At 43.7% G+C, this 250,000-nt stretch overlaps 6 protein-coding genes and 1 long non-coding RNA gene across 11 annotated transcripts in view; 5 read left to right on the forward strand and 2 right to left on the reverse strand.

The window, feature by feature from the left end:
• The window catches only part of LOC306913226 (uncharacterized protein), a 36,745-nt gene extending 2,385 nt beyond the window's left edge, over positions 1-34,360 (forward strand). The window contains exons 3-32 of the mRNA XM_079489816.1: positions 892-1,071; positions 1,939-2,013; positions 3,538-3,609; positions 3,816-3,896; positions 4,966-5,055; positions 7,341-7,442; positions 7,551-7,637; positions 8,692-8,751; positions 10,486-10,619; positions 11,692-11,746; positions 11,942-11,993; positions 12,142-12,275; positions 12,814-13,050; positions 15,505-15,627; positions 16,286-16,406; positions 20,864-20,997; positions 21,682-21,861; positions 22,142-22,216; positions 22,311-22,382; positions 22,713-22,793; positions 24,058-24,147; positions 25,281-25,379; positions 25,689-25,775; positions 26,376-26,435; positions 26,536-26,669; positions 26,904-26,958; positions 27,143-27,194; positions 29,311-29,444; positions 30,088-30,324; positions 33,228-34,360. Coding sequence (XP_079345942.1) covers positions 892-1,071; positions 1,939-2,013; positions 3,538-3,609; positions 3,816-3,896; positions 4,966-5,055; positions 7,341-7,442; positions 7,551-7,637; positions 8,692-8,751; positions 10,486-10,619; positions 11,692-11,746; positions 11,942-11,993; positions 12,142-12,275; positions 12,814-13,050; positions 15,505-15,627; positions 16,286-16,406; positions 20,864-20,997; positions 21,682-21,861; positions 22,142-22,216; positions 22,311-22,382; positions 22,713-22,793; positions 24,058-24,147; positions 25,281-25,379; positions 25,689-25,775; positions 26,376-26,435; positions 26,536-26,669; positions 26,904-26,958; positions 27,143-27,194; positions 29,311-29,444; positions 30,088-30,324; positions 33,228-33,368 — 3,234 coding nt within the window. The 3' untranslated portion in view covers positions 33,369-34,360. The remainder of the gene's footprint in view (positions 1-891; positions 1,072-1,938; positions 2,014-3,537; positions 3,610-3,815; positions 3,897-4,965; positions 5,056-7,340; positions 7,443-7,550; positions 7,638-8,691; positions 8,752-10,485; positions 10,620-11,691; positions 11,747-11,941; positions 11,994-12,141; positions 12,276-12,813; positions 13,051-15,504; positions 15,628-16,285; positions 16,407-20,863; positions 20,998-21,681; positions 21,862-22,141; positions 22,217-22,310; positions 22,383-22,712; positions 22,794-24,057; positions 24,148-25,280; positions 25,380-25,688; positions 25,776-26,375; positions 26,436-26,535; positions 26,670-26,903; positions 26,959-27,142; positions 27,195-29,310; positions 29,445-30,087; positions 30,325-33,227) is intronic.
• On the reverse strand, positions 16,150-18,405 carry LOC306913155. The gene is made up of 2 exons (XR_013788494.1): positions 17,649-18,405; positions 16,150-17,555 (listed from the first exon to the last, which is right to left on the reverse strand). It is a non-coding gene; the product is annotated as an uncharacterized lncRNA (long non-coding RNA).
• An 8,459-nt stretch (positions 34,361-42,819) lies between the features above and the next one.
• On the forward strand, positions 42,820-78,633 carry gfod1 (glucose-fructose oxidoreductase domain containing 1). Of its 2 annotated transcripts, XR_013788572.1 has the most exons (4): positions 42,820-43,572; positions 74,027-74,220; positions 74,807-77,395; positions 77,548-78,633. XR_013788572.1 is itself a non-coding variant. In XM_079490345.1 (3 exons), the coding sequence occupies exons 1-3, from the start codon at positions 43,320-43,322 to the stop codon at positions 75,551-75,553; spliced, it is 1,194 nt and encodes a 397-aa protein (XP_079346471.1). In that variant the 5' UTR covers positions 42,820-43,319; the 3' UTR covers positions 75,554-78,633. The 2 variants fall into 2 exon arrangements, 1 of the variants encoding a protein (XP_079346471.1); XM_079490345.1 differs by having other exon boundaries at positions 74,807-78,633.
• A 10,693-nt stretch (positions 78,634-89,326) lies between these two features.
• On the forward strand, positions 89,327-89,558 carry LOC306912693 (NADH dehydrogenase [ubiquinone] 1 alpha subcomplex subunit 1-like; the record flags this gene model as incomplete). Its single annotated transcript, XM_079489101.1, has 1 exon — positions 89,327-89,558. One exon carries the CDS (start codon positions 89,327-89,329, stop codon positions 89,537-89,539), a length of 213 nt encoding a protein of 70 aa, XP_079345227.1. The 3' UTR covers positions 89,540-89,558.
• Positions 89,559-91,263: 1,705 nt separating this feature from the next.
• On the forward strand, positions 91,264-120,193 carry LOC306912907 (kinesin-1 heavy chain-like). Its single transcript, XM_079489362.1, has 27 exons — positions 91,264-91,363; positions 93,146-93,354; positions 97,831-97,918; positions 98,625-98,698; positions 98,787-98,891; positions 99,450-99,498; positions 99,658-99,713; positions 101,221-101,308; positions 102,073-102,197; positions 102,332-102,436; positions 103,176-103,321; positions 103,605-103,753; positions 106,152-106,363; positions 106,693-106,761; positions 108,034-108,240; positions 111,346-111,489; positions 112,003-112,191; positions 113,011-113,128; positions 114,184-114,248; positions 114,703-114,812; positions 115,294-115,395; positions 116,065-116,125; positions 116,659-116,730; positions 117,726-117,830; positions 119,126-119,333; positions 119,812-119,947; positions 120,083-120,193. The coding sequence occupies exons 2-26, from the start codon at positions 93,223-93,225 to the stop codon at positions 119,940-119,942; spliced, it is 2,910 nt and encodes a 969-aa protein (XP_079345488.1). The 5' UTR covers positions 91,264-91,363; positions 93,146-93,222; the 3' UTR covers positions 119,943-119,947; positions 120,083-120,193.
• A 6,511-nt stretch (positions 120,194-126,704) lies between these two features.
• Positions 126,705-211,503, forward strand: LOC306913034 (rho GTPase-activating protein 12-like). 4 transcript variants are annotated; one of them, XM_079489538.1, is made up of 19 exons: positions 126,705-127,018; positions 132,400-133,183; positions 187,410-187,682; positions 190,360-190,500; positions 191,486-191,566; positions 193,533-193,658; positions 196,204-196,278; positions 197,620-197,681; positions 198,341-198,422; positions 198,672-198,794; positions 199,591-199,695; positions 199,879-199,977; positions 200,183-200,285; positions 201,169-201,288; positions 202,231-202,329; positions 203,096-203,173; positions 204,207-204,341; positions 205,997-206,102; positions 208,918-211,503. In XM_079489538.1, exons 2-19 carry the CDS (start codon positions 132,497-132,499, stop codon positions 209,090-209,092), a joined length of 2,670 nt encoding a protein of 889 aa, XP_079345664.1. In that variant the 5' UTR covers positions 126,705-127,018; positions 132,400-132,496; the 3' UTR covers positions 209,093-211,503. The 4 variants fall into 4 exon arrangements, with proteins under 4 accessions (XP_079345664.1, XP_079345665.1, XP_079345666.1 ...); XM_079489539.1 differs by lacking the exon at positions 198,672-198,794; XM_079489540.1 differs by lacking the exon at positions 198,672-198,794 and having other exon boundaries at positions 199,594-199,695.
• A 30,037-nt stretch (positions 211,504-241,540) lies between these two features.
• The window catches only part of zeb1b (zinc finger E-box binding homeobox 1b), a gene marked incomplete at its 3' end in the record, with an annotated part of 69,525 nt that continues 61,065 nt past the window's right edge, over positions 241,541-250,000 (reverse strand). The window contains exons 4-8 of the mRNA XM_079489817.1: positions 248,667-248,869; positions 247,807-247,912; positions 245,520-247,237; positions 243,670-243,850; positions 241,541-242,409 (exon numbers count right to left, since the gene is read on the reverse strand). Of these exons, the coding sequence (XP_079345943.1) occupies positions 241,541-242,409; positions 243,670-243,850; positions 245,520-247,237; positions 247,807-247,912; positions 248,667-248,869 (3,077 nt within the window). The remainder of the gene's footprint in view (positions 242,410-243,669; positions 243,851-245,519; positions 247,238-247,806; positions 247,913-248,666; positions 248,870-250,000) is intronic.

Here is a 250,000-nt window from a genome sequence, read left to right on the forward strand (position 1 = left end):
ATGAGGTCAATAGGTCTGCCCAACTGCAGAAAACACATTCCACCATTTTGACAACATGCAATTTCAGATACCCATTGCTTAGTTTGAGTAGGCTACTCAATTAAGTTCCCCCTTTGTAATGACCACCATTGCTATTATAGTTTAGAATTATTTATTGAAAGACCAAAGTTGTATCATTGAAAATGATACAACCACTTGAGCCTGGTTTATACTTTATGCTTTGTCATATGAGTAATTATACTGTGTGTACTGCTGTACAGCAGTATCACGTGATACATCTCTGCCAGGAGACTCATGCATTTGGCCCTGTGTGTTTGTCCACACCTAGTCTTGCATACTACTAGGGCAATCAGCATCATATTTCACAAGCACACTGCCATCTTTTTTTAAATCAAATATATGTCATACATATGTCACTGACCCACTGACATTACATTTTTTGAAGAATTTCACCAATAACGACATGCCCTAAATAGTCGCGTCAGGTTGAAAGTGGTTAAACATTTTTTATGGTTACAAATTGCCTGGATTAAAAATATATCTAAATTCACATCATAAACACCATAAAGTCAAAAGGAGAAAAGATGTTTGAAGAAAAACAAAGCATTGACGGTGTTTGCACACTGGACGTCCAAAGAATGATCGACTTAACTATATACCAATCACGTTTGCACATTGCCTCCGAATATTGTATCCGTATAGTACGTTTTTTTGGACCGGGGTTGATTTTATCCGTTTTTCGCAGCTGTCTAGTGGGTTCTATTGGGGTGTTGGTATCATTCTGACAGCTAGTGATAGCCTTCTTGTACTACTTTCGGATCCGCAAAACGCAGTGAAAAAACGCACCAGTGGGCAATCACCTTGACTCTACTTCCCTCTACATTTACTCAGTTGGGCCGCACAGAGAGAATCGACAACTGCCTCAACCCAAAGTTCACAAAGACATTTGTCATCGACTACTACTTTGAGATGGTGCAGAAGCTGAAGTTCTGCATTTACGACATCGACAACAACACCTACGAACTCGGTGATGATGACTTCTTGGGGGAGTTGGAGTGTACCTTGGGCCAGGTAAGCATCTATTGTAACATAAATTTCTATTAGTTCTTCACCCGTTCTTGAATATTTTTAGCTCCACTATTGGCACTGTTGGTCCGTCTTGTTGTCTATCCATCATGTTGGTCCCCAACAACATATCTCTGCCGTGGGATTTGCGTTGCAACTTCATGCTCCCTGGAGGATGAAATGTGGTGACCATGACCTTTCCTCTACAGTGCCACATATAGGTCACAATATTGCACACAATTTGGGACCCCTTAACCCTTATCCCTAAACTTAATTGCCATTTTTAAAAAATGGTTCGACTAGCCGTTCTACATCGACAGGTTGTGAAATTGCAGATCGGCTATTTGAACTATTTGAAAAGGTTTTTCAAAATAGTAAAAAATGCCAAATAAGTTTAGGGATAAGGTGTAAGGGAAGATTTAACCCATAATCTCAAAATGTAATGGCCGGCTTCGGCTTGACATGTAACTTCTGTCCAACAATCTCGTCCCAAACAAGATAAGTGAGTGCTGTTAGGAGCAGCATAGTCTCTTGAGAGAGACATTTCCAATAGAGTTTATAATCTTGTTATTCTGCAAAACGTATAAAGACAATGCATAAATGTGTTGCATAAAGACATTTTGAAGTTTTACTCAACAATGAACGATATCAGGGAAATGCATCAAATTTAAATTCAGTTCGCTTCATTTAGCATTGTTTGGACAAAACAAATACATGTCTGTATGTACAACAACACTGCAATTTAGAACACAGGCACAATCTCCAAAGTGTTCAAATCCGTTCGGCATAAATTAGAACAGCGGTCGATCAGAACCAGCATTGGTAGTATTGATAGCAGTTCCTGGTGTTTTATTTGTTTGTTTGTTTGTCCAGATTGTGTCCAGTTGTAAACTGACTAGGCCTCTGCTCCTGAAGAACAAGTCGCCTGCAGGCAAAGGCACCATAACTGTAAGTACTTGCAGTTACTAGCCTCGACGACCTTGCAGGCGTAAGCAAAGGCTAAACTTATGTAATTTAGATATATGTATGTAGACATGGCACTCTAGTGTATACTCATAGTTTCATTGTGGGTGCAATATTGGCTGTCTTGTGGGAGACACTGTTGTCAGTCATCTCATGCTGATGATTTAGTTATGTGCAGTCCATACAGTGCTGGGCTTCAACAAAAGATCTGCACTCAGTATGGTAAAGATTTTGACATAAAAATATAATGCCAAAAAAGTAACATCATGATTGCGAGAAGCAGAGAGGGCAGGAATGTATCTTTCCCTGCCTTAAGTGCCTTTCAATTGTGTGATAGTACTCTCATAATATGCAAGGAATTAAAATACCTTGGTCATGTTTGGATTGGATGGTTGACAGAGATGTCTACAGACAATGTCGTAAAATGTATGCACAGGCCACTCAGTGTTCACTGTTCAGAGCCTATGTCACAGCTCATCTCTGGCATTCGTACAGGGTGAGGAGTATAGAGCGTCTCAGTCCCGCCCCCTACCAGGGCCCAGGAAATGATTCCCCGTTCATTTTCCTCATAGACATTTCAAAATGTATTTATTTAAAGACCTTTTAAGCCTCGTACAAAGCCAACTCTTGTCGTGACAAATCATGATAACAAACACATTTTTTTGGGCCGAACAAATAATTAGAAAGAAGAAAAAAACCGGCAAGTTACAACACCTTTTTTGTTGTTTTTCTTCTTTGTAATTATTTGTTCGGTCCAAAATATTGTGTTTGTTGTCATGATTTGTCACAACTCGAGTTGGCTTTGTCCGCGGCGTAACCGTCTTTAAATAAATACTTTTTGAAATGTCTATGGGAAAAAAGCATTGGGAATCATTTCCTGGGCCTGTCGTCGTCATGAAAGGGGGCGGGACTGCGACGCTCTATGCAGATTATCAAAGTGGCTTATTTATTGGCTTATTAAGTGGTTTATCAAAGTGGCTTATTAAGTGGCTTATTAAGTGGCTTATCAAAGTGGCTCCACATTCCCAGATGGCATAGTGCCATTCAAATAGTTGTGACCACTAGTAGTGTACTTACCTGTGATGCACTGTTAAGACAGCTTGCTTATGATCCTTGATGACTCTATGTATTTATTGTATTACCATGTGTACTACTATTACTGTAAATCGCTCTGGATTAAGAGCGTCTGCTAAATGCCTAAATTGTAATTGTAAATACTAAGTAGCTTTCGTTCATTTTCAACGAATTGTGTGCCAGGCTCGTGCTTGGTGCGTTATTGGATCTAATACTTAAGTACAGAAACATGCTGTGGGGATATTTTGTGATTCAATCCGCTGTCAAATCATTATATAGCATTTACTGAATTGGAGCGGCAGTTGCTTAGGAGGTAGAGCGGCCGCTGGGGAAACGGACAGTTCCTGGTTCAATCTCCCCTCCACCCCACCCCGGGTTAGTCCTGGTATGTGCATGTTGATGATTCCATATCAAATTGAATTGTTTGTTTTGTAGATCTGTGCTGAAGAGAGAACAGACAACAGAGTGGTGCATTTTGAAATGGCAGCAAGGAAACTGGATAAAAAGGTACACTTTTTCGTACCTTGTGGAATGGATTCTGTTTAACGCTTACAAGTGTTATATTGGAGTTTTCTGTTATTTGAGTATACTATAGTGTGTTTGAAATCTGTCTTGTTTTTTAGATTCTATGAAGGAACTATTGTACTTGTATATCTGATCTTGAAAATCGCTTTTGTGAATCAACTTCTTGCTTTTATTGTTCTCATTTGTAGGATTTCTTTGGAAAGTCCGACCCTTTTCTGGAAATCTACAGGCAGACTGGAACGACATGGCAGCTGGCCCACAGGACAGAGGTGAACAAATGCATCATACACTAGTATATTTCACAGAGCCCATGCATAATTAATTTAACATGGTGAAGAAATGTGATAGCTAGAAAGTGTATGTAAAATGTGCAGCAAAGCATTTATGCAGCTTTGTCTCATGGACAATTTAATCTCTACAGCAGGGGTGGGCAACGTTTTGGGCACAAGATCCCTTAGCCCTGTTCCAACTAAGGGTGGCAAGTTCTACCATTGCTAGGCAGTGAAATCACCATTTCTTTTTATGTCTGCGGCTAATCATGTCATACGAACGTCACGCCGGGTTTGCGTGGCGTTCTGACTATCGTGGACAAGGGTAACAGCAAATGCAAAAGGGACAAAGGAGAGAAGTGGTTTAATTTGAAGAGGGAACAGGCTAGTGCCCAGAGAGAGTGACATTGGTGCCATGCTTCATGCCGTGACTGGACGCCGCCCTTCGGTACTTATTAAAAGTATCAATACCACAATGTCGAAATATACTCGGTTACAAGGAGAAGTCCAGTATTCAAAATGTACAAAAGTATTTGTATCAAAATATACTTAAACTACCAAAAGTAAAAGTACTCTTTATGCAGAACGTCCCATTTGACAAAAGTTCAATAAAAAAAAAATTTGGCGAAATTTTCAGATCACAACGTATCACCGCACAACACGTTGTGATCTTGTAGTATGTAGTATATACTGTAGTGTGTATAGGGCTGAAGTATGCTTAACCATCAGGTAAACATTGGCACTGCACACACGGAAGTGTCCTTCAGGTACATTTATTTAAATAAGGCACAGGAATGTGGTTTGCCCGTGCCTTATCTAAATATAAGTGAAACTTCCACTAGAGTGCTGACATTCTTTTGCTGACGTTGAACTCTTCTGAGACAGGCATTTGGTAAATAGTAATACAGTAGTTGATTGCTTGTGACTGAATGGTCAGGTAAACACATCCCACATGGACACTTTGGTTCTATTAAAGCGACATGTGGGTCCTTTATAAATAAACGTTACATTAAGTAAGCATTGTGGAGTGCATTAATCACTGTGATTCAACCTGTCCTGTTGTATACAGGTGGTGATGTACAACCTGAATCCAACATGGAAACCCTTCACTGTCCGCCTGCAATCTCTCTGTGGAGGAGACCCGGAGAGTCAAATTAAGGTACACACACGCGCGCACGCATGCACGCACACACACACACACACACACACACACACATTTATGTCAACATAATAGATACAATACAAGGAAACAAATATTTTACAAAGTCCTAAAAAAAAAAAAAAAAGTACAGTAAGCAAATCTTGGACAAATGCCCACACACTATTCAGGGGTACTACCCCTGTGTCTTTGTTTATTTCTACAAACTTGGTTACGATTATAAATCTATTATTATTATATAATTATCTATTAACGAAAATGACCATATGTGATTTGTAACAATCTATAAAGGTGGTCTTATATAGGGGTTGTGTCTAGTGCCATTGGTGCATTGGCTTCTGTGAATTAAGTGACCTTAGGACAATTAAGCCAATTAATGCATAGGCATAATTATTAGTTGATGTGTTTTCACCCTTTTTAACACCTTCTCAAAGCATGCTTGAGGGAAGAGATGACAAGTGACAGCACAAGTGAGTCAACCCATCCTCAGTCTGTGTCTGTCGTTCACATGAAGGATGATGTGTCTGTGATTAGAATCAACGACTGAGTTTAAGCCGCATCCAGCAACCGCACCCATGTTTCCTGTAGATGGGTTACTTGTCAGCCATCCCCCATGAGCTTGTGTTGTTGAGTGTGCATACAGCAGTGACTCCACACTCCAAAATGACCGCTTTGTCATCAGAGAATTAGTCTTCTCTGTTCCTATTGCAGTTTGCCTCCAGATGTGTGATGACGTAGTTGTCTTTTATCCCGTTGTTTGTTGGCACCATATGGTCTCCATCCAACTCAGTCCCAGGCTGGGCTAGTTAGTTTAGACATTACTCGTAATGTTGCTTTTCCACTGCATTGGTACCAGCTCAGCTCAACTGTACTCGCTTTACTTGATTTTCCCCTGCAGACTGCCTCAATGTAGCTGGCCGTAATGGCGGAAACCATCTACATAAGATAATGCTTAACAATGCTAAAATTAAAGCGAACGCTAGTGCTGTCTTCATCCGTACAGTCCAACAAAAAATGTTTCTGAGAACATTTTAACTTGGCGATAAATAGCCCATACAGTTGCTCAATATTTATTCATGTCACATTTACAACGCCTTGTGTTGTAAATGTATTTGTCTGTCACCTGTACAGTATAGGGGAGTCCACCATGACACAATCACGCTAGTGTCGATTCTATCTGACCAATCAGTAGTCTGCAGTGTTTATACATACATGTCACCTTTGGTTTCACTTCAGCTCGCTTGAAACATCGGTGTAGGAGATACCAGAAAGGTACCAGGTACTTTTGCCTATTGGAAATTCAGTAAAGTTGAGTGGAGTTGAACCGGTACCAAGCAGTAAAAAAGGTGCCATATAATGTACAGGACGCACAAAACCCATTCAAACCCATGGAAATCCAGAACCCCTTTGGGATATACTGTACAGGTACAATGTTGCTGTCACACAGATCTGTACCAGACTAATGAGAAATGAATCTTCAAATTTAATCTAAAAATGTTTCATATAATTTGAATGGGGATCTGTGTATTCTAGATAATGAGTTATTCTAGAGCACCGAAGTCTGACGGCAATATCGGTAGAGGGCGCTAAGTCTACAGGTTCATGTACTTTTTATTTGCATTGTAAATTAATCCCCATAGGGGGATTTTAGATTGCCTCATATAAGAACTGTGTTTGAAAAATAAACAAATCATCCCAGCCGTTTCACTCGTGGATATGAAGAATCAACTGACTGAGGGAAAACACTAATGTTACTGCTGCTGAATTTGTAAAATTTTCGCTAGAAACAGACTGACAGACTGACAATATCGTCGAGACAGTTTATTTTTGGACCACAGTTCTTATATGAGACGGTTTTAAGATGACCCCATGTTATTCTCCATAGAGAAAAGCTTCCATGAACCAGGGGATGAGCGAGTGACGTCAGGACTTTGGCGTTCTATACCCATTTTCTCTTTAGCTGGCGTGTGTGTGTCCAGATCTAGATTTGGTTTTGTCTCTCTTAGTCCACTGGCAATGCATTTTAGTAGGATTACATTCGATTTTAAGCAGCTCTCCTATTAGCATGCTTGCTTTTTTTAATTGATAGTCACTCGATTATAAGTGAAACTGGAGTGCATTTCATATTTCAAGCCTCTTAAGGTCCCCACACACCGAGCGTGTTTTTCGGATTTCTAGCGGCGTTTCTCCATCGGTTTTCCGAAAAACGCGTCCAGTGTGCAACCACCTTTAGTCTTGGAGATGGGAGTTGATAAAGGATGATAATGTTCTGTTTCTGTACGCAGGTGGAGTGTTACGACTACAACAGCAGTGGGTCTCACGACTTCATAGGAGCTTTTAACACCAACTTTACCCAAATAGAGGAGGCAACACAAAACAGAGGAATGGTAAATGCTGGACAAATATCACGCATGTGCAAATATACAATGTAAAGGTATGTCAATCAACGATTCATGTGCCACCTGTGTGTCATAACAAACCTCTCTAACTTTCAGGCAGAGTTTGAGTGCGTCAACAGTAAAAAGAAGCAGAAGAAGAAGTCATATAAAAACTCTGGTGTTATAATTATAAAACGGTGTCAGGTAAGTTTAACCCATTTTGACCTGAGATCAGATTCTAAAAATGTCTTCTACATCTACAGTTTTCTGAAAAAGCTATGTTTCTATGTCAGTCGTTCTTGTCACTCGTGGCACGCTATGAGCTTGTAGATCTGCTATTTTTCAATAGCTAAAGCATAACATAATGCTAACACCAAAAGGCCAAAATGGGTTAAGTGTCACTTGCCTTGAAACGGACGTTCACACCAAGCACTACTACTATAACGAAATGTATGTTGGCTTCCACACTGATGAACGAGAACGTTCTGTACACGGTGGCAGCAAACACCTGACCTAAGATTCCTGAAAAACATACGTAGCAAGTAACGTTGCTACTGTACATACACATATCATATACTGTGTGTATATATAGCAACAACTACACACAAAGATGGCCTTCTGGCAGAATTTGATTGGCTGTCAGTGTTTCTAACGTTCATGAAATCATTCTGAAGAACGTGGTAAATGGTAAATGGTGCATTTATATAGCGCCTTTATCCAAGGCACTTTACAGAGATTGTGCATTACATTCACCCATTCACACACACATACATACACCAATGGCAGCGGAAACCATGCAAGGCACCAACTAGCACATCGGGAGCAATTAGGGGTTCAGTGTCTTGCTCAAGGGCACTTCGACAGTAACTCTGCGGGAGCCCGGGTTCGAACTGGCAACCTTACGGTTACCATCCAGGCACTCTACCCCTGAGCCACCGCCGCCACAATGATATCGTAGGCGTCCTATCCGACCACAGGATCTACATTTGTCAATAGAATTGTAGGGAGACTGGCTCCAATCACCAGTTGTTAGTTATATTTTAAAGATGTTCTACCATACAGATTGGTTAAAATAATAATTGTATTCATTCAAAAGTTATGGATTGCAGCTTTGATAAGACAACTGGTTTGGATATAATATCCACTCTTTCAGTTGATCCATGGAATCTAATTTAGTTCTATGAGACTGAGACTTGCATAATATGAATTATGGTTTGAATGTAAGCGTGTTTCTTATGTGTCCTTTACTTTAATGCAGGTGGTGAAGGAGTATTCTTTTCTGGATTACATCATGGGAGGCTGTCAGATCAACTTCACGGTGAGTGCTGCGTTCTTTCACACAACTACGCACGCTGTGAGCTTTGTAAAGCTCACCACATGAGCTTGTAAATATGCTATGTACGGCGAATGTTAGTAAAATGCTTATTATGGCCAGAATAGGGACATTGTAGTTTATGTGGTTAATGCAGCAGGAGAAGATTAACAGAACAACGTGCAGAGATTAACGCCATATTGTGTATTAGACATATTGTATATGCTCTAACAAGCTGATTGATACCAATATTCACATGGGGAATATTTGATAATGATCAAACTGGAAGGTCCCGGCCCATTTGTGTGTGCATCGGGAAAATATTTGTGATTTTTGAGACAAATTAGATTCTTTGGGCCCTATTTTGCATGTCTTAAGTAATAAGTAACTATGTCTTATGACTTAACTTAAGACCTGGAGGTGTGGTCAATGCTATTTGGCTGTTTTGAGCGGCCAAACAGCTTTGGCCACGCCTCTAGGTCTTAAGTTAAGTCATAAGACCTGGTACTTAAGACACACAAAATAGGGCCCTTTGGGCCCTATTATGCATGTCTTAAGTACCAGGTCTTATTACTTAACTTAAGACCTGGAGGCGTGATCAATGCCATTTGGCTATTCTGAGTGGCCAAACAGCATTGACCACGCCTCCAGGTCTTAAGTTAAGTCATAAGACCTGGTACTTAAGACACGCATAATAGGGCCCTTAATGTTTTAGTCATCCTTGGTTTCAAAGCCCCATTGTGCGATGGCCACTACTGACCCATAAAGAAGGAGATGGTAGATCTTTATGATAGGATCCAAAAGGAAGCACGCACATCTCAGGAAATTCTACAGGTGCGGAACAAAACAATATATATAACGTACAATGAAAAAGAAGGGTTGTCCGCACACTGTGTATCAGCTCCCAGGAAACTTTATTAAGTAACATAGATCTTTATTAATCCCACAGGGGACATTCAGGTTCTGAGTGCTTGGGGGAGAGCTGTAAGCGATTAAGTGTGTATTGCTGCTCAGGGACACTTTGTCATGTATTACTAACTGGGGGGGGGGGGGGGCTGGATGTCAGACGGCCTCTCTACCCACTATTATGGAATTGTCAGAATCATTGTCAAAATGACATTGTTCTTCTCTCACACACACACACACACACACACACACGTGCGTTATTATAGCAGCCAAAGCAAGTAAACGTGGATACTCCACCCTCTTTGAATGTTATCAGCACATTACATTTAAATGGCCATTATCAGCTGTAATCGGGACAATAGATTGAAGTCAGTGTTCTGTTGACATACTCTTATCTATTCAATGGCTCAGTAAGTAGTTATCATTCATTTAGTCATGGCTTGTTTCCCACAGTCTGCCCCTACTACTGTTTATTAAATCATTCGGTCGCCCGTTATCGTCTCATCCATCCGTTTGATTAGACGCGTCAGGTGACTGGTCGATTTATGCAATATATTATGATAGTGCACTGTCAGCACTTTATGTTTTCTGGTTGGTATACCATGGTAAATACAGACAAGTTTGATATTAGACTCTTTCTTGATCAAGTCTAATATCACGTTTGTTATTTTGTCCCATGGGCTGTTTTGCCAGGGCGTCTGTGCCTGTTGCAACGTGTCTTGGTGTGATCACCCCATAGAGTATAACATACCAGTTATCTATACCAAACAAACGGCTGCTTTCTAAAACGTCTTAGTTCGAATCTAAACCATTTAACATCAAACCCCTCACCAGATTGCCATAGACTTCACAGGCTCCAACGGGGACCCCAGAACCCCCCAGTCTCTCCACTACATCAACCCTCAGGGCTACAATGAGTACCTGTCAGCTATCTGGGCCGTGGGCAGTGTTATCCAGGACTATGACAGGTAACTAAAGTGGTGTTCTATATCCAATAAATATATTTGTATTGTGCACACTGGTGGCAAAACCAACTAACGACGCAAGAATATACAATATCTTGCAATGTCCCTGGTTCATATAATATTGGCCAGAACATACGTTCAATTAATTAAAATGTATTCCAGAATTTTCAAAAATATAGTCTTTATTTTAGTGATCTTACTCACTGTACCACAGTTTCCTGTTTGTTTCCCATACAGGCATACAGGACTGAACATAGTTTGACTGTTGATCGTTTTATTCTGTGAATGATTGGCTTGGCAAGCAGTGAACAAATTAAAACAATTTGTTCAGAGTGTATGTTGACAGCTAAGACAGTAAGATACTGTACCATAGTTTATTGGCTCAAATGCTGGCTCAAATTGATCAAATGCACCTGCCAAGTGAACTTTTGTAGTAAAACGGAATGTTGTCAGTTTACATTATAGTAGCTGATTGATTTGATTGATATACAAGCAGTAGTTGTTGCCTTGTACCTAACTGTCACCCAGAAGTGGTCTGTGTGGTTTCCTTTTTGAAACTTTGATCTTACTCACTGTACCACAGTTTCCTGTTTGTTTCCCATACAGGCATACAGGACTGAACATAGTTTGACTGTTGATCGTTTTATTCTGTGAATGATTGGCTTGGCAAGCAGTGAACAAATTAAAACAATTTGTTCAGAGTGTATGTTGACAGCTAAGACAGTAAGATACTGTACCATAGTTTATTGGCTCAAATGCTGGCTCAAATTGATCAAATGCACCTGTCAAGTGAACTTTTGTAGTAAAACGGAATGTTGTCAGTTTACATTATAGTAGCTGATTGATTTGATTGATATACAAGCAGTAGTTGTTGCCTTGTACCTAACTGTCACCCAGAAGTGGTCTGTGTGGTTTCCTTTTTGAAACTTTGATCTTACTCACTGTACCACAGTTTCCCTTTCCTTCCGTTTTATTCTTTGAATGATTGTATACAGTATATATGTATTTGATTTAGATATACAAGCAGTAGGTTGTTGGCTTGTACCTAACTTCATGCTCCGTCTTGCCTGTGTAGCGACAAGATGTTCCCTGTCTTCGGCTTTGGAGCCCAGATCCCTCCCACAGGGCAGGTACTGTCTGAAATGCTAAATCTGTGTGTAAATGCTGATGATTTTCCCATATACCTGAGATATTTATATAGTATTTACTCCCACTTTCATGATTTACTTTTCAAACTTGTGAATTATATTAGTTCTTTCTTCCACAATCCTTTAGGACACTTTGGTGTATTGTAGATGCCTAAAGGCTGATTTGTGACTTTACAGGTTTCTCATGAGTTTCCCATCAACTTCGATCCATCAAATCCATTCTGTGCAGGTAGGTTTTTAGTCAAAGCCAGCTGCCAGATTAATTCTGGTTTTCTGGCATACATATGTGTGTGCAAATGTAATAATAAACTATTCTTTTTGAAGTACCTATCATACATTTATAAATAGGTAGATAATATTTTGTGATTGTGTTTTAGGTATAGAAGGGGTAGTGGCTGCCTACCAGCAGTGTCTGCCCCAGATCAAGCTGTATGGTCCAACAAACTTTGCTCCAATCATCAACCACGTAGCCCAATTTGGCAGACAGGCTATCCAGCAGAAGACCGCCTCTGTGAGTAGCTGACCTTAAGTAGAGGGACATCAGGGGGCGTTACTAGCGTAGCGCAGACAATGCGTTGGTGGCTGGGGCCCAGAGGCATTTGGGGCCCACGGCCACCCACCAGTGCCATCAGTTAAATACAATTATAAATACATACAGAGATGCAATGACAGTTGAGTTGACCAAAGTTTGTCGCAGGGCCGCAGTGATGAGCCTGTGTGGGTTCTACTGACATCTAGTTACGCTGCTGTAGGAAATCATTTCACATATCTAAGCAATAACTACAGTATGAGTTAATACTGGTGTGTGCAAATACTCCTACGGGCTGGGGCGGAAGCGTTGGGTCCTTCTGGTGGGGGCTCCTCACTGGCAAGTGAGCCAGTAGGATACCACAGCAGTGACCGTAGTATACAGGGAGGAATTAATTGGCATAAAGACTTAATTGGGGAGAAAAAAGGGTATAAAGGATTCGCTACTCTAAATTTATATATTAAAAATAATAATTAATAATGTTTCCCCCTCTCACCTAACTCTTCTCCTCGGTTTGCAGCAATACTTTGTTCTGCTCATCATAACTGATGGAGTGATCACAGACATGGACCAAACGCGCAGTGCCATCGTCAACGCGTCGCGCCTGCCCATGTCCATCATCATCATCGGGGTGGGCGGGGCCGACTTTGAAGCCATGGAGTTCTTGGACGGCGACGACGGTAACCTGCGCTCGCCGACGGGCGAAGCCGCAATGCGAGACATCGTCCAGTTTGTTCCCTTCAGACAGTTCCAGAACGTAAGCAACAAGGTTAAACATCACAGGCTTCTGCTTCTACACATACTGCACGAGTGCTGTGGCTTCTTGATATGGCTTGTGCCTAAAGCTAACCTCACTTGCAACTCTTTCCTTGTATTGCTCCATGATGCCTATTTTTTGGGATAGATTCTAATTATACTATGCAGATTGCAGATATATTAGTTACTTGTTCAATGCTGTTTAGACAGATGTATACTGTTTGCTTGACCTCCAAATACTATGTATGTTATTGATAGCATTTTGTTTAGAAAGATGCTGGGTTTAATGCTTACCTGGTATAGAGGGTATGCGCGTGACATCATCATCATACCCGGAAGTTATGCGGGAACGCCTACTACTGGGGCGACTGTGGCTCAGGAGGTAGAGCAGGTCGTCCAATGATCCATGGGTCGGCGGTTCGAATCCCGGCTCCTCCTGTCTACATGTCGAAGTGTCCTTGGGCAAGACACTGAACCCCAAATTGCTCCCGATGTGCTGGTTGGTACCTTGCATGGCTTCCGCCGCAATCGGTGTATGAATGTGTGTGTGAATGGGTATGTAATGCACAATCTATGTAAAGCTCCAAGGCGCTATATAAATGCACCATTTACCATTTTACTAAGTGGCAAAAAACGACTTTCTGGCCTCGACAGCCCATACATCCAAACAGAAAAGTCTGATTGCATTAAACAAAGTTAAACTATGTTAATTGTTAAGCTCACTTTGCCACTCGATTTGCCATTCATTTTATGCATGCGCATACCCTCCATATTAGTTACTAGAAGCACTCCAATGTGTTTCTTTGCACTCTACTTACGGGGACCATTTACTCTGATCTCGAAATTGTCCCTCTGGAATGGATAAGCACATCTGCTAAAGGCCTGAATCTTTTACTGTACATCCACCACCTACTTTTAGTATTGTTCCCAGTTGCAAGGCCCATGATGTTAGAGAATATAATGCATATATCAATAATGTCACACATATCCATATCTCATTGCAGGCGGGCACTGCAGCTCTTGCCCAGAGTGTACTGGCAGAGCTGCCAGACCAAGTGGCTTCCTTCTTCAATTTATTTCAGCTGAAGCCCCCCAACGATTCCAGACCTTCTTAGAAATGTACAGTAGGACAATCTCGCCCGAGTCAGCTTCAGTGCACGACCCCCCAGCGCTCCCTGCTCTGCCTGTATAGTCTGCATGGCTTAACCACAGTTCAGTTCAGTTTATTTTGGTCATAGAATGAACATTGAATGCATTACTTTCCTTTGATCATCATAACTTTGCATTTAGACCAAAAAGGTATAGGCTGAAGCCAGTGGCTTATTTTGCCTATCCTATTTACACCTAGGGGGTTGGGGGGGGGGGGGGGGGGGGGCAGTAAACAAACAGGGGAAAACAAACAGAAAAACAGAAAAAAGAAAGAAAAGTAACCCTAGCATCCATATAGACCATATTCACATGGCGGCCATGTTGCCATTTTGCATTGAAAAAGCAGGGTGGCAACCATAGATATTAAAAAAATAGATGACTCATTGGCCACTTCAGTTTGTTGGAGCGATGTGTGTTGAAGGAGGGGCGGAAGAATTTACACTGTCTGGGAGAGGAAGTACGCTGGAAGTGTGGAAGGCACGTTACGTCACGCTGCCACTCAAGTGATTACTGGCCAATCACAGCGTATCTTTTCCGGGACTTACAGACCCGAACATGCACTCTGTGACGCACGCTCAAGCTTCCGCGGGGCTTCGCAAGGAATCTCGGGAAAATTTTGCCCTCCCTTGAGCACATACGCTCCAGAGCCGGAAAGGGCGTCTACCTTTTATATGTCTATGGGGTCAACGGGTGGCATTTCATTGATTTAATGGCAAGATGGCCGCGTGTGAATATGGTCTATTCTGGGCATGTCATAATCAACAACTTTACACGAAGTCATGAACATAAGTGAACAAAATTGCAGATCCACAAAGCTCACAAAGCATTGCAATTGTGCTTTGTGAGATAGTGGAAGTGGGGGAAAAGTATTTTTTAGGGGACCAAGTATAGAGCCCAAGGGACACCCCAGTTGACAAAGTATATAGGGTGATTAAGTAGGCTAGACAGAAACATGGCAATGTCAATTTGCACTGCAGTAAACTACAGCCTGAATGCAGCAGCCTCTTACGTTTCTTCACTGTATAATCAATCTGTATCTCACTTTCATTATTAGTATATGCAGCAAACATATCTGTAGTGTTTTTGGAGTTTGCGTGATCTTTGTCTCTGATACGTTTGGACGTCTGTACGCTTAGAAATAACTTTTAACTAACATGTTGCTTGTAGTCGATGGCTGCTATTCCCTGCTATCTCACAGATAGTTATGCAAACCGGTGTCTAAACCGTCAAATATTTCCAAATGCCACCCTCCACCTCACTCACAATCTCTCTCTCTCTCCCTGTATGTCTCTCTCTCTCTCAACAGGGTCCTCAAGCAGCACTAGCTCAGAATGTCTTGGCTGAGGTTCCAGGTCAGGTAATGGGTTTCTTCAACACCATGAAGCTGAAGCCACCGTGCGACGGCCCCTCCCCTACAGCCCCTCCCGTGGTGTCCTGAACACTCCTCCTTCAAGTAACCATATCACTATAGTATACCATGTATGAAGGAACACACCATGTTTGGAATTTCAAAGAATATTTCCCTGAATGAACCAAGGAACCTACTGTAAAGGATTTTCGGTGGTGAGGTGACCACCGAACTACGTCACGAGCCGCGGTGAAGAGCAAACCACCGCCACCGCCCCAGCCCTTCTCTCTGTTTTTACTCACCACCGCTCAACGTTATTTCAGCTCCGGTGGTCACCTCACCACCATCAAACACTCCCAAAACACAATCCACAGCACTGACACTAGTGATGTATTTGCAAGTCACTGACTGCAACTGCCCGCCTAACTATTTACATCTCAACACGGAGAGAACTAATGCAAGTATCTCAGGATCTACTCTCTCATACTGCACATTTCAAATCTACATTTGCGAATGTAAAACAAAATGATAACTTTTGGAATCAGGAAATCAATTTTCTGAAATATATTGTTTATTTTTTTTGGCCTACTGTATGTTTGTACATCTTCACCATTTTGCATGTATCCATCCAAGCATCCCATATCCAGACAACGGACTGCACTTTTCATCCTGTCTGCAAATCAGTTCAGTTTTCTACCATAATACTAGAAATCCACATCTCTCTGCTTGGAACTCTTAGCTCAGGTGCCCCATCTTGGCTTCAAGCTACTCCACGTCCCCTGCCAAGCATGTCATTCCCAGACAATGGACCGTCCTGTATCCTCAGAGAACTGGCACGTTTCCCATCCCACTCCCCTTTGGTCTGACAATCTTTAGTTTTTCATAGTATGCAACATGATAACATCTAGAAGTCACCAGAGAATCTGTTAGGCACGGTCACATTATTGTGTTAGCCTTTACATTTCAAGGCCAGTCCACACCAATGAAACTCCTTGCAACTCCTGCAACATGCAACTACTTGCAACCATTATCCCCAATGACAGTTGCGAGGAGTTGCATTGGTGTGGAAACTACTTGCAACCATAACCGCAATGACAGTTGCGAGGAGTTGCATTGGTGTGGAAACTACTTGCAACCATAACCGCAATGACAGTTGCGAGGAGTTGCATTGGTGTGGACTAGCCCTTTAGGGCCACGTCACCCCTTTTGCAACCAGAGCTTATTTTAATGATGTTTAGGCACAAGAAACTTTCCTGGGGGGTTTTGTGTGTATTGTGTAATATGTTCATGACCAAAAACCTGTCATGAAAATGTGGTCTCACTTCCTTCCTGGACTAGAAGGTCACACCTCCATGCAGCCTCCCCCATAGATATTAACAATATATACAGTAGATGCCTCATTGGTCGCTACAGTTCATTGGAGCGACCTGTCTCCAACGGGAAGGGGAAGTCAAGCGGAATCCTGAAGGCAAGTCAAACCCTAGTCAAACACACACATTATTTTTCTGGCCATAGGGTGCAAATTTTATATTGTGCTACTGTTATCTACCACAAATACTATTAACATTGAGTGACTGCAGTTTCTTCCAGCTGTGAATGTCCCTTTAAAACGGTTTTGTTGCAAGGAGTTGCGACTAGTTGCATTGGTGCTGGCTGGCCTTATTTCAGTTCACTTTCTGTCTTCATCTCAGCTGAGCATGGTAGTATCTGTATAGTAATACTAATCATAATATAAAGCCACTTTCATATATTAACATGAGTAATTTATGTGACTTAAGTGCCAGCAATGTTTAGTTTAGTGTTCATGTTTAAATTCACAGCATGAAGATGATTTGTAATCCAGTAAGGCTGGACCAAATACACTAACTAGCCTTAAAATGTTTACAATTAACAGGACTTCGATATATACAGTACTAATGTGCTTTTTAAGAACATTTATTTTACACAACTGTGCCATTTTCGTTAGTATAAAGAATGCTATTTTGTACCTCTGCTGCTGAACAAAATTACTCTTAAGGTGGTTGCACACAGAGCACGTTTTTCGGAAAACCGATGGAGAAACGCCGCTAAAAATTAGAAAAACGCGCTCTGTGTGCAGGGACCATTACTTGGTTATTTGTGACATTTAATATCCCTGTGTGCGTCTAGCTGAATCTGAATGATAGCTGGTGCCAATTTGTTTTAGAAATAGCGGTACCTCTTTGTTATGTTGTTAGTTTATACAGCATTGTTGAAAACTGTGTTGTTTCAGTGTATCTACAGGTATATGATTTCACTGGCTCAACCTACTTGTCTTCAAACTTACAAACTGTAAGGCAATGATTAAGTTTATATTTCCATATTGTGGCATGAACACAATATGAGGACCGCCCTCAAACGAGATGCATCTCAAGGGGCTTACTCTAGTGAAATAAACATTCTACATTTGAGTTATAAAACCTTCTAACAGAGACAAAAGAATATGTTATTAAAAGATTTACAGATGGACTAGACATTTTTTGTGTACAAAAGTACAATTGCAAATTGATTTGCAAATAGATGACTGTTGGTGTTATGGTACAACACCTTGTAACTTTGTGCAATGAGGCTGTTATTTGTACAAATATTACCACTGTGCCAATTATATCTACATTAATAATGTCTTTATTGTATGCCTAGTAACCCATGTCTAACACTTTCAGTTTGGTTAGATAAACTGGACTCCTAAATGTAATATTGTTGCGAAAAAAATATTGCTTGCTAATTAGTTGCGCTGCTTCTTGTGGTCTCCTCCTATTCAATGTACAGTATGCCTGTTCTGAAATTTAAGGAGGAACACAAACTTTCAACGTCTACTGCACTATCTAATCAATAAAATTGTTTATATCATCCTGGTTTTGAAAAGGGCTGTCTTTCTTCCTGTTGCAGTCTATTCTCGTATGTGAGGAGAAGAAGAATAACATAATAAGCAAAGGATAATTACAGTAGGCTATGTGTGTGTATATCATATTAAATGTATAATATAAGAATTTAAGCTGAGCATATTATAAATATATGTAAGCTGAGGTTTGTATACCAAACTATAAGAAAACATATGTAGGCAGACGTTTAAGTAAAGTAGATGTTTTTAATTAGTATATGATAAATTATAGTGTAGTGTAGTAGTGCAGAGTTGACGGGAAGTCCGTGGAATAAACGAGCGCACCCATAATGTCAATTAGCTCCGCCCCACACTAGATTCTCAGCTGCCTGGAAGTCTCTGAACTATAGTAGTTATAGTCCGTCCGTTAGTCTTCATTTATACGTATGTTACGATTGAAGTAACAAAGACTTCTCCGACGGGTGAGTTCTTTGTTTGGGTGTTATTTAAACGTAATTTGTATTAGTAGTACAGTACTGTACACTGTCTGTAGTATAGTACGAAGTACGATCGGACCGTGTAGCTATCAACGGTTTACTAACCCCGGTCCGGGCGGGTTCTACCTAGCCTGATTATCAGACTGTAGCTTTCTGGGTCTTTCTATTATATGGCTCTGGGCTGGATCCAGGCTAGGTTCTACCAACCACACCCACTTTATGTTACTTGGGAGTGTAGATCCCATATCCCAGAGGGGCGCCGTGATTACCGTACCGTACGTGACTGGTTGTCAGGCAACGGCCTCATGGCAACAAACTTCTGTAGTAGGTTATGTCATTCAAGAAAATGTTGACATGTAAATCAATTCCCGGGCACGGGACCTTGTTTGAACTTGTAATATTCTCAGAATTAGAATTAAATTGTTTTGTTCTGTTTTATTTTGATATACATATATTATATATTTTATATAAAACGGCTATTTTCAAAACATAATTTATGCTTATGCATTTTGAACTTGTGAAACAACAAACAAGACTTACTTCTGCTTCACAATGAGTACTTTTACTTTTGGTACGTATTTTTGATGCCAATACTTTTGTACTTTTACTAAATACATTTTCAATTCTGGACTTTTTGTATTGTAACAGAGTATTTCTATAAAGCAAAATGTGTGAGTACTTTTTCCACTACTGAATGCACTGATTGATACCTTTGTACTGGTATGTAAAACAAATATCAGGCAGTCTAACGCCAGGGCTCCACCGGACGCGTTGCGTCTCCGTCGCGTCGCGTCAAAAAACGCACCGGTTCAATTTTAATGCACGCGTCGCGTCTCCGTCAACGCGGGCTGTGTAGCCACCCTTCATTGATTAAAAAGGGAACATTCCCTGACACCGTCTCCACACCATAGCGCAAAACTTTCTTAAGCTGCGCACTTCTTAAGCTGCGCGCAGCTTAAAGTTTGAGTTTTTAGACAGCTGGTGGATGGAAATTAAGCTCCACCTCCGCGGAAGACTTGAGCGGAGGAGAGCGTTTCCGGGAATCTGGCCGTCGCGCAAGTATTCGGCGGAGGTGGAGCTTAATTTCCATCCACCAGCTGTCTAAAAACTCAAGCTTTAAGCTACGCGCAGCCGAGAACGTGCGCAGCTCTTTCGACCGTGTGGCAGCGGCTTGACACCGTCTCCACACCTGAGCGCAAAACTTTCTTAAACTGCGCACTTCTTAAGCTGCGCGCAGCTTAAATTCCGAGTTTTTAGACAGCTGGTGGATGGAAAAGAAGCTCCACCTCCGCCGAAGACTTGAGCGGAGGAGAGCGTTTCCGGGAATCTGGCCGTCGCGCAAGAATTCAGCGGAGGTGGAGCTTAATTTCCATCCACCAGCTGTCTAAAAACTCAAGCTTTAAGCTACGCGCAGCCGAGAACGTGCGCAGCTCTTTCGACCGTCTGGCAGCACCTTGACGGTGACGGAGACGCGACGCTGACGCGCCCGGTGGAGCCCGGCCGTTACCACGCTCGAGGCTATAGCCAATCACCGCGCTGCGGTCCTTCCGGCCTATAGGATGTTGAGTATACCCTGTTTATGACTGTACTTGGTTTATTTACCTCATTGTTTCCATGACAGAATCAGGGAAATAAGCTCCTTAAATGAAACCCGTTGAATGGCTCTGCCTCCCCGTAAATAAACAGAACAGAGCCGTGTTTGTGTACGAGAAACAGCGGTGTCCATCTTCTTGGTAACGTAACGTAAAACTGTAATAATATTATGGTCGTAGGCTAGCCTAGGACATCAAACAGTCCTGTGGTTTTTGATGTGTGATGCATGCGACAGACAGTATAGCGAGTATACCCTTCTGCCTGCTTTTTACTCCCTAGTACGACTGTGTGCTTGCTTATGGGTTCAATAAAATCCTGTCTCATATCTATTTTAATATTTCCCTGGCTGTGTTTGTTGTGTCCGTCCGTGTGTTTGTGGTGTTAACAGACATGGCTGCCCAGTGTGTGACCAAGGTGGAGCTGACTGTCACCTGTGACAATCTGCTGGATAAAGACATTGGCTCAAAGTCTGACCCCCTGTGTGTGTTGCTCACCAGCAGCTCACAGTCACAGTGGTTTGAGGTGAGGAATGGATATTTAATATCGGTGCAATGTTTAAATTAGTTTGTTTTGTTTTAAAGATGATTGTGTAAAGTAGTTTGTGTACTGTATTTAGATAGGACTGTGGAGAGAGGGAGACAGATCATGTAGCAATGATACATCATATGTCTCCGGCTGTGTGTCTACATTATCCATCCTGATTCCCTAAAGACTCTGTTCAATTCTATTTGGAATGAGCTAATCCTACACACTTGAAAGCTATTCTGGATGGAATATATCAATATCGTTGACTGTAGTGTCTGTGTCTATATGGAATATCAACACTGATCCTATAAGCGCTTCAACAACTCAAACAACTATTTGAATAGAACTGGTGGGCTGTAATTAAATCACTCATTTTACTGTTGCTGCTGCTAATACACTGTTGTCCCTGCTGTGATCACGAGATTGCTAGTAAACATTAACCTAAATTCGACACTGTGAATCGGAAGTGAGGTGCACTGCTTTACTTTGTCAGTGCATATAAACAACAGAACAATATCTTGCTGTAGGAAGTTAAAATCACGATAAGACAGTCACTAGCTGGACTTGTTGACTAATACATGTGCTCATAATGCGTGTGGGGACACACGTTGCAACGTGTGTCCCCATTTGTGTGTTTTGAAACCATACCATAGCATGAAAAGTTCTGTCCTTTCCCAACAGCTGGGCCGAACGGAGCAAGTGCAGAACTGCCTCAGTCCAAAGTTTGCCAAAAAGTTTGTGGTCGACTACTACTTTGAGATCGTCCAAAAGTTGAAGTTTGGCCTCTACGACATTGACAACAAGACCGTAGACCTGAGTGACGATGACTTCCTGGGCGAGCTGGAGTGTACCATGGGCCAGGTGAACTTCTGCCTCTTCTCCTGACCTAAGAGCATAGACATATAAAGGTTGACGCCCTTTCCGGCTCTGGAGCGTATGTGCTCAAGGGAGGGCAAAACTTTCCCGAGATTCCTTGAGAAGCACCCCGGAAGCATGAACGTCCGTCACAGAGTGCATGTTCGGGTCTGATAAGTCCTGGAAAACATGCGCTGTGATTGGCCAGTAATCACTTGAGTGGCAGTGTGACTTATCGTTCTGCTACAGATAAGAGCTTTTATCATGTTCTTCTTGCATGTTGCAGGTGGTGTCCAGTAAAAAATATACCCGGCCGCTGGTCCTGAAGAACAACAGACCTGCGGGAAAGGGGACCATCACTGTGAGTATCTATGCGGGCAAGAGTGTGCTGTGCGCGTGCGCATGCACGCCTTATTGTTGGTGTTTTAACACTATGTATTTTTGTCACTCTGTAGATCTGTGCTGAAGAAATAAATGACAGCAGGGTGGTGAATTTTGAGGTGGAAGCCAGGAAGCTTGACAACAAGGTAAAATTAATTGATTGAAATTGAACATTTATTAACATTTAGCAAAAAAGAATGCACAGAAACGTCAGTTTAAGGATTAAACACAAGAAAGAAAGTGTATTCAATTAATTGAAAAATGTAACAATACAAATGCAATACTATGCAAAAACATATAAGCGAGTAGTAATCAAAAAGAAAAATATGTACAGTAAACAGCTGGGGGGAGGGGCATTTATGGTCATAGGCTACATATCGTTGACTATAGCCTTTATTTTCTGAGTTAAGAATTGTCATTTCATTAACACCAGAAAAAAAAACCTGCTATGTTCCTCCTTATAATTATCATTGCAGGATTTCTTTGGCAAGTCTGACCCATACCTGGAGTTCTACAAGCAGACAGAAACTGCATGGCAGCTGGCCCATAGAACAGAGGTAAAACTCCTTGACCCATCCAGCGGTCACTATCCTGTCAGTACATTCCGGACATTCCATGGGGCAATGAAATGAAATGAAATGAAATTAAATCTATATTTACCCAGGGTATCTGGGCTAAGCTCAAGAACTTGTTTCCAGCCAGGCCCTGCTCATAGAACACATTTCATCGTAGTGGTTGATGCCTTGTTCAAGGGCATTTCAGCGGTGGTAATTTTAACGTGTCGGACGGCTGGTTCGAACTGGGAACCTTCCGGTATCTAGACCGCGCCGCTATCCGTTCGGCCACCGCTGCCACAAGCTCATGTTACGCTGGGGAGCCCTGGTTAAGCACCCCCTTCTCTTGTAAGAAGGGGGCTTTGAGAGAGACACATCTCACACAGTCTATGTTAGGTGGGAAATGCAACCCCCGCTATGATGGGATAGGTGTCTGTAGTACTCTCTCTGAATGAGAGAGATACTCTTTAAGAGTTTTAACTAGACTGTATTCACTCTAATTAACCAATACATCATCATTTTGCTATGATTACATGCTTTCATAGAAAGAAAAAAAACACAATGACAGTCATTCTAATAAAAGTATAGTCACATTTTGCCTTTCAATAAATGAAAGGCAACACGACAGACTACACTAGAGTGACATACATTAGGATATTTGCTATTGTGATATGGCATAAGTGTTATATAAAAAATATAAAGATCGGTATCGGTATGTCTCAAAATAAAATGACAGGAATCGGATCGGGAGCAAAAAAACGTGATCGGGACATCCCTAACAGAGATTGTAAACTGAGTGCAGAGAGAGGGAAAACATGCAACACAGTACACAGGGAGTACCCAGAGAACCCAAACAAACTGGATTTGATCAGTTAGCCAGATGACAGAATTACACTGTCTGTTAGATTTTTATCTTGTAATCCAACTCTATAACGTTATCAAAATAAAAGCTGTCATCATAATACGATTTTTGCATTATTTTTGATAGATTGACTGATTCTGGCTGAATATGGGATTAAATTCCCTGTGTGTGTGTGTGTGTGTGTGTGTGTGTGTGTGTGTGTGTGTGTGTGTGTGTGTGTGTGTGTGTGTGTGTGTGTGTGTGTGTGTGTGTGTGTGTGTGTGTGTGTGTGTGTGTGTGTGTGTGTGTGTGTGTGTGTGTGTGTGTGTGTGTGTGTGTGTGTGTGTGTGTAAATTTGACAATTTATTATTAATGGTCCAAAAAGACAAAGGTTTCCAGTAAGTAAGTCTTTTTTTTTTTTTTTAGGTGGTACAGAACAACCTGAATCCAACATGGAAACCTTTCAAAATCCAACTGCAGTCTCTCTGTGGAGGAGACATGGACAAACCAATAAAGGTAAAAAATGCACCCAGCCTCTTTAGCTATTTGTATTGTATTTGTAATTATGAATTTGTTATGCTTAATAACTCCAGGGCTGGTATATTGGTTTGCATGGCATTAAGTTAGCTTTATATTATTCTCTGTTCAAGAGAGAAAATGTCTGTCTGGCATAGTAGTGGCTATATACTGTAGAATATTCCACTTTTAGTGTTTTGCTAATGCTAGTTTGAAATCAGCCCTTTTCTTTTTCAATCTCCGATGCAAACATGTTAGGAAGAGAGCGGGTTCCTCTTTTTGCGGAACAAGTGAGTGGCCCACGGTTTCACTGTGTTTGTCTTTGTCCAACACTCCATCACTGGGTGAAGGGAAGTCGATGGAAAGTAGAAGATGTTTGCAGGTCTCATGCAAGGTTCTCTCTCCTCGTGCTGAATGCAGCATTCTGTTTTTGGATGGTTTCCATTTGCATGCGTTTGCTTTTTGTGAGTTTTGGGGTCCAGGTTGGTGGTATTCCATCATGCGCCATGGAGGTTCGACCCCATGATATCTCCCATTCACTTGAATTATGTTTTTTTTTAAATATATTTGTATTTATAATTATATTACCTCCTAGCTTCCACAGGGGGTTACATTTATCCAGAAAATAAGCTGTGTGGTTAACATAAGAGAGTTTTCATTTTATTCTACATACATTACCATTGTTGATATCTCAGCTGTGAATTCAGAAGCTGTTTGTGCTTTTGTTTACTTCAATTAATTGCATGTGTGCAATGTGTGTGTTGTTGTAGTAGTAGTAGTGAGACAAACTGAATACCTTTGTTTGCAACAGAGCTTATTTTCTTGACCACTTAAACCCATATACTTAGTTGCCCGAATGTCTCCGAACGGTCTTTACTTGGTCATCTCCTTTTTTCCCTCCACACCAAATCTCTTCTACAAGATCACAAGTGAACTTGCAGATATGCTATTTTCGTAGAATATAGCATATATATTATATAAATATAATATATATAATATCAGTGAAACCACCTGGGGCAGTCCACGTTGACCACCACCATGACACATAACTGAATACCACGTTTTGTTGTTGTTGTTGTTTGCATGTTTGACTATTAAGTCCCACACTGCTAAGTGTTTCTATCTGTACCCAGGTTGAGTGTTACGACTACGACAACGACGGCTCACATGACCTCATCGGCACCTTCGAGACCACACTGACACAACTGCAGAAAGCTGATAGAGCCTCTCCGGTCAGATGAAGAGATGTGTGTGTGTGTGTGTGTGTGTGTGTGTGTGTGTGTGTGTGTGTGTGTGTGTGTGTGTGTGTGTGTGTGTGTGTGTGTGTGTGTGTGTGTGTGTGTGTGTGTGTGTGTGTGTGTGTGTGTGTGTGTGTGTGTGTGTGTGTGTGTGTGTGTGTGTGTGCGTGGCATAGCGTGCGTGCGCGCGCGCGTGTGTCTTCTCTTGTCAATAAACATTACTGCTTTTGTCTATAAAGGAGCTTGCACATTGCTTCGAATTTTGCAATGTGCAAGTTCCTTAACATACACTTCCTCCCTCAGGCGGAGTTTGAATGCGTCAACAGTAAAAAGAGACAGAAGAAGAAGAACTATAAAAACTCTGGTGTTGTTAGTGTGAAGCTATGCCAGGTACAGAACTGTATTTACAATGATTTGCAGACTGCATGTTTGTAGGCCTTTGCTGCCATGTAATTGTGACAGGGAAATAAAATAACAAACCTTATGTAATAGAGGTGTTGTAAAAGTGTGACATCTAGTGGCTGAATGGTGTTTAGTTTAAATTACATACTCCTTACTGTAATGAATATTCAACATAATTGTATCATGTTGTCTAAACTACCTGGGTGCAGTACTTTAAACAGTGTTTGTTTTTTTGGTTAGTCCAGTCATTAGTCCTACAACTACAACCTATCTCAAACCCTCACCCTAAACCTAACCTCCCATGGGGCAGCACACCTAAACCTAACCTTAACCCATGTCTAACCAATGACTAGTCTAAACTAAGTATGCACCCCAACTACGTGTGTTTTGATGCAACAGTACAGTGTCTTTATGATACAATACATACTATCTAGTAGTGTATTCGAACCCAGCTTTCACATATACAGGTATACTGCTCAGCCAAAGAGGAATCGGCCCTACCATGAGACATATTATTGTATGTTTCAGGCAGAGCTACTTACTTATATTACCGCTACTTACTAACTAGCTTCATGTTTCACATTTCAGGTGGTGAAGGAGTACACCTTCCTGGATTACATCATGGGAGGCTGTCAACTCAACTTCACGGTGAGTACTGGGCTCTGTGGTAATGATGTAGTTTCATTTCCTCCATCCACAAATCCATAACTTAAAATATGTCCGCACCCCCTTCTCATTTCTTGACTAGGTGGCTATTGACTTCACCGGCTCCAACGGGGACCCCAGGACCCCCCAGTCTCTCCACTACATCAGCCCGCAGGGTGTCAATGAGTACCTTTCTGCTATCTGGTCCGTGGGCACTGTTATCCAGGACTATGACAGGTGATTGGAGTGGTAACACTGTCCGTTTACAATGGAGATATTGAGATCATGGCTCCTGTCGATTAGCTTGGCTCAGGTTGATGGCTCATTTATGAAGCACAGAAGTGAATTAATAAAAACACTGGTGTAGAACACTATGCTACGGTTCGACTATATATAGTAGTACACATATATGGCAATTTGGGTAGTTTGTATTAAACGCTGTTCCTTGCTGGTCTGTGTTGTCCTGTCTAGTGACAAGTTGTTCCCAGCCTTCGGCTTTGGAGCCCAGATTCCTCCTTCATGGCAGGTAAATATGAATTCTCACGTGAATGCGTTGATCTAATCTAAACACTATAGCAAAATGCTGTTTTTAGTTTGGTTATTAGATTACCACTTTCAAACTAGGAGCCCAAGTCTTGTTTCATAGGATTTGTATTGAACAGCCATAAAAAGTCTGATTGTTTTGTTTCTTTACATAATGCTTTTCACAGGTTTCTCATGAGTTCCCCCTCAATTTCAACCCAGCGAACCCATTCTGTGCAGGTATGTTTACAATTTAGGCATATCGGGCTTGTGCTTGAGCAATTTTCGAGGTTCCGTTGTTAATCATCTACACTCAGAAAAATTACGTCTGGAGGTTTTCAATTCCAGTCCTTGGGGACCCCCCAGTACTGCTTGTTATCTGCCCTACCAGGTCATACAGCTACTGTAGTAATTTTATTTATTTGCTTTTGAACATAGCAAAATAGGTAATGAGCGAGATATGCATGTCGCAAAAGGGAATTAGCAGCCTCCGCTCACCCTGCATACAGTCTTTAACCCATTGAGACCTGGAACGCATCCATGTCACGTTAGCGTTTAACCACATTAACCATTAACCCATTTTGGGCGGGAACCCCTTTTGGTGTTTTAAACATTATGTTATAATTTAGCTATTGAAAAATAGCAGATCTACAAGCTCATAGCGCGCCACCGAGTGGCGCGCTATGAGCTTGTAGGTCTGCTATTTTTGAAAAATCGTTAAAATGTGCCTCAAATCTTTCAGAAAATTGTCATGATTTAGAAAACTTTTTTTTTTAAATTTCGACGTCAGGCCTGAATGTGTTAATAGCTTGTTTCAAGTGCAGCTCAATCACCCCTCTTTACCCATGTGTCATGCAGAAAAAGGTTCTATTCATCTATGGCACGGGTGTATGCGTGAGACATGACTGCGACAGCTTCACACAACCTGACTAGACAACAGGTCTTTAATGCAGCAGCAGCATGCGGCTAATCAAAGCCTTCCATAATGAAAAGCTTTACCTTGCCTACCAAGCTTCACTGTCTGGCACGGTATGATGTGGACGTAGATTAGCATGGAATACAGTGACCTCGAATGCTACATCCGTTTCGAATGCCATCAAATGGGGACAAAATCACGTTTAATCAGAGCATTTAATGCTCCAGTAGACACGTCTACTGGCCTACCATATCTCAGTAGGCTGCATTCTGTGCGGTTGATCACAGCTACCAGCGACGTCACGCGTTGTCAACCGACCATGTGGCCGGTTAAGCCTGATATGAGGTTAGGGGACTTATGTGGCTGGTTAAAACTGATAATGAGGTTAGGGGACTTACGTGGCCGATTAAGACTGAGGTTAGGGTTAGATTTTGTGTTTGTAAGAGTTTGTAATGTCGGGCAAAGTGCGTCGCCACTGTCAAAACAGTAGCTGTGATCAAGGCAGATTGCAGCCTACTGAATTTCTCAAACGTCACAATATAACCTTTCGTGCTGTAGACGGTTGCGGTAGTAGACGCATAGCGTCTACTGGAGCATTGAATACTCTGATTAAACGTGATTTTGTCCCTTTCAATGCATTGGTGGCATTCAAATGCTAAATGTATTATTGCTGTTATACCACATTTTTATAAAGATAAAAAAAACATGATCCCGGCTTACTATATCGGTGCCATTCTGGACAGAGATTATTGGCACTCATTAGAATGCCTCTCAGAATGCAAGGTCAGAAGAACGAACCGGTATAATATAGTCTCTGTTGGGTGGAAGCCTCATTATGTCCAAAACTGTTTGTTTTCAGGATTAAATTTCAAACTTGCAGTTCTGACTGCTACTTTTGATGCTTTTGTGTGAAGCTGTAGTATGATGAAGTTGCACATTAATTTACAGAAAAACACAGATTTAAAATATGTAGATAAGACGCTTCTGCCCAACAGCGACGATATGGTTTATAGACAGTCCACCTTTTTAGGCACATATAGATTGATTGATTTATTAACAGTTAAGAATTAGAAGAACAGAATTACAGTACATTTCAAGCACAACTCAATACAAAAACTGTCAACTGTGAGTGGACGACCCAATAAAGCGTTACACTTATTTACAAGAGGGTCCACCTTTTTCAATTCATCATAACATTTAGAGACGTACAAATATACACTTCTATATAGAAACTGTTTTCATTTGCATGGTTTGACACACGGTTTAATCAGGACTGTGTGTGTGTGTGTGTGTGTGTGTGTGTGTGTGTGTGTGTGTGTGTGTGTGTGTGTGTGTGTGTGTGTGTGTGTGTGTGTGTGTGTGTGTGTGTGTGTGTGTGTGTGTGTGTGTGTGTGTGTGTGTGTGTGTGTGTGTGTGTGTGTGTGTGTGTGTGTGGTGCAGGTGTAGAAGGGGTGGTGGAGGCTTACAGGGTGTGTCTGCCCCAGGTGAAGCTCTATGGTCCAACCAACTTCTCTCCAATCATCAACCACGTGGCCACCTTCGCCAGACAGGCCCTCCAGCAGACCACTGCATCAGTGAGTGTTATGAATGATAAAGGGTATTCATCATTGTTTTATGAAAACGAATAATAAAATAGAAAATGATTCACTCGTGTAGCATTTCACCATTTAAGCACCATTTTTTTTAAAAAGGCCCGGGCCACCGCCGGCGTGGTGGTCCGGGGACCCTAGGCTTCGAATGCACATTTTTTAAAACAAGCACTATTAAAAAAGAGTTCAATAATTGCCGATCTACAAGCTTGCAACGCGTCTCAAGGCAACCATCGGCTTACAATGTTGAATGCTTCGTGATTGCAGGCCTTTGCTGCCTTATAGAGGTGATGGGGAAATTACAAAACTTAATGGAATGGAACGTAATGGAATGGACTAGATAGTGGCTGAATGTTTTGTTGACTAGTGCCCCTATACAGTAAGAAAGTACATTCATTTCATTTTATGTGTTCCAGCCATGATAATCTGTCCTACTGTTCGATATGGTGTCGTGTTTCCACATCAATGTTCCTGTATAATGCGTAATTTATGCTCGTCCCACAATGTTGTTGAATGCTAAAATTTCAGGTGTACAAACTCACAATGCCTCGCATGAGCTTGTAAATCGTACATTCTTGGCATGACCATACAGTACAAATCATATTATATAACTCTTCTCTCTTCGCAGCAATACTTTGTTCTGCTCATCATAACTGATGGAGTGATCACAGACATGGACCAAACGCGCACTGCCATCGTCAACGCGGCGCGCCTGCCCATGTCCATCATCATCATCGGGGTGGGTGGGGCCGACTTCAGCGCCATGGAGTTCTTGGACGGAGACGATGGTCGGCTGCGATCCCAGACGGGCGAATCCGCAATGCGAGACATCGTTCAGTTTGTGCCCTACAGACAGTTCCAGAACGTAAGCAATAGTTAGAACAATAGTCATTTTGGTTCGTGTGATGAATTAGTGGCTTAGTGTGTATTTGTAAAGCTGTTTGCTTTGATTTATTTATTAGATCCCCATTAGCTTGCTGTGAGACACAGCAGCTATTCTTCCTGGGGTCTTAAAACATATCATCATTACATTATTTATTTTATATTATTATACTGGTAATCCTGGTAGACAGATTTAAACAGAATTGGAAGCTGATATGTCACACTGTCGCTTGCCAAAAACGTGCAAGTACAAGTTATAAATTATTTGTTGTCTCCGTCAGGACTGTGTGTGTGTGTGTGTGTGTGTGTGTGTGTGTGTGTGTGTGTGTGTGTGTGTGTGTGTGTGTGTGTGTGTGTGTGTGTGTGTGTGTGTGTGTGTGTGTGTGTGAGATACTTCATATTACTCCTACAGATTTTGTCCAAACATCACGCAAATCAATACACATTATCTCTGTAGTCATGTGATCAAGATCGACTTGTCAGATTATGTTTCATCCTGATTGGCTTCTAATACCTCTTCTCAATATGCTTGCTCCCTGATACAGTAATTGCACATGCTTTCTATCTTGGAGTAAGAGTATGATTGGTTTACCTTGGACTTTAATATGAACTATTGTATTTTCACAAATCTGTCCTTGTGCAACACCATTTTGCAAGCCCAAATTATCCGCAACCCATGTACCCAGTTGTCACCTACAGTAGTTTATCTCTACTGCTTGTGTATTCATGTCATTACAGGCTCCCAGCCAGGCTCTAGCCCAAAGCGTACTGGCCGAATTACCTCAACAAGTGGCCTCCTTCTTCAGTTTATTCAAACTGAAGCCGCCTCAGCCCCATGATCCCAATCCTTCATAGGGTTAGCCCAAATATTTGATCTCAGCCAGGAGATTCATGTTTTTCATCCATGTCTTGTCTGTCTGTGTGTCTGCCCACAGCTAATCTCAAATACAACTAAGCCACTCAGCGTAATATGTTTTAGGCCTCAATTCTCAGATATGTGTCAAAGCAGTCAACGACAGCTATGTCATTTTATAATTGCTACCAACAACTAGCCAATTACAATTCCTCCTGTCCCTCCACCTTATGGAACATAGCAGAAGTAGACAATTGGTCACATTGAAATATGCTGGTGAAAGCCCACATTTGATAACACCAAAATATATATAACATTTGACAACATTGTCGTCGCTTTTTATTAGCGAAGCACTTTGAACAAGTGGTGCGGTAGCGTCTATATGACCAACACTGGCCATATATACAGTATATAAATAGAGCGGCGCAGTCCCAGGGCCCAGGAAATGATTCCCCGTTTATTTTCCCCATAGACATTTCAAAAAGTCTTTATTTAAAGACCTTTTAAGCCTCGTACAAAGCCAACTCGAGTTGGGAGAAATCATGACAACAAACACAATTTTTCGGGCCGAACAAATAATTAGAAAGAAGAAGAAAACGGCAGATTACAACACTTTTTTTTGTTGTTTTTCTTCTTTGTAATTATTAGTTTGGTCCAAAATATTGTGTTTATTGTCATGATTTGTCATGACTCGAGTTGGCTTTGTACGACGCTTAAAAGGTCTTTAAATAAATACTTTTTGAAATGTCTATGGGAAAAAATGCATTGGGAATTATTTCCTGGGCCTGGCGTCGTCATGAAAGGGGGCGGGACTGCGACGCTCTATAGTGCCCTTAGTGACTGTCCACACAAATTCACCTCTGAAAAATAGAGTCTAATTAGCATGTGACTCCTGGCGGGGATTCTATTTTTGTTTTTAAACCCTCTGCATTACCCATTTTACCCATGAAAACATCAGTGGTGTCAGTCTCATTTTAGTTCAAGGACCAACAATTCTGAAACTAACGTTTCAGCCAGGATGTTTTGTCCTGTCATGTTCAGTCCATGTTCGGTTGTAATTATTCCCATGAGCGACATACACTGACTCACACACAAGACTGCAAAGAGGAGAACTGAACTCAACTAAGTAGCTCTGGGAAAGACTGATTGACTGGCGTCGTGCAAAATGCTCAACAAGCTGCCTGCTACAGGCAGTGGTAGTGAGAGATGGCAGCGAGAGAGTGGAATGAGATCAGCTGTGGTACAGATAACTAATACATGATCGTAAATATTTTGATGAGATGATTAGGTGAATAAAGGGAGAAACACTTTATTCTCCTAATCATCTCGCAGGTCAGATTGGATCCCTTCACGGGCTGCATCCGGCCTACGGGCCGCTAGCTTTCCACCCTGATCTAGATTAATCTTTGCGTCAATGCTTTCATTAATTATGCACGGCATGCTGTTGGTCATGTACTGTAGCATTGTGACATGAAGCTCCACCGTTCTTTGCATGCTTGTAGACCTGCCTTCATCTGCTTGTTCACTCGCCCTTTTACCCATAGCCACTTAAACTAAACCCAATATACTTTGTTGTACATCATAGTGAAAATAGCCGATATACAAGCTCACAGCGCATTGCGCACATGTGTATATCGGCTATTGTAGATCGCCAGAATATTCTACTATTTTGGCCGAATGTTTTTTTTTAATTTAAAGATATATTTTTGGCTAGCCTTTATTGGATAGTGTACAGTATGGTGACAGGAAATGGGGAGAGAGATGGGGGGGTAACACGCGGCAAAGGTCGTCAGGATCGGGAGCCGAACCCGCGACACGCCGTCAGGCTGGCTTAGCAGCCTAGGTGCCCGGACCGCTACACTATAGCCGCCCAGGCCTTGGCCGAATGTTTGCCTATTATGATATCCCCAGAATAGAGACATTTGAACTGGGGGCCACTATTATTTCTCTTCAGTGTTTCTTGTCTCTCATCTTGGTCTTAAGTGTGGCACACCCTGCCTGCTACTTAACCTGGTGTCTGTTCTGCACCCCAGGGCCCTCGAGAAGCGCTGGCTCAGAATGTGTTGGCCGAGGTTCCCAGACAGGTGGTGGACTTTTTCAACACCATGAAGTTGACTCCACCCAACAACAACAACAACACCAGCCCGACCCCAATCCCTGCTGCCACCAACTAGCATGCCATAGTGGGACCCACACTATGACAAGGAACCAACACTCCAGACACCAAACACAACCAAACTCTTAGCACAAGGAATCCTCCAAAGTTCTCAAATGCTCCCCAACGCTTCCGCGGCACATAACGCTTTCTGCACTGCACTGACATCTGTACCCACTCAAAGAACCACTCCTTCCATCCACCCTGACCAACTGGTACCTCCTACCATAGTGGCTACCTGCTCAGTTGTTGGACCATTTTACAAAGGGAATTGTGCCAGAATATATTTAGCCATCGTCGGATTATTAACATGCATGTGCATTGGCCTTTTCTTTTTGTCAAAATCTATAATACACTTTCACCATGGGACCGAAATACTGTACAGTATGTTGTAATGGGGTGTTTATTGTGGGAAGAAGTCCAATTTAAAGCAGGCATTAGAAATAGCTGGATTTATGTTCCTCAGTTGGAATATGCCATGTCTAACCAGACTTAATTTGATATGTTGTCTACAGTCTCTGAGAAATGTCTACACTAGTAGTGATAGTACTGCTAATATTTAGTTTACATACATGTAAAAAATGTTTATTTTTTTCAACATGGATAACCTTTTATTTGCCACAAACAAATTGTTTGGTTTACAGTATGCTATTTGTTAGCTGAAGTATTAATTGCCTGTTCTGAGTAAATGCGATGCAAAGACTAATTTGTCTATATCAAAAAATATTTACAATATATAATCACAAAGGAAGAAATGTCAGTGTTAAGTCATGCTGTTATACTTAAATGTGGTATATCGTACAATACTGTATGTTGTAATTTTGCCGTTTAACTAGATTGTCTATCTGATTTGACTCATTGATGACGATTTACATTGGAACCTTAAAGGCACATTTATACATACAATTGTATACCAATTTGCTTACTGCTCTGCAGTACATAAGATGATATGTACCTAAGTGCCAATGATGACACTTGTTTTCTTCAGGAAAAAATAAATGTATACAAATAAACTTTCTAATTGTTAGATGTTTCTTTCCGTAAGAGTTGTAATATCAGGAATAACTGATCTGGAGATTCATTCTTAAAAGATGAAATTATCCTTTAATTGCATTCACTCCAGGACCATGGCCATATTACGCCATATTAACACACCTGCATCTCAACAGGATTTTGTAGCTTCCAGTGCTGTTTTATTACACTTACAGTTGGAGGCCATCGATATTGTCCTTTTCTTTTTGCTGAGGTTTGCGTGATCTGCGCAAAAGCACAGTTAACCCATTTTGGGCGGGAACCCCTTTTGGTGTTTTAAACATTGTTATAATTTAGCTATTGAAAAATAGCAGATCTACAAGCTCATAGCGCGCCACCGAGTGGCGCGCTACGAGCTTGTAGGTCTGCTATTTTTGAAAAATCGTGAGAATATTTATTTCAGAAAACTGGAGGATTTAGAAGGATTTTTTTAAATTTTGAGGTCAGGCCTAAATGGGTCAAATGATAAGGGACAATATCGGTGGCACCCAACTGTAGCAGTACATTGGCAGGATAAACATGCACTTAAAAGGTATAATGATGGTTTCTTTCTTGTGACAACAGACATGCATAGTTGAGTGGCAATTCACACAACATTCTGGCCCGGTAGGCTCTTGCATGCGGTAATCCACCCCTGCCCTCGGCAGCCTGGGTCCAAGTCTTGGGAACCTAGCTACCAGTACCACCAGTCTACTGTGGCACATATAACTATTGCCCAAAGTATTGAAATAAGCTACATTTTCATTCTACATACACTAGCAGTCTTGGCCTGGATCGGCTATTTTTGCTGTTTCTGTGTGACACTTTTATGACAATGGGTCTTAAGTGGTTAATTAGACTAATCAGACACAGTTTAGTTGAAATAAAACATCACTCACTGTGAACTCGATACACAATTTCATTGTGTCACTCACACAATGAAATTGTGTATTGAGTTCACAGTGAGTGATGTTTTAGGGGCTGGAGGCTGGAGCAATTACGGTATACTTACTTATGTTGTCCACAAGAGGGCTGCCTTCACCTGAACTACTATACAGTGTGGCCTACTCTTGTTTAGGTATATCCAAACTACAAAATCCAGTGATGCTATAGTCAGTCTACTCTAGTATTACAGAATTTAGTAGTTTGGATTGGGGACAAATGGCTTCAAGCAACACATTTTAACGTCTGTTGACTACTATAACCACATCAGTTACCACATTAATCCTAAAATGGAATTCTTTTCAATACCGACTTTATGTATGCTGTATCAGTGGTTCCCAAAATGGGGTCCGGGGACACCCAGCCAGGGGTCATTGGGGGGTTCCAGGAGGTCCCCAGCTAAATGTGTTGTATGGCGGTCCCTGCACAAAATACTTTAACATGTGAGTCTGCATGAATACATCCGCTCATATGTGAACGCATGTTACATAATCTAAGAATGGTATTGGAATGGTCTGTAAGTAAGCATTGCCGAGCCATGAGGCCCATAATAGGGCAAGAGCCTATGGGCTGTATTTTGCGTGTCTTAAAGGTATATTCAGTGATTTCGCTTCGTTCAAATATCACTTCTTTTTTCTTTTTATTTGGATAATCCTCCCTACTATAGAGTGTGCTGACCATATAAGGAGTTCCTCCCTGTCCCCAGTGAGCCCCTGGGGTCAAAAAACCCTAGTTTCAGTTTTGGTGGCGGGTGGCAAAGCCTTCATCCAATCAGGATGAGAGGGGCCTTCCTCCAATCATGTGTGGGGGCGGGCCTTGGTGCACATGATGTTGCACTTCCCCCCACTGTAGACTGTGTGCATGTGCACATTTTGTTACCGGGGCGGACTGGGTGGTTTTCCAAATCACCCAAATCACTGAATGCTCCTTTAAGTACCAGGTCTTATTACTTAACTTAAGACCTGGAGGCGTGGTCAATGCTCTTTGGCCACTCAGAATAGCCAAATGGCATTGATCACGCCTCCAGGTCTTAAGTTAAGTAATAAGACCTGGTACTTAAGACACGCAAAATACAGCCCTATATCTCCTGTTTCTGTAGTGTGTCCAGGGGGTGTAGGCTACATCAAGATGTACAAGTACACTCCCTGGACATGACGCTAGTTAGTATGTCGCAGAGACTTACTCCCAATCCAAGCCTTGATGCTGAGTGCCAAGCAGGGAGGCACTGGGTCCCATTTTTTGGAGTCTTTGTTATGACCCGGCCAGGGATCGATCCCCGATCTCTCAGTCTCAGGGCGGACACTCTTAAGTTCTAACCACAAGGCCACTGAGCTGGTGAGCTGGTTATAGAATGTATTAAAAAAATCACACCCGTGTGAACTGAGTGGTGCAAGGTCTTATATAGCCTTTTCTTTTTGCTGAGGTTTGCGTGATCTGCGCAAAAGCACAGTTAACCCATTTTGGGCGGGAACCCCTTTTGGTGTTTTAAACATTGTTATAATTTAGCTATTGAAAAATAGCAGATCTACAAGCTCATAGCGCGCCACCGAGTGGCGCGCTACGAGCTTGTAGGTCTGCTATTTTTGAAAAATCGTGAGAATATTTATTTCAGAAAACTGGAGGATTTAGAAGGATTTTTTTAAATTTTGAGGTCAGGCCTAAATGGGTCAAATGATAAGGGACAATATCGGTGGCACCCAACTGTAGCAGTACATTGGCAGGATAAACATGCACTTAAAAGGTATAATGATGGTTTCTTTCTTGTGACAACAGACATGCATAGTTGAGTGGCAATTCACACAACATTCTGGCCCGGTAGGCTCTTGCATGCGGTAATCCACCCCTGCCCTCGGCAGCCTGGGTCCAAGTCTTGGGAACCTAGCTACCAGTACCACCAGTCTACTGTGGCACATATAACTATTGCCCAAAGTATTGAAATAAGCTACATTTTCATTCTACATACACTAGCAGTCTTGGCCTGGATCGGCTATTTTTGCTGTTTCTGTGTGACACTTTTATGACAATGGGTCTTAAGTGGTTAATTAGACTAATCAGACACAGTTTAGTTGAAATAAAACATCACTCACTGTGAACTCGATACACAATTTCATTGTGTCACTCACACAATGAAATTGTGTATTGAGTTCACAGTGAGTGATGTTTTAGGGGCTGGAGGCTGGAGCAATTACGGTATACTTACTTATGTTGTCCACAAGAGGGCTGCCTTCACCTGAACTACTATACAGTGTGGCCTACTCTTGTTTAGGTATATCCAAACTACAAAATCCAGTGATGCTATAGTCAGTCTACTCTAGTATTACAGAATTTAGTAGTTTGGATTGGGGACAAATGGCTTCAAGCAACACATTTTAACGTCTGTTGACTACTATAACCACATCAGTTACCACATTAATCCTAAAATGGAATTCTTTTCAATACCGACTTTATGTATGCTGTATCAGTGGTTCCCAAAATGGGGTCCGGGGACACCCAGCCAGGGGTCATTGGGGGGTTCCAGGAGGTCCCCAGCTAAATGTGTTGTATGGCGGTCCCTGCACAAAATACTTTAACATGTGAGTCTGCATGAATACATCCGCTCATATGTGAACGCATGTTACATAATCTAAGAATGGTATTGGAATGGTCTGTAAGTAAGCATTGCCGAGCCATGAGGCCCATAATAGGGCAAGAGCCTATGGGCTGTATTTTGCGTGTCTTAAAGGTATATTCAGTGATTTCGCTTCGTTCAAATATCACTTCTTTTTTCTTTTTATTTGGATAATCCTCCCTACTATAGAGTGTGCTGACCATATAAGGAGTTCCTCCCTGTCCCCAGTGAGCCCCTGGGGTCAAAAAACCCTAGTTTCAGTTTTGGTGGCGGGTGGCAAAGCCTTCATCCAATCAGGATGAGAGGGGCCTTCCTCCAATCATGTGTGGGGGCGGGCCTTGGTGCACATGATGTTGCACTTCCCCCCACTGTAGACTGTGTGCATGTGCACATTTTGTTACCGGGGCGGACTGGGTGGTTTTCCAAATCACCCAAATCACTGAATGCTCCTTTAAGTACCAGGTCTTATTACTTAACTTAAGACCTGGAGGCGTGGTCAATGCTCTTTGGCCACTCAGAATAGCCAAATGGCATTGATCACGCCTCCAGGTCTTAAGTTAAGTAATAAGACCTGGTACTTAAGACACGCAAAATACAGCCCTATATCTCCTGTTTCTGTAGTGTGTCCAGGGGGTGTAGGCTACATCAAGATGTACAAGTACACTCCCTGGACATGACGCTAGTTAGTATGTCGCAGAGACTTACTCCCAATCCAAGCCTTGATGCTGAGTGCCAAGCAGGGAGGCACTGGGTCCCATTTTTTGGAGTCTTTGTTATGACCCGGCCAGGGATCGATCCCCGATCTCTCAGTCTCAGGGCGGACACTCTTAAGTTCTAACCACAAGGCCACTGAGCTGGTGAGCTGGTTATAGAATGTATTAAAAAAATCACACCCGTGTGAACTGAGTGGTGCAAGGTCTTATATAGCCTGATCAGCTGTGGTCTGACGTAATGTCAGTGACCATGGTAACCATGCTCACCTGTGCACGTACACAGGTACACGTACACAGGCTCACAAACATACAGACAAAGCTGGTTGTTGGAGTGGTTTGCACCACTCAAAAATTAAAAAATATATATATTATATCAATGTATGAAAATACGGTATGCTCAGGTAATATTCCATAAGGATACCAAATTAAAACGTTTGAATTAGTACCTATAAAGCACAGAATATCGTGCTGCAGTGCACTCTGCACTGCATCTTGTTCTGCTTGCTCTGTGGGAAAAGAATGCTGTTTGTGAGGCTGCCTGAGGGGAGGGAACAGAGGGTGTCTGGGGTGTGACACATCTCTCATATCATGATGTCACAGGAGATGCCTGTTTTTTTTAGACGTTTCAAGGTAATGTCTCTCTGATTTGGGAGTTTACTGTACACACACACACACACACACACACACACACACACATGTGCACGCACGTCGCACGCACACACACAGACATACATACTGACCAGCTGACCTCACAAAATTGCATTTAGCTTCCTGTGCCGAGTAGCGACAAATAAACCGTATTGATTCTTGATTCGACTGTGTCGGAGATGACTGGCCCCGAGTCCGGAGCCATAACAGAAGGAGTTCTGTGGCCTAACTAACACATGACAAATAGGGGGACCTATTAGGAATCACTGCTGCTCTAGGTCTTCTTTCTCACTATGTTCCACAGTGACCCCCAATTAGGTACCCTGGCTGGCCTGCACTAATATCCCTGCCCCTTACTGGTCACATGGCCTGCGTTTCACACAAACAAATGACATAAGCATCTGATGATTGAATTGGAGCATGACCATCACAGAGAGTGCCACAGACATTACAACAGAGTCAACGTGTGAGAATGTAATGACTCCCATGTTTCCAGATTAGAGATTCCCAACATATGGGCCGAGGGCCCACAGGTGGGCTGTGAGGATATTGCAAGTGGGCCCCCAAATAATTGGCAAAATACATAAGATTTTAATTATAACATAAAGTCAACATTAAAAAGTAATGTAACTGTAAGTGTTTTCTTCTTTAAAACCTTGACATTTTTGTTTTAATTGTGACACTTGATGAATGGGAACTTCAAGTGATAGTTCCATTGATCCAAACCAGAACACAATAAAAGTATTTGATTATTAAAACATACATGCTCTTTTGTGATTTTCATCCACAAGCTCAGTATAAAATAAAACATTCATGTATGAAAGAACACACACAATATGAATTGTTTTTGTTTGTAAAGACAAGACTAACCTTTGACCCTTTATAGCCCACAGTAGCCTCTCACATCTGTGATAATCTGCACATAATAGTCCAAAGTCTGACACCCCTACACACACACACACACACACACACACACACACACACACACACACACACACACACACAAACACACACACACACACACACACACACACAGTGTTGGCTGGATCAATGGGGGACAGATTGAGAAACACTATGTTGACAATGAGTCCTACAGTATATCTACAATGAACAACTTGCACAAGACCCAGGCTTACCTTTCCCGACTATGTGTGTGTGTGTGTGTGTGTGTGTGTGTGTGTGCGTGCGTGCGTGCGTGCGTGCGTGCGTGCGTGCGTGCGTGCGTGCGTGCGTGCGTGCGACTGCGTGCGACTGCGTGCATGCGTGCGCATGTGCCGTGTGTGCGTGTGTGAGAGAGACAGAAATATGCTATTGAAGGGATTGCACTCCATTGTGTGTTGCCATTTAGGCCATTATGTCAATTGTCTGTGAACAGAGGTGGAGCAAGCATGGTGGGCACTGCAACAGTCTAGTGTAGGAGGATATTGCCTAATCCAGTACCATACAGAAACAGATGTACTGTCTAGATACCTGTCTAGATACTTCCTTAATGTTAACGAAGTCCACACCCACAACACCAGAGGGAGTGCAACGAACCATGTACAACCCAGATTCGGCACAAACAAGGGACTACATTATTTTCGCTCTTATGCCACCAAAATGTGGAACGCCCTACCAACAGTCATTAAGACATGCAAATCCCTTGACTCCTTCAAAACCGCTCTCAAAGGGCACCTACGGATGGCTGCAATTCGAAACTGGCCCCCGTAAAAATCTGAATCCCCCACCGCCCCCCCTTTTTTCCCCCTCACTGTATATGTCTCTTTTCCCTTTTTACCTCTATGATGAATTCCTGTTCTGTTCTTTGACTATATAGAAGTGTCTATTTGTACGTCTCTAAATGTTTTGATGAATTGAACATGGTGGACCCTCTTGTAAACAAGTGTAATGCTTACTTGGGTCGTCCACTCACAGTTAACAGTCTTTGTATTGAGTTTGTGCTTGAAATGTACTGTAATTCTGCAAACTGTTAATAAATATTTCAATCAATCAATCAATCAAACTGTGTATATGTAGCCATGCAGAGTTGCTCCTTTCCTTTCTACTTGTTGCACTCCCTGTTGCACCGCCCTGAAGAGAGATGCACTTTGTTTCTTTTAAATGGGTGCAGAGGCTGTCTATATTTAGGTAAAGGCACAAACAATCACACCAAAGGATACTGAACTGTTCATCATGATGAAACTCAAATAATCCTCTCTCCTGCTCCCTGCAGTGGAATTCTAAGTAGCTCAGCTCTCTGATGTGACGCGTCATGGAGATGCTGTCTTCTTTACCTATGGAATCCTTTTATCATAGGTGCACTCTATTTGCCTTTTGAGTTAGTGGAAAGTAACTAAGTAATATGTTTTATTTTTTTTATGCACTACAATTACAGCTTTTTCTACTAGTTAGCGCTAGGCTACTTTGCAGCCAGTCGATGATTAATAATGAATACAATTATGAAAAAAATGACCCTTACAGGGCTGTAACTCTGAGAATGTACAAATGGAACCTGGGTCCATTTACATTCTTAGAGATAAAACTTATAGAGAGCATTGTATTTTACATCTAGATCGGGGGTCCAAAAATAATCTCAAATGTAGTGGGCCTGTGGCCTAATGCATATCAAATTAAATTAAAGCTTGAGAAATTGGCCTAGTAAACACTGTGCTGTCAAAACCCCTAATTGGCATCAATCATTGGTGTCAATTATCACTGTCAATCACTGATCATGAGTCAGCACCAGAACAGCAGAACAACTGAAAGACTATCCAAACATTGGAGCTGGGAAGACTGAAACCTGTCAAGCCATCAAGGGGAATGCCACTGGTGGCACTGGTGCGATAAGTGTTACTTCATTGCTGTTTATTATATTGCTTAAAGTTTGATGCAAGTTACTCATGTTTTTGTGCTAGGCCACATTTAAACTGCTATATTTATGTTTGATTTAAGTCACATATAGGCTTGCTTAGTCGAATTATGATTTTGAATTGAATATTGTAGATGATATGAGTTAAAACAACCTGTTTATTTGAATTACTGAAGAGAGTAGTGATTCAGAGCTGAAGGTCACATGAGTAACCCTGGTTATATGATTGAAATGAGTGAATTTCAGTTTATTTTGTTTGATTATGAATGACCTTACATAGTTAATGACAGCTTGTATTTTGTTTTGTCTTTTTCTCTGTTTAAGGTTTTCAACCTAAATACCTACTATACCTACTGTACCACAACTTGTTTCGAATTAAAAACGAACAAAAGAGGAAAGAGGTTGCCTTATTGAGTTGACCACAGTTCCCCCTGTCGGCTAAGCCGTTTTTCAAGTTTGGGCAAAAAGGTTTCTGAAAAATCCCGAATAACTTGACAAACACACACACACACACACACACACACACACCCTTGAAGTCAGTGAAGCAGGCTGTAGTGAAAGGGTTAAAACGGGGAGGAGAGGAGAGCGCACTGTGTGCTTCAGCAGCAGCTCTGCTCGGTGCAGAACTGGGTTGCAACATCAACACCAGTCCACCACAAGCTAGAGCACCCTCCTCCGTCCAGGCCGACAGGCAGAGGATTTTATTTTTTTGGACAGCCTTTCGTTTCGATTCTGAAAGGAATTTCGGACTCCCTGGCCTTTCCCCCCCTTTAATATGTCAAAAGGAGGAGGGCGTTGCAGGAACACAGCGTAGTAAGGTGACATGTCCTTCGTTGCCTCCTCCGGCTGCTCTACTATACTGTCAGTGCACGGATCGCTGTCAGACACGGACGGCTGAAGAACCCGGATCGTGCATTTACAGGTTATTAAGAGGGTCTATTCCAGTTTAGCAATTCTGGCTTCTTTTTGTTTTGTGATGGCAGCGGTAGTAGTAGTAGCCTAGTACAAACGGGGTGACCGATCGCCGAGCCGAGCCGATGCGAGAATGCACAACAGCTGCGGCGGGTCGATGCAGGGCGCAGGTGGACTGGATGGCCAGCCTGACAACAACCACACTCACACTAATAGCTTAATATCTCCCGTGCATTTGTCATTATTATAAGTAAACAACAACGTGGATCATTCGGAGACTGAGCTATCATGCTTCCCGGGGTCGGCGTGTTCGGCACCAGCCTGACCGCCAGGGTGATCATCCCGCTGCTGAAGAACGAGGGCTTCTCCGTCAAAGCCCTGTGGGGTCGCACGCAGGAGGAAGCGGAGGAGCTGGCCAAGGAAATGAACGTTCCCTTCTACACGAACCGGATCGACGACGTGCTGTTGCACCAGGACGTGGACCTGGTGTGCATCAACCTGCCGCCGCCTCTGACGCGGCAGATCGCTGTCAAGACCCTGGGTGAGTGGGTTAGTCCCCCTGGTCCTCTCTGGTACCCCCCCCCCCCCCCCTGGTCCTCTGTGGTACCCCTGGTCCTCTGGTACCCCCCCCCCCCCCCCCCCCCTGGTCCTCTCGTACCCCCCCCTGGTCCTCTCTGATACCCCCCCTTCCCCCTCCCCCCTGGTCCTCTCTGGTACCCCCCCCCCCCCCCTCCCCCGACAGGATGCTGACTGTGACCTATTACGCCACACAGGCCAGCAGTAGCCTGCTGTGCAATGTGCACTATAGGCTACCGGCATCAACTTGTATTACACAAGTTTTTGGTGGATTGTTTTTTTTTTTGTAATAATATAAAGTGGACAAGGAATGACTATTCTCACAGATGTGCCTCTCATCATGTCAGTACTAAAGCAATCTGAGAACCCATCGGCAAAAAATAAAGGAAAAATAGCGCCCTACTTTCAACAGTGTGAGAGCGAGAGAGACTAGTACTATAAGTAATGCAACTAGCTGCATCTCTCCATCTTGTATTCTAACGGATCCTTCTCGATACTGTGTGTGGATTCCAGCAGTGACTGGAAGGATAAAGCACTGTCCTTGAGCAAGGTGCTCAGCCCAGTAGGGCTTTACTGTAGCTGCAGTTCAATTTCATATCTTGTGCGGTGTGTGTGTGTGTGTGTGCGTGCGTGTGTCCACTGTGACTGTCCACATATGAAAGAGGCCTCTCATGTCATATATTGTCGTGGTCATGAGAGGGGAACATTAAGTATGCTTCTCTCTTCTTAACCGATTTAGTCGCACCATTGATTTGGACTGACAGCATTCTGGGCTGGGATGATTGTGATATAGCACAGGCCTAGCTAGCATCATTATTGCGTTTGCAATGTTGCATAAAGCTCTGTTTAGTCGGTCTAGCATGCATTCTCTCCCAAATAAGGGTTCCAGGTTAAGCCAGATCAATATTGTTGAATGTGTTAAGAATCTTGAGAGAGAGAGAGAGACTCGCACACATGCACGCACGCGCACAGAGAGAGTGAAGACAGAAGTTGTTCTAGTTTTAATCTGGAGCAAAGTGGTTTATTTTGGAGAGCTCAATTGGGAGAAGTGGTACAGTTCTAAAGAAATGGCAGCAAGGGTATTGTAGATCTGTGTGTTTGCTCTCTGCACTGTAAAGACCTGACATTCCAGCCAAACACAACAGAGGAAAAGCTAATCAAATTGGTTAAACCGGCCTGTTTCTGAGGTGTCTTGTCTTGCCTCTTTGCGGTCCTGAGTCTTTCAACATAATACAAAGACAGTCGTATTATATTCGCACTAAACTTAGAGGCATCATCTGTGGTACAGCATACATAATGCAACATCCGTACTGTAAGCCAGGCCAGGGGGTTTCTATTTTGCCCATACATACCCAGTGTTTTCTCAGAGTTCCACGCAGGCACTAATGAAAGCTCTATCCAGTGCAGAGATTCCCTATTTTGAAGTGATACCATCATCAGATCACAGTGGGTGTGGTGTTCCTGATGTGGGTGTGTCCGCAATATTCCACTGATTAGTTTGACTAATATAATGACAGCCATGTCTAACCGCCAAACATTACAGTCCTCTTGCCCTTTATATTCTTCACAGCACAGTCCACACAAATGATCTAGATTCTACTAGAGGAATAAAATGCAATGAAAGCCAGTGTTCTTGTGGTGGGTTGTCCCACTTCATTTGGCCCACCTTTTCAGTCCATTAAGAATATACCAGTGGCAGTGTCCCTATTCTGGGGCGAACATTCAGCAAAAGTAGCTTATCTACAAGCTGACAACAAATGTCTGCTTTTTTGCTCTGCTTTTTCTAGCTAGGGCAGCCTGGGGGACCTCCGTAGCTGCTGTTTCAAACTTGAGTACCCATCAATTGTGCTGACAATAAACATATGTTACTGTGCTAATTTCAATTGTGCTTCCTATTTGGCCCTATGCCAAATGCCTACTACTAGCTATGATCTTACATAAATGGGCATTCCAATAATGCCCACCATGCTTGTGCGGTGTTGACGGAACCCAGCTGTAGAGGTGCTGCCAGGTGGGAGCATCTAAATTTAATGACAGACATCTGAAGAACTCTGTGAGCACCTCGGACCATTTACATAATATAGTGTAGTACTAGTAGACAACATATGCTTCCTTCAGTGCAGTCTGCTTGCTTTTACTACAAGGAATGAAGGACTACCGGGGCGCCCACTGGCCAAGTGGTCCAGGCGCATGCCACGTATAGGCTCTGGCCTGACAGCGCGCCGCGTGTTCGAGTCCCGTTCATGACGACCTTTGCTGCGTGTCTCTCCCCTTCTCTCTCTCCCTCTTTCCTGTCTATCTTCACTTGATACTATCAATAGAGGCAGAGAAGCCAAAAACAAATCTATGGGGATCAGCTAATCAAATCTTGCTCGTCACATCCCATGCATGCATGTCCTGTGCATTATGCAGTAATTAATAACCGTTCTACTACTAGGTATTGATATTATAGACTTAGAAATGGCTATAACACACACACACACACACACACACACACACACACACAGCATGACGGTAATAACATGTACATACAGTCTTTTCTCTGTCATATGGATCTGGTGTATCTAAAGTGAAACTAATGCCTGCTATGACGTGTTAATTGTAGAGATGCTGTATAACTTATCAATTGTCGCGCATCATTTGTCACAGTTCTGGCAAGCAGCGGGACTTGAGGATGAAGGTGAGTTTAGACTTATATGGGCGGCAGTGGCTCAGGGCTAGAGTGGCCGGTAGAGCGGCCGGAAGGGAACCGCAAGGTTCCCAGTTCGATCCTGGGCTCCCTCAGAGTTGGTGTCGAAGTGTCCTTGCCACACCACACCAGCCCTGTTACTGCTGGTTTGAGATATTTAAGATTGCATGCCAACGTACACAATAGACAAATACTCAGAAATACTAATCAAATATACCGGTAGTTAAATTACATCTATGTAGTTTGATTGATCAAAACCAAGAATCCTTTCTTTCAAGTGAAATTATTGAAATTAGCAGGCAACCAGAATGGCCTTTAATTTGTCCTTAATTTGTCTTGTACCATATATATTCATATAATATATAATGTTTATATATATTTGAATCAGGTTTTTTTAAAGCTTCCATAAGGTATCTTGACAACACTCAATATAAACTTCTGCTTTGGCATGTCAGCGTACATTACAACCTATTCACACTGTAGCCTTGTTGGATTGTTTGCTTGGTCGATTCTCTAGAGTGGAATTCTTTGGCAAATTAAACGGAAAGGCTTCAGTTGCAGTAGACAGTGTTTGTTCATACCAATAATCTAATGTCAATACACAGATGCCGACACGCTATTGGGGATGCACGCACGCACACACACATGCATGATGCACTGTACTCTTATGCTGCGTTCACACGGGCAGATGAAAAAGATACAAAGATGCAAAGCTACACAGCATATTTGAATGCAGCGTATCTGAAGTTGAAACCAGCTCAACATTCTTTGTAGCTTTTGCAGCAGCTACAAATGTCGGATGTATCTTCATGTCGCTCAATGAATGGTAGACTGTATCTTTGCATCTGCCTGTGTGAACGCAGCATTATACACACACAGAGACGCACACCTCAAGTACAACAGGCCTACAGGCTCACTTCCTCATTCTCCCCATCCTTGTGGTTGGCAAAATATATCCCAATCGATGGCCCTTCCTTTTAGTTTCCCTTCTGCATTGATGCACGCATGATGACAGCTGTTGGGCCACATTCTACTCTGAATGAACCTGCTGAGCCATGAATGGCTGATGGTGTCACAGTGAACTCACTCAGGTCAACCTTCCACAGAAACTATGGCCATTCTTTCTCTCTCCAGTCTCAACCCATTTCCTTATGGTCGCATTGTTTCAGAACCGCCTGTTCCTTCCCATCCAAGCATCCACTCCCAGATCTCCCTCTGCCTTGAGCCACAGCCTGGTGTAGAAATGAGAAAATAGGCTGATTGTTCATTGATCATCTTTGTTTTAAGCTGCTCACTGGATGAGTGGGGGTAGACTACTTTCTTTCTAACCATTAGTAATGATTGTCTGTATATTCTGTCAAAACAAAGCGTAAATGCTGTTTGACTCAAGGTGAGGTGACTACGCCATGTTAAAGTGTAATGCTGAATGACTGCCAGGAAGGCTGTGTCATCGTGGTGATTAGAAAGTCTGGTCAAAGAGGAATGCGAAACCAGCTTCCTCTTCTGTTCGGGGCGTACAGTAGGTGTGGTGTGTGTTGATAGTCATCGGTGTTGCTATCGCTGTTTGCAAGCTTCTTGCTTACATCATGGGTCAAATTGAGCAGCAGTCTAATCTCTGTCACATAGGAATGTGGACTTAAGGCATGGAAGGCATTCGATAATAAAGTGTTCAATTCATTGTTTTATTAATTAATCTCTAAAACAAGTATTTGCCAGTTATTCCTTTGGGATAAAATATCAATTTTGAAATAGACATTTGAAGTTGAACAAAGACACCACAATAATAAAATGCCGATCAAGTGCGGTTAGCATCTATAGTTCAGTTCTGTGGATGTTTTGATATGGCTATGAATGAAGTGCTTCTGTTTCTGATTCTGGTTTAAAAACAAACCTCAGGACTCTGAGCTAGAAGGAAGACTGGCACAAGTAAAGTCAGCGAGATGGCCGGGTCACATGCATGACTCAGGTTCACCTGTGTAGAAGGATCATCCCATTACCTTCAATTCAGAGAAGTCGGTTTCATTACAGCAAACCAGTCCTTCCTGCTGAGCCACATCGCTCCTTCAATAGGGGTTTCTTTCTGCCTGTTTCCCCCCTTCTTTACTATAGCATTCCTGAGGCATCTGATGTCACAGAGGCTTTCACAGTGCATTCTCTGCTCTAAGAACCAGAACTAGCACACTGTCTGCTCCGACACACACACACACACGCACGCACGCGCGCGCGCGCGCACACCCAGCCGTGCGCACACACACTGCACTTTGCTTTCAAAGAATAGACTCGCGTGAGCCAGGCTGAGCCCCAGGGATTTCTTGGCCGCCTGCTTGTGAAAGTGTTATTTCTTAAGCCAGTGGTAGCCCCTCTGGTTGTTCACACTTGGAATATATTAGCAATTCCAATGTTCCCAAGGCCTGAGAGCTGGTGTGTGCTTGTGTGGCACAGTCTCACTGTGAAATGTGAGGAAAAACTGTGATTAGATTTAGATTTCTAAGTATGACTTATTACTTATATATAAAATATAACTCATCAACCCACAGCAGACTGTGTCACTGTGAGATATTTTCCATGTAGTTGCTCTGTCACCTAATTTATGATTTTAAACTTTACTGTAAGTTAAAGCAGAAGTATTTTGAATTTGCAGCAAGGGAAAGAGTTTAGTCCATCTCTCTCTGGCACTGTGGCTCATGAAAGTGTAATATATTGTCATTCTTGTCATGTAAGTGGTCCCGAGAAGAAGGACACTGGATAAGAACTCGTATTGATTGATTTCATTGTTTGTTCCCCATGGAATTTACAATTTGACTGTGTGCTTTGCACATGCACAGCAGTATAAAAGACTAGTGGGTATAGCAATAATAAGACCCAAAATCTATTACGATTACCGTCTGCTTTGTTATGCTAGATGTGAGTTCATACTTAGTATTTTGGATTGCCAAAAGACTGATTAAACTATATATATATATATATATATATATATCGATTATACCATGAATGGTTTCACCCCTAGACTTCATATCTAGTGAATAGCAGTTTGTATGAATTTGGTACAGATACTGTGAGGGAATCTGAGCACTTGGCTGAAAAGCAAGAATTTCAGGTGCACTTTTCTTCCTTTTATACTGCCTTTTTTTTGTAAGTGGGTGGAGGAAGTTACAGGAGGGGGGTTCACAAATGAGTGTGTGACCCCCCCCCCCCCCCCCCTTATCTCTCTCACACACACACACACACACGCACACACACACTGAGAGAGTTGTATGCACGGATTGCACGCCTTTACTCATGTGTAGCACTTGACCTAGTCTGTATTGGAGCTGTTAGGACTGCAACAAACGGAAAACCCCTATGTGTAATTTGAGTGTGAAAGTAAGGTGTAGAACATCAGTGGTAGTCGGCGTGGGTGCCACTTCTTCATAACACCTTCACATTACCACACAGAAATGAAACGAGGTTGGTTATTTCTGAAGTAAACATCACACCGCGTGAAGTGAGGGGCGCTCTTGTCGTCATACATCATCCAATAAAAAATGAATATACTTCTTCATTAATTAATTTGTCAACTTATGTTATCTTTTAACCATGATACAATGTTTTTAAAAAAAAAACCTTGCTCGTCTACATATGACGTAAATGCTCCATTCATTGTCAATGGCAAATGTGAGACGTGACAGGACGAAAAGCTATATATAGGAGCCCCTCAAAAATCACACCAGTGTGAAGTGAGGGGCGCTCTTATCGTCATACATCATCATGCATCATTTCATTCTGGCCAATCACACATTTTGCGTCCTCACTTTTGTCTTCAATGTTTGTGTTTACACAAACACTCAAAACTGGCCGTTCATTGTCAATGGCATTCAATGTTTGTGTTAGGACAATGTTTGTGTTACACAAACCCTCAAAGCTATACATAGGAGCGGCTAAACTATAACGTATAACGGTAGAACACACCACTGCACACACACCACTATCCTCTAGAGTTCTTTTGCAGTATATCTTTCATTTCACTGGAATCCTGAGAGACATACAGTAATTATCTTACGCACGCACGCACGCACGCACGCACGCACGCACGCACGCACGCACGCACGCACGCACGCACGCACGCACACACACTGTAGCCATTCATCTCTCTTTCTCTATCTCTCTCTCTCTCTCCCCCACCCTGTGTCTGTCTCTGTCTCTCTCTCTTTCTCTCTCTCTCTTTCTCCCCCACCCTGTGTCTGTCTCTGTCTCTCTCTCTTTCTCTCTCTCTCTTTCTCCCCCACCCTGTGTCTGTCTCTGTCTCTCTCTCTCTCTATCTCTCTCTCTCTCTCCCCCACCCTGTGTCTGTCTCTGTCTCTCTCTGGTGTGTCATCAGTGACGGAGGATATCAGGTAATAGCTAGGTGGAGTGTCCACCCAGCCGCGTAGCCAGACACTTCCTCACCCCTGCTGACTGGAGCAGACGGGCCAGTCCAAGAATAGCCACCTTCGGTCCTTCCTTATGCATACAAACAAAATTTATTTTCTTGTGAGGCCTTTCAGAATAGCCCTTTATCATAGCCTCCCAGTTGGAAGAAACAATGGTTGCTATGTGCAGCACAGTAAAGTACAATAAAGCACGCACATCCACTCACTACAGCCAGGTGTCCGGGCCGAGGTTATAACAATAGAAACTAGAAAGATGCAATTCTGGAAAAATTGCAAAGTGTGGTTGCCTCGATCGCACTTGGAAATATAGGCCCCTCCCACTAAATTTGCTAATTTCACGCAAAATTTGCCAATTTCACGTCACACCTGTGATCAAGTAATTCGGAGGGAATTTATCCCCCAAAAATCATGTTTTTGCAACAAACGGTTACATGTTTACAATTGTAATTGTACAATTTTCATTTGCGGCGCCCCCTATGGATGTAATTGGAATTGCTGTTGGCTCTGTGTTGATTAAACCACCCTCGACATAATTATATGTTCATTCATTTTTGTAATTATTATGAACCTCCCCTCCAAGTGTTTATTATAAAGCTTACAGTCTCTGAGAATACAATACCTGAATGTTAGTTTTCGCATTTTCCCATTATAAGTTATATTATAATTATTTCACTAATAAATTAATATCAATTAAACTATGCAACATATCTCTTAGCAAAAAGCAAGCACACGGTTCCTGATGAAATCAATGCCAATTTGACATATGGCTCAAGTGCGTGGGCGTGGCGGCCAAACTGTGGGACAAGTAGTGCGTCAAACTTTGGGGTTACTCTAGAAATAAGTGAAAGAATATAGTGTTACAATTATTATAGTCTGGTTGCCCTCTTGGACAACCACACTAAAAAGGTAAGGTCCACAAACTGGATAATGCTCCAAAGCTTAAAACATTTATTTTTTAAGGTTCCTTAAGTTACACCATAGTGGACATGATGTCCACTATGATGTCCACCACTTTCACTTTCAAACCAACATTTCAAAGTAAAAAGTTCAGGCCTGTGTGTCCACAGTAAGGTGATGTTTTTAAATGGTGAATGGAGTCTCCAGGTGACAGTATGAAGAAGTTTCGAAAAGTATAATCGGAACACATCGGCTGCATTATTGCCGATTTCAAATAATGGTCCAAATATCGGCCAAACGGATATATATATATATATATTGCTTGTGTTCTACTGAAGACGGTGGAAACTGAGGAGTATTAATTGTGATGAGGTGTATGTGTGTCTCCAGTGGTAAACGGGATGTGATGTTTGCAATGGGAGTTGAATGTCAAACTGTGTGTATCTGATGATGTTGTAATGAGCTGGAGGAGTGGAGGGTTGACCTGTGGTGTAGTGCTATATATAGCATCCCTCGCTGTAGAAGGCAACACCAGGAGGAGGAGACATCATCACCCCTGGAGCTTCCCACCACACTGACAGACAGTGTTATGCAACTCCACTTCCCACTGGTGGTGCATGCAATACATTAACTGAATAATCGAGCGGCATGTTTTTGAGGGGCGCTAGCCCCTCCTATGCCCAGCTTTGTGTGTTTGTGTGAACCAGAGCGATGATGTGATTGTCTGTCTGATCACCCCATAGCGATGATTTGATTGGCTGAGCAAAGTACATATTGAATATAAAAAGTGAGGACAGAAAATGTAAGACGCCAATTGTGATTGGGTGGAATGACAGAAAAGTGAGGACGCCAATTGTGATTGGCCAGAATGTGATGATGTATGAAGATAAGAGCACCCCTCACTTAAACAAAATATTGCGCAAAAATAGCCGATGTACAATCTAACAACAAATCACATCGCGTTGTGAGATTGTAATAAAATTGCACATTTTTGAGCGGTGCACACCGCTCCTTTACATGGCTGTGTGTGTCCGTCTGTCTCTACAGTATGTGTGTCCGCCTGTCCCTATGTGTGTCCGTTTGCAGTAGGACCTTTGCTTTGACCCTGTTGTTTAGACAGTATGACTCATTGACCCCTACAGATGCCAGGCCATTAACTAACTAACTAATTACACACACACACACACATTTGAAATGTTTATTTATGTCCACATAATGAGAAGTACAGGAATAATACTTGTACAAAGGACATAAACACTGCCAGTGCAGTTTGACAATAGGAGAGCAGCCCGTTACAACGTGCATTGACGGAAAAGCATCGTTACATACAGTACAGCTGACATGTCGGACACAGGGCAGCAGACATAAATCATGGATAAAGGAAACAACACCTCCTACAAATTGAGCGGCTTCCTATAATGGCTGAAACTGAGCAGTACCTCGCTAACTGCTTGGCTTTCCTTTTGGAAAGGCCGGCCATTTGTAAGCCCCTCACAACCAACGTATGCACATGCCCTAGGCTGCCAAAGATAAAAACTAAAAGTTTACATCTGTAGCCTAGCTGTGAGATGGTCTGCACTAGCTGCTGATACTTCAGCACTTTGGTTAGAAAGGCTTCTTCCAGGCTATAGTCAAAGGTACAGCCCACACACACACACACACACATTGACCACTGCAACACGCACACACACACACAAAATTGATTTATGTTTGAGCGTGAATGGCTGTAATGAAGATAATAGATCCTGGGCTATATCTTGCGCCACCCCTTATCCCTTATCCCTAAACTAATTTGCCTTTTTTTTCTTTTTTACTATTTTTAAAAACCTTTTAAAATAGTTCAAATAGCCGATCTACAAGCTCACAATGTCTCGATGTAGATCGGCTAGTTGAGCTATTTTAAAGGGTTTTTTTAAAATGGTAAAAAATGGCAAATTAGTTTAGGGCTAAGGGATAAGAGTGGCGCAAGATGGAGCCCCCTGTCTATAATATGTGATTTAGTTTGATTTCCCAGTGCGTCTGGGCAGCCTTTGTCATGGATTATAATCTTGGGATTGAGTTCTCTTCGTAGCCGTTTTAGTCACATATTATCACCTTCAATTGACCTTCAGAGTAGTGTTTTGTGTGTGTGTGTGTGTGTGTGTGTGTGTGTGTTCCCTGTTCCCAAGCTTTCCTTCTCAAGGTCCCTGCTTGGTTCAGCACAAAGAGTTTATCACTCCTTCATGTTCTGCTGTCTTGGACCTCCATTAACATGCTAATGACAGCCTGGGAGCGTATATATATGTATGAATGTGTGTGTCTGCCTGTCAGAGTCCTGTGAAATTGCCTTTGTCAAAATGAATGGCAGAGTGGGGAAGCTCTTTTCAGTCAGTCAACATCCATTCCTGAAGGAAATAGAAAAGTCTATCCAACCCCCATCTCCATCCAAAATGCTGCCTTTTCTCCATTCAGAGTAAAGGCATGATTCTCCATTTGTATTGAACTTGGGGGGGTCTAAAGGGTCTACTCTAAATAGTCTGTTACTCCTTGTTCTTTTAGTTTTTGATACCTTGTAGGTGGTGGAACTGTTGAACTAAAAAATGCATGAAAACGTATCGTGATAATATCGTTTATCTTGATACTGCTTGAAAAAATATTGTGATATTATATTTTTTCCATATTGCCAGCCCCTACTGTTTGTACAGGGCCAGACTGGGCACACAAATTTGGGCAGGAATATGAATGACATCGCCCCTCATGTCTGTCCAAGTTGACAAAGAAATGAATAAGCAGCACAGAGCAGATAGCCAAAGCACATTAAACAATCTCACCTCTCAAGAAATGGGAATGTGTTGCAAGTGGTCGGTGAGAGGCAGTGGCACCCGAGGAATGCAAAGGGAAATTTGGCTTTCTGACATGACGTGGTTCACAATTTTGCATAAATGTGTCTCCCCGTATTGTCAGAAGTGAAAGTGCTTTTGGAAGTGCGCTCTATAGAGGCCCCTCAACAAGTGATTTGTAAGACATGTGAGGATTGACTTACTTGGCCTAATACTGGCAGCGTGTTCCAAGAAATGTGGCACTGATCTGTCCAGAAGTTTGCAAGATTTATCCCGGAATCACACACACACACACACACACACGCGCGCACACACACACACACACACACACACACACACACACACCCCCCAGTGTCACTCCAATGATGGGTGGGTGCGTTTCAGCAACATTGGTCTTGTCCTGTGAAATATGTTCTGGCCTGGGGTGTTGCATCAGGGTGCAGCAAGGTGTGTTCAGTGATAAATCATCTTACATGTGATGACATGAAGGATTACATGCACTTCTTGAATAATATAGGGGCTTAAGGTCATTATCTGCACCAGGCCGAAGGCAGGTACTGGAGATTATGTTGTTGCCCCCCCCCGTGTGTGTGTGTGTGTGTGTGTGTGTGTGTGTGTGTGTGTGTGTGTGTGTGTGTGTGTGTGTGTGTGTGTGTGTGTGTGTGTGTGTGTGTGTGTGTGTGTGTGTGTGTGTGTGTGTGTGTGTGTGTGTGTGTGTGTGTGTGTGTGTGTGTGTGTGTGTGTGTGTGTGTGTGTGTGTGTGTGTGTGTGTGTGTGTGTGTGTGTGTGTGTGTGTGTGTGTGTGTGTGACCGTGACCATTCACCCATCATCAGTGTTGGCAAACACTGATTGTGATGTAATGGATGGCCTTAAACATCACTGCATCGTTACTTTCGTCCCATGAACTTCATCTTCTGTCCCGTTTGTCTCTGTGTCCTCGGCTGATATTTGCCCTCCCCTGTTCCCTATTCCCCAAGGTGAACCTGCTCCATGACGGTCTCGCTCTGATGTCTCTTTATGCGCATTGTGTTCAGGACAGGGCCTGCCCCGTGTTCTCTAATTGGTCACGAGGGAATGGGGGACACAGGAGGCAGGTGCACATGTGACACCATGGAGACATTAGAGGCAGCAGTCAGGGCTTCTGATCAGATGACACAGCTGATGCTGTGGTCCCTTGGGATTCCTCTCTTCACTATGATTTGTATGGCTTGGTTTTTGTGGCTTGGTTAGTGAGGAAGGAGTGAGTGAAGAGAAAGTGTATTTTGTAGGTAATATGCAGGCAAATGTAAGGATTTTTGTACGGTAGATACATAAGTGGAACATGGAGAGATGTTTCAACAAATATGTTGAATGTATTTTTGTACGTCAACATTGATGTTTGTGTGAGCCGGTTCAAGGCCCTGACTAATTCATTATTTAAGTCATTTATAGTGGGTTCTAAATATCGGTTTCGATATATTTTTGGACTTTATTTTGATGTACATTGTGATTTTTGTTGCAAACATCTCATTGCGAAATGATGCCACCACACGGACCAAACTCATCAACATGACTGCATGGTGCCATACATACAGTGTACGTGTCTCTGTTACATATTGTAAGTGTCACTGCAGTGTACCTTACAGCAGCTGTTTACGTGAGTCAGCAATCAACTAGTTCTCAGGGACAATTAATATTACCCATGGTGGCTATTATTGTGCATCACACGTATGGATGCTCATAGTGTGAACTGTGAACACATATGGGGGAGGTGGGGCAATTAGCCATACAATGGAGCACCATAGCAACCACTTTCCTCGTTTTGAAGTAGTGACTAGTATAGTGAGTGACTGTCACATTTACTATGCTACTACCACAATAATGATTTGGAGAGGACTTTCTCTCTCTCGCTCAGTGGGAATTCACTGTTTGTTTGTTGTTTTTTCATCATAGGAGGATGACAATACAGAGAGACAGAAAAGGGGGGAGGGGGTGTATCTGACAACATGCAATACATGTCTCTGAATGGCCATCAAATGCAGATGCCGACCTGCCAGTCGCATGAGTCAGCTAGTCAAAGCCAGCAGGTTACACAACAAAGAATTAAATTCTACAAACACAGATTATACACTTGAAATGCAGACAAACTATTGCAGTCTAGTGAAGCTCGGTTTGAGGCAACAATCTCTCTATTCATGCAGAGTAATCAGATATCAAACTAACAGTATGTTGACTGGAGATGGACAGTAAGGGATTTTGCATGCAGTAATGAGAGTTATCTCTGCAGCTATTCAGACTAAACACTCACTACTGGAACATTGTTTCTCAAAGTAGGGTCCAGAGTTCTTTGGCGGTTCCTTGGGGGGTTCCAAATGAACCCTTACAGGCTTACACTACACGTCTACTCTGTATAACTCTGAGAAAAAAGTGGTTTCATTTTTGCACTCAATAGTTATGGCGTCCTTGAAATTAAAATGTTTGAGAACCACTGCACTAGAATGCACCATGTTTTGTTTTGGGTTTTTTCTTGGAGAGGTGAGAGATTTGAGGTGCTTTTGCTGCGTGTCTCAGATACCCCCTTTCCACCGGTTGGTTCCCAATGGGAACCGGTTCAGTTCTTTTTGGTTCTTAGTCCATGAGCCAGAGCTCCAAAATTGGTGGGAAAAAACTAGACCTATATTAAATTGTTTATAGGATCAATACAAGTAAATTAATACATGATAACCCTTCCACGGTAGTAGCCTTTTCATATTTTTGATTATTTTGCATATTTTCCTACATAATGCCTCATTTGCATATTTAAAAATGTAAAATTTGTAATACAATAAATCATTGTCTTCGTGTAAGTACTCAATTGGGGAAGTTTCATGGTGATACCAATCTAACATAGGTTTTGCCCACTCGATTCATAATTAACGTTCCAATTTTGGAGCTCTGGCTCATGGACTAAGAACCAAAAAGAACCCATTGGGAACCAACCGGTGGTTGGTCTGCAAGTGGCATGTGATCAGCAATGTTGTATATTTTGAATCCGCTTTATTTACAATATCCTATCCTCTGTCATATCTGTCTATCTCCTTTCTACCAGCTACTGCTGTTTTGTTGCTCTGTCCTTGTTTATTTCTGCTTCGTTCCAGAGACACTGTGCATTATTTTCCAACCTTGTTTATCTTCCGCCACAGAGCGACAGACTAACTAAATGAATCATTGTACTGTTTCCTTATCTGGCCGTACCAGGCCAGAGTTGAGCCAGTGAGACACATGTTCCGCCAAAGCAAATTAGCACACACAACAACCGGACAAATGCCTCCTCAAACAAACGGCCATATAGGCAGATTCACAAAGGCTGCATTTACCCTCTTAACCCGTGTGTACTTTGGCAAATGGTGAAAATAGTGAGTCAACAGACGCAAATGGAGCTTGTAAATTGGTTATTTTCGCAAATTATTATTATTTTCAAACGTTATACATTATTGAACATTTTTAAAATGTTTGCCTATAATGACCAAAATAGGGACAGAGAGTTGAGTGAGTGGAAAAAGGCAATATGAAACAGGATGCTCAAAGTAAACTCATCCCCCTGTCTCACCAGTTAGCAATGTCTGAACTGTTGTTGGCAGTTAACTTGGGTGACTTAATGTCCATGATGTTGATCTCATAGTCTCATGATGCTGGTGATTCAGAACCTCACACACAAGTCTGAGGTCTACACACTCAGTTGTCATGTACAAGTATGACTTTCAAGCTATGTTTGTTCATAAATGGTCACCCCTTTATTATCAGTGACCACAGTAAAGATTGGACACAATGGACAGTTAACTTTCTTCTAGGGGTGCACGATTATGAAATTATGACCGATATCCGATCTCCGATTATTTGCAGGGTCATATCTGCCGATACTGATTCTGACCGATTCCGATATTATACAGAGGACCACAATGGAAATAAGCCTAGGCCCTATACGGGCTTGGTCCATCAATTATTCAATCAAAGCAAACCGCACAAACAATATTAGTTTGACTCTTCTACAAAAATTAAAGTTACAAGTTACTGTCGCGTGTTGCCATTATCTTGTACTTGTATTATTTCCCACCACGGAGTGCCCTTGCATCTCGGAGGACAGGCAAGACGGGCAGTGTCGGTAGGCCAATCGGATGCAAGCGGGGCGTTACCATGTCTATGCTCGGACGTAGAATAGATATACGCGTCATCCAATCATTTTTACCCCTCCGTCCTCCAGTTGTATGCATGCATATCCCAAAAATTAAAAAAGGAACTCAATATCCTGCCCCCAAGCACTACGATTCACCGAACCCATGGAGGGAGCACTCATTTTAGTTCACACTAAAACCCTCAGGGCCTCGCTGTCAGACCGCCTACCTTGTTCTCGAATCACAAATTATTTAAAATATCAGATAGCCTTTGTTGTAAAACCTTGCACCTAGGATGTTGAGTGAACCAAGACGAGCGTTCCCCCTGAGGATTTGCCTTGGATTAACTGTCCTGATTCCAGTAATCTTTTTGCAGTGAATAAAAGAGGGAAGTTAATTTTAGTTGAAATGGGGTCTGGGGCCCCATGTAAGTGAATTTGTTTGTCTGTGCCAACTGCACTAGAGACTGCCACTCCAGAGTGGGGCTCTCCAGTCACAGTGAGGAAATAATACACTGATAACAGGAGAAACAATATCCGTACAAACGACAGTATCAGTACAATATTGTCCTCTGAATGGATGATAAGTTACATAATTATATTAGCTCTTGTACTTTGTGTGCAAATCCAGACTGTTAATTTGACTCGGAGAGTAAATAGATCTTTTGAGTTAAATTAACGGTGAGTACTAGCTTATCATAGTAGGGACGTAACAAGATTTAGGATTCAGGAATCAAATCGATGACCGGCACATGCGACAAGCCATGTGTTTGTTTGTGTGCATGGCATGTGTGTGTCTTTGAAAGGAAGGATATTTGATTTGATTTCACTTTATTGTCCTCCCTTAGGGAAATTTGTCCTCTATATTTAACCCTGAAACTAAGGAGCAGTGAGCAGGACGCTGTGCAGCGCTCGGGGACCGATACCAGTTATAATGCCACTGCCAGTAACTTGGTCAAGGACACTGGCAGCGGCAGGTGTACCTAGCGAAAATGTTTTTTAATGGACAAAAGACCCAACCTCAGTAGTTGAGTCAAAGTATACTTGTACTTGTATACTACTGGTCAAATATTACTCAGCAAACGTACATGCTTTTTTTTGTATTACTTTTTTGTGTATTCAAAAGCACAAATTAAAAAGTGCATTTTCATTTTAATATCAATGCTCGAGACATTTTCCCCAAAAAGTGAAAGGTTTTCCATGCATTTGAAAACAAATCAATAATAGTGAAAATAGCGGATCTACAAGCTCACAATATGAACTTGTGATGCGACACATTGTGAGCTTGTAGATCTGATATTTTCACTATACTTGCAATGAGGCTTAAGTGGTTAATTGTTAGTGAGCTTAACCACTGATCTACAAAAAGCTGATTTACAAACTTAGAGTTGTGCGATTTGAGCTTGTAGATTGCCTATTTCTGATGATTTTTAAGTACAGATCATTGTAGCATTTGTAAACAAAAGTCATATTCTTTTCTGGTATAAATTCTACCTCTTCAGGGTCTGAACGATACCCTGAAGAAGGCAACTTGTTTGTCGAAACGTTGGTAAAAGTATTTTTGGCATCGGGACTACGAGTTGTGCGACCTCTACTTCCTATTTTAAAGTGTGTCTCCCGTGGTCAGCACCTCCCCACTCTTTGTGTGCGCTCCTACCTTTTGCATAAATTCTACTTTTAACAGGGTATTCAATACACATTTCTATAATATGCTTCTGTTAGATTCTTAATCTTTTTTTAAACAATTAATGGGACTCTTGTGTGAAATTGTTTGGCATAAGGGGATGCTTATATGCGTGAAGAACACTGTTCTGGTGGCCAATTAGCCACACAGTGGAGCTCCATAGCAACCATTTTCCCCCCTTTTTGATGTACCCTATAATGATTGTGACATTTATGCTGCCACAATAATTAATTGGAGAGGGAAGAATGGTGTAGTTAATTTATGCAATCCAATAACTCTGCATTTATTCATTATCGTAACAACGCTTGAATTACAAATTGAATTAGTTTAATGTACCAATTAACAACACACATGCAAATTGTAGCAGAGTGGCTCCAAGCCTCTGCCTGAATACCAAATTCCTAATATCTTCCCCGGCCAAGCCAACTAGTGGTTAAGATGTTCGGCTTTATTGTCCCTAAATAAAGGGAGGCCCGGTTTCGAAGAATCCTGGGCATTATATACACAAACACATGAAATAGTGCATATCGTAAAAATAAGCGATATACAGCACTGGTTCTCAATATGGGGTCTGGGTACCCCCAGTTGTCTTTGAAGAGGTCCCAGGGTGTCCCGACTCCCCACGCAGCTAAATTATTGATAGTTAAGAAGAACCACTCTGAATATGTACAATTATACAATAGGTAGTTTTGAAGAAGCTATCTGATTGGTTGAAATAGCCATCTACCTGTGCTTCAAACGTGCATGATGGCACACTTAATCAAAACATAATAATCACACCCGTGTGAAGTGACTCAAGTGAGGGGCGCTCTTATCATCGTACATCATCATGGCGTAAAATAGACACTTTGCCTAATTTGCTCAGACATTTGCTATGGTGTAAATTCATGTAAATTCATGTCTCCATTGAATGGAATGGAGACATACACTAAAAGAGCAGAGCCGGATGAGTGTTTATAGGCTAGCAGTTAGTGTGGGACATTTGCGGTCGTAGTGGCTAAATCTGGTGCTTGCGGAACTCTGTTAAAGCCTCCTGACCGCATCACTGGCATGCCAATAATCACGATAAAGCACACCATCTCATGTAATATTGCTTAAATGGAGTTTATCTTCAGAGATCATTGAGGATTTAATAGTATATAGATAGGGTTCCCGGAGATTCAAAAAATCATGTCAAGGTCTGTGGTGGCCTAATGCATATCAGACTGGGGGTCTTTGAAATTAAACATGTTGAGTCCAATCCATGGGGTTGGTAGGTATCCATATCTTATAGTAGCCAGCCTCTCTGTAACATGGCATAATGGCACCACTTATACACACATTTGGGAATGCTATAAACTCCGTGCAGAATTAGAGTATTAACTGATAGGGAAAGTCGGCTATATAAGTGAGGCTAATGCTTTTTGACACTGCTACCACAGGCCCTGCCATTTACTAATGGACCTGGTCCTCCACCAACGTGCACCAGGGTACAGTAAATGCGATTATATTTAGCTTTTCTGCTTTTGTGTGTTTCACAGAATATATTTTCATGTTTAACTTGTAATCTGCTGTAGAGCACAATACAGAGGCAAACTGTAAATTGTCTTTTTATCGATGGCGATGCCCCATGCCCCCTGACTCAGAATGTGATGCCGTTCAGGCCAGCAGGGATATTGTTTTCAGTGCCACTTTTGTTTCAGGCGAAAGGGAAGTCAAACGTTATTCTGCCTTCAGAGTAGTGTTCATCCGTCAGGGCTTAAAAAGCATGCTATTTACATGCAAATTTCAGACTGAGGAGACATGCCAGCCGCATAATAAGCGCCAATTAGTCAACTCGGAAGCTTGTTTTCTGCAAATCTGACAAGAAAATAATGCTGGCAAGAATGTCTGGTTCTCCTCTGGTCTCTGTCTCTCTCCGTCTGCTCTCGTGCTTTGTAATTGCTTTAAGGTAGATTCAATTTGGGATAATCGGCAGAAAGATGAGTCTGTTACTATGGGCCTCTGGCTCTCATTTCTGCTCTTTTCCTGTCGTCTGCCAATTCAGTAAGGTTGATAATATGCTCACTGGCTTTTTAACTCGCTGGCTCGCTGACTTTCACAGTTTGAAAATGGATTGCAGTATATAGCTCCACGTTACAGGATAAGAACACCCATTTTTTGTTTATCCCATTTTGACCTGAGAACAGATTCTAGAAATGTCTTCTACATCCTGACAGTTTTCTGAAAAAGCTATGTTTCTATGTCAGTGGTTCTTCGATTTTTCAAAAATAGCAGACCTACAAGCTTGTAGTGCGCCACTCGGTGGCGCGCTATGAGCTTGTAGATCTGCTATTTTTCAATAGCTAAAGCATAACATAATGCTAACACCAAAAGGTTCCCGCCCAGAATGGGTTATTATACAGTACATTGTTTACATGACAATATTTTCATGGTAAATGTATTCTGTATTTGACATTTTAGTGATTGGAGTGAAAGTAAATGAAGGGCACTGCTTTAGTGAGTAGCGGAGTAGTGAGTATCTCTACACAGACTTGATAGTGATTTATAAGTATAACACTAATGAGCATCGCGCCTGTCACAGACATGCGCAGAGCAAGTTCAGTCAGGAAACTCAGTGTAGTTGCTGGCGGCCGTTCATTGGGCATTCAAGTTCTCATTCACATGATTCACTCATCCAATCACACTCATTCCAGCTTCATACCGGCTATTTAAACTAGAAGTTTGCACTGCTCATCCTGCTTGCTTCCTGCTGTACACCGATTGCACTGCGCTGCTGTCTGCTAAACTGTTGCTGCTCACCCTCCTCCACCCCAGCTACCACCTGTCTTTTGGATCTGCTGTTTAAGTACGAGGGATTCAGTCCCTAATCCCTATGGTTGGGACTGATGCGCTTGATCAGAGTACCTAAAAAGCAGATCCAATTTATCGCCAAACCATACTAAATATATTGCTCATTTTATAATATGATAATATTAAATATATATTCCATCCATTCATGAGTTGTCCTGACTGAACAGTATTCAAATCATTTAGGTCTAACATCTTCTGAAATTTTGGAAAAGAACGAGTCACATCCTTTCTTTTTTCAAATTTGAAGTCGGTGGGGCGAACGGTTCTCGAGTTACGTGGATTACAGGCGTACGTTTGTACGTACGTACACAGAAATATCACACATACGTACAGAGACTTGTGTGTGCATAGATACCGGTAGATGCTTTGAGACCAATCTCTTACCAGTATAGAGAGTATTCACATGCATAAAGTGAGTGGCAAAGTGAGTTTAATGTTGTTTAATGCAATTAGATAGGACTTCTCTGTATAGATGTATTGGCTGTCAAGGCCAGAAAGTCATTTTTTGCCACTCAGTAGTCAGTATAGGCGTTCCCGCATAACTTCTGGGTATGATGATGATGTCACGCGCATACCCTCTATTGGACGACAGGCATTGGCACCTAAACTGGTCTTAGTCATCCATTGTGTCTGGACAATATTCTTCTGCCTCTTATGTTGTTTTATATATATATATATATATATATATATATATATTGAAATGTCTTTATTAGGAACAATCCCTTGAGATGAACCATCTCGTTTTCAAGGGGGTTTAGCTTACTGTTTTTATTTGTGTATCTGTCTATCCATCCAAGGCATCCTGCTTCATACTGTGACACACATTCACACTGGGAGGCCCAGTGCTGTCGGGCACTGAGCAGCTGTGGATTTAGTGCCTTGCACAAAGGCACTGCAGTGGTAGGTGAACGACCACTCTAAACGATTAATAAAAAGGATACATGCTGAATTTACAACCTCTTTTGGACCACTTAAGCCCTATACCTTGTTGACTATGGGGTCCCTCTGGGGTCTTTACTTGGTTTCCTTTTGTCCTTTTTGTCTGCACCAAATCTCAGAAAATGGCCAATCTACAAGCTCACAGAGTCACAACGCATCACAGCTTGTGAGCTTGTAGGTGACGGTCTGCTATTTGTGTCAAATGTTTTGCCTACTTTTGCTCAATGGTAGATTATTATGACATGCTAGGTATTTCTTCATAGGGATACAATTGAGTCACAATGGACATGGGACCCATGGTCATGGGTCATTCTATTGTTAGATTCCATTCATGGTGCTTTGAATCTGTGTGGGAGTCTACAAGTTTTCCTACAAACTATAGCGTGTCGATGAATTATCAGTGGTGCACACGGTAGTAGTTTATGGATGGTGTATTTGCATGATGCTGCCTGGAGACAATACATGGTAAATGGTGCATTTACCGTATATATCGCTTTGGGGTTTGCGGTTCCCATCCTGCCACTCTACCGGCCACTCTACCCATGATCCACTGCCGCACGAAAAGGAGAATAAACTGTGGGAATATATAATCTAATATCTGTCATCATTGAGATGTATGGGAGTTGGCAGATCTGGTACAGGACCGGTGGGAGCAGAATTTGATTCCACTGAGATTTTAATTGGGATGGGGTGGGAGGGCTTAGTGGGGAAGTGCAACTGATTACCAAGCCACAACACTGAATATGAATATTTTTGCAATTCATAATATTCTGTAATACGTAGGTACTGAGGCAGTGAGAGACGTATTTTAGACATTAGAATGAATATGAATTGTGTTTCATGTCACCACAGTAAGAGTCTCCCTTGTTGGTCCATTTATGCACTGGATATAGGAATGTAAAAGGGTTTATATCCCAGTGTCTGTATTCTCCTTGTTTTGACCCTCTGCCTTGGTGGAGACTGGAGAAACAACGTGATATTAGCACCAGTGATCATGACTGACCGGTTTTCCCCCGGTCTGTCTATTTGTGGCGTTCTGGAGTCGAGGGTCTATTGTGTTAGGCTGTCACACTGAAGAGTTTTGCATCCTCATTAAGCCACCTGGTTTTTCCCCCCCTCAGTCCAGCTGTTGCCGACTTGCCATGATGGGCCTTTGTTATTAAATGTAACTTCATTTCATTTCAGTGTTTGGAATACATTCACAACTGTCCACTATAGACATGTATACATTATGAGTGTTCTTTGTTGAATTTCGTTTTTTAATATTGTGACCCGTAAAGACGTGTGACCAGTTGTGTAGATAATTTACAGTTACAGTAGCTATAGCTAGCACTTCCTGTCCTTCCTTCCTTAGCATTATTGTTGCTGTGCACAGTCCTATTCGTGCATGTGTTGTTCGCGCGCGCACACACACACACACACACACACACACACACACACATTCCTATAGTAGTCGCGTGTCAGACATAGCTGATCTACAAGTCCACAAAGTGTTGTGGATGTGACATGCTGTGGGCTTGTGGATCGGCTATAAATTAGACATGAAGATGTAGAGGATGAAGGTGTTTATTAGAATATTGTGCACAGAGAGGAATAGGATGGGTGCTCATTAGTATATTGTGCAGCCATGCAACAGAGCGAGAGGTCATCACGATGCAGCTGTTTTCTCTGCCTCTGTCTCTCTTCCTGCCTGTCTCTACAAATCTGTCGCTCTTTCTGCCTCTCTCTCTCTCTCTCTCTCTCTCTCTCTCTCTCTGATCCTTTCATCCTCTCTCCATAAGCTCTCTCCTGCCAGATCTTCTTGCCTGAGTTTATTTAAACCACTCTCTATTTTTAACATCCTTCTCAGCAAACAGTAGATCCAAATGACCTCCTCAATTGATAAAAAAATGCCTCTTTCTGTTGATGAACTAATAGTCCAATGGTATTCATCATTATCTGTGGTGTTAACATACACAAGTAAGACGCGCGAACGCAATAACAAACAATTAGGTGTGTGTGTGTGTGTGTGTGTGTGTGTGTGTGTGTGTGTGTGTGTGTGTGTGTGTGTGTTCTGCCTGGGTTACATAGTAATGGCTCACTAAGTCGCAATCACTACGTTCGCAACCACTACAGTACTATTACCACAGGCAGTCTATCATTCATTCACTGTGTGTGTGTGCTTATACCACAAATATAAGCAATAGCATAGATATAAAAGTATCCATAGGTCATATGCACCCTATTTCTTTGTTCACAGCCACCTGTTTTGCAGGGGGGGATTCAATGACACTTCTTAAGTTCTTATGGATACAATAACCAATGCATCATATCGAGCAGCAGACATGAGAGGCGCCGTGAAATGATTACTTCCTCTTCCATGTTTGACATGATGAAAGCATAATGTTACTATGAGTGGAAACAGCCATGCTACTACAGTGCACTTCTCTATTTCTATAGTGTACAGTCATTAGTGGCATGGTCTGAAAATGAGTCATTGTTAGCATGGGTGTGTTTTAGTGACATATTAAAGGTAGCTAGGGTAAGTGATATTTTTTTGGTAAAAGGTTAAATAAACAAGGTGTGAAGGAGCTGACATTGTGGTTGATTTATTATAATTGGCAGAAGTGTGAGATGACATCCAAATGAGCCATTGTTTTATGTTCATAACAGTAGCCTAGTACTCATAATAATCCCAGCATTCGCTTTCACAGGATCTGACTGAATGACTTCTTAGACATAGCTGAGTGTTCTATCATGATCTCAATTAGCTTGATGAGTTGTAGGTCTTGGGTGTCTTATATGATAAATGGTAAATTGGGCATTTATATTTGCACCTTTATCCAAGATGTTATTCACACACATTCATACACCGATGGCGGAGGAAACCATGCAAGGCACCAACCTGCTCAGCAGTTAGGGGTTCAGTGTCTTGCTCAAGGACACTTCAATAGTAACTCTAGGGGAGCCCAGTATCGAACTGGGAACCTTCCCAAGTGGCCGCTCTACCTCCTGAGTCCTGAGCCAGTGCCGATGCAATATGATTCAAGCTTTTCCGCTTGTATGTGATTCCTTCTGACAGGACATCAATTCTCCCTAACATCAAAGACACCTGACGCCACAGAGAGCAATCATTCATGTAATTCTGTACACTAGGACTTAATTGTGGCATCCTTAATTATTGTAGTTTTCATGTATTTTTTGAATCACTTAAACCTGCTTTTCACCCCAGTTTGTGTGGTTACTCCACCATTCCCTGTGACAGAGGATTCTTTATCCTTACATAAGAAGGAAAATCAAGATGGGGCGACGGGGCGTACTGTGGGCAGGCCAACGACATACACACACCATGCTATCATTACATGTCATGGATGAGATACACGTTGCCCTACAGATATCTGTATCTGTCTCTCTCGCCCCCCTCTCTGTCTCTCTCTCTCTGTCTCTCTCTCTCTCTCTCTCTGTCTCTCTCTCTCTCTCTCTCTCTCTCTCTCGCTCTCTCTCTCTCTCTCTCTCGCTCTCTCTCTCTCTCTCTCTCTGTCTCTCTCTCTCTCTCTCTCTCTCTCAGTGGTGTTTAGGCTAGCTGGTGGCAAAGTGTTTGAAGTCTCTAGGTTGGATGTGTGTCCATTATTTATGCTCTGGGACTGAGCAGCTAAAGCTAAAGGCTTTTTTCTGCTCCATTACTATGCTCCCATGGGGCCAGGAGCATTACATGCCTGTTGAGCTCCACAATAACATCAGATGCAAGTGCAGTGGTTCCTAACCTTTTTTAGTTTTTTACCTGGAAGCCCCCTTCTTATATCTGACAAAATCAGAGATTTTATTATTATTTATTTATTTCAATGAATTGAAACATATATTGTTTTTAATAATTTACTTAATCGATTATTCTTATTAACTGCTTAAGCACTATTTTATACTTAAATAGATGATGTACAAGCTCGGCTATGTCGCTTGTAGATATGTTATTTATTTTTAAAGAAAAAGAAAAGTATTATTTTTGGACGGTGCCTAACCGCTCCAATGAACAGCAATGTGTGTCCCTATATGTACAGTATGTATGTGTCCATGTCTGCTTGAGTACGGCAATACCACTGGGTGAGCTAAAGTGTCACTGTTAACACTTTAATTGCCCGGAACTATTTAATCCATGCGCCCAGTCGACTTGTAAACACGGACGCCTTTTCCGGACGGACCGGCCGGAAGTTCATGATGTTGTGTAGCAGCTAACAATAGCCACAGCACTTTAGAGTCGATCGACAACAACGGGAGACAAGAATAAATCTATCGAGACTAGCGACTGGACCGCGGAGCGCCGTCTAACACAGGATCTTTTTTTCAGAAAAAGACGGGATGATTTAGATCGCGATTTATGAACGTTTTAAGATTTTCGTTTTCATCAGCTAAACAGAGGAGGGAGTTTTTTGATGACGTCTCACTCTTGCGCGTCACCGAGGAGAGCCCAGCAGGCGCGCCTGGGCTATACAGCCAGGCGATCCGTTCTCGTATCAATAAACTTCGTCTTTAGGACAATACTTCGTCCTGAGCGTCGGGCGTTACTAATAGAAAGGACAAAGAACTTCGTCCTGGGGGATGGGAGTGTTAAGCAGCGCCACACACACACACACACACACACACACACACACACACACACACACACACACTGATTTTCAGACTTGCTTTCTTGATTAAATCGACTAGATCGATCAACTGTTGCACCCCATGACCTTTCTCTCTCTTTATCTCTCTCTCCTTCCCTCCCTCCACCCCCCCCCTCTCTCTCTCTCTCTATCTCTCTCTATCTCTATCTCTCTCTGCCACAGCATTCTGTTGACCAGAGAAGTCATCTCTGTTCTGTTGTTCTACTGTAGTATCTAATATCACTTCACCTTTCTCTGCTCTATCACAGTACTGTAGTTGCACGCACGCACACACACACACACACACACACACCTTCTCGCTGAGATATGGTCGCTCTGGTGACTCAACAGGCTGACCTGGTTAAGCCAGCTGTGACCTTTCAGAGGAGAGAGGAGATGAAAGGTCATTGCGAGCGAGCGGTTTCATTTGTCAAAAGGTCAACAGTGAATGCCTGGCCGAAAGGCGAAGGCCACAGTGGAATAGCAGTAGCACACATCTATACATTGGCAGCAGGGTTTTCAAATATCGCAATGTATTGTTTTATTTATTTGTAGGTAAAAAATAAAATGGCACAGTGTTAAATCTATACCTAATCACCCATGGGCATAATGAGGACATGACTTTAATATTAATATTAGGGAGACACTCTTGGGCTTCTGTGTTCTTTATCCAACTCGACGGCCAGGCGAGGCATTGCGCTTTTGAAACTTAAACGGTACATTAAAATATGTATCATTCTGATTCCGAAAACATTTGAGGTGAGACATGAGCAATGCAGTACATACATGTGAGCCAATCTCCAGTGGTAGAAAGAAGAAAGTGAACTAAGACCACCACAATATGATCAGCAGAACTGACCTGGGGGGGGGGGGTGGTCAATGACTTGTTGAGGAAGGTGTGGTGGGTGGGGTTATCCTGTGGGGGAATTCCCTCAGAACTGGGTCAGAGGGATTAATATGCTGGTGTGGCTGGGTGTAGCCAATCGGAGCTAATGGTGGATTAGCATGAGAAGTTTCACTTCCAAAAATTCCCCGCCACCCCCAGCTAGATGTGGAAGTGTGGCGGTATGTTGATTTTCACACGCTCAGGGTTTCTGCCAGTGTTTTCTGTTTGACCAGAAAAGTAAGTATAAGATTTTGACTTGACTGTGCCAAAGCTGATTGGTCAGATGCCATGTGGCTGGACATAGGGTAATGCGGCTTTCTTTGAAACGGTAAATTCCTGTTTTCCTAGTTTTTTCCTTTGATTTCATGTTTGTTGTCTGACACAGAGCCACAGACACAGAGAGTAAGACAGAACTAGAAAGAAGCAATTCTGGGAAATTGCAAAGTGTGGTTGCCTCACTCGCTGATATAGGCCCCTCCCAGTAATTTTGCTAGCCAATGACAATGTCAAGTCACCCTTGTGATCATGTGTAAGTAATTCAGAGTGTTTTTCCCCCCCTGAAATCATGTTTTTGCAATAAACGGGTAATTGTTTTTGCAATTGTAGCGCTCCCTATGGATGAAAATGGAATTGCTTTTGGCTCTGCGTTGATTAAGCCACCCTCGACATGTGATTGGATTTGGGATGGATCGGACATTCCGTGCGTGAAATGTGGCATTTTTTGTAAAATAGGCCCCTCCCACTAACTTTGAAAGCTGATTACGGACGAACGATATGGACTATCAAAATTCTGACTCTGCTGTTTTAATCGGATAGGTCCGGAGATCATGTGTACCGATTCTTGTGAGATTTGGCCAAAATCTGTAGCTGGAGGATCCAAAAGTGTGTTTTGAAGAAAATTCAAAATGGTGGAAAATCTATCCTGACGCAAATAGGCGTGGCCTATATAGGAATCCAGGAAAAAAATATTTTGATTTTACGACCTACGGTTCAAGAGTTATACGCCAAAACGTAAAGTGGGCTGTTATAGCGCCACCATGATGCCGACCGATATAATCATATGTTAATTAATTTTCATAATTATTATGAACCTCCCCTCCAAGTGTTGTAACTACAGCCCTTACGGTCTCAGAGAAACAAATAGTTGAATGTGAGTTTTTCCATTTTCCCATTCAAGTGAATGGGGAAAATTAATTCACTAATTAATTAATATCAATTAAACTATACAACATTTCTCTTATCAATCAACAAGCACACGATTCCCGATGAAGCCGGTCGATTTGACATATGGCTCGAGTATGTTTGACAAAAACTGTGGGAGGAGTAGCACGGCAAAATAAAGTTTATACAGAATAATAAAGAAACATAGAAAGAAATAAAAGGTAAGGGGAACAATAGTATGGTTGCCCATAGGCAACCACACTAATTACGACAACTCCGTTCACTTCATGGGGCTAGTCCAATGGCGGCTCTTCTACATAGACTTCTATTGGCGAATAGTGACAAAGGACTGAACCGGAAGTTTACGAAATGCATTGGAGTCTATAGGCTTTACAGTGACGAGCAAATGTAGACAGACATTTTGGCATTAATAGTTTTTTTTGTTCAAGCACCTCTCTGATTCACTTCAAGAAAGAATCCTTTTCTCCGCTTTCAGGATAATGTTGTATTTGAGAAAATGTAATCTCTCATCGTTGGCAACTTGGCATGCATTACTGTGTGTGGACCCATTTCCTTAACCACTTTAAACCTTGTGCAGATGAAAGATTAAAAACAAAACAATTCCAACATTTTTGTGTGATAACCAATCAAAAAGCTCACAACGCGTCTCACCACGACAGGTTGAGAGCTTTCATATCTGCTATTTTCTGTATTTATTTTCTGTTGACATATAGCTGTCTTAGGCAGGGGGTTAACTGCGATGACTCATTCTTTTTGGGGACCCCTAGCGGTTCTTGTATTCTTGTATTCATTTTACTGAGTTTAAGGTTAGGAATTAGTTTAGGGTTAGGCATAGTTTTACTGAGGTTAGGTTTAGGCATGGTTTTACCAAGGTTACGTTTAAGAATAAGGTTAGGTTTACACATAGTTGAGGTTACCTGGTGGCGACTGTTTCGAGGTCCACCCGGGTGAGTGTTTTTGTATTTCTCACTCCTTGGCTTGAGGTCATGGAGATGTTCATGAAATACCCTGAGTTTATAAATGGTGCTGCTAATGCATGCAGTATTATGACGTATAACTAACACTGTGCTAGCAAATGGTCAATGCATGTATTTCTTGGCATGCGCGCAGTGGCTGTCACACAAGACACAACCCATGTTTGCATACTGTAGATGTCACTTACTTTCTCCCCCTGGAGTAATTTTCCTTTCTTTTCTTCTCCTAGTAAAACATTATACTGTACAGTACTCTGGGAGCAACCTAATACTCTTGACATTGTGGGGTTTTAGTTTTACTATAACAGCCTGTGCTGAAAGCCATCCTCTCTCTCTTGCTCTGTCATCAAGATACTGTAAACGTTACAGTATCTTGAGGACAGAGCAAGAGCTATTTTAACAAAAGAGTGACAAAACACATCCCTTTACAGTGTAAAGGGATATGTATTGTCACTCTTTTGTTAAAATATAGAGTAATCATTCCTATAGTGTTCTTTTGTTAGTATTTATTTTTTTTCCCCCAGCAACAGGTTTCAGATGCTGTCTCTCCAGCTGTCTTTAGTAAACAGAAACTACATTTTCACTGGGTTGGGATACCAATTTCATCCAGTCAGGAGAGGGAGAATCCATGCTGTAGGATACAGATAAACACCTGAAATTGGAAGTGAATCAAGTGATGAAACAAAATCAGCAGACAAATTTGGAACTGATTGGATGAAATTGGTGGCACACCTGATAATTTATTTTCTGTTTACTAAACACAATAGCAATGATCAGAATATCGAGCTTTCAACTTTTAACCAAAAAAGATCACTTATAGCACCTTTGACTTTCCTGTCTTTGTCTCTGTACTGGCACATTAAAAAAGAAAGGGAAGCCATTAAAACATATTGTCGCTGTTGGGTGGAAACCTTCCAAAACAGTGTACAGTATGTTAAAAAAAATAGCTGATCTACAAGCATGTGAGCTTGTAGCTTGTGAGCTTTTAGATGAGCAATGTCTTTGCTACTCTTGTGTGACACCAAGAAGTATGCCATTATTTTACAGGTGGGGCGTTAAAAAATGGAGTTATGAGGTTTCTGCCTGACAGAGACCCATAATATCCTTCTTTCTGACCTCAGTAAAGTACATGCAGCTCTCTAAGCAGTGTGGTATTACCACAGAAGTGAAGAACATTCTGCCTGCTCGCCAACACATAAGCCCTTTCTATGTCAAGGTCATGCTTCAATCACTTAGCCTCTCTCACTTCGGCATTCAATTTTTTTATGGTTCTCTCTCCTGCATTCCATTTTTTTATGGTTCTCTTAAGGACATGAAAATGATATTACTAGACCAACAAAATAAAATGTATGGAGTGGACCAGTGGACCATGACATAACCATAAACATACCCGAGATATGCCCATATATAGGCATATATTGAGATCTAATGATCTAGAGGCACAGATCCGACCACCATGGCCATATATGGTCATGTGCAGAAATGGGACACAGGTAGACAGACGGATGCAGAGATCTCCATATATGGGCATAAAAGGGACACAGACAGACGGGTACAACTGGTACTCTGACGAGTACCAGTTATAATATTTATTTTATTTGGAAAAAGCAGTACAATAACAGCATTTCTATGTATACATAGGACACAAGTGCAGTTCCCAGGAGTGACTCCATCTCCAGTGTAACCTGTAGTTCTAACAAAAGAACATATTGACAGTGATGTGTCACACACACACACGCGCAGAGCTTTAAAGCTACTGAACATTGTGTTTCATCATAAGGATTCCCCTCTGTTTTAAACGTCCCCATCTGGTTCCAGGGAGAATCGTTGAGTCAGCTATTTTGGGAGATGTGAGTTTTTGCTGCGTAGCAATCATGTCTCCCGACCCGGAGGCCATTATTAACTCTGCTTTACTGAACCTGGTTGAATGAGATGAGATGATGCTGTCTGTGAAGTGTGAAGTCAACAACAATGAAAACGACTAGTATTTGAAATGGATGATCCAGTGAAAAATAAATGGAGGCCTAGTATAGGACCTGGGGGACTCCAGGCAAGGGGTTAAGGAAGTGGTTAAGATCACAACATGTTGTTAGCTTGTAGGTCAGCTATTTTCACTATTTTTGAAATTTGGAAACGTTTTAACTATGATTATGCCCAGAATAGGGATTATTTTATTAAATGATTGATTATCGATTATTTGCTATAATTGATCAAATCAATTAATTTGATTAACTGTTGCATCCCTAATTGAATGTGGCTAAATGTGTACGTATTTTCTAAAGATGTTTTCCATCTCCTCTCTCCTTTTGTTCTGAAGGTATTAAATGTTTTCCATCTCTTCTCTCCTTTTGTTCTGAAGGTATTGGCAAGAATGTGATCTGTGACCGCACCGCCACGCCTCTGGATGCCTTCCGTATGATGTCGGCGGCGCAGTACTACCCCAAGCTGCTGAGCATCATGGGAAATGTCCTGCGCTTCCTGCCGGCCTTCGTGCGGATGAAGGAGCTGCTAGAGGAAGGATATGTGGGAGAGCTGCTGGTCTGTGAGGCTCAGGTACAATTACAATAGATTCTGTTCATGATTTATAATCTTTGGATGGGGGGGGGGGGGGGGTACATTCATTCCAGCAGATTCAGTCGAGCTTTCTCAATGAAAAAATGTCTATATATTTTATGACATATTTGGCAAAAAAGGGAATTTTCCTAATATACCAATAAACATTAAAGCTACCGACTTTTTTTTATTGAATACAAATGTATTTCAAAAGATATGTGCGGTAGAGTATCTATAATATAACTAGCACATCTCCAGTGGTTGGCGGTGGTCCTGACTAAACCATATAACAATGCAAAAAATCCACTTAAACTAACCTGAAAATAGAACTAAACCAGAAAACCCGCTTTGAAAAACATTCAAAATTGAAAACAAAAATGAAAGTAGAAAGGTGTGGCGGCACTGACGTGAGTCGTGAGGAATCCACTGGGAACTGTGTGACTGCATGACCACTTTTCTGTTATGCAAAAGCTGACAAAAAGCAGGTTCACTCAGCTGGCAAAGAATTCTCAGACTGAGAACAATAGTTTGTTGCCTATAGCAACCACACTAACTAATGCTATAATGACCTTGTTCTGTGCCTCAGGTCCACAGTGGGAGTCTGCTCGGCAAGAAGTACAACTGGAGCTGTGACGACCTGATGGGAGGCGGAGGCCTGCACTCGGTGGGCAGCTACATCATCGACCTGCTGACCTTCCTGACGGGCCAGCGGGCGGCCAAGGTCCACGGCTTCCTCAAGACGTTCGTCAAGCAGACGGACCACATCCAGGGCATCCGCCAGATCACCAGCGACGACTTCTGCACCTTCCAGATGGTGCTGGAGGGCGGCGCTTGCTGCACCGTGACGCTCAACTTCAACGTCCCCGGGGAGTTCCGGCAGGAGGTGATCGTGGTGGGCACGGTCGGGAGGCTGACGGTGACGGGCACCGACCTGTATGGGCAGAAGAACGAAGGGGCAGAGGGTGGAGGAGGCGGGGGCGGACCGGAGCTGCTCCTGAAGGACACCACGCCTCTGGAGAAGGCCTCCCTGCCGGAGAAGGCCTTCAGCGACATCCCGTCGCCGTTTCTCACCGGAACCATCCGCATGATCCAGGCCGTGCGGCAGGCCTTCGAGGACCAGGACGACCGACGGACGTGGGACGGGAAGCCGCTGACGATGGCGGCTACCTTCGAGGACTGCCTCTACGCTCTCTGTGTGGTGGACGCCATCAAGAAGTCAAACCAGTGCGGAGAGTGGCAGAACATTGTGGTGATGACGGAAGAGCCGGAGATCAGCCCCGCCTACCTGATCAGCGAGGCCATGCGGCGGAGTCGGATGTCCCTCTACTGTTAGAGTCATCCTAATTCTGACCGGTGGCACTCCGACCTCGCGAAGATGGCCGACCAACACTCCTCGTGGTCCTGTACGGGCCAGGGGTGGTGGTTAAAAAGTGCAAAGTGAAATGTTTTTCATTACTGGTTCACATCCATTTCTTCAAGACCTTCAAATCTGTAATAGTACTGTTACAGATGCAGAGGGGTAATGGGATACAAATGGCTATGGTTCCGGCATGGCTCCGAGTGCTATCACAGCACCCCCTTGTCTCAGAGGTAGGGGAGTAGCAAAGTGTTTCAAAACATTTTTATTTATTAGAAAGCGTTCTTCCACCAATAGACTGTCCTTCTGAGACAGATGTTCATCAAGCTGTGGGAAACAAGAGACGTGTTTCTGCAATATGAGGAATTCTGACTGACTACTATCCCCTGTCAAGGAGCAGTTCAGGGAGCGAGAGACGGCCCTTCCCGTTACCTCATCAGCCAATTTAGCTGATTAGCCAATAGGAACAATGGAAAACACCCCTTTCATCCTGCTCGTCTTGATGGAAAGGTTATGAGATTATGTGAACGAAGAGTAACTATTCTTTTCCAGGATTCGCTCCTAATTCATTTGAAAGAGACACTGTTGATTTATCAAAGAAGGTTTTCACCACCATGCTAGCTATGTTCATGTAAAATGTAAAGTGAAGCACACACCCGTTCTTCTCTTCTCTTCCCCCCATCTTTGTCTGGATGAAAAATCTCACACTGTGGGTCAGAGTGAAGATGGACGGAAAGGATGGAAAGATAACTGACACTATGCTGTTGCAATACTCTGGACTGCTGCATTGTTTTAAGTCCTCCTCTGGAAATGTGAATGTTGAACATTAGTGTGCTTGACTACTTCAGTCTTTGTCTCGGTCTGCTCTGTATATGTATGCCTCTGTATGTATGAAACCGGAGAGGGAGAGGAAAAAATCAATAGCTTGGCTGGTGCGGTTTGCAGATGGGTCACTTTAAGTATGCAATATATCTAAGCTAGAAATCCCTGTGGACTTACTGTGCATCAGCCTGCCTTTAGTAAGGAAAGAAGCCCTCGCCTGCTCTTCATTTAAAAGAGGTTCATACAGTGCTGTGCTTGTATGCAATTAGACCAGTGGTTCTCAAAGCGGGGTCCAGGGGCCCTCATGGTTCCTTTGGAGGGGGATCCAAATGGACACTTACAGGTCTGTAACTCAGAGTATTTAACTGGAAATACCAATGGTCCAATTACTGTAATACCATAACGGTCTGTAAGCGTCCAATACCGTATAAGTATACTCTGACCGTATTCAAATGTAACCAAATGGACCCGTAAGGGGTCCATTTTTGTTCCATTTGAACTATGGGGGTCCTTGAGAACCACTGAATTAGACCAAGCTGTGCATCAGTGCTTAAGCCCTATAGTAGCATTGCAACTTGGAATGCATGCATGGCCTTTGCAATGATTAATTTGTGCTGTTAATACTTCCTTCAGATTCTTCTCAAATGTGTACATCTTTCTTTTCTTTTTCTTTTTTAAAACGCCCATTATCTTCTGACCATGATGGCTGTGTAGTATTGTAATGAAATTCCCAGAATTCAGTGTGGACTGGTGAGACAATCCTGCACTATGCTGTGAGTGAAAGCTGTGGGTCACGTGGGTTTTTATCCTCAACTCTAATCCAGAGGGTCGTCTTGCTGGCAAGCTGGTATAATTTAACAGGGTCATGTTAGCATGCTTTAAAACGCTCCCAACACACATACACTCATGGGAGCACCTGTGTATTAGAGCAGGGTATCTACAGCATCACGTCCAGTCTGTGGATTTGTGCCTGAGATGAGAACCCAATGCAACACAGTCAAGAATGCAGTCAAGAATGTGCAGCAAAATGAAGGGAGTTGTTGCACAGGTTGGTTTCTGGGAGAGGTGTTATGTCATGGATCATTGATCAGTATACACTGGAAAACCGTTTTAAAAAAAAAAACCTTGAGCAAAGACGACGCATGCAGTTATATTTCAAGATTTCCCAATGGTAGTACTCACTGTAGATGATTAAATGACAGCCACCAAAGAGAAATAAAATCTTAAGACCTGCCCGGAGAGGTAAAATAGCAAATGAAAAACACACCTGGATAGTACAAATGCTTCCAACCTCTCTTGATCTACGTCCGCCCATTCCAGACTGATAATATTATTTTGAGCTTGACTGTGATTGTGACCATGACCTGGACCTTACAAACCCAAAAGTTATTCATCTCTTCAGGGCAGCCTACTGATCATTTCCACCGAGTTTAGTGAAAATCCGGCCATTTGTTGTCAATTTCCGACCTTGACTGTCAATGTGACCTTGACCTGTGACCTTTTCGATCCAAATGTATATCGTCTCCTCTGGGCAGCCTACTGATCATTCCCTCTTAGTTTCATGAAAGTCCGGCCATTTCTTTCTGAGTTATTTTGCTACCAGGCAGATGGACAGGACCACTTAGCAGCTACTCCGCCACATATTTCTGTATTGGTTTATTTGGTTAACAGTTGGCCTGCCTGGTCAACTAACCACATTGTGGTCTGTTATAATTTGGGTTCATGCTCAGTGACATTTGGAAACAAATCTGGATTATTTTGTTACGTATGTGTTGGGAGAGAAAAAGGTCTCAATGCATATCATGTAGACCTGGGTTGAATCACATTGGCAGATCATTTTTTAGCATTTTTAGCAATCTGCTTGGATTTGGAGGGCCTTAGTTGCATCAGGACTATTCAGATATTGTCAGATGAGCCGTCAGTCATGGAATAGTGTCCTTAAGTGACTACTGAATAAGCAATTTACTGTGAGGGTGTTACTGTTATTTATTGATTTGTGTGGTAAATGGCATATGATTTACTGTAATACAAATTATGCTAAAAAGTATGTGCCAATACAGTTGGACCCAAGTCTTGTATTTAACGCGCGGTTAAAGGGAGAGCACTGCAGACGCCCTGACCCGTGAGCCAAAAGATGTATTTTTTATTATATTTTATTTTTATTCATACTCAAATGTATCCTTGTTCCCTGTCAAGGTTTTAAGTTCTCTGACTCTGCTGAAATCTGATATTTAGTAGAAAACTATTATACAAATGTTATTGCGGATTTGTCCAAATAAGTAGACAAGTACTATACTGTATGTATTTTATTTGTAAAAACCAAGGAACTGGAACACATTTTGAAAAACACTGTTAAGAGAGTAAGGGTATTTATTGAGGGATTTGTGTTTTTGTTCATGTTTCAGACTGATCTGTACTGTATTTGGAGGGAGATAGACGAGGCCTTGGAGCACTCAATTCCTTTATGTCTGAAATAATTAATGAACAAAGTGTTCCCCTTTTTTTTTTTTAAACAAATGTTTTATTGTGAAAAGCTTTACGTGTCCTCTCTGCATTCAGACACATGCATCATGAATAATTCATAAAGAAACAACTTGCACATGCATTAGTGTTTGTTTGATTTTGGTCACACAGCCTGGAATAATAGCATGGTTTATTATCTGTGGCATGGTGATGGCCAGTGGTTGGAGACAGTGGGCAAAGCAGACACAGTCGGCAGCAGTCATTGGCGAGCCCCTTTCTTTATTGTGTATTGTGTTCTAATGTGTCACATCATGCGCTGCGGAGAGGTCAGTGCAGTCATGCCGGGGTGTTGTATTACCAGGCGTGCTGTGGTTGCGATCACCAACACCTAGCCACAACAATTGTTGTTACAATGTTATTATAAAACACCGTCCCCTTCCTTCGTCATCCCAGGTTCCGACTGAGTATGTTCAGCAAAACCTGTGTCATTTTCAAAATGGAGAGCACTGATAAGCTATCGCTATAACACAATAAATAGTATGCTCTCTACCGCTTCAGCCATCGCAAGCGTCTTATCAGAACAGCATATAGACTTTCCCCTTTGTCTGACAAGAGTTCTTATAATATAAATATTTGACAAATTAACAGAGCTGCCAGAGCTGAAATGATCTGAGTCAGGTCAAAGAGACAGTCCATAAACAAAAGGTATATTCTCCTGTGTTGTTCTGTGTTATCACAAACAAGTAGTGTGATAAAGACTTGGGTTTGCGTGGCAATAAAATTGTATTGCACTGGCAATGAAATTGTATGGACTAGAAGAGAATGAAAGAAAAAAGTTCAAAGACCTCTCTGTCATGCTTTGGTTGATTTACATGTTTGTTAGCTTAAAACCATAGCTGATCTTTATCAGCTACAAGTTGGTGTCAGAGCTACAGCTAATCAAAGCTAGCTGTTTAGCAGCTTACCTTTAAGATGTAAATGTAATGAAACCACCGGCCTCAATCTATGAGGGTTCCACTTTTTCTTTTCTTTTTTTTCTCCATGTTGCACTGATGCTGCCACTTGCCAACTCACTTCACCCCCTGGTGGATTTGTTTTGCAAATTCTGCAGTAGGCTACTAATACAGAGCAGGATAGCACACAGGTGTTCAGGGTGGGGGGCACAGCAAGTACAGGGGACTCAATTGGAACGCATGGGAAAATGTAATAAAATAAATAAAATCAGTTAATTGTAAATTTTGCCAGGTTATCCATGTTGAACCTGCCCCTGAATCAGCCTCCAATAGCCAGCTGGCCCAAGTCCGGTTTCATCATAATTTCAAACGGCCTCAAAGCAGTAACATAATAAAAAAGCTTGTGTGTTTTTAAATATTCTACCAATAATAGGTCTACCCCAATGCATTGTGAAGCAACCAGTTGTGAGATGGTAGATCTGCTATTTTCAGTGCACAACAGCTGCCGTAGGAAAGAGTATAGATGTTAGATCACTGGAGTGGAATTTAAATGAGCCCAGTAATCTATGAAGATTTCATGTGTTTTAAAAAATAGTGCAATACATTCCCCTCATTGTCTTTGTTAAATGGCTGCTGCTGACTGATAAGTGATAACCAAGTGTCTTATCCTTTCCGATGTTGAAGTGATGATTCATTTTTATTTTTAAAAACATTAATTGAAAAAAGGTTGCTCTCTCACGGTCTCACGGTCTCAATTGACTTTGCTTTGACATTGACTTTGAAGTGAGCTCATGCTGCATTGCCGTACTTACATTTTATGTGAAACACCCACAATAGGACATAAGACGGTAGCAATAATATATCGACATACAAATGCTATACCATCACCAATTACAGGACAAGAAGTACAAAAATATGGAGGTAGTAGGGTATGCAAGTATCAAAAGTGTCAAAATAAATTGTGTAATCCTACTCCAGCAAGGAGGGGGCAATTCTAGACTGCATACGTTGAATCAAGTTCTGCATTGCCATTTCAACTAAGAACATATGGTATGGGTTGTGTACCAATGCCCTATACCATTTAAACTAAGAACATATGTTATGGGTTGTGTACCAATGCCCTATACCATTTCAACTAAGAACATATGGTATGGGTTGTGTACCAATGCCCTATACCATTTAAACTAAGAACATATGGTATGGGTTGTGTACCAATGCCCTATACCATTTCAACTAAGAACATATGGTATGGGTTGTGTACCAATGCCCTATACCATTTCAACTAAGAACATATGGTATGGGTTGTGTACCAATGCCCTATACCATTTCAACTAAGAACATATGGGATTGATTGATTGAAAATTGTATTAACAGTTTGCATAATTACAGTACATTTCAAGCACAAACTCAATACAACGGCTGTTAACTGTGAGTGGACGACCCAATTAAGCATTACACTTGTTTACAACAAGGTCCACCATGTTCAATTCATCAAAACATTTAGAGATGTACAAATAGACACTAATATATAGACAAAGAACAGAACCGGAATTCATCATAATGGAGGTAAAAAGGGAAAAGAAACATATACAGTGAGGGGGAAAAGGGGGTGTGGTGGTGGGGGGGATTCAGATTTTACGGGGGCCAGTTTCGGGTTGTGTACCAATGCCCTATACCATGTCAACTAAGAACATATGGTATGGACCCAGATGTAATGACGGTGCCCAGTCAGAAGCAAGGTGATCCATTTCGTAGGCTGGTTTACCTGAAAAGAACAAAGTTGTGTTACTTAGTTGTGTAACCACTAACCAACATAAAAACAAAAACAAAAGTAATATCAAGTACATATTATTATTATTTAATAATAATAACTGAGGACTCTAGTTTTCTTGACAATCTACCAGACATTGTGTTAGAATAATAATAATATTATTATTTAACCACGTGGTGGTTTAACCAAACGTTATCTCAGCGTCATTGTTCGGTTGTTGTTGTTGTCGTCGTCGTGTTTTGTGGACTCTAGATTTCACGACGACGACAACAACCGAACAATGACGCTGAGATAACGTTTCATTTTATTTTGGTCATTGTTCGGTTGTTGTTGTTGTCGTGTTTTGTGGACTCTAGTTTTCACGACGACGACAACAACCGAACCGTTTAATTTTATTTTGGCTACATAAACAACTCTGCTTATTATTATGAAATTATTAGTCATGCTGAGTAAGTAAACGGGACACGAGATGTCTCATGAACCCTCGGTCAGCCCCAGGCGTAGGGTAAACAATGGCTCGATGTAAACAACACGTGCAACATGTTCGGATTCTAATTTACCAGTCTGAAAATGCCGTGAACACACACGCATTTGTTTGGGAATGTTGCTGAAAGTGATGTTGTTTCGTCTAACAGCTGAAATCCAAGCCATACGACGTTTCTTTGTTAACTCCGACATCGCATCTCCTTGGTGTTGCTTCCAAACTGGAAATCCAAACATCTTAATCCCGTCATCAGAACACTTTGCCTTGCAACCGACAACACTGCACACCATATCTTCTATGTGATGTATTCCCATACTTTTGTTCCTGCCTAATGTAAATCGCTCTGGATTAAGAGCGTCTGCTAAATGCCTAAATTGTAAATTGTAAATTGTTCTAAACAGAGACGTCAAAGATGGTAGAGAGATGGAAGATGGTATACACTGAGTCAAAGTAGTTGCTTGCTCAACAAAGACAGTAAATAGCTGGAAGATGGTGTACACAGCCCGAGTTCAGCACTTGCTCGACTAGAAGCTCAAGCTAATGACTACAGAGTGACGCAACAAACAACATGGCTCCGCACTTTGCCAAATGTGGGCGGAGTTAGAGGGAGGAGCCCCACCACACTATCTCTAGGGTTGTGTACCAATGCCCTATAGAGCGTCGCAGTCCCGCCTCCTACCCTGGACCAGGAAATGAAACCCAATGCATTATTCTCATAGACATTTCTTAAAGTATTTATTTAAAGACGGTTACGCCGCGGACAAAGCCAACTCGAGTCGTGACAACTCATGACAACACAAACAATATTTTGGACCAAACAAATAATTACAAAGAAGAAAAACAACAAAAAAAGTGTTGTAACCTGCCGTTTTTTTCTTCTTTCTAATTATTTGTTTGGTCCAAAATATTGTTTGTGTTGTCATGAGTTGTCACGACTCGAGTTGGCTTTGTCCGCGGCGTAACCGTCTTTAAATAAATACTTTAAGAAATGTCTATGAGAATAATGCATTGGGTTTCATTTCCTGGTCCAGGGTAGGAGGCGGGACTGCGACGCTCTGACGTCACACTGATAAGAAACGGCATGCGCGCGCATAAAGGCAGCAGAAGAACACCACCTCTCATAAGATGCAATGGAAAAGTTCTAATCTAACTGCACTCACGTGTAAAAAATGCCCCATCAAACTTTCAGATGCTGTTTTTCTCCCCGTGTGGAGGAAGAATGATTAGGATTTTTATTGTGATCTCTCGCCCTTGAAATATATAATCCTTGGTTTATGTTGTGTTTCAAACAGTTGTCCTCAAAACCACACCTCCAGTCGCTGTCATAAGAACGGGAGGTGCGCTCATGAACACGGCAGCAGAGCCTATTTGTGCACGGCTGCACGCGCACCTGCAGTCCATCAAGTATAATTTATGCTTCGTCCCGCGATGGTGTCGCGCACGCAGACCTCTACGCTCACAACAGTCGCATCGCAGATGCGATGTGAGCTTGTATATCAGCTGTTCTCTGTGCGCAATACTGTTGGGCTTTGAAGTATAAATGTCTCCTAGGGTGCATCTCCAACTCACAAGAGGAGGTTGAATGGACTGAAACCAGCGCTCCCCAAAACAACAGGTTTGGAGATCTGTTGGGAATTGATTACATGAAACAGTCACCCGTGCGCCCAGTCCCAATGTTTGTAAACAAATAATTGGTCTATACCATTTCAACTAAGAACATTATGTGACCGAGCCTGGCAAAATGGTCCTCATCTCGCCAATAATGAAAAGGCAGAAAATCGCTAAACTAGATTTTTTTTTTGTGTGATTTTCGTTTTTTTCATATTAACACTGTTTGAATGTTGAAGAAGGTTTTCATTCCAACAGATTATTGATTTGCGTAAATTAAATGTATACATTTATAAATCCAAAGTATGCTTGTTTTTTCGGTAACTTTACCTCTATTTTGGGGGCGGAGAAGAGCAGTTCCGAGATTTGCATGTAGCTTTCGATTGGCCTTTGGAATGTCTTTGGCCTCAGGTTTCAGGCTCTCAGCTCATTAGCGTGCTTGTGTGTTTGTAAAAACAGAATTCTTTAACATGGCTATCGTGCGAGGGGTTATACTTTATAGAAAATACTTACTTAATACTAGTACGCATGCATGGCACATGATGCGGTGTGTGTGTGTGTGTGTGTGTGTGTGTGTTTGTGTTGCTACATATGGTATGGGTTGTGTACCAATGCCCTATACCCAAAGGTATTACAAAACACAGGTGCACGTGGGTCTCTTATACCAATTCTGGTGACGATAATTATGTATAATCATATGTCCAGATATTGCCAATAGCTAGTATTGTAGATACTAGGTAGAATTGTAGAACATAAAACAGAATGACTTTGTTCTGTCTGCACTCTTAATAATGTGTGCTGGAAACGGTCACGGAATTGCTTCTCCTTGCTCTGCCAGCATTCAGAAACTGTTGAGGGAAGGACTTGCCTTTTTCTTTCACTTTAGGGAAGGGGGAGGGGGTAAATTGTTCATTTTGAGTAGAACGACCTCAAAGAGCTGCTTCTTCTACCCTCAAAGACCGTTGCTTAGCAACCAACATCCACGATGCCAAAACGAGGTCCTGCCTTGGGTTCTTTTTTCTTTTCTTTTTCTGCGCTCACACTGCTGGACTTTCTCTCTTCCTCTCTCTATCTGTCTAGCCTCGGGAACCCAGGTGTTTTGGTTTACTATCTGTCTTATGCACACACACACACACACACACACACACACACACACACACACACACACACACACACACACACACACACACACACACACACACACACACAGACCAGAAAATATATGTTTTGCAAACTGTATTGAAGATGGATTTCTTCTGCTTGTTATTGATCTGACATTTACATGTCTCTTTGGGTTAGCCTGGCTAATAAGCCAGACTCAAATCACACAGGCAATTTTTTTTTGCCAAAGGCTGATTCGGTCTGGCTTATTAGCCAGGCTATCTTTGGGTCTCCTCCCTTCCTCTCGTTTCCCTATTTATCTCTCTCCTTGTAAGCTAGTTTTAAGGCTGGGGGGGGGGGGGGGGGGGGGGGGGGGGGGGGCTTACAGTATAAATTATCTTCTCATTCTCTCACTCTTTTTGAGGGGTGCTAGCCCCTCCTATGCACAGCTTTGTGTGTAGCACGGAATGTGATGATTTGATCAGCTGATGTGTGATGATGTATCTGTTAATAAAGAAAATATATTATATTTGACCTCTACATCAGTCCCACCTGCTGAGAGCAAGAGTAACCATGGCAACCGCTGTGAACAAACATGCACGGACATAAGAACCCCCCCCACAGTTTGTAAAAGCTGGTACTTCCTATTTATATGTTGCTGCACTGCTCATGTTGAAGCACAAAATATCCATCTTGACATGTGATGTTTGTATATATATATAGGTGTGCACTCATGGACCTCTGTACATACTGTAATGTGAATTCTGAAGCATATCGTAATCTAGAGAATCTGCCTAGTAGGGATAGTGTATATATATTATTTTCTATCCATCTTCCGAGGACATGGAAGTAGCAGTGCTTCTGAATTCTCACTGCAGTAAGGCATGATATGAGATGTGAATGAGAGCACATGCTCTGCATTGTGTTGTATGCGAGCGTGTGTGTGTGTGTGTGTGTGTGTGTGTGTGTGTGTGTGTGTGTGTGTGTGTGTGTGTGTGTGTGTGTGTGTGTGTGTGAATGTGAACATTTGAATAAGTGTGTGTGTCTGTCTTGTCTGTCTGCAACATGGTTTACAATGTAATGCCATTTCTATGGAATAAAGATGTATACATTACACTAAGAGTCCAGTATATTCATCTGTTAATGTATGTAATACTGTAACTATCACTCAATACTATACAATACTAATACACCGGGGCTGGGCAGGTGATCTCAGGTGGGCGGCCTGAATGATGGTCCAGGGCTGAGCGGGTGTTGTCTAGAGGCCGGCGAGGCGGGGGACTCTGGAAGCGACGCCAGGAATGCTGCAGACTCTGGAGGGGACACCGGAGGTGCTGCAGGCGATGCCGGAGGTGCAGCAGGCTCTGGAGGCGACGCCAGAGGTGCTGCAGGCTCTGGAGGCAACACCGGAGGTGCTGCAGGCTCGGAAAGCGATGCTGCAGGAGCAGGTACTGGAGGTGGGGCTGCAAGAACCAGGGCTGCAGCGGGCGGAGCTGAAGGAGCCGGGACTGCAGCAGGAGCTGGAGCTGCATGAGCCTGGGCTGCAGCAGGAGCTGCAGGAGCCGGGCTGCAGTGGGCGGAGCTGGAGGTGCCGCAGGAGGGACTACAGGCGGAGGAGACGAAGCTGCAGGCGGGGCTGCAGACGGAGGAGACGAAGCTGCAGGCGGGGCTGCAGGTGAAGGAGACGAGGCTGCAGTGGGAGCTGGAGCTGCAGGAGCTAGGGCTGCAGGAGCCAGGCCTGCAGGAGCTGGGCCTGCTGCGGGCTGAGTGATGGCAGACCGAAGGCCAGGCTTGGAAGCAGGCCGAGACAGGCACTGCATCACTGGAGACCTGGGAGCAGATACAGGTGGTCGTTGGTTTGTAGCTGAACTGGAAATGGCTGTCCAGGTGGGCTTGGTGGCTAGGCGACCCAGGGAGACATTTCCCTGTTTTTGGCACTACGGAGGCCTCCCAGAGCCAGGCGGGTGCCCATATAAGGATCTGGGGTGTGAAGTGGTTCTTTGACTTGAACAGGGTCGGGAATAAACAGGAATCTTCACACGGCTGCGAAAATAAGTAAACAAGTCCACATCCGCATACTCAGCAGTATTCTGCTCAACAGGGCTGGTGGGTTGCAGACTCATCACTCCAAGCCGTATAGTGTGAGGAGCTGGCTGGGAAGCAGGAAGCAAGCTGGTCTCAAAATCATTAAGCCTCCCACGGACAACATTCAAGTGCAGAACAAAATGGCTAACCCATGGCTCCTCTTTGAACCACTGTTGCTGGGTTGAAATCTGCCTCTGAAGTTCAGCACGCAGGTTAGATGGTGAGGCAATGAGTTGATCAACCACAATTTCAGAATCCACCACCTTCTTCTTGAAAAGCTGTAACTCAGCTGGGTTCATTTTTATGGTCGGTTCATACTGTCATCGATGCAGACAGTGGTTGAACCCAAAATGAATAGTCAAATCTTACACAGGAGTTGCAGGCAGGAACCAGGATGTCGAAAAAGACAAAGTAGTCTGAACAGGAGCAGGTAACACAAGACATCCACGACAACAAACTTATAAACTGACAATGACTGTTTGCACTGAGTCCAGTTTTATAGGAGCTCGTTGATTGTAGAAGTGTTCACAGGTGGGCTGATATGTGTGAAAATGGGACTGCAGTGTGGTGGAAATTAATGTGTGAGTGGCCATGGTGGAGTCACAGACTGAGGGAGTGTCTCTGTGTATGTATTTTCTGTTTTCTGTCACAGTCTGTCAGACTGTGACAGAAAACAGAAAATACATTTTCAGGTCGGGATACCAATGTTATCCAATCAGATAAGAACACGAATAAAATACAGGTTAAACCCAAGGGGCCAGTGAGGCGCTCCAACGTTGAAGCTCTGGGCCCTAGTGGTAAGAGGAAGGACTGCAGGCGGACCCGTGCACGGACACGTAGGACCATCACTCCCTACGTCACCCCGGACCTCAAATTTGAGGTCCGGGGGAGGTACTTCCGGCAGTCTTCCGGGTGCTTCAAAACGCCACTGAGCAACTTCATCGAAATGAATAGCTTGGGGGCGGGGCTAGTGCTCCAGTTCGGTCTCTATCCTGTATATACTCTATGGGTTAAACACGTGAAATTTGAAGTGATGACACAATGTAATGAGCAGACGGAATTGGAGTGTGTATATTGTATGTCCTTCTTGAGAATCATCTGACTTTTGGAAAAAACTTGGCGTGTGATGCCTGTGAGAAAGTCGCGATCAGACCCAAATGCCTATAGGATATATGGGCATTATGGAGATCTCATTTGTCTGTCTGTGTACCTTTTATGCCCATATACATGTATGTAGATTACCGGTACATTATATCTTGAGAACCGTCACTCTGAAGTACTTCAAACTTGGCATGCTGATCGAGGACCCGAGAATGATGTGCTGAGGGTCTACTCTACAATCACCATCCGGACATCCAACTTAAAAGTTTGCTCCCCCACCTGGCCACCTCAAATAGTTACAATAATTGTTTTTGAGCCCCTCCAACGTCTGGGTTTTGAAATTACGTCATATGGCAACCAGGTCTATGGACTTTTAATTTTTGTTTAGGGCACTAAATGTGACAGACTTTTTATGTTTGTTTACAGCTGCAGTAAAACAAACATTGACGTCATGTGACGCCACAGTGGGCACCCCTCACTTCACACAAGTGTGATTTTTTTTCTTGAATCTACCCTGGGGACAGAAACCCCCCTTGATTGAAGAATCACACACTTACAAAGTCATGGAGCGCAACTACGACCACTTGGTACAGGCCGTGATTGTGGCTGTTCACGTAGTTTTGCTAAAACACGCAACACAGCACTCTCTCATTTTTATAACTAGACCGGTGCCTGGCTGTAGAGGACCGAGTCGGTAACGATGGAAGTTGGAGATCCATGCCCCACCCGGCTATGCAATACCCGTTGTACGCGTGTGTGTCAGAGTACCTGTTCCACCCATCTGTCTGTGTCCCTTTTATGCCCATATATGGAAATTTCTGCATCTGTCTCTCTGTGTCCCTTTATTCCTATATATATATATATAGTTCTGTGTCAGGCATGCCCAAATATATGGTAACTTAGGTAAGTAAGTAATCTCAATGTGACGTCATGGAATCTACAGGTGAGGGGACTTAGGCTCATTAGGTCCACTGGCAGAGCCTGACCAGAGCCTTTTGTGGTGGTTCTGGACAACCGTGTATCTGACCGACTCGACACCGGGCACTGCAGTGCACTCCCTGTGAAGTTGTGGGGCGAGCAGTTCTCCATGCAGTTACGTGGATTACAGACATACATGCACACGTACAGAGACGTGGTGCATTTATAGTAGGATTACTAATTGTGACATCACCACCACTATAAAAGATGTTGCCGGACCTCCCTTTTTCATTGAAGTCTGAAGATTTTGCGTTCACTGTCGAATGACCGCCACCACTCAGGTTCAGGATATTTGATATTTTGTTAGCTCTATTGCTGATCAAAATAAAACCACAACGTTGGTCTTGGGGCATCTGATCACAGACAACGGATACGCTGAAAGTATGTGGTATGAGATATTGCCCGCATTTGGCATCATGACTGTGTGTCTGATCCTTCCCGGCATTGCAACCGCACAGATCCACAAATTCACCAACGGGGGGAAGGAAAAGAGGATCGCACGAGTTCCCTGGCAGTGGTATTTGATGGAGAGAGATAAACGGGTGTCAGGAACAGGTGTATACCATCAGTCTAAGGGACTTGAAAATATCCACTAAGATAGACTTCCATGATTACAATACTATTATGAGAGTACACAAGGTAACAATCTTCATTAATGAGTCCAACATGGACTTCTGCATTTCTGGTGTGAAGTCGTTATTTTGTGTATAGGGTATAGCCCTGGGTATTTCCATACAGCTCCCAGAGACTTGCCCCTGGCCCTGCCCAGAAGAACTACCAGATGACCCAGTATGGAGATCCCATACCCTGTATATTGGCATGCCCATATACAATATGGGCATATTTGTTGGATCGGCGGTGTGTCTGGATGGTAACCGTAAGGTTGCCAGTTCGAACCCGGGCTCCTCCAGAGTTACTGTCGAAGTGTCCTTGAGCAAGACACTGAACCCCTAATTGCTCCCGATGTGCTATTTGGTGCCTTGCATGGTTTCCGCTGCCATCGGTGTATGAATGGGTGAATGTAATGCACAATCTCTGTAAAGCGCCTTGGATAAAGGCGCTATATAAATGCACCATTTTATCGGTGCTGGATAACTGCCCATCCATATACCTTCATATATGGACATATTGGTCCGATTGGCGGTTCTGGACAACAGCATATCTGAACGACTCGGTGGCGGCCACCGCACTCCCTCGAGTCCTTGCCGATGCGTGCGCCTGAACTCTGAAGTCAGTCGATCCCATATACAGTATGCACATGACCATAGCAGATTGGATCTCGGGCTCTGGACAAGTGGATATACCTATGGGCATATTGGGTTTGTTTATGGTTATGTCAGAGGATGTGGCCATGTCCTGCCTATCTAATCTACAAATCATCACAAAAAAATGAATATTATTGAAACTCTTGTATGGAGGTCTGGCACAAATTATTTCCAGATGGGGGTCAGCAGCCAAATACATTAATTCTGGGGCCATACATGAAAAAGATCCACTGACCTAAATATCTGTAGAGACCCACGAGCTCTTACTGAACATACACTAGAAATAATCACTATTACAATATAGAGATAAAAACAACAATTTTGTTTCAGCTTCCAACCAAAAACGCACAACACCAGCAGGGACAAAGCTAAATGAAACGAATCATTCAATCTTTGGCTCCCTCTGCAGGGACAAAATATATCTATTTAAATAACCCATTTTAGAGCATAGTAACCTGCCCTATTTTGGGCAGGTTAAAAGCTCATAGCGCGCCACCGAGTGGCGCGCTACGAGCTTGTAGGTCTGCTATTTTTGAAAAATTGTGAAAATATTTATTTCAGAATTTAGAAGATTTTTTTAAATTTCGATGTCAGGCCTAAATGGGTTAAACTGGCATATCTCACTTACAGCTGTACATCAACATCAATGCAGACCGTTTGCATGATTTAACCCAATGTTTGATTAGCTACTCCTTAGTCCAATTAGTTGTAGAAATTGGAGTTTAGGGTATTGCAATTTGCAACTCATGTGATTACATTCACAATTGTATGTGTAATATTCCTTAGCCTGCAAGCACAGACAGACAGTCAGTCAGTCAGTCAGTCGAAGTCAGTCAGTCAGTCAGTCAGTCAGTCGAAGTCAGTCAGTCGAAGTCAGTCAGTCAGTCTACAGATACAGTTGATTTTTTTTAATTATATTATTATTATACTTTGAACGCACACCCTACATTTTTCAAATAGGCCGCCTCATGGTGGCGCTAGAGCACAACACAACAGCCCTGAGAAGGTAAGCCGGCCTGGCGGGGATCTGCTCTCCGCAGAGAGCAGTTTCCGTTGTTGTCCCTTTCGTAGCCGAATGCGAACGAAAATATAAGCCTGGGCAGGGCAGCGAGAGGAGGTTCAGGACCTTGGACAGCGCCAGAGAAGTCAGCAGTGGTGGGTATTTCCACTTACTTTAATTGAATTGAGTACATTTAAAAGTATCATTTTAAAAGTACTCAATTGTAGAACTACTCCGTTACAAGTAGAAGTAGGCTACGGAATTCAAAATGTGTAAGTACAAATGTATATTACTTAAAGTACCAAAAGTACAAAGTACTCATTGTAGAATTCAAGTTTTCTTTTGAAAATAGCATGGCGACGCATTGTGACTGTAAATGTATACAAAATTAACCACATCAGCTGATGTAGGCTATAGGGCTGAAGTGGTTAATGTATGTTTTGTAATAATAATCAAAATCTACAAAGTAACTAGTAACTAAAGTTTTGAAATAATTGTAGTGGAGTAAAAGCCCACAATTAATATTTGCCTCTGAAATGTAAAAGTAGGCCTACTGAAATTTTAAAATACTCCAGTAAAGTAAAAGTACCTCTAAATTGTACTTAAGTAGGCCTACTGAAGTAAATGTATATAGCCTACTTGGTTCCACCACTGGAAGTCAGTGTGGTTATGACTTGCTTGCTTCTATATACTTGCTTGTGACTAGGCTAGGCCGTAGGCACGGTGTGGGAAAGATTAACAGGTTACTTACAACTTTACAAGTGTATCCAATCAATGGGTAACCACTGTCTGTGACAGTATGAACTTGGTTAAAAAGTGTAGCCTACTTTGCAAAGTTTGGGCCAGCTGGAATTTCAGCATTTTGAGGATTTGTCCTTTCGTCTGGAAGACAGTGCAAATAGGGACTACTAGCAGCCTATAGTGACCTCTTGTGGTATGTCTTGTCTGATATGCATCTATTCTACTGTATATTTGATTCACTCTAATATGCAGAGCAGAGAGATCTGCCTCAAGAGCTCGCTATATAAATAACCAAAAATAATACTCAAGATTGCCACTAATAATCGTTGGTTTATTATAAACAGTGCAGTTCTTAAAAGCACAATTAAGGAGTGATGATGTGATTTCAGACTCTTTTTTTAAGATTTATTTAATGATAATGCAAACATCATCATTCAAAACAACGAATTACATAATCATGATTTTCTTTTTTTGTTAAACAAGACAAGACAAACTCAAAAAAGAAAACAAAAAACAGCAAAAACAACCCCCCCTCCCACACACACACACACCCACCCACCCCAACCCCAGTGATGTCAGCCTCTTGTAGGCCTATAGCCCACATTGTGAATTTAATTGCTGTTGTTATTTTAGGGTTATTTTAGCGTTTGCAAAAGTTTTGTTCCAATCCTGGATTCATGGCAGTAAATGACAAACTGCAGCACTATTATATTTTGAAGTCCACCAACCGGATGTAAAATAGATTGACGAGTGCCTTCAGATTGACGGAACATTGATGGTCAGGGTGGTATAGGCCTACTGGACAGTGAGTGAGCTCTCCTCTCCTCTGGGCTCGGGGCGGGGTGCATTGGTGCAAGCAGCAACAACAGCAGGTGCAGTGGTGCACCAGCCGACCTGACATTTAGTTTTAACATATGTGTGCAGCAGCGTTGTACAAAATGATCCGTTCGTTGCCTTTGTTTTAATAAAAACTACGATTGTTTGCGCACAATCTTTAGCCCAATAACTAAAGTAATATAGAACAGTATCTGCTGCTGCTGCTGCTGCTGCTGCCGTGCACAAACTGGGACAGAGTCAGTCAGGGGTGCGGCTCCCCTCCCCTCCCCTCACTACCTCCCCTCGCACTGACCCATGACGCAGCGCTCTGCTCCGGTTTCTGTTCTTGTAACGTTATCTGTTCTCTCCTGTCTTGACAGCCAAGGATCCGGACGGTTCGGCAGCGGGCTGACTCCATATTGCATCCCCATCCTCGCATCCTTAACGTCCAGCCATCATGCCCAGCGCGGAAGAGGAGTCGACCACCATCAAAGTGATATGTCGTTTCAGGCCACTAAACAGCATGGAGCTGACCAGAAAAGACAAATACATCCCGAAGTTCAAAGGGGACGATTGTGTGCAGATAGGGGTAGGTTTATTATAACGCCTACCTATTTATAATTAACACCGTGTGGTGACTATAAGATAATAAAGTAGTAGGACACTTTCATTTCAAAAGTTGTTTTGTAAGAATGATCTATCTAAGGCTCTATTAAGTGTTTAGTTAAATTAGTCTCTGTCTTAACTTCTAACTGTGTGTAGCCTATTTATCGACGTTGCACTTCATGTAATAATTTGCATTTTGTGGGCAGTGTGGCTGAAATGATGTAGTTTGGTATGTTACCTTTTGAACGTTTAAATCAAAATGTTGGGTATTGTCATCAAATCAATATAAATCCAGTAAGATTGGGACATTAATAATAATAGGCCTGGCTAATGCTCCAAACAATAGCCCACCCACATGCATTTATCCATGAACCATGGATTATTTGCTAGGCTATGTGATGCCCTTTTCTGCTGGTACGTTAAAATTGCCAACATAGGCCTACTAGGGAGGATGTGCCTGCTCGCTTATCAGTGGCAACTAGATGATGTTTTAGCTCTCTTTTGAATATCTGTGAACCGATACCTCTCAGTAGAAAAGTACAGTTTTCCTCATCCATCCTTCCCACAAACAAAACAAAACGTTGTATCGTGTATTGATCGATATATAGTCAATCTGTATGTATGTATGTATGTATGTATGTATGTATGTATGTATGTATGTATGTATGTATGTATGTATGTATGTATGTGTGTGTGTGTGTGTGTGTGTGTGTGTATGTATGTATGTATGTATGTAATGTGTATGTATGTATGTATGTATGTGTGTGTGTGTGTGTGTGTGTGTGTGTGTGTGTGTGTGTGTGTGTGTGTGTGTGTGTGTGTGTGTGTGTGTGTATGTATCATGTATGTATCATGTATGTATGTATGTATGAAACTGAGCAATATGTTGTTGCCTGTTTTGGATTGTTGATGTCTCTTTTCCTCCAGAAAGGCCCCACCGAGATTGAGGAAGGACTTAATTTAGTTTGTGGTATTTTGTACCTTGCCTGAAATGTTCTTTAATATGTACTGTAGAGGCAATTAAGTAGAGTGAGCAGACCATCATAGCAGCACACCTTGCAGAATAACAGCAGCCTCGTCACACCATATGCCTGCATAGCAATTCTGAATTCACCAACTTCATGGCCATGATATTTGGTCTGGTTTATAGTGGATTTTCCCCTCGTTGCATTCAATCTGTAACAGGCTATATACATATGAAATGTAGACAGCAGTAGGCTACTGCTTCAAATCAAAACAACCTGGTGTCCATGAGGACTGCTTTGGGGAAGGTCTGATTCTAACTGGTTTATATAGGAGGGGGAAAAGCTGCAGTGAAATTTTAAAGGAGCCTGTAGTTTTAAGGTTTTTGTTTTGTATCAGCTGTTTTTTCAAATGGAACTGTTGTCCTGACTCAGTGATACATCACCAATGTGATGACTCAGTCCGTGAGTAAGATGTATCTTAAATAGAACAGAATGAGTGAGGTAACTGCCTGGGTTCATCACCCAGCTCCTTGTGTAAGGAAATCACTTTTCACTAGAACTGATTAGTGATTACCGTTGTCATTTCTCTCTGGCTTATCTCTGGCATCAAGTCATTACAGTGACTCTGAAGAACGGCTGTGTAATCATCATCCACTAATATTTCACAAATTGCCCATGCTTGATTGCACCAATTATGTTGTGTTCCCTCAGTCATAATGGTTGGAGCTTTATGAATTCCTACTCCCTGTGTTGACAAAGTTATAGTTAATACCTATACTAAATCTATATGGAAAGCAGGAACTATTTCATTGACTTTTATTCTGAAGTACAATTTAGGCATTTAGCAGACACTTTATCCAGTGACTTACAAAGTGCAGTAAACCGTTTCGAACCATCAAGGTTGATTAAAACTAGAGGTTCGAGCCCATCTAAAATAGATCACATCTGTATGCCCATATATGGAGATCTCTGCCTGTAAGTCTGTGTCCCTTTTATGCCCATGTATGGAGATCCCATAACCACCAGTGGCCTTGTGGTTAGAGTGTCTGCCCTGGGACTGGGAGGTTGGGGTTCGATCCCCAGCCGGGTCATACCAAAGACTGTAAGAAATGGGACCCAATGCCTCCCTGCTTGGCACTCAGCGTCAAGGGTTGGATTGGGGGTACTGTAAGTGCCTGCAACATACTAGCATCATGTCCAGGGGGCGTACTTGTACATCAAGCTGTCTCACGCTACAGAAACAGGAGATAGGCTCCTGCCCTATGGGCCTCATGGCTCGGCAAGGCTTACTTGTATGGAGATCCCTGATGTCATGCTGGAGATCTCTGTATCTGTCAGTCCATGTCCCTTTTATGCCCATATTTAGCTATCCCTGATGTCATCCGTATATGCGTATGGAATGGATCCCCACTTTTGTGCCCATATGTGACCCAGTACAATGATTTGGTACAGAAGTCAGTGGATAATGGAACTCCACAATTGAGCAAAAATACGTTTGATTTTGTGTGTGTGTGTGTGTGTGTGTGTGTGTGTGTGTGTGTGTGTGTGTGTGTGTGTGTGTGTGTGTGTGTGTGTGTGTGTGTGTGTGTGTGTGTGTGTGTGTGTGTGTGTGTGTGTGTGTGTGTGTGTGTGTGTGTGTTTTTAGCCATATGAACACAGTTTGAATGTTGAAGAAGGTCAACAGATAGTCGTTTTATAGTCATTAAATGGTTACAATTAGATTGCAAACATGACTCTGTTTTAGAGAGTTTCCTTGCATATTTTGGGGGTTGAAGATTCCTTAACAGAGCTGACTGATATGATTGCACCTGATGCCATGACGACACATTGAGGTTAGACAACGCACTCCATATTTGGCCGTAGGGGCTGAGTCATGATGACAAGTCATGAATGTGATGTCAGAGGTCCGCCCGCCGGTGGGCCGGTTCTCCCTTAATCCAATTTTAATATAGGATAAATGATGATGATGATGAAATAACATAACATACTAACGCAGCTATCTACATAACATAACTAACATCTCTCTACTAGTCAGCACAAGAAGAACATCAAATCAAATGCAGACACAAAGATATTATTAGTTGCAAGAGGATGAGGTGGAGTGTTAAGATGTCAGTCTGCCAGAAGTAGAGGAGAGATTAAGAGGAAACATTGCTGGACTAAAAACAAACTGAAATAAGTCTCCTTAGGGGAAACCTTTTAACACTGCTGCCCGTGTTAAAGAGCTGCTCTGGTCTTGTGCTGCATCAGCTTGTGCTACTTACACAAACACACAGCTTGTGAAGGCATAGGAAACATGGCAGTTGTGGCATATCTAGTCAGGTGGAAAGTCTGTCATTTACACTGATTATCGGTGTCGGTGAAATGGCACTTGGCAGTGAATGAAAGTCTCAGTCTTATTGCAGCATGTTACTCAAGTCACACTCACACGTTGTAGTCTCATCTTCTGGCTCAGAATTCTCTGGCTGACTTTTGGGGTTAAATAATAGACTACACGATGATGATGTAACATTCTATTCATCTCCAAATAACCTATGCTAAATGGTGGATCATGATGCATCTGATAAAGACAGTAGTGGTTGATATTAGGTCTTGATACAAATATGGCTTTTCTGCAATTCTCCCAACGGAGTAAACTGCACAGGTCTTTCTATGCTGTTATTGGCCTAGTGAGCCACATGACAAAGCACTGCCACATGACAGAGCACTAGTGGCGACCAGGAAAATTCCCCCTGAAGTGCGGCAATATTTTGGGAAGTTAGATGAGAGTTAATTTGTTGCTTGCAACATATGTAGAAAATAAATGTATTTTGGTCCAATTTATAAGAATATATAAGAATATATTTCTTTAATGCTCCTCTGACTCATCTGAGAGGTAATTGTATTTTGCAAAGATACAGACAGATCAGAGTTCTCGGCCAGACTTCTGGCAGTTTCAGTATAATACAGTATTACAATCTCATTGTCTTACCTTCTGGGAAGAGTGAGACAGCACATCACCATCCAATAGAAAGCCTTAGAATCCAGTAATGAACAAACCCTATTTTCTCTGCAGCACCCTGTGCCACAGTGATTTGGGCTGAGTAGTAGCCTGGCACTGGGCAACACGGTGCTTCTTCTGTATTGTTTTAGAGGGGTCCTAGCCCCTCCTATATTCAGCTATTAGTGTAGATTTTCGTCCTACACAAACATTAAATTCCCATTGATAATGAATAGAGAATTTGACGTCATAGTGTCTGAGCAAATAGACATGTTACGTCATAATGATGACGATGATGATGATAAGAGCGCCCCTCACTTCACACGAGTGTGAGTTTTACTAGATAATGTCACATCTTTGCACCATGCCGTGAATAGTCCATGTGACAGCTCATGTAAGCTAACCGATAGCATTTATTGGCATAGCATGTATTATTTCCAACTCAAAACTGTGACTAGGTTTTGATATAGGCCTAAACAGAATTGTAACCATTCCTTCCCCCTCTCTTTCACAGGATAAACCGTTCTACTTTGACCGTGTCTTCCAGTCCAATACTACTCAGGAGCAGTTCTACAATGCTGTTGCACAGAAGATTGTCAAAGGTAGGCTGTAGAGTGTAGACCAAGGCTGTCAAACTGGACCTGGGTGTCACAAACAGCCTGTGAAGGGGTCCAATCCAACGCTTGGGATGATATACTACTAATTGATAAGAGCTGTGCACAAGAATTGTGCAGGGAGCTGTGTTTTCTCTCTTTGCCTTATCTTAAAAAAATAAAATAAAATAAATAGTTATAATTGTGTGTCCTATATTTACAATTTGTTTAGTTGTACATTTGTGTCTGCTAATATTTTGATTTCAAATTGTTTATTCATGGAAAGGGTGGAGCGACCGGCTACCAAAAAGGGGAAAAATATATATTTTTTAATCTCTCATAACAATTTCCTTGCAGCCTGCTATAAGTTAGTAATTAAAAAGTAATGCTTGCTAGGCACTATGGGACCCTGACGAAGGCTTAACAGCCGAAACACGTAGGTCTGTCTTTTTTTAATGCCCTTTACCGAGCTTATACCATCTAAATAAAGGCTTTTTCCTTGCCTGTAAAAGAGTGCCTTGTAGTACCACTTGCTAGGCAATATTCTTCATAAGAAACAAAATTAATTAAAGTTATATATTTTGTAGTTAAAGCACAAAGACACATGAAAACCGTAAAAAGACCAATAAACAAGGGCATGACTATGCATTAGTGCATGTACAACATTTCTCTCATCACTGTGTCTGACTTGTTTCTGGATATACTGTATATGCAGATGTCCTGGGTGGCTATAACGGGACAATATTTGCCTACGGGCAAACCGCCTCAGGCAAAACACACACCATGGAGGTAAGATGAGCTAGAATGTTATGAGTAAGCAACGTCTTGTACTAGCTTGACATCGGTACTAATGTTTTGGGTTCTATGCTTCATAAAGGGGAATCTCCATGACCCAGACATGATGGGGATTATTCCCAGAATAATTCAAGACATCTTCAGCTACATCTATTCCATGGATGAAAACCTGGAGTTTCATATCAAAGTATGTCAATAATTTCATAACCTTCTGTAAGCTTCTAAGTTCATGCTCAACATTTGGACTGTTAATGAAACACAAACCACAATGTCTAATCTAATCTAATGGGGCTGGTGTCAAAGATAGAGGGAAACGACTCACCCACCACTGCTGAGACCCGGGTTTGACTCCCAGCAACAGCAGTTATTCTGGCTTGGCCGGGTGATCCAACAAATACAGTGGCAGTGTTCGTGGGTGGGAAGCCAGCAGTAGATTTGTGTGTGTCCTTATCACTGTACTACTACTACGAGTCGTAGCAAAAGCTGCTGGTTGTTCTGGGCACCTGTTCAGCGGGGTGGGTTACTGGTGAAGATATTGTGAACTTCTGTGAAACTCCTTGCTGTCAGGTGGAAGATGCAGAAGAGATGTGGTTGTCTACACCCTTGTCCTGACTAACAGCTATGGGGTGACAGTGACAAGGACCACAGTACCCTTGTGTAGAATTGGCATTGACAATTACTAAATTGGCAGAAAATTATACAGTTGTTAAAAAATAAATCTAACTGAGGGGCCACTGCTTTACAGGTGTCGTATTTTGAAATCTATTTGGACAAGATCAAGGACCTATTAGATGGTATGTACCTTCCTTTACATCATTCTCTGAGGTTCTTATAGTATTTATGTTATTTCAAATACAGCATACGCTAAGTTGCTAACCCACACCCAGGCATCACCTATCAAATAGGATTTTCTCCTGTTAGGTAGTTGTCTAACACACTCTATTCTTTCACAGTATCAAAAACCAACCTGTCTGTACACGAGGACAAAAACAGGGTGCCGTATGTCAAGGTGAGAGACCCATGGAAACCATAGAGAACTTAAAGACCCAAGGGCAGTATTATAGTAGTATTAACTTAAGACCTGGAGGCGTGGTCAATGCTGTTTGGCCACTCAGAATAGCCAAATGGCTTTGATCACACCTCCAGGTCTTAAGTTAAGTAATAAGACCTGGTACTTAAAGGACCACTTCACCACTTTTCAACCTATCTTCATATAATGGGTCCTGATAAAATGGCACGATTCTTTTCTACTCAGTCTGTGTCTCATAGGAGGGCTGTGGGCAGTTTAGAAACCGTCTTCCAGTGACATCATCATTAGGCAGATTTTTTTTTACACAAGATTGTTTTACAAAAATGTTTAGATTTATATTATTGTGAGAACGATGGCTTCCATTTTCGCATTACAACTTTTCAGGACTAGAAAGCCTGCAGTTTCTATTAGCTTGTATTCCCATCGATGATGTCACTGGAAGACGGTTTCTGAACTGCCCGCAGCCCTCCTATGAGACACAGACTGAGTAGAAAAGAATTGCGCCATTTTTTCATGATTATTAGTGAGGACCTATTATATGAAGATAGGTTGAAAAGTGGTGAAGTGGTCCTTTAAGACACGCATACAAGTCTATGACACTGGACAACAAATGGTTCAGCACCATTCTGTTGACAGAATATCCAACACAGTCACACTCAAACTTTAGTGACACTTTAACCCATTTAGGCCTGAGGCTGATTCTAAAAAGGAATCCTAAATCCTGACCTAAGTTTTCTGAAAAACTTCAAATATTTATATAGCAGCATCAATTTTTTTCCATTTTTGAATACTGTACGTACTGTACAGAACCCAAAAATGGGTTCCCGGCCTGAAGGGGTAAAACACCAAAAGGGGTTCCCGCCCAGATCTGCATTATGTATGTCTATTTGATGTTGTGGAGCTGTGCGTCTCAGTAGAGAGTTATTGTCTGCCAGTGAAGCAATAGAAAATGTGCCTACCGGTATCTATGATGTTTAAGAATGTTTTTGTAATACCTTTTGTAATACAATGACTGCAGGACTTATGGATAATCACATAGTCAGGAAATAATTGACTTAACCACTTTTTACCTTGCATCCCTACTTTGAGCATAGGCTAAAATTGTCACAACTTTAAAAAATGTCTGACCTAAAGCTCGGAATGTAAATAACTATTTTGTAATGTGACAAAGTATAAAATAGGACTTAAGTGGTTAAGACCTAATATGTTTTTATTGTACATTAGATGTAAAGTTTGACTGTAAAATAGTGTTGCACAATTTCTCTATGACATTTAATACATGTTATTTTTCTAGAGATCAATGCAAAGACAGTTGAGTTAAGTAAAGAGAACTCTCCCATCTTCGATGCCCGAGGCTTTGAAATCACCAAGTAACATGGTTCCCTTGAACATAGTTGTTCCTTTGTAAAGACCCGCCCGCTGGGTCTTTCTTCGTTTGAAACAGCGGTTCTCAGTAAGTGTGTGTGTTTGCGTGTGTGTCCCCCAGGGGAGCACAGAGCGTTTTGTGTGCAGCTACGAGGAGGTCATGGACGCTGTAGACGAAGGCAAGAGCAACAGACACGTGGCTTACACAAGTGAGTTTCAACACTGAGCTCCTTCAGTCCCGACGCCTATCATGGGTTCAACCTTAGTGAACCTCCTGACTGTATGTGACCAGACTCACACCATGGAGGCCTCTGAGCTTCACAGGCCCGGACCGCCCGGTGACAAATTACCTTTTAGCCCAGGGCTAAATAACATCTGCAAAGGGTGACTTACTCAGCAGAAATGTAAAAATAGCCGTGGGCCTTTATGACTACTGATGAGCGGGCTGTGTCACTTCTGAAATTATATTCAGAACAGCCGCTGAATATTTTGTTTCCTTGGAAGTTTTACAAGGCCTTGCAGCTCATTTGTGTTTAAGTAGGGGCTGCACAATTTACATTTGTTTAATTTCAATTGCTGCAATTTCAAAAACGCAAGATACTTGAGGCATCCGCCGAATTGATGTTCTCGGGTGCTGTAAATTTAAACATGCATTATCATCCCCATACCTCCACATTTACAACTGCTTCTATCTCATGTGAATTGTATTTGTTGTACAGTCCCAAGTTTAATACTAGAAAATGTGTTGCTGCCTCTGAGACAACAAATGTTTACGTTTTAAAGTATTCATTGCTAAATTTCATGAAGTAAAAAAGGGAATTGAATTGATCTTAGTATAGTATCGATGCGCAATGTTTCTTATGAGCGTCCTAGTTGGTGTAATTAAATTGATGGTTAATTGTGTGTGTGCGTGTGTGTGGGTACGTGCGTGCGCGCGTGTGTGTGTCTGTGTGTGTCTGTGTCTCCATCTTAGACATGAATGAGCAAAGCTCCAGAAGTCATAGCATCTTCCTCATTAACATAAAGCAGGAAAACAACCAGACGGGACAGAAACTCACTGGCAAGCTGTACCTGGTCGATCTGGCTGGGAGTGAAAAAGTACATCACTATTCCTCCATCTGTCCTGTTGTGTAACATCATCAAGCTTATCACTATATTAGACATGTATGTGTTTGGTTTGTTTTCATCTGGGGTGTGTGTGTATGTGTGTGTGTGCGTGTGTGTGTTTATAGCTGGGTAAAACCGGAGCAGAGGGCACGGTGTTGGACGAAGCCAAGATGATCAACAAGTCCCTGTCATCGTTAGGAAACGTCATCTCAGCTCTGGCTGAAGGCTCGGTGAGCGAGTGTAGGGTGTTTGCTTGCACGTGTTTTTATTTTTTATTTTATTTATTTATTTTTTGTTTGTTTTCTGACCTCAATTACACCCCAAAAACCTGAACTTGGTGGTCTGAATAATTTGGCTCAGATAAGTGCTGTGGTTGGTCTGTGGATGACGTCACAGTCCATTCTCCTATATGAATAGAGATGGCACCCGGAGGATACCCTGAGGTGAAATGGACATAGTGGCCGAATTTGGTATTGCAGCGCTGGCCCAAACACATGAACGCGCTGCTCCGTTGACTATCATTGTGCATGTTCATGATGACACGTGAACGCTGTTTCATATGTGAACGGCGCTGTTTCATACGTGAACGCGTGCAATGATAGTCAACGGCCAGCGCGTTCATGTGAATGGGCCCAATCCATCCCAGAATGCACTCTGTTCCTACCCGGAAGGAGGAGTGAAATCGCCTCATGCACTTTTGAGCAACTTAATGCAAGTGGATGGGAGGAGAACTCGGGTGCCGTCTCTATTAATATATACTCTAAGCCATTCTCACACAGCAAAAAAAAGAAGCCTTTAAATACACATTTACACGTTTTCTAAAGCCAGTATGTCATGAAACCTTTAACAATGTACAAACAATGTACAATTTAGGCATTTGGGAGACTCTTACAGAGTAACTTTAAAAGTGCAATAAACCCTTGACCATACTTGGTAGCCAAGTACAAATCCCATCTTGTCTTCCGTCAGCCCTATGTACCATACAGAGACAGCAAGATGACCCGTATCCTTCAGGACTCGCTGGGGGGGAACTGTCGGACCACCATGGTCATCTGCTGCTCGCCCTCCGATAACAATGAGGCTGAGACCCGATCCACGCTAATGTTTGGACAAAGGTGCTGCACGCTCACTCACTCACTCACTCACTCACTCACTCACTCACTCACTCATTCACTCACTGCACCATCTACCTCCCCCTCTGTCTCTCTCTTTCCTCATTCTGCTGGTGTTAATTCAACAACAACTCAACAGAGAACACATTAAAACCTTGTTTTAATGTGTACATTAACCTTGTAAACAGAGAGAGAGAGAGAGAGATGCAGGTGTTACATTACAGTTTCTTCTCTCGTTGTTTATTCTCTCTCTCTCTCTCTCTCTCTCTCTGTCCTCCTACGTCAGGGCCAAGACCATCAAGAATGCGTGCGTTCTCAACGTGGAGCTGACTGCAGAGCAGTGGAAGAAGAAGTGGGAGAAGGAGAGAGAGAAGAACAAGACGTTGAGGAGCACAGTGACCTGGCTGGAGAATGAACTGAACCGCTGGAGGAACGGTGAGACAGACCATCCTATACCGCTCGCTCCTCAAACCCCTCACTGCTCCTCAAACCCCTCACTGCTCCTCAAACCCCTCACTGCCCGGTGAGTCACCACCACCGTGGTCCTGCCTACAAGTAGGTCGGGAGTGGTTTATTGTCGGTATCAGCCGCTAAAACGCTGGAGTCTGTCCCCGTATTGATGCGCTAGGCTAGACCCCTGGGAGATTGGGGATTGCTGAGGTGGAGTGCCACACCTACCATCAGCTCCCAGTACTTCCCGTACAACTTGCCCCACCCAAGCCGTGCTACTCATACGCTGATCGAGTTGGCCGTGCCCGGAATCAAACCCATGAGCTTGTGGTCCAGCGGCGAGAGCTCTACTGACTGAGCTAGCCGGACACTGCCTATATGGATGTATCGGGTTTGTTTGTGGTTGTGTCCCAGGCCAGTAGCCAATTTTAATATAGCATAGGTTAGGAGAATTGCGATCAGGCAACTCTGTAATCATTTTGCATATGATATTTTCAAAGATGTTTCAAAGACCTTTTTACAGGGTTCCCACGGTCATGAAATTCCTGGAAATATTTTGAAATTAGAAAAAACATTTCCAGACCTGGAAAAGGTTTGGAATTTATCAATTGTTGGCTATGCATTGTTTTTGGCTATTGATTTTGTTACAAAAAACGTTTTCCAAAACATTACAGGAAATAAGTCGTATTCGCGAAACAGGCAGCGTGATTGCAGCCTAATATGTACCAGTATGTGACAAAAATAACAAATCTACAAGCTTACAATGTGCTGCAGTGGGATTCTATGCCCTCCTAGGATAGGTGGTTTAGCAAAACATTTGGCGCAAAATTTGGAATAGAATTATAGCATTCTATATTCTATGCTTTATTGTTGCTACACTGCCTGTCTTTGGGCATTGCACATACTGTACTGTAGGAGTAAGAGAATAATTATTGCGCTGAATGATTGTTATATATATGCCTGGAAATTAGGGAATGGGAACCCTATACTCAGCCTGCACTGGTCCAGACTGTTGCCTCTCAATTTTCAAATGCTTCCGTCATACAGTCTGGAGAACGGAAGCTCTGATCATGAGTAAGCAATTGATTGATTGATTGATTGAAATATTTATTAACAGTTTGCAGAATTACAGTACATTTCAAGCACAAACTCAATACAAAGGCTGTTAACTGTGAGTGGACGACCCAATTAAGCATTACACTTGTTTACAAGAGGGTCCACCATGTTCAATTCATCAAAATAAAGTGGAAGTGAAGCCTCCTCCCCTCTTTACAGTCGCGCAAATGCATCCTAATATAAATCGAAATCATCTAGGCATAGCTTTCTGCTTTCTTGAACGGAAATAGCAGCTTCCTTACTTTGGGATTTGGTGTAGTTCCAGACTCTATATACCATTCGGAGATTGTGGAATAGTTGTCTGGCTACGCAAGACTAGTGTGTCGCCCACATAATCACAGGTAATGTCCCCAGGTTTGATTTCAGCTGGAGACCTGTGTTTCATCTCATCCCTCCTCTCTGCTCGTGGTGTCAGTCCCAAACAATGCAGAGAAGTCCCATCTCATTTTATTTTCTTTCTTTCGTGTCATGGTGCATTACAGCTGCATCACACCAGTTCCAATTGAAACTTTAGTAGGATATGGTTGACTTGATGCTCGAAAGCCAGAGAAAGACCCCTTTGTTTTTAAGGTCCATATTGGCCACGCAATAAAGAATATTGCCTTTGTTCCCTAGCTAGTTCAGACACTTAAAATGGTCATGCTTGAAATCAATTTCTAGAGTTTAGAGCTTGTCATGGGACTGTTCTCCGACATTGCAAAAAATGCATGGTGGTGTTGTTCACTCATTAACAGTGAGGTGATGTAATGTTGTAAGCCAGCCTGGGGTTTTTTAAAGTGTGAGGCGCACCATCCCTGGGAAGCATCATAGTGTTGCAGTGAAGGAGAGGAGAGATGTATAACACGGTTGTTTGGGATGATCAGCAGGATGCTACTGTAGTTTGGCCCACAGATTTGTGCAACGGTGTTTGCAATGTTTGGTGTTAACTATAAAGCTAAGTTTGACCAGCTTACAAACTTGTTCTTAAACTTTGCCTTTCACTCGGAGGACAATTCCTACCCACCACTACAGAGAGTATGGTTTGAATCCTCTGTGTTGCATCCAGCTTGGCCGGGCACTCCAACAAACTCAACTGGCCACGTTTGCCGCATATAACAAATATTCAAATGAGAATATATATATTTATACATATATATATAGGTGCACTGGAATTCAAGCTCAATTTCTATGAGCAACATTCTGATCAGTAAATAAAGGGAGCTTGAATTGCAGTGTGCAGATAATATTCAGGCCTCTCTTTCTGATCTGCTATGCTTCCCCCTGGCAGGCGAGAAAGTGCCGGTGGAGGAACAGTTTGACAAGGAGAAAGCTAAAGAAGATGCTAAAGAGGAGGTCCAAGCTCTGGACAATGTCCTCAACAACGACAAGATGGCGTCTACGCCCGCCAACAGTGCCATCCCTGCGGTTAAGCTGACGGATGCTGAGAAGGAGAAGTGTGAGGCGGAGGTGGCCAAGCTGTACAAAGAGCTGGATGACAAGGTGAAGATTCTTTATTTCTTTTTTATTACTCTGAAATCAAGAGAAAGCATGGCAACAATTGCCAAAAAGTCAGGGTGGCGTAATTCTGTAAATTACTTCTACACTGATGGCACACAATTGACAGTCAGTGCTTCAATTGTGATGCCCACAGTCCTTTTTCATACGAGAGGACAGATTCAGATATGCATTGTAGACATAAGTAATAAAAAATTACTTGCAGAGAGAAAGTATTAATAATTTGCCTGTTGTCCTGCCAGTTACATACAGGATACAGAAGCTCAATTTTTTAACTTTGTTTCTCTCTCATATCCTCCATCTTCTACCTCCAGGATGAAGAGATCAACCAACAGAGCCAGATGGTGGAGAAGCTGACTCAGCAGATGTTGGACCAGGAAGAGGTGAGCAGAGGCCCAGCTCCTCCTGCTAGTGACAGTCCATCCGGAATGATGGCCGTGGGTGGCCAGTGGTTCTCAACCGTTTTCATTTCACAGACCCCGAGGTCGATTTGCATTAGGCCACGGCCACCCAAAATGTAAAATCCTCAGTGTTGCTTTAACTCTGATGGGACCCAAAGGAGTTACAGACCTTTTAAGGGTCCAATTGGTTCCTAATAATCAATCATTTTGCTGTGGGGTAGCCCCCGGGACCCCCTCAAGGACCCCCAGGGGTCCCCGGACTCCACTGCATTAGGGACCGGCTTTTAACCCACACACTGCAAGCTTACTAGGGAAACCACAATAGACTGACATGACACACACTGCAATTCACTATTAACCACCCACCCTATAGTCCTTATTATGGGCTCCAACTTAAGGTTCTGTCATGGGCGAAACACCCAGTGAAAGAGGCGAACATTTGACGAAAATACAGCAAGAATGGTATATCTATCTACAAGGTCACAATGTGCTGCAGTGAGGCTTGATGCCAGTGGTGGAAAGTAACTACTGTAAGTACATTTACTTAAGTACTGTACTTAAGTACAATTCTGAGGTATTTGTACTTTACTTCAACTCCAATACCTTTACTTCTACTCCACTACATCTCAGAGACAAATATTGTACTTTTACTCCACTACAATTATTTGAAAACTTTAGTTACTAGTTTCTTTGTAGATTTTTGATTATTATTACAAAACATACAGTAATCACTTCAGCCCCATATACATTTCCGCCATTTGAAAATAGCGTCGCATCGCGACGCATTGTGCGCTTGTAGATCTGCTATTTTCAAAAGATTATTATACATTTGATAACTTGAAATGGGACATTCTGCATAATGACTCGTACTTTTACTTTTCGTACTTTAAGTACATTTCTAAGCCAATACTTTTGTACTTTTACTCAAGTACATATCGAATTCCGAACTTTTACTTGTAACTTAGTATTTCTAGATTGCGCAGTATTGATACTTTTACCCAAGTAAAAAAATTTGAGTACTTTTTCCGCCACTGCTTGACGCCTCCCATCCCGTCCTCTTGTCATCTGCCCCATGCATTCCCCGAAGAAGACCTTACAGGTCCAAACGTTGGCTTCTTTTTAAGACATTTCCAAGCATCGTGGCTATGAGTGTGCAGCCTTTTTCTTCTTTTTCTATGTTTTATCGCCTTAGGCCTTTAGCACCTCACCGATACTGGTGTGCATGCACCCTTCTCCTGTTTGTCTACCGTGCAGCTCCTGGCCTCGTCGCGCCGCGACCACGACACCCTGCAGACGGAGCTGAACCGGCTCCTGGGGGAGAACGAGGCGTCCAAGGAGGAGGTGAAGGAGGTGCTGCAGGCCCTGGAGGAGCTGGCCGTCAACTACGACCAGAAGAGCCAGGATGTGGAGGACAAGACCAAGGAGTTTGAGGCCCTCAGCCAGGAGCTCAACGAGAAGTCGGTGAGACGATTCAACAACACTTAACTGGTGCAGTACACATCCCTCAACACCGCCAAGCTCGATATTTTTTAGGGGCGCTTAGCCCCTCCTATACTGTACAGCTTTCCCCCACAAAATGTCCGCAAAACACAAACATTAAATGCCAGACACATCTCATATTTGCCATCGACAATGAATGGAGAAATTAGGCCAAATGTGACGTAAATTTGGGGCAACATGCAACATATTCTGATTGGCCAGTATAAGATGATGCATGATGATGTACGATGATAAGAGCGCCCCTCACTTCACACGGGTGTGATTTTGATTCATGGCATATATGGCATTTGTACACTTGCACATTATACTGTACATCATATACAATGTGCATATACAATGGGGGTGGTGTGTGTGTGTGTGTGTGTGTGTGTGTGTGTGTGTGTGTGTGTGTGTGTGTGTGTGTGTGTGTGTGTGTGTGTGTGTGTGTGTGTGTGTGTGTGTGTGTGTGTGTTGCAGTGGTCAATGGGTGAGTTTGTGACAGCTGCTCAACAGTGCCACTCAGTGGTCACCCAGAAATACTTTTTACTTTAAACTTACATAGGGTCGGAGGGACACACACAGCTAGGCATGTACAAGGTCCAACCATTTGATCCACTAGAGGGCAGGATAAGGCAACATTTTGTACTGACATTCTGTGTACACAATCACACTTATTTTCATTACATTGCCATGTAATCTGTGATGACAGGAACAAAGGCGTGTCACAGCGAGAGAGCTTGTGAATTTCATTTCTTCGCTGTCGGGCAGAAACCTTGTATCTGCTGCGTTTGTCAACTTATTATGTAAATTAACATAATTCATTGTACAACTGTGTCACTCAGTCAAAAGTAGCGATAATAGCTGATCTACAAGCTCACAACGTGTTGCATCGTGATGTGCTGTGAGCTTGTAGATCTACTGTTTTAGCTATTTTCAAAAAAAGTTAAAGTGGTTAACCGTGTCTGTGGTTTTAAAAATATTTAATGAAAAGTAGCATCGGTGGGGGAACGTAAGACATTTCCTGGTCTAGGAGTGGGAGTGAACTACAGTGCAGAGAGGCGTCGCTCTCAATATGGTGACGTCAGTTTTCTCTGCTGTTTTCTACCAGGGAGGGGAGGGGAGGGGCGGAGGAGGGGCCAGGGGGGTCTCTGATCGGTGAACCAATATTTCTCCAGCGCTTTCGTTTGTCTTGAATTATTGCTACAACACTTGCCACAAAATTGCCACTAAACTTATTGTCTCCACCAGGCCGAAGGCATGGGGAGAGAGTATGTTTTGCACTCCGTCCGTGTGTGTGTGTCCTTCCGTCCGTCTGTTACCAGCTAATCTCTGGCACCGTTAACCCGGTCGATGCCAAACTTTGCACACACACTCCCTGGATGCCAACGATGAACCTCTGCCCCACATTTTCCAGAACGGCCTGTTATAGCGCCACCATGAGGCAGCTTTTCACATTTTTTACCTAAAACAGCACCGATCTGTGTGAAACATTGCATGCACACTCCCTAGAGGCCAAGGACAAACCTTTGACCTGCATTTTCCGCATCTGCCTCTTATAGCGCCACCAGGAGGCCGACTTTTGTAAAACACATTTTTTGATATTACTCCTCCAGATTCTGTCCACAAATCGTTACACAGTATCTCTATGGTCATGTGCTCAAGTCGGATCTGTCCGATATTTCATATTCCATCCTAATTGGCTATAATTGGCTTTCACAGTTTGCAAGATTGCCCCGTTTTGAACAAAAGCCTCAAATCATGAACGCAGCATGCAATTTACGTGAAATCTTTCACACGTTTTCTTACTAGGCTGAGGAATATATCCCACCCTTTTCACATTGGCCTGTTATAGCGCCACCAACAGGTTGATTTTTGCAAAACACATTTTTGGAACAAAATGCCTCCAATCATCCAATTGCCATCAAAGGCGTATGAAGAAATGGCACCCTTTTCACATTGGCCTATTATAGCGCCACCAGGAGGCCACAACCCGACCTGCCCTGGTGGAGACCTGTAGCCTGGTTAATAAACCAGACCGAATCAGCCGTTGGCAAAAAAAAGTTGCCTACCAGCGGATTTCGGTCTGGAGAGGCTCAGTAGCACGCCTCTTTCCTACAATCGAGAACAGGTCGGACCAATCGGGACACGGTATGCAATATGGGCGGGCTTTGGTACAGTGACGTTCAATGCTTGAGACTTTTGACTGACAGTAGCTCTGACCAATTGCGTCAAAGAGAAAATGTTCCCCGGGAAATGAAATCCAAGTGGAGCCAGCCCAGACTGATATACCGCGACAGTGTTGTGTGATATTAGTCTGGCTTATTAGCCAGGCTAGGAGACCTGTGCCCCAAGGGGCACTTTTTCTAGTTTATTATTATTATTATTATTATTATAAAACAGATTTATTTTCTTTAAAGGAGCATTCAGTGATTTGGGTGATTTGGAAAACCACCCAGTCCGCCCCGGTAACAAAATGTGCACATGCACGCTCTACAGTGGGGGGAAGTGCAACAGGCCAACAGCATGTGCACCAAGGCCCGCCCCCACTCGATCATGATTGGAGGAAGGCCCCTCTCATCCTGATTGGATGAAGGCTTTGCCACCCAAAGCCCAAACTGAAACTAGGTTTTTTTTACCCCAGGGGCTCACTGGGGACAGTGAGGAACTCCTTATATGGTCAGCACACTCTATAGTAGGGAGAATTATCCAGAAAAAAAGAAAAAATAAGTGAAAAATAAGTGAATTAAGTAAAATCACTGAATATACCTTTAAACTACGCAAAAAAGTAATTATGAGCGTATCGAGTGTCTGACCATTGTGACCAATCACAGACGATGTTCGGTCCGAACTTTGATCGTGGGTTGGAAAATGTAGTTACTACCGAACACATTTTTTGAAAGGCACTGCCAAAACTCTTAATGACATACCGTAATTTTGTCCTTATTGACCTAACTTAGCTGAACAAAGTTTGTGTTCAGTTGGAGTACGTTGCAGGCTGCAGCCATTATTCCTGCTGTAGGTAAACATTTAAGATGTTGTTTCTAAAAAAGCTCCAATTCAATTCTCTTCCTTACTGTCTCCGAGCAGAGTTCGCTGGCCTCCATCGACTCCGAGCTTCAGAAGCTGAAGGAGATTACGAACCATCAAAAGAAGAGGACAATGGAGATGATGTCATCTCTGCTCAAAGACCTGGCTGAGATCGGCATCGCTGTGGGCAGCAAGGACATCAAGGTTGGTCTTATTAAGCCTTTACACATTGCTGTGGGCAGCAAGGACATCAAGGTTGGTCTTAGTAAGCCTTTACATATCGCTGTGGGCAGCAAGGACATCAAGGTTTATTAAGCCTTTACACATTGCTGTGGGCAGCAAGGACATCAAGGTTTATTAAGCCTTTACACATTGCTGTGGGCAGCAAGGACATCAAGGTTGGTCTTATTAAGCCTTTACACATTGCTGTGGGCAGCAAGGACATCAAGGTTGGTCTTAGTAAGCCTTTACACATCGCTGTGGACAGCAAGGACATCAAGGTTTATTAAGCCTTTACACATTGCTGTGGGCAGCAAGGACATCACGGTTGGTCTTATTAAGCCTTTACACATTGCTGTGGGCAGCAAGGACATCAAGGTTGGTCTTATTAGGCCTTTACACATTGCTGTGGGCAGCAAGGACATCAAGGTTGGTCTTATTAAGCCTTTACACATTGCTCAACGTCAAATGTACTGTCGCCCCTCTGTGTCCTTCCAGCAACAGGAAAGCAGTGGTCTGATTGACGAGGAGTTCACGGTGGCCCGCCTCTACATTAGCAAGATGAAATCGGAGGTGAAGAACATGGTGAAGCGCAGCAAACAGCTGGAGAGCACCCAGACCGAGAGCGCCCAGAGGCTGGAGCAAAACGACAAGGAGCTGGCTGCTTGCCAGTTGCGCATCTCCCAGGTAACACCCCAACCACCGCGGCAGCCTGCCCTGTTGTCATGACAGCTGCTGCTGCTGTCAAGGAGACAGACCACTGTAGTGTCAGATCTGGTTGTTGGTAGAATATTGTGTGCTGTGAGTTAAAAGGCAGTTTTAAATAAGGCCACAGGGTGGTCCAAGTATGTGGATTCAAGTCCCTGATAAAATTTGCTAAAGTGTCCATGAGCAACCGAGTATGGGTGAGACAGAGGCTCTTTGGCCTGACCCTGCAGTCATCGTGCAAGAACAGCAAAGAAATGTGAATATCCCTCCAGGATCATTTCAGACTTATTTTAAAACAGAAAAGTCCTATCTGATTGTATTAAACAACGTCAAACTCACCAACATTGCAGCTGTATGAAAAGCTTGAATTATCCTCTTTCAATCTGCAAAGTGTTTGTTTCATAAAAATCCACCATAGACATGTTTTGAGCTACTACCTTGCAGATTATTATTATTTTTCAAAGTGTTTGAGTTTGGTAGTGCTCGTCAACAGCGCTGCGTACCACCTGTTTTGAATTTGCACATAATACAGGAGTTATAATACGATGCTTTACTGATAATGAGCGCTTACAAACTCTGACACTTAATCATCTGCAAGGAATTTTGATTTAAACTGAAAACATTGTTGACTGACCAACACTTTGGGTGGAAAATACATACTTTCTGTGTGTTAAGATCCTGCATGCCTACTCGGTCTGGTCATTGAGTTTCTGTTTATTGAAATCCTACCTCCCGTCATTTTACTCTGAATACGTGAATGTTTTGTCTCTCTGTCCCTTGGTTCTCGGTGGTGTTTAGCATGAAGCTAAGATCAAGTCCCTGACGGAGTATCTCCACAATGTGGAGCAGAAGAAGAGGCAGTTGGAGGAGAAAATAGACTCGCTGACCGAGGAGCTGGTCCAGCTCAGTGCCCAGGGTGAGGAGAGCTGTCTGGAAAACACAACACAGCCACATCCTCCAAGTCCATGTTGTATAACAATATGAAACGCTATAGGTCCATTTTTACACCCAGATTTAAACTAAGTGGGGCAGCAGTGGCCTAAATGTTAGAGGAGCACGCTTGTGGGGGACTGCACATTAGTCCGACATCCCGTTAGTCTGACAACATGGCCGGTTAAGACTCACCCATGGCTTCCGTGTGCGTTTGGGATAGGGCTAGTAATGGGTTGGACTAATGAGCAGTTGGAACAATGACACGTTACCCTCATGTGACCTAAAGGTTCCCGGTTCAACCCCTCCCCTGACCGACAAAAAAATATGGGTGGGGAAGTAAAGTAATTGACTCACCCCTCCCTCAACACCGCAGTGCCCTTGAGCAAGGCATTGAACCCCCCACCGCTCCAGTGAAGCTGCTCAGTGGCCATCAGTCTCTGACTGAGGTTGTACAGTTGTGCAGTTCCCAAGTTTGAATGTGGAAATTCCTAAGCTTTCCATGCTAACTATACAATAATACAACATAAGGAATTGACCTTTAAACATCTAAATGAGGATTTCTTTTAGAGTTTGCGCAGCACTGCAATGGCTTAGATTATCTGTTAGCACCACCTAGTGGTGAATGCAGTGTCCTGTTGCACTATGAGAACTGTATGTATTGTAATTTGTGACTATAGAAATATAATAGTTTTTCCTGATAATTTAATTAATCAATGTAAGTAATTAAAACAATAAGATTATGGTAAGATATGGTAATTATTTATGAAATGCTAAATGCTCATCCCAAGTTACCCAAATAGACATTTTGAATTTTAAATTTAAATTGCTTTTCATATTGTTTAACAATGGAACAAAGACAAACATTTACCATCAGATGTTTGTGAAACACATATCATTTTCTATGATGCATCACTAAACCAATTACAAAATCTGACATATTTTTTTGTTCATTCGATAATGGAGTATTTAATGAATCATTGTACCACATACAGTAAAGTGTCCCGGGTGCTAAAATGTTCCTGGTATTTCCCCCTCCAGAGAAAGTCCACATGGAGGAGAAAGAGAATGAGAGACAATCTGAGGTTCAAGGTTCAAGGTTCAGGGTTGGTGTACTTTATTGTTACATCTTCTCTACTGGTACATAAGAGTCAAACTTATTTTGGTTTGTCTTCCTTCAGACAATGCAGCTGCATAGATAATAACAACAACGGTATAATGATAGAAATCGTAAAAAAAATAGATTTAGAGAAAAGAGTGTGCAAAAGATAATAAAAGAGAGCAAATGTACAGTACATGTGCATAAAAATCTAGGTATATTGGTATACACCAACAGAATATTTTTTCCCAGTATATAACTTTGTGTAAACAACTTCACGGTATATTCTATACACTATATACAGCAGATTTATGCACACATCTTAAACATGTCAGCTTTGCACATTCTGCATTATTTGTGTGTGTGTGTGTGTGCGTGTGTGCGTGCGTGCGCGCGCGCGCGTGTGCCTGTTATTGTATTGTATTATATTATTTTCTCTCTCTATGTTTGGCTGTGGTCAGGAGGCAGTGGAGAAAAAGATCCAGTCTCAGAGGGAAGGTCATCTGAAACAGATCAGCAGCCTGAGAGACGAACTGGACGAGAAGGAGAAAATTATGACCGACCTACAAGAGTTAGAAACTACTACACACACACACACACACACACACACACACACACACACACACACACACACACACACACACACACACACACACACACACACACACACACACACACACACACAATTTACAATTTAGCAAAAACAACACAAGGTAATGCATCCAATACATAGAAATAGTCATCAAGAATCATAAGCAAGACAAGAACCTAATATCTATCTATCTATGCTATCTAAATTACATAAGTTTAGCCTTTGCATATGCCTGTAAGGTCGCCGAGACTAGTGCAAGTGCTATGGCAAGTGCTACACACATACGCACATCACCACCACCACACATACTGTACAAACATATACACACAAAACAAAATACACATACAAGACCACATTCACCCCTAGAAACAGCCACGCACCGCACGTACACACAGATAACAGAGCCAATGCATAGAATATACACTGACTGCCTCTCTCTATATTGTGTGCGTGTTTTCAGTGTGAACCAGGAGATCATGTTGGAGCAGGAGAGACTGAAGGCAGAGCATGACAAACTCAAGTCTGCCGACCAGGAGAAAAGCCGCCAGATCCACGAGCTCACGTACGTGCTAACGCTAATGCACTGAACGAGTTTGTACCGCTGCCAAGTTTATACTAGAGCCTTTTGTTCACTTATAATGTCAATGTTCTCAAGTAAATTAAATCAAGTCTAAGTTTTTCAAATTGATTAGACTAGACTTTTGGACAAAATATCGGTTAATATCTCCGATAGCGGGATCAGCATCAGCCAAAAGATGTGGCATCGGTTGGGCTCTAGTTTATGCACGCACGCCATTACAGATGAATGAGTGACAGAGTTGTAAGAAAGTAAAAAACATTCCTCATGTCACTATTCGTATGCTGGTTTTATGAAAACTAATATAGAAACTGAAAGTGAGATGAATCCCTGTATCCCTGTGGGGAAATGCAGGTGTCATATAGCAGCAAGAAGGAAACATTGTTTAAGTACAGGTAAACAATAGTGTCAAGAAGAACAAAAATAAATAAAGTAATAATAAAATACTAATGTAGAAATTGAAAGTAAGAGAAACCTCCTTTATCCCTGTGGAGAAATGCAGGTGTCATATACAGTAGCAGCAACAGCAGTAAGAGTGAAATTCAGGATAGGTACAGGTGAGAGTAGTGTCAAGAACCAAACCAAGATAGATAAAGTACATTATTGCTGGCTAAATGGAATGATTTTCTAGCTTTGTTTATTATCCGACCCCAGGATGATGCAGGACAGAAGGGAGCAGGCAAGACAGGACCTGAAGGGACTGGAGGAGACAGTAGTGAGTTATTCATGTGTTCATGTGGATCTTTATGCGGTTATTGGAGGGTGCAGATTATTTTTTTCATATTTGCTTGTCTGCACTCTTATCAATATGAATGGTATTCACTGTAGTTTGTTAACGGTTTGTTAATGGCTTATTTAAGTTATTTAGCTACAAACTACAATGGATTTAGAACTTGTAATCTTTTGGGGGAACATTTGTAAAACATGTTAATATTATGGTAAAAGTTGTGACCTATATCTGACTACAGCTTCTGCCGGAGTAGAAATTATGTAGGTTAATTTCAAGGTTGACGAACATAGTATGTGTCAACGAAAGGTTTATACTTAAAGAGCGTATTGGCCCAAAATATGAATATACAAACTCTACTTATAATTCTATATTTTGTAAGTGGGAACCTGCATTCCGACCAGACCAGCAGCTATTGGGAAATAAATAATGCACATGCAATGTACAGTATTTTCTCATGCACTTTACGTGTTTGTGTCCCAATTGTTCTGCGATCTGGTTCTCTGTGATGACTCACACAGCTTAGGGAGCTGCAAACCCTCCACAACCTGAGGAGGCTGTTTGTTCAGGATTTGACCGCCAGAGTCAAAAAGGTAACGTAACGGTACAGTCAGTGTTTAACTGTAAAAAAAAAAAAGATCTTAGCTGCAATGCTAGCCTTTTTACAGTGAACTGTTCTTTTCTTTTTCTTGTTTACTCAAAATTATTGGAAAAGAGTTGATAGTTTGCTTCATTGATGACTGCTTGAAGGGTAACTGTATATATTGTACAATTATTTTATGGTTCTTCATTAATTCAAATGGTCCCACACGCATGCACTCACGCACGCACGCACGCACGCACGCACGCACGCACGCACGCACGCACGCACGCACGCACGCACGCACGCACGCACGCACGCACGCACGCACGCACGCACGCACGCACGCACGCACACACACACACACACACACACACACACACACACAGGCTCGGTGTGCCTCAGCCATGCATCTTTAATCCTGTGGCCGCTCCCCAATTAAAATGTCCCTGTGTTTAAATTTTAATGAGCCCAGGGAAGACAGAATGAGTGTCTGTGATAAGTAGGTCATGGGATTCTTCAAAGGTAACATGTGTAAATAAGGGATTCAGTTTCTCTACAGATCACTGACTGGGCTCCAGTCACTAGGCTGAGGCTCATTCAGACAAGCTACAGTCAAACTGTATATACAACTATATACTGAAGCAAATATTCAAGCTTTCAAAAGTACATATTATGAATAAATTCCCTTTCAATTAATCAATCAATGCATTGCTGTATTGAAATTTGGAACGTTTTCCCCAAAATTTAAAGAAAACAGTGAAACTATAGCATTGCAAAATAAAATATTGTGGAGTCAAAAGTACAATATTTCTATTAGCGGAGTGAAATGTGCTTGCAAAAACTTCTTATAGGGAAGAAAAGAAAAGTTCTTATAGGGATGTCCCGATCACGTTTTTTTGCTCCCTATCCGATTCCGATCATTTCAAAACTGACGTGATCGTCCCCGATTTCCGATCATGTGATCAAATCGGGTCAACCCTAGTTCTGAGTGTTGTGTCTGAACAGAGTGCAGAGATGGACTCTGAGAATACAGGAGGCAGCGCTGCCCAGAAGCAGAAGATCTCCTTCCTGGAAAACAACCTGGAGCAGCTCACCAAGGTCCACAAACAGGTAAACAATTAAAAGCATCACCATGTTGATGTTGATGTTGACTCTATACTGCTTTTTAGGAAAAAGCACACTTTGTTTTTACCATGACAGCATGGCTGGCATTCTTTTCACCTTGTGGGTCTTTGTGTTTTGAATGATGTTTATAGGTCTGTGTGGGCATACTGTATGTAGTCAATGCAATAGCATCACAAGTGTGCAAGATGCAGTCACAAAACTTGCAGGTGTATAGTTTGGATCATTATGATGGCCCAGTTTGAGGATGGGTGTGGTCAGACTCAGAGCAAAGACACTGGAAGTAGAGGCGCGACAACAGATAATGGCTAGATGACCTTGTTCGTTTCCAATAGCATTCTATCTGCCACTTCTCTGTAGTGCAGGTGACTGTAGTGCAGGTTGAAAAAATATCACCCCTGATGATTCACCCATGAGATTTCTTCTTGCGAAATGCGGAAGTGTACGCTCATGATTCCAAACAGTGTTGTTTCGTGTCATCGGGCACATTGTTTTGTGACCCAGGTCGATTATGACACGAAGCGGCGCGTTTGACATCGCTGGCATATAGTGCACAGTAGTAGTAGTACTTCTGCCTATATACACAGAAGACATTGGGTACTTTGTCCCACACTAAATATATACGGTATGATCTCCACACCAGCACAGTTTAACCTTTAACTACATGAACCACAGCATGCCTATTTTGGTCATGTTATAATAGGCGAACATTTGGTGAAAATATTTGTTCTACCACTACCACTAGCTTGCAATGCAATGCTTGGATCTGCTATTTTCAGCTTAGAGATTTGGTAGAGAGGGGGACGAAAGGTGTAGGCCAAAAGGATAGAGGGGGGACCCCGGTCAACAGAGTATATTGGAAACCTGGAACCTGGAAAGCAGACCTGGAACGATTCTGTGTCACCATAGCTTTTAACCACTTCATTTTAGAAAAATAGCAGATCTACAAGCTCATAGCGCAGCACCGAGTGCCACGCTACGAGCTTGTAGATCTGCTATTTAGAAAAATCGTGAAAATGTGGCGCAAATCTTTGAATATATAATTCTTTCACCGGGAACGTTTTTAACTCAAATCTTTGCTTCTGGGGGGGTCCCGGGAACAACATATTTTCAGATGGGGGTCGGCGGCCAATTACATAATAATTCTGGGGGTCCTTGACACAAAACAGTTTGAGAACCACTGATATAGGAACATAGATTTTTTTCAGGGAACTGTCATGATTTAGAATACATTTTGTAGAATCAGGTCTCAGCTCTCAATGGCTTAATCTCGCTCCACCTAGCTGGTGCGTGACAACGCCGACCTGCGCTGCGAGCTTCCCAAGCTGGAGAAGCGTCTGCGGGCCACGGCGGAGCGGGTCAAAGCTCTGGAGTCGGCCCTGAAGGAGGCCAAGGAGAACGCGTCCAGGGACCGCAAGCGCTACCAGCAGGAGGTGGACAGGATCAAGGAAGCTGTCAGGGCTAAAAACATGGCTCGCAGAGGACAGATTGGTCAGCATAAAGAAAAAATGCACGCACACACACACACACACACGCACATGCACATGCACACACACGCACACACACACACACACACACACACACACACACACGTTTTTTTTAATTGAAAAATCAATATAATATAGTGATCTTATGAACAATTAAAATTAAAAGTCATCGTCTTCTGGGACCGTGCCTTTTTTTTATATGAAGACAATACAGTGATGAGCTTTTCATTTTGTGTGTGTGTGTGTGTGTGTGTGTGTGTGTGTGTGTGTGTGTGTGTGTGTGTGTGTGTGTGTGTGTGTGTGTGTGTGTAGCACTTGCACTAGCCTCGGCGACCTTGATGACTATTTCTATGTATTTGATGCATTACCTTGTGTTGTTCTTGCTTACTGTAAATCGCTCTGGATTAAGAGCGTCTGCTAAATGCCTAAATTGTGTGTGTGTTTGTGCGTGCGTGCGTGCGTGCGTGCGTGCGTGCGTGCAGCCAAGCCCATCCGGCCAGGTCAGCAGCCAATGTCACCCACTCCCACAAGCATCAACGTGAACCGGGTTAACAGCCTCCAGAACAGCCAGCCTACAGTCATCAGGGGAGGAGATGTCATCAAACAGGAGTAGACTGGGTACAATTTGCCACTTTTCTTGCAAATGTAATTTTGTGTTATCTCTTAGATCAGTTTCTAATGAAATATCCAAGGGGTGTCAATAAGGATTGTAATATTCTTGACTCCATTTCTTATCTGTTTCCCCTAACACAGCTGCTGAAGATGGAGCATGGACCTTCAAAGAAAGATCACCAAGGCGAAATGCTACATTTCCCAGCAGTGAATCATAGCTGGATGATGGTTCCAATATCAAGTATAAATATGAGAGGTACACGTACTTTAGTATGGGGTTTCCTGTATCTTGCAGACAAAAAAACAACTAATATTAACATGAATCAATGCATTGCTCTTTGTTTTCCACCTACAAATTGAGACAAGTAGAATATGTCTGTAATTGTTTCTTAACAGCAAATCTAAAAGGAGTGGAAATCTCGATGGAAACACCATTGTCTAATTAATTCACAAAGTGTACTATTCAATTCCCAGCTCACTTGACATGTTTTTACTGGTGAAAAGCATACCAATTATTACTGCTCTGTTGTACTGTTAAGAGTCTGCAATGATTTGTTTTATTTCATTTGTTGTCCCAAGTCGGGTCCCATGTTTGTTGCCTTTTATGCCATGCTTTTAAACCTTGCAGCACTCTGAGATTCGAAAGAATGTAAAGTGCTTTATAAATAAAATGTATTATTATTATTTAGGGGTCAAGCCCAAAGGCCGTAGACCCCTTATTGTTTCTGTAAGAATTCCACCATTTTAGCAGTTTTGGCAGTTCTGTGCTATCGTTCTTCATAAAATTCTGCAATATGGTAGAGGGCCATGAGAATCCCTCGGGAACTGAAGCTCGCAGTCATTCGTCAAAAGACCTCTGACCTTTAGATCTCTCAATGAGTACATTTTATGATTTGCTCGATCCACTTTTTCTGCCTTTTTCATGGCCTTGGTAACCACTCCCCTTGAAATCGCATTTCCATTCATGCGAATGGAGTGTGGACTCAGGTTACAGGACTACAGCGATGACAGACAACCCCTTCAGCCAATCAGCGTAACAAATTTTGTATTATTATTATAATAATACAACAAATCATGACACTAAACACTATTTTTTTGGGCCGAACAAATAAGTAGAAAGAAGAAAAAAGTGTACACATAGTGCTGCACCCTGCCCTTTTTTTCTTCTTTCTAATTATTTGTTCTGCTGTTTTGTTTATTGTCATGATTTGTCAGGAGCCGAGTTGGCTTTGTAATGTCTGAGGCTTAAAGGTCTTTAAATAAATACTTTCTAAAACGTCTATGGAAAAAATGAAAGGGAAATTCTCTTCCGGTGCCCTTGTCGTTCTGAAAGGGGGGCGGGAGTCGGGGGACTGCGACGCTCTATTGTGCTTGTTGGAGTGCCTGGCCAAGCCAGAGGCACCGTGGAGGATTGGAACCACAGTCACGACGGTGGTGGGCAGGAACTTTACTTTATCCCTGCACTAGTGGACACCCCTGTCTTTGTGTTTTAATCATCACTAGACCTGTACGCGCCTGTCGGCCACCGGGCCTACTTGAGACACCACCCCTGTCTTTGTGTTTTAATACTCACTAGACCTGTACGTGCCTGTCGGCCTCTGGCCTACTTGAGAGCGATGCAACTTGGGAACCTATAATACCCGTTGTCAACTTGTCATAGCATCCGTTTTAACTATCTGTCTGTCCCCATATGGAGATCTCTGTATCTGTCTGTCCCCCATATGGAGATCTCTATATCTGTCAGTTCTGTCTGTCTGCCTGTGTGTGAAGAGTGCAAACTGACTGTGAAAAGTCAAAAGTGGAGTGGTTAAGTAATCAATTGGCAGGTGTTCGGGTTGCCATGGCAATCAATTGGCTGAGGCAGAGGCTGGAAATTGCACAGTTGAGGGGATTTAGGCTGATTAGGCCCACTGGCAGAGCCTGACCAGAGCCTTTTGTGGTGGTTCTGGAGAACTGTGGGTCCGACCGACTCGATACCGGGCACTGCACTCCCTGCCAGGGTGTAGAACGCGTGTGTCGAATGTGAAGTCGGTGGGGCACACGGTTCTCGAGTTACGTGAATTACAACCGTACACACACACACACACACACGCACGCAGACACACACACAGAGACGTGGCACATTTATAGTAGGATTTGGGGTTTCGAATGTAAAACAAACTAAAACAGGTGTTGTGCCTACGGCACTTGTCAAAAGGGTTGTGACTAAACTGAAAAAGCAATACAAATTTAAATCATAAAAAAAAAAAAGGGTTGTGTAATGATCTATAAATTATCCTTTACAGGCCCTGCTTTTGTTTTGGATAGTGCACTGTGGTTATATTACATACATTACATTATTTTGGTTAGGAATTGCAAAGTGAGTTACTGGATGTAAAGGTTTTTTGGAAGGTATTCTTTATTCAGATAAAGAATAAAGAATAATTTTTTTTTGGAGGTATGACACCTATTCCTGTCCTGTATTAGAGCAACAATCTTGGTTGGGCTTATTCATAAACTAATACCCATTTATACTGACTATGATATGCAAATCACACAGCTGGACTGCAACAGCTGTTCAACTTTTCCCACTGGGAAGAGACACTATCTCTGCAGAGATAACATCACTCATGGCGATAGATAAATGGAAATGACAAGGCTCATTTAGTTATGGGGACCTGAGACGTACCTATTTGTTATGGAAGGATGATTGCAGTGATCCATCTAAGCAGGGTTTCCATTTAGTGAGTAATAGTTAAAGGGGAACTATCGCTTTGGGCTACATGTGTGGGTCTGTTGCTATCTGAAGGTTAAAAATGTTATTTTAGGGTATGGATAGAACTCATCTTTGTACATTGTGATGTACAGTAACTGTCAGTGAGCAACATGGCATAATAATGGGATAGATTAGATTTACTTATGCCAAAGTGATCATGCCAAATGCCCATTGTGTATCAATAGCAATTATAATTCAGTGCTTGCTCATTGGCACACCTACATCTAACACTCCCATTATTAAAGGTAAATGCTTGTACATGTTCAACCTAAATCCCATTGTTCTGATGTGTGGACTGATGTCGTGCGTGTATTTCTCCGCAAAATGTCAGACACTTCATTTCACATTATCAGGTGTACATTGTGTATGCTCAAATCCAGGGCTGTGTAGAAACCATTGGAGGGGCCAAATGGTCAAACATTTAGTTTGGCCTGACAAAGAGCCCAGGCTCGAAACAGCGTTGAATAAATTGTATTGGAGCATTATGAGTGTGAGGGTTCTATTCTTTTCCTCTATGATCATTTCTAACCCAGCACCCCAAAAAGTGGTGTGCACGTATTTCATTAGCTTTAGTATTTAGTATTCATAAACCTCCATTTACCAGGACATGTTTAAATTATGACCTGTCTTTCTTTAATTGTATGGACATGCATTTTTCAGGCTTCTCTCTTCAGCTGCCTAGAGATTGCAGAATTTTGACTGAGCTCTTGTCTAAGATGTTACGGGGTTTGTTTTGGTGTGTAAGATGAGAGATGGCATTTATATCCATTCCTCTAAGCAATGATACTGTAAGAAGCAGACACTACCTCCATTGGTATTATAGCTATTATTGTTGGACTGTGGGTGGGAGCTGTACTTTTTAACTTTATAGATACATAGTTTTGTTTTGCTTATTGTTGCTGTTCTGTTGGATGTGGTTGCATCTACTACAATGACCCTAGTGACACATGCTGTGTAGGACTGTCTTGGCCAAGTGTACTGATTACTGAAAAACCCCAACAAGTGCAATATTGATCTCTCATGGCAAAGTTTACCATAAATAAAATCAGGCAGTGAAACTTACTGTTAAAAAGGATCCTGTAACTGGAAACTTGTTTTATTCTTTTTCATTATTTGAAGTTAAAGGCGATAAAAGGTTTAAGTTCTATATTCGCTTAGTAATCATTGCTATGAAATGTTTGTTCAGTAATGGTTTTCCCCGTCTCTCCACCTCTTTAGTAAACCAGAAAATACATTTTCATGTTAGGAATTTGGAGACGAATTTTATCCAATCCGGAGAGAGAAGGCCTCAAAGATATTTAAAGCTTCAAATGAATAGTCTTTCAGTTAAAATTCTGTCTGTTCTTTTTTGTTTTTTGTTTCATCACTTCCAATTTCAGTTGTTTCTATGAGTCCTCTCTCCTGATTTGATAATATTGGTATCACAAGCTTAGAATATATTTTCTGTTGACTAAAGCTGAGACGTGGAGACCCTGGTTACTGAACAAACACTATATCAGAGTATAGAGCTATTTAACACTTACTTTAGCAGAAATATCTACAGTAAATAACCTGCATTCCCTTTACCCTACAGCACTTTCAAATGTATGCCTTAATAACCTCTCAAATGATTGTGATGTCTGATAAGAATAACCTCTCAAATAATGATTGTGATGTCTGATAAGAGGTAAAAAGAACTGGAATGATTTAAACTAAAAATGTAATTGATTGTCTCAGCATTTATGCAGTTTTTCCCCAATTGGTTTCCAGGTTGTGACAGCACTGTTCATATATATACACACAGTATTATGCTAAATTATAATGCAGAGTGGACAACAATGTATTGCAGATTTCCTAAAATGCTTGCTGCAGCCTTGGTTCCTCAAGTTTTTGTTACGCTACTATACCAATAAAGTCTCAAAGAGAAACCTTGCTGTGATTCTTATTTGTTACCATTGTTCTGCCTTCGGCACAATTGTTTAGTGTCATGGCCCCCTGCCGTGTTGGTACTAGTGCTGAGGGTGGTATTATCCTTAGGCAATTTCCTTCTTGGGGAGAGGAAGTAGGACAAGAAGGAACACATTGTGCTGCGGTACGAGTTCTCAAGAAGACAGACAATATTAACCATTTAATCCCTATACATACTTTAGTCGTATGGCAAATATAGCGAAAATAGCAGGCTACAGGCTTGTAGATCAGTTATTTTCGGCTAGTTAAAAAAGTAAAATGTGTGCTCAAAATGGGCATAATATTCTGACATTCTTGGTGGCTGGCTTGGCAGGCTGTCTAATTTAAGTTGATACTGGACTGTCACCCGTACCATTGCACCTGAACAGCCGCCTTGTTCCACATCTGCTCCAGTACTATCTATAATTCTCTATTACTCAGCTGTTTTGAGAGTAACCTTCAATTTCATAGGTGTAAGTCAATTTCCTTTTGTGGAAATATAATTGATTTAAAAATTGTGTGTGTGTGTGTGTGTGTGTGTGTGTGTGTGTGTGTGTGTGTGTGTGTGTGTGTGTGTGTGTGTGTGTGTGTGTGTGTGCGTGTGCGTGCGTGAGAGAGGGAGAGTCCAGTCCAGAGTGAATCTCGCAAACCGCTAAACCGATTTATATTTATATCAATTTATATCAAGTCAAGGTGAACTACATCTCTACTACATGATGCTAGGGATGCATGATCTGTATCTGAAATATCTGCCGTAAAAATGCAATATCAGTATCAACCGATATCAAAATTATATATCTGGTTATTTATATATATAATATTTATGTTTTAATGTGAAGCTGAAAAGCCTTTTGTGATGATGAAGCAAAGCAAAGTTCTTTGTTTACCCAGGGTGAATGGACTAAGCTCGAGATGCTTGTTTACAGCCAGACCCTAGGGCAGGCTGCACATTCAATCAGTGGTTTGAAGTTGAAGAAAAAAATGCAACATTTACATAGTTTGAACTAATAATATTAGTTCAAACTATATGTAAATGCACTGATGCACATATTATGTGCATCAATAGGCCTAATAAATGAGGTAATGAGAATGCACTGATTATTAGGATTCTGCATCTGCACCCAGAATCACAGTCAGGCGTAAGGTAAACCATGAACTAGTGTTGCAATATTGGGGCCATATCATTTCAATACTACTATGCATCCTTAGTTAGTAGGCCTACCATGGTTTTTTTTAATAACCTCTAATAGAAATAATGACCTTGCCAGTTCCATCAAGAAATATATGTTCAAGCACTGAATCAAGAACACATTTAAACCTGCACTATGTAGCCTTCCCTTTGAACCTGGTTTCCTGCGAAATTGCTGACAACTTGTTTTGTTTTTGTTTGTTTTTTTGTGTGTTTTTTTTTTACCATTGAGCTATATAAATCTATATAAATCCTAGCACTTACCCTACCCCCTTAGACAGCACTTTCTAGACTTAGATAGCATTTGAAACAGACTTATAGCATGTCATGTAGACAGCACAATAACAGTACAGCATAGTATAATATATATGTATAGCTTATATGTATAGTGTCATTATATATAGATATGTTCTAGTTACGTTCTTAGCTTACGCATGTTTCTTGATAAATGCTTTTTATATATGTGATGTATTCCCATGCTTTTTGTTCTTGCTTAATGTAAGTCGCTCTGGATTAAGAGCGTCTGCTAAATGCCTAAATTGTAAATTGTAAATAGCTGCCTGCTTGCTCAGTGGATAAATTGAATGAATCTTGATCATCAGGTCAAAATTCCTGTGCCCCCCACCACAGTTATGTCTGTGTCCCTTTTATGAGGTAAAATATAAAGTTTTTTTTAAATATATATAGTACTAGTAATACTAGCTCTGGTCCATAGCTCTAATGCATTTGCATGCATTAGCTATCATGAACCAGAGCTGCCTATCATTATATCAGTGTCTCAGGAAAATAATGGTACTATGCGGTGAGGTTTTGAACTGAACCACAAGGGGGCGTGCCGGGTGTGCTTCTGCGTGGAATGGATGCAGCAATCTATCAGTGTTGACAGACGGGCGGGGTGGGCCGTGGGAGCGCGGCACAGCGCAGCGCAGAGCGGCGCGCACAGCGACAGCAGCACCACGTCTGTCTGACTGTCTGCCGAACAGGGAGAGACGAGGCGAGGCGAGGCGAGGCGAGGCGGGGGATTGCGAATAGACGCCTGCCTGAAATAGAGGCTCTCCTCCTCGGGTCGGCAGACTATTCTGAAGCAGCCCGTCTGTTCAAATACTTGGGGGGGAAAAACTTGTCTACCGCGGGTACCTCACCTCACTGGGGCGGCAGAGTGTGACGAGATTGCGGCTCGATCGGCGGGCTCCCCCCGTTACTAAAGGTTGGTGTGGATGTATTTTGTGTCATTTTGGTCACTCTGGAAGGCTATTGGTTTCGTTACTTTTGTTGTTGCCATGCCATGCATGCACGTCGCGCTGCAAGACCGAGAGAGAGCAGAGCTACTTTAGTGGTTGAGCTGGCTGGACAGGAGCCATTCTGTTTTTGGATTCCCAATGAACCTGCAGTACAAGGCGGCAAGCCCTGGTTAATATTATTCCTGGACTGGCGCAATATTGTCTAGCTGCAAAGCTTTTAATGTTCGGCAATTTTGACAACACAACACATTGTTTTCAATTGAAGTGCTAGTGCCCACGTGATAGAATCAATAATGTGTGTTCTGACTGTGCTAATTTTGTGTGTGACTGTGTGTGTGTGTGTGTGTGGGAACAAGGGCTGCAGTGCAGAAGGCTACATTTCAGTATGTGTCTGTATGTTAAGTAAAACAGGTTATTTATCAATACGGTGTCTCTCGGACTACATATCGTGCCTTTGTCAGTCCTCCTGAGTCCTGGGAAATAATTTGTCTGTCGAATCAGACTCCTTTGTCGACCACGAATATGGATTTAAACTCTTTTGTTATGTTTCTGCAGTCTACTTGGGGGTCTTATAAGCTCGAGACCCTGCCCCCCACCTTAGTTACCCCCTGAAAGACAGCCCCTGCCCGGGCTGCCCCCGGGCATTCCTCGGCCGCTCAGCCCACGGTTCGTGAGGCACGCTGCTTAATTGTTATGCTGTCATACTTTTTTTTCTGCATTGCATAATTTCGGCAGGAGCAGGACCGTATTCCCCCAGTGCCTCCCATCATTACAGTCAGTAGCCTCCACATTTAATAATGTAAGCAGCAGATATAGACGCAGAGATAGATAAGTGGAAATGCAGCAACAAACGACATATGTTGGAATGGATGCTCAAATTTGCTCATGCTTGGCGTGCAGCCATGGCGACATGTGTTTTGAATGAACCACTGGGACAAAAGCACTCACAATCTCACGGTATTTCAGTGGCTGGAGACAAAAAGCACAGGTCGTGATCCTAGAAGACAGGATTATATAGTACTTTCTATGTTAATAGTTGTCCCATTTGCAATTAGAGACTGATTAGTGGTATAATTGTTATTATACTGTGTGTATTGTATTATATCATGGCTTGCCAGTCACATGGACTGGTGACATGCTTACAATAATAAAGGCTGACTACAACAGAATCAAACACTACAGACTTATTGTCTCCACCAGGCCGAAGGCATGGGGAGAGAGTATGTTTTGCACTCCGTCCGTGTGTGTGTCCGTCCGTCCGTGTGTGTGTCCTTCCGTCCGTCTGTGTACAGCTAATCTCCGGCACCGTTAACCCGGCCGATGCCAAACTTTGCACACACACTCCCTGGATGCCAACGATGAACCTCTGCCCCACATTTTCCAGAACGGCCAGTTATAGCGCCACCAGGAGGCCGACTTTTGTAAAACACATTTTTTGATATTACTCCTCCAGATTCTGTCCAAAAATCTCACAAATCGTTACACAGTATCTCTATGGTCATGTGCTCAAGTTGGATCTGTCCGATATTTCATATTCCATCCTAATTGGCTATAATTGGCTTTCACAGTTTGCAAGATTGCCCCGTTTTGAACAATAGCCTCAAATCATGAACGCAGCATGCAATTTACGTGAAATCTTTCACACTTTTTCTTACTAGGCTGAGGAATATATCCCACCCTTTTCACATTGGCCTGTTATAGCGCCACCAACAGGTTGATTGATTTTTGCAAAACACATTTTTGGAACAAAATGCCTCAAATCATAAAAAATAAAAAAAAACATCCTCCTAAACATCCTTGCCAAACATCACACACACTCCTATCCTCCTGGTGGAGACCTGTGCCCGGAAGGGCACTTTTTCTAGTTGAGACTCAAATACAATCTCTGTACATTTTGGAGGCAGGTGAAAGGTTATTCTTTAGAACCATAATCACAAGCTTTGTTGTAGTTGTACTATAGTACATTTCAAATTCAAAATTATAGCTGCCAAACAAGTACAGTGAGAATAAGGAATGTAAAATGAATTGAAACCGACTACAATGACTGACTTTCCAGTTTCTTATACAATCCTGGGAAACACCAACCTGTAGAGAGGGATACCAGAGAACTCGCCAGTTTACCAAGCCGCCATGGCGGAAATTCTTCATCAATGTCTTCATCGTTATGCTAACATGCTGTCTTCATCAGTGTAGTATGTCAAACTCACAGATGTCATTTCCAAAGGGATACAATTATTTTGTGCAATTAAATGGTCAGCCTGATGATGATAAAAAGGCGAGTATGTGAATACCAATGATAAGTAGGCCTACCATTTCAGGAATTGTTTACTAATGAATTACATTGTTTCGGTAATTTGGTGTTTAAACTTTTAGCATTCCTACTTTCTCTAATGTTAACTCTAAACAACTATCCTCTCTCTCAATTCAATGCAATTTAAAGGAAGGTAAAGTAAAATGCACTAAACCGCGGCGAGTTGGTAAACTGGCGAGTTCTCCGGATACCGTAGAGAGCAGCCACTGTGTGGCACACTTATGGTTTTTCACAGAGCAACAAGTTGGCTGAGGGCTCCTCTGAGAATTCACTTTGTTCTGGCTGCATGCAGAGAGGGGGACTCGTTGTGGGGGATTCGTTTACAATGGAATTCACTGTCTGGTCCTCTGTCAGCCATCCACAGAATTATATAAATACACGGTGCCAGATTAGAGAGAGGAAACACAACCAAAAGAAATCTGGAGATTTCAAGTTGTAACTCTGAACTGTACTGTGTCTGAGAAGTCGATCTGAATTTATTGTTAATGGTAGTTAATGCCAAAGAGCGGCTGACTCAAAAACGTGAGGCCCCCGCCAAGTTTGATGATGTAACGTTTGATCTTAAGCCATGTACTGTAACTGCCTCTGTCTGCCTTCTGAAAACGTTCCTGGGTTTTACAGATATGGATGGATGATTGATATAGACAGATTAGAAGGATGTTTATGTAAAATTCCCATAAAGAGAGTTCCTAAAATAAAGTTGAAATGCCTCCGGCAAACCTCGAGCATCCTGAGCTGCTTAACCTTGTCTCTGGTCTAAAGTCTAAAGTCTAAAGTACTGTGTACTAAATGAATATTCTGTAATGTTCAACTTTTAAAAGTAGATCTTGAAGCTATATTCCCTATCAGACTTGGCAGTTGGCATCAACATGTTCATTATGAAAAATGTAGACAGTTTAGCAGTTTAACATTGACCTTCAAATAACTATAGTTAAACTTCTATCATAAATCAGCCACTACTCTTTGCATGGGGTACCATTTTAACAGCCAAGGTCTCTCTCTGTCTATGCTTCCAATCCTTGTTGAGCTGAACAGTTGTTGGACTTGTGTATTCCTTTTTGGAACTTTAATCTTCGACACAAGTGCCTCCACTTTCAGATTCCAACTGGTGTGAAAATGGCACCCAGTCCAGGGCAGGCTAGACTCAACAGATAGGCCTATCTAAGGAACAGATTAGTGGGTGACACTCTCACGCTCATATCACAGAGACAGTGCAACGCACTGGCACCATGATGATGTCACTCTTAATAGTCTTCTTCTTTTATGGGAATAAACAGTAGTCATGCAGTCACACAGATGTGTAACGTCTTCGCTCTGCTCTACCATCGTAAATTCATTGCAATGGTGCTGTCACATCAGCAGCAGGTTGAGGCTGTTTACCATGTTATTGTACTATGACACCAGTAGTCATCACAATCCATCAGGTGCCTGACAGAACCTTTTGGAGACAACCGGTCTGCAGACTTAACACCTGGTGGGAGTGTGAACTGTTATGGAGGGAGGGGGGATTACTGTATAGAAGACACACACACACGCACACGCACGAGATGATATGACTCACTTCACATGATTGTGACAGATAAATCAGTGTTCTTTCGTTGTGTCCTCTCGTACACACAGAGAGAGAGATTCCTAGAGATTTGGTTTCAATTTGACATCACAGTAGTTCTGCTGGGACAGGACCAGCGTACAGTCGGACAGTACCGCACGCACACAGACACACTCACACACTAAAAGCCCAGGCGTTACATAATGCACAGTGTGTGTCTGTCAGTGTGCGTCATGGTCTTTCTTGGAACAGATAAAATAGAAACCACTTTGGACCATTGCACACGCCTAATTTACAATTGTCATGTTCTCTCTTGGTTTCTTTTTCACTCTCACTTTGGCCCAGACTTCTCCAACCAACTCAGATCTATTCTGGGTGTCGTGACTGTCTGTCTCGCTCCAAAGCTTAGTATGTGTGTGTGTATATATTCGTTAAGCACGATGAGGAGGGAGAGCCCCTTTATAGATTGTGTGTTCTCACGCCTCGCTAAAAGCACCTGCTCTTAACTTAGCCAGGCTGTCAGTGCGATGGCCGACTGCTATTTAAGGCAAGAAGAAAGAGAATTTGATATGAGAGAGTTGCTGCCTGGCGGCATCTCCTCTTCGATGGTGGTGGGGTGTACCCTGTATGAGGGGGCGGGGGGGCTGTGGGTTAAATGTCAAGGGGATTCTCTCTGACAGATAAATCAATGACAGGCCATCCACTCATACCCAAAACACCACCATCACTGTCCATCAGGGTCAGGGACAAGGGAGAGGGGCCTCGGGGTCCTTCACAGAGGCGGGCTATTTGTCGAATTGTATTTGTTGAGAAAAATGCACACATTGGGAAGGGAGTTTAAAGTCCCAGCTCCAGTTTTGAACACTCTGCCTTTACAGTGTACTGTAGCTGTTTCAATGATTAATAATGTCATTTTGCATTGCAGGACTGTAAGAGAAACATATTGGGAGGCTATGTGTAAAAGATTCTTAGCATGTCAGAGAGTCCAGTGTCTCTCCTAGTGTTATTGGAGTCCCACGTAGGAGTGGTGCGTGGGGTCGCGTTGCCATTTAACACTGGTGGCTTTGCAGTGAAGGGTCAGATTACTGTCTTGGATATCCTGTGCGGTCATATAGGTTACCACCACAGCAATCTGTGTTGACGCTCTGTTGTGGTTTGTGGTGAGGAGAGGGAGGCGGTGCCCCGGGGCTGTTCCGTCTGGTGGTGGGTCGGGTCATAGCGTGACTTGGGCTGTCTGCATTGTGGCTGTGGCAGGTTGTAGCAATTAGTTGAGTAATAGAAGGTGGGATTGTGAGACTGAGAGGTTAACCTGTGTGTTGAGTCACATGGAATGTCGGTGTGTTAAGAGTGGTCTGGTTGGTATGTGTGTGTTCACGTTCATGTCTCACTCAGAATTTGTGCTCAAGGGCTTCTGCCTTAATTCTGTATTGTGTGAAGAAATGTTTGTTTAACTGAAACATTTCTTGTCTCTCTTCCATCTCCTGCAGTTGATACTAGTCCACTGGTTCTCTAGTTTGGAGATGAGGAACCCTCCAGTGCTCAGTTGCTGAACATTCTGAGGTCGGAACGATCATTGGAGCCATCATGGTGGACCGGGAGGGTCTGCCTGCCATCGCCTCTGGCCAGATCTACGTCGAGGTGGAGTATGACTACGAGTACAAGGCCAAGGACAAGATGGTGACCATCCGTCAGGGAGACTGCTACATGCTGGTCAGGAAGACAAACGAAGACTGGTGGCAGGTGAGGAAGGAGGAGGGCACCAAGGCTTTCTACGTGCCAGCGCAGTACGTCAAGGAGGTACGCCGGGCGATTTTGCCCCCTCAGAAGCCCACACCGAGGCCCAAACCCACAGTTCTGGAGATCTGCCGGGCCTCTGACGAGAACCTCAACAGGCCGCATCAGGAGATGTCCAGCTTCGGCCGCCCACCGCCTTCCTCCACCCCGTCGCCTTCCTCGGACCGCGTCACGCCGCCCGCTCTAGCCCGGGACGCCAACCAGAACGTAGGGAGTCCTCAGCACTGCAAGGTGGTGGCAGAACTGGTCCTCTTGCACAACAATAACAACCACCATCACGGCAACAATTCCACGCTGCCGCGAATGCGGGCGGACTCGCCTCCTCCCAAACCTGCAAGCGATCACAACAGCAGCAGGAGTCCGGACAGCGACAAGACCCCCTCTTCAGGCGACCTGGCGGGGGAGGGGTCTGACAAGCTCCGGAACGACTCCGAGTCTGGGGACGACCTTAGCAGCAGCTCCACGGAACACATGCAGGTAGGGCACGGAGCTGGTTCACTTCCTCTTAACCACATAAACGTCTTGGCGTCCCTATTCTGGGGTGAACATGTGATTTTCTTTTTCCTTTAATGAGCTTATGTTGTCAGTCGGTAGGTTGACGACTTCTTCAATAGAACATGATGTTCATAATTATAGTAAAGTATGGTCCCATTTAGAAGAATCGGACAGGTCTGTCTTGATGACATCATGTGTACCGATGTTTGGGACAAAATCAGCAAGAGTAAAATAGCAAAACTCTGCAACCTGGTGGTCAATGTGAAGTTTCACGGTAATCAGACGCTATGTGTATGATTCAAGACATTTTGTTCAAAGACAATCCTGATCTTCTTAGCCAATCAGGATGGAATAGGAGAAATCGGTTAGTCCGTCTTGAGGACATGACTATAGAGATGATGTGTACCGATTTAAGTGTTTTGCAAAAAAAACAGCCTTCCGGTGGCACTATAACAGGGCAATGTGAAACATTTGGTTCTGCTCTGGCATCCAGGGAGGGAGGGAGTGTGTGCACAGTTTCACGGCTATCGGTCCAATCGGTCCAACGGTGCTTAAGATTAGCTGTATGAGTGTATGTACACAGACAAACGGACGCACAGGGGGGAAAACATCGTCTCGGCCACGCCTTCGGCCTGGTGGAGAAAAATAAAAATACAATGGGAGAAAAGTAGGTTATGCTTTTAGGGCGTGGCTGTGGCTATATTAATTCGATTTAGAACCGCAGAACTGCTATCCACACGGATTTGGCTGTTTACACTCCCTGATGTCCTTGTCTTTCAGGACTGTGTGTAAGGTGGTTACCAGTGCTCTGATTCTGAAGCGAGACCTCTTATCGTATATGTGGGTGTTAGTACAGAAGAGTCCAGTTCTGATTGGGGACAACGCCATTCACAGAGATAATGTACTGAACCCTCACAGACAGCATCAGCAATGCATGTAGGACAGAGAATCCACCACAATACGTCGACTAACTTCCCTTGATGGGTTAGGTAGAGTGAAATTAACGGGGTCATCCCTATGTTCCCCAGGTTCTATGTTCCCCACTTACCTTAGGGTTTAGGGTTAGCGTTATAGGTTTCTGGTTTAAGGACTTCAGTGTTTTGTACTATACAATTGTATGTATAAGTACAGAACAAAGAATGTTTGTTTTTGCCATCTTTGTTGAAGACTCTGAGCAATTATGTTTTAGTTTATTTTATGCCAGTGCTAATTTTTAGTTGCTAAGACTAGATAGTTTAAGTAGCCTAGGCAGGCCTAAAGTTCAATGGATTGTTCAAAGACTGAGCTTAAATCAGAATTTGCTACTAAAAGTAACACTAAGACTAAGTTGCAAAAATACTTGTAGTCTTACTAGAATTACTAAAATTACTAGGTTAGGTTTCTGGTTTAGGTTTATTCTTATTCTAAGTGGTGGGGAATATAGAACCTGGGGAACATAGGTACGCTCCCAAATTAACCTCCGCCCATCCATCCATCCATCCATCCATCCATCCATCCATCCATCCATCCATCCATCCATCTGATATCTCTAATGGAGAGTCTACCCACAACTATCTGCAGCTGTGCAGAGGGGAGACCTAGAAACTGTGAATAAGAGAGATTTAATGGAGGCTGTTGTGGAAGATGAACACAGCAGTATGCTTTTGGAGGGGTGGCTTGCCTTTATCCAGGCAGGGTCAGCCTGTTGGAAGGCTCCACGTACAGCCTGGGTTCTTTGTTCCACTGGCCGTGGAGGTCTCCTCTCCACCACTGAGTTTAACAAAGAGAGAGAGAGAAGGGGGGGCTTGAATAGAAACTAGGTCATATCTGTCGAGGATCAGTCTGAAGCACCCAGTCGCCCTACCGTGGGGATCAATGTGTGGGTGTGGGGGTGTGTGTGTGTGTGGGGGTGTGTGTGTGGGTGTGTGTATACTATACTGTATGTGTGAATGTGCAGTGCACCATGTGGTGTAAAGTAAGGGAAGTGAGAATGGTTGCCCTCTCTTAACACAAGTGTATATGATTTATTTTAGATATAACATTAACCACTTAACCCATTTTGACCTGAGCAAAGATTTGAGTTAAAAACATTCGCTCCGAAAGAATATATATTCAAACATTTGCGCCACATTTTTACGATTTTTCAAAAATAGCAGACCTACAAGCTCGTAGCGCGCCACTTGGTGGCGTGCTATGAGCTTGTAGATCTGCTATATTTCAATAGATAAATTATAACATAATGTTTAAAACACCAAAAGGGGTTCTCGCCCAAAATGGGTTAAACCCTATACACTGACTGTCATATGACAAAATTGACCATCTACTAATACGCTCATAATGCGACATAGATCGGCTCCTTTTGCTTTTTCAGAAAACGTTTTCCTATAATGACATTCCCAAAAGAGGAACGCTAGGTTGAAAGTGGTTAAAAACTTGGCTGCATATTCTCTGGGTTGCTATTGAAAATGTCTCCAGAGCCTTTATTTGAACACAAAAAGGGGGTGAAAAAAGACCCCATTGGCTGGTTCTGCTCTGCTGCCTGTCTACGTTCAACAAGCTTTTTTGGAATTAATTTCACGCCTGTCAATTTGCACGGGCCAAAGTACACACGTTTTTTGGGGTCTGGGACATTTGCATGGGTGGGTTTTGGAAGTGTTTATGATGAGCTACAGTAGTCAGAGACGAGCGGTGGTCCAGAGAGGCAGGTGGAACCACACTCTTCTGATTTTGTGTCTTGTTTTGTGGTCTCATGGTAAGCCTCACCACCTTTTTTCAACCTGGCATCCATATTTGGGGCATTTCATTATAAGTGAAAACAAGTTAAACAAATTTCACAAATAGCAGATCTACAACCTCACAATGCACTGTGTAGTCCGATGGGTTGTGATCTTGTAGATCGGCTATTTCCACTATCATCCGACATAATTTGGTTAATATATTTTTTGTTAGAAGTTTAAAGCTCTACTGTATATTCTGATAGTGTGATCCTTTTATTTTACTTTAATTGGGAGCAGCAATGCTGCTACCAAGTAAAAAAGTTAATTTTGTAAATGTTGTAAATTTTGAGCCCTGCATCATTGCTAAAGAATGTTTGTTCAGTAACGGGGGTCTCCCCATCTCTCTAGCTAGCTCTTTAATCGACACAAAACACATTTCAGGTGGGTTGCCAGTTTCAGCCATTCTTGTTATCTTTCTCTCTGGAGAGAGTACCCATTTATCAGCTTCAATTTTATTGTTCCAGTTCCAATTCTGTCTGCTTTTTTTCTTTGAGAGTGAGAAATGGACAGTTGAAGAAAAAACTAGTAGAAGACCCCCTTTGAGTCATCACTTCTAATTATATTTGTTCTATCATGGTATCACTCTGACAATCAATGCAGTAACACTTTTATCACATAATTTAATTAATTTGGAGCACTAGTGACACACTGCTCTCTGTCTCTTCCTACGTGTGTGTGTGTGTGTGTGTGTGTGTGTGTGTGTGTGTGTGTGTGTGTGTGTGTGTGTGTGTGTGTGTGTGTGTGTGTGTGTGTGTGTGTGTGTGTGTGTGTGTGTGTGTGTGTGTGTGTGTGTGTGTGTGTGTGTGTGTGTGTGTGTGTGTGTGTGTGTGTGTGTGTGTGTGTGTGTGTGTGTGTGTGTGTGTGTGTGTGTGTGTGTGTGTGTGTGTGTGTGTGTGTGTGTGATTTGTCAGTGACGGTCCTTTGCTGGAGTGCCAGCTGGTTGCCTGTAATTGATTTGATTTCACCACTGATTGATGGTTAACGCCCCCCTTGACTTGTCCTTCCATTCCTTTCCGTGTAATTTGCTTATCTCTGGAGCCTTGGCAACAGCAGGTGATGGTTCACTTTCCTTCACCTCCTCCTGACAGAGTGAGGGTCCACTGGGTTTCCTGGCACAGCGTCTTCGCCACACTTGAATTCTACCTGGTGACCCAAGTTAATTTGGGCATTTATCAGAAGCTGTTATTCAGAGTGTGTGTTTGTGTGTGTGCGTGCGTGCGTGCGTGCGTGCGTGCATATAAACAAGATCCTGAATTCAAATGTGATCATGTACCCTTGGTCTTCATCTTCACACAATAATATCTCCTTTTCAAACTACTCTTTTCAGCTTTTTAATGCAAAAATGTTGCTGCTGTATGTGTGTGAGAACTAGCCAGATTGTTGTTGTTGTTTTCTCTCCATGGTGAGTCACAGACAGCGCTCTGAGGTGGCCCCAGGATCTGTTTGTGTGTGTGGTGTGGTTTGCATTGCATTGCGGTGCCAGTGGGCTGGCCTGCTCTCGCTCAACACTCCCCATTATATGATCATACGTGACCTCCAGAAGCCCTTCACGGACTGCCTTCATACCGTCAGACAATATGGCTCAGGACGTGGTGTGAATCCACCCCCGCCGGGCTCTCCCCCTTCCCTCCACACAAACAGCCGTTTAGTCACTTGATAAAATAATAGTATCTCAACATGTGCAGCGGTCACTGTACCTTATGTAGCTGGTATGTCACTGAGATTAGGAGCTATATCAGTCACCGCCTAAAATAAACTGTGCGTATTTCTGTTGCATGTCTTGTCCTGACTACCCTGTAGATCTGCTTTGAAGACAGCGCCTACAGTTATTCTGACATAACTGGATCGTAAATACATCCGGACAAATTTGATGTAGAAAGAGGGAGAGAACAGCTGAGCTTGTCCGAAGTCTACATTCCTCGGGCTGATTTAGCCCCACTGTAAGCCAAGGTCTTGGCTTATTGTGTGTGTGTGTGTGTGTGTGTGTGTGTGTGTGTGTGTGTGTGTGTGTGTGTGTGTGTGTCTGGGATCTCAAACTTATTTTGAGTTTGGGACAAAATGAGAGACCCCTTGCCTGCGGTGACAGAGATGCTGCTGTCACTGAGGCAGACTTGAACCCAGGGCCAACAGACTAGGCACACAATGTGTAACGAGAGCAGTCTGTGCTGAGCTGTGAACACCCAGGCATGGCTTCTGCATTCCGATAAATGGCATGAAAGTTTACGTGAAACGTTGCAACATCACCATTAAAGTTGGTTGAAAACATTATAACTGATTGCTTTACTGCTAAGTGAAGTGACATTAAATTACATTCATTGTTCGCCATGCTGTTCGGTCATGAGTGACTTGTGCATGCACTCTCTCCCGCTTCCGCGGCTAAGTTGTATGTTTACAGACTTGTGCAACGGAGCAAAGGTTGCGATTTGCGACGAGCACCGCGGGCTTGGCAGCTTATTGAAATAGCGTTCTTTGTGATCGTTTTGGTTTTGGGCTGGGGGTTGTGCATGGGGAAAAGCCCTAGCTGTCAGTAGTGTACTTTACAAAGATGTTACCCATTATAGTAGAAGTATTTGGTCTATTCACTACATGTGCACCTTCAGTTTCTGGTTCTGTGAATTGCTGCATTAATGTGTACTGTAGTGATGTCCTGGATGCAGCAGGATTTATGGACAGTACTGTTCATAGAAAGCATGGCTACTTTTTATGTCTCCGAGTCCCTGTACAAGAATTACTTCTTCCTTCCTAGACCCCAAATACAGTGCCATAGCACTACAACAAGCTACTAATTACACTTTCTTAAATAGATTTCTTCACAGCCGAGTCTAAATGTCAACCGGGCCACGTAGTGAATTTTTACAAGACTCAATTAGCAAATTTAATTGAACTCTTTTTGAAGTAAGTATGAAGAGAGTACACTTTGTTATTACATAATGAGCTCGTAAAAATACCAGTGGATCTGGGCGCAAATGTTCCTGTTAAGTAAAGCATAGCCTCCTCCTGTCTGCGGTGCCCCGTAATCTGGAACCGTGCCGAGAGTCTTACTTCCATAGACGTTAAAAATGAGGCCCCTGCATGTTTTCCACAGCATACTTGTCATTCCTGCTACAGTTTGCACGCGCACACACGCACACGCACACACACACGCACACGCACACGCACACTTACAGTGCGGACCAGGCCATGAGTCAGCCGGGCGGCTAATTCAATGGACTGCTTTCCCCTCAAATATGAAGCATTGCATGGAGCCAGCCATAATTTAATACATTACTGACCCGAGCGAATACTGTAGAACTTCTGAAGACTCTCCTTTCCCCGACTCTGTGCCTATACGAGTGTCTGGGCTGTCTGCTTATCTTTTTCATCCCAACATTCTTGTTATCTCTCTCTGTCTCTCTCCCCCCCCATCTACTGCCTCTTCTCCCTGCAATAGCGTGTATTATTGAATCCAATGTGTACTAGTGTGTACTGTACAGAGCTTCTTGTGCAGTACTGCAAGACAGTATTCAATGGATAAGAAATGGGAAGACCGCACTCAGAAACATGTCATGTTGATTTCTTCTCTATTCCATTATTAAATTGTTGCATCTAAGAGGAGGGAGATTGAAGGTCGTTTCGGCTAGTTACGCATTCGTCAGTGTCTGACACAGTGATGAAGACAAATTAACCAAACAAGCACAACTGCAAATACAGAGTAAATGGCATGAATACAGTCAACAAACGACAGGATATATACATTTTGTCATGTAAATAGAGTGCAAAGAAAAACGATTTAGTACTTCAAAGTAACTATAGTACACCAGGTAAACGTTATATCACGCTATATCTAAATATTCTTAGCATCTGTGGTCATTTCAACCTTCCTCCACCATCATAGGCAATGTAAGTGTAGAACTTCTATCTCATATATCCACCCTGTAATGGCCTCACATTGGCCTTTCTCCCCATGTAGTTTCTCCCCATGTGGGGGCGACTGTGGCTCAAGGGTTAGAGCAGGTCATCCAATGATCCCTGGGTCGACAGTTCGAATCCCGGCTCCTCCTGTCTACATGTCGAAGTGTCCTTGGGCAAGACACTGAACCCCAAATTGCTCCCGATGTGCTGGTTGGTGCCTTGCATGGCTTCCGCCGCAATCGGTGTATGAATGTGTGTGTGAATGGGTGAATGTAATGCACAATCTATGTAAAGCGCCTTGGATTAAGGCACTATATAAATGCACCATTTACCATTTTACCATGTATGAGCACATACTTTAAGTGTTGTCGTGCTCCATGGACGTCGCTGACCATTTGGTTGCCCTACGCATATGTCTGTGCTCTCCTCTCCCCCCTTTTGGCACATGTTGTTGCCCCTTCAGCGTGTTGCCCTGTGCACAGTGCGACGGTACTGTCAGTGTTGCTGTTAGGCGGCTCACTGCTCCTCATTTAGTTGTGCTAAACCGCCTCTACTCTGCAGAATGGTTCGGTCTAACCTGCAATGACCTTTCATCTCCCACCTCCTATCCTCTCCATCTCCTTTTCTAAGAATCAGGACAGATCCTTAGAGATTATACAGCCAAGGCCCCCCGGGGCTGAGCCTTCAAGACGACCACAAGAGGCGGAGATCTTGGGTTTTGGAGGGGGTCTCGTGTCTGTTGTGTAATGCCCAGGATTTGGCCCTAATCCATCTGAAGGAGGTGGTGGTTGTTGTTGTTTTCTTTTGGAGGGTGTAGTGGGGAAAGAATGGTTGCTAAGTACCTGATCATCTCTCTATCCTCACAAATGAGGATTGAGTGGTTGACAGTGAGCAGAATGACTAATGATTTAACTGTGCTCTTTACTGTCTCCTATATTGGTTAACGTGTCCTCTCTCTCTCTCTCTCTCTCAGTCTCTCTCTCTCTCTCTCTCTCTCCATCCCCGTTGAGCGTGGTATTTATTCCCCCCTGTCATGACGGGCTTACATCAACCTTTTTCATTTGCTCTCTCGCTCATTATCTCTCTCCCTTGATCGCTCACTGTCATTTGTTCAGTTGCTCCCCCTGTCATTCCCTCTCTTCTCCCCGACTCCCGAGCCAGCTCAATCTGGAACTTCGCTGACTTGTTCAGTGGACTGACTGCTGGGACAGCATGTACCCGGAGGAGAAGGTGAGAACAACGCCAGGAGGTCTGGCTGGGCGCTTGCTTTTTCTCCTCGGCCTTCGCTATGGTTTCTGCATACCTGAATGAGCCAGCTGGGTCTCATTAATCGCAGTCACGCCCCACGATCTGCTGCCTTCTGTTGTTTATATGGTTGTTGCACTGACTGTACTCCGGCTACAGGAATGGTCTAATATCTGTTGTTTATTTGTGTGTCTGCCGCCTCTACGGCTGCTGACAGGTGATATGACATGATGAGTCAGATCAACATTATGTTCACTTAACAAAACTGTTGTGACAATATAGTGTATTCTCTGACCTTCCTTGATTGATTGAATACTTTATTAGTCAAAAACAGCACGGAGGTAAAGTAAAACATTTAGGCTAAAGGGATAAGTCCTGGGGACTCGTTTCCATTGTGGTCCTTAGTTCTGCAAAGCAACACTGCACCTCATTCTTAGTTATGTCTGATTTCAGCCAGCCAACTGCTGAATAACATGGTTTATTTTGGCAACTTATTGTTCAGTATTCCATTTTTCATGAATCATACCTAACTCAACAGCCAGGAAACTCGTTATAATGCCCAACACTATAGCTAATGCTGTGCTAAAGGTCAAGACTCACACGGCACCAACCGCTGTTTACACTGTTATGTGTTTGAGTACCTGTTAAGTGCGTTTTATTTAGTAAGTGCCCCCCTCGCTGTGGAGGGCCATGTTGATGCACATGGTGAGGATGTAAGGCCCAGGGCACTGGGAGTCTCGAGGCACCGTTACATAACACGTGCACGGCTGTGTCGGGACTGGAGGACAGCCTTTTCAACAGCTGGTAGACATTTTCCCCCCAGTGGTCGGGTCTACCCGGCTCTGGATGAGTGAACAGGTCAAACTATGCTTAACTCTCAAACCACTGAGGAGATAATGATCTCGGCTCTGGAAAACCCATTTCACCGTCCCCGTCCCCCCCCGTCCCCCCCAAAGAATATCTCACAGCCCACGGAGCTGTCGTCCATGTGTTACGAGATGTGCGAGGCTAGTATTAGCTAGCTGACAGCGAAGTCATTTTAGATATCAGGGTTGCACCTGTGTTGCAGCCATAAAAGCCCTTTTGGCCCGGTTGGGTAAAGCACTGCATTTGTGGTGGTGTGTTTGTGACATGTTTCCGATCTCTCTCTGTCTCTCTATTCGCCCACACAGGAGTCTAATAATGTTAAAGGTTGAGCAAAGCATGCTTCAGAATAAAAAGGTGACTGTGCCCTTTTGAACCTACAGTAATCTTCCTTCATTATTTCTTTACCCTTATACGCTATTCCTCAACCACTTAAACCCTATATACTTCATTGACCGGGGTCCACCAGGCGTCTGTACTAGGCCCCCTCCTTTTTTCTTTCTTCTCCAAGCTCCCAACGCGTTCGTTGGGAGTGGTTTGTGTAATATCACAATAAGGATTGTATTATTGCATTGCATTGTATTATTTCAAATAACATTATCTTTGGTAAGACCTCAGACTGATTGGGGGCAGTCACCATGATGACATAAACGTGAGCATATTTTCAATTCTCACATGCTCTCTTCCCCGGTTTTTCTGTTTTCGCCACGGTGGACTGGCCTGTTGCACCCTGGGATGTTTTTCCCGTTTCTTTTGTCTCCATTGGTGCTGGATCATAATAAGCCTCAAGGACAACATTAAGCAAAACAAGGCAGTGCATTACTGTTGATCAAAGACAACAGATGTAAACCATCAGGCATTTCTCTCTTATTTGTTTCTCTCTCTCTCTCTCTCTCCCCTCCCCATGTCCTCTGAACAGCAGCAGGTTAAGGGGGGGGGGGGGGGGGGGGGGGGGGGGGTGGTGGTGTGTGTGTGTGTGTGTGTGTGTGTGTGTGTGTGTGTGTGTGTGTGTGTGTGTGTGTGTGTGTGTGTGTGTGTGTGTGTGTGTGTGTGTGTGTGTGTGTGTGTGTGTGTGTGTGTGTGTGTGCGTGTGGCGCGTTGGCATGTGGAAGCACTGATGCGTGGGTGTCGTGGAGCATTGGGGGGGCACCCATTGTCTCTTGACATGTGCCAGCGAGAATGCTAATTACCTAGGCGTGTGTCTTTGTATCCAAGCAGACAAAAGGATCATTCCTGCCGAGAAAACAACACAAAAGTACTAACTGTATATGATGAACCATCAGATGAATGTGTTGCCAGAGGGTGTGTATCAGATTGGAATAGCAGCCCGGGCCATAGGTGGATGTTTGAATGCAGTGCACAGGGCAGCGATGGTGGTGGTGGTGGTGGTTGCGTTTGTATTGCTGTCATTTTCGACGGTGCAAGAACAACCGGTGCTGAGGAGGTCAAGGGGAGGCACTTTCCTTCCTACACAAGCCTCAGCTTTGTGTGGAAATCACTTTGCGCCTCCGCCATGCTGCTGGTTGTATTGAACATCCATCACTACAGTGACTGGGGTTAATTATCTTCACTGATGGGTCTGTCATTATGTTTTATGGCCGTTTTGTGGTGGTTTGTAGGTCGTGTGTGTGTGTGTGTGTGTGTGTGTGTGTGTGTGTGTGTGGGGGGGGGGGGGGGGGGGTGTGGGTGTGTGACTGTGTGGGTGTGTGGGTGTGTGGGCGGGGGTGTGTGGGCAACACGCATGTGTGTGTGCTGCTTCTAGCGGTTCTGCGTTGGTCCCGTGATACCGGGCGAATGAATGGATGGACCTTCTGGACTCTCTGAGCACTTTTGTCCTCAGAACCTTCCACCAGCCAGGCCACCAGAAGAGAGAAGCTGCTCTCACAAACAAACAAAGCGTGGACAGAGAGAATGAGCATCTGTTGTCATGTTGGGTCCATCTCTATCCAGATCCTTCTTCCAGCTTGACAGTGCTGTGCCCAAACAATCATTTCAGATGCCACTGCCCCAGCAGCAATCCAATTGGAACACAACAACACCACATCCTAGTTAATTGTACCCTGTAGGGCTCGCAGCTCAGCAGGGGCCCTGCCAGCCAAATTCCGATTCAGTCCCCCTCACGCTTGCCTGCACTGTCGAAGCATATTACTTTCTCTTTTTATTATTTTCAGCGCACATCCGTCGTTCTTCTTTTTATTAGTTTCAGCATACATAGGCCTTTTCAGACGGGCAGTGACTGACACGCCTAGTAATTCATTTTCAATGAGAGGCGTGCGTTTATTTTGGACGCGCAGAGAAGTTGAGGGGCGACAACGCAAGCAGATTTTTACAGGCGCGGTCCCGTGAAATTGTCGCACGCGTGCTCGTTTCATGCACACGCATTTCGGGCTACTAGACCTGGATTGTGTTGAGTTTTTTTACGCTATGCGTCCCGTGCCCCTCATGAGTAGACCTGGAGCAGACCCTGCGGCACACGGTCCGCGTCTCAAAAGGACCTTATCTTGTCTTTTTGTATTAGTTTCAGCATATCTTGTCTTTCTACTGTTATATTATCACAGAGAACATTGGAGCCCATCATTTTTGATTAGGTGGGATAAAAGTCTTGCTTATCATTTATTCCAAGTTGGGCTACATTTATTTCAAGTTTGCCTTGCCAACAACCCAGAGAGGTATTAGGAGTCTGATATCTGGCCTCGCTCTGTGGTACAATGAGGAGTGTTCCGATGGCACCGGCTGATGCCATTCTGCCGTCTGATTGGCCCAGAGACTCTCCCTGTGTCCATTAATGAAATAGATATCACCGTGGTAACGGATGTTCCAGTGTTCCCTTCATGCACGACGGCTCTGAATTGCCATTGGCCGGTTAGAGCCCCCCCCCCCCCCCCCCTCCACTCCCACACACACCTTCCTCATCTCTGCAGCTTGTTGATTTTGTGGCAGAGAGGGATTACAGAGTTTAAGCCTCATTAAGAAAAGAGAGAAACCATTTAAGAACGATGTTCATTGTTTGAATGTTGATCTGAGTTAAGGAAATGTTAACCAAGGCCAGTACAATATTCTGTTTCATTTTGTTTGTGTAATGTTGCTTATTGCTGGGGGTGAACTCTTGGGATGTTGTCAGTGTGAAATGCTAATCATTTATCGTGATTGCGATGCTCGTAGCTGTAAACAAGGCAAGAACCTTGAGGAAGCTGCTCAGTGTTTTCACATTTCTCACCGTCTGCCAATTCCTTTTAACTCTGTTTTTTTTCTTTTTATTGCCTTTCATTCTGTATGGAGTGGACCTTGGTTAGGTGGCCTTGCTCTGTACAGAAAAGAGACCAAAAACATTGACAACTGTGTGAATTGTGAGTGTTTTTGTGTATCTTGTATGTTCCAGTGTGTTTATTCCAATGGCTGTGTGTACACGTTGTTGTCCCAGTCCTGGCACTTTAATTATGTCCAGGAACTCCTCCTATACTGCGCTTTGCCTCACACCTGACATTCCTTAATACAACTCAGAGGAGTTAAGTCCTCTGAGTTGGGCTCGTTCTTCCATTTGTCACTGTCAAGTCTGAGTAACAAGGCTTCTTTGTTATGCGCGGGACAGGTGTCACACACAAAAAATGGCTGATGTTCAAGCTCACAACGATTCGTGCAGCGACGTGTTCGTGTTGTGATCTTGTACACAACGCTCAACCGAGTGTACATAGATCAGGCATCAGGTGCTCATGTTGACCTGGCCTTTTCTTTTCAGTTGTGGTTCTTTAGCTTTGAGTTTAGATTGTTAGGGCGGGGGTGATTATGGAGTCCAGCACACGCCAGCCATCTCAGACACCTCATGGATGACTGGACTGAGGGGATCAAACGATTGTGAAACGGAATAAGAACCGAGTCAGTCCAGGCATGATGGGAGGTGTTGGTGGTGCGTGAATCTCGTTTGTGTCAGAGCATAGGCATGGCTGAGGCATGGTAACGCCCCGCCTGCCTGTGATTGGTCTACTGACACTGCCCGTCTTGACTGTCCTCCGAGATGCAGGTTACTCCGTGGTGAGATTGAGAAATACATAATAGGCTGCAAGAGAATGACAGCTTGACACGCGCGACAGAATGCAGCCTTGTAACTAACTTCTACAAACGTTAGTTTAGGCAAACTAATATTGTTTATGCCGTTTGCTTTGATTGAATAATTGATTGAACACGTGTACTACGATTTGATTTGGGTGTATTCTAAATAAAGTGTTAGTGTTGATTATCGTGTATTAATCTAATTATAGTAAACTAATACTATTACACTAAAAAGGATAAAGATGAAGGGAAAATAGACCTTTTTATAGTAGGCTACAATAATGTTTCAAGTTTACATATACAAACAAATTACACAATAATCAACACAAACACTTTATTTTAGAACACACCCAAATCAAATCCTATTATGGCGTGCATGTTCAATCAATTATTCCACCAAAGCAAACGGCATAAACTATATTAGTTTGCCTCTTCTACAAAAATAAAACTTACAAGTTAGCGTTCTCTTGTATCATACCATACTACTTGTATTATTTATTTCCCACCACGGAGTAACCTCGCAACCAGCATATCCAACTCGGAGGACAGTCAAGACGGTCAGTGTCGGTAGGCCAATCACAGGCAGGCGGGGCGTTACCATGCCTATGCTCGGACACAAACGGAATTTATGTGCGTTGGTGGTTGGTGTGAACAGATCGCTTCACTTAAGTTTTATAAAAGAAATGGGGAGTGGGGAAGCCAGGGGCTAAAGTGATTAGGCCTAACAAAATAATAGTTTGGTCTCCGGTTGGCTGTCATTTTTAGGCTGAGTCAGTAGGGAATTTATTTTATTATATTTTTTTATTTAATTTTTTTCGCAGGAAGGATGGGTAGCAAAGAATGTATTTTATTTTATACAGACAGACAGAGAGAGAGCTTCCCTGCAGGCTGCGCACTGCAGTAAAGGGTGAGAGAGGAAAAAAAAGTCTTGTCTCTTCTCGTCTCCTCAGCGTGCATGCATTTACAATTAACCAAACGGATCATTTGTTTTTTACACACAATCATCAGAGTTTTAGCAGAAGCAGATGCATGTACCGGTCTTGGCTGAATGGAATATTAAGGCGCGACACTCAATGCACTTATAAACAGCTCCTACTTTTCTTTCTTCTTTATCCACGTGTGGGGAATGGGATACACAGGAGAGTTGTCATGGTTGCTTTAAACCTTCTTATATTAATTTGATTTGAGCTTTGCTAGTTTGCTTTCACCTCGTTGAGGTCAACACTGTTGTCGGGATCCGTATATAAAGTCTAATTGCACGCCGGTGTTTTCATTCAAATCGGCGCAAGACAAACCAGTACAAAGTAAGTGACTTTTCTCTCTCGTAGTAAGTCGAGTACGTCGTTAAACAACTCCTCCTTTTTGTTCTGGGCTACTTTGGCTTTGGGCAGGTGTACGTTTTGTTGGGCTGCATACATCCATATATAATTATTATTATTCAGATTTACAGTGATGCACCAATCAAAATGATCTCAGCTCAGATCATCTCCCTATTTCCAAACACAACCTACTTCACACAGAGAAAAGGAAATGCGTCACAGTAAAATGCTGGCTGGAGATGAAAAGCTACTGACGCAATGTTGGGGAGATTCAGGAGCTTAGCCAAATGAAGGCAACACACTTAATTAATTACCGCCTTGGTTATAAAACATAATTGCCAGAGTCTCTCCCACTCTTCCTGTGGGCTGATTAATCGCTCTCTCACTGTGTGTGTGTGTGTGTGTGTGTGTGTGTGTGTGTGTGTGTGTGTGTGTGTGTGTGTGTGTGTGTGTGTGTGTGTGTGTGTGTGTGTGTGTGTGTGTGTGTGTGTGTGTGTGTGTGTGTGCGTGTGCAATCTCCACTTAGAACGTACATCGTACATAGGCTCTGCTTTGAGCGTACGTACATGCACAGCGGAGAGATGAGATACCTCACATGACCCTGGCCATCTGCTGCGACGGACCTCTTGTCTGTACACACACACACACACACACACACACACAGCGCTTGTTTACACAGACGTACTGTAACAAGGCTTCAGACGTCAGCACAACCCCTCCCGTTTCATTTCCCCCTATTAGGATTATATAGGCGAGCCGCCGATGCCTTGTCTGAGCGTACGGCGTACGCGCCGCTGACTGGGAGGCTATGTGGAGCGCTGCCGCCAGCCTGCCTGTCCGCTCCGCAGGCCATAGGCCGCTGACTGGGAGGCTATGTGGAGCGCTGCCGCCAGCCTGCCTGTCCGCTCCGCAGGCCATAGGCCGCTGCACCAGGGGTCATCAATAGGTCCGCCATGTGTCCGTGGCAAAGGCATGGTCAGGTCTTGTCCATGGCAAATGTTTGATTTTCTTTTTTTACACACCATTATAATGTTCCTATTCTGATCATAAGGGATATTAAATGCCCAATTACTGAATGCCAAGTCCCCAGGTTATGACACTTATTTACTGTGACACTATGGCACTGTGGCATATAAGGAGTCCAACTAGTACTAGTGGTTCTAAAATGTTTTATTTGTAAAGACCCCCATTTGAACACTCAGAGTTACGGACCTGTGCTGGTCATTCGGGGCTCAATCTCTTATTCTCTTTATGTGTTTCTGGTAAATATTATTGCCTAGTCATTTTGTATGTCCGAGGTAAAAATGTCCACCACAAGCCAGCATGATGGTGACCCCTGCGCTACACACACACACACACACACACACACACACACACACACACACACACACACACACACACACACACACACACACACACACACACACACCGTGGGTTGGGAAGAAGGTCAGATGGCTGAGCATTTCTAATGCATTTTTCACTTCCTCACTAAGCAGCCACTTTCACTTTCCGCTTGAGAGTCTGTGTGCTTGTTTGCGTGCACCGACAGATGAGTCAGTGTAGTCAGTACATGGTGTGGATGATATACTATGGAAATTGAGGACGTAATCTAGGAACTTGCATTCCACAACCTCGTAATCACTTGAACCCTATCTATTTTGTTGATCAGGGCCTCCCAGGACTCTGTACTAGGTCTGCTAGTATTGTCCTGTACACCAAATGCCGAAATTAGCGTGTGTGTGTGTGGTTGGTTGGTTGGTTGGTTGGTTGGTTATTGCGATGGTACTTCCGTGCTCATACCAACAGACCTACACAAAAGGTCACGTAATGGGGTGGTTAGCACCACTCACACAAACACCTCACAGTGGTCTGTGTTCTGCAGAACTCGACCCTGAAAGAAATCGCTAAAAATCCATTCTCTCCTCTTCAAAGTCCAAGTCTGCAGGTCTGAACTCCTGATTTCTATACCTCGTTAAGGTGCCAGACCTGTCTTTCCCCTATTCATCTCAAAATGTTTACTTTAGCGTAAGTGCGGCAGGGCTTTGAGAACACTCCCTCCCTTCCCCCGCTATAGCTCTCTGTTCCCTCCAACCCAGCGGGCATTTATTGAAGGCTGCCAGGTAATCTCTCGTTCTCCTCTGGGTCGTGTGCTGTCGTGGGCCGCGTTGTGTGGCAGGCGTGTGGTTCGTGACGCTCCCTCCCACTCTCCCAGCGTTCCAATAGAGAGCTGTCATCATAAATCCTCTTGATATCTCATATCTGGGTTCGGCGGCTCAGCCCCCGTTGAGCTAAACGTAGTGGGTGTTTAAAATAAAACCACAAGCGCATATTCAAATTAGAAAAGTAAACCGTATACTTCTCCACTCTGGAAATCGGGTGCAAGACAAACTGAAGATCGTCAAACTAGCTTTAACATGCATTGCCTGAAAGATTAACTTTTTCCAGTGATTTGTTTTGAGGGCTGAGGAGCCATCTATCAGGAGATATCAAGCTGTCTTAACTCATTACTAACAACTTCCCCATTAATGATCCGCCCCAAGCTTGTATCACCTACGTTTACTTGCCAAGGCCAAACCCTACCTCCCCCCCCAAACAATCTGAAACAGTCATCCATTCATTCATCTCCTCAAGGCTGGACTACTGTAATGCTCTATATTATGGTATCACCCAATCCTCTCTCAGACGACTCCAATTAGTCCAAAATGCTGCTGCCCGCCTCCTCACCGCTACCAAATAGTTTTACCCACATCACACCCTCACTCCTTTGGCTCCCTATTAAACAAAGACTTGATTTTAAGATCTTCTATTTACTTTTAAATCTTTCAATGGCCTGCCCCCCCCATATATGGCCGAACTCATACAGCCCCTCCAGAGCTCTGAGGTCTGCTGACCAGTCACTGCTGACTGTCCCAACAACCCAAACCCTCAGAACACGAGGTGACCGTGCTTTTGCATGGCAGCCCTTGAGCTGTGGATCAATTAACAATTAATTTATTTGAATCTTTTGTTGTGAAGCACTTTAGTCAACTCTGGTTGTGTTAATATGTGCTATATAATTAAAGGTTGATTTGATTTGATTTGATAACCGCCAGGCAGTCGGGTATCGAACCGGGTACTCGTTGTCAGGCATTTGAGGGTTACGTGTCGTTACCTAGCCACTGAGCTCCGCTATTGGGTCGCCGATAGCATCACAAATCACAGAAAACTTCACAATGATGTATTATTATAGTATATATTATATTATTATATAGTTAATATGTTTGTGTATGGACATTTTTACCTAAAATAAATAAATATCGGGCATTGTCAACGTAACGTAACGTCATTGTGTATCAGGATTCAAACGGATAAAAAAGGAATCCATCCATCCGATGATTACAATGATAGGCCATATTGATGTATGAATTTGCCCGGCTCTACTCTAAACCCACGTCTCCTTCTGTCACTCCTTACTTCAGGGTCCTCTCCTAAAGGGTCCCCTCTTTAAAAACCCACAGACCCTGTCGTCTATTCCCCCAGGCCAGAACCCTCTCACCTCCACTCGGCAGACCAGGACCACCCCATTTCAAACTTAAGTAACTGGGTGCCCTCCCTGGTTCCGTGCCAACGCTGGGAACCTAATTCGCCCCTTCTGAGTATTAGAGGATTTGGTCTGACAGAGCTTGCTAGCTTTTACGTGCCGCAGCCCGGCCATGCAAGACAAAAGTACCATTCTCACCGACGTGGCGAGATGTGCCCGGTGAAAATTGAATTGCCTTCTACAGAAGGCAGCTCTGTGGCGATCAATTACCCGGCTGAGACCCTTGACGGGTCACTTGGAGGACGAGGCAGGGCTCTCAAATAAGCGATGTTTGAGCCTGGGAAAGCTTATCTGTGCTGTGGAATCGCTTATTTTCTCTCTATCGGTCTTTTTCAGTACAGCGTCTGCTTTAGTGGGATTATATGTCATTTTATTTGCTTTGTTTCCAAAAAAAATGTCGGCTGTGGATTATTATGGTTTTTTGCTAAATCAGATTTTCAGTTTGTGGCAGAGCTCAGCCAGGGTTGCATTTCACAATGGCACAGAACAACACAGCCCCAGTCTTATTGGGGCAGGAGGCGGGCGGTCCGCGGGTTCAACATGTGGTCATGTTTTCGGTGTGACAGGCAGATCTGTGGCCAGCTGATGATATGGTTTGTCTGCTTTTCTAAAGAGCTCGGCCATGTGACACATTGGGGCCGTAGCGATGACAAGGCAGGCTCTCTCCCTCTGTCTCTGACAGGGGGACTGTACTGAACAATGCCCTTATACAGTGGCCAGTCTGCTACTGGAACTTTTCTCTGGGATGGATGGATGGATGGATGGGGGTGGGGTGGACAGTGGACACACATGGAGCGCTGGCCTAGCCCGCTTGGCAGGCCCCGGGTAGTGTGGGCTGTCCTAGGTGACCCCTGACCCATATGAGCGGGACACAATGCTCCGTCAGCACAATGCATCCCTCTGTCACCCGGTTGCACTGTACCCCCCCCCCCCCCACCCCACCCTCACCCCTCAACCCGCCAACACACACACATGCTCAAACACCCTGAGTCATGGCATGTGGGCTATGTAGATTGGACAGCTTTCCACATTTTGCTCATGCCTTCATGATTGTGTGCGCCACTGGCTAGCTCACGTTACCTGCTGTTTGGGTTGTTATGTATTGTTGCTACATGGATCTCATTTAGAGATGACAACATGACGTGACTTTATTTCCCCCCGTGGGATAATAAAGGTATAAATCGATCTATCTATTTAATAGTGAGGAATTCTGGGGGTTCTGTACTATTGTGTCAACTGCTTGTCATTGCTCTGATTCTGTGAGTAATTGATGTATTATTTATTGAGAGTGATAACCACAGATTTTGCCTTCTTCATGAATGTAAAACCCCCACTATTATCAATATCCACAGAGCCTGGAAGTATTGTGTCGCTTACACACACACACACACACACACACACACACACACACACACACACACACTGCCTTAGTTTCTCAACAAAAAGGGGATCTTATGGACATTTGTTATTATAAAATAACTTGTATATCTCCTCGCGTGTTTTACGAAGACCGGCACAGTGTAAAAACGAACAGGCATACAAACGTTGACATTGTGTTCATTATTTCCTCTGAAAACCCCTCCTATGCTGCCTGCGTCTAGCGTGGTGGAGATGGAGCCCGTTGTCCTAAACCCTGCTGTGTTTGTGTAGTCTCTCTCTCTCTCTCTCTCTCTCTCTCTCTCTCAGACTCCAATTCCATGTTCAGGCTCCACAGGGGGGCTCTCTGCTCTCAGCCTCTTACAAACCCAACCCAGCCACACAGCTACTGTCTTATGGAAAGCCCATATAGGGCCATAATTGGTCATTGCCACAGTGTTTATGAACGCTGACTGATTCACGAGACGAATCATGACCCCAGTCCGTTGGGCCCCCATGGCTTTTACGAGACAACCTATAATTAAACATCTCCCTCCGACGATCCTTTTATCTTTTGTTCTCTCTCGCGCCATCCGTTCGCTTTCCCTTATTCTCAGGTTTATCCCCCCTCCTCCCTCCCTCCCTGGCCTGCTCTGTCTCTCTCCATCCATCTATCCTCCTTCGCCTTTACTTTCCCTTCCTGTCTCCAGTCGGTAAATGGCACTGCTGCACCTGATAAGGATCTCCTAACTGACATTTAGACGTCTCATTTTGTTTGTTGTCTCGGCGTGTTGGTGGCCATTCCTATCGGGCAACGGGGCAATCGACAAGATCTTTTTAGCCATTGTTGTCTCATTCATGTGTAGCCCACTTCTCACATCTGACACCCGGCATCATCTTAACCGCTCACAGTCTTCTCGTTCATTCTGCTGACCCGAGCTCTGAAACAAACCACAGCTCAGTACAAATGTCTGTTCCACAGTTGCCCTTTTGAGTTTTCATACATATTTGCATTATGTTTAGCTTTATTTCTATATTTATTATTAGCTATTGGAGGGACAGGAAACTGAAGAGGGGGAGGAAGGACATGCAACGCAGCAGGTCTTGTTAGACCAAGATTAATTATGCACACGATGACAATTAAAAGCTCTTGGAGAAATGGTCTGGTCTGAGATGGTATATTTATTCCATGGTAAGATTGTACAAAATGATGCAGACACGAGTTCTCAGAACGAGACTCCGCATGAACATGAACAAAATCACTTTGGTTTGAATATATAAACACACAGGATTCTTCAAAAAGAGGTGGTCCTACATGACAGGTTGTTAATTACAAGATTACAACTGATTTGCTCCCAACAAGGAGTGCAGGTTTAGGCCGGAACCCATTGATGAGTTGTAGCAGGGAGTCTCCCGGCCCGATAAGATAAGCGCCTGAGAAAAAGGTGCCCATCTGCCGAGCCGAATAATATACGCTCGGCAGTGGCCCTTCTCACCCAGAGCCTCTGACCTTGTCCTTATTTATCAGTATAAACCTTTAGACCGCGGAAAGCCTGGTTGAGTACTTTGACATGTTGGAATGTGAGGATCAACACATGCAGTAACCTCTAGCATTATATAGAAATCCCAATACACATTATGAAATGAAAAATTATAGAGAATTAATTGTATTTAACGAAAGGAGAATTAATATTCTCCTAACAATCCTCCCTTTTGTTTATTTAAACAACTTAAACTAAACAATCAAATGTGAATATACAATTACAACGGAGATTGCCGTAGGACACACATCAGTGGAATTCCCCCCAATGGTTGCAAAAGAGCACATCAATCACAGCTGGACATTTCAGGCTGATTTTACCAAGAGAGGACACCCACACGTTTTCAAGCAAAGCAAAATACATCACAATCAAAATACTTGAACAATAACCAAATGTAAAAATGGAACACAAAAGACAACCAGAGGGGCGAGTACCCAACGTAAAGGCGCAACCTCGTACAAAGTGCAAGTTTTCCTATATCGAATGAAATCATCACCCTAGCAGCATATTTATCACCAGCAACAACAGGCCTCCCTTTAGCCCGCTGCCAACACAATTTCTCGTTCAGACCGGGAACCTAGTGGGAGGTAGAATTCTGATTACGTACAGTAGTCCATTGTAAATCTCCACCCGGGAAACAAACACTGTTTGCAGATATCAAACAGGAAGATTTGGCATCGTGAAGACAGTGACCTTCCTGTCTCCTGTCTAACACCCAGGAAAGGAGTATAGCATTAAGTTAGATTAAAGTCAGACAGTGAACCCACAACACGGGAGCAGCATTGTCTGGCCTGTGGAAAAAAACAGAACAAAATGGCATGCGGTTAGTGAGAAGACGCCCATTAATTTGCCCTATGTGTGAAATCACTTTGAATCAAAAACCCTCAAACACCATTTGTGAAATCACTTTGAATCAAAAACCCTCAAACACCATTTGTGAAATCACTTTGAATCAAAAACCCTCAAACACCATTTGTGGCCATGTGGCCCGCTCCCTCATCACCTTTGACATAACCCAGATAAACAAGATACCAAATCCAGGCAGAGCTACAGGTGGACATGTGACATGCATGCAAACATCAATTAAGACATTAGAAGGTACACCATTCATCCCAGTGACATATTGTTAGGTTCGGTCCGTCCGGGTCGGCGTGCGTGTGGAAATCCAATGAGCGCACGAGTGCTTCCGTGTGCAGTAGAGGCTTGCACATGCGTGTGTGCGTGTGCGCACGTGCCAGTGAGAGGTAGTTCAGTGAGAGGTAGTTGGGGGGTGTGCATGTGTATGTATACATGTGCAAGGTTGTGCCAATGAGAGGTAGAGACGGTAGACATTCAGAGGTAGGCAGTTATGTGTGTATGACAACAAGGCTGCTCCACTGTCTCAACTGGAGACAATGACAAAAAGCCTCAGCTGGTCGTGTTGTTCCAGCGCAAACTTTACCTCGTCGTCGAATCAGCCTCCTGGCCACTAAGGGGTGTCCACTACTCTGGCCCTCCGTGTCGGGGAGCCAGTAGCCAGATCGTAGCTCCTTGACTGGTGAGCTGGTGGAGCTGTTGCTCCCGCGACCCGACTACGGATGAGCGGTTGAAGATGGATGGATGGGCAGGGGTCTGGGCCAGGTTGGTTGTAGTAGAAACGAATCTCCTCGTCGATGAAGCCGCCAATCACCGGAAGGCCTGGGTCGAATCCTTTGTAGTGTGTGGCATGGCTCCATGTCTCTCTTTCTGGGGCTCATACTGCCGATGGGCTGGTCAATAGGGCGCGGGAGAGATTTTTAATCTTGGTGATATCCTTGAATATGAGGTCATCAGGTTGGAGATGCAGACAGCTGTGGCCCCTGGGTGGGCAGGGCAATATTCATCCTGAAAAGACTTTTAGTTATAGCAGAACAAATATCTTATGAGCTCCGAGGCCAAGGGTTTGGCCTCTGCTCCGGTGTTTCCTCCTGGTTGGCTCCAGTGGTATGCCTGTGGAATAATGTGGACGCCTGCGCATAACTTACCTAATCAATACCTACCTATAGATACTGGATGTAGTAGGTTTCTTCTGCTCAAGCAGGAAGTGAGCATACGGGATCTGTAAGTCAAGAGTTGGTAGAGAAAGTAATTTGAAATCAGTACAGCTGTCTCACAAGCAGACACAGCTGCGATCTTCTCATTTTGTCAACAAAGCGGACGAAAAGGAAAGTAGAAAAACACCAAAGCCGTAAATAAAAACTGCGTCTGTTGGTGGACGCCATGTCAGCAGAGAGGACATGGGAGTTTTCAAGGAGCGGTCATGATCACGTGCCCATCAAAGTCTGCCACTGTCGGCATGCATCCGCCTGTCAAATGGTGTGATAAAACAAGCAAGGAAAGCACATGTTGCCTGCGCCATACGTGTAAGCGTTGGAGAATTAAAACAAAATAAAATGTCAAGATCCTGGTATAACCTGCCAGTCAGTCACGGCTGTGCACGCCTGCACGGTCCCCTCAGTCAGTCCAGTTTTCCTGCATCCCACAGGAATGCGTGGGGGGGGTTATACTCCTATGAGATAACAGTTAATATATTGCTCCGCATGTTGACGCACAGGCAGCCAAGAAAGACAAGGGAATTAATCTAAAAGATGTATATACATATATATTAACAATAATAATAGACACCAGAGCATGGTCACCGTGTGGCTATGAAGAACATAACCGGTGCGAAAACATGTCTGTGGAGCGTGTCACAAATGTAGCAGTGTGTAAGCTAATTTAGAATCATCCAGCTGGAATAGATATGAATTTAATTTGACACATCGATAGGTAGGGTAGTACCCTACCACAATGGGGGGTTAAAATGTGTCTTGAATCAGCTGTAGGCCTTCCTCCCTTTAGTTGCAACATATGTTATGTAATTTTACTAATTACCTTAAAGACACAATGGTCATTATTTATTAATTTATTTGCCTCAGAGAGGCACCTACATTTCTGTCAACATTTAAACCACAGTTTCACTAACTTGTCTAGGCCTATTAGCAAACTTCAATATTTCTAATATTATACTGAAACTCAGTTACTTCCAGCTTCATATTTATCACAAAGCGTAGTATATTTGAACCACTACAATACATTTAGGACATTGGAACCTCATGTATAAACCATCTGAAACTCAAAATGAGTACATGTGATGGATAATTTTGAATTATTGTAGATCTGTTATTTTGTGGGATTTGGTTACATGTTCCCAATAACTTTGCCCTGTGTGCCATGAGTTTACATCTCATTTCTGCCCCAGCGTAAAACAGATAGTATTAATTCTTCCCCCCAGCGGGCGGGTAGATAAAGTATTGTTTTCTCCTGGCCTTCATCGTCTGTGTCAAACTCATTCTAAGGTATTCTGGTATACTCTGATACTTTTACTCAGACTGAACAGAAATACAGACAACAGTTAGAATGCTGCTTGTGTGTGTTTTCTACTTGGGGGCATCGTTGCTGTATAGGAGTGTGGGGGGTGTGCCCCAGTGGGCTGCAGACAGGGACAGCAACCAATGTATTGTAGTTTTCCTCTAAAGTATTCATCCTTAAAAGATATTAATATAGATTTACAGTTTAACATATTAACATTAAAGATAAAGTTAATATTCACTTGTTTAATGAGGTTTTACAGTCCTGGCTTGAGTACTTGTACTCTATTACCTTCTTACAAATTCTCCTCAACGGGACTCCTCCAGAGTCCAGATGATTGATTAGTTGATAACTCAAAGGTTATCTTAATAGTTTATGGCTCTACACGCCAAAATGGTATTTGGAGTTTTCTGTTTTAACCCCTTAGTTTCCAAAAGCAGCTTTAAGACGCTGCCCCTTCCGACATTATGGTATTGGGCTTTTCATATTCATATTGGTAAATACGTATCATTAAATACATAACAAAATGGCCTTTCTCGCCATCTTTCCAACAACATGTACCTTTTTCTCTATTTTGCAGTATCGATACTTTTACTTTAAACATTTGAGTACTGTTTCCCTCAACTGCAGTTGAACACCAGGTCAAAAATACATGGGCAGTTTATAAACGAACACTGTGAGGCATATGTGGACAAGGGACATTCTAAAACACATAGTAATAATAATAAAAAACAATCTTCTCTGTGTGAGACTTAAGTGGTGGTGTCGTGCATTGTCATGGCACAGGGGGTGTATGAATGAAATGAGGCGTGGGGTCGTGATTCATGTTTCAGAGGGCGTTTGTTTGCGTGTGGTGTTTTTAAGGCATGATTATGATCTGCTTGATTGCAATTTAAGTGTGGTATAGTGCAATGAAAATGGCTCAGAGGATGTTTGTTTGCGTGACGGCATGGGACATGTTTTATTTCTCAGGTTGTGTGGGGATGTATGTGTGCCTTTGGAGCGTGTTTATGTAGTGTTTGAGTGGGTGTATGGAGTGCATAACCTTAACCTGTGACTGACTCGACGTCTGAACGCACAGTGCAGCATCGGCCCCAGCTCTCTCGTCCGCCTCCCCTCACCAGACAATCCGGCCCAGCGCCCGTCATCTCCATCATCCCTGGTCTCCGTGGTCTCCCTTGGAGTCGCCTGACCCCTCCCCGTGTGGCCCTGACCTCTGTTCCCCCTCAGTAACGGGCAAGCCGCTCTCCATTCAGCTGTTGGTTCTTTTCACCTCCCTTTTCACCACTCTCGTTGTCGTCAGCTGTCTGCATGTCGGCCGGTGGTACGTTGGTTTCATCCTCCTCTTCTTGCTGGGCCCATGGGTCAGGATACAGTTCATTTGAGGTGGGCCCAGCACCTGGCAGATGATACGTTTGTGAGGCGCCCTGTGATCGGGGCACCGTGCCAGTCCTCTATAGGCTGTTAGTCGAATATGTTGGTGTGCCCTTTTGTACTGTCACTGTTTAGACAGCACTGGGTCTGAAATGTCAGTGCAGGACGAGCGTTGGGTGTCGCCTGCGTCATTGAGTTGAATCAAGTCCATAGGCTGAGGGCAGCCCACATCTGTGCAGACTGTGTTTCTTCCAGAGTGGGCAGGGTCGTCGATATGGAGATATGGCGTAGGAGGCCGTGGGGTTGCAGAGGTCACAGGCATGTGTGTTGACAGGGCTGCTGCTGTCCACTTTGTGCAGAGGCATCGTTTGGGGTGCTGAAGCATTAACCCAACGATGCACGTCCATTTCCGTCATAGGTTGTGAAGGGGTTACTGCTGCTGTGAAGCGGGGAGGGCTGCGGGCTCTGCTCGTGCTGGAATGCTGGTTGCTTTGCTGGACAGGGCAGGCAGGGCGTAGAATGGCTGGTATGGGGGGGGAAACCAAGATCTGGGTCGATCCGCAGCAGTGCCTACAGAGGTGATACAGACAAAACACATGCGAGTAGGGGCTCCCATAAAAATGTAAAGAGGGAGGTTGCGAATTCTCATCCATCACTGATTCTATTTTAGACATCACTTTCACATCATTCTCTCTGTCTGAGCTCTGCTCCGTCATCCACTCATTCTTCCTTCATCCACATTGCAAACACTTCTTTATGGAGATCACATTACACATTCATCCAGTATCTCTCTTGTTACTGCCTCTTTCTGCATCAACTTTGCACATTTAGGACTTTTTATTTTGTTTGACTTTGTCTATGCTCTCTTTACTTAGAGAGACTTAACTTTGTCTGGGTTAGCTTTTCACCAAGTTCAATCACTTGGTTCACACTCAGTGTACCTTTCTCAGAAAAACCCATAAATTACCATTCAGACAGACAGCTAAAAAACTACAGGACCGTGTTTTATTTCATGTCCCTCATCACCTAATCTTGATGATGACCGATGGTTGCCCATCTTTATTCCTCACTGATAACGATCTCAGTGACCTTTTCTAGTTAAATTTCTTTAGCTAGGCTGGTTATACCGTGGGTTAAACAAGCATAAATACCCTCAGTCACTTAAAGTGTCAAGAACACCTTAAATATTAAGACTGACCTCCGCGTGCCTCTACCTCGAACACTTGCGGACCTTAGATTAACCTCTGCTATGCACCACTACCTCGAATGCTTTGCAGACCATTAACTAACCATCAGAAAACTGACCTTCGCAGCACCTCTACCTCGAATGCTTGCGGACCTTAGAATAATCTCTGTTTCACCACTACCTCGAATGCTTACAGACCATTAGACTAACCTCTGAAACGGACCTCCGTTCAGACCGACATATGTAAACACGGTCCCGACATATGAGTTAATACTCAATTTATCTTTACAACCTTAAATATTCCCCCCCGATTCACAGGAACAAGATTTATAGTTTTTAGAAAAACCTCACCGTGTGCATGTCTTGTTTGTTCTTTTGAGATCCAGTCCGCTGTGCTCCTGGCCCCTCCGGGTGTTTGGAAACGCGGCTCCCCCTCGCTGTTTTCTATGTGCGGTCCGGGGCCGGTTGGCAGAAAGCCTCCGAGATGGTTAATCAGCCGACGGCAAAACACCCGAAGGGCCTGGAGGGCGGTGACCTGGATGACCTCTGCTCGCCGCGCCAATTGTTAGACCAAGATTAATTATGCACACGATGACAATTAAAAGCTCTTGGAGAAATGGTCTGGTCTGAGATGGTATATTTATTCCATGGTAAGATTGTACAAAATGATGCAGACACGAGTTCTCAGAACGAGACTCCGCATGAACATGAACAAAATCACTTTGGTTTGAATATATAAACACACAGGATTCTTCAAAAAGAGGTGGTCCTACATGACAGGTTGTTAATTACAAGATTACAACTGATTTGCTCCCAACAAGGAGTGCAGGTTTAGGCCGGAACCCATTGATGAGTTGTAGCAGGGAGTCTCCCGGCCCGATAAGATAAGCGCCTGAGAAAAAGGTGCCCATCTGCCGAGCCGAATAATATACGCTCGGCAGTGGCCCTTCTCACCCAGAGCCTCTGACCTTGTCCTTATTTATCAGTATAAACCTTTAGACCGCGGAAAGCCTGGTTGAGTACTTTGACATGTTGGAATGTGAGGATCAACACATGCAGTAACCTCTAGCATTATATAGAAATCCCAATACACATTATGAAATGAAAAATTATAGAGAATTAATTGTATTTAACGAAAGGAGAATTAATATTCTCCTAACAGTCTCTAGTCGAAAATTGACACCGGGACGTTGTAATTATGTGGTTGACGCTATCCGATCAGCTACCGGTGCATCCCATCATCAACTTCAGCCTTTAGTTGCAAGGAACACCTCCCTATCATCCTGAAGTCTGTCTTCATCGTTCATTCTTAACCCATTTAGGCCCGACGTTGAAATAAATAAAAAGTCTTCTGGAAGAATATATATTCAAAGATTTGTGCCACATTTTCACGATTTTTCAAAAATAGCAGACCTACATGCTCGTAGCTTGTAGATCTGCTATTTTTCAATAGTTAAAGTATAACATAAAGCTTAGTTAAAACACCAAAACAGGTTCCCGTCCAGAATGGGTTAACATCGTCACCTTCTTGGGGGGGTTCTTGTCTGTTGCACACACGGCCTGTAGAATAGATCCTCCACTCCACCAGGGGACCCAAGAAGCGCTCTGGGGAGGCTGACACCGATCGCGGACTTGAATAATTTAGGCTACATGGACACACATGTCGCATGCACGCCCACACACACACATACCAATCACCTCGAACAGGTGCCCTAAGACATGGCAAGTTTACTTGGACAGTACATTTCAACAACAAGGCAATTCAAAGGGCTGCACACCAAACATTCACTTTGGCATTAAAGAAGCACAATGTAAAAGGAGAGTAAAGGTCCCTGCACACTGGCTGTGTTTTTCTGATTTTTTGCTGAGTTTCCCCGTCGGTTTTCCGAAAAATGCGTCCACCTTTTAGAGTATATGACTAAAGATAAACTGCAGGAATAAAGTTACAGTGCAACATAAGACATGAAACCGCTCTTTAAAATAATAGAGATGTTCTGAGAGTTGTAGAAGACCTGCAGTTTTCTGGAAGATTGTTCGGAATGCGAGCAGCATTCATGTTTTGTTTAATTCTTACTCTGACAGAATGCAAACCTGTCCCAGATTAACTGAGAGATCTGGATGGTTCCAGATGTAGTACGATCAGTAAGATCAGAAATGTATTTTGGCCCTAAAACCATTCATTCAGTGCTTTGTAAACGCTGTAGTATTTTTAATTCAGTTATTTGGTAGACAGAAAGCAGTGTACAGGTCTGAGTGGAGTGTGATACGAGCCATGTTCTTGGTCTGAAATTCTGAATGGTCTCATTGTGAGAACTTGAAATGCAGACACGTAATGATTTATCGTAAATCGATTAATAATCGATTCAATTTCAAACTGGTGACAATTTAAATCGATTTAATAAATAGTGTATCACGATGCAAAAAAATGATCTTTGTACGAGAATTGATAAAAGGTAATTTGCTACTGACACTGTATTGAAAAGAGCATAAGAGAAAACACAGTATTGTAAAAAAAGAAAATAAATAAGAATAATAATAAGAGACGAAAATACTGGATTTGTCTAAGATAAATAAATATATGATTTCTTTTCTGTCATTTGTCTGGAAAATTAATTTGCGAAAAATCGCATTGTAAACCTAGTATCGTGCTTCGTATCGTGAGTTGAGTGAATCGTTAACATGCATAAACTAAGCGTTATGAATCCAGGTTAAAGGGTTGAAGTTGGAGTGTGTGTGCTGCTGGTAAGAGCGAGAGATTGAGAGAGAGAGAGGAGGGTGAGGTGTGTGGAATGATGCCACTTCAACCTCCAGGGTGGAGAGGTGGCTGTTAACTGGGTCACATTCTGTAGAGATGGATCATTAAATCTGGAGCATCAGAATCCACTTCATGAGAGCTGACACATAATGTACACACACATACTCCTATGCACACACAGACACCGTCATACACACACACATGCGTATACGCATGCACGCTAGCACGTATACCGTAGCTGTACACCCACACACGAGCTACATGCACACACTCCAGCTGGCAGTGGGTTTTTTTTTGTGCCATCTTCTTGCCAAAATGCACTGCTGTACTGAAAGCAAAAACAGTGTGGTGTGATAAGAAGCACTTTTCTCCGCATGTTCGATTTTCAATTAACCTGATTCACCTGCGCTAATACGCTTGAGACACTGGAACCGCGCACACACACACACACACACACACACACACACACACACACACACACACACACACACACACACACAGTGGCGGCGCCAACGTTCGTTCTCTCCAAACACTAATGACTCATCCTCAGTTTGAGTGGTGGAGAATCATTTTGTCAGACACACAAGCACACCGTCTCTCTCATTCTCCTGCAGACCACACACACACACACACACACACAGTGGCTTCCAGTATGGATCCAAATGAAACACAGGCCCTGTCTGCCCAGACAAGAAGCAGGTTTTGGTGATTACACCAGCTGAGCCACGAGAGTGGTAGGCCCCGCAGGGCTCACAGAGAGAGGTTTTTGCATCCTGTTTTAATAGGCTCTGTGCATAACTGTAGTCCCATGTTTCCAGGAGGCGCCATACCTGTTGCCTGTCCCCATTCATATTCCCATAGCTTCGTATGATTGGCCCAGCAGCAGTCAATCAAACGAGCCAAACGAATCAGCCTATCAAAGAAAACAAGAAAAGGCTATGGGGAAATGTACCGGAACAGGAAACGGGTATGACGCCTTCTGGAAACCCCGGACTACAGTTATTCACGGAGCCTTCTAATATGTACATTATGGTGACGTGCTTCTTTACATAGTAGGCCTACTCATCTGATGCAGTTATAAGGGTATGTTGATCCCCCATGGTGGTGCATCTGGCTTTGACGAGCGGTCTATGCGAACACAATTGGCCCGTGTTCGGGGGAGGGGGGGGTCTCTGTATATCTGCAACTGCACGTATTCCTAGTCCAGGCTGGGGTGACACCTGTCAGCAGGGAGTGTTGGGCGGTGATAGTAGGGCGAAGGCTCTATGCTCAGTCAGCTGGACACACAAATGTGTGTGGGGAGGGAGCAATTGGCATAATGACTAAATTAGGGAGAAAAGCTCAATAATTACCCCCCCCCCCCCCCCCCCCCCCCCCCCAATAGTGGGCTCTGATTGGTCACCCACAACTCTGGGGTGAGCCAAATGTAATTCAAACTGCCAGACCAATGTCCCATGGATTTTTCTTTCTGTGTCAGATTCGTGTGGTTTCCAGGCTACAGTGATAGAACCTGAAGTATAGGATTAAGTCATTCTATCTTCTTTGGAATTGCTTCGTTCAGCAGTATGTCATGCTGTTAAATCACCTTTATCACTGATTGATGGTGCTTTGCTTTCTAGATTGTATTTCCTTATCTATCTCCTCTTCGTCGTTTGTGTGTGTGTGTGTGTGACTGTGTGTGTGTGTGTGTGTGTGTGTGTGTGTGTGTGTGTGTGTGTGTGTGTGTGTGTGTGTGTGTGTGTGTGTGTGTGTGTGTGTGTGTGTGTGTGTGTGTGTGTGTGTGTGTGTGTGTGTGTGTGTGTGTGTGTGTGTGTGTGTGTGTGTGTGTGTGTGTGTGTGTGTGTGTGTGTGTAAAAAACATGGTTTAGGTGTCCGGTTTCACACCTCTCAGGAATTTGCCTCACGTTTCACTCTACAGACACACACACACACTTGCTCTGCCCCACACTTGCTCTGCTATCCCCCCCTGGCATAACTGAATGAACTGACTATCATTTTCAATTGTGTGTTTTTTCTGTCTTGTATTTTTAATACGTTGAAATTGCACCAACAGAGTGGCACCATTCATTTAGATTGGGATCTGATTTTGAATTTGTACACACCGACCAATCCCCCTCCCTGTTTGTAGGTTGTGTGATAGACGACCTTTTTAATGAGGTATCATTATCATTGTCATCAGTGTCACTGTCTCTATTTTCATTGACCTTCGTTTATAGACATACAAGGAAATTCAATTTAACTGACTGTCAGCGGTGGCCTTTTGTTTTCACATGCAGCTGGCACCAGAATTACAACAACTACTAAACTCCTAAATCTAATCTCCATAATCTCCTTGTGCCGCTCAACAGAGGGAGAAAAGGCCACTGTCGATTTCCCCAATTTCCTGATTGCTGTTTGGGGGATGATGTTATTGTGTAAAAAGCCGGGGGTTAGATGACAGTTGTCGAAATGCTTTGGTTTTGTTTAGGCTCAAAGCAGAGAGATTAGCATCTCCGCCGGGTGCCGTGTCGTGAACCCAGCTGATCTGTATGTACAGTACATTAGGACTAGGAGTAGAACTCTACCATGAACAGCTTCTCATGTAACTGGAGCATGTGAACCACCGACTTAATGACCCCAGGGGGTCATGAACTCTGACTTGTTGCGGCCTGCTGGGTGACCCGAGCACGGCCACCCGTTTAGCTCTCCACTCACCCTCCGCCCCTTCACCAGGCTCTGTTTTCTCTCTTTTTGTCTCACTCCTCTCTGTCTCAGAGGCTGAGGAGGTCAATCAGCTAATGAGTGCTCCTATTTAAGGAGAGCACACGAGCTGTAAATAGAATTCTTAAGATCCTTTAATCGGGCGCAGGCGCCGCTGTCATTCTGCGTGTCAGTAGGCAGGAGGAGAGAGGCACGCGCAGTCGACCTGGACAGTATTGACCAGTCAAATCTATCCCATAGCACTGGTCAGCCTGGGACTGTTGACGGAGCCATGTTTTCCTACTTGAGGACCCCCCACTACATTGTGAGTACATGGAATAAAGTTCTCAGTCGCCACAACTGATTTCGGTCTCGTGGATTCCATAGATGCCAGCATGTCTTCTATGGAAACTGTTGCTCAGCGAAAATAGCAGATCTACGAGCTTGTAGATCGGCTACTTCCGGTGATTTTATGATTAGAGCATTTGACGTGGTCTAACTAGCAACATGTTCAGAAGCATCTTCCATAAAACTCTAATGGTCTGGTTAAAGCCTCAATCTGTGATTTCGTCAGTTTGGTTGCCTGTATGTAGAACAACAGGAACAATATGACAAAAACATACATATTGTGTTAATTTTTTCAGGAAACAGCGCTAACGGGGGGGTAGGGCGCTCCTTTCACACTGTCACGCACGTCGGGACACAATTCTTCAGTTGTGAGCTTTTGTTTTTGCTTTAATCCATTGTGAGTAGCTGCTGTTATGCCGTGTACCTGTTTATGTCTGTAGTTAAGGTGGGCTGGTTGCATTAGGCTTATGGCTTTGTGGTTACACAGAGATGTAGAGCAGCTATTAGCCGTACCAGCGACTCTCCCTAATGGATGGCCAGTGTGTACAACAGTTGCACCGTAATGTCCCCTGTGTTAACGTGTGCACTAACACTCCTCTGAGGATTTGACACAACAGTGTACAAAGTATCATTGTTGTTGTTTTTTTATTGAGATGAGTGAAATAACGATTGTGTTGATGACACCACCTGAGGCCTCATTCACACGTATCAAACACCAATCAAGCAAATGTTTGGTAGTTTTACCAAACATTTGTGTTTGATTGCTGATTGCTGGTGGTGTTTGATACGTGTGAATGAGGCCTGAGTCTTATTTACAGGTGATGGTTCTATGAGTGTTTTGAAGAGGTATTGGTGCTGTTGATATAGCAGGCGCGTAGCGTGGATGAAATGATTGTCTGGGCAAATTGGCATCGCTGGGGGATTTTGCCGACGTGCTAATGGGGGACGATTTAAAACAAAGGCGGCTTGCATGCTGTAGTTTGCTACTAAACAGACATTTGCATGCACACAAGGGCTGCCAAAGTAGGCTATCTTTTGTCGTTTTTCTTGTTTTTTCGCCCCCTCTCTTCGAAGTTAGACTGGGCCAGCTCTAAACTGACTGGGCCACGGCCCGTGTGGCCCAATGGACCCTACGCCGGTGTGATATAGTGTATCGATACTGCGATATTGACATTGTGATCCTCACTTTTGCAAATGTATATTAAGTATAGCTCAATGTTGTCTCCCTGAATCTGTCAACAATCTACCTCCAGTCCATGTTATGTCATGCTTGTAATAACAACAACAACAACAACAACTAGGGCTGGCACGATCATGACATTTTACTTATTGACGATTAAAGGGTTTAAAAGACCAGTAAATGTGAGAATACAAATTTGACACTCACTTGATTTATAGAAATGTCACTTCTGAATTACAGATTAGGTGAAAGCATGTATTCTTAATGTATGTGCTAAAAGCCACATTGACAATTAGAATATTTATGACATCTATTGATTATCCTCCCTCCATATTGTTCATTACAATTCACACCCCATTGGAGAGAAGAGATAAATTGCCAGGCTCTTAAGTGTAGTAAATGGCCGCCAGGCACAAGTGTCTGTTGTCTATTGTAGGAGGCCTCCTGGGTTACATACAGTAAGGGACTGTCTTGATGGTTGCGGTCCACAGCCTCTGTCAGCTCGAAAGGAATCCAATGAGGAACCAAGATATGACCTTCACTTAACTGCAGGGCAAATGCAGTTCAACTTGAATGGTTCACTGAGGAGGATTGGATCTGTCAGTGAACAGGGCTGATTTTGTGTGATGTGACAACGCCTTGAGAGTGTGTGTGCGTGTTTGTGTGCATGTGAGTTTCTATCACAATCTTGCATGTGTTTGCTTGCACAGGTAATTGTGTTAACTTGGCACTTGAATAAGCTTGTCCTCAATCCTAGAATGCGTTATACAGTCAGTGTACTGTGACTGTTTATAAAAGCTTCACGTGTCGGCTGAACAGTAAAGAGAGTGAGCCCTGTGTGACCATGTAAAGACTTACTTTATTCTCTTAACAATAAGCAGCCATGTGGGTTTCTCATGCAAGCACGCACAGTCACACACAGTCACACACACACACACACGCGCGCGCGCGCGCGCGCGCGCACACACACACACACCGCCTCCACCCTCAGCCAGTGAAAGGCCTGCTATACCTACTGTGACTTCATTCTTCTCCATTGTTACACAGCCTGCTTTCTTTCTCTTTCTGTCCCCCTCTCTTACTTTCTTCCTTTGTCACTCTTCCTCACTCTGTCCTCTCTCTGTCTCTCGTGGAGCTATAGCTGACCGTGTGACGCCAGCTTTTCCTTTTACACCTCTAATCCCCCTCCCTCCCTCCCTCTTCTTCTTTTCTTCTCCTTATGTACCCTCTTCTCTCCTCCTGTCATTGTCAGCTGGTCAGCTGTTGTGTTGTGACTGAGTAGTGTGGGGGGTGGGGTGGGGGTGGGGGGGGTGAATGGTCATTGTCTTCCCTTGTACCAAGGCCTCTTGTTTCCCGGGCCATCTCTGCAGTTCATACGGCAGCGCATCAATGGACCTCGGACCCTATTGCCGACTGGGCCGGCCCTCTGGCTCTGTCCCCTCTGACCCCTCCCCTCCGGTCACCCAATTTCCACCAACCTTTCTTTCAGGAGAGGATCCAATCAGATTCTACTTTGATGATGACAAGCAGGAACATTGTGTTCCAAGTTTGAGGCTCATTCGCATCATGTATCCTATTCCCTGCAACTCGTTATCCAAACCACACCTCCAATTGTGTTCATCGCAGGCTACGCTGTCCTCCCATTGGCTGGCTGTTTACATTAGCTAACTAGCTAGCCAGTCAAGTGCAATTTGGAAACGGGTGATAACTGTCCACCATATAGCTTGCGTACATAGGCCACTCTGCACGTCTGCCTGCGTTGATAAGTTGTATAAAAGTCACAGAGATGGGGCCGTGGTTCGCTTAATTTGTTACAGGGAATGACATTCACGTGCATTCAAAGGTTGCATTTGCATTTGGTGCCGTCAGCCATTACTACGTGAACATCTGACACATCGACATGACATGTTTGTTTGTTCACACATAAAATGATCAAATACACTGGAGACTATAATAGGCAGAAGTTGTGCTGGTGCTCCCAATCATTTATTTGGAATACTGGCTTTTTCACGAGTTTCATGAATACATACTGTACCACAACGTTGGTTTTCTTCAGTGGATAGATCCCCATGCTCTCTGTCTGTATGTTGTGACGCTTTTCAGAAGATATTGAGCCATCAGGGGGAAATACTTGTTTACAACAGGTGAACATGTGCTTATTTGACTTCAGTGAATTCTCTTTCCCAGAATCCAGACTGTGTAGAGACTTCACAAACTGGAGCATGCTGCTTTGAATCAAACCCTCTTTGATCGTGGTGACAGAGCTGTGTGATTATTCATGGTTTTATATAGGACGCCGTTATGTAACAGATGGTACGGATACGGATTCTGCTGTGGGATATTGGGTCGATAGGAGGCTAAAAGAGGCCGCCGTCTCCTTCCAGGAGAAGGAGCTAAAAGCAGAAGAACCATGTGTGTGGAGTCAGACTCAGGACATGTGTCACATGTCACTCCCTCATTCTTTCCCGTCTTTTTCCTATACCATAAGGAGGTAAAAGTAAGTAAGCTTTGCCGAGCCATGAGGCCCATAGGGCAGGAGCCTATCTCCTGTGTCTGTAGCGCGAGGCAGCATGTACAAGTACACCCCCTGGACATGATGTACAAGTACATCCTCTGGACATGATGTACAAGTACACCCCCTGGACATGATGTACAAGTACATCCTCTGGACATGACGCTAGTATGTCGCTTACCACAATCAAACCCTTGATGCTGAGTGCCATTTTTTGGTATGACCCAGCCAGGGATCGAACCCCGACCTCCCAGTCTCAGGGCGGACACCACAAGGCCACTTGTGGTAAAGGGGGGAAGGTGCTTGATGTTCTGCTGGGTTTTTACCCACACTGTGAATGTTTTGTTGTAAAAAAACAGAAAAACAGGGTTTGACTGTGTCTACTGTGGTGGTCACCACAGTACATACAGAAGAACATGTTCAATAAAAGGAGAGATCACACCAATATGGAATAAGCAAATGTTTATTGGAAGGATTATTTTGGCGATTAGATTGCATTTATTGAATAAGATTAGCTTTTGGAGCATTTGAGTCTAGACGCTGGTGGTGGGCCGGTGGCAGCTGAGCAGATGAACCTCCTTCCTTCTCAACACTAGATGTCAAGGTGAAGTTGGGGATGGAGGTGAGTTGCTTCTTGCAAACTGAAAAGAGAATGGAAAGTGTCAGAGGCAGTGATGTTTAAAGGCGGAGTCAAATCACCTGATTGGCTGCTGCAAAGTGCTTGGATTTGTGAACAGATTTTGACAGTGTGAGAACAGAAATGACGAGCTATGATAGTGCTGAAGGCCGAATGAAAGCGTTGGTTAAGATCTTCCTTATTGAACCTTCGCTAAAAGCTACATTTCACAATCAGCCAGCCTCTTATCTATAATAGTGAGGCTTCTGGACACTGCATTGAGATTTGCGCAGCTTTGCTCACGAACTGTACAATATCTAGTACACAAATGTATGTACAGTATCTTACCATCATTGGCCAGGGAGGCCATGCTCTTTTTAGATTCTTTCAGATTTCAAGATGTTTTTCTCTCTCATTTGGGAAAATAATCTGTGTTCATTTAACGTATAACACGCATTAAATCTTTTGCATAAATGATCCCAGACTAATAGTACAAGTCATTATTGTTCGGTAAAGTAAATGGGCCAGAGCCATATGGTAATGATGACAGACACATTAGTACACTCAAGGGTTCATTTTTTACACAGCATACTTGTCAGTGTTATGTAATGTGTCTGTGTCGGACCCAGTTGGCTGTTGCTGTCTCTGGCACTTTGTTCTGTTGGGTTAGTAACCCCATCTGTTTTTGCCAGAGAGAGAGAGACCCGACTTCACATCCAGATGTGTGCACAGGGCAAAGGGCAGAGAGGGAATAGGCAACAGATCTGATCATATTGTGTTGTGCGACACTGGCACACAACTACATCTAACTCAGGCTAATATTTGTTTTAATGATATTCTAGTCTAGCTACTCTTCTTGCACTTATGGAACCTGCACAAAAATCCACTGTTTTACACCTATAAACTTGTGAACATGAACCCGATTCTTTATTGACGACTTAAGATTATATTGTTTGATCTGCCCATTTCTGTCTGCGTCTGTGTCATTTAAAATTTCAATCGCTTTGGGACACGAGATGAGTTTACACAGTTTTGGGGGGGATTAGGGGAACATTTGCGTGTACAGTGAGTGCACAGCTGACAACACAGAGCCTGTTAACAATGCAATCTGCTCCACATCCTGTCAGTCTTTTCGGCGGCTGGGGCTTCTAAGGAACTCTTAATTTGATCCGAAGTGGAAGTACACTGCAAGACAAAGCCACATGCACGCACACGTACGTGCGTGCAAACACACACACACACACACAGACACACAGACACACAGATACACAGACAGACACACACACTACTGTAACGGATGTAATAATAATAGCAATGTTTATAGAATCATTATTTGGTTGGGTCGGCACTGGAGCTTCACTGTAGCGTGTAATCTTGTTATTGTTTGTCCAGAATCTCAGCCAGCTTGTTAAATCACTGCGCTTAAAGCCAGGGAATGTTCGGGGACTTTGTTCAGTGTAATTGGGATTTTTCGTTTGGCGGTGCCTTTTTATGTGTAGATGTGACTATGAAATACATGAACTCGGCAAGAGTTTATTTATGAGCGGTGCAGCCGCTCCAATGTGCGTGTGTGTGTGTGTGTGTGTGTGTGTGTGTGTGTGTGTGTGTGTGTGTGTGTGTGTGTGTGTGTGTGTGTGTGTGTGTGTGTGTGTGTGTGTGTGTGTGTGTGTGTGTGTGTGTGTGTGTGTGTGTGTGTGTGTGTGTGTGTGTGTGTGTGTGTGTGTGTGTGTGTGTGTGTGTGTGTGTGTGTGTGTGGAATGTCTGTGATGTCATGTTGTTGCCATCACCAGACGTCATCATTGTGATGAAAGGCAACTCTCACTTCACACAGTGATTTTTATTAAATGGTGGAAACTGTGTGTGTGCGCGCGTGCGTGCGATGTGTAAAATGATGTGTGGACGTGCTTGTGTTGTTCTCTTCTTGTCTTAAGGACAAAGCCTGGTGGGAAGTCTCATTGATGTGTACAGGCGGACCAGACCCGGCTTCTTGCCGGGGAAGATTTGGGATGAAAGGGATGCTAATGGCAACAATGTCAGTGTTACTGCTTTGTTGTGCAGAGTGGAAGTGACCTGTGGTTCACGCCTTCACGGTCTGCTCAGGACTTCTGCGGAATCATAACAGCTCGTCGGACGCACAAATGCAAATGCATGCGCACACGCGCGCGCACACACACACACACACACACACAGGGGTAGAGTGGCCAGTAGAGCAGCCGGATGGGAACCATGAGGTTCCAACTTCCAAGTTCAATCCCAGGCTCCCCCAGAGTTAGTGTCGAAGTGTCTTTGAGCAAGACTCTGAACCCCCAATTGCTCCAGATGAGCACGTTGGTGCCTTGCATGGTTTCCTGCAATGCAATGCACAATCTATTTAAAGCTCTTTGGATAAAAGATCTATATAAATGCACCATTTACACACGTACACACACACACACACACACACACACACACACACACACACACACACACACACACACACACACACACACACACACACACACACGTAATTGTCAGTGGTCAGATTGAAAAGCTTAAACAAGCTTAAATGTACCACAATGTAAGTCTCAATATCATTCATATAATCCCCTTCATATACATTCTGTATAATATTACTGGAGGTGTGATCAGCCCTCAAACTGCAGTCAATTATTCTGTTTCCACGTCAACACGGCAGATTAGCATGGACGATTTGGATGAATATGAATAATCTCCTACATCATAATATTCAATTATATACGCACGCATGCACGCACGCACGCACGCATACATACATACATACATACATACATACATACATACATACATACATACTGTACATACATACATACATACATATACTAATGTTGAAATGTGAACAAACCAAATGGTGAGACGTTCTGCTAGCTCAGCCAGTTAACAACAATACTGCCCTCTCTGTCCTGTCTCTCTCTCCAGCTTCCAATCATCAAAACAATAATCTCACAAAGTCACTTTGGAGACTGGAATGTCTGACTGTTGGCAGGCGTTCGACTAGATGTTTCTGTGTGCCTGTGAAGGGAACTGGCTGTGACCGGCAGTGCGGTTTATACTGTTAACAGCTAGTCTGATGCTTAGTGGTGGTTGACACTAGTGCAGGCCTGCCAGGCATCAAGCCTCTCGGGTGATTCCTAAAAGCCAGTGTATTACTGACCTACTTCCATGGCTGACCACTGCCGTTTCCTGGTTGACTGGACAAATGTTTTAACCTGCCCACCTCTTACCTGGTCCTGGTCCTGCCCCGCCCCGCCTCACCAGCCATTCACAGGCCGTGGGAGAGAGCAGGCGTAATTAGGTGGAACCAATCACACTGAAGGCATTATGGCAAGATTAGCCATTAGGCAGGGGCTTAGCTGTCAGCTGTCTGCTATGGAGGAATGCTGCTAAGTCCCTGCTACAGGATTCAAGCTCCCAAGAAAAAGAGAGGGAATCTAGGACTGAATAAAAGATCATTCATAAAAAATGTTATGTGCAGTTAATAGAGCAAAGGATGGACCGGACCCAACTATGAATGTCCCTGTTGGCTGCCTACCTGTAGTAGCTTGGCTGTTACTTAATGCTGTTGCTTATTTGCTTTGCCACCCATGCGTAGAAATGCCCAGCACAGAAATTCTAATTTCATTCTGGAAATTGCTGACCTGTGGCCAAATTGCATTAGCTCTGACTTTCCCCAGTTTCCCCCCAATTGATGTTCTATAGCAGTAGACCCTAGTGGTTATACTGCTAGAATAACAAGGATGCCAGGTGGATGCAATTACCTACCTCATAGGATAGAACGCCAGTTGTGTTCCAGACAGTGGGTTGGAGAACCTGCTCTGTCCCAGTCTTCCAGAAGGTGTAATGTGTTGCCTGGCCAGCAGAGAACAGCATTGGTTTGGCCCTGCAGTATGAGTGAAAAACCCAGTGATATGGAGTCCCAGCATATAGGGAGGCTTTTGTACAGCAAAGGCTGTACAAACGTGAGTAATATAGAGGGGATTTGGCAATGCTGTTGCCATTAAAGAAATTGAATTTTCCTTCAGCTCGTCGTCGATTTTCCAAACTTGTCGGCGGCCAAACAGAACAAATTGATCCTGTCAGGCCCCTGGCAGGTCGTTTGACTTCGGCGGCCAGGATTCATTTATCGTGTCCCTTCTTCCCCGCCTGTCTTCTCCCCCGCCCGGAATGCAATGCATGCGCAATTCATCAAGAGTGTTTGACCGGATGGTTGTGCAGAGGAACAGCATGCAATGCAGCTCTGTCCCTCTGTCCTCTGGGTCTGCCTGTCTGTCTGTCCACATCAGACTTGAGATTCCAAAGCACCAAAAATACCATCTGATGAGGACCATTGTGTGGGGAGACGAGGCGAGAGGAAAGCTAGAGTCCGGAGCGGATGCGAGATGAGACCATTGAGAGGTGTACGTTTTGGAAAATGTAATCCTGCAGGGGAAATTTGGTTTCAGCTTCAGCCAGCTACTTGGATGGTTATGATGAATGCTGAGGGGGTTCTTAGGGGATAAGTGTCTTGCTTTGGGGGACACAGACGGGGCCGGGAGTCAAACCGGTGACCTTCTGTTTCACCAGAAGGCCTCTCTTCCCACTAAACTGAGTTAATGCGTAATGCATGACATGTGAAACATTGAGAGCCACCATGAGGCACACAAAACGAGGGCTGTATGGGGTGCGTACGCTTTTCCGACACGTCCATAGTCCGACATGCGGAAAACTTAGTACTGCACTGCACCCGCCTGTATCATGAATCCTGCTCTTGATCCCGGGCCAAGTGGCCAGGTGGAGGCAGGAGGATGGAGAGGAAGGAGTTAGGGAGGATGCGGAGGAGGAGAGATGCCATCAGGGGAAAGGGCAGGTAGTGAGCGGGTGGCATCCTGCTTTGCGGATGAAAGGAATTTGCAGGTCCAACCCCCCGCACGCATGCACTCACGCAAGCAGGGAGCAAGTGTGCACAAATAGTCTCTGTCACGCACACCCTGACATAGCCTCTCTCTCTCTCACTCTCCTCACACACACACTAAACCCTTTCTCTGTAGCCTATTTTTTGAAGAGCGTGACAACACAAAAGTCTTATTTAACTCTGTCCTCATCCTCATGGGCGATGTGTTGTGTTTGCATTCCCACTACTCCTACCCAGCCGCAGTTGGACACCAATCCAATCCAAGTTGATCCAATGGTGTGTGTAAAATGGCCATTGGCCATGAACATGTTGTCCCAGATACAAATTGTGTGATCACCCTGCACACACACACACACACACACACACACACACACACACACAATATGGAATCTGTGCTCCGACAGTCTGTTTATTTGGAAGACTCAACTGTTCCCAATGCCCTCAGTCTCCGCCCTTCATTATAATTTCATGGCACAATTCTTTCCAAAAATATTCCAAGTGGTGTGAACTGAGAGTCATGGTTAAGTCGAGTAATCCCCCTCCCGTTACAGTACTCTTTAGAGAGCAGAGACAAGCTTTTGTTTGAACAGTCCTGTGAGCCTGTGAAGGCATTTGGTGTAAGTCAATATATATATTCACAGGGAAAATATTAAGTCTGGCTCCAGACTCCAGCCAGGCCTATATTGGATATCATTTTGTGGCCGAATATAGATGAGAGTTAACCGAGTTATGTGGGTGTCGGTCAAATGTAGAGAACATACCCAGTCGGTACAAGGTCACATATTGCATCGTGACATGGTGTGAACTCTCAGCTATCTTTGATTTGCAGCGGGAAAAATATTTGTTTTGCCCAAAATCGAAATATTTTCATTCAGTCAATCTGTTGGGTTAAGTGTTTCACTCCCTTACTTGAAGTAATCATAATCCTCAATCTCCACACGCTACTTCTGAGATTGTAGCCTAGCTGTGCTGGTTTAACCCATTTTGGGCGGGAACCCCTTTTGGTGTTTTAACTAGCATTATGTTATGCTTTAGATATTGAAAAATAGCAGATCTACAAGCTCATAGCGCGGCACCGAGTGCCGCGCTATGAACTTGTAGGTCTGCTATTTTTTTTAAATCGTGAAAATGTGGCACAAATCTTTGAAAATATATTCTTTCAGAGTGAACGTTTTTAAATCAAATCTGGGGGTTCTTGACATGAAAAAGGTTGAGTACCACTGACATAGAAACATAGGTTTTTCAGAAAACATTTAGGATTTAGAAGACATTTTTTAAGAATCGTCCTCGGGTCTAAATGGGTTAATATCACATAGGTCAATGTGTCTGTCAGGGTGTGAGTCTCTACGAGCCTTGTTGGCATACATAAAATGGGGCCAAATGAAAACAGCTGGCATCAAACCTCCACAACGGCCAGACGAAAACATGCTGACTCACCTTTGTCCTTTAGGTTTCCTAACTTGCCGTTTTCGTCCCAAACACAGCTTGCGATGTGCTGACCTGCACAATAATATCCCCAGTGTTAAATTAATTCAGAGAGTGCATATATAATATTATAATGGACCTCAATTTCAAGATCTGGGTCAGCTTTTACAGAGAAATACATTTTCCTATGGGTATGTGCGGCTGCCTACCGACATTTGTGCACCTCTATCGGTGGAGTGTGCCTGCGTTCAAAGAATTCAGTCAGTATTGGAAATCCATTAAAATGTTTTTTGGAGCAAACTTTTACAGTTCAGGGTGTTGAGATTAGGAAAGTTCTGGAGTCTGCTGGTAGAAGTTATTGCCATAAGAGAGAAGATCACTGTGTGTGCGTGTGTGTGTGCATGTGCGTGTGCGTGTGCGCGTGCGCGCTTTGTTCCTGTTTGTGAATTATTTTTTCTCGTTTGTGTCCAGGCTGCCACATGTTGAAATGTACCTATGCAACCCCCATCTGAGCAGTCTATTGTCTATACCACATGGACGCATTATTCTTTATTACTTAAAATAGCTGATCTACAAGCTCAAATCAAGTCGCATTGCGACACGTTTTTAGCTTGTAGATTGGCTATTAAATATATCTGCTTGTCTACCCCGGTGACTGTCTGGAAACTGTGTGCATTTTGCGCATGCACACATATTGTCGTGCATGTGCCTCTAGAATAGATGAGACTGGGGGCTAAGGGGGTTGGGGGTAGTGTGTGTGTGTGTGTGTGTGTGTGTGTGTGTGTGTGTGTGTGTGTGTGTGTGTGTGTGTGTGTGTGTGTGTGTGTGTGTGTGTGTGTGTGTGTGTGTGTGTGTGTGTGTGTGTGTGTGTGTGTGTGTGTGTGTGTGTGTGTGTGTGTGTGTGTGTGTGGGGGGGGGGGGGGGGGGTATGTCTGTCTATGAAATGTCACAGATGTGATGATGGGGAATGTGGTCTGACTGGGGTCCAGTGGGGTGGAAATGTAGGTTAATCTGGTCATATGGACACAACCAACACTGCCATCACCTAACTAGAGAGAGAGAGAGAGAGAGAGAGGGGCGTTGGCTGAGCCAGGGAGAGAAAGGAAGAGAGAGATGGAGAGAGAGGAGGGGGAAAAGAGGGGAGGTGAAGGAGAGAATGGCTCAAGAGAGGTTGTGAGGGATTATCAAATGATGAGACGCAACAGGAAAAGGGCAGAGTGTGTTCGTTCTGTGGAGGGAAAGGGGGAGATTCAGGATACACCAGTGTTTGTATGAGATATGAATGGATGGATGGATGGATAGATATTTATTTACTTTAATGAAAAAAATCCAGAAATTCCCGTAGACGAGCGGAGGGCATGGATTACACACAAGGGTGGAGGAGGTGGCATTCGTGGTGGTGCCGTCTCGTTTTCCACGGCCAAGCGAAATCAACATCACACACACTCCCCTGCCTGTCCGTCACACGATTGGCTCCGCTGGTCGACGTGGCGTCACCATGGACACCGAGAAGCCGCTCCGACCGTTGATTTTGACAGCTGATTTAGATTTGTTTTTAGAGTTTTAAGTCAGTCTTTTAGTTTTACTCTACTACTTTTAGTCTACTAAATATCACAAGATTTTAGTGGACTACCGGTATATCTACAGTTGATTTAGTCAACTAAAATGTATTTTTGCGTGCATTGATGGCGTCGTAATGCCTGATTTTAAACTTGGTTGCATGCTGAAAATAGCCGATCTACAAGCTCACAGCGTTATGCATTGTGAGCTTGCAGATGTGCTATTTTCAGAGTGCAACACTGGATCTCTTCTCCATTAGTTTTTATTTGGTTAAGAAATTGTCAATAAATATTTAGTTTTAGTCTAGTTTTAATGTAGTTCTCTGGGGAAAAAAAGGTAGTGGACGAACATTTTTCCTCATAGTTTTACATTTTAGCCCAAACCACACCAATGGGTTGAGACGTAACGAAACGGTTTTAGCGTTCGATGCAGCGGTGTGGTATGTCCTGTTGCATGTCGGTGCATGGTGGCCCATGTCGAGTCGTCGACGCAAGTGATCAAAGTGAACATTACTATCTACTATCCAGTTTGTCGCCGTCCGATCTTCCTAGCCCGTGTAACGTGTTATTAAAGAAAAACGTGCGATAATGGCCAAAACTCCACCTCGCTCACTGGCCCCACACTGTCCCTCCATCCCACCACCTCGCTCACTGGCCCCACACTGTCCCTCCGTCCACCACCTCGCTTACTGGCCCCACACTGTCCCTCCGTCCCACCACCTCGCTCACTGGCCCCACACTGTCCCTCCGTCCCACCACCTCGCTCACTGTCCCACCACCTCGCTCACTGGCCCCACACTGTCCCACCGCCTCGCTCACTTGAAGCCGCTAGCCGTGTCATTGGGTTATTATGCAGTGGGCTTACATAACCCGGTTACAGGGAGCAGGCACGCACACATGAGGTGAAGGTTCTGTCCAGTGTGCGCAGAGGTGGAGTGAATCTTATAAAGCCACACAGACCGGTTATCAGGCAGAGCAATCTAGGGGTGGAGGAGTTAATCGAACAAATTGATTATTAACCCATTTTGGGCAGGAACCCCTTTTGGTGTTTGAAGCATTATGTTATACTTTAGCCATTGAAAAATAGCAGATCTACAAGCTCATAGCGCGCCACCGTGAAAAGAAAATCGTGAAAATGTGCCTAAAATCTTTGAATGTATAATATATTCTTTCAGAGTGAACGTTTTTAACTCAAATATTTCCTTCTGAGAGGTTCCTGGAACAACATATTTTCAGATGGGGGTCGGTGGCCAATTACATATCATGTTTGGGGTTTAGTTGTCTCCTGTGCAAGAAGAATGTGTCAACAACATGAGTTTTGTAGAAAAAGTCTTTGATGCACGCATTGAGCCACGTGGTGAATGTTTGTAAATGTATGCCCCTATACCCTACGTAAGAGTCAACCTTTGCTTTGGTGACATCTGTGCTCTTGACATGAAAACAGGAAGGAAGGAAGCCAATGTGATAGATAGACTGATGTTGTGTCCTGCCCGTCCTGTCTGCATGCACAACATGTCTGCATGCACTGCAGGGAGGGAGGGCGCACAGATGGATGGAGCGGGTTGCCATGTGCGCAACTGGAGAAACCCCTCCCCCACCTGCTACTTTCCTCATGGCCACTTATTAGGTGGAGTGGGGTAGATCCCATAGGCCGGAGGGACTTTTGTCTGTGAGGAATGCATGTTGGGCAAGCATTTACGTGTGGAAACGAACTGTGCAGTCTGTATGTGTAAGACACTACCTTGAGGACAGCTGCAGCGTTAACCAGGCCCATACAAAAGGCCCATTCTACAAATCAGTAGTTCTCACATTGAAATCAAAATTATTCAATTCATTTCTCAAACAATTTAAAGATTATTTTTTTTTAAAGCTAAAATCTAAAGTAACAGATGCTTTCCCGGTTTTCATGGAAGCAGCCTGTTTGTTCATGCAATATAGTGTATTTCTCTGAGAGCATTGAAGTGGGGGGTGCTCAAATTGTCAAGTTTAAAATTTGAATTAGTGATTATACCCATTTGTTTAACCCCAAATCTCATCACCTTCTTTCTGTCCATCCATCACAACACACCCATTCCTCCAGGCCATGGCATGTAGTATAGGCGCACCATTCTACACAGCGGCACTATGGAGACATCTAGTGAACGCAGTTTGCAATTACAGCCATGCTGTGAGGTTTGCACTCGCCCTGACCTGCACTCCCCTTCACTGTGAATTATTTATGGTCTAATTTACGATTGGCCTCCAGGCGGAGGCATTCCTAGATATGATACACCTTCACTGCAGGGACAGGGGACCGGTTAAAACGAATGAACACAGAGTGGGCAGACTCCGTGAGTGTATTCCCAACATGGGTCATAAATATACCGGTTGGATTCAAGTGTGGGCCTTACGGTCCCGCCTTGCAGAAGAAAATCTCATCGGATTCCATTAACCGCAGTCGCTTCTTCGCTCGGCTCCACTGCTCCCTTCCTTCCTGCATTCAAGTACTCAATTAAACTCATCTAAGTTGAATCCTGTGTGCTAATGCCTTCTAATGTGGATGTAAGGATCCCAGTATAATATAGGCCACTGTACTGGCCTGAAGACGAGCTCATTTATTACCACCTGCTAAAAGCTGCTGCTAAGTTGTGGACTATTCTGCATTCAGCAGCAACTCTCTCGCTCCATAACTTGTTCCTCTGTCTTTCTCTTTCCTCCCTCTATCACTCCTCTCCATACCTTGCTCTGTCTGTACAGTATGTATGCCTCTCTCTCTCTCTCTCTCTCTCTCTCTCTCTCTCTCTCACGCATACACACACACACACACACACACACACACACACACACACACACACACACAAGATGATTAAGCCTCATGGACACATGCAGTACAAACTTGAAGTATCTATAGACCTTAAACGGTGGGGCTGTGTATGTGAGCAACTTGACACTCCTAGACTTAAGTCTCTCTCATCTTCTTCTACCATGCTTCCTTTATTTATTTTCTCTCACTTTTACGCCCTCCCTCCTACCCCCACAATCTCTCATTCCCATCTCGCTCGTCCAGTTAAGAACGATGTTCACCCCATGTAGTCTCTATCTGTAATTAGCTGTCAAAGACCCTGGCCTAACACCCCAGCTGCCTGGCGACTGCCACAACTCATTCTAGCTAGCTGTGGAGACCAGACCATTCTGCCAGAGCTAAAATTCCAGGGTAGAGTCGCACAGGCAACAACACGAGACTTTTACTACCAGCATTTCACATTCACCTGTTACTGGCATGGTCGAAAATGATATAAAGAGTGTAAGTGACACATACATGTGCTACACTAGCGAAAGGTTATTCTGGGAACTCTGGTGAGTTAGTGGGTTGCACACGTCGAGTTCCTTGCTGGTGCTGGACACACAATGACAAAAGTCATGGAGGCCAATTATGGCCGAAACGCTGTGCACCCTGTAATGACAGTGTTTTAAAATAAACTAAACACTGAGCAATTGTGCTGTGGACTTTTATCTTTTCAACTCTGGTAAGTTAGCCAGTCAGGGATATATACAAGGTATTTCTTTTTTTTAATTTTTATGTATTTTTATTGAGGCTCTGAGATCTCACAACTGTTCAATCACAATTCAATGTATATAGAACCACACATTTTTCTTTTTTCAACATAACATAGGAAAACAACAAGAACCACAATACGGACAAGGTATTTATTTTTAAAGATTTCAAACTGTTCTCCCTGCAACCACCCACAGCTATTGAATTTCTTTTTTATAAAGCACAGATTCAATCCACTGGTAGTCTAGTTTTTGTGTTGTCGACTCCAGGGTCGGGTGGTGTGAAGTGAAGGCAGAGCACATGTGTTGATGGTTCTGTCTGAAGAGGCAGGGCAACCTGTCTGGCTGTTCTGTTCTGCACACGGAACTGATACCCCCCTCCCCCTTTTCTCCCTTTTTTTTTTAAGCGAATAAGCATCAAAGCTCTGCACAATAACAAAACTGGATTTATGATGGGTGTCTACCGTGCTTCCTCTCTCTCTCTCTCTCTCTCTTGCTCCCACTTCTTTTTCATCTCTCCCGCTCTCTTTGTTTCTCCCTCGCTCCTATTTTCTGGATTTGCTCAGTTTTGGAGGACAGTAGGATTTTTTTTAGACCTTCGGCATTCGACACTGACCCCGAAGGGGATCAGTGTATTTATCTGTCATCTCTTAATTTTTGTGGTAAATATATATAGTGTAGGTCATCATGCTCTTTCTGAAATGGCCTCCCTACCTGTTCAGTCAGCACCCCATCTCCCTGTGCACAGCACTGCACACATACAGTACATGCACGCGTGCACGATATAGGAGATCACAGTATGAATGCCGAAAGCACACACAAAGATCTGTTGTTGTATGTTCACATACACATATATGTAGTGCACACACACACACACACACACACACACACACACACACACACACACACACACACACACACACAATCTTTCATAAGGTACATACTGTCCATGCATATTGCATGTATGCACAATGCACATACACACTGAATAGGTATGATCAGAGATCATCAAGCACACATAGACGAAGCTGAATGCATAAATACAGCATAATGCATGCATGCATAACTCTCACAGACACACGCACACACACGCACGTGGTTGCAGAGTGACTTTTTACTGTGTATATCTGTGATGGAGGAAGTAACAGGGAGGGCTATTTCCTGTCGTGTGTGTGTGTGCGTGTGCGTGCGTGCGTGTGTGTGTGTCAGTACGTCCCTCTGTCCATCCGTTGGTGGGGTAGATAGATTCTGTTCCCCATTGGCTCTGACACAGCCTTTGGTTTCGACGTCCAGTGCATCAGGCTGAAAGGACACCAGCGACTTGGCAGGAGAGAGACAGGACAGAGAGGCTCAGTCTGGGTCTAGTTGAGGTTGATGATGAGTGCGTATAGGCGTCCCTGGACCCGTCCAACCATGCCGCGGACGTTCAGTTTATTCAGAGGCTACAGGAGAGCGAGCGAGGATGATGATGATGTGTTTGTGAGCAGTCCCAAATGCAAGGTGGTGTTCTTAATTTATACTTTATTTCTCAAAGGGTTAGACATCACGTGGCATTCTATGACATTTGCGTGGGCAATGATTATACTGTAGATGTATGTTTTATCAATTGAGTGTAAAAGTGTTGATAATTGTCAAAACGCTACCCTGAAATGGTAAAGATGAATGATTTCAGGTGAAAAATTAGGAGGTGTGTGTGTGTGTGTGTGTGTGTGTGTGTGTGTGTGTGTGTGTGTGTGTGTGTGTGTGTGTGTGTGTGTGTGTGTGTGTGTGTGTGTGTGTGTGTGTGTGTGTGTGTGTGTGTGTGTGTGTGTGTGTGTGTGTGTGTGTGTGTGTGTGTGTGTGTGTGTGTGTGTGTGTGTGTGTGTGTGTGTGTGTGTGTGTGTGTGTGTGTGTCCAGATTGTAGTGGCATTTAGACTTTTTAAGGGGTTTGATGCCATGAAGAAGCATCACCATTCCTGTCCTGTACACAAAGAGAAAAATAATGTATTCATAATAACATGTTCAATATTCATTCAAGTGTATCCTGAAATCAATGGTGCCTGGTATGATACTGTCTCTGTAAAGGAAGGATATGTCTCTTGTTGGTGTCATAACATGTTCTGGGTTTGTGGAAATTGTGGCTTTGTTGCGCACATTTTGTCAATGAGTAACAAGTGCGTGTGTGTGTTTGTATGTCTGGGGCTGGGACACGTCGGTACTTTTCTCTTGCTGAATACATTTGTGCTGTGCATTGATGCATTCATTCCCTATGGGAATGAGTGACATGATCTAATTGTAATATCTGGGGCACGTGCCTTTGTATGGGTGTCTAAATGAAGTCTTTTGTCAAAATATAAGTACTGTAGGATTTAGACTCGGAGACATGTTTGAGCTTCTCCTCATTGAACAGAATGGATGCTGACGTTGATTTAGTGTTTCTGGGCTGAGTGGCTGACCTGTTTTATACTTGACTGTGTCGTGTGAAAATAGAAGATCTAGAAGCTCCCAACCTATCACAATGTGACGTTTTGTTAGCCGTTAGATCTGCTATTTTCACTATATATTTCTATATAATCGAGGCAAAAGTTTTAAATAATCGTGATATTGATTTGATCTCTTGAACGGATCATTCCCCAAGAATGCCTATTACAGTCCAGTACACCAGCTCTGTTCTGGCTTCAACTAGATGAATTTGGACTGTGCTCTGCCAAACCGTCATCTCTTTGCGGTTTGCCTCCAAACAACATGCCTTGCTAAATCAGCTGGAGTGAAACTAGCTAGCATCTAACCAAAAGCAGCAGGATCTTGTCTGGAATCTGGCCTCTGTTGAGCACATTTGCAGGATATGAAGAAAAAAAAAAGAAATCATGAAAAAGATAAAATAAAAAGTCCTGTTATTCCAACACTGGCAGGAAGCCCCATCTGTTTCCACAGGCCATGTCTGTCTGTCTGTCTGTCTGTCTGTCTGTCTGTCTGTCTGTCTGTCTGTCTGTCTGTCTGTCTGTCTGTCCCCGTGTCCCGAGACTTGTTCAAATTCCCCCCTGAAGCCTGAACGCATTTCCTGTCACATTCCATCCTCACCTGTCGGGGAAAAACATGGACGTCCAACAACGTGACCCTCAAGTAAACAAAGGACAGACGTTCTTCCATATGCCACTGGCACAGACTCCAGCAGTGATTGTGTTATTGTTGGGTAATTAACCTGTTTAGCTTTGTTTGCAGAATGTTTGGCTCTGCCTGGAACCCTTTCCAGAGAGATAAGAATGTGCCGTCCACTTCAGTCAGTACTGTCGCTACAAAACCAAAATATTATTATTTCAGAAGCGACTTTGAATGATGTGCAATATACAACTATTGTCGAACAACTTTTAAGATGGCGCCAAGAGTTCCCCTAATATCACACGGATGTGATTTTTTTCAATCCTTGTGCCAATTTAATTGATTGGAGTACGGTTGACTGTCGTACATCAACAGGGATCTTTCAACCCTGCCCAAAAAATCACAAGTCGGATATAGGGAAAAAAGAAAGTGGTCTTTAGCCCTAACCACACCAAAGGGTCACCATGCTGCCCGTGCAACTCCTTGTGTCCAAACGGTTGCAAGGAGTTAACGCAAAAAACGTCGGCGTCTTGACCCTTTAGTGTGGTTTGGGCCATTCATTGAATTCCATGCGTTGAATAACTAGGGTCAATGTGGGTGAACGTGCAAGACATATCACACTGCAGGGACAACGCTAAAACCGCCTTGACCCTTTGGTGTGGTTAGGGCTTTACTCCGCAATTCAGTAAAACAAAAAAACATTCCCTTACAAGGTCTTTTAATATCAAATATTTTGAAACTATATTGATTATAGACCCCTGGTGGGTTATTGCTAATATTGCATTGTACCTTTTCACCTGATTCTTCTTACATAACGGCAATAGTTTGACAGTTGCTATCAGTAACCTTTCTCAATAGAAAAGCTGCTCAATAGCAACTCCTGCACTTCCTCTTTTCATCTTCCTGTTAGCTGACATTGCCATGCACCAAGTCCAAGCCTCTTTTACTTAAATCCTCTTTTTTCTTGTTTACTATTATATAATCACATTGCATAAATTGTATTGTTGGAAATGCATTTCATGCTGACCGGCATTATCAGCAACCGTTAAGATGAGGTGTTGCAGCCGTGCAGTCTCAGTTCTTCATAACTTAGGTCTGTGGCTGTCTGCGTTTTCATTGATAGCAAAAGTTGTTGAGCGAAATTGAGCTTATAGTGTAGGCATTTAGTAGACACTCAGTGATCCATATCTTCAGTAAGGATTTTGAAACGCGTGGTCGAAGCTGCATGTGGTTGCTGTCTGATTTCAACAGTGTCTCCATCCGATTTCTCCATCGTGCCGGGCAGAATTTAGAAACTCCTTTTTTTTAATGGCCAGCCAGTGACTGTCTCTCCTCTTCTCCAAGCCAGATCTCACTGTGTTTGTGCAGCTGAATGACTGTTGTGTACAGTGCATGTTTTGTGTTATACAGTAGGACATCTTATATAAACATTAGACAAGGAGAACTGAGATACTGTGTCAACCAGTCCCTCGTCGTCTATATTTTGACAATTCTAATTCTAATTTCACTCTGTGATGACTGAGCAACCCATTTTGGGCGGGAACCCCTTTTGGTGTTAGCATTATGTTATGCTTTAGCTATTGAAAAATAGCAGATCTACAAGCTCATAGCGCGCCACCGAGTGGCGCGCTACGAGCTTGTAGGTCTGCTATTTTTGAAAAACCGAAGAACGACTGACATAGAAACATAGCCTTTTCAGAAAACTGTCAGGATTTAGAAGACATTTATAGAATCGTTCCCAGGTCAAAATGGGTTAACATCTTCAGTTTGTTTGTAGTACATATTGGATTCAATACGTAGTTTTGCCGCTAGACACCGGGTGGTCTGGACTAGCAACCAGCCTTCTTCTCAGTTAAGGACCTTTCTTATTGGTCTTCTCGGGTAGAGCTTATAGTATTTGTCCCAGCTGTGTATACTGTCTCCACCAATCAACTGGTTACATTTAGGTTTAGGTAGGTATTCAAAGACGAAAATAACGCACAACGCACATCCTCCGTCCTTGGTGCTGAGCCAAACTGCAAAAGCAGCAAAATCATAAAGCGAAATAAAGGGCTTCAGGTGACCTATTCTGTCAATGGCCCAACTTCGTGGAATGAACTCCAACACTCTTTAAAACTGAGCGCCCTGCCATCCTTCGGTCAGTTCAAAGGAATGCTCCAGAACATTTTTCACCGTGATTGCTCCTGCTTCAATTGATTTATTTTACTGACTGGTTGTTCTGTATAAAGTTCCTTTGTAATTGATCCTGATTCATAATGTTGTGTTGGATGTATTCAACACGGTATCTCCAAGTATAAATAAAGGTGATGATGAACCGCAAGAAGACAAAAGTTGTTTTTGTTGCTGTTAATTAAGTTTGGAGCATCTAAAGTGAGTTGCAAGACCTTTCTTTCACTTCACATTTAGGTTTAAGACCAAGGTTGTATTTAGGGCAGGGGTGGGCAAACCTTTCAAACATATTATGAGCACTTAGCTTTTTTCCAAGGCTGGCGTAGTGATGCCAGACAGTGAAAACCACCATTGCTTTTACGTAATTATTGGCTGCTAAGTAGAATAATACTTATAATATACTTATACTATAATAGTTATCATACAAATTATCAATTTATTAATAAAAAGTCAAAACTAACAAAGAATGAGTCAAAAAAAAGGTAAGCTGCATTTTGACTATTTGGAGGTGAGGCTGAGTTGATCACCTCAATAGCCCAAACTGATCACCTGGTAGATCACAAAGAGATGGTTTGGTTGCCCACCCCTTTATGTTCTTCTATAGGCTGCCTACCAAATGAGTAGGTATTTTTACAGCCTCAGAGGAGATGTTGCTTGAGATATACAGTACGTAGCTCAAGGGAAAAAAGGACCTGTGCACTGCAGCCTTATGGCTGATTCAGTAGCAGGGTATAGTATCGCTTTGAAGTCTCCCTGTGTTTCTCCAGATGGAGTTGTGTTCTCACACTGTTACATAAGGAGAAATCTGAGAACTCACTTACTCCATAAGTCTTAAGGAGTAACTCCCCAAAATCCGTTTAAAAGCGAATGTAGTCGCCACCTTTGGTTCTAACTCTGTTTTTCTCTTTCCTCTTCCAGACGACGTCGCCCACAGGCCAGGGCCGCTCTGACTCGCCAGTCTACACCAACCTCCAGGAGCTGAAGATCTCACAGTCCAGCCTTCCGCCCGTCCCCGCCACCTCCCCGCTGCACGTCCTCGGAGACTGGGAGACCCACAAGGACCTGAGCGGCAGACACTTCTACTTCAACCGCCCCACCGGAGAGAGGACCTGGAAGCCACCCCGCACCCGTGACACCCTCAGTAGCACCAGCAGTGGCCGAGGAGAGTCCCAAAGCACGGTGGACACGGAGGTGAGGGATGTTCATAATACTTACTAGAAATGCACTCTCGTTTTTTTGTCTTTGTCTTTTTCTTTTGTCTGCCCACTCTTTCTTCTTTTTCTCCTTCTGAAATGTATACTCTGAAGCGATATTGCCCTTTGCCCCTGTTAAGTGTTGACTTGATGCCATATGTAGTCCTGAAGAAAGCAAGGATGTTACAGAGACACTGGAGATGGAGTCACTTGGAGGGGGGAGGGAGGGAAGAGGGGTGGGAAAAAAAATCCTGGGAACTGCATTTGTGTCCTATGTATGCATAGGACACAAATGCACTCTCTCGAGATGCCAACTTTCGCCTTGCACACAAGTAAGCCATGTATGGCCTACTTGTGGGCACGACACTACCTGACACAGTACAGTGTCTGGTAGTGTCTACTGCCTGGTACAACTGCTGCTCTAAATCCTCTCTACTTTAAGTGCTACTAACTAATGTCTAAAACAACTGCTGTTCCAAATCCCTTAGAAAGTACCTTAGTTACGTCACCAAGAATGGTGGTCCCTTATTGGCTGTTGATGGTAACGTAACCACGGTAACTATGGTCTTAAACAAGAGAGGACACCGCCATACATACATACATACATACATACATACATACCCAGCGCGCTCTGCTTGCGCAAGTAATAATAATGGAATGTGCTTTACAGAGCAATGGAGAAAAAAAAGAAAAGAAGGCATAAAACAACATTAAAATAATAGCAGTAATGCAATACAGTGAGGACGTGTTCTTGGAAATATTGTCTTTGATTGTGCATCGACCACATAATTGCAACATCCCTAGTTCACTTCCGTCCAGAGAAAGGGCTTTGTTCTGTAGCCCCAGGTGCGTTTTGTTTTTTTCCAAGTAAATATAGGATAGTAGAGGCAGGAAATTGAGGGCAGAGCGAGGGGGAAGGCGGGAGGCTATTCTCCAGCCAGAATCAAACTGGCAACAGAATGTGCATTGCTAGTCACTCCTTCTGATTCTTTTATAGCAGCTATCATGTTCATTTTAAACTTCCTCTGTTTTCTTGAGGTGAAGTAAAGGTTGATTATAATATTGATTATAACATAGTTACTCCACAACGGTGAGGGTATGTCCAAGTCAACACTACTAAAGACAATAAACATGCCACAAAATAAAGAGCTTGTATAACAACTACTGGCTCTGCAGAGCTGCAAACCACACAGGAAAGTCGTCTCTAAATCTAAAACATCAGATGTAGTGGAAACAGTTTGATATAGTGCTCCAGTGGTAACGGGGGAACACATCCACTAGAGGAGTGAGTGGTACACCGCAAATGACTGTTAAAGTTGTGTTGTGGTTACTGGAGGTACAGAAACAAAAGAGACCTCCTTTTATGTGTGGAAATCACATCATCTCAGCCAGGTTGTTAAAGAAATCATGCCGGTTCTCATGAATGGAGTCATGCGGTATGTTTGGAAAGCCAGCACTGCCCTCAAGTGGTGTGATGGGTTATTGCAATAGAATATGTACTTGAACAAGGGAGAGGGGGAAATTGTCTACAGTATGTACTATGTATTGACTGTGTACAGTGTGTGTGTATATATATATATATATATATATATATAATCTGTGTGTGTAGAGAGAGAGAGAGAAACTGACATTTCTTCCCCAAATGTAGAAAAAAATGCAGAATAAATGTATATGCCCTTGAAAATGGCCATAACTCATGTAAAGTATGCAGGATTTGAACATGCATGGTAGTTCATGATCAGACGTAAATTTCCCCTTCAATTTCTTTATGTCCAAGATGATTGGCTATTGACACGTTTGTATACATTTTAGAAATATTAGGCCTTAAATATCTCTATATAAATGATTAATGTTTTAAATATTTATTTTACCTGTGTCAAAAATAAGATTCGGCCATACAGCGATTCAATGCAATGCAGCAATTTGACATAATCGATAATCCGAGTCTAAATATAATTATATATAATATATACCAGTAAGACGCCCTGAGGGTGAGAAGCGACCTCGGGTTCACGCATCCGCCTCGTTGACGGTGGACTGCTGGGCGAGCGCTGGTGTTTTGGCATGGTGGGTCAGATCAACATGGAATGAATTCTGTACTGGCCATATATAAGGAGCGTGTCTTGAGTGTACAGGGTTTGATGAGGTCAGATCACTATATGGAATGTCAGAACAGGTCAGCTCCATATATGGAGATCTAAGGGTAGTAGCGGGGACATTCTCTTGAGTGTACAGGGTGTAATGAGGGCCGGGCCTGTCAAGAGATCTCTACTTTTCGCCGGCTGCCCTAATAACATTGGCCCGTCTAGAGTTTGAATGTCAAAAGGGAGACATCGAAGAGGATCTACAAGCTCATAGCTTGCAGATCTGCTATTTTTGAAAAAACGTGAAAATGTGGCGCAAATATATTCTTTCAGAGCGAACGTTTTTAACTCAAATCTTTGCTTCTGGGGGGTCCCTGGAACAACATATTTTCAGATGGGGGTCGGCGGACAATTACATATATTTTTGGGGGTCCTTGACATGACAATGTTTGAGAACGACTGACATTTTTTCCAGAAAACTGTCAGGATTTAGAAGACATTTGTAGTATCGTCCTCAGGTCTAAATTAATTAAATCTTTATCTCCATTCTTCTTCTCTGTTCTTGTCCTGTCCTGTCCGTCCGTCCTCCAGCCATTGTCTTCAGAGGAGACCTGTCACAGTACCAACTCCAGTCAGTCTGACAGTCAGTACGGTTCGCCCCCTAGAGGCTGGTCTGAGGAGCTCGACGAACACGGACACACACTCTACGTGTCTGAGCACACACAGGAGAAGGTACATTACTGTTTGTTTGTTTGTTTTATTTGTGTGGCCAATACTTTTTTACCCCTTGTTCTCCCCAATTGACTAGTTATGCCAATGAAATTCTCCCCACATTCATGTCTGTGTTTTTGCCACTGCTGTTGGTGCAGTGTTAAATATCACCCTCCCTCCCCACCTGGCTTCCCTCCCCCAATCACGATTGTGTAAATTAGTCAAAACCTAGCCGGCGTCTTATGTGTGAAACCAGTTTCTAATACGAGTTTCAATGGTTCTTATTGTCCCAGTGCAGCATCACAGCATCAGCCATTGCAGTACTACTGAATAGGGCAATGGGGGAAACAATGAATGCAGGCTGTAGAATTCTCAACATCGTAAAAATACAGTTAAAAGATTGTTACAGACATTAAATACTACATTAAAATAGCAATAACAACAAAAGCAGTTTTATGTTGCAAAATGGAAAAAAAATTATTAAGTAAAATTAAAATTGCATTTGCATAATTTAACCACATTATGAGCATGTGATCCTTTTACAGTACAGTCGAGAGACTGCAGTCTTTTTTTTGCTTTTCAATAAAGGCATTCATAGAATAGATATTCAGGAAAAGTTATTTAAAGTTTTGGTTGATGTGGGTTTCGGTCAGGGCAGGTGGGGCACTTCACAGTCCATTTCATCCACTTACATCTCATTAACCCATTTTGGGCGGGAACCCCTTTTGGTGGTTACATACATTATGTTATAATTTAGCTATTGAAAAATAGCAGATCTACAAGCTCATAGCGTGCCATGAACTTGTAGGTCTGCTATTTTTGAAAAATCGTTAAAATGTGCCTCAAATCTTTCAGAAAATTGCCATGATTTAGAAAACTTTTTTTTTAAATTTCGACGCCAGGCCTGAATGTGTTAACGCTGTATTTGTTTCACTTTGTGTAGATCTGTATGTTTTTCTATACTAGTTGTATGTAATCCAGAGCACATTTTGTATGTGTTTTCCAGTGGATAAAGCATGTTGATGAGCAGGGACGGCCATATTACTACAGCGCAGATGGATCCAGGTCAGAGTGGGAACTTCCTAAGGTGAGGCTTTCATGCACCAGCTCATCTGTTCATCAAGCTCCATGCCTAATTTATACTCGCACTATAGCAGACCTAAAAGCTCACAACGGTTGTGAGCTTTTCCGTTGGCTGTTTTCGGTGTGTGACTAGGCCTGTAACAATTATTATTACATAATCGCCTAATCTTAATTATTTGAGGTATTTTTGCATAATCGTCAATGTTGAAAAATGACGATACACTTTAAAAAAAAAAAAATCAGAATTAGCAGATCTACAAGTTTACAACACATCCTTTCGTGACGTGTTGTAAGCTTGTAGATCAATTATTTCTGCTATTTTGTAAATTATTTGGAAAGAAAGAAAATCATTCAAAAATGAACGATTAAATGTGTCAGTGATTTAAGTTATCTGCCCTGTGCAATTTATGATTACGAAGCCTAAATGGCAAACAAAAGGCAAATTTGTGTGACAATTTATCGTCAACTTAAATTTGTAATCGTGACAGCCCTAAGCCCTAAGTTCGACACCGCTGTTTAAAAAGGCTTTATGAGGAGGAGATACTGTGAAAGTTTATTTTTTGTTTTATGATTTTACTGCTAGCTTAGAGATGGAAAGCTTCCAGCGTTGCATTATGTAACCCTGCCAGACAGTAACACTCCTCCCCCTCTCACATGCTCTAAGTATCGATCTACCCCTCTGGAGTGTTAAGTCCCCTGTTTAGTTACTTTAAGTGGATGTTGGTGTTGTGTAATGCCATGCCGATCCTGGAAGCAAGACTAGTGGTGGCTGGCTGTCCGTCCGGTCAATCGGGCTAATCTGGCCGGTTTAGAGCAGATTAGAATAGACCAGCACCATGTCCGAATGAATGAACCACACACTGTAGTACTACAGACAGACGTGGACAGGACGCGTAGTAGGCAGCATTTGGCGGACAATTAACCGATGATAGCGGGAAATAACACGAGGACCGTTAGAACTTTCCAATGGTGCTGTGGTCGACAAGCAGGCGGGTAAGGGCAGTGGTGGACAGTTATGACTTGCACTCCGCTGTGCATTTCATTTCAAGACAACATTTGTAGGGAGGGGGGAAAGTACATTATGAATTAACCAGATATTGTGAAAAAAGCTGATGTACAAGCTCACACTGCAACGCGATGTTGCAATGGATTGTGAGCTTGTAGATCAGCTATTTTCACTATTATTCACAGTTGTTAAAAGATTTCTGGAAAATCTTAGAATCTTTTGGGGGGAAAATGTATGTTAAAAAGAAAATGTACTTTTGAATACAAGTATTTTTAAAAGCATGTACTGTACTCCTAACTCAAGTACCGGAGTTGAGTCAAGTACTTTGCCCACTACTGGGTAATGGAAATGGAAGATACTGTTAGATCCTTATGTCTAATTTATATATTTTTTAAATATACTTTTTAGTCCTGAAAAATATCTGTGTGATCAAAACAGCCTAATACCCGTGTGCAGAAGACTGTGGAATCTGCGTGCAATATTATGTAATTCATATTTTGTTTTAACTACCCTTGTAGTTGTCACTTGACAAAAACAATATAAAAAGTGTTGATGCGACAATTAGTTGAGTTGAAGTATGTTATTTTTGTTTTCAGTACAGTAGAGCCACATTAATGCTAGATTTGTGGATGGTTTAGTGCAGTGGTTCTCAAAGTGGGCTCCAGGGACCCTCAAGGTTGCTTGAGGTGGGTTCCAAAGGGACCCTTTTCAGGTATGTAACTCTGTGAGGGTACAAATGGAACCAAATGGACCCGTAACACACTCAGAGTTATGGGGGTCTTTGAAATTAATCAAGTTTGAGAACCATTGGTTTAGCTTACTATGCTTATTATTTGAACGTGTCTGTCTGTTTCTGTACCCTCTCTCTCTCTCTCTCTCTCTCTCTCTCTCTCTCTCTCTCTCTCTCTCTCTCTCTCTCTCATTATCATACTTTTCCTTACTCCATATCCATGTTTCTGTGCAGTACAACGTCTCCCCTGCTCAGTCAGGAGAGATCCCTAAGAGTCGCAGTCTGGAGAGGAAACAGCAGGACCCTATTGTCCTGACCAAGTGGAGACACAGCACCTATGTCTTAGACCTCAACGACAAGGTAGGTTCTGGAAGCTTTGTCTGAGCCTTTTTATTGTTTCATGTTCTGGCTATGAGGCTTAATCCTGTTATAACAGGTCGACAGAATTGCCTAGGAATTCTGGTCAATAATATATAGTCAACAGTATAGTATAGGTCAACATTATAGTATAGGATCTCAGAATGCTGGTTGGTTACCTGGCAAAGTGGACTAATGTACCAAATGATTCAGGTAATAAGGCTTCGTTGTTTGGGAAGTCTGCTCTTCAGCTACTGTACCAAGTACAGCTGGTCGGGGCTGGAATACATTGAGCACAATCTTGGCACGATCTTCCTTGTTGGCCGTGGGGTTTAATCCCAGAGAATTATATGAGACACTTTGAGGTCAGACGTGCAACCGTGGTCAATAACCATAGTGGTGTGTTTGATGTGCTGCGGAACACGAAGGATAAAGTTTGTTTTGTAGATCATAGTTGTTCAACATGGGTGGTTCACGATTCTCTTCCTGGACACATAAGCTACTGCTAGTTTTCACTTTGTGCTCTGGACCTGAACCCTGATTATACCCTGGAATTTAAAAATAATAAAGGCGCTAGTGCCCAGCAGATGAGGGAGATTTTACTCCGTCTTTAGATCCGCCTTCCATTTCCCCCCAAAACCGGGAGGTGAAATGTTCCATTACTACCTCAGTCTGATCTCTCTGTAGAAGCGTTAATATTCCAAACGAGATGCATGCTGAAGTCATAAATTAGGACAGAATATCGTCGTTCTGATCAAAACCATGGACAACGCCATAGATTCAGAGATAATGGCATGATTTGTCAGCCGTAAACCAGGAAGTGAATGGCTGCGTGCGCAGCTAAACAGCTCTGGGACGGACGAGCAAGGCATTGCCTAGCAACGGCCTGTGTCAAAAAGTGGATTTTAGCGGTCACGTTTTATACTATTAAAAAGGACCTAAAGACGTGTACACACGTCCTGGGCATAATAAGTGTTAACAAGCTATTGTAGGTTTTGATCAAAACATCTAGACGTGAGTTTTCTTTTAACCACAAGAACCCTGTTTTGGGGATGTCGTCATAGGAGAATGTTTGGTGAAAATAGACAATCAAAAAGCTAACGGCGTGTCACATTGTGACGCCAGTCAATGTACTATAGGGTTTAAGTGGTTAAAAGTGATGGAAAACATTCTAGGCTCATGCTAAAAAAAATGTTTTGTTACAGTTCTCTTTTAAACTCAGGCGGTGTGGTTCTGACCCACGCAAGAGGAGATTACGTCTCTCTTTTTACCGTGATAAAGTTGGTACCATCCTTTCTCGTCCTCGCTCCACCAATCTACTTGTTGAGATGATTTATTGTGATTCTTTGGCATTGATTATCACTGGTAGAACAGCCAGGTTCCCAGCCCTGGTTCTTGTGGGACCCCTTGTACAGCTGATTTGATTCGATTAAACTTTTCAAGTACGTTTTTCAAATACATTTCAACATTTTGCGCCTATTTACAAATCGGTGGTTAAAACATTGGAAATCAGTGGTCTGGGACTCTTCAAAAGCAAGGACTGGCATCAGTCGAGCTCTAACAGGGGGTCACTGAGGACCAGGATTGGGAAAAAAACTAACTATAGTAGATCCTTATGTGAGATGAGGACAAATCAAATCACCATGAATACTTCAATCAAAGCTGCCCAATGATTTCTCCCTGTTGTCATCCTGAATTGCACCGATTGATTTTATAGCTGTGAAACTGTCAATGAACACCACCAGATACTGGAACCTGAGAATGACTCGCTCTCTTTGAATTAACACCTTTTCTGTTGTGGCTGCATGTGAATCTCAGCATGCTCTGTGCCCATTGACAATGAAAGCCTAACAAGCCCACATCCTAATTAAAATCAACATTAATCCTTGTTGTTTTTTCTGCCCGGATTAACCACATGAACCTTAGTGTGCGGGAGGGGGGGGAGGGGACATTCATACATTTTCTACGAGCATTGTCTACAAGCACACAACCTGGTGTATTGTGTGCTTGTAGATCGGCTGTCTTTGGCAAAGAGATTTTAGTGTTGGACGGGGGGTGGGGGGGCTAGTGTAGACCCCTGGAGGACACCAGTCAAAGTATTTTTTTACGATTTAAGTGGTTTTACCCCCAAACTGACTTCACAACAGGTTTCTGATCCATTGTCTGATCCTCACGCCTCCCCAGCCAGTGTGATTTCTGGTCTAGAGGGGTGGATTCAAATTTGCCGGCAAAAACAGCCTGTGGATCCTATTGGTTCACTGTTCTGTGCGCCCGCCCCCTCCTCCCCTCCCCGGTAGAACACACTGGAGAACACTGAAAATTTGGAGCGGCGCTGTTATTGGTTAGAAATACACGGTTCACTCCCACCCCTAGACCAGATTTCCTGGCTCGTTCGGCCAAAGAAAATTCTTTGAATTTGCTGATCTTAGCTGCTGAATTTGTCTTGATAGATTATGTCCTCTCTAACCAACCACAGATCTCTTGTAGTTTAGCAGTCAGATGTTCTAATAGAGTCTGGCTGTATTGACCATGTACCTCTTGTTGCTAGGAGTGTGCTCCGGCGCCTAAGCAGAGCTCTCCGGACTCTGACTCGTGCCCATCATCTCCCAAGCACCCCTCGACAGTTAGTATCCCAGCATGTACTGCACTGCCACACTCCTACCCTCCTCATTCGCATGCATGGCACAATGAGTTCAACTGGTGATGGTGCACTTCATCCATTTGCAAGCCTTGTCTTTATATTATTAATGGTTGTCACTAATTCTCATTATAAGGAGTACTTTCCGTCTATTCACTCAGCGTCTCATTGGTGGGCTATGGACAAATCTGCCTAGCAACGACGGCATCAATGGGGATTCCAAGATAATAAAAACTACAGCCTTTCTCTTTTTGGAAAGTGAAAATGCTGAAATGGGTGCCATTGTTCTTTAATAATACAAAATATATATTCATAGGGATGCTCCAATACCCTTTTTTAATTCAGACCTAGTACGAGTACTAGTACCGATTTTGTTTAAATTGACCAAACCTGCCTTTCAAAACTGTCCACAGCCCTCCTCTGAGACCAAGTAGACAGAAATAGTCTTAAAGCGATAACTAGCCAGGACCAATTATATGAAGATTTTTTCCCACTTTTTTATTTTTACAAGAGTCTTTCCTCAAGCTCATGTCATCATCATTTAATGCTATATGCTTCATTCTGCTTTTTCGACCTGCATCTTTCTCCACTGTTCTCTCCAACAACTTGCTTTGTTTGCATCCACCTGTATTTTCCTGCATGTCTCAGCAGTTCATATTCCACTTCCTTACTGCCATAGTGCTGAATATAAATTACATCAGTTTGGCCTCTTCCCTGCTGTCAACCTCACTATGGAAATGAATGGGGGGTAATTCTGCCATCATGAATCAGTTGTGTGATAGCATTTAAGGGTGTTTTAGTGCCATCTGCTGGTGTTGTTGTGGAATAACATACATGCACACTGAGTGTCTATCACACTATCATGCTTCTGTGTGTGTGTGTGTGTGTGTGTGTGTGTGTGTGTGTGTGTGTGTGTGTGTGTGTGTGTGTGTGTGTGTGTGTGTGTGTGTGTGTGTGTGTGTGTGTGTGTGTGTGTGTGTGTGTGTGTGTGTGTGTGTGTGTGTGTGTGTGTGTGTGTGTGTGTGTGTGTGACGGAGACAGAGCATGTTTGTGTGTATGCGCTTTTTCATGGTTATTTTCCTTATTTTATCGTAGTGTTCTGTACTCTACACATTTCTTGCTGGCTATGTGTGTGTCTGTGTGTGTGTGTCTGTGTGAGTGCACGCTTGCGTGCGTGCGTGATACACTGCACATCACTCAACCCCAGGTTGTGTGAAATCCTGTCCCACTGATCATATTCACACGGCTACGGTTTGAACATGTCCGCCGTGTGGATACGATCAATATCCTCGTGTAAGGCTCATCGCTCTGTGTTCTCTTCCACAGCCTTCAGAGAAGTGTGGAGTCCTCAACGTTACCAAAATCACCGAAAATGGAAAGAAAGTCAGGTAGGCATTGACACTGAATAATAATAATACTTTTCTTGTTTAGCATCTTTCATGACATGAAATGCAGCTCAAAGTGCTTTACAGTGCGTTTTAACAGCGGAAGTGCATTATTTGTCTATGGGACCCGGCAACTACTGGCGATAGTAGCTGATAGTCGAAAAGTGGGCGGAGGAACGTCGCCCAAAAGATGAAGAAAAATTATCTTTTGGGCAACATCGTCTGGCGATAGCCGGCGATTAGGTGATGAAAATCATGTTGTTCTCCCGCTGTTAAAACGTACTGTTACAGAGAATTATAAGAAAAGCAAAGGAAAAGCTAAAAAGACAACATTAATATATATAGTTAGTAGCAGTGAATAAGGCAATACAGTGAGGACATAAATAACAACTGAATGACACTGCAGGAGAAAACTACCGCAGAACAGCATTGTAATCATACCGTATAGCTATTGAAAAGGCAGTGACCTGTAAGTGTCCATTACACACCAATGTTTTAAGTTAATTTAATTGTATTGTGTCATTTAGTTTTAACTTAAGGTAGTGGGGTTTTTTTCTAATTGTGTTAGAGAGGTTATGTTGTTGGAGTGTATGATATGTGTGTTTTGTCTTTGTAAAATACAAAATGCTAATGAATGACGACGCATTGCTTGTGGTTTTCAGGAAGAACTGGACGTCTTCCTGGACCGTGCTGCAGGGCTCTTCTCTGCTCTTCGCAAAGGGCCAGGGCGGCGGAACCAGCTGGGTATGTATCCCAACAGACAGCCCCCTGCAGGCTTCACCACCTGTTGTTTACCTGGAAGCTGTTGTTCATTCTATTTCTCTGTGGTACTTGTCTTTCTTATCCTTCATATATCTGGTTGTCACCTGTTCTTTTTTCTGTGGTTTTCATTTTGTCCTCCTCCCCACTTCTCTCCTTTCTGCTCCTCCTCTCTCCGTGTCCCCTACACTCCTGTTCTCCTCGCCTCTCCTCTCCTCTTCTCTCCTCCCTAAGTCCTACTACCGTAGTGGCTCTATTCCAGAGTTGCTCCTCACCCTGCTTAGCAACTGGAAGCGCTCAGTCAAGCCCCGCCCAGCTGTCTCCTATGTACACTGTGCGCCTGTCCAGGCCGCCACAGTATGTCCCCTCTCTGTGCATGTGTGTTGGTTCCCTTGCCTGTCTGTCCTCTCACACTGACCTAGCCCCTCACTGCTGCTGTCCTTGCCCTTGTTTGATTAGGCCCAGATCAGACAGGACGTGCCTTGCAGTGCCCTGCAGTCTACAAAGCAGGGCAGCTTGCAGCATTTTTTTTTTTTCTTTACTGCTTTGATTTGATTTGAACTTGTTTTTCAACTTGGGGTGCCCAGGGAACTCCTCCAAAAACTTGAGGCACATAGAGCTAAAGATGCAAGGCACGCTGCAACATAAAAGTAGAGAGCAGAACTATTTACAAAAAGAAGCCCCCAGCTGCCTAATAGCATCCCGTCTGATCAGGGCCCTTTGGAGGCTTGTGTGGCTGGTTTGAAAGCCCAATAAAGCTTCTCAGCTGTACAAATGGAAGCGATCCAGATAAATATACAACTAATGTTTCAGAGTGCCTGAGTTTGCTGGAATGAGACGTGTGCAAAGCTTTTGAACAAACGTGGAGATATCTCCTGGACTGTGCTTTTCTTAATGGTTATGCATATTACCTCAATAACTACAATAATTTAACATGGTGTTGCCTTCCAATACTACACTAGACAATACTAAATAATAGCATTTGTGACACAGATGTTACAAAGTGAATAAACCAAACGTGATCTTATTAACATTTAACACACCTTGTTTATTTTTGTTCCTGAAAAGCCAACTGGAATAAACGGCGGAATTGCGATTTCATCATTCTGTTGTAAAACTACCTCTGATATTATTTCCTGCCCGTTGATTCCAGAAGTTTGGCAGTAACCAGTCCAAGCCTGAGTTCACTGTGGACCTGCGAGGAGGATCCGTGGACTGGGCTTCCAAGGACAAGTCTAGCAAGAAACATGTCATTGAGGTAAATCCCATTCTGGACAATATTGATTCATCGATTGGCTCTTCGATAACCTCAGCCTCCAACAGATCTGCCTCACCTTTGTGTCATCATTGACAGAGGGGACAGGATAACCCTTTGCTATCTGATCTCCTGAAGAAGAGTGGGATAATCTTCCGCTCTGACCTTTGACCCTTCCTCCCCTAGCTAAAGACCCGTCAGGGGACAGAACTGTTAATCCAGTCAGAGATCGACAGCGTGATCAACGACTGGTACCGAGCCCTGACGGAGACCATCAGTGCACATGTAAGTGGGAACCCCTCTCACTCAGACCTGTTTCCCTTCCTAGAAACATCAGTCAAAAGTACAATATTTGTGTGAAATAAATTAAAAAAACTAAACAAATACTTATAAATGTATTACTTAAGTACAGTACTTACAGTCCACCACTGGAACTAGCTAGCCTATATGTCTTAAATAGCTGTGTGTGTGTGTGTGTCTTTGTGTCCAGGCCTGGGAGTCGGATGAGGCCATCGAGGAGGACCTGCCTGAGTCACCAGGGGCTGAGAAACAGGACAAGGAGAAGGACCACCGGGACTCCAAGAAGAACAGAGGTAACAATCAATCTATCCGCTTTTATTTATAGTGCCCATTCCATAGCAGTGACATTTTTCATGTCAAATTAAGATGTAATTTACCACCGGCCACAAAAACACATTTTTCTAAATAATATTTCTGTTTTCATTTTTGAGGGGTGCTGGCCCCTCCTATATACAGGTTTAATGTTTGTTTTTAGTTCAATGTTTGTTTTAAAAAACGCCATTGGCAATGGGAAAATGTACGTCATCTTGTCCCTAACACAAACATTAAATGCCATTAACAGTAAAAAATAATTTAATGTTTGTGTTGGCACCGTTTGTTTTACATCAGCATTACATCACCTAATCAACATGAGTTAGACTTTAATATATTAACACCCCTCACTTCACACACGGGTGTGTCGTTTTAACGCACCCCTCACCAACCTTATGTCTAACCAATGACTAGTCTAAACTAAGTACGCCCCCCGCGGGCACCACTGTAGAGGCTCCAATGGGCACAGCTCAGTAGGCCAGTGTATGTAACAAAGGAATAATAAAGCGCTTGCCTGATGCATGGGGGGGTGGGGGGGGATAATAACATGGAATCAAAGAAGAGATGAGATACATTTTAGAAAATGTAAATAAATATAATTATTGTAAAAATAAATCACACCCGTGTGAAGTCAGGGGCTCTCTTGTCATCATACATCATCACATTCCGGTCAATCACTTTTCTGTCCTCACTTTTTAGCCTCAATTCCGTGGCTCAGCCAATCAAATCATCGCTATGGGGTCCACATGCACACACAAAGCTGGGCATACTGTAGGAGGGGCTAGCGCCCCTCAAAAATACGAAGAATTAATGCAATTTTGGCTAAGGACGTCCTAACAGTAGACTACTACTGTTTCTCCTCAGTCATGAAGACCTCTGTGAGCATGGACGCATCAGATCAAAAGAAAACCAGAGTGAAACTCAAGAAGTTCCTGACACGTCGACCCACCTACCAGGCGGTGCGAGACAAGGGCTATATCAAAGGTACGCTGGATCTCCTGGGCCGGACGAGCAGCAATAATCATAACAATAACAATAATACATTTCAAAGCACTCTTCAAGCGAGGAGAGCACAAAGTGCTTTCCAAAGGAAAAAAAATGAAATGCAATGATAGACCATCAAAATGGACTATGTGGACTATAAAAACGGTAGCATAAAAAGAATAAAACAGGAATGTTATTGCACACAAAAAAAATAACTATATAAAACGGCATAAAATAATTTAACAGCAGTTCTGAAAAGATCTTTCAGTAAGACTATATAAGTGGTTCTCAAACTGTTTTCCAAAGTACACTGGTGTGCCCTGGGATTTTGAGACAGCCACACATGCAACTATACAAAAAGTTATATTTGTTCATTTTCAGTGCTTTGTGTGCACTCATTTCCCAATACAGAGGTTAATCTATACCCTAAACCATTTTTTCAACCTGGCAAAAATGAAAATGTATTATTATAATTAATTTGTGTATAATGTATTATTATTATTATTATTATTGAGTGTAAACGGCCAATCTACAAGCTCACAATGCATTGCATCGTGATGTGTAGTGAGCTTCTAGATTGGCTGTTTACACTTTTTTTTTAATTTGTGAAAGTATGAAATAGGGCTTAAGTGATTCAACATTTCATTTGGCATTCGTAAGTCAAAATCAAAGTTTACAGCGCGATAAGAGTGACAGCGTGTGATATGATATGAATACAGCTGTGCCTTGACATTCTGACCTGCCCTTTGGCTTGCCTTGGGCACAAAGAGTTTGAAAAGCACTGCTCTATATCAACGCTGGGGAACCAGAATTCCCTGATTAGACTCTATAATGAACAACACCAGCAGTATTCTGGGTTCTCCCTGGACCAAAGCTGAGAATAGCTGTACCAGACTTTGTTATTCATGTGCTGTACCTGTGTTTTCTTTTGTGGTATTTTAGATCAGGTCTTTGGCGGCAGCCTCAGCAGCCTTTGTCAAAGAGAGAGTACGTCTGTGCCCAACTTTGTGACTTTGTGCATTGACCACGTGGAAACTACAGGTATGAACAAACAGACGCACCTCAGTATGTTTGTGTTCTTCTTGTCTCTTTTGACTTTGGGTAGTAATCAAAGGCAGGAAAGAATGTGTTTCTAGGTTACCCTATGGGTGGGGTTGGCAAAATGGCCTTTCTGTGTAGGAGTGTGCATGTTCTCCTCGTGTCCCCTAGGGTAGGTAGGTGGTAGGTACCCTCACAAAAAACATGCAGTAATCCTGGTATCTATACTGCCACCACCTGGCCAGCCTGGTAGAGGGGAAAGGAACTGGTCGGAATAACATGTTCCTTCCACGCGTTACGTCCAACCGGGGAAACTTCCTAACCTGACTCCGCCAGATGGGGCAGCAGAGAGTACACTGGGTTCCCCCCTCCTGCTCCCATCTGGGAACTCTCAGGCAGACTTGATGCCCGGCCACAAAACGGCCTGGCCAATCAGCGGCAGCTAGAGGCGGGATCAAGGCAGCACTGTGTATGCCTTGATCCCGCCTCTAGCTGCCGCTGATTGGCTGTCAGGTGAAAAGAAGCAGCGTGGACTCCTCATGCATAGAAGGAAACATGAGGTCAGTCCGTTGCTCTCCCCAGGTTGGCAGAGGGAGTGTAGCACCCAGGATTACACTAGACAATTGACACTGGGTGAAATAAATTGTGAGATGATAAAAAAAGAGAACGTGTGTTTTTAATCCTCTAACTTCTCGTCCCCTCCCCCAAAACGTCCCCTCCCCCTCCTCTCATCGTCTCGTCCTCTCTGCCATTCCAACGTCTCCTGTAGGTCTCAGTATTGACGGCATATACAGAGTGAGTGGGAACCTGGCAGTGATACAGAAGCTCCGCTTTGCGGTGAACCACGGTAGGGCTCCAGTCTCCCTCCGCCTACATCCTGTCAGCCATCCACACGTGCACACACAGACACATTTTAACCATTTATTTATGTCCACACAAAGGATATGCATACAAGGACACAAATATTATAGGTGCATTAAAGTCTGCAAAGTCATGGCATGTGTTTTCGTGATACAACAGGCATGTCACTCAGTACTCTATGGGTATAAGTAACAACGTCTCCGCCATATATGACGGCTGCCAATTATAGCAGAGACAGCCTTTTTGCCTTCTTTTTGGGCATCCCAAGTTGTTGGAACACACACACACACACACACACTCTCACACACACACACACACACACACACACACACACACACGCGCACACAAACAAACACACGCCTCCTCTGTGCTATCGCATCCCACACAGCAGTTGGTCATACAGCTTGTTGAGCTGTTCGGTCTACACACACAGACAGCAGTTATGATTTCAAGTATTCCTACCTACACAATGCTACAATGTGTTCAATGTTTGCTTTGTTTATTTCATTTCTTTATTTTGATTATGATTTTTTCATTCGTTCATTGCTTTTGCTTTCTTTCAATTAATTTTGTTCATTCTTTTGCTCTCTTTCACTTTATTCACACTTTTCTTTCTTTGGGTTTTTTTCTTTTTTCTTTCACTCTTTCTGTCTCTCTTCTGACTTCACTTTCTTCCTTTTTCTTTCACTTACTTACTTTCACTTTTTTATTTCACTTACTTTCACTTTCTTCCTTTTTCTTTCACTTACTTACTTTCACTTTTTTCTTTCACTTACTTTCACTTTCTTCCTTTTTCTTTCACTTACTTACTTTCACTTTTTTATTTCACTTACTTTCACTTTCTTCCTTATCTTTCTTTCACTTAATCTTTCTTTCTTTCGCTCTCTTTCTTTCTCTCTTCTGACTTCACTTTCTTTCTTTTTCTTTCACTTACTTACTTTATTTCACTTTTATTTCACTTACTGGTATTCTTTCTTTCTGTCTCTTTCCTCTGGCCTTTCTTTCTTTCTCCTCCTCAGATGAGACGTTGGATCTGAATGACAGTAAATGGGAGGACATCCATGTGACCACAGGAGCTCTGAAGATGTTCTTCAGAGAGCTTCCAGAGCCTCTCTTCACATACGGATCCTTCAACGACTTTGTCGAAGCCATTAGTGAGTACTTTGATGCCCGGTCTGAGTTGCATGGCGGTGTAGCCTGTAGCCTGTAGCGTGTCTGAGTTGCACGGCGGTGTAGCCTGTAGCGTGTCTGAGTTGCACGGCGGTGTAGCCTGTATCGTGTCTGAGTTGCACGGCGGTGTAGCCTGTATCGTGTCTGAGTTGCACGGTGGTGTAGCCTGTATCGTGTCTGAGTTGCACGGCGGTGTAGCCTGTAGCCTGTAGCGTGTCTGAGTTGCACGGCGGTGTAGCCTGTAGCGTGTCTGAGTTGCACGGCGGTGTAGCCTGTATCGTGTCTGAGTTGCATGGCGGTGTAGCCTGTAGCCTGTAGCGTGTCTGAGTTGCACGGCGGTGTAGCCTGTAGCGTGTCTGAGTTGCACGGCGGTGTAGCCTGTAGCGTGTCTGAGTTGCACGGTGGTGTAGCCTGTAGCGTGTCTGAGTTGCACGGCGGTGTAGCCTGTAGCGTGTCTGAGTTGCACGGCGGTGTAGCCTGTAGCGTGTCTGAGTTGCACGGTGGTGTAGCCTGTAGCGTGTCTGAGTTGCACAGCGGTGTAGCCTGTAGCGTGTCTGAGTTGCACGGTGGTGTAGCCTGTAGCGTGTCTGAGTTGCACGGCGGTGTAGCCTGTAGCGTGTCTGAGTTGCACGGCGGTGTAGCCTGTAGCGTGTCTGAGTTGCACGGCGGTGTAGCCTGTAGCGTGTCTGAGTTGCACGGCGGTGTAGCCTGTAGCGTGTCTGAGTTGCACGGCGGTGTAGCCTGTAGCGTGTCTGAGTTGCACGGTGGTGTAGCCTGTAGCGTGTCTGAGTTGCACGGTGGTGTAGCCTGTAGCGTGTCTGAGTTGCACGGCGGTGTAGCCTGTAGCGTGTCTGAGTTGCACGGCGGTGTAGCCTGTAGCGTGTCTGAGTTGCACGGTGGTGTAGCCTGTAGCGTGTCTGAGTTGCACGGCGGTGTAGCCTGTAGCGTGTCTGAGTTGCACGGCGGTGTAGCCTGTAGCGTGTCTGAGTTGCACGGTGGTGTAGCCTGTAGCGTGTCTGAGTTGCACGGCGGTGTAGCCTGTAGCGTGTCTGAGTTGCACGGCGGTGTAGCCTGTAGCGTGTCGGAAATAGCTGACAAAAACAGGCTCGTAGGTCTGCTATTAAAGCATAAATTGGGCTTAATGCGACCAGCAGTCCAAGTTTTATATAATATGACATTTAATGTCAGTTCATTTTGACAGCTGATTTGAGATTGTTTTAATATTTTTGATAAAAGATCCATATTTTTGTCAGATGTTGTGTTTTTTTTCTTCCTCACAAAAGAATACGATGGACATCTTAGTCGAATCTATCTGTTATTGTGTGTCAATTTAGATTTTGTACAAGTAGAGTGATCTTTCATCAAGACTGCTGTAGATGTAGATTGCTTTCTGATCACGTGTGGCAATTCTTTCTCCAAATCCACTAACAGTTATTCAATTATTAACACATTATGAATGCATTATCCAACAAAGTGCATGCCCTCGCATCGCAAAGTTGGCTGTTCGCATTGATGCCTGAATTGCTGAAGTGCATGCTTGTAGTTGTACGCCTTGCATGCTTTTTAGCAATGCGGCCACAAGATGGCGCCCCATACATTTGCATTTATTATAAGGCTTGAATCTCTCTCTCTGCATCAGAATCCTCTGACTACAAGCAGCGAGTCAACTCCATAAAAGACTTGATCCAGCAGTTGCCAAAACCCAACCACGACACCATGAAACTCCTCTTCCAGCACCTCCGCAGGTAAGCACAGATGTTCTCCCAGAGCAAACCACTACAGCAACGTTAGTAGTAGCACTTTGTTCTTTAGTTGGGGCTAACCACTTCCCTGGTGTCTCTGTTGTGGGCATGTCACTGGAGAAAACTTTGTGAAAAGAATTGTGATAGAGAAAGGTAGAAAAACATATTTTTTCCACCGCCGTCAGTGTATGAATGTGTGTGTGAATGTAATGCACATTGTAAAGCGCGTTGGATAAAGGCGCTATATAAATCAACGCACCATTTACCACAACCAGTCGGTGCATATGCCAGTACTCTAGTCTTCATGTCTCCCCTATCTCTCTCAGCCCTCAATTTCCTGTCTCTATACACTTTCCAATCTAATAAAGCAATAAAATGCCCTCCACAAAAAATCACAATAATAAAAAAAAGAATGGCACTATGTCTCATTTACTAATTGAAACCTATACATTTTGAAATTACACCATTAAGTTTGATGGGCCCCAGGTTCACCAGATTTGCTGATCCCACAAAGCCTCAAATGGAAGTTGAATGCTAGCTGGCACAGAGTAAGACACGCACGGTTTTTCGTGCACCACCAGTGAATGTGAAAATTAAAATTCAACAAATTCAGTCCACACGCTGTTGTCATTCACTGTGTATCTCACCGTGGACTTTACTCTCTCAATTTATATACCGTATGCATTTACGGCACATTCATCGGTTTATTAATGAAATGCATGTTCCACATGTTGTACATTTGAAATACTTATTTGCTCTCGAAAGTGCAGATGATATTGGACCGGTATGTAAAAGTACATAATACACACACCATTATTGACTTTTCCTTCCTTAGCTTATTACGTTATACTCACATCTCTCTTATTCCCCTGTCTTTGTTTTCCTCTCCCCGGCTGGATTAGCCAGTGGGCACGGTGAAACTATAGCCAGGTTTAAGGTGTATTCTTAGCCTGCTGCAGGCCAGGGGCAATATCATATGTTCACGATGACATTTGCCTAGGTTTCCAATTTGCATTTATATGGCACTGTGTTTGCAGTAATTCAGTACCTATGGAGTGGTGTTTTCTTCAGGAAATTTATAGCGTGACATTCAGTGGCGTGCAGGTCTACGTATATCAGCAGGCAGAATTTAATCATTTCTCATCCCCCCCACCACCACCATGAATATGTTATTGTTTTGTGTGCATCTGCATGCAAGGATGTAGATTCTATTTAAAAATGATATTATGCCGTTGCCTTAGGGGCATTCAATATTGTTACACGGCGTATATGGGGTTGAGAAGCTTGTGTGCATTCTCCATCTTAACGCATTTTGGGCGGGAACCCCTTTTGGTGTTAGCATTATGTTATGCTTTAGCTATTGAAAAATAGCAGATCTACAAGCTCATAGCGCGCCACCGAGTGGCGCGCTACGAGCTTGTAGGTCTGCTATTTTTGAAAAATCGAAGAACGACTGACATAGAAACATAGCTTTTTCAGAAAACTGTCAGGATGTAGAAGACATTTATATAATTGTTCCCAGGTCAAAATGGGTTAAGTCCCCCCCCCAGCTCCACCTCCCACCCACCCCTCAAGTTATTGTGTGTATAAAGATTGTTTGCGAGCCTTGTAACATCTCACTCTCTAGATTAAATCATTGCTTGAAGGTACTGAATTCAAAGGATAGCCAAACAATAAAACTCTAACACTCAGTCAGTGCTATATTTATGACATATTACCGTCTGAAAACCCGCCATCAGCCCTTCCTCTTTGTCATTAACAAAATGTAATCTCAAGTCTTGTCTTGACGAATGAAAAGCTTTATTCCGAACATGTTAAAATTAGACAACAAAGTCAAATAAGTGCAATATAAAACAATAATAATAATCACAAAAATGAAACGACAAAAAACAAGCCTCACTGGTCACAAAGTACTATAATTTCTTTACACGTTCAAAACGGAGTAGGAAGAAGTATAAAACGTTTTTTTTGCCACTCAGTAGGCGTTCCCGCATAACTTCTGGATATGATGATGTCACGCGTATACTGTATACCCTCTATATAATCATCTCTGTCCATCTTGTGAGCTCTTGGGTTCTGACCTGTCAAAGTAAAGTACAGTTCCTTCCAACATCCACATTTTACTTTTTTTCCCCGGAAAGGGAGGTGATATAACTACAAATAGACGTCATTCTGAATATCTGATGGGCTGTCTTAAGAACTTTTTCTCTGAACTCGTGCACCTCCAGATGTTCTGATTCTCCGAACTGTAGTTTGGAAAGCCTGTCCGAACCGTCAAACGTCAAAGGAGCATGTATTGGCCTTTATTTAGTTATTAGTAGTAGTGGTATTGTTTGATTCACTATGTTGCCTTATTAACCCTCTCGTCCCTTGCTTTAATTTAACCCATTTTGGGCGGGAACCCCTTTTGGTGTTTTAAGCATTACATTATACTTTAGCTATTGAAAAATAGCAGATCTACAAGTTCATAGCGCGGCACCGAGTGCCGCGCTATGAACTTGTAGGTCTGCTATTTTTGAAAAATCATGAAAATGTGGCCCAAATGTTTGAATATATTCTTTCAGAGTGAACATTTTTAACTCAAATCTTTGCTTCTGAGGGAGGTCCCTGGAACAACATATTTTCAGATGGGGGGTCGGTGGCCAATTACATATATTTTTGGGGGTCCTTGACATGAAAATGTTTGAGAACCACTGACATAGAAACATAGGGTTTTTCGAGAAAACTGTCAGGATTTAGAAGGCATTTATAGAATCGTTCCCAGGTCAAAATGGATTAATAATAATAACCGTATGGTATTCTTCTCTCTCCCCCTCAGGGTGATAGACCACGGAGAGGCCAACCGTATGACCACCCAGAGTGTCGCCATCGTGTTCGGTCCCACTCTGCTGAGGCCCGAGGTGGAGACGGGCAACATCGCCGTGCACATGGTTTACCAGAACCAGATCGTAGAGCTCATATTGCTGGAGTACGAAAGCATCTTCGGCAGGTAGACGACATGCAAGGAGAAAAGGTGGCTCAAGCTTTTCAAAAGTTTTTGACAAACTTGCTTTCCCTCTGGCTGAACTGGACATTGCTGTGGACCAAGCAATTGAGAGAGAATTGTAATTATGTTCATTGATACTAAGAAAAATTAAGATAAAGCTTCTGCGAGTGAGAAGACTTTGCACTTATTGAAACGTTTTGGAGCTGAGCTAAAAATAAGTTTGTACAGATTTCGCTCACTTTCTGTTTGGTTGCCATTCCTGCTGAAAGTAGCAGGCTGGACTGCTGACTTTGGGAACTTAAATCGGTTGATTTTCTGGCCGGATGATGGACAGTGTTGCCGTGACTTGAAACGGTGCAGTGAGGACCTGTGTGCGTGCGTGCGTGTGTGTGTGTGTGCTTGTGTGTGTGTGTGTGTGTGTGTGCGTGTGTGTGTGCGTGCGTGTGTGTGTGTGTGAGAGAGAGCGAGAGCGTCAGCACGTGGTTGGATTGGAGCATTCAGGTATTTGACATACACTGGATTCCTGTGGCCAGTAAGAAGTTTCCAAAATAATCTGGACGACCCGGATTTGATGGTATCGTATCGCAGCATAAAGAAGAGTCTCACAGGACTTGCATGGACTGCTGGAGACAGAGCTCTGCTCTAGCGGTGTGTGACTCAGGCCAAACCTGGCCGTTCTGCATACTACTCTATACTCTTACCACCATTGTGGACGGAATAAGCTGTAACTCACTCGTTTTTTCCGCATCGGGTTCGGGGGAACCACCAGGGGTCCCAAAATGGACCCTTACAAGTCTTTAACTCTTGATTGTACAAATATGCCATGCATTTGGTTAAATGTTTACACTTTGAGAGTTGCTATAACTATTGCTTTACTGTTACAGTAGATTGAGATGCCAGAGGGGAGAAAAGGGGTTCCGTGGACTAATGCATATCTTGGGGGGTCCTTGAGATACATTTTTAATCACCGCAATCTACACTGTAAACTCCTCGGTGTTAATTTAACCCTGAGAGTGCACAAACACTCTCAGAGTTCCAGACCCATAAGGATCCATTTGGACCCGTTGGTGGTGCCACAATTCCGACGTTGAGAACCAGTGCTGTGACTGAACTGGATGTGCACACCGGTTATCTGTGCTTTGGAGCATTTACCTCTGATGATGTGTAGTGTGAGCTCTGTGTGGTATGGATGGATGAGCAGGGGTGGGGGGGGGAAGGGAAAAAAAACAGTATTATGTGTTGGATTTGTCTGGAATAACTACTCGGATTAACTGGAACATAGTCATGATGTATGTCCCACCTTAAAAGCCCCCCTGTGAATCACTCCCCCGTCCCCCCCACCCTATGTTACTGTCCCATTCATGTCTCCCAACAACAGTGTTAAAGTCCCACCCCGGGCCCTGACTTCATCACGTACTGTGATCACCCTTATGACAGTGACCGTGGGGAAGACGCAAATGAAATGTGTTACTTGTTTGTAATGTTCGTTCGGGATGAATTAAATGTTAATGGAAATTTGTGCAGACCTGAAACCTTGCGTGGAAAGGAAGACCTTGCCGTGTCCTCCCCGCCATGTACAGATTTGTGTGTGTTGTATAGTCTTTCATGTGCTCTCTGTTGGTAAGCTTCTGTTTTAGTGACGGGTCGGTTCAGGGTCGGTTTTCTCAGTGAGAGGCTAGATGCCCTAAAGCCTGATTCATTACATTGTCACACAACGGTGTCGCAGGCCAAAAATAGCCGACCTACTGGCTCGCAATGCGTCGCGGGCGCGTCACGTTTGTGAGCTTGAGTATGTGTACTATTTTCGGCACGCGACGGAAGCATAAATTAGACGTAACTCGGATTCCCTCTCCCAGAGGTCCCCCTCTTATTACTGGAAAACAAGAAATGGAGAACAAGGTGATTTCTGGGAACTGAAGTCCTAACGTTACCATTTCGGATCAATTGTTCAAGTACTCCTTTGTGGTCCCGGCTTGATACTCCTTCTCCTCGAACTAAGCTAATATGAAAATGAGTGTTTTTGAGGAAAGTAAATGGTACTGGAAATATTGTTTTCATTTCACAGGTGGTTGTATGGGAGTTCATGGGAGTGTATGAAAGTTTTGAATGCTAAATAATTAAAGAAGACACGTCGGAGCATAATGTACAGTGAAAGAAAATAAGTGTTAAATGTGTTATTGTGTTGGAGGTATGTATGCTTTGATGGGTTGCTGGTGAAAGGCGAGTTTGATTTTGTAAATCTAAATAAAACCATAACATTACACATTGAGTGTCGGGGAAGAATAAAGTGTTGTTTTCTTCTTGGAGGTGTACCTGGATTTTGCCGCATGGTCAACTGCACATTTTGAATGTAATTTTCAGACTAACTGCTGTTTGTGACATTGCTATGTCTAATAAAAAACACAAGCTAAACGCTGACTCAAAGATGTTTTTTTTTTTTTTTTACAGTACTATTATAATGTAGCCTGACACTCAGCCTGAATTTGAATATATTTTTTTAATGGGCGTGGCTAGCGATTCAGGGGCTGGAGCCAGGCTAATTATAATGTAAACTAGATTTATGTTCATTAGTAGAATATCATATAGAATAATGAAGATTTTCATTTAATCTTCAAGGAACCCTAAATGTTGACCTTACCAAAATCTTTAATTACATCACTTGAACGTACATCCTGAATCCAATGATTAAATGAAAATAGTTGTCATCAAACTGAGTGGTTAAGCTTTCACGTCTCAATCAATTATGTTCCTACCTGTTAATTACTAAATGTATGGCTATAGACTATATTTCTTGAGGTTCCTGCAGATACATTACAACCCCTTGCTGCTCTGCCGCAATTAATTTGATTTCTTCTTTCTAAGAAGGCAGGTGTGTCATTTGTCATTAGGTCAAACTCTGCTCAGAGTCCTGAAGGGTGTGGATTAATTGATGCCTAATTAGGTAATTGCTGCGGTGCCAACTTTGATTAAGAAGCACAGGACACGAGTGCTGAGCAAAGCTGCTTGCCGTGGCCACACTGAGTCACCCTGACTGAAAGGCCCCATTTAGACGCCACTTTATTTTCCTGCTACGTGTGTCAGTGTGTGCGTGCTTCTGTACTTCTGTCTTTGTGAGGACCAGACGGTTGCCCTCGCAAGATTAGAAACACGAGGGAAAATCCTGGAAAGTAAGGGCATTTTTGCTGGCCTACATTTTCCAAGATGCTGTTTTTAGGGTTAGAATTTAGATTTGGTTGCAGTAAGGTTTTGGCAGGTAGTGGTAAAAGGGGAGGATTTAGGGAATAAAAGCAGTTCATGGAACTATGCGCAAGTCCTCCTAAGTACAGTAAAACATACCTCTGTCCTCTGTTGCACCATCCAGCATCAGTGAGGTGAAATGTGAACAGCGTGAGGCCGTCCTCTGAATCTCCCCGGCGTCTGTCTGGCTGTCTTTTACGCTTTCATCATGTCCCTTGACCTAGTCTGTCTGTCTGTCTGTGACAGAGGCCGCACGTTTTACAACCACGTCTGCCGCACTCAAGTGATCGAGTAGGCTACACGTCATCTTGAAAGTGCATTTAAGTGGGTCCCCCTCCTGCCTACGTAACGTGTTAATGTACTGCAACAGGTTTGACTTATACCTTGGCATAGGCTCTGTTTTGACAGACCGGACCACCTTGGATCTGAAAAACGTGCCGGAGGTAGGTTGCACTGAATCATGTGCCCCGTTGGAAACCGCAGGTCGTTAAAAGCTGAAAGGCAAAGAGAGAGAGAGAGGAGGGGGTACGGAGACAGAAAGGGCCCCCAGAATTTCCAAATGAGAAAACAATTAGATCATTTCTATAATTCATGGGTGCGACCACAGCACAGGCCCAGGGAGGCCTTGAGTGTTTGAAGTGCTCCATATGCTAGCTGTTCCTGTTTTCAGGGCTGATCTGCTCTCTCTCTGCTCTGGGCCAGCCTGCTCCATGGGGGCTGAGGTGTAGGCAGGTAATGTGAACAAGCCATTATGGGGCATAAAGGATTTATGGTACTTCAGCGCTTCCCCGTTCGTTCATTTGCAGGTGGGCTGTCGACAGGAGTAGAACAGAATGGGGGCTAAGGGGTGATTCACACCGCTGTGGTTTTTTTCCTTTGTATAAACATTCTAATGCTTCATTTGTGCGCCGTCGTACAACTGTGTCTCGTGCGTAAAATAGCCGATCTACAAGTGAACAACGTGTCGCATTCTGCGAAGCGTGAGCATGTAGATCGGTCATACGGTCATACAAGAGGTATAACAACGTCCATTCTATGGGAGCGAAGGGATGGAGCGCCCGTTTGTGGCGGGTTTACACGTTGGCGATCAATTCGTCATGCATGGAGTTCAACATTGGTGAAATAAATTCGACCGGGCACCAACCCAAGGCTGGCGTTACACATGTATTCTTTCAGTGAGCCAACCACTCAATTTAAGTCAAAAGTAACTACACACCAGAAAACCGACCCACAAGACCACATGGGACGTTAAGGCATTTGACGCCATGACATGTGTTGGCTACAACGCTCCTGATGCAGATGTGTGATCGTACCCTTCAGGGGCTTAAAACCATTTTTCTAGGCTATTTATTCAAACTAAGGGTTTACTTATCCGATCCATGAGGCCTATAGGGCAGGAGCCTATCTCCTGTTTCTGTAGCGTGAGGCAGCTTGATGTACTGTACAAGTACATCCCCCAGCCATGACTGTATAAGTACACCCCTGGACATGACGCTAGTATGTAGCAGGGGCTTACCCCCCAATTACTTACCTAGGCCCATCACTCCCAGTGGAGCATAGGCCATCGATGACTCTTCTCCATCCCATACGGGATGTAGTACTAGCTGCTGGTTTCCTCAGTGTGTGACCTATCCATCCCCACTTTCTCCTCGGGATCTTGTTTCTCCACTGGCTCCCTTTCCTGAGTCCTGAGTTCCTCATTTCTGATTTTGTATGGCCACCAGATCTTGAAAATGCACTTCAGACAGCCGTTAATGAAAGTCTGGATCTTTTGCAAAGTCCTTTTTAATCTGACAATGCCTCTCAGGGTGGACACACAGTGTAGCACATTACAGTATGGCATAGTGTGGTAAAAGGGCACTCTTTCCCCAAGTGGTAACAAGGCCTAATATCAAAAACCAGAGCTTCCACATATCCGTTTGGGTCAAGATACCTGTAGTGTTTCTGACTTAGGTAGTATCTGAGACTTATTTGAATGCATAAAACGTTAATTTGTTAATACAATATAACTAGTGCATCTATATTGGTTGGAGGTGGTCTCCCTACTCTTCCACTTAATTTGTTTATACCGCCAACCATCAGCCAAGGTGGAAGTCTATGAGCAACTAAAATCTATTCTGACAGCCTGTGACTTTAACAAATAGGTAATTTTAATCGGTGACTGGTTCAATTTCACCCAAAATCTAGGCCTAAGATTTGAGCCCTCAATATGGGGTACATCGCATCAATGGTCCTGGGTCAATAAGAGGGCCTACCACCCCACTCTCTTGATATGTTCTTCCCCAACTCTTGGAGAGTATTTAGGCCTTTTACTGGACCTCCTAGCCCCTAAAATGACCCCAGGAGGAAGTGTTGACCTTTACTGAATTGCTTCAGTTTCAGGTCATTTGACCACCTAACTTCAGATTTGGGCACCCTAACATGTGGTCTTTAAGTGGTGGGCCTGGGGTCATCTTAGTGGCTAGGAGGTCCAGTGAAAGGCCTACATACTCTCCCAAGATGGAGGAACAACATTTTACAATCTGGGAACCCTAAATCTAGGCCTAAGACGTGACACCTCAAAGTGGGGTACATTGCATCCACTGGTCAATCCAAGGGCCTACCACTCCACTCTCTTGATATGTTCTTTCCCAACTCTTGGAGAGTATGTAGGCCTTTCCCTGGACCTTCTAGCCCCTAGGATGACCCGAGGCCCACCACTTAAAAGCCACATGCTACGGTGCCCAAATCTGAATTTAGGTGCTCAAATGAACTCAAACTGAAACAATTCAGTAAAGGTCAACACTTCCTCCTGGGGTAATTTTAGGGGGTGGGACCTCCAGTAAAAGGCCTAAATACTCTCCAAGAGTTGGGGAACAACATATCAAGCGAGTGGAGTGGTAGGCCCTTGGATTGACCCAGGACCAGTGATTCAATGTACCCCACTGAAAAATAGCAGATCTACAAGCTCGTAGCGTGGCACTCGGTGCCGCACTATGAGCTTGTAGATCTGCCCAAAGTTGAAGGGCTTCAACCTTGGGTACTGGGTAGCTGAAGTTGAAGCTCTGCCCTTCAACTTTGGGCACTTTTACATGTAGGCTGACCCAAAGTTGAAACAGTTGCCAGGGGGACATCTTTGGGCCTGGGGTCCTCATCGTTGGATATGTTGTTCCCACAACCAAGAAGAGTATTTTACCCTTTACTGGAGGTCCTAGGCCCTAAAATGACCCGATGAGGAAGCGTTGACCTTTACTGAATTGCTTCAGTTTCAGTTCATTTGACCACCTAACTTCAGATTTGGGCACAATTACACCATTGCTTCAGTTTCAGTACATTTGACAACCTTCTTTCAACTTTGGGCACTTTTACATGTAGGCTGACCCAAAATTGAAACAGTTGCCAGGGGGACATCTTTGGGCCTGGGGTCCTCATCGTTGGATATGTTGTTCCCACAACCGAGAAGAGTATTTTACCCTTTACTGGAGGTCCTAGGCCCTAAAATGACCCCATGAGGAAGCGTTGACCTTTACTGAATTGCTTCAGTTTCAGGTCATTTGACCACCTAACTTCAGATTTGGGCACCCTAACATGTGGTCTTTAAGTGGTGGGCCTGGGGTCATCTTAGTGGCTAGGAGGTCCAGTGAAAGGCCTACATACTCTCCCAAGATGGAGGAACAACATTTTACAATCTGAGAACCCTATGCCTTTGTATGGTTCAATCCTACCCTAAATCTAGGCCTAAGACGTGACACCTCAAAGTGGGGTACATTGCATCCACTGGTCAATCCAAGGGCCTACCACTCCACTCTCTTGATATGTTCTTTCCCAACTCTTGGAGAGTATGTAGGCCTTTCCCTGGACCTTCTAGCCCCTAGGATGACCCGAGGCCCACCACTTAAAAACCACATGCTACGGTGCCCAAATCTGAATTTAGGTGCTCAAATGAACTCAAACTAAAAGTGCCCAAAGTTGAAGGGCAGAGCGGGGAGCGGGCGGAGTTGAACGAGCCCCCTTCCACTTCGGGCACTCGGGCGGGTGCCCGAATCTGAAAGTGGTGCTAGTTCCCTAGCTATCCGGAGAGAATGAAGGGACATAAAACAGATCCCATAGTGGGGGGAAAAAGACCCAGCTACAAAACTGAATTAGCCTCCAATTCAATCCCACCGGCAGTTAGTTAAATAGCTTGATGTAGCACTACAACCTGATATACCGTACTGTAAACTCAACCCCCCCCCCCTTACACACACACACACACTTACTCCCCCAAATCCCTTGACATTTAGTTTGAGAAGGTAATAAAACCATTTGCATATGTGGGAGGCTGTATGGGATATTTCATTTGACATGTTAACTGCTTTTTACAGTCTAATATATAACAACACACCCGTGGTTCCCACCCCCCAGCTGAGCAGCTGGTCTGACAGTTACGAGGACTGATGTACCACTGGCCTCGGTGCATCCGTCTCACCGGCGTTTAGCCGCGCTGCTAGCGGTCTGCGGAGACTGATGACGGCAGGGGTGATGGCACTGACCTTCTGTTGGTCTCTCTGGTGGCACGGCGGCACACACTTGTGGAAACAGGGTTGGTGTGTAATAATCAACACATGGCTATTAGACTCACGTCTACTGAGGGACCATATTGCTCAGCATTGCTCAGCTGGGATGTTGGTAATGGGCTGACCATGAGTCATACTACCTTGTAGTTATTGTTGTGACCCGTGACCTAATTTGTCAACAGTTGGATTGCTCGCTTGTGTTATTCGTGGCAATTTGCAGTTTGTTGGCATCATTGACAGCACTGACATCATATTGAAGTCAGCTAGTGTCAGATGTGCATTCGATCATGCTACGCAATGAGACATGGATGGGAGTTGTGCTGTAGACCATTATAAAGCCCTTCGAACCCGACTCCAACAATATCAAAGTCTGGTGCAGTCAAATGGGTACAAGTTTGTTTTTTTAGCATAACAGTACAAATTCAGTGGAATAAACCTATTTGAACTCCGGGTGGCCTAGATGCCAGTACGCTTCTCTCTCTCTTTTTTAACTCCTCTTTTTCTGCATGATCAAAGATTGAGTGAGCACTTACAAGTATAATGTCTTCTGCAGAGGAGGAACCAATTCTCCAGCAGAAATAACTCATTTGCCAGGGCGCTTAATTCAAAGCCATCCTTTTTGTAAATGTGCTGTCACAGTCATGGCGCGACGGTGAACTTAGGATGTGTTCTCACATGCATGGTGATGCTAAGTAAGCGTGTAAGTATTCCAAATGTCAAACGGCTCGTCGTCATTATTAATGAGCTCCAAACCAGCAGGAGTGGATCATTTTCCATGGAAATTCAATGCATTTTAAATAGCGGCGGCTCGACATTCCAGGCCGGGATTTACATAAGGTAATTGCAGGATGCAGAGAGTACCACACTAGGCCAGCATTGAATTTTCTTTTCCCTCCCCCTTTACCTTCAGTAATACAATCAGGTCCATTAAGTAGAGCAATAAATACAAGGCAAGACTATATCAGCGCTGCATGACAGATAATGGTCCTTCTCCAGAATATCAATTTATTTACCCAGGTCAGCTGGTACAGACAATACAGTACAGGGCAACACCTCAATATGCCTAAAGTAGCTTCCGTGTGCTCTGCACCTTTAGTGTGCATGGCACACCACAACCACTGTCCAACTGGGCCGTGGTCGCGTCTCAGTCCCACGCATGGTCTCTCTCACCGTCATTTGCGTCCTTGGAGCATAGAGGTGATGTAGAGAGGCCATTAAAAAAAAGGAAGGCACTTAAGAGAATTGAGATGTAAAGCCATCCAACAGTCCCTCTGTTAACACCTCTCGCAGGTGTACCCTCGGCTGCTGCTATGAGGGTCTGGGGAAATTAGTGAGAATGAGAGACAGAGAGAGGATAAAAAACCCTGAAAGAATACAAAGACAATAGGCGCATGATGGATGTCTGGAGAGCTGAAGGAGTGTGTTCGGGCGAAAAAGAACACTTCTCAGAGTATTGATATCTGCAGGGTGCGAGGAGAACAATTAAACACAACAAAAATATTGTTTTTCCTCTGTGCTTTTGTATCAGCCGGTGCAGAGAGAAGTGCTTTTCTCCTGGCAAGGAACCTGCCTGTGCTAGAATACGGCTCAGCTAATGACACTGCAAAGATATTGTCCTACACTCTCTAATCTGTGTTATACGTTTTCCATAGAGTGCTATAGGCCTTGGGTGGCTGTTAGCCTGTGTAGGTCTGTGACATGGCCTATTCAGCAGCTCATTAGAGAAATGGGTTGAGCTGGCGTGCTGCCCCTCCAGACATAGACGCACACAGAGTCAGACACACACACACACACACACACATGCACACTTCCCCCCCTGGGGACCTTGCGATTATGTGTTAGTGAAGTGCATGTGTATTAGGGCTGTAAAGCAATGATCACACACGGAGCTGCGCTGTGTATTCGTTTTAATTAAGACCAATGCTGAAACAAGGTACAGTAAACGCTTGCCTGCGGTATGATTTCGGAGCACCTGTCTTCCCCATATAAACACACACTTCAGAAGAAACGTAGAAGTTGGGGGGGAGGGGGGGGGGGGCTCCACGACGTCGCCGCCGACCTCCTGGGGATGGTGCAGCGTTTTAGCCGTGATGAGATCTGACAAAGTGACAGGAAGAACAACGTGTTCTGATTAATGTAAAAAGAGGTGGCTGGGTTGTTTTTTTTTTCTCTGTGTGTCTCATTAACACTGTTGGCTCTGGAATCTGTTAGCTAACAGCGCATGTATTCCCCGATGGAATACATGAGTCTCCACCAAGACTCTAATTAGGACATCTCGCTTTTCAGCGCGGCCGGCCGACTGAGAAGGGCCCACCTCGTAATTACAGAGGCCCCGGGCCCCAGGCGTGTGATGAGGAGGGACCCTAAACAAGATCACAAACAAGATTTAATTAAAGGTTCAGCGGCCTCTCACGTGGCCGTCAGTGTTTGGAACATGGCATGATCAAATCAATGATCTCTTGGATCGTGGATATCACTGCTTCTGATTTGAAATCGAGGAGGTATTGATTTCGACTAATGGTAATGTATAGTTCTCTCTCTCTCTCTCTCTCTCTCTCTCTCTCTCTGGTCTCTCACCAGGCCCAGGTAGGCCCTTCTCAGGGATTGCCTCTGCACTTTGCCAACTCTCTCATAAGCCCATTGCATTTGCTCCCATGCCAACGTCTTACTTAATTAGCCCGCACATTTTTACGGGCATAAATCGCTTTTACATCACTGCCAGCCGAGTGCGCCGCAAAGTGGGTCGATCATATATTATGTTGATCCTCCTTGGCGCAGTTAAAGCTATACATTACATTTGAATTTGTCGAAGAGCTGAGGCCCCCTGGCATAATTCTTCTTTGTCGTGCTGTCAGCGCTAATCTCTCCCCGGGGATATCTGTTCTGCCGTCAGTGCCCCCAGATCGGATGAGTAAAAGGGGATGGAGGGATGAAAGATGGAGGTATACAGAGGCAGAACACACCCCGACTCTCTGTCCCTCTCTCTCTCACTCACACACACACACACACACACACACGCACACAACACAACTCTCCTCCACAATTTTATCCCCAAACAGAAGGCCTAAACTTGGAGCAACTCAGATGCAGATGACACACTGAAGAATTCGCCATGTTCTCACAATGGAATAACTCTCCCAAATGGTGCTTTTATAGCCTGCCGCGTCCAAAAGAGAGATTCACCAATCTCCTTGTCCCTGTCCACTCACCGAGGCGAATGTTTCTAAATTGTATGCGTCACAAACCTTAACAACTGTCTCTAAAAGGAGAGGCTGTAAAACGCTGTGGGCTGAAGCAGCAGGATATCGTCTGCTTTTGCTGTCTGAGACAGCAAAAGCAGTTGTGTGCAGACGATACTACTGCACCACCAACATGTGACTCCTGCTTCCCTGGCTTCATTGTAATGTGATGGAAAACCACACCTATGGCTTCAATTGAGTTTGGGGGTGAGTTTCTTGATTCTGTTCTGTGTTGACTTCTGACTGGACTTTGATCTTATGAAGTAGGCCTAGTTTGTACAAAAGAAAATAACGCACACATAATTAAAAAGAAAAGACATGCAAAGTAAGAGTATAAGGCTTTAGCGTGACAGGAAGAATGAGGCTTTTTTAGACTGCAACCCTCTTCCTTCCTGATTTCTGTGTGGAACCAAGGATCGAAGCCCAAACGAGCAGTGCCTCCCCAACGCCACTAGGGCGCAGTGAAGAACATTGCTTGTCTCGGTCTATCCTCCTCGACCCAGATGCAAGTATACTGTGGTACCTGCTCCAGGCTGCAATGGTTATTCTCCTTGGATTAACTCTCCCTCAACCCCCCTTACCACCTCCAGAGACAGAGAGAGACAGGGGGAGAGGGAGAGGAGAGAGAGAGAGATCGCTTGCCTCTGCTGCACATGGCAAATCTGCTCTGACAGACCTTGTAAACACGATGCACACACACACACACACACACACAACACACACACACACACAACACACACACACACACACACACACACACACACACACACACACAGGGTTTTGCTCTGTTTCTCTCTCCCTGCACATTAACATGTAAGCCATCCATCCATATTGATGTTAGGTGATTCATTTGGTGCCAGCCTGCTCTCTCTGCCTCCCCTCGCCCCCTCTTTGTCCAATGCAGGCCAAAAGCTTTCTGCGATCAGAGGGGTTAGTAATGCTGCCAGTCCACCAAGACACCCCCTGGCTGGGTGATGATGTTGTGTGTGGGGAGATGACAGGCTGGGATGGTATACCAATAACAGGAGGACCCCCTCCTCGACCCTACCCCCACCCAGTGCTGCCCCGCCCCCTGCTGCTGAGGTGAAGTGTAATTGATTTGTCAATCTGGAGCCATCTGGCATAGAGGAGCGAGAGACACTGTGTAGGAGGAAGGGAGAGAGAGAGAGACGGGGCTCCATCCTGCTCTCCTGATAAAGGTGTGTGTGTGTGTGTGTGTGTGTGTGTGTGTGTGTGTGTGTGTGTGTGTGTGTGTGTGTGTGTGTGTGTGTGTGTGTGTGTGTGTGTGTGTGTGTGTGTGTGTGTGTGTGTGTGTGTGTGTGTGTGTGTGTGTGTGTGTGTGTGTGTGTGTGTGTGTGTGTGTGTGTGTGTGTGTGTGCGTGCGTGTGTACGTGCGTGCGTGCTGGGGGGTGCTGGAGAGCACCAAATCAGTCTGAGCACTCAGGAGAGAGGGGTTGGGTTACTCACACACACGCGGTCACTGTGCCATGGGATTTTATGATCTCTCTCTCTCTCTCAAACACACATGCACTCGCTCGCTCGCACGCACGTACGCGCATGCACAGACACACACACTTCCATCAAGGACAAAGTGTGATCTGGGAGGAAAGAAATATATAATTTATTTTTGGATGACTTCCCCTCCTGTGTCATTCTCCTGTGTGTCAAGCAGCAGCGTCTCAAGTGGGCTTAACGGGTCCTGTTCTCCACAGAGCCCTCACCCCTCTCCCCCCTTAACGGGTCCTGTTCTCCACAGAGCCCTCACCCCTCTCCCCCCTTAACGGGTCCTGTTCTCCACAGAGCCCTCACCCCTCTCCCCCCTTAACGGGTCCTGTTCTCCACAGAGCCCTCACCCCTCTCCCCCCTTAACGGGTCCTGTTCTCCACAGAGCCCTCACCCCTCTCCCCCCAAACCAGCCGAGCTCTGGTCCTGTTCTCCACAGAGCCCTCACCCCTCTCCCCCCAAACCTTAACGGGTCCTGTTCTCCACAGAGCCCTCACCCCTCTCCCCCCAAACCAGCCTTAACGGGTCCTGTTCTCCACAGAGCCCTCACCCCTCTCCCCCCAAACCAGCCTGTTCTCCACAGAGCCCTCACCCCTCTCCCCCCAAACCAGCCCAGCCCTGTGCGGCTGGGGTGGGGTGCATGGTGTGGACTTCCAGTCAAATGCATTACGAGTACATCTGTTAAACCCCACAGGGTCCCAAAAGGTCAGAGGTGCTAATGGCCGTAGGTGCGGGAGTGAGTTCTCGGGTGTCTTAATAATGAGAGGACTCGGAGGAAATGGGGAGCGACAGAGACAGAAGGAGAGAAGGCTAGGGAGGGAACGCCGCCTGAACTGATTATGTCTGCATGCCCCTCATCATCTTACGAGACCCCTTGCTCTGTGCCTCCCCTCCTCTCTCCTCCTTATCTCAAGATCACTGGGTGAAATTCTACTTTTGTACAGGCTTCCCAATTGTTTGCTGTTTCAAGGAAGAGTTGGAGTAGACATTGAGTTAAATAACAGGAAATCTAATACATGAAATTTGCTTTTGTGTATATATTCCTGTTATACATAAGGTGCATGCAAGAAAGTAATCGATAACTAGAAATACAGAAGGCAGAAATGCTCTGTGTTGGTAGAGAAACAGATCCAACGGTATAGCAGCAGGTATAAAATCACAGTCTTGGCTTAGTGGTCCAGGCACCTTGGCTGGTAATCCAGCATGACAGTGTGTTGTGGGTTCGAGTCCCGATCCAGACAAACTTTGCTGTGTGTCTTCCCCCCCCATCTCCCTCCCCGTTTCATGTCTACCTACTATCTTTTCTTTTTTTTTTCATGTCTACCTATATCTCTCAATGAAGGCAAAAAAGCCTAAAGAATATATTTTTAAAAAGTGCCCTTCTAGGCACAGGTCTCCACCAGGAGGATAGGAGTGTGTGTGATGCTTGGCAAAATGTTTTTTTGTTTGTTTGTTTCTTGCAACAATTTTCTTCATTTTGTTGAGGAAATGCAGAGCCAGATCACTCATAGCATCTCTGAGGATAGAATTCTGGATGAGCAGGACATGTGCAACATTTTGTACAAAACTCCTGAAAACGTTGGAAGGCAATCTTAGCTAATCAGTGTAGAATCTGAGAAATCCAACAGGCTCGTCTTGATCACATGACTACAGAGATCATGTGTACCGATTTGCGTGAGATTTGGATGAAATCTGTGCGACTAACATAAACAATGTGTTTTGCAGAAATCGGCCTCATGGTGGCGCTATAACCGGCAGATGTGGAGGGATGCAGGGAAAATGTTTTTCCATGGCCTCTAGGGAGTGCGCATACATAAGTTGTATACAGATCGATGCAGTTATAGGTAAAAACAGGAATTGGCCTGTTATAGCGCCACCGTGAGGCTGATTTGGGAAATAAATAGTGGCATGTCGTCCTCGGCCTAGTGGAAATGTGCATGTATAATTTCATGGGAATTGGACACTGTGTTTGTGATTTGTGGCATTTTGTTCGAAACGGACCAATCATGTGAGCTTTGGAAGCCAATCTTAGCCAATCAGGATCGAAGATGGGAAATTGTGCAGATCCGTGTTGATCACATGACTATGGAGATAGTGTATACCGAATCGTGTGATGTATGGATAAAATGTGTACGGGTTATCTACAGAAATGTGTTTTGCCTAAATCGGCCTCATGGTGGCGCTATAACAGGCCGTTGAGGAATATTTGGGGCAGAGGTTCGTCGTTGGTATCCAGGGAGTGTGTGTGCACAGTTTGGCATGGATCGGGCCAACGGTGCCGGAGATTAGCTGATAACGGACAGACGGAAGGACACACACACACACACAACACGGACGTAGTGCAAAACATACTCTCTCCCCATGCCTTCGGCCTGGTGGAGACAAAAATCAGTCTTGTGTGATTAAAGTGGCATCGTTGAGGAAAGCAATATAAAAGCAGCACAATATTGAATCACCTCCCTTGTGCATGATATAAACGGTATAGGTGTAGTATGCAACTATGCATACACTTCTGTTAATGTGATCCACGGTAGTCATTAACCATATGAACTATAGCGTCCTTATTCTGAGACAAACATTCTGGTAAAATAGCAGGTCTACAATAGCCACAACAGCAGCTTGTAGTTTGGCTGCTTTTGGCAAAGAGAATTGGTATGAAGTTAGGGTAGGGGTTCTATGTAGAGTATCGACTAATGGGTTATAGTGACATATTTGTTAGAGTAAAGGCATATGTGTAAGCAGGTTTCATACTGTACTGTAGGCCAAATGAAGCATGACGTACGTATGCCTGTTCAAAGGTTCCCGTTTGGCCAATTGGAGTAAGATTTGTTTCAGCTGCTGTCCATTGTTGTGTGCTAAAAGCTGTCCTTCAAAATAAATAGCTAGCCATCCTTGGAAAAACATTATCCTTGGAAAAACAATATAGCATTCTTTGCTTGAGTCCCTCTCTGGCTCTGAAGTGTCTTTTGGGAGAAAAGTGGTGTAGGCAGCTGGCATGATGGTGCAAGTGGAATGTTTCCATGTCAGGGGCGTATCCACGGGTGGTCCTACCCAGTGTTGTTCAAGTTACTTTTAAAAGGTAAATTAGTTATAGTTATAGTTACTAGTCTGAAAAAGTAACTCATTACTTTACTAGTTACTAGTTACTTTACTTCACTTTATTAAAAAAAATAAAGTTTTTAAAAAAAAATATATATATATATATACAGTATATATAAGATTTTCCAATTCAGACAGATTTTGTTTTCAAGAAATAATATTCCCTAATGTCACTCACTGGTCCAGTTGTGGTTTGTTTTAAGCCTGGCAGGAGAAGGAGACGGTTCTTTTGGATTACATTATGTAGCGTGGGTAACTACTAACTCACCCATTGAAAACACAGTAACTATTGTTACGGTATGTTATTAGTTGTCTATGTACATCTACGTCTGTGTACTTGAATTTTAGATACAGTGTACTTGATATGTATTGTGTACTGCCTAGCTGTACTGTAGCATACTTTATAGATAGGCTACGAGAGACATCTCAGCAGCAGCAAGGTCAGCCTTGCTGCATTAGTCACGGTACTTTGTCTCATATCTTATTGTCACGTCATTATGATCCAGCACTATATATGTTCCTATTTGTGTAATAAACTTTGTGAACCTTTAGCGTGATACTGTCTCGTGTTGCGTTATTGTTCTCCCGGGCCCGCCGCCACAGTCGCCGTACCAAAGGAATATTCAACCGGATTATCACACACCACCTAGCCTGCACACACTACCCGTCTGTCAGAACCAGACGAGGGTCCAGTTTAGAAAACTATAATGGCGTTACGTTACAAGTTACAGCAAAATGTAACATCCTTAATGTAAGGATGTTAGTTCCAACACTGATCCTACCTGGGCCTAGGCCCATCTATGTCTGAACTGGGCCCAGCCACTTAATATCATACGATGACAGTAGCGTCATTGCATAACATAATGTGAATGCAATCACTGCATTCAATTTAGCAAAATATGGCAGTGGGTGTATTATTATTCATCTTTTCCAATTTGGATCCGTAGCCACTGGCACTGCCTAGTTTGTCCATCTGTACCTGCATAGATTGATTGGTCATGCCTGCCTGTCTGCCTGATGCCTGTCATCATGTGCTTGTTTCTAGAATGCAGATTTGTTTTTCTTCACACCAGAAACTTGCATCTTTGTTTATGATTAAATATTAATGAGAAGTCTCTCTGAGAGTATCCTAAATGTTAGCCTCACAATGTCAAACATCTATTGCAAAGCTTTTGGAAAGAAAGGAAGTCAGCAGTCAACAATTGTATCCTGAGGACTTCATCTTTACTGGGCAACTCCACAACAGCGCCCGCCCTTGATTATGGATTACTACATGATTGAAGACATCAAAGGTCATAATTGAATTGTAATTTTTGCTGAATGGATTTTCATTGATTGTGCCCATGTTGTCTGCTGCTATGCTATGGGGTGCTATCTTGCTAATTTGTAATTTGGAAGTGAGTTGAAAGAAACTAGCTGTTGTTACACTCTTGGAGAGTGTGCATGTTGTTGTTTTATGGTTGTTGAGGAGCGCTCTTATGTCCAGCTTTGAGGGTATGTGTAAACAAACATTGTGTTAATAGTCTAGTAGCCAGCCCATAGAGCCCCATTGTGAACCCGGACATGTTGAGTACGCCAAGGTTTTATGTTAGAAATGTTGAGTATGGGTCCCCAGCATGTAGAAACTGCCGGATGCTAACTTGCATATGTTGAGCAATTTTCATAATTGGCATAATATGTGACCATACCATTAACAACCTATAGAAGGCAAAAAAGTCAAAATTTCATCATGCTTTAATGCTTTATGTAGCATGTGATGTGTCAAACTAGGGGGTTTTCATGATGCTGAATCCATTTCAAACATTAATTTTGCAAAAAAATACTCATTCGGCTAAAAACGGCCAATGCCGTCATTACAAATGTGATGTCAGTGTCAAGTGGGCATGGCTGTTTTAAGCCCAATGAGTGTTTTTTTTTGCAAAAGTAATGCTTGGAATGGATTCAGCATCATCACCCCGTCGCGCGTCAGCTAACTTGCCGATATTGTTATATAAGGAGGAAGAAGTTTTTCAAAAAAGTGTACAGTATTTGTTAAAATGTTGTTTTTATGTGGGCACCCCCACCAGTTCATTAAGTATTTGCCTGGTGGGTGGTGATGGGTGATGATCCACCTGAACTTAAGCCGCACCCACAGCTGTAGTTGTATGATAAAGGGGGAGGGGTTAGGGGAGGGGCTGATAATGTGATGTCACTATATTACTGTTTTTTTCATTGGCACGTTTGACTATCAAGGGTTCAGCCTCCAGGAAGAAACCCTAAATACAAAGTTAATACACCATTGCACATAAAAACGACTCCAGTGTGTCTAATGAAGTACTGTCACCTCATACACATGAAAAACTGGAAAAATACAAAAATTGTGGCACTCCATCTTTAATTCTTATATGCACTGGACATGATCAGCAGTGGAAAGAGGAAGGTGCTGGAGCAATCTGTGTTATTCTAAAACGTTTTAATAAACAGGTTAATGTGACATATGGTATTAGTGTTATTTCTTCATTCAGTGCATGCCATCACATTACACAGCATAAGAGAGGTGATGGAGCAATCGGTGTAAATGTATGACAGCTATAATTTCAATAAACATGGTTATGACATGGCGTTGTAGACACTACGGCCCAATCCGCTCCCTTGCTGACTCAATGAGCCCTCACTGACTTAGCTGCGGGTTCATGTGAAGTCTGCGAGGGCTTGAGGGATGTCCCATTTGAAATCGGTAAGTCAGTCAGCCTGGGCACACTTGAACTTCCATGCGTGGACAGAAGAAGCTGTGTTTTGCGCCATTTCTGTTTTTTTAGACAGCTGGTGGATGGAAAAGAAGCTCCACCCACGCGGCAGAATGCCGCTGGGGCAAGCTTTTCCGGGAATCTTAAATGGTAAATGGTGCATTTATATAGCGCCTTTATCCAAGGCGCTTTACATAGATTGTGCATCAATTCACCCATTCACACACACATTCATACACCGATGGCGGAAGAAACCATGCAAGGCACTAGCCAGCACATCGGGAGCAATTTGGGGTTCAGTGTCTTGCTCAAGGACACTTCGACACTAACTCTGGGGGAGCCCGGGTTCGAACTGGCAACCTTGCGGTTACCATCCAGCCACTCTACCCCTGAGCCACCGCCGCCGAATTGTGCTCAGACCCAGTGAGGGCTCAGCCCCTCTTTGGCAAAGAAATTACCCACAGTTCATAGCGTTACCAGGGAAATGAGCAAGGCCCCAGTGAGGCTCTCCAACGTTGAGGCGCTCGGCCCTAGTGGTAAGAGGAGGGACTGCAGGCGGACCCGTGGCGTTATGACGAGGAAACCCAGTGCAGCTGGGCTTTAACATTGAGTGCTAGGGTGCACTTCCGCATTTGACCACCAAGATTTGCACTGGCTCTCTATAGATGGAGGGTACCCAACACTGTAGGTGGGGTGCTTGTTCCCGTTATATTGCATGTTTATTGTATGTGTTTGGCGCCTGAAATATTTATTGAAAATGCATTTGAAAAGCAGTAGGTAATTGTAGATCATATGGGCCTTGGTTTGCCTTGTATGAGATCATTGATACAATTTACTTTATGGTGCTTGGTTTATGCCACCTTTAAGAACAAGTATGCTGTAGGTGAGATAGTTCAGTTTGACTTGAGGCTAGTCGGAGACAACAGCAGGGGAGAGCTGCTGGGGGTCTTTGTGAAAAGGTTTAGCCTTTAACCAAGTGTTGTGTTCATTTTGTTTCCTATTTTTGGAACGTTGTTTTTGGCCAGTATTATTTGTTTTCGAATTGTTTGGAGAGGTAAATAAAATACCCCAAACTGTCTGTACTTGTGGACCTGTATACTTCATGGAGCCAGAGGCTCTCCCTTCATGGAGCCAGAGGCTCCATGAAGGGAGAAAAAAAAAAATTCAAACAATTCAAAGTAAACTTGCAAACTCATTTTTAAAAACTAATCTAAACTGAAAACGAGTCCAAACGAAATAAACTATACTAACTTTGGTAAAAAAAAACAACATCTGTACTGCCATATGGATCTCTCTGCTAGTCATAACAGCAGATTAGACTGTGTGTGTGTGTGTGTGCGTGCGTGTGTGTGTGTGTGTGCGTGCGTGTGTGCGTGCGTGCGTGCGCGTGCATGCGTGTGCGTGCGCACTCGCAGAAGTTGGGGAGGACAAGTGAAACTGTTGATAATCGCTATAGCCGGGGAGCTACTGGCCCAAAAGCTCAAGGAATAGGGTTTTACCCATGTTTGTGTTAGGGACAAGATGATGTAAATTTTCCCTTTTGTTTTTAAAACAAACATTGAACTAAAAACAAACATTAAACCTGTATAGAAATGGCCATAACCTTTTTTCGCGATGTTTCCGGCAGAGCAGGCCTCTCATTCTGTGGACCTTAATGACCAAATTAATAGAAAAAAATCACACCTGTGTGAAGTGAGGGGCGCTAATATATTAAAGTCTAACTCATGTTGATTAGGTGATGAAATGGTGATGTAAAATAAACGGTGCAAACACAAACATTAAACGCCATTAACAATATAAAGAGAATATGACGTAAATGGCACATTATGACGTAAACTTTCCCTTCATTGTCAATGGCGTTTACAAAACAAACATTGAACTAAAGACAAACATTAAACCTGTGTATAGGAGGAAAACATAAATGACATGACATCACAGGTCCTGTCCAATTTTGGGTGAGTGGCTCCCTGGCTATACTAGCTTCAAAACAACAGGTGCTTTCCAAGTCTCTGTCAGTATGACTGGATAAGCATGGAGATTTCATATTTGACTGACTTATGAGTGTGTGTATTACAGTATGTGTCTAAACTGCATGGGGAAATTAGGGAGTCACGTATAAGAGGAGGAAGAACAAGAAGATGGCAGCCCAGGCCAAGGTTGCTTTTACAACCACTTAAGCCCTAATTTATACCATAATACTGGAAATGGCTGATCTTGATCAGCAACTGTTAGCTTGTAGATATGCTTTCTTTTTTTTTTAAAGTTCTGTTTATTGAATAGCACTTAATGACATTCAACAGTATAGTCAACATAGTCAACATTTTCTTTTTCTTTTTTCTTTCTTTTTTTTAGATCCCCCCCCTTGCCCTCCCCCACCCCTTCCTCTGTCCATCTGAGGGCAATGTCTTGTTGCCAGTACATATTCACAAAAGTATGTTGTGAGTGGCCTAATTCGGCATCATACTGGCCAGTATTTGAATGTATACAGAAAAATAAACAATAAAGAAGGAAAAAAAAAAGAAAAACAAGTAGATAGGCCTATGCTATTTATTTATTTTTTACTAATGACATGCCCAAAACAGGGACACTAGTTTGAAAGTGGTTCTGTGCAGGATTTAACCCTCACCATGCTCTCCTCTTTGGGCTGAGACAAAGACCCTGTCCACGGTAGAAGACGTCCAGACGTCCACACACAAACATAGTATAAAACAGGCATTTTTGTAAATGGATAAAAAGGTGCAGATTTTCTAAAATATCTGTTTAGAAAAATATCCATATACGCGTAGTGAAGGCCAAAGATTAAGGCTATAGACACATTGGAGGTGTGTTTCAATAGGGTCCAGTGGGGGGTCAGAGGTCATTTAAAGGCTGGACACGGCATGAGAAATAAGGAGAAAGTATCATTAGGAGGCGACGCTGACAAAATGATAGAGGGAAACCTCACTGATTGTCTCAGCGATAGCCTCTCAGCGCTGAGGTAACTGAAACTTAGAGAGGGCAGAGAATTGGTCCCCTCTGAGTTCAGCTGTTGAGTGCTGAGTGATGTGCGTTCAGACTGATATCCAGCACTGCATGTTTGGTGCATGACGCCTTTGTCCTGTAACAAAACCTCCATCTATAATCATTTATATCTCTAGGTGACTCTAGGTGTTTAACCCATTTTGAGCGGGAACCCCTTTTGGTGTTACATACATTATGTTATAATTTAGCTATTGAAAAATAGCAGATCTACAAGCTCATAGCGCGGCACCGAGTGCCGCGCTATGAACTTGTAGGTCTGCTATTTTTGAAAAATCGTTAAAATGTGTCTCAAATCTTTCAGAAAATTGTCATGATTTAGAAAACATTTTTTTTAAATTTCGACGTCAGGCGTGAATGGGTTAAACACCTAGGGATATATTAAATGTATCAATTAATACAGAATGACCAAGATATCTTGATAATACACAATACAGTTTTGTTGTTTGCATTTGGTGCTTGAAACCTTCTTTGTTCTTTGTTCTGACCATTTGTTTGAGTCCATGTTCCAGCACACTCTTACCTGTTCACTAATTTAGTAGCCTCGGAAACCCAGACGTTTATATTATTATTTTTTTAAGTGCACACCAATCCGTTTTTGATAGGCAAATTGTTTTTATGCTCTTCAATGCACATTGCACTCAAGTGGTAGTGTACTCGATGCGGCCCACGTACAATACTAGCAGCACTTTCAGCACAATGAAACACCAACCTGTCACATGCCACTACCAACAATGTACTGTACATACAATGTGTTTGAGGGCCTGTCTGGAAGCCCTATACTCTCCCATCAGTTTTTGAGTGAATACCAAAACATCTCTGATGTATTTGTGAAAATAGTTTTTTGTAACATGTGAAACATTCGTGTGAATTGCGTCATCATATCCTGAAACATAAATAAACGCATGGCTGAGGGAAGTAGGGGTGCTGGGGGGGCTGTAGCACCCCCTCCCCCCAGGCACAGCCCCCCCTCGAACAGGAGGGGAAGAAGAAAAAAAAGAATAAAATATGCTGTATCACAGTATTGGCACCTTATCCTGGTTAATTGCCTGTGTCAGTTCGTTCATATAACTTGCGTGTGGAGAGGGAAAGTAAAGGCCACGTTTGCGCGTGAAAATGCGCGAAAATGCGCGTGCATGATGCGCGTGCACGCACATTTCTGCGGCGCGCGCTACGCGCGCGCACCCCCTTCTAGACGCTCAGCCCCTGCGAGTGTAAAGTACTTCCCGCGGGCCTGAATAAACGTAAATGATTTTATAGCCTATTGTAGATTTTCGGCTAAGGCCTCATACACATGTATCAAACACATGTTCTGTGTCTTGTCTGTGTTTAATAGCCGCCACAATGCTTTTCCAATGGGAGTCACATGGTTTGACCAAACATTTGTGTTTGATGGCTGTGTTGTGCCCATCAAACAAAAATGTTTGGTCAAACCATGTGACGCCCATTGGAAAAGCATTGTGGCGGCCATTAAACACAGACAAGACACAGAACTGATAACCCACCTTTTCAGACTCCAACATGGCCAATAGCACTTACCCTACCCCCTTAGACAGCACTTCTTAGACTTATATAGCATTTGAAACAGACTTATAGCATGTCATGTAGACAGCAGAATAAGTGCATTGTATGTAGTCATAGTACTTCATAGTATATATGTACAGCATAGTATAGCATATATGTATAGTTTATATGTATAGTGTCATTATATAGATATGTTCTAGTTATAGTTTATATGTATAGTGTCATTATATAGATATGTTCTAGTTACGTTCTTAGCTTAGGCATGTTTCGCGATAAATGCATTTTACATATGTGATGTATTCCCATGCTTTTTGTTCTTGCTTAATGTAAGTCGCTCTGGATTAAGAGCGTCTGCTAAATGCCTAAATTGTAAATTGTAAATTGTAGAACATGGGTTTGATATGTGTGTATGAGGCCTCCGAGATTCGGTGTAGAGGGAGGGAGAAAAGGAATGGACCGAAGATAGACCTCTGGGGGACCCCGGTCAATGTATTTGTGGTTTAAGTGGTTAAATTGATGAAGAGATGGAAAAAGGAAATAAAGGAAGGACAGACACAGGATGAAAAATACACTGCTCCAAATGACTTTTGTATTGAGGACAAAAAGGTGAACGGCTAAGAGGCGTAAAGAGATGTCACACCCTTTTATGGGCTTATCCGTGCGACCGCTAGCAGCCAATGAGCTGAGGGAGACGCAGAGGACAAGGGAGGGTCTGCTCCTCTCGGAGGATAGGACGGGACAATGGGATTACAGAGGACACACCGACGAGGCAGAGAGAGGGGAAATAATACATTGTCCCTGTCTGGGGGACACCAATAAAAGACTTACTTTTCAGGAAATGGATCCAATGTTATTATAGTCACAAGCATACGATTGCTTTTCATTGCGTGATTTATTATTATTTTGTGATTCATTGTTTTCTTTTGTTTTCTGGGGGTGTTGGTACAGGTTTATTCTTCTGACTAGTACACATGTGTCACGCGTGACATTTCAAGACGTGGTCTGCGCAGTTGAAGCCAATGGGAGCCGGTGCAGAAGTCGCCAAAAGTCTGGGTTTTTGGTGAAAAAAAATGTCGTCGTTAATTTCATTATACTGTTGTTTTATCGACTTTTCCATTTTTAAATGCCAGCTGACTACTTTAAAGGGCTTGCGATACGCACGTTTTGTTATTTAAACAAAAGTTCGTGCCCCGAAATACCCGTATGTGAGTGTTGCTCTTCTCTCCGGTTCCTTTTCGTGGCTGAGGAACAAGGAAAAAGTCCATTTGGGCGTACCGTTTTTATCTCATATATTGCTGCTGTTTTCCAGTTCCCGACACTACAATACTTGACCATAGTGTTGCTGTAGGACGGAGAAAAAACATAAAATGTAGATTCCGTAATGCAATTCCAATGGTCTTTAGCCATAAACAATAATGGCGGATTTGGCCACGACGGGATACGTCCCCAATACCCGTATGTGTGTCTCAAAGAATAGCTGGCTCAGGGAAGAGGATGACCCTGCCATGCATAGGCCACCATGTCACCCGCTTCAAATGTCACCATGCAGTAACCCACCAATCACCATAGGTTACTTATCAAGACGATCTTATCGACCTACTGCATGTATACTGGGAGCCTACTGCCTGCGATTTGGGAACACGGAAGTGAAACTGACTTGCATGGCTGGTTAAAACTGGAAGTAGAGCGTGTGTGCGTGCGTGCGTGCGTGCGTGCGTGCGTGCGTGCGTGCGTGCGTGCGTGCACCACCGATATGGACACACTGTAATGTGATTAATTTGAGGCACAATTATACCAGAGGCTGTTGGGTTGGTTGACACAATGACGTGTTGGTGGATCTCAGTATCCCTCCTAATCCATCCACAATTCTGCACGCACAGTCGCACACACACACACACACACACACACACACACACACACACAGTGTTGGCAGAATCAACAGCACAAACCTATGACAGCTAACTATATATTTTTCTTTCTGTCCCCCCCCCGCACGCACGCGCAAGCACACACACAAACACAAGTTTACGCACGCGCCCATGCAGGCAGGTGGATAGGTGGGTGGTAGGATTTCAAAGAGAGGACAGTTTAATTGAATTTCGTGGAGCCCTTTGTTATTCCAGTCATGATTGAGTGCTGGTTTATGTTGTCCCAGCAGTGTGGGAGGGCCAGCCATACCTGAAAGTAAGTGTGTGTGTGTGTGTGTGTGTGTGTGTGTGTGTGTGTGTGTGTGTGTGTGTGTGTGTGTGTGTGTGTGTGTGTGCGTGTGCGTGTGCGTGTGCGTGTGCGCGCGCGTGTGTGCGTGCGCGTGCGTGCGTGTGTGCGCGGGGTAGGTGAGTGCGGTTGCATAGTGTTTTTCTAGCTGAGCTCCAGGCCCTGTGTGGTAACGTGGCGGGAAGTGGTGAAAGTCGGCCCTGAAACTTACCCCGAAAGGAAAGCACGAAACTCAGACAAGTGTGTGTGTGTGTGTGTGTGTGTGTGTGCGTGCCTGTAGTGTACACATATGTGTATCTGTGTGTGAAGGGGTTAATTACGAGGTGAGTGCATGCAGCTCAGGCACCAGTAGAAATAAACCAGTGGGGCATTTGTAATAAGTGTGTGTGTTACTGTGTTTGTGTGCAGAATGAGTGAACAACAGAATAAGCACGTGTAGTAGTAGAGCTGCTGAATTCATTGTTATTGTTGCAAAGATAACTAAACCGTGCACTGGGGAGAAGGAAGTATACTCCATTACTGAAGTCCACTATATGAGCAGAGCTGAGCTGTGAGCCATGCTATTCAGGAGGAAAAGAAGGTGATGGGCTTTGCAATGAAATGAACAGAGTCTCTTAGCAATTACAGGCCTTAAACGGCGATGCATAAATTTCATTTATAGATAGATTTCACTGACTCTTATCTCTGTGAAACACTGTAATAGGATTCAGCTGGGAAGTTAGAAAAGGGATACGTGTGTGTGTGTGTGTGTGTGTGTGTGTGTGTGTGTGTGTGTGTGTGTGTGTGTGTGTGTGTGTGTGTGTGTGTGTGTGTGTGTGTGTGTGTGTGTGTGTGTGTGTGTGTGTGTGTGTGTGTGTGTGTGTGTGTGTGTATCTGTACTTGAATGTGTGTGTAATGCATGCATCACCACAGTACATTATCTGTACAGTGGGCGGCGGGCGTGTGTGTGTGCGTGCGTGTGTGTTTGTGCAGGTAGTGATGGCAGAGGGTGAACAGGATTCCAGGCCTTAATGACCAAACAAGGACAACCCGAGACCTTATATAGATCCAATTACGTGGTTGATCGGAGTCCCTCAGGGCTATACACTGGTGTTTTGTCTGTTCTCGCTCTACATTAAATGTCTGTTACAATATTATCACAATGCGATGTGAGGTTGTTGATCTGCAATTTTCTGCAAAGGTTTCACCAGAATACAGATGCATGGGCTTTACATGGTTAACGTGATACTGATTGGTGTGTCTGTACAGGGAAGGGTAATTCTCCTGGGAGGACCTTTATGCTATGAACTAAATGCAGCACAATGACAATCCAATCACCCTTTACTCCCCCCCCCCCCCCCACACACACACACACACACACACACACACACACACACACACACACACCAAGGCGTTCTTGCTGACCTCCTGAAATGGCGTGTTGAAATGTTTTGACCGATACGATTACTCAGAAAGTGGATAACTCAGCCACTATACTTATGTGTGTGTGTGTGTGTGTGTGTGTGTGTGTGTGTGTGTGTGTGTGTGCACGCATGTGCGTGTGCGCGTGCGTGTGTGTGTGTTAGCTATTTGAGGTCATATTACAAGATCCACCTCCACTAGGCCGTAGTATGATTTCTTAGAACGAGGGTGAAATACTGACACAGACACAGAGGTGGTCTCCAGGTTTCTGTTCTCCCTTTCGGCCCATAAAATCTAAGCAATGTATTTATAATGATTTTCTCTCTCTCTCTCTCTCTCTCTCTCTCTCCCTCTCTCTCTCTCTCTTCACATCCCACAGATCATATGAGTAGATTAATAGATTCTCAGCTATGCATGAGCCTCCCTCGGACCACTGCGTTAAAAATTGCGCTCTGAAACGGCAATTTGTCACATGGAGTAGCATTAACCTGCCCTTTCTCACCCACACGGACCCGCACGCACGCACGCACGCACGCACGCACGCACGCACGCACGCACGCACGCACGCACGCACGCACGCACGCACGCACACACACACACACACACACACACACACACATACAGGTCTCTGTGTACGTTCTGGTATTTAGTGGTTGAGTAAATGAACATGATATTTAAGTGAGTGCCATTTCCTGAGCTTGAGGTTCACTCCTTCCTCCTCCTCCTCCTCCTCTCGGCTTTTCTCTAAATTTCCCCGGGGAGCGTTGCCCCTGGGTTTGGCTGTGTGTCAGAGCACAGGGCTGCCATGATACTTCATCAGGGCTTTTGCTCCATTATTGGCAAGAGCACTCCATATCCTCTTAGCAGTTATAGCTTTTCAATTTTCCTTTGAAATGCTGAGACCAGCAGAACATATGGCAATACCCATGGCTTAAAGTCCTACTTTCAACTGAAAGCCTATAAAATGTCCGGGAGTCCTAAAACGTTAAGGCTATAGGCAGCACTTGCCTTGTTATTCTATCTTTAGCGAGGTGTGTGTGTGTGTGTGTGTGTGTGTGTGTGTGTGTGTGTGTGTGTGTGTGTGTGTGTGTGTGTGTGTGTGTGTGTGTGTGTGTGTGTGTGTGTGTGTGTGTGTGTGTGTGTGTGTGTGTGTGTGTGTGTGTGTGTGCCACCGATATGGACATACTGTAAAAGTGATTCATATAATAGGCACAATTACCAGAGGCTGTTGGTCTGGTTGACACAATAACGTGTTGGTGGAGCTGTGCTATGAAGCACTATCTCAGTATCCCCCTTACTCCATCCACAGTGGATACACACACACACACACACACATGCGTGTGCGCTACACGTACGCACATCCTTCACTGTCTCCCAAGGCCCATTCAGCAAGTTGGCAGAATCAACAGCACAAACCTATAGACAGGCTAACTATATATTTTTCTTTCTCCCCCCCCCCCCTCCCACATATATGCACATGCCCGCACACACATACAAACACAAACACAAATTTACAAACACTTGCACCCGCTGTCAAACACATACCGGCATACAAAAGATCATACATGCAAGCTCCCACAATCCTGTTCGCATACAGGTACAGTACTCAGGCTCTTTTTCCACATTGATCACACTATTCTCCCTCCATCCACAGACAAAGGGAGGCTGTGCTATGCGCTGGATCCCCTACCCACACTTTCACACCCACACCCGCTTTCATCTCGGCCGTAGCACACTGCAGCATATCTTTGCTTTTACTAAAAACACTAGCCTCAAAATAACCCCCACACCCACTTTGGCAGCAGAGAATAGACGCCATAGGCCCGAAGAGAGAGAGAGAGTAAAGCTCAATTTCTACTGCATCACACTATACGTTGTATATGGGTAAATAAAATTAGGCATAGGAGTGGTTGAGAGGGGGAGGGAGGACGATCAGTTATGTTGACTAGCTATTGTATCATTTTCAGCTTCTCAACAGGCTATGGATTTTCAGTCCATGCCATTACTAATTCATGCAGGGAGGGCTGGGCGGGAGGGCAGACCCCGTAGGAAACCTAATCTGGATCAATAAGTTTGACCTTGGGCTGGGCTGCTCCCTGGCAGTATAGGCTGGCTGGCTGGCCCACCCAACCGTGGGTTAAGACGGATCACTTGTGCTGTACAGTCGGGGCCATCGCCTAACCGGGAGAGATTGGGTTCAGTGGCCTGCATGGAAAGTGCTATATGACGCCCATAACTCTCAGAGTTACACAGACCTGAATAGGCCCACGCTGCATAGTACTCCAGTTTTGAGGTGATAACCTACTCATCGCGGTCGTTGGAAATCTACAACTTGACGTCACTTAAGCCGCGGTGATATATGCGACTCACCTCTCACCCCAACACATCTCTCTGTTTTAGCTAACCGACATGACCTAAAACTGAGGACGATTGTAAAAAAAAAAAAAAAGAAGAAGACTTTTAAATCCTGACAGTTTTCTGAAAAACCTATTTTTCTGTCAGTGGTGCTCAATATTTCATGTCAAGGACCCCAGAAACTATATGTAATTGGCCACCGACCCCCATCTGAAAATATGTTGTTCCAGGGACCTCCCAGAAGCAAAGATTTGAGTTAAAAACTTACGCTCTGAAAAGAATATATATTCAAAGATTTGCGCCACATTTTCACGATTTTTCAAAAATAGCAGACCTAGATCTGCTATTTTTCAATAGCTAAAGTATTAAGGGGTTCCCGCCCAGAATGGGTTAATTAAGAGTCAAATTTGGAACCCCAAGGAACCCTGAAGGTCCCTGTACCCCACATTGAGAACCACTGATTTAGCCACTTAGCATTAGCATTGAAACCTATACCCATTAATGATTGCCTAATATCGTCAGCACTTTGACATTGACAACATCACAGAAACAGTGTGTAATTGATGTATTTTATTGTGAGATGGGGAGTCATAAAAAAAGAAAAACAAACAAATAAAAATAAACAATCACTATAAAAAAAATGACCATGGGGCGAGGTCAAAAGGAGAAAGGACATAAAAAGTGGGTGTGGCCTCAACATCAACATACAAGGTAACAAATTGGCACCAAATAAAAAGGTAAGAACGTAGGTCAATATTAATTTGGCTTGCGGGGGAGGGGGGGGGGTAGTTCTTGTGGTTAAGGATCATCCTTCAATACAACGGCACACTCATGCTATTACACATACAATTAGTTTTTTTTTTTTTCAAAAGTTCAGTAGCTTTGTATTAGGGAGGGCAACTGGCAAAAAAAGAAAGAAAAATAACGAGAATGAGAATGGATGCAGAGAGGTCACAGGTTCCGATTTAGGATGCGCCTTCCTTTCGTTTCCGAGAGAAACACATTTTCATTTGTTCAAAATCCATACTTCATTTGTTCAAAATACCATACTTCACTTGTTCGAATTTCCATACTTCATTTGTTTGAAATACCCATACTTCATTTGTTCGAAATACCATACATTATTTGTTTGAAATTCCCATACTTCATTTGTTCGAAATTCCATACATTATTGGTTTGAAATACCATACATTATTTGTTTAAAGTATGCTATTACCATACTTCATTTGCTTGATATATACCATACTTCCATTTGTTCGAAATACCATACTTATGAGTGCCAGAATCTCACTGTTTCCAGCTTTGTAGTCACTCGCCTTTTGACAGGTTTTGTTTCTTCATACTAAAATATATTATCGTATTAATACAAACTACAGTATTGTACACTACATAGTGTAATAAATAACCATAAAGAAATGTAAAAAAATAAGACACATAAATATAAAAGTTCTATAACTACAACAGACATACCCATATCAACGTGGGGTGAGGGAGGCGTGGTTGGATAATACTGCCATTGCTGAAAACATACAGTACGCACAACAAAAACTGAACATAAAACAACACAAAAAAACCAAAACAACAAAGATCAAAAAAACTAATACTGACAGGTAAAACAGAAACAAAACATTTGAATTAAAGTCCTGGGATTCATATTTTGCCTACATGTATTACCTGAAGAGAGAGAGAGAGAGTGAGCATTTCACAACGTCATTAAGCCTAATTGATGCCCCGCTGCACGGCGGTGTCGTTGTGCCAAAAACAGCTGACCCACAAGCTCACATTGCGACACGTCCGTGACGCGTTATTATTTATCCCACTGCAGTTCTAGGAAAGCCCTGCTGTGATTGGCCAGTAGTCGTTGTGATTGACAGTTCTCGTTTTTGCGACCAGTCATTACTCCTACAACTACAACCTATCTCAAACCCTCACCCTAAACCTAACCCCCCCACGGGGCAGCACACCTAAACCTAACCTTAACCCATGTCTAACCAATGACTAGTCTACACTAAGTATGCACCCCCCTAAACCTAACCCGAACGGCCTAACCTCAGTAAAACTATGCCTTCCCGGGAGCCAATCAGACACATGGTGAGGCGGGTCTACCCTAGAACGTTGGTGGGATTCATAATCATGCGTCCGCGACACACTGTGAGCGTGTGGGTCTGCTACTCTCGCTGTCTTTATACGCTGTCATGCTGCGAAGTATGAATTGGGCTTTAAACAAGTGCACTGAACAGGGGGAGTTGGGAGGGGATGGGGGGAGGGGGAGGGGGGGGGGGGGGGTAACGGGGTAAAGGATTAATACTTTACAGTTTACAAATCATACTTCATCGCCCATTGGAAAATATGTGCATCATAGTCCTCGTATAGTCACTGATTGCTCTGATTAGAAAGAGAAGTAAACTTGTCTAAAAATCTACATGAATATGCAGTACACTACAGTTCTACTCTATCAGGTCTAGTGGTGAGCCAAAATCAACAGTATATCGGCTTATTAGTTGACAGCTTGAGCTGCAATCAAATCTGGGCCCTGGCAAAATCTGACCGCAGCTGCTAAGAGATTCAACAGCAATATTCAATGGCACTTTTGATATGCATGTTACTTCGTCTTCGTGTTCTGTTTTTTGCATAAGGCTGGGAGTGGGGGGTGGTCTGGTCAAGGAAGGAGGGGAGGAGCGAGTTGTTTCTCTGCCCTCGCCCCTCCCCCGCCCGCCCCTTTCTGCTCATTCTGGACATGTAACACTGATTTTGTGAATCAAAAGGAAATGGACGCCACCTTGAGAACAACGCATGAACGCTTTATATGTACCTCTGTCGTCTAAAAGTAAACCAGACAGAACATGAATATCTCAACGGACCCATCCCACTCTCCTTTCTTTTTCTTTCTTTCTTCTCCTTAAGGCTCATAATCCATTCAAAAAAACAAAAATAAAAATGCTATGCTAGTAGTAACAATGTCTGCTAGCTTGACGGCGTTGGTAACTCTATAGTGCGGTAATACTGAAGGGTAGACGACATAACTCAATTGTTCGATCCATAGGTAAACCAAGCCACTTGTAGTGCACAGGACTTTCTTTTTTCTTTATCCTTCCAACTTAATAAAATACTGATTTATTTTTTTCTTTCTTGTTCATTGGCAATAAAAAGTTATAGAAATATCTCCCAACTGTACAGCTTTTTAAAGGTTAAAATATGAATGATAAAATTAGTAACACTGATAAAAAGAAAAGACCCAAAGTTGTTTTAGTAATAAAACATTATCTAAAACATGTCGGCTCTAGCTTCCAAAGTCTGTATAATGCATTTCCTTCATCGTTAAAATTCACGTTTGTCTTCTTTGTCTTTCTTATGTGTGTGTGTATATATATATATATAGACACAAACATAAGTGAGACGTTCTCCTGCAGTAAAGTCACTAGTATTTTGTTCAGGCACACCTGGATTTCTACACAGTAGTGAACTGAAACGCATTTTGTCCGAGCGAGCGAGAACGTGCGTCTCCTGCTCTCATCCCGTTGGCCTCCAGTCTCCAGAGGGGAGAGAGGGGGACTGATTCCGTTCCATCAGGGAGAGGGTAATAAACACAGGCTTAGCCGCTCCATCATTCAGTTTCTGCTCCCTCCTGCGGCGTCTGCTTCTCGTCTTCACAGACCTCGCCAGCTTCGCCTCCCGTCGCCTCCGTGACCTCCCCTCCCTCCCCTGATTCTGCCTCCGCTGCCGTCACCTCCACCCTTGCGACCTCCGCCTCCACCCCCTTTTCGGACTCCTCTCCGGTTCCGTTCTCCACCTGGCCGCTCTCGTGCACCTCCTCCTGCCTCGTGTCTGCCTCCTCCTCCTCCTCTCTCTGTTCCTCCTGCTTGACTTCCATGCCTATCTCCTCCTCCTCCTCCTCTGCCCCCACTACTACGCTCTCCACCCCTTCCTCCATGTCCTCTCTCTCTGCGTTTTCATCCATGTCTTCCTTTCGCCCTTCTCCCTCCTCGCCCTCCTCCTCCTCTTCCTCGTCTCCCCCTTCGTCCCCTATCTGCACCACCTGGATATCGTCCATGTCCATAACACCCTCGTCGTCTCCCTCCTCCCCCCTCGCCACCTCCCCGCTCGCCATCTCCTCCTCCAACTCTTCCTCACTCTCCTCGTCCTCTCGGGCGCTGCTCCCTCGATCGTCCGAGTCCACGTGGGACGGGGGAGGCGAGGACTGTCTCTGAGCCTCCATGTCCTCCCTCGTCTCCGGCTCCTCCTCGGGGCTCTCCTGGCCCCCCGCGCTCTCTCCCCGTGGCCCCTGCGGCTCCTTCTTGCAGTAGGAGTAGCGGTGGTTCATGTGCTGGGAGTAGGAGCCAGAGTGCGAGAAGCGCTTGCCGCACTTGTCGCACTGGTAGGGCTTCTCGCCGGAGTGGAGGCGCATGTGCTCGATCAGGTGGTGCTTGTGTTTGAAGGCCTTCGTGCAGATCCCGCACTCGTGGGGGCGCTTCCCTGCAGAGAGCGAGAGAATAAAACACATCGTAAACATATAGTGGTCTCTGCAATGGAATACAGGCAACAGGATGGAGATCGCTGATTGAAATAGAGCACATGTGGGAAGAGAAGAAGACCCCCACCCCAACTCCCCCCACGTGGCTCCATGCGAGAGCTTAACGGTGCTGCCAATGCCTGAGAAGCCCATAATATCCATCATCAACGTATCCAAGGAAAATATATCCAAACAATACAACAAGAAACCACAACAACATTCTGCCTGAGAGGCTTCAAGGACACTTTATCCACACAGGGAACGGCTAGTTTCAGCCTAGGTGAGGTCATCTGGAGCTGAAAACCGCAGTTGCTCGCCAGGTATCGCAGTAATAAAGCAAGGGGAGAACGTTGACCTGGGCTTGGCCACACCATCATACATCCACACATCTCAGAGCGTTCCAAATCACTAGCAGAGCTCGCCTGTTGCAACATTCAGGACTTCTTTCACATGTGTGTATGCAAGGTTATGTAGCTGGCAGGGTAGAGGTGGGGAGTTGGCGGAAAGACATTCTCAGACCTCTTCTGTGCGTATTGAGTAATACCTACTGGAATGGGGGGTGTCCACCCAAACGCTGCTGCACTCTGCAACGTGTGGAAATCCCCCTCTGTTTTTAACCCTGAGTCATCTCTCCCAGCAGCGCTGGTGAGTGATAGCGAGAGAGACGTTTCCAGTCGGTCGCGTCGACACTTAAGGCCCGTTTAAAGGCTGCGCTTTGTGCGTAGGCTCAGAAACACACAAGAGAAAAGAAGAAACACGACAGGGTGTGTTTTTGGAGCAGCTTAATTACACCCACACCCAGTGGAGCTGCATGGTGTGCTGTAATCGCTGGCGTCTGTTTGTTTGATTGTTTGTTTGCTTGTTTGTCTGTCACACAGTGATAAATTGGACATAAGATTAATTGGTGGAAGGATCATCTATTGATTGATTGATTGATTGATTGATTTTCAAATCAGTCAAGGTCATAGTGCAAGGTCAACGTTTAGCCCTATATGTTTCTACACAGCGTGTTGCATGGATCGAAAACGTGTTTAGTTTTTTACCGCTTTCGTCAATAAATTATTTTGGGAGCAATCAAAACGGTGTGCAGACTTCCTCCTTCTCTGTAAGCGTATCTCTTTTGTTCGAGCACCCGTTTGAAACCTTGTGCATGTGCGCGCACCTCCTGACCACTATGGGTGTTGTTGCATCTCCCAGGGTGCACTGCTGCCACTGTACTGTACCTGTGTGTTCATATTTGTGTCTCAGCAGCGAGCTGCTCTTCTGGAAGATCTTGTCACACAGGTCACAGGCGTACATCCCGCTCTCCGTCTTCCTCATCTTCTTCCTCGGGGGTCCGGAGTCCGAGTCGTTCTGCTCCTCCATGGTGGACACGCCCTCAGAGCTGGTGTCCTGCTTCTCCTCCTGCATGTGGAACAAGTGAGAGAGATCAGAGAAACTCACAGGTTGTCCCGATCCCATCTCTGATCGTAAATTGGGGGCCGATCGTGTCATCAAAATGATCAGGAATCGGATCGGGAGAAAACAAACCTGATCAGGACATCCCTAGTATGAATATTATATCCATATCATGATATTAGACTATTATTGTCAGTGATTTTGGATATTGCACTATTGTGATATGGCATAAGTGTTCTATAAAAACATAAATCGGTATCGGTGGATACAAAAAGGAGCAAAAAAACCCTGATCAGGACATCCCTAGTATCAATATCCATATCATGATATTAGACTGGATATTGTCTGTGATTTTGGATATTGTACTATTGTGAAAAACATAAATATCTGATCGTAAAAACCGGTAAAAACGTGATCGGGACATCCCTAGTCACAACCTTCCATTTGTTTTTACAGATATTAATGAATCATCGAAATGTGATAAGCCCTGCCAAGTGAAATGGTTTTGAAGGTAGTCAGACCGTATATGTGTGTGTGACAGGAAATTATGCTGTGGGTCGAACCACGTCCACACATCCTGCTTACACTACTCTCTGGATTCCCTCGTGAGATCCAAATCACCTACACACACAAAACGGCTCGTTTGACTTCATTTGTTTTCACTTTGGCTTGAAAAACTGCCATGACTCAACGTGACCCAGGCAACTCCAACGCTCATACCGTGTTACTGTTCTCTTACAAGCACATTGCTGAGAACACTGATAGCTTCCTTAAACAGACCGAACTGTATGAAACATTTTGGTATATATTGTGAAACTGAAATATAGAGCAAGCATATAATAAGAGTTTTTTTTTTTTTGCTGCGTGGGACATTATTATTAAGGAACTGATACTGCATATACGTTGCTAAGTTCTTTTTAACACAGGGCAGGTTCTGTGCCAATCCACTTAACATGAAAGCATAATACAACAACAATAAATCAATGGTGCAGGCCGAGGTGCAGCGTTTAAACAGATTCCAACAGATCAATAAAGGGCTCTGCAGTAAGTGCAGCCTCATGTCTTCTGGGTGACAGCCCAGAGAGATCGCTCATACCCACGGAGAGACCTGGATCCATCATTATGGGCCCATTAGGTGTCCGCCAAATGAACAACTATTAAGGGCTATCATTTTTACAAAGAGATGAATTCTGACATTTCTGTATATGACTTATTGATTGGGCTTCTGATGGTTCCTATGATCCATTGTATCTATCACGTCCTGACAAGTGTTGAACAGCGTGTGATAATGGTCTGGACTAAAGGCTTTTGTCAGATTTCTCTGAAAAGAGGGGGTGGGTGGAAAAACCCAATTGATTCCAAACAAACAGCCGACGTTGCTGTGTGGGGAACATGCAGTGCTGCTATCAGTAACTGGAGAGCTGGGCCTTGACTTGTTCCAGTGTGGGCACACCTCCAGAGGAACTCAGCTCAGTGCAACAGACTCCCATGTACTGGGCCGAGTTCCTGCAACATTACCAAAGAATTAAAGATGGCTTATTCATGCGGAAAACATTAGGTCTAACTTCCTCCCTTGCTAACTCATGGCATGCGTAGGACTCTGAGCAATGAGGAGGCATGCCTCAACTGATTCAACTGGACATCACTAAGGTTATTGGAATGGAAAGATAAACACCTTGATTCCGTTGAGGTGGATGGTCTTTTCCTGTGTCTGCGTGCCGGCGGGGCTGCTGGCTGTAGTGGTATATGTGTAGGCCAGTTGCGGGATGAGGATAGTCTGTTTGCCGTGGCCGAGCGCCCGTAAACACGACGACACATGGCTCTGGTCAGTGATCGCCACCAGGGTGGGCAGCTGAGTGGTCATAATGTTAATGTGGTTGGCACTGGAGTACAGCGAGACGGGGACGGAGTGGCCCCCGCCCACGGCTGAGAGTGGCGACGCCTCTTTCTTTATGCAAGTCAAGTTCAAGGGCTCGTCCTGATTGGCAGAGCCAGAGGAAGGGGAGGAGCGGACGAGGCGTTTGGCGCTCTTTGCGTCGTCTCTGGCGGCGGACTTTGGCAGGGACAGGTCCAGAGGTCCCTCTGTAGTGCTCTGGGGGGACAGGGGACCCCCGGCCGTTAGGTTTAGTGGTGAGGGGGAGGCTGGCGAGCTGTGAGCGCCGTCGACCTCCGCCGGGGTTGCCTCCGTCGGGCTGCCTTGCGTCCCCGAGGGACTCGACGCTCCCTTGTCCTTTCCGGGCACCAGAGACACCACATTGTTCGATTCGCAGGCGTCTTCCTCCTCGGAGGGCGGTGTGGGGGCGCCCGGGGGAATGTGACCCTCCTGCATCTTGTCAAACCACTTCTTGACCACGTGAGTGGGCAGACTGACCGAGTCGGAGATCTTGGTCAGCTCGTCCTTGGTGGGCTCCGCGTTCAAGGCGAAGTAAGCCTTGAGCAGGGACAGGAGGTTCTTGGGCTGGTTGCAAAGCCCTCCATCAGCCAGCAGGCTGGCGATGGTTGACTCTGACTTATCGAGACCTGCTCCGTTGAGCCTGAGACCGTCCTTGTTGCAGTGCTTGAGGGCGTGGAGTGTGTCCAGCCCTCCAGGACAGTTATCACACAGGAGACAGGTTTTAGTGGTCTTCCCCTCCTCATTAATTTCCTTCATCTCAATGTCCCTGGTGGTTCTGCTGACCGTGAGGTCTTCGGGCTTGCCGAGCTCTGTGGTGGTGTCGTGCGCAGCGGCGGGCACAGCCACCTGAAGCTCCTTCTTCAGGTTGTGGGGCACGAGCTGGGCGTGGCTGGGGTCCAGGCTGTAGTTGATGATGATCTTCGTGGTGCCGTCGTGGCCCATGATGGGCAGACTGATGGGGATGAGCTGGTGGTGGTGGAGCAGCTGGCCCTTGCCGTTGTTCTCCAGCACCTGGCGGATCACGTTGCTGTCCATGGCCACCTTGAGGACGTTCTGCAGGTCGGCCAGGTTGATGCTGATGGGCGACACCAGGCCCATGGTCGGCAGGACCAACGCTTGCACGGTGCCCTGCAGGGGCGCTGCCACACCGCCGGTGAAAACCCCAACAGTGTTGTTGCTGCCGCCGCCGGAGGACGACGTCATCACCGCCGGCTTGTACTCATAGTCCAGCGGCTCGCTCTTGATCTGGTTGAGAGGCAGCTGCTCCTGCAGAGGCTTGCTGTGCTCCAGCTTGTCCCGGAGCTGGCTGCGGAGGGCAGAGGAGGGTAAGGCGGGGGCCGGAGACACGGGGCACTGGGGCTGGGCCTTGGCGTTCCCCGAGCGCGGCCTGCCGTTGACCGAGATGACGCTGATGCACTTCTTGCTGCTGATGTGGGAACTGTAGGAGCCCGAGTGGGAGAAGCGCTTCTTGCAGTTGGAGCACTCGTAGGGTTTCTCCCCTGTAGAGGAAAACCCACGAGGTGAGTGTGTGGGGGAGAGCGAGAGAGAGAGAGAGAGAGAGAGAGAGAGAGAGAGAGAGAGACAGAACGAGAGGGAGAGAGCCACAAAGTTCCATTAGTGAATGGGGCGAGAGGAGCTATAAGGCAGGAAAGAGCTCTAATGCATTTCAATGATGCTTAAACGCTGATGGAATGGTGCCGTTGGGAAATGCCCCTCTAATTGCTATCCCATAATGCCAAAAGAAACACAATTATGGCACATTAAGAAGGAGCACACAATGCACTGAAACACGATCGACAGACGATCTAAATACACAGGACTGGCTAAAACGTAAATAAAACATAAATATGTTGTTTCGGGCTGGGGGGGGGGGGGGGGGGGGGGTTATTGAGCCATCTGTGGCCAATGGAGAGTTATGGCAGTGAGTCATCTCTAACTACGGCAGCTCTCTCTCTCACACGCACGCACGCATACACACACACACACACACACACCCACACACACACACGCACGCACAGGTGCACACATGCTGAATGCTGCTAGTGGTGACAAGAGGTTGTGGACTTACCGCTGTGAATACGCAGATGTTCCTTCAAGTGATGTTTGTATTTAAAAGCTTTGCCACATTCAGTGCACTTGAATTTTCGGTTGCCTCCGGACTGTGTGACGTGTCTCTGCAAGACAAAGAGAGAGTGCTTGTTTAGACCGCAGTGAAAACATGGCCTTTGAACTGATAGCAATTCGCCAATAATCAATCAAGGACAAAAGTTATTTTTGATTGTTTGTTTGCTTGTGTGTTCCACATCTGTTGGGACAACAAACAGAACTGAGTTTTGATTCAGTATGTAGTATAATTTCCTAATCCTATAATAGAACACAATTACTTCTATAATTGATATAATTTCGCTACGCTTGAGGAAGTTGAGGACACTTCAGAGTTCAGACCATTGAAGCTTCAGCCCTGAATTGGCACTGTACTTTGGTGCGCTCTTTTCCCCCTCTGAAGCAATCTCTTAGCCGAAAATAGCCGAGAATGATGCATTGAGTGCTTGTAGATTGGCTATTTTCAGCGAATGTACCCTCCTGAAGTTTTTATACCACTCATGGCCTATTTTATAATTTGTTTTACATTTGGGTTTCATGCAAATCAATATATGAGAACCCATCGTCAAAAAATAAAGGAAAAACAGCACCCTCCTGTCCTTTGAATTTGTTTGACGTTAGTCAACAGTCTGTCTCGAGAGACTACATGCAATCGATCACGGTATGCTGCAATACACTGTGAGCGTGTAGATGCTATTAGTGAACATTTTGTAAACAATTGTGAAAACCCCAAACCCCAAAAGTTGAAATTGTGGTTTAAATAGCAGTTACATTAAATATTTTTAATGACCTCCTGTAACGTATAAGCTACTGTACTGTACATACCTGATCTCGTCCGGTCTTGTGGGCCGTCATGTGTCTGTCCAGCTGCGTGCGGTAGGCGAAGGTATAGCTGCACTGCGAGCAGCTGAAGTTGTCCTCGCTCTTCTCGTGGCGGTACTTGATGTGCTCCTTCAGCGAGCTGTAGCGCTTGTAGCCGCGCGAGCAGTACGGGCATGTGAGCAGCTGAGAGAACGCGTCCGGAGTGCCTGGATGGATGGAAGGGATTGCGAGAAGGAGGAGTGAGATAAGACGGTTACAGTAGTATGCGTGTGACAGCTCAGAATAGTGTTGGTTTAAAGTCTCAGAGTTAAATGAACAGTGTAAGAGTTTAAAGGGGTTGTCTGTCCACTCAGGCTCAGAGAGAGAAGGCCCTTTGATGTCACAGACAGACAGTGTAACACTGCTCTGTGAGTTCACCGATAACTGACAGATCCTCCCCCACAGGTAAACAGCACCCAGGTAACCCCGCGGATAAAAGTTGATAAAAGTCCCTGTCATTATCAGCGTAGTCCGCACTCGCGCACACATGCACGCATGCACAAACACACACACACACACACACACACGCACGCGCACATGCACATGTACACGCACACGCACGCACACGCACACACACACACACCCATAGGCATAGAGCTTACCATTGTGAGCAAGGTTTGAAACTAGTGTTCCGTGGTGAAAAATAAGTCGTCAGCAGTCGTGTCACTTGATTTGTCTATTGTCTTTTCAAAGTCTTTAGAAATGAGAAGACACGCGTATAGAAAACAAGCTGCGCAAAACGGATCCGTTAGATTCGAGCTAGCACGACGCAGACAGGAGGGGGGGGGGGGGGGGGGGGTTCAGTTTCTCTTCTCTGCAGGGCAGGCTTGTTCTGCCTGGCTAGCTCCCACACAGGTAAAGCATTACTTTGTTAACAGGTGATGTATTAAGCCTCCCTAAGGGCCAGGTGAGAGCGCATGGGGATGGGAACGCACACACATTATCGCCCAGGTAGCGGTGAGTCACCGCTCGCACAGACGTGACCAAATTTACTCAGGTGTTGCCGTTCCTCTCACACCCCACCCCCCCTCGCCCCCACCCCCTCCTGTGTGTATTTCCCCCCATTCGACGGGGGGCAGGTAAAAGCCAAAAGCCCTTGAGCCATAAAGGCCCCAGTTGTGTTGCACTTAACAAATTGCTGTGTGCGTAATGATGTCGGGCCGGCGTGTTAACGGGGGTGGAGTTCACACACCTGAGGAGGTGAGAGAGAGGAGCAGGTAGAGTGATGCCCAGAGGGAGGGTAATTACCAGGTGGGGGTAGTAAGGGTGTGAGAGCTTTCAGGTGGAAATGATGGGGT

This window comes from Electrona antarctica, assembly GCF_951216825.1.
Source record: "Electrona antarctica genome assembly, chromosome: 20".
NCBI lineage: Eukaryota > Metazoa > Chordata > Actinopteri > Myctophiformes > Myctophidae > Electrona > Electrona antarctica.

Coding starts and splice junctions, on each gene's coding strand:
- gfod1 (XM_079490345.1), top strand. CDS start 43,320: ATGCTTCCCGGGGTCGGCGTGTTCGGCACCAGCCTGACCGCCAGGGTG. Junction 43,573..74,026: donor GATCGCTGTCAAGACCCTGG/GTGAGTGGGTTA, acceptor TTTGTTCTGAAG/GTATTGGCAAGAATGTGATC. Junction 74,221..74,806: donor TGCTGGTCTGTGAGGCTCAG/GTACAATTACAA, acceptor TCTGTGCCTCAG/GTCCACAGTGGGAGTCTGCT.
- LOC306912907 (XM_079489362.1), top strand. CDS start 93,223: ATGCCCAGCGCGGAAGAGGAGTCGACCACCATCAAAGTGATATGTCGT. Junction 97,919..98,624: donor TGCACAGAAGATTGTCAAAG/GTAGGCTGTAGA, acceptor CTGTATATGCAG/ATGTCCTGGGTGGCTATAAC. Junction 116,126..116,658: donor AGGGACTGGAGGAGACAGTA/GTGAGTTATTCA, acceptor TGACTCACACAG/CTTAGGGAGCTGCAAACCCT.
- LOC306913034 (XM_079489538.1), top strand. CDS start 132,497: ATGGTGGACCGGGAGGGTCTGCCTGCCATCGCCTCTGGCCAGATCTAC. Junction 193,659..196,203: donor TCTTAGACCTCAACGACAAG/GTAGGTTCTGGA, acceptor TCTTGTTGCTAG/GAGTGTGCTCCGGCGCCTAA. Junction 203,174..204,206: donor CCGCTTTGCGGTGAACCACG/GTAGGGCTCCAG, acceptor TCTCCTCCTCAG/ATGAGACGTTGGATCTGAAT.